General features: G+C 36.3%; 6 protein-coding genes and 1 pseudogene across 13 annotated transcripts; 3 read left to right on the forward strand and 4 right to left on the reverse strand.

Annotated features, from left to right (window-relative positions):
- Positions 1 to 3,952: 3,952 nt before the first annotated feature.
- On the reverse strand, positions 3,953 to 21,366 carry rrh (retinal pigment epithelium-derived rhodopsin homolog). Its single transcript, XM_088627248.1, has 7 exons — positions 16,583 to 21,366; positions 15,449 to 15,639; positions 12,391 to 12,490; positions 10,953 to 11,106; positions 10,087 to 10,255; positions 9,097 to 9,275; positions 3,953 to 5,107 (listed from the first exon to the last, which is right to left on the reverse strand). Exons 1-7 carry the CDS (start codon positions 16,722 to 16,724, stop codon positions 5,002 to 5,004), a joined length of 1,041 nt encoding a protein of 346 aa, XP_088483374.1. The 5' UTR covers positions 16,725 to 21,366; the 3' UTR covers positions 3,953 to 5,001.
- A 1,558-nt stretch (positions 21,367 to 22,924) lies between these two features.
- On the reverse strand, positions 22,925 to 34,583 carry gar1 (GAR1 homolog, ribonucleoprotein). 2 transcript variants are annotated; one of them, XM_088627274.1, is made up of 7 exons: positions 34,435 to 34,583; positions 32,448 to 32,609; positions 30,927 to 31,081; positions 29,412 to 29,471; positions 28,570 to 28,696; positions 27,430 to 27,549; positions 22,925 to 23,373 (listed from the first exon to the last, which is right to left on the reverse strand). In XM_088627274.1, the coding sequence occupies exons 2-7, from the start codon at positions 32,605 to 32,607 to the stop codon at positions 23,363 to 23,365; spliced, it is 633 nt and encodes a 210-aa protein (XP_088483400.1). In that variant the 5' UTR covers positions 32,608 to 32,609; positions 34,435 to 34,583; the 3' UTR covers positions 22,925 to 23,362. The 2 variants fall into 2 exon arrangements, with proteins under 2 accessions (XP_088483400.1, XP_088483397.1); XM_088627271.1 differs by having other exon boundaries at positions 27,430 to 27,548; positions 28,581 to 28,696; positions 34,435 to 34,508.
- Positions 34,584 to 34,965: 382 nt separating this feature from the next.
- lamtor3 (late endosomal/lysosomal adaptor, MAPK and MTOR activator 3) lies at positions 34,966 to 48,022 on the forward strand. Its single transcript, XM_088627285.1, has 7 exons — positions 34,966 to 35,083; positions 36,000 to 36,037; positions 37,399 to 37,433; positions 44,431 to 44,489; positions 45,462 to 45,595; positions 46,918 to 46,981; positions 47,474 to 48,022. The coding sequence occupies exons 2-7, from the start codon at positions 36,029 to 36,031 to the stop codon at positions 47,545 to 47,547; spliced, it is 375 nt and encodes a 124-aa protein (XP_088483411.1). The 5' UTR covers positions 34,966 to 35,083; positions 36,000 to 36,028; the 3' UTR covers positions 47,548 to 48,022.
- Positions 48,023 to 49,036: 1,014 nt separating this feature from the next.
- dapp1 (dual adaptor of phosphotyrosine and 3-phosphoinositides) lies at positions 49,037 to 98,020 on the reverse strand. 2 transcript variants are annotated; one of them, XR_015935624.1, is made up of 10 exons: positions 97,801 to 98,020; positions 75,578 to 75,700; positions 74,924 to 75,057; positions 62,448 to 62,578; positions 61,841 to 61,888; positions 60,932 to 60,994; positions 60,724 to 60,809; positions 55,893 to 55,964; positions 52,255 to 52,342; positions 49,037 to 50,242 (listed from the first exon to the last, which is right to left on the reverse strand). XR_015935624.1 is itself a non-coding variant. In XM_088627259.1 (9 exons), exons 1-9 carry the CDS (start codon positions 97,875 to 97,877, stop codon positions 50,219 to 50,221), a joined length of 774 nt encoding a protein of 257 aa, XP_088483385.1. In that variant the 5' UTR covers positions 97,878 to 98,019; the 3' UTR covers positions 49,037 to 50,218. The 2 variants fall into 2 exon arrangements, 1 of the variants encoding a protein (XP_088483385.1); XM_088627259.1 differs by lacking the exon at positions 55,893 to 55,964 and having other exon boundaries at positions 97,801 to 98,019.
- Positions 98,021 to 113,706: 15,686 nt separating this feature from the next.
- On the reverse strand, positions 113,707 to 180,012 carry atp10d (ATPase phospholipid transporting 10D). 6 transcript variants are annotated; one of them, XM_088627307.1, is made up of 24 exons: positions 179,684 to 180,012; positions 179,050 to 179,095; positions 154,121 to 154,423; positions 153,128 to 153,322; positions 146,885 to 147,089; positions 145,036 to 145,121; positions 143,201 to 143,307; positions 141,291 to 141,422; positions 139,595 to 139,707; positions 138,851 to 139,103; positions 136,739 to 136,965; positions 135,866 to 136,051; positions 130,835 to 131,459; positions 129,956 to 130,068; positions 129,360 to 129,486; positions 126,650 to 126,834; positions 124,589 to 124,850; positions 123,099 to 123,175; positions 122,738 to 122,863; positions 120,501 to 120,701; positions 119,488 to 119,568; positions 118,740 to 118,844; positions 118,121 to 118,308; positions 113,707 to 117,234 (listed from the first exon to the last, which is right to left on the reverse strand). In XM_088627307.1, exons 3-24 carry the CDS (start codon positions 154,393 to 154,395, stop codon positions 117,015 to 117,017), a joined length of 4,089 nt encoding a protein of 1,362 aa, XP_088483433.1. In that variant the 5' UTR covers positions 154,396 to 154,423; positions 179,050 to 179,095; positions 179,684 to 180,012; the 3' UTR covers positions 113,707 to 117,014. The 6 variants fall into 6 exon arrangements, with proteins under 6 accessions (XP_088483433.1, XP_088483423.1, XP_088483440.1 ...); XM_088627297.1 differs by having other exon boundaries at positions 154,121 to 154,452; XM_088627314.1 differs by having other exon boundaries at positions 154,121 to 154,473.
- A 4,502-nt stretch (positions 180,013 to 184,514) lies between these two features.
- On the forward strand, positions 184,515 to 238,112 carry commd8 (COMM domain containing 8). The gene is made up of 5 exons (XM_088627351.1): positions 184,515 to 184,638; positions 203,826 to 203,981; positions 206,315 to 206,467; positions 219,383 to 219,538; positions 237,822 to 238,112. Exons 1-5 carry the CDS (start codon positions 184,594 to 184,596, stop codon positions 237,840 to 237,842), a joined length of 531 nt encoding a protein of 176 aa, XP_088483477.1. The 5' UTR covers positions 184,515 to 184,593; the 3' UTR covers positions 237,843 to 238,112.
- A 38,342-nt stretch (positions 238,113 to 276,454) lies between these two features.
- Positions 276,455 to 279,232, forward strand: LOC148677855 (uncharacterized; annotated as a pseudogene).
- The last annotated feature ends 9,126 nt before the right edge of the window (positions 279,233 to 288,358 follow it).

A 288,358-nucleotide genomic window follows, 5' to 3' on the forward strand; every position in this document is an offset into this window, starting at 1 on the left:
CCTGTGGCTCAAGTTTGCTCTTCTTTGTAAATACTTATATAGCTTTTCCATTTTTAATGGTGATGGTGAGGTTTACATCTAGCAGTGTACTCCTTATGATTCTCCAGTTGAATCACACAGTAAATTAAAATACGTTCACCCCTTCATTCTGGAGATGTCTGTAATCTGGTTAGATGTTATTTTAGCATTTGTCATCTCAGTTCTAATGCTTTTTCTGTCAACAATTGCTGTAATCTTCCTTGGACAGCCTTGTCTTTGCCAATTGATTACTCCTCCAATAATTTCTTTCTATTTCAAGAAATTCCATGATTTTGTGATGCCCAATACAATAGGTTCAATTGCAATTATCTTTGCTCAACATCTGTTGGTTTATGCCATCTAACACAAGTGGCAGAACCAGAAAGTAAGCCCCATAGGCTGGAAACAACTCTATATATTCATTGACCAGGAATAAAAACACTTCCATTTACTCTCTGTATGTGCTTTAGTCTGGTGGTGAATGTTTAGCAAAGATCCAACCATGGAATTCATGGTAGTTTTAAAACACTTTAGAATAAAGTTCTAGGGAACAAATCAGGAAAACGTTATAAAATCATTTTGAAGATCCTTAATATCTTTTTGAAGTCCTTCCATGCTGAGTAGCTAGGCAAGGAGGAAACTGCAAAGAAACAGCTGAAGATTTCATGCTGAAAGGCAAAGAACAGGAACAAAATGTTTCAGCCTTCTTCAGGTGAGAGGGATAAAGATTAAGTAGCAAATAAATAAGGCATAGAGGAAAAAAAAGAGTTGATAAGAAGCGGCAGAGAGAAGTGGGTGAGTAGATGAAAATGAGTGTCCACACTCAGGGAGAAGAAGAGGACAGGTGTGGAAAGCTAAAATCTACAAATGAATAGAAAGGATTTAGAGAAATAGGAGTCTGTCATTGTGAGAAGTGGTAAGATGCGGTCCAACTTTAAGGATAATTTTGGTTTTGGATGTCTTTCTGGGACTGTTTCGAAACCGCGGTGTAATAATAATAATTGCTTACACTTATATAGCGCTTTTCTGGACACTCCACTCAAAGCGCTTTACAGGTAATGGGGTCTCCCCTCCACCACCACCAATGTGCAGCATCCACCTGGATGATGCGACAGCAGCCATAGTGCGCCAGAACGCTCACCACACATCAGCTATTAGTGGGGAGGAGAGCAGAGAGTAATGAAGCCAATTCATAGATGGGGATTATTAGGAGGCCATGATTGGTTAGGGCCAATGGGAAATTTGGCCAGGACGCCGGGGTTAAACCCCTTCTCTTTTCGAGAAACGCCCTGGGATTTTTAATGACCACAGAGAGTCAGGACCTCGGTTTTACGTCTCATCCGAAGGACGGCATCTGTTTACAGTATAGTGTTCCCATCACTATACTGGGGCATTAGGACCCACGTGGACCACAGGGTGAGCGCCCCCTGCTGGCCCCACTAACACCTCTTCCAGCAGCAACCTTAGTTTTTCCCAGGAGGTCTCCCATCCAGGTACTGACCAGGCTCACACCTGCTTAGCTTCAGTGGGTTGCCAGTTGTGAGTTGCAGGGTGATAAGGCTGCTGGTAATGAGTGTAAGGCCTGGCCTGGTGTAAGGCCTGGCCTGGTGTAAGGCCGATGCAGAGATCAGAAAGATTATGGCCTTTGATCCTCAAGCTCTGACATTGTCCCTGAAATGGTCTGCTAGTTTTCTTCCTGTCTCACAAATGTTAAATGGCTGGGTATTTTCTGCAGGACCATCAATGACAAGGTAAGCCTCTCTGGGTGATCATCTCACCCTGAATCCCGAAGCGCTTCTGCATTTCTGCCTGTGGCTCTCGACTCTAGGATACCACTCCAAAGTTGAATGTCTTATTCTGCCCTGGAAGCCCGGCACGGGATCCCGCTTCGTAACCGAGGCTGCTCAAATCTGTGATGGGCTGTCTCATCAGGGTAGAGATTCCTGGGCTAGACGCCGACCACCCGCTTTTCGCTACTGGGGCAGTCTGATTGCTGTCTGCTCAGATTACGGCAGTCTCCTCTCACCCTGCTCCAGAATATACCGGTGTGATCGCAATCTTCTCAGTCTTCTCAGATTACTGCAGTCTGCTCTCACCCTACTCCAGAATATACCAATCTGTTCGCAATCCCACTCTGGTTACTACAGTCTGCTCTCACCCTGCTCCAGAATATACCAGTCTGCTCGCAGTCTGCTCATATTACTGCAGTTTGCTCTCAACCTACAATAAAATAGGTTGAGAGCAACCCTGCCTTGTGTCATGGCAACCTGCTCGCATCCGGCTCCAGCATACATGGGTCTGCTTGCACCCTGCACCGGATTACAACGGCCTGCTGGCATCCTGCTCCAGACGTCTGCAATTTACCCTGACCCTGTTCTCCAGATTCCCATGGCCTGCCTGGACCTATTCTCCTGATCACCGTAACCTTGTGAACTGCACTGTACAGAGTCTCCTGGTCTCTGCCCTGGACTTCTCCTGGTTGGCCCCCTTCTCTGGTGGTTCTTTCCCGGACTCAGGAGGCAGCTTCTGTTGTCCAGGGTCCAGGATCCCCAGAGCTCTGTCTGTGCAGTTCCCTGACCTCCTGGCCCACAGCCCAGTTCTGTTCCCTGGTTTGGCCTATCCATTTTTACCTTTTCTGTTCCCTGTCTTTTTCTGGCCGCCCTTCTGGCTCTTCTTTGAGGCAGCTTCCTTCCTTGGTTCAGGGCTCTTTCCCTTTCCTAACATTCCTGGTTCTCGGGCTGTCTAGATCCTGCTCTGTCCTGTTCTCCCTGTTTTCCCTGTCTCTTCTCAATGTCCCAGCAGAGCCTTTTCTTCCGTCCTGGGGAGCCAGGCATCCTGTGTCCACTTTGTCTAGAGAGCATACTCCTGTTAGCCTGGTCTCCCTGAGGATTGATTCTGGGATCTGACTGGGACCACTCCCGGCGGCTGTGCTGACTCCAGGCTCTGACAGCTGAGAGGCACATTAGGACAGGTCCTTGCCTCCCATCCTTGCAGAAGTCTTCCTCAGTGGGTCCAGAAGACGCCTGGGTATCCGATCCTGATAGCAACCAGGCATCTCCGTCACAGAGAGTATGTGGAGATTGTGTTGACAGTGCACGCTTGACCTGTTCACAGAGGAGACCCCCCATTAAGAGTGTGAGTCTTGAATCACCAGTTCCCAAACCCTCTGACTAGACCACCGCATGGGGGTTTCCTGCCTTGCTTGTCCAGTGAGACCACTCCACTCAGTGAAACCCCAGGAAACAGTGCAGCTGCACTCCGAAGAGACTTCTTTTCTGGCCCATGCATCGGCCAGGATGTTTGCTGGCCTGGTTCCCTGGCTACCTGGAGGACTGCCTCCCAGAACTATGCAGCCTCCTTTGCTGCTCAGGGCTCAGTAGCTGGTCCCATCCCAGAGCCGAGGGTCTCAGATTCTGGTCGGTGGGCTGGGTTGGGCAGTCTAAGTAGGGGCTGGCACTTCTCTGTGTCAGTCTCTCTCTCTGGTCACCAGGAATGCAGACACTTAGTATCCCTTGGACCGCTGCACTGCACCTTGTTTTCTTTCTGTCTTTCTGTTCACACTTTCCCTCTCTGCCGGATCATCCTAACCCTCAATCAGTCAGGTCTCCTTGAGAGTTCCATCTCTCTCAGGTCCCTTGCACATGGGCTCTTAAGCATCACACCCATGCAGCAGTATCCCACCGCATCATAACATTTATATGATGAAATGTTCTAAAAACATGCTTATCTTAAAAGAATTGTACTTCTGACTTATGGCTTCCAAAGGAGAGCAAAAGTTGCTGATATTCACATCACTGAAGACTGTAAGTTACCCAGCACATACAGTACAGTACATAACTAGATAAAGGATCACAGAAATGTATCTACTGGTCTTATAATATATAATATACAGTATATCTTTATAATAAAGAAATAATACAGATATATCATTGTTTGTTTTTATTATGCACTTTGCAAGTCTGCATACATAAAAATTGGGGGAAAAGTCAGAAACGTTTGCAAACATCTGCCTCAGCTGAACATTATAAATGTTTACAGTTGCAGTATGTTTCTGTATTTTATTCTTAAATTCAAACATATCAGACTGACCAGTGCTTAGTCTTTTAAAGCAATATCTGGTAATTTTAATTTTGTTATGTTATGCTTAATAGCCAAATACTGTTGCATATGAAGTAGTGGTCTTATAGAATTAAGCATGGAAAGAATCAGAATAGATTATTGATTTGTCTGGAATCTGAATGGCCTCATAACTATAATTAGAAATGTAATTCAAAAACCTGTGTTTATATCCAAAAACATTTTGTGGTTTTAGATTTTTTTAAAGAAACAATTTAGAAAATTCACACTTTTAAAATACACACATATGAACAATTAGGATATAATTATGAAAAATACCTCGGAACTCAAACAGCTCTGTAATTTTCACATCAGGATATTATACTGATCATACATTGAAAGTCAGTGAATGCAAAATTCCTCCATTTAAAAGGTAACTTTAAAAAACAAACATTTTACTTGTTAAATCACAAATATAGTATTTAAAAACATAGACCACTGTGAAGAAATCATTGTTATGAAAGTTAAATAATGGAGTTTATGTAGTATGTCTTACCATTGTTTTTATAAATACATCTTATGAATTTTTTTTCACATAAATACATGTATTATCATAGCCTTCTTTGGGACAAAAGGCCAAAACCTCATTATTTTCAAAAAGTCAATATTTCACAATTTAAAATGTTTCAAAATATTTCTTGGCAGCTGAAAAACATAAATTTTATTTTGCACTTTTTAAAATAAAACTTAAACTTTCAATAGAAGTAAAAGTGCATTAGACTGCAATATATATTTATTACACAAGTTTTATTTTAACATTTATCAAATATATTGAAAGGCCAATTTCATTAAATGTTTGCATTATGTCAGGATTTACTACATCAAAATGATTCAAACTGGTCATTTTATTTTTTATAACCTTTTTTCCTATTGTGTTAAAGGCAGCTGTGAAATTGTCATTGGCATCAGATTGTTGATGGTGATTTCCTGTCGGGTTTGGCAGCGAATCATTGCCATAATTGCTCTTCTGAATCTAAAAGCCCAGAAAAATCTTGTTAGTTTGAAAGGACCACTTTCTGCATTAAAAAAACAGGAACATTAACTCTGTACAGTGTCACCCATGATTTTTAATAAAGTATGTAACATTTCCATAATATTTCTTTATAGTTTGGCAACATTTAATAGATTCTTAAACAACAATCTTTATCCAATATCCATTAAATCATGTGGCAAAAGACTTGTCTATTAAATCAACTCTTTTCAGAGTAGATGTAGCGCACATGTGCTAAACACCAGATGGCCAGATCTTGAACCCCCACTTAGTACACAGACTGGTAACTTAATTACAGCTGATGCCTAAATGGATTGAACCCTCTTTTCAGTGAATAATCATGATAGGTGTGTATTCCTATGCAAATGTTGTATCTTGGGATTAAATCTTTATCTGACATGGGGGAGAATGTAATGAATGCTGGTTATAAGCCATGTACCTTCTGGCTTGTCAAGTGAGTCAGCAACTTGTCCTAACAGCCTGAGTTTGGATCCTTGTACAGGACCCAGTACAACTCTTTACAATTACATAGACATGCCGTCTTGATATAATACTGTTGTTTTCTCTTCTCAGTACAACAATAGAAGCCATATCATAATAATTTGTGCTGCACTGATAATAATACTAACAGGTGATCAATCTAGATTAAAAACATACAAAACTGGGGAGTGACTACAGGAAAGATCACATTTAAAATGTCTTTAAATGGCTGGCATTTTCCTCCTTGTGACTAGTAAATGTCACTCACTCAGGACTGTGAGACTACCTCTACTTCCTTACATTCTTTTCATTTGATCTGATTATAAGCAGGATCACTACAAAGCTGAGTGAGAGGGAACTGTAAAAGTCTAAATGCAGTTGAGTACATGTAGCAATTAAATTAGTTTTGTATCTCAAGTCTTACAAAACATCCTTATAATGGACTGATGTTTTGATGTAGATGAGTCAAATTGCTACAGATAAGATACTCAGTTGTTTGCCTATGACGGTGATTCAAATCCAGAGTTTGACTGCATTTGACACATTAATGCCTTTGCTCACATACCTTAGAAAAATAAAACCATAGAAACCACTGAACCCTTTGAAAAAAAGTTAACTTTCTTAACTGTTTCATTAGTAGCATCATATTGTAAAATGCTGAATCACTCAATGCATACCTGTTTAGTACACTAAATCATTTTCAAGAGTATCTCATTTTAGACACTGACAATTGGGAAGAGATATTTCCTGGTATTTGAAAATACAGGAACTACAGATTATTGAAAAGAACAGTGAAGTTGGCCCAGGGACTAACATTTTAAACTCCTTTCATCATTATTTTAGGATTTAAATCTTTGTAAGTTTATTTAACAAGAAAAATATCCTGTTTTTATGTTAACTCTAAAATTAAGAGGCCGTTTGATGCACCACATTATCATAAATAGTTTTTCTATCTATACTACCATAGGTTATGCTCAGCTTCTTAGCAATACAGCAAATCTATCTGATTGATTGATTTCTAATAAAACTGAAAATAAAAACATAATTTTAGGTTATTGTTATGTTAATAAAATGTTAGAATACTTTACTGTATATAATTTAATCAGTATAATATGAACAGGAGGAGTCTGTTTTAAATTGTCTCGTTTTTATTATTGAAAAACTTAAAAAACTTAAAAACACTCTAAGCATGTGAATCATAAATCCTGTGTCATATGTTTTGTAAGACCTTGCTTTATTTGGAATAATTAAGACTGTTGCTTTATTTTTGGTCACTGTTGCTGACTCACTGGAATGTACTGCAATCTGAGTGTAAAACACAATACATACTGTACAGTGACTTTTTATTTTATTTTATAAAGCTTCAAATAAAATTTTAGATGGAACCCTTCCAGACTGGGGTGAATGTTAAGTACAGTGAATTATTTTATGAAGATGGAGCAATATCCCAAAACAATAGTCAATTAATTGATATTTTTCATAATCACATGATCAATAACTCATACAGTATGTTCTGTGATGAGATGACACATTCAGACAAGACAGCAGATTTTGTCGCAACTGCATTCCCCAGAAAGCTGTAGAGAACAACTTGCCACTTTCAGTCACCTGCCCAATTGTAAGTAGACAATTGTCAGGTCTAAGCATAGACAAGGGTTTTCTAGTATACTCACATACTGTATGAACATTGCCATTAGGAAGCATTTCAGAATTGTACATAGAGGCACATAATGGAAAAATTATCAAAGCCATAAGCCTGAGCAATGACAATATGCTCACCTGAAACAAATATTCCTTAACTATTCAGTAGTCATTTATTTACTTATTCAAAAGATAACCTTATGTTCTCAAGTATATGGAATTAGGAGTTTTCCCTCTTCACATCCCCTTTTGTTCAACACAGTGCATGGGATTAGGTCTTCCATATATTGACATACTTAAAGCTGAAATACTTAAGATGAATCTTTTTAGCCTGGAGCAAAGTTGTGTCACTGAGATTATTAAGAATAAGAATAAGGGGTCCTGAAAAATATTTTTAAAGGAGTATGTAGTGCACAATAGTCACAAGTTTAATGTTAAATATAAATAAGAATAAAACAGGGGAAGCACAGTGGCATGGAGTTTGTATGTTAAATTTTGGATTCTATAATATTTCCAGCTGAGCAGTTATAAAACTGATGCCATGTCACTAAGTTCTTCACGACAACTGTGTCTAATTTATGCCTTAAATGTCTTAATTTTAAATTAAGAAATTGAAAATTCTGTTCTGTCGGTGCCTTAAGTAGGTTTTCACAAAGACAAAGTTTTCAATTTTGCAATGGTCTACGTGGTAGACTGTCAAAGATCACCTTACAAAAACTTTAATATGTTCACAAATCACACTATAGAAGCTCATGATGTGTCTTTTTCTGGAGAATATTTCAGTGTTGTCTTAAAATCCCTGCACCAACCTTTTGTTAGATTTCACGTAGACTTCAAGATACAGTTAAAAAGACTTTTAAAGCCATGTACAGTAGGACATCTCTCTCTCTCATATTAGTGCCTTTCTAATATATGCATTCTTCTTGTCTTGTCTTTGACCCCCAACAATAACCCAACCACTGTGTGTGATAGTACCTAGACAAAGTGATAGAGCGTGACATACTTTAGTGGGTATCGCTATAGACTTTTAACTCGAAGACTGGATTCGATCCCAAGGTGAGACTTTTAATACAAATAGGTTACAATTGTCTGTTTTCAAATAAGACTTTTTTAAAACAGAATTCCTATAGATTATATATTGATGTATTTTGTTTGATGCTTTTTTCTAGTTTAAATTTCCCCTGTCTTTATTGTACAGTAAGATACATTTCTGAAAGTTACAATAAAAGTTAAAGCTTAATATTAACATTGTTAATTAATTAATGTTATAATGTTATATCAATATTAATAATAGTTGTAATAGTCTATTTCACACAGTCACATGTATATCACATGTATATCTTCTGGTCAGCATGCAATCTATTGAATTGTATGAGGGTACTCTGACTATTGCTGGAAATATCTCCATTTTTACTTGAGCTTGTAGCGATAAGGTAGATATTAGCTCAGCAGAAGAAACATGAGTGAACACCTTCTGTTAAACCATGCCAGAAGAATGACTCAACTTGTTGTCTCCATGTAAAAAAAAACATTTCTAACAGAGAGGGACAGTAGTCTTGAGAGCGTCTTCTCGATTTTGCATGCCACATGCAAAATGACAGACCTGAATAGACCTTAAATGTGAATAAACCATTTGGGATTAAAGCTGACCATAAGATGTTAGCAAGGATTTATCATTACACTCTTAGCACCTCATATATTATTGTGAATAACTTCATCACATTATCAAGAGAAGAGTGTTGCTTTTGTATTTAAAAATATTTGTTCAAATAACCATCAGAAAGCATGTGAGTGGCACAATAGATTTGATTTCAGTAAAAAAAACCAACACAGATGGATTAAGTACTTACTTCTTATTGGCAATCACATATATGCAAGGATTATAGAAGGTGGAAGACTTGGCAAAAAGGGGTGCAATTATGGCCATTGGGGCAGGAATTCGTTGAGGGTCTCCGAAGGAAGCCCAGAGACACACAATTGAATATGGTGACCATGCCACAAGAAACATCACAATCATCACGACTGACATCTGTAAAATGAGCCAGATTGACACATCAGGAATCAGGACAATGTCTTTAATTTAAATAAACAGAAACAAGAAAGACTAAGAAGAACAAACCATAAAAATACAATACTAATGTAAAGATGTTTGATTCATGACATTTGTGCAATATCATATTTAAATTTAGTAAATTAGCAGAAAATAACTGATTAAAATTATATTTTACTTACAGTAGTTAAAACAATCACAAGTAAGAATTTCAACATAAAGCAATTAAACACAGTGCCAGTCCATTACACTTGATCTTTATCCTAGCTGACATTTTTTTCAGAGGGGAGCCCTGATAATGAACAAAAGGACTAGGAAGGGAGTGAAAAGAAGAGAAATGTAAAGAGAGAACCTTAAGCTTTAATTCAGGAAACATGATACAGTCATGGAAATATTCAGGGACTTAAACTGCATGTACAGCTACAGTACATAGTAGAGTGCAATTCTTCCAGTGTTATCTATATGTTCCTTTATATTTTATTTTCAGTATATTTATATATTATCTATATAATGTAAAATATGTATGCACTATTTTATCCGTACTGAACACAAGCAACATTTAATATAACTAGAAAACATCCATTATATAGGTCCATGAGCTATCAAAACATGTTAACATTAAAAATGTTTAAGCTATGTTTTCTAATAAATCTATAAACACCTATACAAGTAATTAAATATGCAGCTTTTATTCCAAATCCAGTTTTGAATAAGGATATACTAAAAAGAAAACAAATAGCAGGCTGAATTATGTGGAACCAGTGTAAATATAAAATAAGAAAATCCTTACCTTTGTCACAGCCAATTGATCTGACCAATCCATGTTGATGTTCTCCAAGCAGTTGCTGCTGGTATACCTTTTCATTGTATGAGACACATTGTAGTAGCAGTAAAACATGACCAATAGGGGAATCACAAAATTCACAGCAATCACTGACATGGTGTAAGAAACAAATGACCTGCATATGGACACAAGGAAGTTGTGGTTACTTCAATTATGAAGGCCAAAAGAAAAATAAAATACCTTGTGTTGTAGACATTTTTCCCTTCAAGTAAGTTAATTTTAAAAGGGCTTTCTACTTGCAGAAAGAGACAAATAGCCATTCTTCTTATATATATTTTAGTTGTACAGCAAAGGTCACAGTTTATGTCTCCATTGATGGAATTTCTCATTCTGAGTCTCTTATGTCATTGCCTTAGTACAATATTTGCAAATGTTGTATAATGCAAAAATTCAACCACGTACGTCTCAACAATGCTGCCAAAGCAATGAAGTAAAAATAACATTTTTAATTATTTGGCGAAAAAATTTAAACATGTATAAACAGTATAAGACTCTCTGTGAACCTTAGTAATGACTGTACTACCACAAGTGTATAGTAAATACATAGATATTCTGTGAAAGAGCTGAAGCACAAGGCTACTTCATCTATACTTCATGAAGACATTTCAGAATACAAAATTATAAAAAGCAGTTCTTTACTATTCTGGAATTCAGTGTATAATATAATCAGAAAACAGAATTTTCTAATAACTCCTGAATATATCAATTAAATGATGTTTTACTTACAGTAGCTAAGTACTAGGTGAAGTTAACTTAGAACACTGAAAGTATCCAGTTTCCCACAGCAAATGGAAAAATTGAAATATACTCACGAATCATTGTTTCTCCAGTTTACAGTGCATGTTGCTCCAGTAGGATCAGGTGCATAGCTTGCCCAACCTAAAATGGGCATAGTGGACCAGAAAATGGCATTGATCCAGGCAGCACCAATTAGGCTAGCATAGGTGTGACTGGTCATTTGCTGTCCTTTTGGAAAAAGAAACAAATATGAAAAGAGTTAGGAGTCTCACAAAAAAACAGAAAACATTTACTAGAAAACTATTTTGGCTAAATAAGAACAAGTTTTAGCACAATTTTGGCTAAATAAAGGGACATCGAATTGAAAACACATGATTTAAGCTACACAAGTATTCTTTTTTCTGGGACATTGGGATTTACAATATCACTCAAAATTAATATCAGTTAATCTTTATGATTAATTTAAGATGTGTGTACCTTAAAAAATATTTTTTTACCCATTATTTTGTCTCCACAATGTTTTGCAGAAGTAAAGAAATTATGTGCTGGATATGGGTTGAGTGAACACAAAGTTCCAAACACTGCAAGGAGATTAAAGGCTTGAATTTAGGACCAGAACTTCTTTCATGATTATGTGAGAATTTACTCAACTTCTGTTGAGCCCATTGGCATCCAGATATATGTGCTTAACTCAGTGGAGTCCAAAATTAATGTCATTAGTACACTTATAATAAAATGTAAAACACTTTTTTTAAACAGGTTAACAGAGCAGGCACATAAAAACAGATGGTAATTAAAACTAAATAAACTATAATGATGAAATAATAGACAATATTGATCTTAAATAAATCTGTAATGACATAAAGATGGTGCATCTTCCATATAATGCAAAAATGAGAAACAATGTATTAATCTGAGCTAGTATATGGTCAATAACTGGATATCTGTGAGCTGAAAAATGCCTGAAAAATAAAAGTGTCATAATAATCCAAATTCACAATATCTCGTTATCACAAATGCTGTAGGAGAAATGATAGAGTACATTACATAAATGTGTATTTCTGACTAGGAAGCATTCGTAAAATTCTTGCCTTCTTTGTATAGATGATTGTGGACATAGATGAACAGACCCTGTCTTGAATAGTCTTGATGATTCAAAAAGCTCACAGGTTTTCAAAGGAACAGATCCTGAACTCAGCCAAAATGCCAGCCAGACCAAAGACAACAAAACAAAACTGTTGTCCCCATGAATTCATGCTTTCGGTTCCATTTCCCTGAACATTCTGTTTGTAACAGGCTTCATTCCTAAAATCCATGATGGTTCCTCTCGTCCATGAATTCTGTAAGCATGTTGATGATGATAAGGATGATGCTGTTAATTTTGATTAATGAGGACAAAGGATTATACATGTTATCTGTGTCAGTTTTAAATAATCTAACATTTATTTGGACTATTTTTGGTTATATTAATGCGCATTGAAAATACATGTGTAAAGTGAACCACAGGAATACCTATATCAGGTCTGCATATGGTGAAGTAACGGTCAATGGCAACCACAGTCAGTAGTCCAATGCTTGCCATCCCAAAGAAGATATTTAGCGCAGCATATATCTAGGGGAAAAAAGACATGTTATTGATTAAATCTTGGCATTTACACGAATGCCAACATGAGTTCTTGTACTATTTATAAAGCTTTGTGGATACCCAAAGCTTTAGAAAAATGCAGTATAAGTAAATAGGCCTATTCACAAGTAGTTTAAAGTAGGTAGCTGTGTCAGCATGCTTAGGCTGCAAAAAATAAGTAAAGGTGTTCACACCTGAAGAAGGCTCCACAGCATAAATGTTCTGTCTCATTTAATTTATTTTCAGTATGGAATAAAGCTTTATTTATTCCTATTCACAAATAGGTCATTCAATTCAAATAGGTCATTCCACTCATGTGGTTAATGTAAAAAGTGGAAAAACCTTAAGGGGAACTGCAAAGCTACTTTTATATTTTTTCACTCATACATCACATTACATTCGTGATTACAGTGACTAGTGAGCAGGAAGAGCCACTTCACGTCACAATTCTCACAAACTCTCACTCTCACCTGTGGTGAGACCAGTGTTTTACAACAAAATGGAGACTATACACTACTTTCACAAAATTCACAATTTTGTGCTTAATTCATAAATTGGCAATTTTTTCAGTGCCGTCAATACATTTATTTTGTTACCGAGATAAAATAAAATAACAAGTCTGAGAAATAGGGCTGCAGTTCCCCTTTTAGTGTTCTTCAATATCCAGTCCTTAAAAAATGGTGCTTAATATGTTAATGGTTTGTTAAACAAAGGGAAAATTCCAAAATACACTGAGTAAAAAAGGTAACATTGAAGAGTAACCAAAGAACACATAATACCTGCACATTCTAATGCACATTCTTCACTCAAATATAGTCAAAAATGGACAAATCTATGCTACTATAAACGCTACTGTATATCACCCATACCATAGTGGAACACAGTCATGTTTTTTAATGTTTGTTAAGAAGGAGATTTTGAATGATTTTTCTGCAAGTCTTTAAAATATTAATAAACATTTGTTACTACGTATAATATGGTCCACTAACCACAGGGCCATTATGTATTATGGTGTGCCTAAGAAAGATACCGTTTTTCATATGGTTTATATTTACAGTCTCAAAATGTACACTTGGTTTTCAATGCTAATGCTCATCTTTCCAGAAAGATACACTTAGAGAAGAAAATTGTTCATGTCACACCACACTGTCCAACTGAATAAAGAAAAAAAATGCTTTTTACAAGACTGCCAAGAGGAGGCTAATAGTCATTAATGCTTTTCAAAATACTATACGTTAGCTAAGCTGGAAATCACCTACATAGCTTTCCTGTTGATTCATATAGATTCAGCCATCATGAACATAACAATTCTGTATTGATAATTGGTAGAACTACCACAGATTATATTTATTGAGTAAAGGGACAATTATGTGTAGTGCATTCTGTGTTAGTTTTGTTCTGTTAGAATAGGTTAAGACCAATAATTGCTAGATATTGTGTCAGATCTACACCTTTTAATTTAGCATTGTCGATATTGCTAACAATTTAAAGAATATTCCAGATTTTGTAAAAAATTAAATATATTTATATAGTTAATATATTATTTAAATATTTTATGCAACATGGAATTGCCAGTTGCTCTTATTTTAAATCCACCCAATCACCTTACTTGCTGAGCCATTCAGAAACTCAGAATAATGCCTTTTTATTATAAGTACATTTTTCCAACTCCCTTTATGGTATTTCAGGAGAAATTTCCCACACAGTGAGATTAAATATTTTTTTATGCCATATTCTAAACCTGATAATTACTGTGGCTTTCTATTCAGTATACCAAGAAATTATTCAATAAGACCAAAGCATATATGACCAATAAGACCAAAGCAAATACAATATACATGTATTGCTATGGAATTAGCTGGTTTGGGTGGGTCAACATTTTCAGTTAGTTAGATATTCCTGAGTCAGAGATTTTATTATCTCTTTATTATATAATTTTGTAGCAATCATAGACAATTAATGCATAGCAGTCATGAATGGAAAATTGCTACAAGGCAGAGAGTATTATTTATTACTTCTGTCTTAATTTGTCATAACATTTCATTCTAGTTTTAGTTATTTGACCAAGGGTATTCTGCATGTTTTTACCAAGTACTTTGGTTTAATTGTCATTTAAGCGGTACAGATTTTTATAATAATTTGTGAAAATTTATTTTTATACATAGTCAACAAAAGTGGAATGATATCTAATTATAGATTTTAATTCTGTATTTATTTTTGTATTTTAATCTGTTTTAATTGGATCATTTTTTGAGATACAATGTCATTTTACTGGAACAGGAGTAAAATCCTGAAGCCCTGATAGTTTGTTATGTGATGAACTTTTATGTAAAATGGTTATTCAATTTTTGCTGTTATGTAAGATCCTGTAAGTGAATATTCTATATATAAAAAGAAAAGGGATGATTAAAAAAAATCTGATTTCTGCGCTTGTAAGGGCATTGGAGACTAAACTAAACTAATCTAACCAAGCATTTAGGCTTGTTCTGTTAGTCTGAAAGTACTGTATATGTTGCAACATTTAATCTCTTAAAGGTTTAACTAGTGACTGGGACTATTTGCTCCATTCAATAAAAAGAAGGCATGTATCAGAATTTTCAGCTTTTCTTCAGTTTCAGCATAGAGTAAATCAAAATTCTCATGAGCAAATTTTAGCAAATCTACAGCGTTACTCAGTGGGAGCTTTCCATTTTGCAGATATTTCTTGCATTATCACACATTTCCTTAAAGACATCTATAGAAATAATTTTGGTAATTGTGTCTGAGCCCAACTCTCAAATTTCTTTTTTAAGGATGCTACATATGAATAACAAGAAGGACACCACAAGCATTGACCTTAACAAGTCATGTTTGAAAATATAAAAAATACAGCGCTCATTTGCTAGGAGCTATTTCATGTTGATATTTTAGTTCCTCAAATATTTTATTAAGTTTGAGTCTACTGACCTGACAACCATTGTATCCAAACTTCCAGCTTCCATGGATGTCAGAGGCTGCAGACATTGGATAGCCAATGCCACTGACACCAATGTCAGTGAAAGCAAGGTTGATAATGATGGCGTTGGTGGCAGTTCGCAGCTCCTTAAACTTCACAAACATAGCTAACACTACAATGTTGCTCAGTAGGCTTATGACCCCTGAGTGCAGAACATAATAAATGTAAATGAAAAAGAGTGAAATGACAAGAACTCAGATGCAACTCTCATTTTTTAAATCAAGTGTTCTCCTAGATTGACACAAAGTTGTCCAACTCATACAAGCGCACAAATGAACATTGACAAATATTGCAGAGTCTTGTGCTATCTTTACAAAAAAGATAAATGTTATTGTACAATAATAAGGAAAATATTGAACTTTTCTTTCTGAAATTCAAGCAATCAAAAAAATGATGAAACATTTATTTTCAAACCCAAGGGGAGCTCATTCAATTGTAAAATGCAAACTAACAAAAGCTTTAAAACTTACTTTTGTGCTTATGATCAAATAGAGGCTTATTCCTCAGAGATAATGACATTTCTTTAATAATGTTGAAATCAAAGAGAATAACATTATAAAACCAGCATTATTAGATATTGTATGGTGAAAACATTCTAAATTAATTTATATAGAGGGTATAGAGTAAAAAAGTATTTCAATAACCCGGTAGAAAGAATTATCAGAAATGTATTTTGCAGTTTTCTTGTTGTTTACTTTCATACTTGACATTAAACAAATTAATCAATCAAAATGCCAGATTTTAAGACAAACTAAAGTAATAATTCTTAATTGCCAGATAAATAATAATGGCATTTTGTGGTAAGGAAATACTAAATAACATAGCAACAATTTCAAATATATACAGAAGTTAGCCAAAATTATTTAACCCATTTCAGTACAATAAAACCTATATTCTTTTAAATTAATTGAATTAACTTAATTGTTTATTGAATTGTTGTTTATAAAAATCTGTCCTCCTAATACGTAGTTTATATTGACAGATATTTTTAAAATACATAGAATGCAATAGAAAACAATGTATGTCTACACACAATTTTTCATGATTTAAGTTAAATGGCTTCTTAAGAGAAACAATGGCTTTACCTGCGGTAATTAAATAAGCTGCAACAATGTTGTGCTCCGTCTGTGAGAAGACCGAGTGCCCCTCACTCGTGTCCACTGCCTGTGACAAGTTTGATGTCTCATTATCTAGTACCTTGGTAATAGGAATCCGAGAGTTTTCCATTTTAGACAATTTAAGGGTTGTATACTGAAGCTCTATTTTTAATTAATTAATTTATCAATCCATGCAAGGCAAAAGCATTGCCAGCACAGAGCATCAACCCTATGGGAAAATGCTACCTTCTAGTATTGCAGTTAGGAGTTTTTTTCATGGGGGGGGGGATCTTAGAAAACTGAGGCTGTTGTTAGCTTACCCCAGTGAAGGATCACAAGAAGGGATTACTTGTCACATGGAATCTTTTCATTGCAAAGTAGAAACCCCACGTGCCTTATTACAAAACCAACAACAAAATGTGCGGAAAACCAGTGAGCAAAAACAGTAGTTCCCTTTTATCCACTCTGTAGCGGGTTCTAAAAAAGGAGAAATAAAAAAATTTGAAGTATCAAGCAAGTAATTGGATTGGCAGTCCAAAAGACACACAGTTTGAAGGATGTATTCACTACTTTAGCAAAACCCTTCAAATTATTCTTTTTAAAAGTTACTTCCTTTTGAAGGCACTGTTTTTACTTTTGCTGATTGCTTTACAAATATTTTTTACTTAATCTCGAAGTGTAATATTTGTAGTAAATCCTGATCCATTTCCAAAGAGAGATGTACAGAAAGGATTACTTAATTCAATGTCCTTTAACCTAGGAAAGGGAATTCCCTGTTTTTGTTTCAAATGAACTTGTAGTTACATTTTGACACCTTATTGAATTCATAATACAAATTTGTTCAGTTTGACATTCTGGGATATTTTTGGTCCTAATCAGTTCGTCTGTACCTAAAATGAATAATCACTTCGGGACCTGGGTAATAAATCTTGACTTGCAATGTTAGTTGTTGTATCATTTAAGCCAGAGGTTCTCAAATGGGTATTCAGAAGCCCTTAGTGGTACTTCTTGGTAATGTAAGGGGTTCACAAGATCAGTGTGATATACAGACCCTAGAATACCACAGACCATATAAATATCACAACATGTCCTGCTTGTATCTTTACAGTAGAATTACATATAAAAAATTCTTAAATGGGATTTGAAATAACATTCACTGGCACCAAATTATCTTAAGTGGGCTACACATGTAAGTTTAACTCTGAGCTACGAACACAAACTAGCTACACAGATACAAACTAGCAAATGGTGATTGTCTGCCACACAACCTTGTAAAAATGGAATTTGTTATCAACAGCAGAAGGGAAACACAAGAAATTCCAAAGCAGTCAAAAGAGTTTGCCAAAATCTCTTTCAGTGACAATGACTTGTTTTGGATTTAAAATCAAGATAAAACTAACCCAGGTGTATAATTTTTCTGAAGGAGCTCACCTATTCAATGTTTGAAATGATAATTAAAAAAAACACCAGGAACCTGAGTGCTCAAACTTAGTTGGGAAACCAGATTGACAAATTTAAGCGAACATCCACAGACGATGACAGGAAGCGTAAGAATCTTATACAGACATGGTATCTTATGTCACAACACATTGCCAAATGTAAGGTGTTACATACTTTCAAGCGGTCTTTGATTCTTCTTGCTGCCATGGCTGGCAGCAAAGGAGCAATAAAGCCAAAAAGTATACCATTCTCCTGCAGTAATGTTTCAAGACAAATGATTAACTGATTGGGTGACTTGGAGTGCCAATCAGTTCCATAATTATTCACTATAGGTTAATCAAAACTATAGAAATGGGGAATTATGTTTGGTATATTTGTATAACAATAATAGGATGTTTTATACTGTCATAAACAACTTGAGGAGAAGTTCCTGAAGTACTCAACACGTAACCCTAAAAGCAATGTCCCAATTGTACCAAGTGATGTACCAGCTGACTTGGCAAGGCATATGCTGCGCAGTAAATGTGGAGTAGTAGAAGCAGGTTGAAAGAACATTGTGTCAACTTATTGTGTTAAGCACAGAGAAGCACTTGCATCAAAAGAACTGTGTCAAAAGATTTAAATGATGTTAATTTATGTTGTGAATTTGTGAATCAAGAAAGTCCTTTGAACATCTAAAGAAGCCCATGTTGCGGCTTCCATTGGCTGGAAGTGGGGTGGTAAACCTGTAGGTGGCACTTGCCCTTGGGACCAAAGGTTCTAAATAAGTGCCACAGTGCCCCGACTTGGGACAATGTACTTCTAAACACACAGTCCTTCAGATGCATTAAACCATGTCCTGACTACTTGGTAATTACATTCTAATGAAGAGTGGGTGGATGGAATCTCACTATCCTTGCTAAATTCCATTTTGGTCTCTTACAATCCAACTTAAATTATACACCTTAATTCAATTGGTGAAGTCATTTCACTTTTCTCCATCAAATCTTGTGTAAAGGAACTGCTGACATATGCCAGCTGTATCACCTGGGTGTGTATTACATTTAAGTGGGTCCCTGTTATGTCCCCAATATGACTCAGTCTAGGGGTGAATGGGGAGTAGCACATGAGCCAGGGTTTAACAGATAGAAATACACAAAAAAAACACGAATTAATACAAATTACACTATTCTACAGCCCAAGACCCTTTAAACCTGTCTCCTGAGAAAGGGGTGAAAAAGCCAAAGCAAAGTCTTCCACAAGCTATCTGTCTACTCCAGTAGTTCTCAAACTTTTTGGACCAAGTACCACCCCTGATCAAACCAAAGCATCCAAATACCACCTACAAGTCATCTTCTCATAGGAACCCCAGAAAATCTCGATAACCAACTTGAGCACGCGTGCGCGCATACACTCACATACACATATAATAAATATTATAATAATAAACTTTATTTGATATAGCGCCTTTAAAGGTGGATTCTCAAAGCTCTTTACAGAATGACAAAAGGAACAACAACAATTAAAAATAAATAGTAAAAAAGCACCATTACAGTGATTGGTGAGCCCGTTTAGTCAAGCAAAGCAGATGTGAATTCATTGGTCAAGCCTTGATACAATTCACAACAGAGTCTAACAGATATTAAATCCTCAGGCATTTTCTTGATGGCAAAGGCCTTGTGGTGGATGCTGCAGTGCGTCCACTTCATATCTAGAGTCCCCTCTCTAATTCGTACAACTAAACCACTGTGGCGGCTTGTCATCGCTCTAGTACCGTCTGTACAAACTCTGACGCATTTTATCTAGTTGATGCCATTCTCTTTGATAAATTCATTCAGAAGCTGAAATATGTGCTCTCCTGTAGTTCCTGTTGGTACCGGCTTACAGAACAGAAAGTCCTCATGGGACATGCCCTCAAACTCGTATCTAACGTAAACGAGCAAATTTGCCATGTCAACGACATTTACAGAGTCATCTAAATGCAGTGAAAAGCATCTGCTCATCTTAACGCGCTCTACCACAGTACTTTTGACATAATCCGCCATACCAATAATCCTATGAGTGACTGTGTCTTTCGGGGGGGGGGCAGCAGGTCAAGCTGTTTACCAGCTTCTTCTCCACACATAATACGTGTCAGCTCTTTTGCCAATGGTGAACAAAGTTCTTCACAAGCAGTGTGGGGCTTACCTGCTTTAGCAACCCACTAGCTTGCATTTTCAACCGTTTCCATTTCAGGAGTTCGTCTCAGAAGTTATAAGAAGTTTTTATTTCACGCACATGGGAGCGAAACAGAGACACTTTGTGTATTTTTCTCAAATTAACCTACAACAGTTCTTAAATATTTTTCTATTATCTATCACGCTTTCCTGTGCTCACAAGACTGCTAGCGTTCGTAGTACGCATTTCTATGCTTTCCTGTGCTTAGAACACTGGCATTGTTCCAATATCACGCACATTCCCCTACCTCCCTATTTGCTGGAGATAACTTTCTTTAAATACAATTGGCCACTTTTGTTCGTAGCACGCATTCATATACAATGGTATAGAATTACATTTTAGTTCGTGTCCACTCAAGTATTAGCGTGTGCTGTATCGTAGCACGTAGGCTGCGTAAAAAACCCGTCCCAATTTTTTAGTGCACACAAAGTTCCAGGTTTACTTTGTTTACCATAGTACCATAGTTTAAGAACCACTGGTCTAACTCTATCAAAACTAAGCTATAACAGAAAAAAAAAACACAGAAGCCACAACAAACCCAACTCTACACCACAGCTAAGAAAACAAATCCAATACGCCTCGCGGTTTCGTCGTTTCTTCTTCTTAAACCTCTCTTCCACACATGCTCTCCAGACGTCCCGTACCGAAATTTAAAACTGGACTGCTCGCTTCAACCAATCCAGAGAGACCCAATTTAGGGACACACCCACCTCCAAAAATGGACCAAGTGAAAAAACAATAGAACAGTCCCTTCCTGTGAATGAAACACTTTGGGAAAAACTTTACAAAAATATTTTTAAAATATCAGAAATGTAGTTCACATTTTCCAAATACTTTATATTATACATCCGTCTTTCGGATGAGATGTTAAACTGAGGTCCTGACTCTCACTAGTCAAAGGTCCCCGGGTATTTCTCGATAGGAGTAGGGAGTTATCCCCGGTGTCAGGATAAAAATGTTCCCCCTCGGCCTCCAAATTGTCCTCATGCATGATTAGCTTACACATGGCCTGCGATGGACTGGCAACCTGTCCAGCGTGTACCCTGCCTTGCAGGCGTCGGCTTCCCGCAACACCATACCGTATAAAGTGGTTTGGTAAATGACATAACGTATAATATAAATTAAATTAATAATCATTATATGTAGGCATTATATGAGTCACATTTTTTGGTAGCAGGCTGGAATTTATTTCTGAGTGGTTAGAACATAGGCCTGGGGGATGCCTTATTTGTACATAGCGTAACGTGTATGCTGAATGTAGTTAACTGTGTGTACTATCATTTGTAAATATTTGTTTAATCAAGTGTACCTAAATTATCACTCTTTTCAACAAGCTGTGTCAGAGAAAAAAGAACTCATGCACCTCTATAGTAAACACTTGAGTATATAGAGTAGGGAGTTATAATTATTAATCCACTCAGGTATTTTCTGATTTTCGCAACCCTCCCATTATAGGCTGTATTATTATGTTTTAAAGTATCCTTTGAAAACCAATACTCAATTGAGGTATGAACAATGGAATCTTGACCTTATCATATGTAAGTAAAGATAACTTTAACATGAATTTAAGCCCTAAACTAGGCCTCTAATGTCTATCCATCAGGGGATATTACAAAAAATATTTGAGGGGACAAATATTGCAGAGGCAGAAATTGCCTCTATGGACCTAATTGGTTAAGAGGACTTGCTATGCAGCCACATCTAGTCCAACTGTGAAACAAAATCAGCAAATGATATAATGTCTGATGGAATTCAAAACGAGCAAACTGTAATAAGAACCTTTAAGGGGACTGTCCTATGATACTTATTTTGACTGAATCATGTTATCAGTTAAGCTGGTACATAACCATGAGGTATCTCAGACCATGCACACTTGACATATCTTTGTGCTACAGATTCATTGTTTTTATGATGCTGTTCATGATTAAAAAAAAACAAAACTAGAAAACTTTATTTGGATTCACAGAATTGCTATAACAATCTGCCTTAAGAAATGTCTGAAAAATCCCTTGACATTTTCCCTTGACTTGACAATATAGGAATTCCAACAAATTGCTCTATATAAAACACAGCTAACCATGAATATTGTAACTATGAACACTCCACTGTAAAAATAAAACTTATATTGTTGGTCAGAATTACTTATGCCTGCTGCAGAAATGTTATACTGAGAACAATAAAGCTGAATTAAACTTTCTTCTAGAACATGCATGAAGAGGTGAATTCTGTTTACAAGAACATTTTAGAATTTTACATTTGTTCAGATATTGATTTTCTACTTAGAAGTAAAAGCAGTTTACTCTGCTCAACCTCAACCACAGCTCCCATCCTGCGCCATGAAGTTAAACTAGTTATACAGTAACCTCCTCTCCTCCTCTGCTCTTAAGAACAAACTGCTCGTAAAAGGTAGTGAACTATTTTAGCACAATACTCACTTCTCAGTTCTGTTAATGGCCACTCTTCAAAACACAAGGTTTTAATTTTGTTTGGATACATTTCTAAAAATGTTTCATGTGGATACCTCAATATAGGTCCCAGTAACATTAGACGTTAATATAAATGCATAAAATTCAAATGTAAAAACAGAGGCAAATTCACTTACCTCTTAAAACATTTAAGATGTAATGCACTAATTAGTGAAAACTTAGTTAAATTCAAGTTAACTTGAAATTTCAAATTCAAGTTAAATTAAAATGTAGAAATTAGAAATTATTTTTTATTGGGACCCTTATTGTTTGCATTTAAACAGGAAAAATACAATTTAAAAAATCAAACATTGTACTGGGCAGTATTATACAGGAACATAAAATGTGAATTGTAAAAAGAAAAACTATTATAAAGCTTTTAGTTTGTTCTGTTTGATAGTCTATAATTAAGCAGACAGTTAAAATGTCATTCCACACATTGGATAAGAAAAGGTCTTTCTGGCCATTGATCTTCTTTTTAATGTTAAAAGAAGGTGTACTGAAAATATTCATATGAGACTCAAGGATAAAGGCAATAAAAAAATCAAGTCAGTCCTTCTCAATGAAGCACATGAACACAGTGCATCTTCCTGTCCATTTCTTGCAGAGCAGAGCAATCTGGAACCAGGGCAGTGGGAATCGATCTTCTGAGACTTTCTGCTTTTCATCATCTCCCACCTATTGGGGGAAAAACAAAATCTGAGTCACACTATGCAAGAAAAACCTTTTGATTTCAAAGGAATGTATACAGAGAATCATACCTGCCATTTAAACTCCAACACAAGACAATTATATTTAACTTCAGAAAAGATGCAAGCTCAGGTTTTATTTCTTCTCAAAATATGGATTTGAGAAAAACTGATACTGAAATTATTTTTTTCTCACTTCAGTGTCAGGTGCACATAAAAACAAGCAACTGTATAGACTGCAACTTTAATGAACTTCAACTAGTTGGGCAGTAACTCATACATACATTTTTGAAACTGCTAAAACATAAAATTTCAAACTGAAAATGTATTTGAGACACATAGGTAGCCTAATTCAAAACATTAATTCATTATCATCTAACTTTGGCAAGGACTACTCAGTCTCTTGACTGAAATCTGATCCTGACACTAACACATCCTGAAGACTACTCCCAGGCTGAAGCTGCACTATGACACTAGGTTCCATGACTCTTGATGTGTCATGAAAAGTTCTATATAAAGTTATTACTGGAATTTCTCATTCCTAGCTATGAAGACACTATCAGTAAATGGAGTTGCATTCAAATGTATTGTTCAAGCACAAGACTACATTCAGATTATGAATTGTACTGCTGAGGAAACCTTTAAACCAAAACATAATACACAAAACCCCAGAGAGCAATAATGCAGTAACACAAATAATACTGCTGAGAATTCAATTACAAAGCATATCCGTTTCACAGTCTAACGTTACTACAATCGGTAATATTATTAACAGCCATTGTGCATTCTATTCATCAGTAACTTCAAAGGTCAGCTTTGAACAATGTAGGTAAAAAAAAATTGAATTGGTCAGGTTTAGCCACATACACTGAACTTGAAGATGAGAAGATGAAATAGGTGGAAAACCAACCATCTGAAGATATTGTTGCTTGTATTTTGCTTATTATTGTAAACCTGTTTTTTTTTCCTTTTACCCTTGTATACCTTTTATCATGCTGTCATAAAACTGTGCAAGGAATAAAGAAACCAATATATTTTTTTAAGATAAAGTGCTAGTATCTCTTTAAAATTAGCTTGCTAGGATAGCAGGTGCAAGTCCTAATTTTCAATGTTTGTTTTACCTTATTTTATTTAAGCTACTCCCCCATTTACAACAAGCATATTCCTCCTACATTCCTAAAGCCTTATAAAAAAGTTTGAAAAAGATTACTGACGTGCATAATTAAATCTTTTAACAAAGCTGAAAAAACAACTAATCTTTTAAACCCATCACTTTTACAAATGCTGCTGTAAACTTCAATGCTTACTGATGGTTTTCAAGCAACCTTTAGAAAACTATTCTCCTGCATTCTCCTCCTGTGTGTGGAATAAGACTCAGCAATGCCAGAGTTCCAGCGTAACTTCAATTTGTTCTGTTATCACAAATCATAGATAATATTATTTTAAACAATTTTCTTTGCTCCTTCAAAACCTCCCCTATAACACAATGATTTAATTTAAAAGTTTGGATTATTTATTCAAAGTCTCTGAGCAACACATCACTTCCTAAAGTAGTAATCAAAGACAATTACAATCTGCTCACATCTGATGAGAAACTGCAGATTGGAAAACACTAATGCTAATTAGAATTCCTTAATTAACCAAGTAAAATCACAGAAGTGATGCTCCTGTGAACACCAGAAGCAATTTTTCCACTTGTCTGAACACATCAATAATAAGACATCTGAGCCACCTAGGGGAATAACAATTTTTAATTTAAATCAGAAACACTCCTTGTTCTGGAGAGCTACATCATATTTATCGGCTTAACTAGAATAAATTATAGATTTCTGGTCTTTAAACACCAAATCCTGGTCTTGAGTCAATTTATATATATAACCATACTGAATCACAGGACCACAATCTCCAATGATTCTAAGCCCTCTAGTAAAAAAACAGAAAAAAATAGTGAAAAATATACAGTATTTTCACAGGTTGGATTAATTTGAAGCACCCTAAAGAGTTATGCAAATCCACTCTTCATCTGATTCCAAAAATCCATTTAACTGTTTGACTACAGTGCCTTCAGAAAGTATTCAGACCCCTCCACTTTTTCCAAACTTTGTGTTGTACTTATTTCAAAATGGATTGAATTGATTCTTTTTTGCCATCAATCTACACACAATACCCCATAATGACAAAGCAAAAACATGTTTCTAGGAATTTTTGCAAATTTATTAAAAATAAAAAACTGAGATCTCCTATTTACATAAGTATTCAGACTCTTTATTCAGTACTTTGCACGACCACTTTTAGCAGCGATTACAGCTGCGAGTCTTCTTGGGTATGCTTCTACCAGCTTTGCACACCTGGATTTGGGCAGTTTCTCCCATTCTTCCTCAGAGGTCCACTCAAGCTGTCAGATTAGATGGGGAGTGTCGGTGATCTACAATCTTCAGGTCTCTCCACAGATTTTCTATAGAGTTCAAGTCCCGGCTTTAGCTGGGCCTCTCAAGGACATTCAGAGACTTGTTCCGATGCCACTCCAGCATTGTCTTGGCTCTATGCTTCGAATCGTTGTCATGCTGAAAGGTGAATCTTCGCCCTAGTCCAAGGCTGTGTGCACTCCGGAGCAGGTTTACTTCAAGGACCTCTCTGTATTTGGCTCCGTTCATCTTTCCCTCAATCCTAACCAGTTTCCCATTCCCTGCTGCTGAGAAGCATCCCCACAGCATGATGCCGCCACCCCCAGGCTTCACTGTAGGGATGGTATTAGCCAGGTGATGAGCGGTACCTGGTTTTTGCCAGACAAGGCGTTTGACATCCAGGCCAAAGAGTTCAATTTTTGTCTCATCAGACCAGAGAATCTTTTTCCTCATTCTCTCAGTCTCTCAGTGCTGTTTTACAAACTCCAGGTGGGCTGTCATATGCCTTTTACTCAGGAGTGGCTTCCGTCCAGCGCTGACTGATGGAGCGCTGCAGAGATGGTTGTCCTACCGGCAGGTTCTCCCATCTTTACACGGGAAGTCTGAAGCTCTGTTTGTGTGGCCATTGGGTTCTTGGTCACCTCCCTGACCAAGGCTCTTTTTGCCCAAATACCCAATTAGGCCAGATGGCCAGCTCATTTGGCAATGACGGAGGCCACTGTGCTTCTGGGAACCTTCAATGCATTGCCAAATTTTTATACCCTTTTCCAGATCCATGCATTGACACAATCCTATCTCGGAGGTCTAGGTCTTTCTTGGACTTCATGGCTTGGTTTTATAATGACAGGTGTGCCTTTCTAAATCATGTCCAAACAAGTGAATGTGCCACAGGTGAACTACAATCAAGTTCTAGAGACATCTAAAAAATGATAGAAAGAAATAAGATGCATCTGAGCTCAATTTGGAGTGTCATAATAAAGGGTCTGAAAACATATGTAAATGAGAGATTTCAGCTTTTTATTTTTAATACATTTACAAAAATTCCTAAAAACATGTTTTCACTTTGTCATTATGGGGCATTGTGTGTCAATTGATACCAAAAAAATATCAATTCAATCCATTTTGAAATAAGACCACAACACAACAAAGTGTGGAAAAAGTGGAGAATACTTTCTGAAGGCACTGTATACCTACAATTTCAAACCAAAGTCCAGTTAAGTGTATTCATGAATTCAATCACTTACTACAACAGTTCTAAAGATTGGTTCATGCTCTACTGCAAAAGTACATGGACAGGAGTTTCACTGTTTTTAGAGATAAATATAATCAAACAGCAACTAGAACTATTTTAGAATTAATAATGTATATCAACAAAGCACACCAACTTTTACTTCAGAAAATGTAAGGGACAAGTAATTGCTATTATAAAGACTACACACTTGTACAAACAATTGCAGTTAAAATAGGGTGATAATATTCAGCATCAGGTAGAGGCATTTATACACATCAGCTTAGAAAACCTGAAATAGCTCAAATTGCTTTAAAATCAGGGCTGGAGACTACAGCCTAAATTTACCAACAGTTTTATATTTTTCTGCAAAAATCCACCTGTGAAGCTTAAAGGCCTCCATTCAACTTACCTCTAAATCCACGCCCCCCACCACCTCCTCTTCCTCCTCTGAATCCTCCTCCTCCCCTGCCTCCACCAAAGCCTCCGCCCCCTCTTCCTCCGAAGCCACCCCGACCCCCTCGGAAACCACCTGCAAACAAAGAGCATTTAAAAGAAAAATGAGAAAACTCCAAAAGCAGTCTTTGCTCACAGACACAAAGAACTTCAGCATAACCTTGCTACCTGGAATTATCCAGAGAACATATCTAAAAAACAAAACTGTAGCACAAAAGGTAATTAAATGCTTAGAACTTGCTAGAAGCAAGAGAAAATACATCATATAGAAGCTAAAACAATAGTATGCATTTATGGTGTAATAATAATTTAAGTGTATGAGACATAAAAATGACGGTGAGAAGATAAACAAGAAAAAGTACACTTGTGCGTTATTTGTTTAATCGGATTGTGTTTATTATTATAACTTAAATGAATATCAGATCATACATTAGGAGCAATTAATGTAGGAATAAAAATGATTCCAAAGGGTTCACAAACATCTACTCACAACTGTAAATTAGTATCTGATTCAAATGTTTACCAAAGAAGGAACAGACAACATCCCTCAGACTGAGCAAACAAAGTCCTATATTAAATCATGTTAGCATAGAAAAGGCAGACTGAGTTCCTAGAACTAGAACCACTTAAGATAAGCAAGTCTCCAGGGCCTTATGAAAAGGACCAACAACACTATAAGAAAACAAGAGATTTTATTCGTAGGCCATTAATAAAATTCTTCCTGCAGTCTCTCAAGATTGGAATAATACCCAATGATTGAAAAAATTGTTAATGTATCTGTAAAAACAGAGCCCAGTAATAATGGACAAATGTTTTTTTTTTCTGACAAACAAGGCTATGGAAAAAAATCAGAACTAAATTACAGCATCATCTCTATTGCAGTATGATTCTAAAAATAGTCAACTGGATTCAGAAAAGGTAGGTCTTGGTTAACTAACTTGCTACAGCCGTCTGAACAGCAGTAATGGAAACAAACACATAAAAAGTATATGCACCTCAACATTTGCCTGTGTTTTTCTACGGCAATGACAACCTGGCAGCTTTAGGGATCCAGTACACATGAGACTCGTTACAATGAGAAGGTCAATATCCTTACCTCCCCGTCCTCCTCCCCGTCCTCCTCCTCGGCCTCCTCCTCGGCCTCCCCTGGGTGGCCCTTTCTCTCCAGGTGGTCTTGGCAAGAACCGCTGTAGGGGCAGCAGCTTAGCGGGGTCAATGTAGAACTGCAGGCACAAAAAGGACTTTAGACTGGTAATCAACCTAATCCCAACAAACCAGTTCTATTCCCTGCTAATAACAAGTCAAGATTTAGCATTTAAAGTACTGCTGGTAACCAATAGTCACATACATAACGTTTCCAAATTAGTTTTCATATTCTATCACTTCCTCAAAAGATGCTTATGGATACAGCTTTACTATAATTTATAAGTTTCCAGAGAAATTGAAGTGAATTTGAAACTGTATACAGAGCAGTGTCACTACTAGAAGACACCAGTGGCTTTAGCTTAATTTCCATATATTCTCTTAATTCCAATCACGTGAATAAAACAATTATTGTATTATTTAATACAAAATCATCATGAGAAAGATCGACAATTCTAGTTACAAACAACAATGTTTGGCACTTTGACGCAGTGTTGAAAGGTCGCAAAAAATATAACTGTTTCAGTCTAACAGGATTTTCTTAATTCTGACAAGAAAAATTAGCCTTTAATGATCTGAACTCAAGCAATGCTATCTAGGCTCAAAACCTGAAATTGAAATTTTATTGTCTATATATGACTTGGAATGTTAAACTCTCATGAGCTTAATTTTTTTATTTATAACATCTGTTTAACTGTAGTTGGACAAAGTGCCTAACGTATCAGTTTTTATGCATATTTAAGGTAAACAAATTTAAAGCAATTGTTTAATGCAATGCGTTTCTCTGTTCCATACCTTCTGTAACTTCTTGAATGATGAGGCCTTCATATTTTCTGAGAGTTTAACTGAAAAATACTGTTATTTGAATTAAGGACTTTAGGAATTAAGGACGGACTTTTTTAGAAGTAAATTATACTTATATATAAGGTTCCCTCTAATTTTTAATGGCCTGTATGTGTAAAACGTTCGAGTTGTGCCAGTGACAAAAACTTGTGCGCACTAAATTGAGTGTATGTAAAATTATAAACCTGAAATTATTTTTTGTTAATATAGTAATTCTCATAGAAGCATTGAGATCCAAAAGACCAGGACAGCGGTTCAATGAGCCCAGTCATAGAGACTGAGTGTTGAACGAGCATGAGCTGTTAGGTACAAGACTACGAGAGCATAGATATCGATTATCGAGTAGCAATAATAATGCACACAACCAAGTAGGGGATCTCGCAGCCAGTCCCATGTGGTCAATTTTGCATTCTTCAATTGATGACCATGTATGCTTTATTATCATCATCATATTTTTGGGGTAATTAAATTTTTTGTGCACAGTTCAATTTCCTATGTGCGCTGATTTCATAACCTGCGTGCACATAAACACATGCTTAGAGGAAACATTGCTTATATAATGCAGTGAATCAAACTTTTCTTTATATACATAAATGGCTAACTTAAATATGTTGCCTTTGATACAATGATGTGAAAAAGTATACCCTCTTAAGATTCTATGGTTTAACATATTTATATATATGATCTCTACCTAGTCCTCACCAAATCCTAGAAATAGATAAAAAAGCAGATCTAACCATATGTGACAAATGACACACAAAAACTTAAGTCATTACTAATTAAACAAAAACAAAATCAGTCAATATTGATTTTCAGACTGATACACTTAAAGGAAACTTTTTTTTAAGTTATAGCTGATAAAGAGGGTTCCTCACGTTACCGAATCATGGGATACACTTCCTTTTCGCACAAGGTTACTGAATATTTACTGATCATTTCATTCATTTCAGTAGCATATAGATGTAGTACTGATGACCAGCAAAGGCCTAAATCCTTGTCCTAATAACACCAGATCTGTAGGTTTATATCTGGCAACAGGGAATATAGAAGCATTGTAAAGATGCTAATGCTTTGCTTACTTAAACATTAACCCTAAAAGTGCACTACACTACACAATCCCTCTTAGTCCATTATATCCATTGAAGAAATAATGAAATGCCAGCCACAACACCAAGAACTTATAACATTCCACCAGGACCCTGGGCTATGTGCCTATAGTTACCTGTCAATTAGTTACACATACCCTAACCAACATCATTGTAACTATAAGCCATCCATAACCATACTACTAGGGTGAGAAACTCAGGAATTTCACAAACCTGTGAGTAGCACGACTACTGGGATACTTTATTTTAGGTAAACATGTCCAGGAATACAAAAACTGCCAATATGTGTTCATGTGTGGAAAAATGATGTATATGACAATAATAAACAGGTTTTTCAGGTCTAGGCGACTGCAAAGGATACAAAATCCCGGAGCTGTCCGAAGATTTCATCCACCTTCCCAATCTGTTCTTTGTTCTCCAAATAAACTGGAGCGTTGAAGTAAGGAACTTTGTTTTCTTCAGTGGTACACTTGCATACAATTTCATCTTCACAGGGATGCATAAACTCACCAAGTGCTGCAGGGATTAATTAGAGAAATGTTAGCCTTGATGGATCACTGATTCATTAAACAATAATGCAACAACAAATGAAAAAAACTTTATAATTAGTCTCACTTTTTAGTATGTAGTTTGATTGTTCTAACTGCCAATAAAACCTGTAATATAGCTGATATGTTTTTAAAATATTGTAAAAATATCAAATATGTTTTTAACATTACTAACACTTTTTGAGTACTGTACTTTTGATTTATTTTCTGGGACCTAACTGATTTTTTTTATATTAACCTTGCAAACTTGTCACCTTTAAACCAACCAGTTCTTTCAAATACAACACAACACATCGGGCACCTTCAACCTTTTTCTAAAAAGATGCCTGTAAGATCATATTAAATAAGTCACCCGTGCAACTGCTTTAAGAACATAGTTCTTTCTTTATGTCCTGAGTATGACCTGTGAAAATATTAAAATGAACTAATTAAAATAATGAGGTATCCTGGAAGACTGGCATGCTACTATAAAGAACTAGAGCTATGTTAAACCAAAAGAAGCATCCACAAAAGCATGCCACTTATGACAGTAAATGGTATTTTTTTATAAGAGCTACAGGACAAGCTTAAAATAAGTAGCATGGTTGTCCATAAGTCATGTGGCAACTCTGAAATTATCAGGGCAGTTCTATCTGTATAAAAAAAATATACTCTGGTTGGGAAGGAAGTGCTGCTCAAAAAAGCCAAATGCAAAAACTCAATCATGATTCTGCAAAAAAAGAGCCTTTTCTTTTCTAATTTAATCCTACGAATTCCTATGGTTCACAGCTGCATACTTAAATTAAACCAGAAAAGAAATTAAGATAGCAATGCCCTTAAAACACGTCTACAAGACATTTTGACAAAGCAAATATTGACAATATGCATTGTGTTCTTCGATGTACCATAACAGAGTTGATATAATGTACCCAAGTGCTGTGTTATATTACTTTTTTTGACTGGTTTTAAAATGGTCCACATAGACTTCAGTTCTAAATGTTATAAGAAACCATAATATATGGAAGAAATACTTCATCCTTTTGTAAGACCAGCGGTCTGCATATTTCATATTTCAATAATGCCAAAGCTAAGTGTAACTATAATTTTTTGTTCTCAACCAAGCCAATACCTTTTTAAAAGAAAGCACCTAATTCATAAAGATTTTTATAAAAGGTGACATTCCTTCATTCTGTAACTCAATCTCTTAACGTAATATTTACATTTCTACAACCGGGTCTGCCAAATTAATTATTTTGCTAGTTAACTTCAAAATAATAAACAGCGACTGTGTACGTCTCAGTAAACCCTACACAGACTAATATTTAGGTCTACAGTCAACGATAAAGTTTCTTTACCAACAACATATTCTGGAGGTCCAAAATCTTGTCTGTTGAAGCCTCCTCGGCCACCACCTCGAAATCCTCCCCCGCCGCCCCGGCCCCCAAAACCTCCTCGTCCACCTCGATTAAACCCCCCTCCTCTGCCGCCTCGGCCACCTCCTCCACGGAAAGACATTGCTAGAAGAAAACAGACAACAGTTCATGAGGAGTAAGGACTTTCTCCCACTGGCCTTTTGGTCAGTGTTGTATCTGCAACACAAAAAAACGTATTTTGCTCAAATATAAACAGCAGACGTCCAAAGAGCTGGGACGTATCCTGGTTTCTGTAGTATTGCAGGATACATCAGTAGTTAAGGATCAAAAGCTACAATCAAAACCGTACAGTCTCACATTTGCATACAGCAACATCAACATGATACATAAGTGTTATAATTATTCATCAAAGCATCATTTTTTATTTATTCAAAGCATGACAAGACATTTATGATATTATTTATGACATTCTGGCACTTAGATCATTTACTTACATTACTATACTAAACAGACCCATTTACTGCCATTTGGGCAACTCACAAAACATTTCTGATCCTCCTGTTTTGCACAAGAAAAAAAAATTAAAGTGAAATTTTAGCCCTGGCCTCCTAAACCTCGACTGCAAAATGCAGTGTTCCATTAAGTTAAAAGAGTTTTGTGTTTTTTAGAATGTGTGACCTAGATTTCGTGATCCCACCTTGGTTGACCATCTTGGCTCTTAAAGGTTACTTCAACAATTAAATGCTTCACCAGGTAAAAGCATATTTTACCTCAATTTCCAATTGAGAACTACCAATTGTGAATGACTAGGAATGAGACAAGCTTCCCTAAAACCTGTCTCTCTGCAGAGCAATCTGACGCAATGTGGTCTGCCTTATCCTACCGAAGAGTTAAAACTCATTAAAATCAAGGAGTTACTTTCTGCTTGAAAACCGAGACCGAGTTGATCAATTAATCCTAATCCTCCCCTGGAAGTGCTCAATCACCAATTCCACAATTATGTGAATCTTTCTTTTCTAAAGTTCCTTGTGGGAACGTCTTCTAACACTATTGAAAACAAAAACGGTGAATTAAATTGAAAAAATCTACAGCTATACGCCACCAGATTAGGGTATGATGCATAAGAGTATTAATAATATTCTTAATTAGTATAAAAAGTATAACATTAATTCATATTATGATGTGTCATTGAGAAAGTGGGCTGATAAGACAGCATTTTGGGTAAAAACAAATTACAACAGAATAAGATACAAAAAAACCCGTCTGATACTAGCTTGCTCGGCAAATTGAAACTTCATTGAAATGATTAATTTGACACAGTTTGACCAGCTTTTTGTAACAACCTCATATCCTGACTGCAGTTTTTTAAAATATAAATGGGTACTAGTACCAGAATTGACTTTCACTTAATAATACATAAACGAAAGAAAACAGTACTACTCCCTTTTAGCTCAACTACTGTTCATGCTTCGCATGAATTTTGGATTCACGGGGGGAAAAAATGAGAATCGGGTGAGATCGCAACAAAACTTACACTTTAGCTTTCAGTGGACAAAGCACATGTTCCAAAATGGTAATGAATAAGATGGAGCCACTTTATTATGCCACACTGAACTGAAGTGCGTTGCTCATTGAAATTAATCGACATTACTTTGTGCACGACGTTCACTTTGAAACCATGCATAAATATCTCCTTTAACTTAGGGGGAAGTGATGAAGACAAAAATGCCGATTAACTCTTAATATGTGATTGAACCAAAGCATACAATTATTTATGTAGAAATGAACGTAGGTATGAATTGTGAAGTAATGAATCTATAACCAAACTGTTCAGTTTTAGGTACTCCCCAAAGCAAACTGACTCATAAAGTAGTTTGGAAAACATCCTGGACTTTAACTAGACGTCTTAAAGCATGACCCAATAAAAAATCATAAGCACATCTTTAAAAAAAACATTTATTTACCTCACCTTTATCTGAACAAATACCGCCTGCTCCCAAAATGCCCAATATGTTCTTTACACCACCACGCCGCGCTGATTTCCTACAACCACACGTGGCCTTTACCGTAAGTCAGTTGTAACCACAAGGATTCACACTGTCGTAAAATGCTTGTAATGCAAATAATCAGGAAATCCTATTTTGATGATCCAGCTCATAGTCACTGATACTGGAATCATTACAGAGTATTTGTCAAAACCTTAATCCTCAGTTGTTTATCTTTAGTTATAAACTAGATGTTCTTTTCATGTAACTCATAAGTATTTCACTTCTAATGATCTCTGATTTGCTGTACCGCTACTCTCACGAGAACTATTACAATTTGAGAACCATGTTTCCTGTTTCTTTTGTTTTTATATGTTTTCGTTTTAGTGAGGTGTACTGTAAAATTCCCATTTTATTTAATTTAGTATACTTTATAAATGTAGAAAAAACGAAAACAAGAATGCTCACATTTATGGGGAGGCACGGTACGATAGGAAACTCTTTACGTTTGTGACAGGGGAAGCTGTCATAACGTGTGAAAGGTCAATTGTTAAAATACTTCCGTTTCTGTGTAAATATCATGTGATTTATTTCATTTTCTACAAACCTTCCGTACAAATCTAGCAGAAGCAGGTAATATCGTCTTATTTTGCATTATAAGTCCAATTAGAGTATTTTGCCTTTGAATAGGTTATCGTATTTTTTTCTTTTTTAAAAGGAATCATAGACACATTGTCTTTTCGTTTCCTTTTTATTTGGTTCAGCCGCTGAGGTCTCAGTTTGAGATTAATTTGTAGTAGAAATTAAAAGTAGGAGATTTGTCATCTAGCTAAAAAAGGTGACATATAGTGCCTCTATATTATCCTATAAATTTCTCTTGACACTGATTTTGATAAAACGTTTATTCCTATTTCTTTATTAATTAAGTGTACGTTTAATTAACATTATACATAATTAATAATAATTAAACGTAAATGTTAATCCTCGTTGTCTTTGACATTAGAAGGAGAAGTGCTATCTATTTTTTCGTTCGGTCCATTCTGAAGCCCTAAATATTTTCTACCTCCTTCTCCAATAATATCAGACATTAATTTACTACTCATAAATTATAATATTTTTATTTTAAAATAATACTTATTTGACAGAGGTATTCCCAATAAATATAATATATAGTCTTATTTATTCTGGCCACTGGAACTAGTGGCAATTAAGTTGTTTTAATCTACAGTATCAGAAACATTCACACTTCCGTCTAAAAATTATATTATTTGCTGGAAGACGATTTAGTTTGAACGAGTGTTAAATTTGATGTTGGTGTTAAATGTAACTAAACTATCACATTTGAAACATTAAGAGATGTAGATTACTGTTATTTAGATTTGCAGTTTTATACATTTACAGTTTTATACATTTCCTTTAATAAAACAGTAAGAGTTTCATGCAAAAATAACTGGAGTTAGAAACATTCTTTGAAAAAAGTATGAAACTTTCCAGTCCTTGCTCTTGTCCTTTCATCACAACATCTGATTTTGGTTGTTTTACTTTCTAGGTTTTTAACTTCTAATAAAAACACAGAAAATGGCAGATGTAAGTATTTACTGTATAAATTGTCTAAAAAATGTTGTATGTTAATGTTAGCAAACTGCAGATCTTTTTTTTTTTCGTTGCTGCAGGATGTTAATTGAGAGAAGACAAACCGTTACCAGTGAATGTTGGGGAAAAAAATCTGATACTAATGGATACATATTTTCAATTTCCACTGTTGCATGAATCTTATCATTGTTTTCCATGCAGTTCCTAACTTTGGGTGTAGGAACTGTAAGTAGATACAGTTGTATACATATTGTAGCCTGAACACAGTGTAACTTAAGTTGGTTTTAAGATATAACACATATTAGGACAGTTTGAAATACAGCAAAAACAAGTATTTCTAAAATCATTGCAAATTGTCCTAAATATACAATATTAAAAACTATTCATCCTACAGCAATTAATATTTCTTTCATTTGCCTTTGGTGCTGATAATAATAAAAAATCACTTCCTGTAACCTTTTAATTTGTTCTGACAATATTTAAGTTAGATTTCTTACTGTTCTTCCATGCAGAACTTCTCCATCTCCCCCAAATTATGCTTCCTGCTCTAGCAAAATGCTTTATGTAGTACATTCTGTAGTACATTTCATAAATATTCTGCTGTCTAGTCATATGGAGGTCGTGCTGGTCAATCAAAAGCGGTCTTAACACTAGATAAGGAGGTGTGATTTGGGAGCTCTTCGGTAAATGGCTGAAAAGTTCATTTACAGTTTTTATTTTTAGACAGAAGAATTACAACATTATGTCTTGATCTTATCAGATTTCAGAAGCTAAGCAGGTCAGTGCTGTTAAGGGTGATGTCCAGAGAAATTCAGGTTGCTGTTGTAAGTTATAAGTTGTAAGTAGAAACAGTAGGTGGCACTCTTCCCTTTTTTTTCCAAATCCTGTTCTAATGCCCCAGTATTCTCCATTTCTCCAATACTCCATAAGAACAATGTAATTTTCATTGTGAAGCACTGTGGGTATTGCACTTCAGTGGTAATTCAAACAGGTGCTTATCTATATGTAGAAAACTTTGGGATAAAAAATTACTCAAATGAAAGGAAGAAATTGCTGTGTTACTCAGACTTCATCAAGATCACTTCTAGAATCTCTTTCCACATTTCAGCTTTGAGACACTTCCAGGTGACCACAAAGCAATGCAATATTACATTTCTGGCCATCATCTTTAACAAGTGTTCATATTTTCATTTATTTATGAATATGGAATGTACCCTTTCAGTATTATTAAACCAGCTTTGTTACATTGTGTGAATGGTATAAAAGTGCTGTCTGTAACCACAAACCTTCTCCTAATGGAATGCACTAGTAAACAGCAGATCCCTCCAACAGCTATATCTGATTGTTTTTCACAGGAGCTGAAGAGGTATCTGTATAAGCAGTTGCCAAGGTTTGAAAACTTTAATTTGTTTTTTTGCTATAGAGAAATCTATATTTAAGATATATCTAAAAGATATTTAAGAATCACTAGTGATGAAAGAGTGGTACAACATAAATGTTAGGTGCATTTTCTATGCAGTAGGGTCTCAATATTTGTGAGGGTTTGGCGCAGAGAAGTGTCGCAAATAGCTGAATTGCCATATAAGCAAGGCCACCTTTATACTGTTATATAGTGCACTATTGCATATAGTATGTAGGGTTAACAGACATGTGTTATCCCTCCCCTTATATGATTAATGAAGTAATAATGCAGTAGCGTTTAGTTAATTAAAATAACTAACACGATTGCAATCACAAACTTGTAGAGATCAGTTAGCTTAATTTCTCCTCTATGTTCAGCAGATACCTGCTTTTTTTTCTCTCTGCTTGATTGATGACCCACTGTAATGAAAAAGGCAGCTCTCAGTGAGCCTGTAAGGTCATCTCCAGCCTGTCATTCCCCACACCATAAATACAACCAAGATATACTTAATAAAATATTACCAAGATGTTACTTTAAAAAACAAGGTGAGATGTGGATGTTGGGTAGTGGGTACTTGGGCAGGGGGAAGAGAAACACTCTCACAATCCTTGTCTGTTTTGCAACTAGTTTGAAAATTGTGCTTAATAACCTCCGCCTCAGTTCTCTTCTTTCGTTACAAGAACTCTGCCCCCAGACCAAACCGTGAAGAAGTGAAATTGCAAATGTTATATTCAGAAGTATCTAGACCCTGCCGTACTTTATTGCTTAATCATGGTTAAGCAAAGTGAACTGCAAAATGTTTTTAAAATGTTTACACCTTTTTTAGACATTTTGTTTTTGTCGACTGGACTTTAGTTATCTGTTACTACAGACAAACAAAGGATTGTTTCACCCCCCCTTTTGCCATGAATCAAGCACTAAAATATCAGTTTCCTTTAGAGGTGTTGGGGGAAATATTGAGATAATAGGTTGGAGAGTGTTTCCCAATGTGAAAGGGAAGTAAATACTTGGGTGTCAAAACCTCCTGGAAAATATCTATGACAACAGAAAATTGCCTTGACAAAAACACTAAAAAATAGCTCATGGTTTATGACGTTTGCCTATAAAAAGGTAAAACTGTGCCAAAATGAATTATAAGGTTCTGGCATTTAAACTTTGGCCTATATGAAAACAGCACTTCCCCTTCCATGTTAAAGTACACGAACATTTTCGATTCCTCCAGGAATCGGAAAACAGAGTTTTTAATTAATGGCCTACAAGTAGTTTGATATTGAAGTTAATTCCTTATGAACAAAATGATTCAACCTTTGCTCCTGATCCTTGTGCTTTATGGCAAAATTCAACTTTGATATATGTTGCTAAAGTTTTCCAAGATGTTACATATGATTTCAAGTCAAGTCTATAGTTCTATTGTTCCCGCTTAAATGGTTTAGGTCAAAAGCTTACAGATGCAGCCATTCAAAATGCGCGGTAAAAACCCGCGGTACGGTAACCTACCCACAAGCCACCGCGGGGCACCGGAGCATACCGCAGGGCAAGTGATTGGCTGGCCAAAATGACCGACAGGGGCACTCGTGGTGCATTGGTTGGTAGTGCAAAGATTTAATCATTTAATGTCTTTACTGTGCACATTTTAATCCGCTTAGTTTTGAATATTTATATGGATATTACCACTAAAGGGAAATTTTAGTAGCTGAGCATAAAAAGAAGAGGAGCATAACGCATCTGAAGGTCATAAACGATATTAATTTAAAACATTACTGTATGTATGTAAACTGTACTGTGTATGGCTGGTCTTGGTAGTTTAAAGAAAAAATACACACCAGTCTTCCATTTCTCCCTAAACATTTTAAGCATGAAAGTTTTATGAAACGGTACCCAAATATGCGATTGCTGTATAGAATGAATTTTAATTAAAAAAAAATATTTAACACGAACATTAAGCTGTTTACATGTTCCGCCTGAGAACAGTCACCCGTTGCTACCCAACGCAGAATGGTGATTGGCTGACACCATCTGACACCCCTCTGATTGGAGAAAAAAGACGTGCTGGTTTGCTATACCAGGAAGAGGATTTCTTTCCATTCTAAACGTGTATTTTAAAAGTTTAAGAAATAAAAACCTTACAGCGTACACAGATTTCTAAACTGATCAGGATCGTTATCTTTGTCTTATGCATAATAATGTTCACCGCTCTGTCCAGCAAATTAATAATAAACTTTATTTTATATAGCTTTTTAAACGAATAAGTAATTAGATTGCTCATAAACCTAATCACTTGCTTTTTCTTTTTATTTAGGCTCAGATTTCAACTATAGATCGTATTATTAATAACCATAATAACAACCAACCAACAAAAACAACCATATAAACATAATACCAACCAAAAACATAGATAACAACCACAATACAAAATCAAATAATCAAACCATTTTACACTCGCAAGTCCTCCAATTATCATAATCCCGCCCCTTATGCAAAACCAAACCTTCCTCCCATCCCAGTTTATCCTGTTTATCATAAACAAAATCCACCTCAATTTTCAACATAAAGCATTACACAAAATCAATACCTCAACACTCCATACTCAACAACGATAATTCACAAACAGCCAGAACATGTAACTACACATTCCCAAACATACCTACTTTCCATAGCCCCGCCCCTTATGCAAAACCAACATCCCTCCCCTGTTCTCTCTCTCCCCTGGCGGTTATAATTGTTTTTATTTTCAAATAAATTTTAGCAAAGTCATGTATTTTAAAAATCTTAAGATTTTTCTATATATGTCTTTATTTAGTGGTTTCATTAGTGACAAAGGCTAAACTTTCTTGGAAAAATGTCTTTTATGTAAACTATGTTTGCTATTAATTCATTCAGGGCTAAAATATGTTCATTGTCTTCTAATGAAAGAAGGGTTCCTTTCGCCGTAGTCGGGAGCCTAGCCTTTAACTAGTAAGTACTGTATTTACTGGGTTTTTGAGGGGGGGTGTCTTTCGCTAGAAATCTCGCCTCCTACTTTGAAAATACCCGTGAAACCGGTTCAATTCGTCACAGCCAGCACTCCTGCAGAGAGTTGGGTTGTACTTGCAGTGTATACAGTACACGCGTTATGCTCTTCGTTAATGTCTGTGAAGTTTTATTTAATCTCTGAGCCATACTGATTCTTCTGGAAGCCAGTTTCCGCCAGGGAGTAAAAAAAAAAACACACTATGGTATTCTCTCCAATGCAGTGCAGTTAAAAACATACCTCTGATGCTGCTCCTAAATGAATATCGTTTATGACCATCAGACGCTTTATGCTCCTTTTCTTTTTTCCAGTGGATTGAACAGGGAGAGGTATTTCATGATGTACTTTTCACTGATGAAACAACAGTGGCTCTGGAACAGTTTTCAACCAAGTCGTTTTATAAAAAGGGGAGATATGTACACGTTACTGAAGCTAAAAGTTTAGCCTTTGTCGCTAATGTAAACACTAAATAAAGACATATAGAAATCCCTACGTTACAGACTGTATATGGCTGGTATTGGTAGTTTAAGGAAAAAATACACACCAGTATTCCACTTTCTCCCTAAACATTTTTAGGATCAGAGTCTTACATGTGGTTATTTCGAAAACGTTTGTACGTGCTCCTTCTTACCATGTTACTGTTTACCGTTACTGACCATATTAAGTTTAAGTGCCTGTGGGCACTTTTCCTGTCCGTGGGGGGTGGACCGTCTTTCATTAGAAGGTTAGTCTGTTCTACTCTGAGAATGTAGGGGGGGGGGTGGGAAGTGCCCGCGGTCATTTAATTAGTATTAAAATCTTAGTTATCTTTCTAGTTCACAGGTTTGCATGCATAATTTAATTTTGAAAGCCACTGAGACATCGGGTACTACTGTTGTATTTATGAAAAAGAAACAAAACAAAAAACATACTAACAACTGTGCCATCCTACTCCTTAGTTAATACATTTTATTATTCATAAACAGTTAACATTGTTAGCAAAATATTTTGAATTATATTTAACCCTATTTTTTCTTTAGTTTTGTATTTAACTTATTATATGATAGTCAGACTTAATGTATATTTGAACAATGAAAATATATTTTTACAAGATTTTACATTAAGCACTTAAAATTAATATGGTTAATAATAGTAAACTGTAACATGCTGTAACAAGATCGGTTAAACTGCTAAGAAAATCCTTTCAGAGAAAATGTTTCAGGTGTGAAGAACAAACCTGTTCCCACACACCCTGCCCCCACTACCATTAGAATATACACAAACATTTTAGCGTTTCATTCTGAGCAGAAGACCCTCACACCTGAAGAGTGCTGGCTGTGACGAATTAAACCGGTTTTACAGGTTTCAATCACAGATTGGGACTCAGTAAAGTAACACACAGCGCCACTGGATTTGATAATACTGTACCTAACCAAAATCCGCAATATGGAAACAGAACCTGTGTAATTGTTGATAGATGATGTACTCGTAACATTTTTTCAAGACGAACTACAACATTTAAAAAATGACTTGTATGTACTTGATATCTCTAATCAATCCACGGGTTCCAGCACAAAACGAAACTAAAACGCATACCGTTTCGCGCTTCTTATTAGTTGCTCAAAAGTAATTTGACCGTATGAAATGCATAATATAAACCTAGAAACATATACGTGAGCAGTACTTAAGCACTGTAGTATCGGTGTTAAGACATACCTCTCAAATACTGTAAATCAAGTTAAAAATATCTCAAGACCGATTCTGGTCGTAATGAAACCATGTTTCGTGTATGTTTTCTTTTTCATCTTGAAATAACTCATTTCTAAATACCTTTTTCACTGTTAACATCTTGTAGCAACTTTGCGACAAAATATACACTCTGACAGTTCATCCTGCTACCAACATTAAATAAAACAAATCTTAAGATTTCTATATTTATGTCTTTATTTAGTGGTTTCATTCGAAGCTTACAATGTTTAGGGAAAAATGGAATACTGGTGTGTATTTTTTTCTTTAAAGTACCGAGACCAGCCATATACTGTATGTTTATGTTAAGATTTCCCTTCAGTGGTAAAATTAGATATGAATATTCAATACTTAAACGGGCACAGTTAAGACATTAAATATACATATACATATTGTATACAGTACAGTTTGCATACGGTAATATGTTTATGTTACGCGATTAAAAAATAAATAAATAAAACTGAAAGGTCCAGCACCAGCTGGATTTGAACACACAACCTGCCAGTTGCTAGTCACGCAACTAGACCAGTAGGCTACAAGACAGCTCGCATAAGCAGGCAGGCGAAACAGCCCTCCCGCAGTACACGGATATAATCATACCGTTATTAAATTCTTGAGATACGCGATTCCATATTATATTCCCTTTAAATCAAATTCTAAAAGTATGCTTGTTGACTCCGGTATCACGTTAGTTAAAGACTTCGAAGCTTACAATGTTTAGGGAGAAATGGAATACTGGTGTGTATTTTTTTCTTTTCATGATAGGTGTCGCATTTTAAATCATTTTCGTAGTTAGAAATTATGAAACGCCCTGTTAAAAGCAAGGAAGTTTTTATGCCCGTTGAAGTAAAACAAAATGCCTGACAAAGTATGGCTTGGACAGATTCCAAGTGCTTGTACAAATGTGCTAAAGAAATTATACTTTGAGTATACAGTTTGTCCAAAGTCATCCATTATTAATACTATTAGTAATATCTTCAGTAAAGGCTTTGATGCATAAATATTTCTGATAAAGGTAGGTTGTGTACTTTTGTCCAACTGAGCAATCTTGCTTTCATAAAATATACCAACATTTGAATGACTGATGATTAACATGCTGTAATACACAGTTCAAAATTAAAGGCTCGAATGCTGTACATGAGAGGTTAAGCTCCCCCTGGCGGTTTTACAAGGCGACGCCGGATAGCTAGTCACGTGACACACGTGATACCGCGTGATACCCCGGTGGGCGTGTCACGGTATACCGTGAAATACCTCACCCATTTTGAATGGCTGCATCTGTACATCAGTGGCCATATATCATCCTGCAGCTCACAACTGACAACCCACTGAAGCTAAGCAGGTTTGGGCCTGGTCAGTTCCTAGATGAGAGACCTCGTGGGAAAAACAGTAGGAGGTGCTCTCCCTGCAGTTTGTGTGGGTCCTAATGCCCCAGTAGAGTGATGGGGACACTATACTTTAAAAAGGGCTCCATCCTTCAGTTGTGACGTAAAACCAGGGTCCTGACTCTCTGTGGTCATTAAAAATCTTAAGGCGATTCTTGAAAAAAGTAGAGGTGTTACCCCAGCATCCAGATTTCCCCATTGGCCTTTACCAATCATGGCCTCCTAATAATCCCAATCTATGAATCGGGTTCATCAATCTGTTCTCCTCCCTACTGAGAGCGGGTGTGTGGTGAGCATACTGTGCCGCAGTCTATGGCTGCCGTTGCAGATGGATGCTGCACATTGGTGGTAGTTACCTGTAATTGTAAAGCGCCCTGATTGGAGTTTCCAGGAAAGCTCTAAATAAGTGTGTAAGCAATTATTATTATTATGATTATTATTAAAAGGGTAACTGCAGGTAACAATGCTGGTTTAGTTGAGACCTTTATAAATCATTTACAATTACCCCCCATGATGTAAATTTGCATCTGACAACCAGCTCTAGAATCATTTGGGGATTCTGATTCGTAAAGGTATTATTACTGTATATTGATTGGTTTATATAACCATTTCAAGGCAGAGTTGCTGATCATGCACCCCTCTCTACTTCTCCACCAGAAAAAGGAAGAAAACCTCTGATAGGTCTTTGTTCCGTTTAATTGTTAGTATCCTTTGAAAGGTTTTTTTTCTGTGTATCCCTTTCTTCCTCATGAATAAAGACAAATAGTTGAAATGCCTAGCCTGTAGCTGCAGATTAGTCTAGAAAACATCCTTTAGTTAAATGTATTTGTATTCTGTCTTCTAAAATTCTATTTTTTTTAAACAGCGTTGAAGGCCTTCATGCAATTGTAGTGACTGACAGAGATGGAGTACCAGTAATAAAAGGTACATTTATAGAATGAAGAAAGAAACAAGCTAGAAATGTATAAAGCTGCCTTATTATCTTAAATGAAGTAGGTGATGGATTACTATCATTAGTGGTAATCATTTGTTCATTTCAGATTTAATTCACTCCTGTATTGCCGCATATTGCATTAAGCATGTTATTACTTCAGATCAAATGTTCTCTCTGCCCTTATCATGATATAGAACATCAATGAGTACAGTCATAATGTATTTTCTTAAAAATTAAGTAGTTCATCACAGAAGTCAATGAAATGTAATACTGATGATTTTGTTCTTCTTAGAGACCATTCTGCACTAATTTGTAATTTTCGTAAACATTTAAGATTCACCTTTTTTACAGTGCAGATAGTTAATCACATGCATTTCAGATATTCAGTGGGCTCTGTCATGTTTGTATTAAAAATGCAGCCAAAATCTTAATGAAATTGACATTTCAGCTGTATTAAATATGCATAACCTCATGTCTGAGTCACAGATTTACATATAACAATTTTGCATAGTATGTGAGCTTCACACAATTCTTATTCAATTAATAATCAAGTGCAAAGTTAAGTAACTAATAATGTGTGAATATGTAAAGAATTGTAAATGATTTTTTAGCTGCCTAAGAATTTAAATCACATTGAAAAGTATGTGATTTTTTTATCCTGTTTTCTTTATGTATTCTTACAGTGTAGTTTGGGGTGTATAAATGTGCTAGTTGTATGATACTTATAGTGTGTGTATAAGGTATACTTCATGCTTTCAAATAATTGAGCAAAATTAATTCAGAATAATGATTAAATATGATTTGATACATTTAAAAAATGCTTTAGTTTGATGTTGCATGTACGGAAATGCATATTTAAAAATTGTTGTACAGAGTAATAAATAATTAGGACCAATGCCACATCTGACAGCATTCTTACTGGTATTTGATAGATTTTGACAGTTGTGATTGTCTTTTCACAGTTGCAAATGACAATGCTCCTGAATATGCTCTCAGACCGGGGTTTCTGTCCACATTTGCATTGGCAACTGACCAAGGCAGCAAGCTGGGACTTTCCAAAAACAAGAGCATCATCTGCTACTATAACACATACCAGGTGATATTGATATTGGTGATCTTGTTCTTTGATGGCACTTAAAGCAGAAGACTGTAACCTGATTCAATGATACAAGTTGATATATCAAAAGGGGACAGAGTGGACTTAAACATATACATAAAATAAACATTACAGGCAAATTACTAAAGCAGTTGTAGTATCACCTGGTCATTTTAAGTGGTGTATTTTGTTTCAGAATCTGTCAGCTTATTTTACAACATGTAAGTGCATTACATTAAACAATTGTAGAAACAAACAAAGGTAATGGGAAAAAAAGTTTAAATATTTCTCATTGATGATCTAAAAAATGTTAAAACAAAAAATACAGAAAAGGGAAAATGACCTAGCAATGGAGGCCCGATATAATAATACCAATTTCTGGTAGTATTTTGGTTTGAATAAGGTCAAAAGAATGTTTCTCTCCCCTTTGTATAATAAAATATGATGTGATACACTTTATCCCCAGTTGGGAGTTTATGTTGCTAACAGTTCATAGACATAAAAGATTAATTACTCCAAAAACAGAAATATAACAAAGTACATTATATTCATTATAATCACTAAAGGCTCCCATTATTCAGTGATAAAGAAACCTAATTTCAAGATAAAGGTCTTGAATTAAAGCTTATGAACATTAGAAGAATTATATGAGGGGGTATTTGTGGCATCACTGGGTAGTGACATAAAAGTACTAATTCTGGTACTGGCATAGCAATTTAAGTGTGATTTATGATTTATTATTTCTTTATATATAAAATTTATTTTAGATGTTTTTTTTCTGAAAGACTTATGGAACTGACTTTCAAATAATGTACTTCTGAAAGTTGTTTTGATGTTGGTATATTGAGAGACATTTCCTCACAATTGAGGATACTTTTTTTTCCCTTCCTCTTCAATTTGGATATACAGTACTTTTGCCAGCTGTCTGCAACAGTTAGGGAAAACCCCTTCACAATCAGCTTATAATGACCTACCCTGACCCCATCTTTAGTCAGTAAAGTCTGGGCTCATCAGCTCAGACTGCTTTCTGAAATACATTTACTGATTAAACATCTATAGAGCCCTCATTTTGTAAATGTGATTCCAGACATTTTTTAATAGAAATTTTGAATTTTCTGAACATCTTTTCGAATGTCAGATAATCACTTTAAAGACAGTGACAATTTAAAGAGATAAAACAAGATTCAGTGAAACAGTCAGAAATATAGCTTTACTATGACATTATCATTTGTACTTGTGGGAAAAAATACATTTGAAAGATGAGGTATTTCAGAAGGATTATAGATTGTCCATTTAACCTGTGATTTTTTTCCACTTTTTAGATTGTCCAGTTTAATCGATTGCCACTGGTAATCAGCTTTATCGCAAGCAGCAGTGCCAACACGGGTATGTCCTTCTAGATTCTGAGTTTGTAGCCCATTTATAAAACATTCTTCTATAATCTACCATACTAATTGTCTAAATAGATAATTCAGCAAAAGCTTAGATGGTAGATTGCCTTAGTTTTAGATATAAGCTGACAGCAACCTGAATCCTTCAAAAGGCCACCATATACAGTATAAATGGCCAAATACGGCCTACAATTATTTGGGTCAGAAGTCAGTCAGGGACCCCTTGGCTTGCTGTAAAGCAGTAGGTCCTGTAGCTTGTCAGGCACTCCCATTCTCCATCCACTGCTTACCTCTGCTGTGGATTTGTAGTGTTAAAAACTCTGACAGCAACTACACATGTGCACGCAGTTATTGCTTATTGCAATGCTTGTAAGTCTGTTAATTAACAATTATTACCAACTCCAGAATGGTAGAAACCCTATAAAAAGGAATAGTAATCAAAAAGAGCATGTTTTAAAACAAGGAATATCTGTTTTTTTGTGTTCAGGTTTGATTATCAATCTGGAGAAAGATCTTGTTCCCTTATTTGAAGAGCTGCGGCAAGTTGTAGAGGTTTCTTAGGAGTGGATGTATTAAGTGTTAAGAATGCTTTCTGAACTCATCAAAGGAAGTTGGAAGACAGCTGCAATCACTTACCTACTTTTGTTCAGCATCAAATCATTGTCAAATACTGGCATTACCAGTGAATTTAGTTACATTACGAAGTATTGTAGGGAAAACAAAACTGTTACCAGTTTTCTCAGTTTTATACAATACTTTCTCATTGATTCCTAAGCTAGCCACTCTATATACCCATTCCATAAATGTATTTATTATAAGAGTTTAGTGTTGGATTTTGAAAAGCTTGTCATTACTATTATTTCTGGTTACATATTGGATAAATTGATTCACTACATAAAAGTAACCACGTGCAATGCTAGTACTGCTGGACATCCGATAAGAGGACATATCATACTGTTTTCAGTTTAATGAGACTTTACCCGTTCACATTATAAACATGTCATATTAATCAAAATAAAAATATGAAAAGAAACAATTGTACTGCTGTTTTTTATTTTAAAACATGCAATACTACAATTTTCAGGTTTTTTATTTTCATTCCATGCAACATCTGAAGGATTGAGATGGAAAAAAATCCATTGAATGTTTGAAAAAGTAGTCTGCAATTGTGAGTGGTAGAGGTCCTGATCAGAGAAAACAAAGGTATTAAAATGTTACCATCCATGTTCTGTATATATACACAGTAGTATATTTAAAATAGTAAGAAAACAGTTAGGCCTGTGTAAGAAAATAGTTTATTCTGTACTTTAATACCTAAAATGCAGAAGGTCCAGATGAAAAGAAATTCTAAATTACAATTATTAGGTATGTTGGTCTTCACTTATAATTATTATAACATTGTACTACTAATGAGTTTTCAAAATTTCTAAATAATCATTGAGATGTAAAGATAAGCTTTCTCAGGCCATATCCTATTTTTGTAAAATAAAAATAGTATTTTTAATCTCTTACAAAGCTGTCTCATACTTCTGTCTTGGTCAATTGGTAGAAATACTTTAATCTCATATTTGTAAATCATAGATGTTTATCAAATGACTGCAAAGTAATAAGCAATACATTTAGTTTTCACATAAAGTAAATGGTCTTAAACTACAGTTACATATTGAGTGGGTAAAATATACAGTATTTCATCAGCATTTATAGTTTTCCACTTTAAAATACTTAATATCTGGAAGCAAGGGCTCACATCACAGCTTTGAAACAACTGCACTCTCTTCTTCACTGTCTGCAAAAACAATTACAGCATTACAGTCGTGGTTTCACTTAAAATAAATACAGCAATCTCTTGGTGTGAATTTACATAAAATTGTTTTTAAATTTCTAAAATATTCTGACTGCTAGTTTTCAGATGGACTAAAAGAACACTGCCTGAAATTTCATGGTAGTGTGTTCCACAGACAATGGGAGGACTTATTCATATATAATGACAATTATAAAAAACAATCATTACGAAAAACCACCGAGTAGACTTTGAAATATCCTCAACTAATAATTTTAAAACAGTGTGTATTTATTGTTTTGTTACAAAGATCATTTACATGAAATATCAAGAAAAATATACACAAGATGCACCTGAGAGGTCCTGCTTTTGCATTTTACAGCATTTCCTCTTCTTAAGAGTGTGTACAATAACACTGGATTATTAACTCTCATTTCCAAGTATTTTAAAAAAGTAGAGTTTAGATAGCATCATTTGTTACTTCACAAGCTATTCCATATTTGGGGTCCTGGGTTAACATCCTAATCAGGTGCTTACCTTGTCTGAGCCTAGACTCTACAAGAAAATAGCTTGTGCTCCAGTCATCAAATTTAGGGGGACCCAATATACTTTATCAGCACTAAACTTGCTATTTTGATGGTCCTTTGTAGAATGGGTTGAGGGACTGGTAGAACACTGCAAGGTAGTTTGCATTAGGAATTGTCTGACAGTACCTGCTCAGTAGATTTAGAGACCTTAATAGTCCAGTTTACTCAAGCACAATCACAAGAATTAGAAAATAAATATATATACATAAACATACAAGGCATTAAATATCTGAGTAGAGGAGTCTCTGTTCAGTTCTCTACTTTGACAAGTACTTGGTATAACATATGTAAAAACTTTTTTTTCTGTAATGCATGTGGAGACACCACGCTCCATGTTAAAAATTCAAACATTAAGCAAAGTTTAAAAAAAGATGTTATTTCATGGAATGTACTGTATATTATACAAGTAAATCATAACCTCAGTTCTTTTATTTATTGAAGCTGGAAATCAGTCTTTACATTTCTTATTTAAACATGAGCATATGCTCTTCAAAAAAAGGTACTGTATTTTAATTTTACAAGATGCAAGTAATTTCATACTACAAAAAATTTAAAACAAATCGAATCTCCATTTAGGATACAGGAGCTCACAAAAATCAGATTTTCAAAGATTTTGTTTCTTTTATCAGAAACTCCCATCATGCAAAGTTTTGTGCACTTCTTTGTGAGATAAAAATATTACAATGTGTGGATAATGTAATTACACTTCACTGTTAGCAATTAGACATGAGTACACCTTGAGCAAATTGCTAGAGGACACCTATATGATCTTTGTAGTCACAAGCATGTTACATATTAAGGGTCCAGTCTTCTTCAGTGTTTTTCTATCTTCATGCCAGAGATGTATTATTTCCACTCCATCAGGTCATCTGTACTTTTTAATCTGTGACTGAAAAGTTAAGAATATTATTTTTGTGAATAACGTGACAATAATGATTTTTGTTTGTTTCTAACCAATAAAATCAATGTTAATAATAATATTAGATACCAAGAGGCATTGAAGTATTTCAGTGTATTGCTACATATACAGCCACCATTACACAAAATACATTCTGTTAAACTGAAAATGTAGATACAAAGGATTTATAAGGATAGCCTTTTGGGGATTTATTCATATGCATGCAGTATACTGTATATGAAAGATGTGTATAATGTTACAGTGAACTCAAAAATGGATAGTGTATTAACTTCTTCAAAATGAGTTAATTTATATTTAAATAAGTGAAGATGTGGATTAGCTCATTTCATAATTATCTGTAATATCTATAGGAGTCCATACATTTATTTACAGTTTTGCATAAAACACTTTCTACACATCTGGAATAACAACAGGAAATGCATGTTTGCATTTAATGGGTGCAGGAAGAAGTACGCTAACAGCAGAAGAGGTGTGGAACAGGAATATGAGGGGACTTTTTAACCGTGCCGTAATTGTTTCCTGTAATATGACTGAGCATATACAGCATTTTTAGAGAGAAATACTGTATTTACACAACCATGGCATGTTCGAAGTGAGGGAAGTTATAGAGAATGGCAGAAGAATATTCATTTTAAGTCATTTTAAAAATTGGTTTCCCTTCTTCACATCATCTCTCCACCTTAATCGTCCCCCCCCCCCCCTCCCCTAAATGTAACAATTCTCATCAACAATTCCTGTTTCTTTTTTTTTCTTTAGTTCAGGCCTAAAAAGGTATACACTTGACCATGTACTAAACAATGAATTTTATAGTGAACATGAACTCCTCATGTTTCAGGAAATATCCTACATATGTACTAATCAGTTCTTGTCTGTAATAAGACTAGAATTACAGGGAACAGAGATCTGCCTTGAAGCTGAATGGTGATCAATGGAACCTAGTCAACCCTTGGTTACACTTGCTTGTTGAAAAGCAGGGCTCTGAAAATCCCCATAAAGGTTTGCTCTGACAGATATACTGATAAACTGTTTGCCAGGAATAAACAATAAATACTGATTTTTTATTTTTTATTTTATAAAAGACTGACATTTCTAGAAATTGGACTCCTCATAGTGAACTTATGACTAGTGTTACATGACACAACTTGCCTCATGGCAGTTTTTTAAAATTAAACACTTCACTTCAAAATCAGTGAGAAAAGTAAGTTGGTATACAAAACAATGTTGAGGACTGAGGTGATTGATAGGCAAGAATCTTAAATCATGACATTCTGTAAATCTGTCTGCTTTTTTGTTTCTGTTGTCAGCAATTTAATAACACTTTACTTTCAAAAGGGTAGAAGGAGAAAGCTCTAGCTGGCCGGGAGATGGTTTACCATGTGATATTTTATCATGGGGAAGACATGCCATGTGGTGAGATTTACCTTGAGGCACTTATTGATAATTGATATTTTAAGTTAACTGAAGGACCTTCATCTGTGGCCAAACATCTATGTTTTAAGACTTTGCAAGTTTGTCTTTTAGCCATATGCTGTGGATTGCAAAATCTTTGTGAACTGCTTTGAATCAGTTTCTTGATATGTTGTATTTAAATACAATAAATCAAACACTGAACAATTACATGGACGCAAAGATGCTTGTAATACACTTATGATGGATTCCTAGTCAGCCAGAATGATGTTTAAATAGTGCTTGGCATTATTGACCTCAAAATTTTTGGTGGGGTTCCTGTACTGTGTGCAATGTAATACAAGGCATTTGACTTTGTTTTAATACAGTCATTATGAAATCCATAACCAGTGTTATTTTATGTCAAAGCCTTTTTGTTTCATACTTAATATTACCATACATTTGTTTTTTATTTAGAATATCCTCATTGCAAAGATATCTTCATATATCTTCATTATATGAACTGTCATTTTCCTGAAAATGCACCTCATGTTTCTGAAAAAAATACCCTTTAGCTTAATTGTAGCAGTACTCACCAGTTTCCATCGTAGGATCTTGATCCACTCGTCAGCTTCTACCCCAGTTTTAGCACACAAGTAAAAGGTTCTTTCAGGAAACACTAAGCTGCAAAGCCAAAAGACATTGGTTTTATCCAAATGTTTCCCAGATTTAAAAAGTAAATTAGTGTGGAGAAAGAACAGGTGTTCTTTGCTGAATTTTGATTTTTTTTTACTACAAAAATACTATGAATAATGTGCCATGTTTTGAAAACAGATAATGGTAAAGAATATCAAATGCAAACATTAAGGAAATGCAATGTAATGGACTACCAGGAGAAGTAGGAGGTACTACATTTTGCTTTGAGTGTAAGAGCTTACTCGAACAAGCTGCTTGGCCATGTTATCAAAGCCAATCCCCTTATAATGGCTGCAAGAGATACAGTGGTGTGAAAAAGTGTTTGCCCCCTTCCTGATTTCTTATTTTTTTGCATGTTTGTCACAGTGAAATGTTTCAGATCATCAAACAAATTGAAATATTAGACAAAGATCACACAAGTAAACACAAAATGCAGTTTTTAAATGAAGGTTTTTATTATTAAGGGGAAAAAAAATCCAAACCTACACGGCCCTGTGTGAAAAAGTGATTGCCTCCTAAACCTAATAACTGGTTGGGCCACCCTTAGCAGCAACAACTGCAATCAAGCGTTTGCGATAACTGGCAATGAGTCTTTTACAGCGCTGTGGAGGAATTTTGGCCCACTCATCTTTGCAGAATTGTTGTAATTCAGCCACATTGGAGGGTTTTTGAGCCTTAACCGCTTTTTTAAGGTCATGCCACAACATCTCAATCGGATTCAGGTCAGGACTTTGACAAGGCCACTCCAAAGTCTTCATTTTGGTTTTCTTAAGCCATTCAGAGGTGGACTTGCTGGTGTGTTTTGAATCATTGTCCTGCTGCAGAACCCAAATGCGCTTCAGCTTGAGGTCACGAACAGATGGCCGGACATTCTCCTTCAGGATTTTTTGGTAGACAGCAGAATTAATGGTTCCATTAACCACAGCAAGTCTTCCAGGTCCTGAAGCAGCAAAACAGCCCCAGACCATCACACTACCACCACCATATTTTACTGTTGGTATGATGTTCCTTTTCTGAAATGCTGTGTTACTTTTACACCAGATGTAATAGGACACACACCTTCCAAAAAGTTCAACTTTTGTCTCGTCAGTCCACAGAGTATTTTCCCAAAAGTCTTGGGGATCATCAAGATGTTTTCTGGCAAAACTGAGACGAGCCTTTATGTTCTTTTTGCTGCGCTCTTGGGGTAATTTTGGTCGGCCGGCCACTCCTGGGAAGGTTCACCACTGTTCCATGTTTTCGCCATTTGTGGATAATGGCTCTCACTGTGGTTCGTTGAAGTCCCAAAGCTTTAGAAATGGCTTTATAACCTTTTCCAGACTGATAAATCTCAATTACTCTGTTTCTCATTTGTTCCTGAATTTCTTTGGATCACAGCATGATGTCTAGCTTTTGAGGATCTTTTGGTCTACTTCACTTTGTCAGGCAGGTCCTATTTAAGTGATTTCTTGATTGAGAACAGGTGTTGCAGTAATCAGGCCTGGGTGTGGCTAGAGAAATTGAACTCAGCTTTCCAAAGATGTGATAAACCACAGTTGATTTATGTTTTAACAGGGGGGGGCAATCACTTTTTCACACAGGGCCATGTAGGTTTGGATTTTTTTTCCTTTAATAATTAAAACCTTCATTTAAAAACTGCATTTTGTGTTTACTTGTGTGATCTTTGTCTAATATTTCAATTTGTTTGATGATCTGAAACATTTCAGTGTGACAAACATGCAAAAAAATAAGAAATCAAGAAGGGGGCAAACACTTTTTCACACCACTGTATGTGCATTGATCTGTTACTGTATTTGCAAACAAAAACCTTCTAAGACAGATCACACAGTTTCTGTGGTTCACTTGTTTGCTCAGAATTAAGAAAATCTTCCAAAGCTTTTTCAGACTTTATAGGTTAAGAATCAACAACATGGCTTGGTATCCACAATTATTTTTCTAAGTACTTCTTCAGGCCTGTTCCATGTGTCTGTATAAAGTAATCACTTTCAAGATTTTTTTTTATATTGCCAGAAATAATTTTAAGTTTTTTTTAAACATCTTCAATAGCTCAATCAACAAAATGAGGTGTTAGACCTCAATATAAAAATAAAATGACATTAATTTAAGGTTTATTAAAATGGCATTCGTTGCTGCCAATAAATGCATAGCCTTGATCTGGAAAAAAGAGTACACCACCAAGTCTCTCAATGTGGCTAAGATACATTTCCCCCTATGTGCTACATTAAAAATAAAAACAAATGTACAGTATTTGAAAAAGTTTGGGGAAAATTTATTATATGGATGTCAACTGTTCCATCCGTGATCAATTCAAGTAATTAATTGCTACGTTTTGAGTAATGTCAATGTGCTGAACAACTGGTTGTAATGTTTGGTATAATGGTACAATGCACTTATACTAGGCCTTCAACCAGGATGTGTATATATATTGTATGTTACTTTGCAATTAATTCATTTTTTAAGCTTTTTGTTCACAGAAGAAAGAACTTTACTTAATGTCTGATTAATTGATAATGTTAAATCCCTTTTCTTAAGTGTGGGAGAGGTAACTACATTCAGTACAATAATTATCATATTGTTTTGTGTATGCAAATTCTTGTACCTTAACATTGTACTTAATATTTTGAAATTGTTAAAAATAAAATGACAACACTTCTGTTTATTTTAAATAGCAGATATTTTCTCAAAACTCTAGAAAAATACCCAATATAACTGACTGAAATAGAAAATAAGAATTAAACAGTTTCCATTATAAGTATTCTTGAATTGTAGGGTATGTTTGTGTCACATCCTCTTTTGCCATATTAACATTTTTCAGAAATAATTTTAATTTGGTCAGTTTATTTAAAGGACATAAAAAATGGCAATTTTGGATGTATACCTGTATGTTTTCCCTTTTTATCCATACAACACTGTAGAATATCAATGTGTTTAAAAGTTATGAGAAAAAAAATAAAAACCCTAAAAATCTTCATTGGAAAAGTATTCACTCCCTTAGCATCAATAAGCCCTGCCTCAACCAGTTGCCTCCAGAATTTGCACAGTATGTTGATTGGAATCTACCTCTGTGCAATTACAGTGGCTGGCCATTCAGATTGAGCACACCCATGTTAGTAAGGTTGAATACATACAGTATTCCGGGTGAATTCCCACCACTGGACATGGCATACAAAGCAATATGAAGACAAAGGGGTTTCCAAAACAACTAAGGAACAGAGTTGTGGATAGGCACATCAGGCAAGGGGTATAAAAATAGAGGACACCGAGTATCCCATGAAGAACTGTTAAATCAATTATCAGGAAGTGAATGACACAATACTACTCAGAATCTTCAACAACCACGTTATCCACCAGAACTCGGCAACAAGGTAAGAAAGAACACTGGTCAGAGAAACAGTCAAGGATCCGAAAACAACCCTCAAAGACCTTCAGTTTCTCATTATTGAGATGGGGTAAAAGTGAGTTAACAACAGCTCAGGTGCTCTACAAATATGGGTTGTATGGTGGAGTGGCAAGGAGGAAAAATTTGAAAAAAACTCACATTAATTCCCATCTTGTTTATGCAAAAAGGAATGTAGGGAACTCTGAAATGATGTTTGGAAACAACTGCGGTCTGATGAGACATAAAATGAGTTATTTGGTCTTAGTGAGAAGTATTTTATGTATGGTAAATGAAGAGCAATGTTCATCAATGAGAGCAAAATAGATGGAGTAAAATATAGTGAGATACTGGAGCAAAACAGATCTGCAAAAGATCTGAAACTGGAACAGGGATCAATATTTCAACAGGACAATAATCCCAAACACTAAACCAAAGTAACCCTTAAGTGACTTAAAAAGAAGGTGGAAGTCCTTGAGTGGTCCAGTCAAAGTTTAGACATAAATCCCATAGAAGATGTGTGGGGGGAACTGAAGATTGCTGTACACCACTGCTCCGCCAGTAACTAGCAACAGCCAGTTTTGCAAGGAAGAGGGGACAAAAATTAAACCCACAAGATGTGACAGCTGCTTACAACATACTACAAACTCCTTGAGGCTGTAATTGCTGCAGGGGGGTAATAAATGTTTAATAAAAAATATTATGCTCCATCAGAAAGTTAAGTATGTTTTGATTCGATTCACTGTGTTGCAATTTGATGAAATACAACAAAATGTGGTATTCAATAGAATAGATAAAATGCAGGCAACACAGTGGTGCTGTGGTTAGCATTAGGTTTCCTCCCAAATTGCAAAAAAAAAACTGGTAGGTTAACTTGCTTCTGGGAAAATTGGCCCTAGACGTAAGCGTGTGCTTGTCCGTGTTTGTGTCCGTCTGCCCTGTGATGGACTTGCATCCTGTCCAGGGTGTAACCTGCCTTGTGCCTGTTGCTTGCCAGGATAGGCTACAGCTCCCTCGTGACCCTGAATTGGAAGAAGCAATTAGAAGATGGATGGATGGATAGGTGAAAAGCACTCAAGATAGGAAAGACTAGCAAGTAGTTTTGTAGGCTTCCAAGGACGTTCCACGGTCTTTAAATACTATAGTAGTGTGGTAGTAAGGCTGTTATACTGAACGGTACTATACTAGGAACAAAAGAATGTACTGTATGATTATTTGCATCTTCCTTAATAGGAAAATGATGAAACATGCAAGTACCTATTATGAAACACTGTAGAAAAGCAATGAGGCAGTGTGACTTTATGTAAAAGTTGAGAGCAACCTCAGTCTTGTTCCTCATTTTTCTTGTGTGCATATCCTTTCTTACAATTGTGCTGTCTGGAGTAATTTTCACTTGTGTTTGCAATGTTACCCTTTTAGTCATGACTGAAAAGCAAGCCCAGCACTTGGAATTTAGGTCATGTTCTATGGGACATATGTTTTAAAAATACTCTTTGCAGTTTTACCATTCAAGTATAGGTGGTCACCAAGTTACATAGTATGCAATTTACTTTCAAACTTTAAAAAAAAAAATATTCAGAGTACCATATAATCATATTAAATATGTTTACATAGCGAACGTAACACAAAATTACTTACTGTGGAGTAGTGTAGTTGAATGGGTGGAATAACACTATACTTTCAGCCTTTAATCTTAGACTTTTAGCCTTACATGTGCTTTTCGATGTTCTTTGTATATATTTTACTCTAACCATCAAGTTAGCAGCAAGTGTAAATATGATGTGAAAAGTTATACTGGTGCAGTGGAGAAGAAGCATAAAACAAGTACACTAGAAACATAAATGGATGTATCTAATATGTCTAAAATAGGCGATTTATAATCAATAATTCCTTGTAACGTTGGTCTGGAGTTATCCATGGTGAACACCATTGTAAAAGACAAAGAATGAATAGTGGAACATTCTGAAGGATCTTCCTCCTTGAAATAAACTATTACAGCTAAGCAGAGAGAGATAATTGTATCTCTAAAATTATATCTCTAGAATGATCCCTTCCAATTCGGAGCTACAGTAATTGGCCAAACAATTTCTCGATGAGGAGTTTGCAGTAAAGGACTTATTTTGACAAGAGAAATAAATGGCAGCCATCTTGGGGATAGAAAATATTGTTGCAATTTGTGACTCAAGACACTGAGTTTGACAATAAAAAGGCAGTTAAATACCCTGTATTATCTGGAAAGAGGAAAACCAGCAGTCAAAGAAAGGCCACCTGTTCGTCAGGGTGCCAAGACTAGACTACATAAAGTGTAACACATGAAGTCCTAACCTATAGAGATTCTTCTTTCTCCTTCTCCTAAATATGACGGCCTCTCTACCTGTCTGTAGTATTTTTTATTTTTTTTTAGATTTGCATTCCAAACTTGGGCTAGCAATTACCTCCAAGTAAATTCAGCATAACAGTACTGTACTCATAATTACAGCTTGTAAGTAAAGTTTTTACCGTTACTTGCTATCTTCCTCAATTTTCCTTGACATATCTTACAGTATAAAACCTCTTGCTACCATGAGAAAGGTCCTATTAGGAAAGAACTGCAATTGAGAAATGAAGAAATCTGGACATTGGTTTTGCTTGTATTTCTTGCATGAATCCAACATTTGTGAATATACAGTACTGATGAAATTGAAGTATTGATAAAATTAGCAATTAAACAGGCTATGTGGCCAGGTGGTAATATAAATGGAAACATTGCCTTACGTTTCCTGGATTAATTCCCTTCCTGGTGCACAACCCTGTGCATGTAACTCAATATCCTTATGCATTATCCTTTAAATGAGATATTCCATTATACATGACTATGTACTGACAATTTCTGCTACAGAGCTCACACCCTAGCATCTACATGTTGCTTTGAATTAAACTATACGCTCATTAGTTCATTTGTATGATTAGCTTCTGTTTTTTTGGCTGGTCTCCTAGCATAGGAGTTTTTGTTCACAAACATTTTTTGTGAACACTATTTTACATGTTCTACAAATACTACAAAGGCCTTTGTTGTGCCTTCCATTTTCTGTGCCAAGATCTTTCAAGACGTTTTTCTTCCAGAACTTTCCCACACAATGCCACACTTGTCATTAACTAACCTGAAGGACCCAAAAGAAAAAAAAAATCTACCCCAAAATACCCCAAAAAACATTAAACAATCATGAAAAGGGACAGCACTGATGACATTTTGTTGTTTTAGAAATAAAGTTTAATTTAACACAAACACTGTTGCTATTCATTATGATTATTGAGTTAATATTTGTTAAAATCCCATGATCTGGAACCAATTATAAAGGTGTATCATTTGAATTTTTTGTGTGCATGAAAACATACAAATAAGTTCTTACTGAGAAAAGTTGCAAAGAGGATCAAAAACAGGGTGTAAAGTTCTCCTTTTTTATTTTCACTGTTCCTCTTTTTCATCTGAAGCTAAAACATTCAGATGAACTGTTTTCTAAATATGTTCAACCCATCTGGTTTCACAGAGATAGGAAGTGAAAAAAAGGTAACTGCCCTCACAGTACAATATTACACACACTGGCACAACTGAAATGGTTTAACTGTCATCAGTTTGTTCAAAAGGAAATAACTTTAAATGGTATTGTTCATAACTTCTATGACTATTACTATTGTTATTATCACTAAAAACAACAAAAATAATCATATACATTACCACATAAATGCAGTTGTTAGTAGAGTGAATCATAGTTTCAGATATACAGTAACAATGAGGTACAATACAAAAAAAGAACTCAGCATAAAATTAGTCATTTTGAGGAAGGCCCTGGCATGGACTGAAAAGTCAGATTTCCTTTGAAAATGTAGAATAAAGTATAAATATTTTGATCCAAACTACTTTGTCCTTTTTTATATTTAAGTGATCCATAAAGTAACAAGTAGTACCAACAACAACCATAGAAGAGTTGGTAAACGATTCTAATGTTTCACACATACAAAATGTGACAAAAATTATTCTGTAGTTGCAAAGTTTTTTTAAGAAAATCACAAAAGTACAGTATTTGGACACTTGTCATTCAATATTGTGCAGGCTAAAGTTACTTCACAGGAAGAACACAGCCTACTGTAAGGTTTTTAATCAAACTTTTTAAATCGTTTCATACTCCTCCATGCTTGAGTTTAGATCAAATGATGGGATGGGCAGTTCAGGTTTTCTGAAACTCTTTTGATACTCATTATCGTGCACTTACCTGTATGAGCTTCCAGATCTCTGTGAAGTATCAATTTATTGATCAAAAATTACATGATAAAATTATAACATTTCTGCTTTTATGTTTCTTGACATTGTTATATATAATACATCTTCCCAAAACTATATACACCAAAACAATTTTCCTTCCATTATGCAATATGGTCGTGTTCAATAGTATTATCAGTAGTGTTTCAAATTGCTTTCTAAGGGCATGTTTTAAGCATTTCTTTTTCTTTTGCTTATTTAACTGTATTTAACCTCTATTATTAGTCCTCTTTTATTAAAAATCACATTTCTCATTAACAAAGCTGAATAAAATGTTATTTTCAAATGCTTTTTTATTGGTTACAAAAAATGGCTTGTTTTTTAAATCAAAATTTAATATGTACCAAATACCAATATTACCTAAAATAAGATAATTTAAAACTGTTTCATAGGCCTGTAATTATTCATTGAGCACTCCACAGTCACAAGATGGATAAACTTTCAGACTCCTTCTACGATGATTCTAAAAACTAGTTTGTGGGAAGTCTCAGGATAAATCTAGTCTCCCAAGAATCCCTGAAACCAAAAGTCACAGTACAACACATTTTATAGATAACCTTAAATCTTCAATGTATAAAGACCTGGAAACTGTGATAATAAATCAAATTGATTATGTAACTTCAGTAACTGTCAAGAGTACAGACTCTTGTCAACTGCTGGTGATGTAACTGTGGTAATTAAAGAGCAAAAACTCACCAAAAACAGTTGACTTTCTCTTGAGAGTAATCAAATTGGACAGCTGAGCACTCTTTTAAATCCAGGGTACGAATTGGTTCATCAAACTTTAAAGGGAGAAAAAAGTTAAAAGATCTTAAAAATACTTCTTTCAAAGCATTATATAGTGTATAATGATATACATTATCTTAGTAAAGAGATAAATGTCTTTAATAACACAGTGACTTACCATTTTATCTTTGAAATATTTTAGTTCATTCCTATTTAAGGTAAACCATCGTGTTTTCCAGTTCTGAAATAACAAAACAGTTCAATGCTACACATGAATAATGGCATGTGTGTTTCCAGATATTTATTTTGTATTATTGGCTAACTTTGATTTATTTAAATTTTGAGTTATCATAAAATGCATGATGTTTTGAACCAAGCTGAAGTTTTTGCTGGTCTACTCCTAAGTCTACAGCCAATCAAAAAGCCATTTTCTGATTATTTCATTAGTATTCTTATAAATCTGCCCTTCAAATATTTTACTCAAGCTAGTGCATCACTGAAAATGCTGACCAGATTTCTTATTTAAATCAGTACATTACACCAGAATTAGGCCAAATTATTTTAAGATATTGGATTTACAATAAACAGTTTGTGTAATAAACAGCTGATTTCATCATAGTAAGAGCGTACAGTAACTTTTCAAATGAGAATCAGCTATTGCCATTACCCCCCACACATAACACTTTCATCTTACTCTGAAGTTATCACTTATACCTTAAGATTTTTTAATGATGTAAGGTTAGGGTGCATGGCAAGCCATCCAGCATACAAGCCATTATATCCAGTATAAAAACCTGGAACTCTAAACTGATTTCACCCTGACTGGTCCTTGTCAGTGCAGTACAGCCCTATTGCTATTGTGCTATTGTTCCTACTCTGTCATTGTTTTCAAATGAGACAAAATACACCACTGAAGACTATAAAGGTTCGTCAATCAAGGCAATTTATGAACTATACTTAAAGGCTAGGCTCCACCCAAACAGCAGAACACTTCCTTGAAAAAAAATCCCTTGTTAATATTTTTGTAGCATGCATGTTCATAAATTTTTAACATAATCATTACAATTTTCTTGCGGTATTGTCTCACCTTGATTATTGCACCTTGTTTGATAAGATATCCCTCCTTAGTCCCAAGCTGTAAGAAAAAGATAGATAATGTTTACTGTTTTGTTAACTCATCCCTTGCATTTTTCCCAGTCAGATTAAAGATTGATCTCTGATTAACAGACAATAACAAAGCTACCATGAGTCTTGACATGCATTTCCTATACCACTGAAGTCATTTGTCCTACCAGTATGTCTTTGGTCTGTGGGAGGAAACCGGAGAACCCTAAGGAAACCCACACAAATATGGGGAGAACATATAAACTCCACTCAGACAGCACACCAGGTCCAGGGCCCCAGTGCTGCAAAGCAGCAATGCTAACCACTGCACTACGCTGAGTCTAACACTGCATTTACATTTAGCCTTCTACTAGTGTCACTTAAAAGCACTTATTTTACCTTCTCTTTTCTACTTTTGTATTCTTTCAAACTTTTGATCTGCAGCTTCAGCTCCATATGAAGTAAACTGAAACCTCACAGATCTGTGATACGATTTGTTCTCTTTATATTTCTATTTGGAAATTCCAAAACTGTCATGTCCCATGAAGCACAGATCTCATCACAGGAAGATGAGGAAGAGATGAACCTACCGAGGGTGCATCTGCAATTAGGTCGTTCTCTGTGCGTCCAGTCTGCATCGCTGTGTGCACTCGTACAGATTCATAGATAGATGGTTCTTCTACTTGCCGAGGATAAGGGCATTTCAATACAATAAGAGTCCCTGGAACAGAGCAAAAAGGCTGACTGATAAATTATTCTAAAAGGAACTTATTCGTTCATCAGAACCCTGCATTCATAAAATAATCACTTTTTCTGCATGCATTGGATAAACATATTTTTGAGTGAATAACATACAAATAATGTAAAACTCCTAGCAACTAGTCAGAATTCAAGCCATTGTTTTCTCACTGTAATTCAAGTTATTTTTTGTGCATACAAATAAATTTAAAAATCACTGTTAAGGAATATAGCTTACCCTGTATTAGAGGTCATTTTTTCATTCTTAGTATTTTTATTATTAGAAATGCAGCACCTCTGTACTGTAATAATGCTTATTACAGCAAAGTAATAACAGACAAGAAAAAGTGTACTCACTTCCCACAACCCACAGACTCTCTTGCTCCTGTGGTTTAATTACCTTCTAATTTCTTTAGCTATACTTTTCTGCGAGCACTGAGACTGTGATAACATAGTGGAATTTGCTATTCAATTTTTATTTTATTTCTTAGCATAACTCACAGGTGATACTCTTAAAATAGGTCTAAACACAATGTACAGATGCAGCCATTCAAAATGGGTGGGGTATTTCGCGGTATACCCCGGTGGGCGTGTCGCATCAAAACGCAGTATCACGCAGTATCACGTGGTTATATCACGTCATTTGAGGTCATGCCGGAAAGTTTCCGGCATCACCTTGTAAAACCGCCAGGAGGAGCCAATAAAGCTTAACCTCTCATGTACAGCATTTGAGCTTTTAAATTTAATGCTGTGTATTACAGCATGTTAATCATCAGTCATTAAAAAGTTGGTATATTTTATGAAAGCAAGATTGCTCAGTTGGACAAAAGTACACAACCTACCTTTATCAGAAATATTTATGCATCAAAGCCTTTACCGAAGAAATTACTAATAGTATTAATAATGAATGACTTTGGACAAGCTGTAAACTCAAAGTATAATTTCTTTAGCACATTTGTACAAGCACTTGGAATCTGTGCAAGCCCTACTTTGTCAGGCATTTTCTTTTACTGCAAGGGACATAAAAACTCCCTTGCTTTTAACAGAGCGTTTCATAATTTCTAACTACGAAAATTATTTAAACTGAGACACTTATCATTCAACCAGAGCTCAAAATATCACAAGGATCCCTCAAGAGCACAGCAAAGACTGTATTAAAAGATACTTGTATCAGATACATGAGAATCCAGACTTTTTTATCAACGCTTTCTTTTCCATATACCAGATATTATGGAACCACTTCAGAAGGGTGTCAGCCAGTCAGATTGCAGGAATCGGTACTTTAAAGAAAAAATACACACCGGTTTTTCTCCCTAAACATTTTAAGCATTGAAGTCTTTAACTAACATGTGAAATAGCATGTAAAAAAGTGGTAGTTTTAAGCTTTTCTGCTAATATAATATGGAATCGCATATCTAAAGAAATTAATAACGATATGATTATATTCATGTACTGCGACAGGGCTGTGTAGGGCTGTTTCGCCTCTCTTCACGCGACTTCCCTAGTAGCCCACTGGTCTACGTGCCTGATTACTAACCTACAGGTTGAGTGTTCAAATCCAGCTGGCGCTGTAACTTTTCTTTTAACAAACATTTCTGCGAAAAAATAGAATAGCAATATTATGGACAATTAATTGACTTTTATATTTCTAAATATCACAACATGATCGAATTTAAGTCATTTTTGATAACAATGAATAGTCACCTTCTTCCCTTCTGACAACGGTCCCTGCTTCTGCTTCCTGCTTCTATTGTGTGTGTGTGTGTGGGGGGATCCCTTTAGATCTCCCTTCAGATTTAAAAGGTTATTAATCATATCTTCGGTGTCGCATCTTACCAGTGCAGCTGATCTTTTGCTGCCTGGGTCAACTATCACAAAGCTTTAGACAAAGCTTTTTTTCAACAAATTGTAAATACGACGTTTACATTGGCATTATTAATTTTTCACATGGGTGTATGGAGGATTGTCAGCTGTCACTGACAGTGGAACCCCCTCTTAGGCTGCGCAGACGATCTTTTAAATGTTTATAGAAAACTGGAGGCTGTACAGTATGCGTTACAATATAAACATTTATATTGATTTAAATCGCGTTTTGATTTAAATCGCAAACGCATGTTTAATTATATGTGTTTTTTGAATCATAATCAGACAAATGCAACAGAAATTGATACAGTATCTTTGTCTTCTAAGTATCCTAATAAACTTTCAGCATAGCTTTCTCCCCGTTTAGATTTATTTTTCTTGGGATTTTGGGATCAAACGTGGAAGGATTAGATTGTAATCATTTTTATTTTTTAAATACGTTTTAGAAAAGTGTAATCTATACTAAAAAGCTGTACACCACCTGCTCTACAGATACATATTGTAATACTTTCAGGTTTGGATAGGACGGACACAAGAACTCAGACTTGCGGAGTTAAAGGAAGTGAAAGCCTTTATTTTTCTTCTCCGTCACCACCTGCTAGCCCGGCTCTCCCGCTACCCCGCCCACCAAGTAGGCTGGGCAAACGATTTTTACATTTTTTTAAAAATAAATAAATAATGAGATATAATGATGTGTTCCTGCTTAACTTAGACATTGCACGACTTTAAAACATATAAAAACAGGTTTCGAGAGTTAAAAAACACTTTTTATGCGCGAAAAATGGGTGATTTTTCTTCCTCGTGATCAGCTCAGAATCTTTGTGTACGCTGTAAGGTTTTTACTTCTTAATTAAACGTTTAAAATACACGAATTTCATAAAGACAACACACGTTTCGAAGAGAAAAAATCCCATTCTTTTCTCTTCCTGGTGTGTGAAACTGATCAGCAGGTCTTTTTTTCCCAATCAGAGGCTCTGAAAATAGCGTACCGCCCACTGCGCTCCATCAGAGAGGGGCGCGGCACCGAGAGAGGGAGGAGGCGCGGAGCTCAGCAGTACAGAACGAACGTTCTACTGCCTGGAGCGCTTATGGCAGCGATCGCGTCTGCATTTATAACTTAGTTTTTAAAATTAATCAAGCAATATGAACCATCTCTTTTTACTTTTAAGTCACTTAATTATCATTAAGCACAGCTTTCTCACCACTTAGACTACTTTTTGATACCATCCTTAGACAAAGCAGAAACTTCTTGTTCTGTCTAATGACATTACAAGTGGAAAGATTACAGATTTTAATCGTCTTTAATTTTGTTACGTTATACATTTTAGAAACGTTTCATCCATACAAACACCACAAAACTATTCTCGATTGTATTTCTGAATGGTATGTTACACTTAGTTCACTGTTTTAAATACATCTAATTAAGAAAGTTAGGTGTTAGCATAAACTATTAGCAATCAATATTAAATTTAGCACTGTAATAATTTGTTGCACTTTCCCCCGCATCTTGTAAAAGTATATTTTCATTGTTCAAATATACATTAAATCTGACTATCATATAAGTTAAATACAAAACTAAAGAAAAAATAGGGTTAAATATAATTCAAAATATTTTGCTAACAATGTTAACTGTTTATAAATAATAAATTGTATTAACTAAAGAGTAGGATGGCACAGTTGTTAGTATGCTTTTTGTTTTGTTTCTTTTTCATAAATACAACAGTAGTACCTGATGTCTCAGTGGCTTTCAAAATTAAATTTTGCATGCAAACCTGTGAACTAGAAAGATAACTAAGATATCCATCCATGGTGGCAAAGTGGTTAGCATTGCTATCTTGGAGCACTGGGGTCCCAGGTCCCATCCTGTGTGTGTGGGGTTTGCATGTTCTCTCTGGGTTACATGGTTTTTCTCCATATGTGTGATATGACTCCCTCTTGCACTCCAAAACATACTGGTAAGTTAATTGGTTTATGGGAAAACTGGCCCTGGTGTGTGTGTGTTTGTGTCTGTCTGTCCTGTGATGGACTGGCACTATGTCCAGGGTGTATTCTGCCTTGTGTCCGTTGCTTACTGGGATAGGCTCCAAATCCTCTGTACTGGATAAAGAGATTAGAAATGGATGGAAGTAAAGGCACTGTGTGGATTGAACTATACACAGTGTTAGAAACCCACTATGAAATGGCAGCATCTCACTGAGAATAAAATATTTTATAGTGCTGGCTTAAGTAAACAGCCTTTCCACCTGTCTTGCACATCAGTATCCATACCTAGTTATTTAAACAAATTGCCTCTAATTATAAACATCTTAATATGCTGGCTCTGTGGATCCGCATCAGCGATGTTTGCCCATTCCTTCAATTCATGTGCATCCAACACACAGTTCAATGCTAGCAACTACACAAAATCTAAAATACAATCCTCATTTCAGTATCTATGTAAACATACAGTCTGTTAACTTCATCATCTTCATCAAAAGTATGCCTAACCCCATTAGGAAGTGTTCTTGTTATCAGTGTATTCCTCAGCTATCCCAAAATTATCTTCTTACCAACATCTCTAGTTTTTTATCCTGCAATAACTCAGCCAACACTTAAATCTCGAAAAGCTGCTTGTGTTCATTTCTTTAAATCACAAATATCATGTGTAAATACTGTCCATGTAATACTCTGCATTGTGGAATAATAGTTTATTTTAAAGGGAACTAGAGAAACTAAGAACTAGAGAAATCAAGAAAGGCTTTTTTTTCTAGAATTAATAAATGCACATCCTGTTCACTGGGGAAATTGAATCAACACTGAGCAATCTTCAATATGTTCAGAATATGACAGCGAGAATCCTATCAGGGATGCATTACACCTGTTTTCAAGTCCTTGCATTGGTTACCTATCAGGTTTCGAGTCAACTTCAAAATCCTCATCCTCATTCAGTACCTACAGTATATGGCTTATTATCTGTCTACTCCCCACCTTTGTCCGTCTGACTCTGGTCTTCTAGCTGTCCTCAAGAACATCTACATTCTGTGGGTGACAGGGTCTTCTCTAGCTGCACCCCAGAGCTCTCAATTTGTATTCCCAGTGATATCAGTCACGTACCCTGAGTGCATTTAAATCTAACCTCAGAACCTTTCTTTTCAGAAGACTTAGTGTCTGTATCTGCTTCATTTTCTAATTTTGGTAGCACCTCTAACTGCTTGTCTTTCTTTTATGTATTTACTTTGTAATCTGTGGTCCTTTTATCTGTTTTTATATCTACTGTATTGCTTTGAGATGCAAGTCTCAAAGCAGTCTGTATTGCTTTGAGACTTTTAAAGGTGATATATAAAATAAAGTTTTTTATTATTGTTATAGAGAAACATGATCAGTTTTCCCTGGTCCAGATAAAAAGATCTAAAGCATACGAGTTTGTCACTCTTCTCATCCCCTTTGCTAAATAACTTTTCATACTAATCTGATCAATCTAACTGCCTGTTTTCTGTGCTTTCTCTATCCTGCTAGATTTGCAATTATTCTGAACATTTTCTTCTTGAAATAACTCATTTCTAAATACCTTTTTTCACTGTTAACATCTTGCAGCAACGCTGCGACAAAATATACACTTAGCACAGTTCATCCTGCTACCAACATTGAATAACAAAATCTTAAGATTTCTATATTTATGTCTTTATTTAGTGGTTTCATTAGTGACAAAGGCTAAACTTTCTTGGAAAAATGTCTTTTATGTGTTGCAGAAAAAACTGACTTGCTTTAACAAAGTATGTTTACAAATCCTTTCACCTGGCAATCTACCTGAATGCCCAACTATCTGAGAAGCCCTCCATGAAACCATGGTTGCTATTAATTCATTTAGGGCTTATAGACAGAATTGCTGTTTTTTATGCATTCTAATTTTCTGATTCCTCACTCTGTTTCATGTTTATAGATAAGACTTTATTGATCATGAAGGGAAATTGATGTACATGATGAACATGTTTGCATGTTCTTTTGTAACATACACCTTTTTGTGATTTTTTTTGTATATCTAAGCAAGTGTTCCTGCATCCCTCTTCTGCACTTTAGTCATGGCTTTTTTTCTGTTTGCTTATTTCAAAGCAACACCTGCTCCATTTCTAAAACTTTTTACTCATGTGCATTTTTGTATTTTTTACACCTTTAGCACTTTAACATCCTGAATTTTCATTTGCCTTAATTTGTAGAATGAACTTGAGTTTTAGCCTAAAGAAGTTTTCATTATCTTTTGTTTCTTGTCCTACAACTGTTATTATTGATCACCGAATTATTGTTCTTGACATGACTTCATTCAGCCTTTCCTGAACGTCTATGACAGGCAGAGAGAGTGCTGTTTCTGGTGCGATCTTTTGCAGCTGACATTTCACTCTTTTAAACGAACAAGAAATTAGATTGCTCATAGATCACTTATCCTATATAAACACAGCGTAATTGCCCTCCGAAAATCCTCTTTTTCTTGTTCGTTTTAGAGACCTTGATCGAAACTGATTTTAGATGTCAGAAAGGATTTCTTTTCTCTGTATTTCCTACATTGCTTTGTCGAGATTTTAACTTTATATCTAACTTTATATCTAGGCTCAGATTTCAACTATAAATCGTACAGTAATTAATAGCAGTAAATACTGATGTTTTGCGCCCTCTTACCACAAAAATATATATGTTTTGTAGCTGGGATGAACTTTATTTCGTACGCGTAGCTACTGCGATTCGGACACGGACGGTTAAACATGGCGGCAAATCAGACACCCAGAGGGGGGGGGGGCGTCTTCTCGCCTCCATAACTAAAATGCCAAATAGGAGTGGCTTAAGCGACATACACAGTCGTGTAACTGACAGTTTGAGGTAGCCTATCGTGTAAATTTCGCTTTGTTGCTGATAGGTTAAGCTTTCGAAACTCTGCCCCAAAGTCATGTGACTGATTTTTCGCCCTGTTTCGTTGGTTAAACGCAATGATCACAAGCACCACCATGGTAACTGGGATGTGTAGTTTTTAATTCCGTTTGAATTATAACTGTACGTACTGTCTTCGTATTTGGCCAGGGCTTTAAAGAGAAGGCGCGCCAAAAATTTTCGGTGCCGTCGTCTCCGCTTTAAAGGTACCCCCGTCGCGGAAGAATTCGATCTCGGGACGTTTGCCCAGCGTACCAACAGTGTGAGCCAACACACCGCCCGTGCGCCCGAGAGAGAGAGAAAAGAGAGAGAGAGTAAGACCCAGGCGTGCAGAAGCAGGGAACTATTTACAAGGAAAACGGATACCTCCCCAGACTGTGGGACAGCCGCACTGGTCAGCGGCCTTCCTAAACCCCGCCCTGACCACTTTCACTCCTGTCCTTCTCTTCCCCGCGCACCCCAGCCGGGCGCTCTTCGGCCTCTGCCCGGGGCGAATGTATATTTAGATATTTAGACCCGGCGTGGCACCAAGAGAGCGTCTGCATTTATAACTTAGTTTTTAAAATTAGTCAAGCAATATGAAGCATCTCCTTTTACCTTTAAGTCTCTTAATTATCATTGAGCACAGCTTTCTCACCACTTAGATTACTTGTTGATACCATCCTTCCACAAAGCAGAAACTTCTTGTATTTTCCGATGACATACAAGTTGAAAGATTACAGATTTTAATCGTCTTTAATTTTGTTACATTATACGTTTTAAGAACTTTTCATCTATACAAACACCACAAAACTATCCTCGATTGTATTTCTGAATGTTATATTATACCTACAGTGGTTCATTGTTTTAAATACATCCAATTAAGAAAGTGAAACCTGGGCGCAAAAGCTGTTCCTTTTTCTGATCACTCGCTCTCTGGATACACGTCTCACCTGTCCTGTTCTTTGTTTTCCTAATTTGCTGATCATGCCTGTGTTTTTTTAACTTCCTGAAAAACAAGTAATAATTTAACTATATGTGCAAACGTTTTATGATATGTCGCTGTTGTGAATCTCTGTGGAGTGTATCTTATTTGCCTGTCTGTCCTGGCTGTGCTCTCTCGCTCGCCCTCCTCCCCTCTCTCTCTCAATTCAATTCATTTATTAGCATGACAGATGGGTACAATCAGTGTTGGGTATTTACTTTGCTTTGAGATGCCACTTTTAAAGGTGATATATAAAATCAAGGCTTTAACTTGCTTTAACTCCGCAAGTCTGAGTTCTTGTGTCTGTCCTAACCGAACCCGAAAGTATTACAATATGTATCTTTATAGAAGGTGGTGTACAGCTTTTTAGTATAGATTACACTTTTCTAAAATTTATTTAAAAAATAAAAATGATTACAATCTAATCTTTCCATGTTTGATCCCAAGATCCCAAGAAAAATAAATCTAAACGGGGAGAAAGCTATGCTGAAAGTTTATTAAGATACTTAGAAGACAAAGATATCAATTTATGTTGCATTTGTCTGATTGTGAATCAATAAACACATATATTCAAACCCGCGTTTGCGATTTAAATCAATATAAATGTTTATATTGTAATGCATAGGTGACTATTCATTGTTATTAAAATGACTTAAATTCGATCATGTAGAGATATTTAGAAATATACATTTGTTTGGTGCGAGTTAGGTTTTATTTAATCTCTGACCCAGGGAAAAGTTTTATTTTTTCAAAGAAATGTTTGTTAAAAAAAAAAGTCATGGCTTCGGCTGGATTCGAACACGCGACATGGGATGTGGGAGTCAGGAACCTAACCCACAGCGCCACCGGCAAGGTCACATGCGGAGTGCTGAAAAAGCCCTACAGAAACATTATCAACAATGTACAGCGTGTACTATTCTTGTGTTGCGGTACATGAATATAATTATATCGTTATTAATTTCTTTAGATACGCGATTCCATATTATATTCCCTTTTAATCTAATTCTAAAAGTATGTTTGCTGACTCCGGTATCACGTTAGTTAAAGACTTCGATGCTTAAAATGTTTAGGGAGAAATGGAATACTGGTGTGTATTTTTTATTTAAAAGTACCAAGACCAGTCATATACTGTATGTTTATGTTCCAAAATTAATATCGTTTATGGCCTTCACATGCGTTACAGTATGCTCCTATTCTTTTTATGCTCAACTACTAAGATTTCCCTTCAGTGGTAAAATTCCATATAAATATTCAATACTAAAACGAGCACAGTAAAGACATTTAAATCTTTCTACGACCGACCAACGGACCACAAGTGCCCCTGTCGGTCAACCAATCACTTACCGCGGTCTTTTGCGTCACCGCACGTCACTATGTGCGAGGCCGTAGCCAATTACCTCCGGTACGTGTCTGTGCCGCGCACTTTGAATGGCTGCATCTGTACATCCAACACTTTCCTAACAGAAAATGGATAACTAAAGAATAACCTATGATGCACTGCTATACTTAACATGTTAACTGTTTGTTAACCAGGATTTGCATTTACAACAGAGACTGATTGAGGTCAGGTGAAGTAGATCTAGGAGATGAAAGTGGGAGCCCGCATTTTCAGCCCATGAACAGATTAATTTGGTCTGAGAATTCAGAAAAAGTGGCCACTAATAATTTTTTGCAAATAGGCAAAATTGTGAATGTTAAATTATTTCAAGTAAACTGCAGTGATTCACAATGAGAACAATGATTTAGGTTTACTCCAGTGTAATTCACATTAAACATCAAAAAGAATATTCAATCCTCAAATAATGATCTCTATATTACAACACCTCAGATAAACCTAATTATCTTCAGAATCTTCTTACTTACATGCTTAATAAAATATAAGAATATTCCAATACCACTGTAAACTAGTATTTAAAATGTTTAAATTATGAAGACCACTTTGTCATAGCAGCAAGGTATTTTATTACACTTAGAATTAAGTGTTATTAAAGATTTCTAATAATCTTTGTGTTGCCTTGAACAAGCAGCTTGGGCCTCTCTTGAGTCCAGTGTAAATGCATTGGAATGTGCGTAAGAAGCCTCTCTGATAGGAGATATCATAAAACTGTATCCAATGCTGAACCATCTGCTGAATGCTGAATGATACATAGCTCAGGTGAGCTCCACTGATTTGTAGCGATTTCTGCTAAAGAAGAAATCTTGTGTTTGTAAACCCACTGTTATTTTCGCCTGATGAACGAAATAACAGTTTCTCAACATCATGAACATCCCAGTGTATTCAGCACCAAGCTATTGCTGGGACGAACCATGAGTTCTCACATCTCTCTACCTTGTAGCTAGATCCCAAGAAGACAACTGTACACAGACGAAATTTAAAGGGAGAAGAAAAAATGAATTGTTACACTACTTCTTTACAGAGCTACCCTCACTATAGCTTTACCTCTCTTCTCTCTGCACTGGGACATTCCCTGCACAGAGCAAGCAGTTTGCAAGTCAGACCACAGACCAAGCTAGACCATCTCTGTCTTCTCAGTGAGAAGTTTAAACTCATCAAACCACGGTGAAAGGATCACTGAGTATAAAACGTCTGTATTCACATTTTAATTCTCGAAGAGTTGAACTATTACACCAAACACGTTTGATGTTTAGTTCATGGTAGTAAATGCATATTTACTTGTATTTCAGAATATAAATGTGATGTAACTATATGTGATCAATAAAACCTATGATGTTGACCATTTTCTGTTCCAGTAAAGTAAAACTCTCACATCTCTACAATGTCATAAAGAAAGGAAAACACTGCAAAAAATCAACTTGCTGTACCACTGACTGGATCTTACAATAAGTAAGAGATTATGGATATTTCAAGTGTTTTACCAGAAAAAGGCATAGGTGTGTGATGTAAACTGAATATACTTGAAAAATACACAAGTTTGTGAAAAGTTAACAGTCTTGTTTTTACACACACCCCAGAAAATCTATTTAAAATTAAACTACTCGTTTTCTGCCATGATAGACAGACTAGTCAAAGAAAAAGCAAATCAGATTATTTTTCCTGTTTTATAGTTTTCAGTCCATAATAGTTTCTGAGCTAAGGAAGATAGAAGACATGGCCAAAAACTCAGAGGAATCCACCCACAGACAGGAGTAACAGGTGAACGGTAAGTCAGAAACCCCACAGTTATGTCGGTGTCATGACTTTTCATAGTATTTTCAGTCATAGCCTTCATTTACATAATCATTTACATAAGAGAATAAAAGCGAGTTGTAGAGTCGCAGACCATTACCGTCAGCTGTGTAGTGTGACACCCCCAGCGACTCAGTCATAGCTCTCTTAATAGCCCCTACGCCTCTCTGTCGTAGGGGTGGGTAGTGAACCAGATGTGTACTTGTGAGATAATGTACCCACTGTATTACAAGTTATAGCGCAATACTAATTAGTTTACAATATTTGTTTTAAAGGTATTTTATATATATTTATATAATTATTTCTGTAAATTTGTTCTATATTTATAAAGAAGAATTATATTTTTGAAGATGTTTATTTGTGGAAAACAATGCCTCTGTGTACAAAGGTCTATGTTAAACATTTTTCAAGATGTTTACATGCTCGTTCTCCATGTCTTTTGTTTACTTTCGTGCGGTGTTCCTCCTCTTATTCCAGTGTGCTCCACATTGATTGGCTGCCAAAATGAGGTGACCTCGCAGTACTTTCATGACAAAATAAGAGATTTGGAACCGTGATGAAAAGTCATGAGGGAATCGTGTAATTAGTCACCCCCTGCGATTCCAAGTCATATAATTTGACACCCTCTAGGACAAAAAAAGCAGCGAGATTCAGCTACTGCTGTCATTAAATTTGAGATGCTCTCCAACTAGAAGTCATGTCTTGTCCTGTAGTGTGACGCTGGCTTTAGCCAAGACAAAACGTTTAAACTACAAACTATTAAACTAGGACTTCTTCTGCATTAAAAGCAGATATACTTATCAGATGAGCTAACCTTATGCAGATGACCTTATGCAAAACCCATTTTTCCTCAATATTTACACTTGCTAATGTTGAAATACATATTAAACATTACAGACAAGAACCCACTGGTTCGCTTGCTTGTTAGTAAGGAATTAATCTAGAGATTGTATCTAGCTGTTTTTTGAAAGGTAACAGGTGTTATCCTTGCAGTTTCATAGTAAGCATCTCTCTGAATCTACAAGTAAAGATTCTTCAGCTGCTTTTATGGTGTTTCTTCATTGAAAAAACACAATGTAGCCTGACTTATAATGCTAGTAAGGGGTACAACAACATGATTTTGAACAAAAATGCACTATGTTAGTGCCTAGGATTTATTTTAGTATCCTTTAGAACAACAATATCCTGTAGAGTATCTATTAATTTGTACTGTACATTTTACAGTTTAGAAAAGTGAATTGCCATTTATTATAAAATGATGTGAATGAAGTTTGGGAACACAAAGGAATAATTTAATATTAATTATTTCAAAACTAAATATAGTGACCTTCCTATAAGTTTTCATAAACTCTTGCATTAATAATTAACCACATAAAAAACACATAATTGGAAAAGAAAAAGAAAAAGGTGTTGCTGACCTGTTTCACTCCCAATAAGAGGCTGGTTAGCAAAGTGGTTGACAAACTCCTTAAGAGTTGGAAACTCATTGAAACCAAAGGAATAACCAGTGCCTTTTTGTATCACCTGAAAGTGCTTGACAGAATCTTTTGCCCTGTAAGGAAGAAATTAAATAGATCAAGTTCTTGTGAAAAGTAAATAATTTATCTTATATGTCTTCTGGGCGTGAAGCAAAATAAACATGAAAAACATTTTTTTATTAAGCTGCTTTTAACATGGTAGTGTTTGCAGAACTTTAACTGTGAATTTTCAATTAGTTCTCTCTTTTTAAACAATCCGAGTCAGCAGAGTCTTACCCCCAACCCTCTAATGGTATAAAGTGAACCAGGTCAGGGTCATCTGTCTCCTCTCCTGGGAGTCGAGAGCAGATTTTAAACCCATGAACTGCCCAACAAAAAGTACTCTGGAAAGACGTATTATAAAAATAACAACAGAAATTGTGAAAATTATGTTTTAAGATGACCTCAAATATTCACGTCACTGGTGATTAAATTTCTAACTTTTTCCACAATAAATAGTACTGATAATGCTTTCTTTTGTAAAATGCAAGATTTATATTTCTGCAACACTACAAAACATCAATACCAAAGGTATAAACAATGAGATGATCATACCTGACAGATAGGGCATAGAAATTGGGACCTTCATGACTCTTTCGGAGTAGATAGCCCCCATCCTTACCATTTGATAGAAGTAAAGCTTCAGCAGCATGTCGAGACAAATCATGGTGATACCAACTGGAAAACAAGTAAAAAAGGCAGAGGATTTAACTCAGGCTTTTCAAGGGTACTTCTCACCCATAATAGAGATGTTCTTATGTATACTCACTCTTGGTTATTCTTATGTATTTTAACACATAACATTTAGCAAAATGGTGTTCACTCACAAATGACAAAAGCTGCCTGGCCGCCATCTTGTTTGTAAAATTTAAACAGTCAGCCAAATTTAACCACTGCAGCTACAGGCTTCAGCTTGACCGCTTGGCAGGTATTATTACCTGCTTCAGAGATGCACTTCATAAGTTCCATCAATATTTGATATGCCCACACCCTGTGATCAAACAACTGGTGAAATCACCCAGGTGTTAACTAAGAAAGCCAACAACATACCTTAGGCAAAGGAAGGACAAAGGTCTATGTTAAATATTATTAGCCTAGAAGAGGCAGAAGGGTTTCAAATACACTTAGGATTAATTAATTCCCAAGCCTGATGGTATCCTACCAATTGTATTTAAATTAAATAAAACGTTATTCATACTGTGTACGTGAGTTGTGGAAGAGTTGTGCTTTCATTGCACATGCTGTTTGCATGTTAACATGTAGGTTGCCGAGACCTGGCCTACAAGAATGACAGCACTTCATTAATGTAATGCTATGCAGTCAGGCTGCACTCAAAAATTACAAGTGAAGTCCTTTGGCAATTAAAAACTCATGTCCTCCCCACTGATTCTGTTATACACAACAATCAGGTTATCATTCCGCTTGTCTGTGCAGCACTTGCTTATGTTGTTTAAAATGTGTGAGCTCAAATTTAGAAAGTTTTATTTTAGTTTCTCCTTAGTTTCTCCTAGAATTTTGCTCACACCGTTTAAGTTAGTTTGTAAGGACTTGCATAGAATCCTACAAAACCGCATTTAGTTTTCAATTGAATTTTAATTCTCCTCTATTGTCACGCTCGTAAACCCCTCCTCTTAAGGACACTCCAGCCCTTCCTTGTTTTCAACTGATCTTCTGCACCTGCCTCCGGTTCCTGCCCCCTGTCCTATAAAAGCTAGGCATTCCTGCCAATCTGGGTTCAGCTTTGGAAGATGGACGCTTGGAAGCCCGCCTATCCGTGAGTCCAGGAGCGACTCGATGGCACAGGCTTCATCACGGCGTCCTGACCTTCTGAGTCCGGGATTAGGGAGCATCTGGTCCCGTGACCCCTCTTTTATTCCCCCTTCACTCCGCCGGATCCCACTCCGGCTTTTAACTTTGTTCGTCTTCGTCAGGATGGATCACCCAGTCTTGGACTATTGCCTCTAATGGATTTGCCTCGGACTCCTTTGGAATGTTTGCCCCACACCTTCCCTGAACACTAGCGCACCATGGACAACCTTCCAGCCCCTTGCATGCATGCATCCCCGGATTGTATTGTCCGCATAGGGTCTTAAAAGAACGCTTTCATTACATCTATAGACTCTTTCATACAGTTCCCCTGGTTCTTCAACAGAACCCTCTAAAATGAGCACAAACTATTGACACCAGCAACGACTTGGCAGGTTACATTACTTTGTGAACAAATACACATCTGAATCATCGCTTTTTATGAGTTTCTTGTTCGTACTTAATTGTACACCACAAATGTGGAAATGAAAACAGTTACAAGCTCTTTATCTGGTTTTGATTGATTTGCTTTCCCTACGTGAAGAATTTAATGTCAGCAGGTCCATGAAATTACACCTTCTTCTAGACCTCCTGAGAAATGTATACTGGCTCATATTTCTGCAGTAGGACAACAATCTGATTGATAGTGAATGTATGCCATGGAATTATACTGTAGTATGTCAGGACAGTGCTACCTAAGTTTAGTATTCTGTCTCTAGTAGACATCTGCAGCTAAGCAGTCTCTAATTTTTATGCTAGAAGTGTATCTTTACTTTATTTATCTTGACTTTCAGACATAAAAACATACATACTTTTATATACATACTTCATATATATACTTAAAATCAACATTTCTAATACTTACATTGCATGGGAAGACATACAGTATGTCCAAAAAGGCCCCAAAATATTCAATCATAATTCAATAAAAATTAGAATGTCAGTGATTTAAAATCATCATGGGTTAAAACCATTAATGGCATTAAAACTCACTCTGGTCTTAAAATCACTAATTACCATACAGAAGGTGAGACATGGCAACTTCAAGGCAACAAAAACAGGCAGCTGCACCTCTAGCTATTGTGCAAGCTGTCTATGAAGAGTTGGTAATAACCATGGCTGTGAACAGGAATAAAATGTGGTCCTCATTCATCAATTACGACTTAGGAGGCTTGCAAATGGGTCTCCCAAAAGATTAATTCTTATGACATTTTTGGAAAAATACTACATGACCAAATGTTACAAAAGATTATCTTGCAATATACAATACAGTACTGAAAAAAGGTTTGTGAACCCCCTAGGCTGGTCCATATTCTCATTTAAATGTAATTAGATCATCATAAATAATAAAAGAACAATATTTTAATAAAAGAATAAGAAGAAAAATTTAACACAAAGAAATATTTACATTATTAAAAAAAAACTCTATTCTTCTTATTCTTCTTTCTTCTTAGCCTATTCTTCTTTAAAGAACTGCTTCAAGTTGGTGACATTTGAGGACTTCCTTGCATGAACAGCTCGCTTTAGATACTGCCATAACATTTCTATGAGGTTCAGGTCAATATGGCAATATGTCCCATTCCTGAGGCAGCAGCTCCAAACCATGGTACTCCTAATATTATGCGGGACTGTTTGGATGAAGTTCCTTTGATAGACGGCAGTATTTGTTTTTTGCCACACATTTTTCTCATTGTTGCGAAGAAGATAATTTTCTTCTTTTAGTTCCAGCAGATCATTCAGGTGCTCTTTGATGAACTTAAGATGGAATGCAATGTGTTTTTAGAGAGCAATGGTTTCCTTCTGATATCCTCCCATGAAAACCATTTCTGTACATTCTTTTCCTGATGGTTTAAGTATGAACACTTTGTAAGCATGTTAATCCTTAGATTTTACTCTGGGGTTCATGGTAATTTTCTGGAATGTTTTCCAGTTTGATTAAAGGAAGATATTGTCAGGATAACCAATTCTGGCTAGAATCCCCATGTTCTTAAATATGTATTTCTTATTTATTATCCATTTGTAGACAGAGGATGGATGAGCCCTAAATGTTCAGAAATTATTTTGTAACCTTCTCAACATTGTTGAGCATCAATTATTCTATTTTCCATTTTCTAAGGTACTCTGAATTTTCTTTTGAATTTTGGCATGTCCTGTCTCCACTAACTTTTATGGTAAAGACCAAACTCACAAAGTTTCAGACCATTTTATAGGACATGGCTGAGAAAGCTCAGTCACTGTTTACCTACTACCCAATTAATCACCTGATTCTAATTACCCCCTTAATTGTCAAAATAAACTACAAATTCACTAATTATTTCACATAAAATGATTCTGATTCATTCATTTTTTCTACTTCATACACCACTGCATCTAAAAAAGCACTGAATTTGTAAATATAAATCTTTTTAGTTATTTAAAAAAAACAAATGATTCAGAGTACTGTGGTAAGGACTTGCATTTTCCATAATTATATTGAGAGTTCACAGACCTTTTCTGATTGTGTTTCCTCTTTTATGTACAGATGCAGCCATTCAAAATGGGTGGGGTATTTCGCGGTATACCCCGGTGGGCGTGTCGCATCAAAACGCAGTATCACGAGGTATATCGAGTCATTTGACATCATGCCGGAAAGTATCAGGAATCACCTTGTAAAACCGCCAGGAGGAGCCAATAAAGCTTAACCTCTCATGTACAGCATTTGAGCTTTTAAATTTAACTGTGTATTACAGCATGTTAATCATCAGTCATTAAAAAGTTGGTATATTTTATGAAAGCAAGATTGCTCAGTTGGACTAAAGTACACAACCTACCTTTATCAGAAATATTTATGCATCAAAGCCTTTACCGAAGATATTACTAATAGTATTAATAATGAATGACTTTGGATAAGCTGTAAACTCAAAGTATTACGCTGGTCCACATTCTTTCTAACCACAATTTTAAACTAAAATACTTTTAGTTTTTTCTTTGACAAACACCACAGCATTTCGTGGATCTAACTAGCGAGGACAGGACATTAGCTAGCCAATACGATAAAGGAATGACTTTTTTTGCTAATTTCTTTAGCACATTTGTACAAGCACTTGGAATCTGTCCAAGCCCTACTTTGTCAGGCATTTTCTTTTACTGCAACAGACATAAAACCTCCCTTGCTTTTAACAGAGCATTTCATAATTTCTAACTACAAAAATTATTTAAACTGCGACACTTATCATTCAACCAGAGCTCAAAATATCACAAGGATCCTCCAGAGCACAGCAAAGACTGTATTAAAAGATACTTGTATCAGATACATGAGAATCCAGGCTTTTTTATCAACGCTTTCTTTTCCGTATACCATATATTATGGAACCACTTCAGAAGGGTGTCAGCCAGTCAGATTCCAGGAATTGGTACTTTAAAGAAAAAATACACACCGGTATTCCATTTCTCCCTAAACATTTTAAGCATCGAAGTCTTTAAGTAACATGTGAAATAGCGTGTAAAAAAGTGGTAGTTTTAAGCTTTTCTGCTAATATAATATGGAATCGCGTATCTAAAGCCCACTGGTCTACATGCCTGATTACTAAACCTACAGGTTGTGTGCTCAAATCCAGCTGGCGCCGTGACTTTTCTTTTAAGAAACATTTCTTTGAAAAAATAGAATAGCAATATTACGGACAATTAATTGACTTGTATATTTCTAAATATCACAACATGATCAAATTTAAGTCATTTTAATAACAATGAATAGTCACCTATGCGTTACAATATAAACATTTATATTGATTTAAATCACGTTTTGATTTAAATCGCAAACACGGGTTTAAATATATGTGTTTTTTTATTCACAATCAGACAAATGCAACATAAATTGATATCTTTGTCTTCTAAGTATCTTAATAAACTTTCAGTATAGCTTTCTCCCCGTTTAGATTTATTTTTCTTGGGATTTTGGGATCAAATGTAGAAAGATTAGATTAGTAATCGTTTTTATTTTTTAAATACATTTTAGAAAAGTGTAATCTATACTAAAAAGCTGTATTTATTTAATACCACTCAATACTTATATTAATGGAGTTTAGTTGATACAATTTAAAATAATTAAAGGTTTAATCAGTATTACAGCATTGTACACATGCTTAAAAGAAGAGAAAACGCAAGCCTTCTTCAGGTGTGAGGGTCTTCTGCTCAGAATGAAACGCTAAAATGTAATATAGGCTCTGAATGGGTTCAATTATGATTTGGGCTTGATAAAGGTCGCTGCCTTTCATCCAAAATCCTGCTTGAATCCTTCTAAACTAAAAATTAGACACAAGAAGGGGCTCTGGTGAAATTTCTCTTTTTAATTTCTCTTTTTTTCTTGGAAAAATATCTTACCCGCTGCAATCCGGGCACAGAAGGATTAAAAGAAACCAGACAGGCAGGGGGAAGAGTGAGTTATAAATAAAGAGGTATCCAGGTAACAGTGAAGGTAACAGCCGCAGACGTGGCCTACTTAGCCCGCCAGGGTTACCCTACTCTCCCGGAGGAGGCCCACCGGGAGATAGCACTCCAGGCGTTCCTCTGGGCCCTGGCGCCAACTGAAGAAATAACAGTATACAGTAACTATGTTCATGCACAAACAATAGCATGTTACATTATTAATTTGGGGGTCTCCTCTTGCCAGAAAGCGCTAAATTGCATTTTGAGTGCGGTTTTGGACTTTTAAAAAAAATTACAACTCATAAATAAGCTGATACTGTTTAGACTTTTTTTAAAACTATTACAGCAGCACAATGTGCTTTTTCACGAAACCTCCTAGAGTAACGAAATGTCTTGCGTTGTACAGCTTTTCAGCTAAATACTGTATATTTATCGCTTACGCTTGACATAAGAGGTGCCCGATAAAAACCGGTTGAACAGCTCTGTTGGAAGTTTAGTGAAAAAGGAGGTTTCGTGAAAAAGCTACAGGAGTGCCAATCGTAATCGTCTTTATTTTTAATCGTTCAATGCAGATGGCTGGCGGCATGTTCCATAAGAGTACGGTAATTAAAAAACATTTATACTTTCGTTGGAGTTTAAATAAAGTTGATGTTTTATCTAGGAGCTGCTTGCCTGCGTCTGAATAGCGGCTTCTAAACTGTGAAAACATGCGTCTGTCTTTCCGTAGGGGGAAGGGAATCTGATCTGCAAGGCACTTTGGCTACAAAAGTAAAAAGAAGGCGCTCGCTCTCTCTCTCTCTTTTGATTATTACATCCAATAATCAAAACTGACACAATAAACATAATAACCATAATAACGACCAACCAACAAAAACAACCATATAAACATAGTACCAACCAAAAACATAGATAACAACCACAATACAAAATCAAATATATCAAACCATTAAAGCAAAACCGTCCTCCAATTATCAACAAATCTCAATATCTTGTATGAATTATTCGTAATACAAACCAAAAATAGCACGCAAACTCTCTCAAATTCCTCCAATTATCATACTCCCGCCCCTTATGCAAAACCAAACCCTCCTCCCATCCTAGTTTATCCTCTTTATCATAAACAAAATCCACCTCAATTTTCAACATAAAGTATTACACAAAATCAATACCTCAACACTCCATACTCAACAACGATAATTCACAAACAGCCAAAACATGTAACTCCACATTCCCAAATAGACCTCATTTCAATAGCCCCGCCCCTTATGCAAAACCAACATCCCTCCCCTGTTCTCTCCGCTGGCGTTTGTAATCGTTTTTTATTTTTAAATACATTTTAGCAAAGTCATGTATTTTAAAATTCGTAAGATTTCTATATTAATGTCTTGATTTAGTGGTTTCATTAGTGACAAAGGCTAAACTTTCTTGGAAAAATGTATTTTATGTAAACACATTATTCATTTAGGGCTAGAATATGTTCATTGTCTTCCAATGAAAGAAGGGTTCCTTTCGCCGTAGTCGGGAGATATTAGAAGCTTGCCACGCCCGGACTGTTACACCAACGCCTTAGCATGTTAAAGCGATTTCATTGAGGAGCCTAGCTTTCTTAACTAGTACTGTACTTACTGGGTTTTGGAGGGGGGGAGGCGTCTTTCGCTGGAAATCTCGCCCCCTTCTACTTTGAAAATACCCGTGAAACCGGTTGAATTCGTCACAGCAAGCACTCCCGCAGAGAGGGGGGTTGTACTTGCAGTGCATCAGTATAGATGGGAAAGCCAGAGCCGACCGCTACGCCGCCCACGTGTTATGCACTTCGTTAATGTCTAAGCCGGAACACATCATTATATCTCATTTTGTATATCTTTAAAAAAAATCGTTTGCCCAGCCTAACAGTATTGTTGTTATTGTTTTTATCCTGTAAAGCGCTTTGAGGAGCCACCCTTAAAGGCGCCATATACAATAAAGTTCATTATTATTACTATTGTTAATTTGCTGGACAGAGAGGTGAACATTATTACGCAGAAGACAAAGATAGCGATTTACGTTGCATTGTGCATTGTGCTGCTGTAATACAGTTTTAAATAATTAAAAGTCTAAACAGTATCAGCTTTATTTATGGGTTTTAAATAAAGGCGATTTAAATCAATATAAATGTTTATATTGTAACGCATAGGTGACTATTCATTGTTATTAAAATGACTTAAATTCGATCATGTTGTGATATTTAGAAATATAAATTTGTTTGGTGCGAGTGAAGTTTTATTTAATCTCTGACCTAGGGAAATGTTTTATTTTTTCAAAGAAATGTTTGTTAAAAAAAAAGTCCTGGCTCCAGCTGGATTCGAACATGCAACGTGTGATGTGGGAGTCAGGAACCTAACCCACCAGCACCAGGAACCTAACCTACCAGCGCCACTGGTAAGGTCATATGAGGAGTGTTGAAAAAGCCCTACAAAACATTATCAACAGACATCGTACAGCGTGTACTATTCTTGTGTTGCGGTACATGAATATAATTATATCGTTATTAATTTCTTTAGATACGCGATTCCATATTATATTTCCTTTTAATCAAATTCTAAAAGTATGCTTGTTGACTCCGGTATCACGTTAGTTAAAGACTTCGATGCTTAAAATGTTTAGGGAGAAATGGAATACTGGTGTGTATGTTTTCTTTAAAGTACCGAGACCAGCCATATACTGTATGTTTATGTTCCAAAATTAATATCGTTTATGGCCTTCACAAGCGTTACAGTATGCTCCTATTCTTTTTATGCTCAGATACTAAGATTTCCCTTCAGTGGTAAAATTCCATATAAATATTCTATACTAAAACGGGCACAGTAAAGACATTTAAATCTTTCTACGACCGACCAACGCACCACGAGTACCCCCGTCAGTCAACCAATCACGTACCGCGGTATTTTGCATCGTGACGCGCGAGGCCGTAGCCAATTACCTCCGGTACGTGTCTGTTCCGCGCACTTTAAATGGCTGCATCTGTATGCTGTTATGTGGTCTTAGAAGGTTGACAACATCTTTTATAAAATGGTATTGTAAAACATTGTAATAAATTAAACTTCCAGCATTCTGATATATTCCTGAGGCATCCTGAATCAGTTTTTCCCAGCAATTCAATCTAATCTAGATCAAATAATGTGCAAAAAATGAGTTTTCACATAACTTGTATAAAGTGCCTTGCAAACATATTAACCCCCCTTCTACAAATTATTATGCAATTAGCTTATTTGGGTTTTTGAGTTACCTTTGCAGTTTTTGCTGACATAAGTTCTTTCTCCAGAAAGTGTATAGTTTGAGTTGTACCTTTAAAAATGTGCATACATAATTTGTAATCAACAAAATGGAACGTCATTGGAAGGGGGTGAATACTTCTCCAAAGCACTGCATACATTTTAAGAGGACAATAAATGAAAAATATCTTAAGAGTGGCCTCCTATTTTAAGTAATATGGTCACATTTAGCAACATTCAAAAATATATAGTTGTCTGTGACAACTCAATGGAAAGTTAGTCACAGTGACTTTTTTAAATATTAGCGGTTACATTTTTTTACTGTATATAGCTGTCAGTTTATACCAAAGGTGCTGAGACACAAGAAAGACCTGCAGCATTTTGCAGCTGCTCGGGGTGGAAAACAAGACAAAATAAAATTCACACACTTGACTGAACATACAGTGTTTTTTAAAGATCCGCACAAGTTACGGTATTGATCCCACCTGTACTTCTTGGAACAACCCAGGGGAAATCAAATAAGCATTACCAAAACATTCACTACATCATTTGTTGAAAATGCTATTATAGAGTCTACTGTATCTCAGGAATATTCAGGTAATGTACAGGGACTCTTGTTTGATCTAATTGATTGATCTAATACTGAAAAATCAATTATATCAATACACCTTACAATGAATTTACACAAGATACATAACACTTCCTTTAGAACTCTACTGCATTAAAAGGCTTAAAAAACCTTCATCCTCTTACTGAAATATCTTTGAAGTGGGACATGTATATATCTCACTTATCCAGCATCACAGTATCACCACTTAAACACATTGTGAGAGATGTTGATGGGGTCTGTTAATTTAGCCTCAAACAAAAGTTACACTAAGATGCCATAAAGCTGACTTGCTTTAGCAGACCCAGTGGCTAAACGCTACATAATAAAAGACAGGAACAATACCAACAAACAGGATCAACCAGGCCAATATCTGCTGCATATCAAAGGAGAGAACCTAGAGCAAGACAGAGTAGGACAAGCAGTAATTACATATCAAAGAACAGGACAAGCACTCAGATTGTGAAACAAACTTTCTTCTGACTGTATATAAGAGCTGGGAAACCCTTGCAGTTTGTCTGTTCTGTGGGGCAGACCCAGCGCGCGTTGTTGGACTTATTGAGCTCAATAAAACTGAATCTGCACAAGACTGTGCCCTGCTCCTCTGATGAAGAATTTCCCACATTTCCCTTTCATTCACAATACATTTAGAGATTACAGCAGATGCTACTTTTCAGAATACTGGAGTCATTATCAGTATTAATAATGCATTTGATATTTGTATCCTCTGCAGAGTATGCCCTGCTTCAGACAACAGAGTCCTATGAATTATTTATCTCAATTTTTAGAGATGTTTTTTGGAGGCCTTTGGAGGCCTGATATATGAAAGAAAGACTAACACCTGTTACCTACAGTATTTGCATAACTAGCAACTGGCAACTAGCAATTACATGGACAGTTAGTGTCATAACTACCTGGAACCCATGCTGGAAAAAAACAATCCAATGAAAAAAAAAGAGTGATGTTAAGTTTACTGTGTTTGAAAACTGTCCACTATAATATATTGCGGCAGAAATTTCGGTTTAATTCATCGTACATGAAAAATACAATAAAAATGAGCCGATATAAAAAGTGCTGTAGCCCTTTCTTAGAACATGACTTTATGATGTCTCACAACTTCAGTGTGATGTCTTATTTGCTAGTATTAAAACAAGTAGAAAACTTGGTTTGTTCACTAACATTTCATAAACAAAATCCCTGAAGCTTAGAATGGAATTGCCCGGGTTGTCATAATCACTGCAATCACTTCACTTTGTGTCACACCTCAGTGTTAAGGTAATTCCCATACCACCCATGAATCATACAGCAATAACAGATTCCCAAAAGAGCAAACCTCTTGTATTAACTTGTATTAACTTCTAATGATTTTCTTTTGTAACTCATGGTGAAGTCAGACGTTCCTTGAATAAAACCAAAAAAGTAAACTTGCATTGAACAGAAAAAAGTATTTTAAAAGTAAGTCATTCTGTGAGGGATTACACTTGGACATCTAAACATTATTTTGACAAACCATGGTCCACCACGTCCACTGCTTGCAATTTATTCATCCAATAATTTAATCCTGCCATTTCTTAAGGAATTATAGGAAATCTGCCTCAACAACATGGTTCAGCAGTTTGTACCATATAATGTAAAAGGTGACTTCCGTATTCAGTCTATAATGATCCTGCTGCTCGGTGGGACTAGCAGCAGATCAGGAGACACGAGAAACCACTTGCTGGGTGAGAGGCAGATGAGACCCAGGGGAACTGTGGGCAGTGTGCTGACTTAGGCCGCAGGTCAGTGCTACACACAGGAAGACGAGGGCTGGGGCAGGGTGCTGTGGACTGAGGAAGAAAACAGAGTGCTAGTTCATAGTCGAGCAGGCGGAGGTCAAAATTCAGTGAATCCAAAATCAAACACAGTTCAAATCTCAAACGCGAATCCAGGAGACATGGTAAGAATGAAGCTAGGGTCCAGTCCAGGGAAACACAGCAGCATGGAGGGAGTCCGAGGCCAAGGTTGAGGAACGCAACCAAGGTCCAATGCAGAAAGAAACATAGATCTTGACACAGGGGTCAAATCCCAGAGACACCGCCATGAATCTGAATAAGTCACAGGAGACAAAGCAAAGCCAGGGACTAGGGAGTAGAATGCTCGAGAGACTCAGAGACTCTATACCAGAGCAGTGAGCCGAGTCCCCGCAGCTGTTAAATATTCCTGAAGCGGCGCGTTAGTAAATTACATCCAGGTGGTCCAGATATCACGTCAATTGCTCTGACACAGTCAGGTTTGTTAGCTAACGTCAATTCAAACTAAATTTCAATTGAAAATACAGACATTAAGTTTGTTGGGTCTCTAGACAGATCTCCAAGAGATTTGTGTTACTGGGATGGAAGCATTTTTGATGATTGTGTTATTCAGTTAAATATTGGTAAAGGTGGATGACCTTTAACTTTTAGCATAGACTCAAATTTCCCACCTTACCTCTCACTGCTACTGTACATAAATAATTAAAACCAGACTTTGTACACCCATAAAACAACTTGAAAGTCATTAATTCTCCTGTTCCTAAAATCAGGATTGATAGTCAACCTCAAGCATTGCACAAGCTGAAGAAGGAGCTGACTGAGAAATAATTATTAAATGCATGCTGAGAATCTTTTAAATAAAGAGTCACACTTGATTGAGTTTGTTTAAACTTTTTTCTTGAGGGGAACTTCCAAATGACTCAAAAGGTAAATGAAAAAGTTCAACCTACTGTCCAAATATAGTCAATCAGTGTCTGGCATGTTATTTGACAATTATAATGAAGTCTTGAACTTATTGCATTACTTACTCTAGTTTGCAGGAATCCCTTTTATTTGTATTGCAACTGTAGATAGAATTACTGTTCATCAGCTACTATTTAAAAAAAAAATCATTAGTCTCTTTAACAGAAGGCACTTTACTAAAGGTGCCAAACAGTCACTAACAAATTGAGAATGTCAAACAAATTTAGACCTTAATCATTATACTGTATTCATGGGAGTTACTCCCTCTCATCTCAAAAAGAAAAGAAGCTTCTCTGAAGGAAAATGAATACCACTGCAGCACACATACAGAAAAAGCTAGTGGACCAGCAGCTGTGTTCAGATATGAATAATAATACCAACTATGAATATGTAAACTTGAAGCTAACCAGTTCCTTAGAACTGTTTCTTAGAACCTAGTTACTGTGAAGCCTGTGACCAAAATACACCATATGGTGTTTAAAGAGTTAGGGTTCATGGGAATTACTGTATACAAAAGACTTCATTCATAATTGTAATTTTTATAAAGAGAATGAAAGATCAAACCTAATGGCCATCACCACGATATATTTAATAATCCTAGGTTAAGAGCAGAATGGTTGGAATCTATAATTTGTATATCTACAATAGTTCTAGAATGAGCATCAACTCATTATCACATCACAAAATATTATAATTAATATATCTGATAAGACACTCTCTTCGGTGCATTTACCTGCATTAAGCAGAGATTTTTCCTTTGTTTCAGCTCCTCTTATTAATAGAAATATATCAGTAAATCTTCACCATTTTCATTAAGAAAAATATTTTTAATTTGTATAATTTAGTTAATATTTTTGAAATATCTGATATTTGTCAAACCCTTCTTTCTATATACTGTATTGATTCAGAAATACACAGATCGATGAGGTATCACACGTTACAGAAAAACTGTCACTGTTGATAATCTTAATTGTATTAATTTAAATGGTAATATCTTTAGGCTTTTTTAAAGAATAGAAGTTACTTTCTTAGTTATTATTAGGTTAAGAACAGTACTTTCTGGTATGTGTTGAGGTCAATTCATTGTTTACTGTGCTATTGGGAATGGAATATTGCGTTCTTTTTTTTGGCCAGGAGCACCTCAACTTTAAAAGAGCTAATGACTAGATTTAAGGAAACACTTAATAAAGATAAGTGGTTACATCAAGCATGGGCCACACAGTATATTTTGATAACTTCCATATTGCATCACATCATTTATTACTTCTAATATCCCTAAATCTAGTTCTCAGATATTCTTCTGCACAATGTACACTGCAAAATGTTTAATATTTTAAAACATACTTTAAAAATGAATATGTCAGTTTTTCTTCAGATGATTGTCTAGGTAAACTATTAAAACAGCCTCCTGTTACGGCACATAGGAGATTTCAGAATACAAGGAGTCCTTTGATAAAAGCAAACTTGATAGCTAATCTCCTATTACTCTCTGGTAATTTTAACTGTAGAAACTGCATCAAAAATGAAAGAATTGTTTCATCTCAGCTCAGGAAAAGCACGGTCAGTTCCAGGAGTGATCAATTCCTCTAACGTGTTGCATGTTATCCACTATCCCTCTGGACTCTACTACAGTACTTACTGTAGCAGACACTTCAGGAAAACTCAGAATTTGTTAAATAAAGGGCAATAAAAGATAAAGATCAGGAAAATCTTGCATCAGTTCACTTTCTATGAAAAGCGAATGATATTACTTATTTTGTTTATTCCAGAACCGAACAATAAGGCAATAATAGAGGAGAGTGCTTAAACGTTTTCCAAACAAAACCACCATATTTAGATTTAAATGTTAGTTTGAGTTTTGAAGTTGAGACTATTTGCTACAGTATATAAAGCAATGTGTTTTGCTTCGGCAGGAAAGACATTTGTTAACGGGTAATACATCTTATTTTTATTTTATATATTATGTAAACCTTGATTCAGTTCTTCAATATGTTATCCTTTATTCAGGCTCTTGTATGTTTCTTACATGATTAAACATCTTAACTGTCAGTTAGTATGTATCTGTCAAAAATCTACTATCTTTGCTGAATACTATTCAAAGAAGAAAACCTGTTTTATCCCTGATAAAAGTTGGACATCCATCTGAAATATTAGACTTACATATGTTGCTACTTTTGTGATAATGTTTAATTTCAGAACCTGTATTGAGCTATTTGTCCTTCTGTTTGAAAACCACCGTTATAGTCCTTAAACCCAAAAAAGACTATGCCTCATCACCCACAAATAATTTTAATCACTTGCTTATTATGGCTAATGTGTATTTCCTGGATGAAAATACTATACAGACATTGGCCTAACTTATCTATCTAAAGCATACAGAAGCATGTACAAGGAAGGAAGTAAGGGATGTTGTGGAAAAGATATTTTTGAAATTTCTGAAACATCTTTTGTGCATTTATTGTACATAAAGCTTGCCTTAAAAGTAAAAGCTAATACATATGAATAAATAAATATGAATATTATTTTTAGATCAAGAACTGAAAGATTGTGAATTCTAAACTTAAGTTTATAACTGCAGGCCTGCCAGAACACAAATTAACCTATATTTAGGTTAAAAGGTATAGTTTTGTTTACCACCAGGGAAATATAGCATGTACAGCATGTACAACATAATGTAAGTCCATTCTAGTTCCACTGTTTTTCAATGCATCAACTGTACATTGAAACACATGTCCCTCATTGTTGCAGGTATTTTATAGACTGCAAATTAAAAATATACTGATATAAAATACATTGATTGCTTAAATATTCACTGACTTTGCTATGACAAGCACACATTTGTTCAGGTGTAAAAAATTACTTTGGCAAAGTTATACAATTATTTTAATGGTCTCAGTGTGCATTGTACATTATTTCAACATTAATATATCTGTCTTTGTAAGTCAGTCAGCAAGAAAACGTCTGTTTTTGGTTTTAGGATTTAGTTGGATGGAAAATATTTTAAAAAGCAAGTATGGAATAAAATTTTACATGAAGCTAAGGGGCCTTGTTACACTAACTTAATTGTTGTTTAAATTTGTACTCCTAATAAAATCTTATATTATGAGGTAGAAATTGGCAGGAACAATTACATTCATCATGGTGAGGACATACCGATGGAATCCTACAGTACTTCAAGTTATTGGAAGTCATGTTGCCACTGCGATTATTTTCATTAAGGTTACTTGTTTTACAAACTTCCTCTTTAAAATAATCACACCAGCCAGCCAGAAACTAAGTGCATTTTAAAGATTTAGGTTTAGGTTTTTGGGAATTCACATCTCTAAAGATCTTACCTGGACTGTGAACACTGACTCTATCATGAAGAAGGCTCAGCAGCGCCTTTATTTCTTGAGGTGCCTCAAGCGATGGGGGATGCCAATACATGTGTTGGTGAACTTCTACCGCTGCACTATCGAGAGCGTCCTCACCAACGGGATCACCGTGTGGTATGGCAACACCTCTTCGCGAGAAAGAAAGGCACTGCAGAGAATGGTCAATATGGCCCAGAAGATCATCGGCTGCGGTCTCACCGAGATTAAACAGCTCTATGAGGACCGCTGCCGTGGTAGAATTCTGGCCATCACAGAGGACAGTCACCACCCAGGGCATGAGCTCTTCACCCCACTGCCCTCAGGCAAGAGATATAAGAGCATACGGACCTTTCCACTAGATTCTTCAATAGCTTCTATCCACAAGCAGTGAGACTGGCGAACACATTTAGCCATCCCCCTCGGACCACACCTACACCATCACCATCTACCTCATTGTAATTTATTAATTGTACGTCTCCAGTCATTGTTTACACGTCTGTATTGTTTACATTCAAACTGTCTGCATGTTTACTTGCACATTGTCTATTGTTTGTTTGTACATTGTCTTGATGCACTGTTTGCACTTTGTTTTGTAATCGAGAGACTTTCTGTAAGTAAGAATTCCATTGTACCAGTACCGGTTACATATGGCAATAAAGTTCAAGTTCAAGTTCAAGTTCAAGTTCAAGATGGTAAAAATGGAACTCTGTACTGAAAGCAACCAAAGAAGAACAAGGCCCAAAGGAAAAGTAAAATATACAGAAGGATTCAAAGAATAAATACTTGGTCCGGTCCATTTTGTGTGGCACCAACATACTTTGTAATGGTAATGGAAACTGGTGGGTTACCGAAACAAAAAAGTGCTTTATGGATACTGCCAGCAATCACCAAGCACAGTTGCTTTGTGTAGTTGTTATAGTATCTTCAGTGATACTTTTTGTGCACCTAAAAACAATTCATCGCTAGCATGAGCAATTCTGTACTTGAGGTAAGGCTCATTTTGGAATATGTCGTAGCAAACTACCTACCAAAAGACTAAAAAAAAATCTAAAAATGAAATGGAGAAATGGTTCATATTGAGCAGAAAAAAAGGCCCATTATGTTGGAGGCTGTTCTAGCAATGACAATATAAAAAAGTGTTTGAAAAACCAAAGTGCTCGTAACTTGAATACTTCTCAGACAGAGGAAAAACATAGTAAAGAATCTTAAGATGCTTTCAAATTAAGTCTTATGTCCGTAGCCTTAATGAAATTATCAAATGGATACAACAAGAAAACAATCACAAAACATTTGTTCATAAAGAGCTACAGTGCTACACATATCCCCTCCATTGCAACAGTAAGGAACCATTCTTTCAAAGTATACTCTGCCACAATCTGCAGAAATCTCTTAATACACAATTTATTCTATTTAGGAAGGATTATTATTAAATAATCTGTCAGGTTTTCGCAAATATATATGAAACATGCCAGGTATAGAAATAAGGATGTTCTTCTAGGATCTTTCCTATTACATAAAATTTTCAAATTTAGTTCAAATTTAATTGGATAGGTGCAACATATCATTTAATGGTTTAAGAATCATTTAATGACTCTACAATTAATAACAACTTTGTGAGAAATGTATTACAATTGTGATTATTATAGTGTAAAATTGGTACAGGTTTTTGTAACATATGGAAATTACTTTTAACTAATTCTAACACCCTTTATCTTTCATACAAAAACAATCATGCAAAACAGAAATTGTGTTAAAAAATATTAACAACTTGGGTCCAACTGGTAAAAATCCTTGTTTTAGCTTTAAATTGCCTGAGCCCACTTATCTGCCTTCCTAATTTTTTTTAATCAACTTATTCTGCCTGGAGTTTATTAATTTCTTAATTATTTATTACAACCCCTCTGTAAACTATTTCAGTTCTATAAGGGATTTCTACTATACCAGTTTGTGACTTTTACAAATAGAAAGATTGTTGTTTGGAATTGAAATTTCAGTCCAAAGGTAATAGTCATAAAAGAATTTCCTCTTGACTTTCACAGAAGACCCATGAACCAGTTTCTAGAATATGGAAATTCCAATATGTTCATGACAAATACAGTACATTTACACTCAGAACCTTTGGGATGAAAATAAATGCATTTTTTCAGCTTTGTAGTTTCTGGCAACTCATTTACTTTTTTTGCTCTAGTCACACTAATTTCTTCTGACTCGGAGATGACAATTTCATAATCAATGGACTTTTTATCAAAATAAATCTGCTTTTTTCAATAATATTACACAATTAAATTCACATGATGTCAGTCAGCACACAAGAAGTTTAAAAAAACTTCTTACAAAAACACTTAATTAACTACAAAATAATTTTCTCTTGTTTACTTTAATATACTCCTAAACACACTGTACTGTATTTGTACAGTAAATACATCATTAAAGCTATGAATTTACTTCTTTCTTCCCTAGAAAGTAACAGTATATTAAACAAGTATTTTTAAGAATATTTGAAAGATCAGTTTCCTGATTAGTAATTAATTCCCAACAGCTTCTTATTCTCTACAATCTGAAATGTCAATCACAATTTGTTCTTTAGAGAGTGTAGGCAGATTAAGAAAAATTAACTCAGGGGACAAATATCAGTTTGACCTAATTTCTGAATTTATTAATTCCAAGTTCAGTGAAATTCCCAATGTACTGTATGCATTTTTCCAGTTCCACTAGTACTACCAAATGTATGTGCAGACACCAAAATTTGTACTGAATCAGGATGAGTAGATTTGTTAGCAGATAATCAGAACACCACTGTGAAAAACAAAACAAAAACAAAAACAAAAAATATTTTCTTCTTCAATGATAATTTCATAAACCTGAATGTACATGGAAAAAACATTCAATGAGTTTTTTTTATTTAAATTTTGTTTTGGAAGATAGTATGCTAAATTACAAGGCTCTTCTTCAGCTAGATTATGTAACATCTCTGCCTTTATAGAAACAAACTAAATCTTAAAGTTTGTTTAGAAAAAAAACAGCTATATCAACAAACAAGCAGAAGAAACACTCCTTACCAAGAAACTTACCAAGAAAATGAGCAATATCTTCAAAACTCCTAAAGAGACACTGACAGCAAAGCTACATTCTTTGTCAGAATCTGTGAAACACGAATCAAACAGCAAAGGTGGAAACTATGTGGAAGTGCATTTAAAACTGAAGCTGGAAGCCATTAAGAAAAATTGTGGGTGACTGAAACAAGGTGTTGAAACTAATATCCTTTAGTCAAGGAACACCTGAATGAAATCAGTTACATTATCCATCAAACAAGCTAGATGTACCAAACTTCTCCTACATTTATTATTATCTATTTTCTAATGGCTCTATGCAATACGAGGTCACACAGGAACCAGAACCTATCATAGAAAAATATTTTTAATATTAATTAATATTAATATTATTTTTAATACAATGAGGGCAAGGGAGGATCCATCCTTTATGAGATGCCAGTTCATTGCAATACACACAAAGCCACACATACACGCTCACACCAGGGCCAGTTTTCCCAGAAGTCAATTAACCTTCTAATAAGTCTTTGGACCCAGGGCCAAAGCTTTGCAAGACAGCAGTGCTAGCCACTTTGCCATGCCACCCATGATCTAATTAAAAAAAACAAATTTTAGATCATACTAACCTCATCTAGTTAATTACAACATTAACAACACTACATCTTTGGGTCAAGCTACATTTCAAATGAGATGTTTGGGGAGTTCTGAACCCTACTCTAAACATTCAAACTGCCTTTTATCTGAGAAACCTAGCAACAATGATACACTTTTGCTTCTGAGGAAGAGGAATCTGTTTTTTTTCCAGCGTCTGGAAATGATTATTTTTATAATTATTCATATAATTATTGTTATATTATTTTCTATATTCTAATAATTTAAAAGGATTAATTTTGCTGTTTTTTACATATTTCATAAGCCTTTGTAACTCATATTATTGTTGCTTATACATTGATTTGACCTAGACAAATTTATTTATTGTAGATATTTTATGTTAAATGTTTTTTTTTATTTTAATGACCAAATATTTTTTCTTCTTCTATCCCAAAACATGAAGCTATTAAGCAATGTGGCCTTCCTGCTACTGCCCTTATACTAACACAAAAAAAAATAGGACTGTGCGATCTTCACCCTGGAACATCCATGACTTTTCATACTGCAAGTCCCAGAGTATCCTTATGGGTAAAATAGTATGAAATGGAAGGAGGCTGTGGCTCTTGCTAAAAATACTGTGAGATAACATCCTTTCAGTTTTCAAAAATTCCAAGGGGTTTCTGTTGTGTGTCAAGTCATAAATATGGTACTTACTGTAGGCTAACCCTCGCAGACCTTGGCTAATTGTCCACTACAGTTTCAGGAACCCTGGTCAAGTAGTTAACTAATGACTACAGAAAGATCTGAACTCTAGGGTATAAACTAGTTGATTTTGGCAAGAAGCCCTGACAGGAAATATTTTGTGGATACACAAACATATTTCCATGGTAACTCTCCAGAGCTCAAGCTTTCGTATAACATGATTACTCATATTTGGATGCCATCTAATAAATTTAGGGTCTACGGTATTGTGTGTCACTTCACAAAAACAGTGCTGTAGCTCTTGTGTGTGTTTGTTGCCTTATTCAACATTTAAGCCAGGTGAATCTACCCAAAGTCACGTTCCTTAAGCTAAGTCCTAAAATTAGAGGTAAAAGAAAAACTTTGCAATCCAACCATACACACATCACAGTTATTTTGCACTACTGCTATAAGGTATATACAGTATGTCATTCTGAGAAATACAATTTCTACCTCCTCATGCATCATCTAACCATGCCTGGGTGTTAAAAAAACCAAATTTGAAATAGCTCTCCACCGTAGGTGAGACTTCCTTCCATAAATGTGATTACTTTTTTTAAATAAAGTTTAGATGCAAGCAGGAAAAGCATTTGCTTTTTTGTAATAAAAAGGTAACTCAGAAACATTAAATATTTCTCACAGAAATTCTGTCCTTACTCATGAGTTTTTGCTCATGCAAAGCAACACTGTACCAGATGATTTACCACACAGACGTTAAACAACTTATTATCTTTTCATAATGAAGTTAAATTAAGAATTATATTAATTGCAATTTGCTTGCAATTTATCATATTTAGATTGCCATTTATTTCCGTTATACAACATAAGAGTTTAAAAATAGTTCAGATAAATAAAATACTGAGAAAATACACAAATGAAGAACCATGAAAGAAAAATACCATTAAGATTTCATGTAGGTGTGGCATGTAGGTTTAGGAAATTTTAATACACCTGCCATAAAGGTTATAATCCATGAAATGACTATTTGCATACAAGCACATCATACAATGAACACCAGTAGTTAGACGTTGTGCGGCTTTAATAAAAATGGAAGTGAAACTAAAGGACATTTTGGTTTGCTGCAAAGGAACAAGAAAGAGTTGTGCATGGGGATTTTTTTCTGTCATTGACACAGAGGACCCGTCCCCACTTTTCCGTTTTTATGAGAGGCATTACGTCTTTTTATCTTTAAGTAAACTATAAACGTACTTTTTAAAACCCATGAATTTTTAGCAACATTTTCTCTGCAATCTGTATACATGAAAAGTGGACCGGCATGTAACATTTACTGAGAAGACACCCATCTGAGGCACCATCTCATTCATTCAGTTTTAAACTTTAATTCCGCTGGGGAATAAACATCCGTGGGTATTGCTCAAGGGGGGTAGACTGTTTGGGGGTAGCTATAAAAAACAATAAACACAAAATACTACAAAAAATGTGCCATGAAGCCAATTCAATATACTGCAGTGGAAGGTGCTGCATTAATAAGCAGTTCTAACAAATAACACACTCTTCTAGTATCGCCAACATTTCTCACCCCTTGTTTGGAGAACTGTTACAGAGTAACGATATATGTTAATTAAAATTTCCTGCGAAAAATGGATTGTCAACACAGGGATTCCTATTCCTCTTCTAACTGCCACCGACTAGCTGTATTTTCTCCTATAACGTATTTAACTTCCTTGTCTTTAAAGTACAACTACAAACAAATGTGCGGGAACCCTTTATTTGGGACAATATCCTTCACCGATTCATTTCGTTTATTACGACTTGCTTATCACAGTACCTTTTAAAAAAATCACTATACTACGGTTTGAACACTTATTCTAGAAGTAGTAAAAACTATCTTCAGATTTATCAATGCTGTGCTCCTCCACCAGATTAAGCCAATGATGATTCTTCTAATCTCTGTCAGATCTCACCACAGATGGTACTGAATGATACTAATAATTGTTTCATGTTGCATGAATGACGTTGTTCGGTCTTCACAGATAATCCTTGTGAAAGAACTAATTCTAAAAACTGTTTATCAGACTAACTTTTTTAACATTTTAACTAAATTTCGACTAAACGACCTTTAAAACAATTTTCACACAATAACTAATTTCACTATTTTGACTCGTAAACTAAATCTCGTTAGATGCAGGTGAAGAACAAAGTTCCAGAGCCCTGGATAGTGTAAGGATAAAAAAAAGCTTTCAATATTTAAATAGTCTCACCTTAATGATTCCAGTTCATCTCCGAGGTAACTCTCAGTTGAATAATCGCTGCGCATAGAATTACTGAACTGAGTCATGATCTGTACTGGGACTTAAATCGCCAGCTGTCCCCTCCACTCGAAACACGCGTCAAAATTCAGAACACTTTTGTAGGAGCAGCTTTTACTGGTATTATGCTTCACTCCCGACAGTCAGCCAATCCACAGTAGAAGAACAAGAAAATGCCAGGTAAAAAGAGGAAGTTGGTAAAGTCACGCCCACATGTCTTTTGGAAAAACATGTTAGAGCAAAAGTGATAAACCATACACGCTTGACCTATGGGAACTGTAGTTTTTCAGGGCTACATGCCCGTTCTTAGGGCAAGTATTTATCGTTTTATCACAACCAAATGTAATGTATGGCGTTGGACTACCAAATACTTGCGCCTTCAAATGATAAATGGTGACATTGTGCTATTATAACGTAATGTATAGTTTAATTATTTAACTTATTAAAATGTAATACATTTTTCCTTGTTTGCAACTTTCTCTTTAGAAGCCGCACAACTAAGAGCTTTTACCACTATTTATCAAGTCGGGATCAAAACCTCAGAAAACCCCTTCGTCCAAAATGTCCCACTGCCACTGTTTGATTATCCGGGCGTCCCAGCCTTTCATAACAACATAAGGAAAAAAAACAGGGTATCGGTCTCAACAACACTACTGGGTGATTTGTGTCATACCTCCACAACACTTTTGTCAAAGACGTGCCTCCTGTTTTTTTAATGCACTTCCATGTTGTTTCTGCTTGTGCCTTTGGCTTCACTGTTCATTCTGAAGAATTCCAGTGGATTGACTTTTTCAGTGAATTTTAGGATTTTGATACTTATCAGCTCCCCTCATGCGTTTCTAAAACAAAAAGGTTCAGTTCCTTCAGTGTGTTATATTCCCTTAATCCTTGGAATGTATCTTGTTGCTCTTCTCTGGATGGATTCCAGGTCAGCAATATCTTTTCTACAATGTGGTGATAAAAAAATTGTACACAATCTTAAAGATGAGGTCTTTCCAGTGTGTTACACAATGTTTACATAACATCCCTAGATTTAAAACTACACTTTTAACTATATATGGTAGCATTTTGTTTGTCTTCTTACTTACTCCCCCACATAGTCTAGACTAGAGGATGCAAATGAAATGCCGACATACAGTATACAGCAGCATGTTTCCTATAGCAATCGGGAGCCTGAGTGTTGACATTTTGTTGTGTCCCATCTCCAGTCCACCAGCACTCCCATGGTGCCTTTGGAGACAGGGTTGATGTTGCTGGGTCTGTGTAATGCACACAAAAGGATCCTTACTGTCAGTGATTTCAGATCCCTCTCTTACCCACACCCCAGATTTTTTGTTTATAACTTTACTTATGATTCTGGGGAGGTGTCTGACCCACTCCCCACTGACTTGCTGCTCAGCTCCTGCGTGCACCCTGGCTCTCACTGTCAACTGTTACTGTTGTCCAGGGAAGGTCCCCAAGGTCCTGTTTCAGCGTCGTCACTGGAGATGTGGAGGCCAGGAGCTTGATTTGTGCCACTGATTGCTCTCATTTCTGGGAGTGCTCACCATCCTGCCTTTTAGCACAGAGGTTAAACTAAAAACATTTTTTTCAGTATTTCAACAGCAAAAGAGCAGTAAAGGCTATGCAAAATTCCATCTGGGATAAAAACTTCCACATTCCAACTTAGTGTCTGAAGACACACTACTGTGAGGCAGCACACCAGTGAGGAACAATGGGCTAGCCACATATGAGAAAACTAACAAAAAATAATTAAATAGCGTTTCTATACTGTACTGTATATGTACATTTTCTGGAAACATCTGGAAAGTGTTGTGTTGCACATTTAGTGTATTCAAGCATGACTGAGGTCATGCTTTAAGACTGTACACAATGCAATCACGTGTGGTGCAAGCAGAGTTTTTCACGTTTGAATGACATTAAAAAACCTGGCACAACAGAGAACGCCAGAACGTTGTGCAAGAACTCCATGTTTCACAGTCATCATTTCCTGACATGATATGGCAGATAGGCAGATATGCAGTTTGTGGCAGACTCTGATTAAACATTGAATTTGCCCATTGATTAAACATGTTTTGTCTAGAACATGAATAACAATGTGCCCAGGTTGGTGAAGTGTGAGTGTTGGAAAGGGGGGCAGAAGCCATAAGATTTTTATATTTATGTAAGTGTGTCATGTGATGGAGTAGGTTAAGAAACTGTTCTAGATGATGGAAGGGTAATGGCAGAGTTATTAAATAAGTATTTCACTCAGGTGTTTATTAAGGAAAGGGTGCCTCAGTGGCACAATGGTCAGCAATACTGCCTTGCACTGCTAGAGCCCTGGGTTCAATTCCTGTTTTGCTATCTGTGTGGAGCTTGTTCTCCCTGTAGTCTCCTGGGTTTCCTCCAGGTGCTCTGATTTTCCCTCACAGATGAAAAGCATACTGCTATGTTAATTTAATTCTAGGATAATTGACTCTAGGCATAAGTGTTTGTATCTTCGAGTCTGCCCTGCAATGGGCTTGCATCCTGTCCAGGGTTTACCCTGCCTTGTGTCTGTTGCTTGCTGGGATAGTCTCTGGCTCCTCTGTGACTTTGACCTGGATTGAATCATATTAGCATACAAGAGACAGAACGTTTACAGGTATAAGATGAACTTAAGATAAAGAAATCTCCAGGGCCGAATCAATGACACCAACTGGGACTCCCTGCAACCCTCCGTTGTTTCCTCTGGTCCGGCCTTGCACATCACCTCAGAATTTAGATTTGGAGTTCTTGCTAGAACTCCTGTGGCATCTATCTACAACAAGTCCTCTTGGCTCAGCTCATAGGTGTTTCTATTGTAAATTTAGTCATAGTGATATTTAGCCATAGTGAGCATGAGCAAGATGTGATTCAGAACTGCTGAAACTCCACTTTCTAAAATATTTTGTAAGAATCATAGCAAAAGTAAATTTCTTTCAGAACTAAAGGAGATTTTAATAATTAAAATTATTATATAATTAAACTGTCACTAGGATCACTGAAAAAAACATTTCTTTATAAGAAAATGCTTTTGAATTTGGTTATGTTTTAGCATATCCAACTCAGAAACCATGGGTAAATGGTGAGATACGCGCCAAACTTAAAGCTAGGACAGCTGCTTTCAATTCTGGTGATATGGATAAATACAAAAAATCCAGATACGACCTCAGGAAAGCTATCAAAATAGCTAACTACAACTACAGAGTAAAATTAGAACCATATTATCATGACTGCAACACACGGCCCATGCGGAGTGGTATTTGCACCATTACAGACTACAAAACACAACCCAGCTATATCACACAACAGTCTGCGTCTCTTCCTGAGGAGCTAAATTCATTCTATGCTCGGTTTGAGGTCAGTAAGTTTCCAGAAATCCCAGACGGAAACCCACTGATCATATCCAGAGCGGATGTGTGTAAAGTTTTTAAAAAGACGGATCCACGCAAGGCTCCTGGCCCTGATGCTATCCCTGGCCGTGTTCTGAAGGCATGCGCAGGCCAGCTGGCAGATGTCTTCTCGGACATATTCAATGTCTCTCTAGCTCAGTCTATAGTTTCTTCCTGCTTTAAGAAAACCACCTTTGTCCCTGTTCCTAAGAAACCCAGAGTCAGCTGCCTGAATGACTACCGTCCTGTTGCACTCACATCAGTTATCATGAAGTGCATCGTGCAGCTGGTCAAAGCATACATCACCTCCTCACTGGCTGACACCCTAGACCCACTGCAATTTGCGTATCGCCAGAACAGGTCAACAGAAGATGCTATTGCCACTGCCCTCCATACTGCCCTCTCACACCTGGATAAGAAAGGAACATATGTGAGAATGCTGTTTGTTGATTACAGCTCAGCATTCAATACCATAGTGCCCTCAAAGCTTGTCATCAAGCTCCAGGACCTGGGGCTTTACACCTCCCTCTGTAATTGGATCCGGGTCTTCTTGAAGTAACGTCTGCAGGTGGTGAGGGTTGGCACCAACATATCCTCTACCCTGACTCTAAACACTGGAGGTGTTAAGGCTGTGTGCTTTGCCCTGTCCTCTACTCCTTATTTACCCATGATTGTGTCGCCATGCATAACTCAAACTCTATCATTAAGTTTGCGGACGATACTGTCCCGACCGCCAGCCAGCAAAGACCAACTCTTAAGCGATCTAATCAGCACCAGCAGCAGGTTATTATTAACAAACGCCGCCGCACGCAGTGCTGTTTATACCATCTTAACCTGCTTCCCACTGCTCGGTATTGAGTCTACTTCTTGAGAGCTCTACCTGGCGTTTTTCCCGTACCTCGTTTATTCTGGATTTTGGACTCCCTTCTGCCTTTTCTACTTTGGACCTCGCCTCTCGCCTCAGACTGTTTGCCACCTGTGTTCTCCCTGGATCATGACTTACCTTATGCCTTTTGACCACGGAAGCATGGTGCCAGGAGAACAATATCTCTCTGAACATCAGTAAGACTAAATAAAACATCACTGCCTGGTATGGGAACTGCTCCGCTCGGGATCGCAAAGTACTGCAGATGGTGAAGTCATTACCGGCCGTGAGCTACCAAACATCCTGGATATCTACTCAGCTAGATGTCTTAAGAAGGCCAGGTCCATTCTCAAGGACCCCAGTCATCCCAGTCACAAACTGTTTTCCCTCCTACCATCCGGTAAATGGTACCGAAGCATTTGGTCCAAGTCCAACAGACTATGGAACATCTTCTACCTCCAGACAATAAGACTGCTAAATAGCCAACCTGCAGATCCTTTAGCATATCACCTGTAATGGCTACATGGACATACAGTTTTCACTGTATTCAGCATACTGCAATACTTGTATATATTGCATCCACCATGGACACATACAGTGCCTTTTTATGTGAAGAATCACCAACAAGTGGGACACAATTGTGAAGTGGAACGAAATCTATTGGATTTTTGAAACTTTTTTAACTAATAAAAAAATGAAAAGTGGGGCGTGCAAAATTATTCGGCATTATTATGCAGCAAACTCACTCCAGAAGTTCAGCGAGGATCTCTGAATGATCCAATGTTGTCCTAAATGACTGATGGTGATAAATAGAATCCACCTGTGTGTAATCAAGTCTCTGTATAAATGCACCTGCTCTGTGATACTCTCAAGGTTCTGTTGAAAGCGCAGAGAGCATCATGAAGACCAAGGAACACACCAGGCAGGTCCGTAATACTGTTGTGGAGAAGTTTAAAGCCGGATTTGGATACAAAAAGATTTCCCAAGCTTCAAACATCCCAAGGAGCACTGTGCAAGCGATCATCTTGAAATGGAAGGAGTATCAGACCACTGCAAATCTACCAAGACCTGGCCGTCCCTCTAAACTTTCAGCTCAGACAAGGAGAAGACTGATCAGAGATGCAGCCAAGAGGCCCATGATCACTCTGGATGAACTGCAGAGAACTACAGCTGAGGTGGGAGAGTCTGTCCATAGGACAACAATCAGTCTTACACAAATCTGGCCTTTATGGAAGAGTGGCAAGAAGAAAGCCATTTCTCAAAGATATCCATAAAAAGTCTCATCTAAAGTTTGCCACAAGCCACCTGGGAGACACCCCAAACATGTGGAAGAAGGTGCTCTGGTCAGATGAAACCAAAATCGAACTTTTTGGCCACAATGCAAAACGATATGTTTGGCGTAAAAGCAACACAGCTCATCACCCTCAACACACCATCCCCACTGTCAAACATGGTGGTGGCAGCATCATGGTTTGGGCCTGCTTTTCTTCAGCAGGGACAGGGAAGATGGTTAAAATTGAGGGGAAGATGGATGCAGCCAAATACAGGACCATTCTGGATGAAAACCTGTTGGAGTCTGCAAAAGACCTGAAACTGGGACGGAGATTTATCTTCCAACAAGACAATGATCCCAAACATACAGCAAAATCTACAAAGGAATGGTTCACAAATAAACGTATCCAGGTGTTTGAATGGCCAAGTCAAAGTCCAGACCTGAATCCAATCGAGAATCTGTGGAAAGAGCTGAAAACTGCTGTTCACAAACGCTCTCCATCCAACCTCACTGAGCTCGAGCTGTTTTGCAAGGAAGAATGGGCAAGAATTTCAGTCTCTCGATGTGCAAAACTGATAGAGACATACCCCAAGCGACTTGCAGCTGTAATCGCAGCAAAAGGTGGCTCTACAAAGTATTAACGCAAGGGGGCCGAATAATTTTGCACGCCCCACTTTTCATTTTTTTATTAGTTAAAAAAGTTTCAAAAATCCAATAGATTTCGTTCCACTTCACAATTGTGTCCCACTTGTTGGCGATTCTTCACATAAAATAAAAAATTTATATCTTTATGTTTGAAGCCTGAAATGTGGCAAAAGGTTGAAAAGTTCAAGGGGGCCGAATACTTTCGCAAGGCACTGTAGCAGCTCTATTCATATTGAGTTTTATTCAATTTCTATTACATCTACTATTATGTAACCTTATTTTTTGTAACCTTAATTTTGTGATTTTTGTGTTTTTGTGATTCTTGTGATTTTTGTGAGCTCGCAGAAAAGACATTTCATTGCCAGCAACTACTGCTGCATGCTGTATTGTTGTGCATTTGATAAATAAACTTTGATTTGATTTGATTTGATTTTGATTATGGAAAAATTGGTGAAGTTCTCGTAGCCATTTTTTGACGGTTTTTTACTGTGGAACCACATTACCTAATTACAGAATAGAAAGTATGTTATAAGTCATCCATTTATGCAATGTGTAATGTATATAATGTATTCAAATTCATAAACTGTTGTACATTAGTTTATATATACAAATGCATGGATCATTTATTCATTCAAAACATGAATTACATGGAGGATAAGGCGAAAGGAAAAAATGAGTAAAAAATGTTAAGCAACATTAAGGCTCAAACATTGGCCTAAAGAGTGCTGATTAGCAAATGTGCTTTAATCACCATGACTTCACAGTCCTCAGTTTACAGTAGCTTTAAACATTCATTGTCTATGCTTGTTTAAGGATTCAGTGTACTAAACAAATAGCTTAAATTGTTTTCTTAGGAAATAATGTAAAACAACATTTTGTGGTGAAAAATATACAACAAACCTCGAGTTAATAGTAATAGTTCTGTTCCAGAAACCCTTACATAACTAGAAATTTACATTAGTCGAAACACCCATTAATCACGTCCCACAGGCAATGCATACTGTAGACTTATACAGTACTGTAATACATCGATATGTCAGTGAACATGTTTAAGATGTTAGTTCTGCCAGTTTCTTTCATATGAAGTACACATAGAAAATTAAGTTAAATAATTATTTCTGCCAGTTTCTTTCATATGAAGTACACATAGAAAATTCAGTTCAATAATTATTTATGCAATGTTCTATAAATATAAAATAAAAATATTTAAACAAAAAAACATTTAATTTACAGTACTGTATAATAAGCATCGTTATGTCAACGTGTTTTAGAAGCTATTTCCTTCAGTTTTTTTAATATGATGCACACAGAGAAAATTAAGCTCTAGAATTAATAACGTAAAGTAATATAAATATAAAAAATTGCAGAAATATTTTGTATCCTTGTAGCTCGTTGTAGGAAGCGTTTTAGTTGTGGGTGGCAAGAGGCAACACATCATCAGAATCGACATCAGCTTCGTCAACAGCTCAGGCAGCTCACAACTCGTGCGATGTGGAAGGCTGTGAAGTGGTTGGTAGTGCAATGTGCGTTTGGTCACAAAGCACCAGAAGGCTGTTTCGTTATTATTGTTGACTTTAAAGTGGCAGATCCTTTCATGTGTTCCTAGATACGGGCTGCATCCTTTACAATTGCATTCATTGTTGACACTGAGAGATCAAGTTCACATGCCATTGCCGATATGTTTTGTCCGCCATCATATTTCTTTATCATTTTCATTTTCATCTCTAAATCAATTTTCCTGCTATTTGCGCATGGGTTGTGCACTCTTAGCATCTGTTTGCCTCTTTCCAGTCATGATTACAATATCACTGAATTCACAAACACAAAAAAAAATGTTTCAAAAAGAGTGAAAATTCTTTTAGTAACCGGTCGGTAGCAAGTACAAAGAAAGGCCGAGGGCTGAGGGAGAGAGAGTGAGCACACCATGTGTACCTTGCGGAAGATCACCGCAAGGCGGCAGCAGTGGCAACGTAGATAAGTAACGCAAAATATTCGTAACTCAGAATTTTTAATACTGACTTTTTAGAATAATTTGCGTACGTCCGGGATTACATATATAGCATATAATTTAACCCGGGGTGTGTCTGTAGTGGGGTCTAATCTAGCTGCTCCTCACACTGACACAAGACTTGACATGTATAAAATAATACAAGTGGAAGATCTCTAAATAAGTCTTTAAGAATGTTTAACACAAAGACTGCTGGCTGCTGCTAGCAATGAAATGAACCATGTCACATTAATTGGTTTGCCATGGATGACATACTGCACAGGCACCCAAACAGAATGTTTATCAGTATCATGCTGGGCTTTCCACTATCCAGGTTCTGGTGAAAAAAGGGTTTATCTGGGACAATGATGTTATTTTTACATCTTTACATAATATCTGTTATATCACCCATTCACTTCCGACATGCAAATCTTTGAGCAGTACTTGCCATCTAAGCACTTTTTCGTATTGCTTGTCCTGACTGATTTATTGATGGATGAACTGGTAACCCATACAAGATTCCATTAAGTTCCCGCTACATTAATAATTTGTACAGTATAAGTATGAATTATTCAACTAATCAATTTAGCCCTAAAACAATACATTACAAAACAATAGGGGATATAAATAGGGGATATACAAATATATGGGGGAGCAGCAGTAACAAAACATTTGTGGTATATAAATTTGTGTATCCTCAAAAATATTTCTAAGAATATGATAATACTTTAAAGTTAAAGTTAATGGGGTTCAGTAATTCACTGTTCATTAAAGTAAACAGAGCTTTTATTAAGTATTTATATGGACAAACCGAAATGGCCTAGCTCCGAACAGAGGAGCAGAAGCAGGGACAGTACCAATGCTAAAACTGTACAGAGGGGAAAGAGAGTGCCTCTTACTATTGTATAATGTGGGTTATGGGAGATACCTTTTCACGGGCTGGAGGGTCGATACCTCCAGAGGAAGTAGTGAGCCAGTGCATATTCACTCAATGTAGGGTTCTTCACTCTCAGGAGATAGAACAAGTGGTGGTGTTTTAGACAATTATAGAATTTTCTCAAAAGAGTTTTTAGAGATCTACAGTAGGGTTTGTTTCATTACTTAACATCCAATGGCTTGGTTCTTGATTGAACACAGAGGATGAACTCAGGTGATGCTGATATACATTCTCATGCAGTAGTTAGGGAGAGAGAACCGTTTAGAGGGCTGCCATGGTGTTAGGGGCCCTCTAGGGGGAAATCCTTTTCCACTGTGTCTCACATCCCTCCCCCCAGCTTAGAGTGGTCCACCCTAAGGTGGACAGATTGTGTCTCCTAGACAGGGCATCTGCATTTCTGTGAGCTGCCCCTGCTCGATGTTTCGCCTCAAACCGATACAGCCGAATGGCAAGGAACCACCAGGTCACTCTGGCATTTTTCTCTTTGTTGGCCATCATCCAGGTGAATGGAGATAATACCATAGCGATTTGACTGCCCACTTCACGGCAAGACACTCCTTTTAAACCACAGCCCATTTCTGTTGTCTTGGAAGCAATTTCCTTCTTAAGAACATTAAAGGAAGTTTCACTCCATCTAATTCCTGAGACAGGACGGCACCTTTCCCCTTCTCTGATGCGTCGGTCTGTAGAAGGAACCATTTTCCAAAATCCGGCACTTTAAGGACAGGCTCCTGACAGAGGGCATCTTTCAAATCGGCAAAGGCTTTAGGGGATTCCAGGATCCAACGTACCATCTTAGGAGCTGAGGTACGTGTCAGATTCACAAGGGGGGCAGCCTGTTCAGCAAGCTGGGGAATACAGCACTGGTAATAATTAAATAAGCCCAGAAATGACTTCACCTGTGTCTTCATTTTGGGCACCAGCCAGTCTCTGGACTTTGTCGAATTGAGCTGTTGTGTTAGAATTGACATTTCCCAACTGTCGAGGGGGTTTGTGAAGGATGAAGGAGCCTCAGATTTCCTAGATGCAGGAGGGGAAGAAGAGGAAGAGGCTTCAGCATTAGGGTCCATCTGGGTTGTGACTCTTTTCCTGCGTGTTTAGCCAAGTGCACAGACAACCTTCTTGGTTTGAGCTTTTTCTGCTCAGCGGCCTATCATTTCTTTAAAGAACAGTTGTTTTTATGGGGTTGTGATGAGGCAAAAAGTTTCCCGAGAATAAGGGAATGAGGCAGAAAGGAACTACGGCAGCATGGATCCAAATGATTTAATTCTGTAGGTGGAGTTTCAAGCCCACTTCGGGGGACTCCTCTGCTCCACATGGATAGTGACAACGATGATAGCGGCAGTGTTCCTCAACCTTGTTAGGCTGGATAACTGTTCTTCTTTGGTGATATTCACAGCAGCAAGATGTCTCTCTAAGGTGGCCATGAAGTCTTCCACGGTCTGTAGCTCGCTTCGGGTGACAGTTTTCCATATTTCATGGGGTAAATGTACATATCTAATACGATACGCTCTACTATCTTTTTCTTGGATAAGGTGTTTGGTCCCAGCAACCTTTTGGCCAGGTAAATTAGAACGAACATTTGAGAGCAGGTGGATACATGGTGATTGTAAAGCAATTCGTAGAAACGTTGTGCCTGGATGAGGCTTGTGACTCCCTCCCAGGCTAAAATCTCCATTTTGAGGTGATCATAGTCAGAGGCGGAGGAGCTGTCTAAGTTTTAATATGCCTTCTGAGCTTCATGACAGAGAAAAAAAGCTACTATGCTGGCCTACGGGTTGCGATCTCTCTAGTGCCTTTCTGCTGTCCTCCCAAATGCTCACAGGTATGCTTCCACATAATCAGGAATAATTTTCTGCAGGATGTGGCTGGGTTGTATCTGTACTGGTGCTGCAGATCCGGGTTCAGAAGGGGAGGCTATAATTGTCTCTCCCATCTGACACCTGATCCTGCAGATATCAGGTTTGGGCAGAGGCTGACCCCTGGAGCATGGAATAGCTGTGCCTGTAACATGTCTTGAGCCTGCTGCTGTAGCTCTTTAGCCTCCTTCTGGACAGCCACAGACACAATGAGGGCTTTATACCATCTTAACCTGCTTCCCACTGCTCGGTATTGAGGCTACTTCTTGAGAGCTCTACCTGGCGTTTTTCCCGTACCTCGTTTATTCTGGATTTTGGACTCCCTTCTGCCTTTTCTACTTTGGACCTCGCCTCTCGCCTCAGACTGTTTGCCACCTGTGTTCTCCCTGGATTATGACTTACCTTATGCCTTTTGACCACAGAAGCATGGTGCCAGGAGAACAACATCTCTCTGAACATCAGTAAGACTAAATAAAACATCACTGCCTGGTATGGGAACTGCTCCGCTCGGGATCGCAAAGTACTGCAGAGGATGGTGAAGTCATTACCGGCTGTGAGCTACCAAACATCCTGGATATCTACTCAGCTAGATGTCTTAAGAAGGCCAGGTCCATTCTCAAGGACCCCAGTCATCCCAGTCACAAACTGTTTTCCCTCCTACCATTCGGTAAATGGTACCGAAGCATTTCGTCCAAGTCCAACAGACTATGGAACATCTTCTACCTCCAGGCAATAAGACTGCTAAATAGTGAGGGCTGGGACGGCTTCCTGTAACAGACTCAATCTGTCTGTCATAGTGACTTTGGTTTAAAGGCAGCCACACATTAGGCACCAAATGTAACAGTTTGGGTTTTCTGGGCTGCCTTTTCATGGGCTGGAGGGTTGATACTTCCTGAGGAGGTAGTGAGAGGGTGCATAGTCACTCAATGTAGAATTCTTCACTCTCAGGAGCTAGGACGAGTGGCAGCATTCTAGACAATTATAGAATTTTCTCTAAGGAGATTTTAGAGATATAGATTTTGTCTCATAGCTTTAAAGCCAGCTTTACAGATGGCTTGGTTCTTGGATGAACACAGAGGAAGAAAGCGTGAGACTGTCTCAGGCGGAAGTTAGTGATGAACAAGGGGAAATCCCTTTCCACTATGTGACACTATTTAATTATCAGAGAGCAGCTGGTTTCACTAGGAATCTTCAGTTTGCTCCTTTGTCCCACCATCTTAGGGAAGGAGAATAGCAAACGTACTAGGAAAAATCAGTTCATGACTGAAACAAAGACTGTTACTACCAGACTTTGTCCCTTGGAAGACATAACCAATGAAATAAACATTTCTACATTAGAAACAACAATGAGGCACCATACAGAGAGGAGGCGGTGCAACTAGCTGACTGGCGCTTAAACAACAATCTGTCTCTGAATATAGATAAGACAAAAGAGATAATTGACTTCAGGAGGGCCCGTGCTGATCACTCCCCACTGCACATCAATGGCTCGTTTCTTGGTGTGCATATCACAGATGACCTCACTTGGACCATCAATACCACCCCCCTACGTAGCTAAAAAAGTACAACAACGTCTCCACTTCCTGCAGCAACTGAGAAGGGCGAATCTTCCCTCCCCCATACTATCCACATTCTATAGAGGTACCATCGAGAGCATCTTGACAAACTGTTTGGTTTGGTAATTGCAAGGTCTCAGACCACAAGTCCCTGCAACGAATTGTCAATACAGCAGGAAACAGCATTGCAGCCTCCCTTCGGTCCATTTAGGACATATACCACAAAAACTGCACACACAAGCCTCCAGTGGAGAGGATTGTGGACCCCCTCCTGCAACCTTTTTGCTCTCCTACCATCTGGTAAAAGGTATCGCAGTATATGGGCCAACTCCATAACAGCTTTTTACCACAGGCTCCTCAACACCCTGGTACCTACTGCAACTACTCCAATTCTGGAAACTTCAGTCAGGCAAACTGTCTGATGTATGATTTGCACAATTCTTTGCACAATCCTGTAAAGTAAATTGCAATATGCACATTGCACTTTATGTACCCTGTACCCTGTCATAAATGTCTATGTCTACATTGTCTATAGCATTGTCTTGTCAGGGTATTCGCACTGTAGACCAGGAGAATGATATCTCACTCCTCTGTATACTTGTATATGGCTGGAATGAAAAATAAACTTTTACTTGAACTTGAACACAAACCTTAGATCATAATATGTTTTTTATTGAAGTATTAAAGACTGTCCCATGATGATACACAGCCATATTAGAACTTTTGTCTACAGTGCTATAGGCATACTCATAACATTAGCTCCAACCTAATTACATTATTTTAACTTATATAGAATGGTTCATCAATGCTGGTGAAATCAAATCATTAGTTTCTGGCAAGGTTCAGCAGACAAACCAGGAACTAAGAATGTGTATCATCAACAAAGCATTCTTTTCCCAAGCACTAGTGCAGGTTTTCTGACTGCATACAGAATTGATCAATTGAAAACAAGACCTTCAGAGAACATCATGTGGTTTGTAATGAAATTGAAATGGTGAACACTGAACATGCATCAAGCTTTATTTGATCTAAATTACTCATTACACCGTTACTATAAATGTTAGTTCTGCAACTCCTTCTGACCAATATATATGGCTTTAAATTCTCATATCATTTGTTAAATTGTCAGGTCTTCAGAGGACTTGAACAGCAGAAAAATAAGTCCAAAATAATTTGAATGTGATACAAAACTGGGCTGCAATTTGGAAAAATAATTTTAACTCATTCTCCTTACTCACATAAATACCATGGTTTTCTTAAATACATAACAATCAGCTTTAAAAAATATTATATAAAAAAGTATATCATAAAAGCAAATTATTGTATGTATTCTAATAGTAGTATAGAGGCCCACATAATCATAAAAGGGAAACAAATAATCAGGAGAAAATCACCACTCCTCACTCAGAAAGTTAATTAAATTGTTAATTGAATAATAGTTCTTAGCTCCTAATTACATTTTTCATTATATCCTTAATTCTCAAGTTGCCAGTGAGATTGCTTATTGCTTCTGTTCTCTGTGTACATAATGAACATACCACCAGGATACTTACACTGTTCAGGTGGGTAGCTGCGTCAGCATGCGTAGGCTGCAAAGGAACAAGTAATAGGTTTATTCCATGCTGAAAAAAAGAAGAAAGAGAACACAATGTTTCGGCCGTGGAGCCTTCTTCAGGTGACACCTGAAGAAGGCTACTTACACTGTTGCTTGGTTTTCACACTCCTGTTATTTCATTAGCATAGTACAGTACCTGTGCTGGCATGTGGTAGGTTTATTTTTCATTGCATTAACTGGTGGTACTGTTTGTACATGATTGTTACTTGCCTAATGTAAACCGAATACAGTATACAGTAGTTATTATTAATCACTGTGGATAAGGGATCTGCTAAGCAAGTGAATAACGATACATTAATAACAAAAAAGAGAATATGAAGTTAATGGCTGAATCCCTTTGTTATTCCACATCTTCATTTGTGAAACAGAAGGGGTGATAATATTGTTGGGATTTATTCTTTGGTAAGCACAGTGCAAGCATAAGTGTTGTTATGTTATGTTACTGTAAATGAACAACATGATGCAGATTTTTATAAACTGCACACTGGGCAGAAAAAAACAAAGGTAGTGTAAATATATTACTTTGACGTAATAATTTAAAATGAATGAAATGTGGCTATATGCATATTTGTTACAAACTGCCTGTGTTAGGTGATTCTTCAAATATCTATTATGTCTGTCCAAACATTTTTTTAAACCAAGGTGCATGATTTTTTTCTATTCAATTTGCTACAAGAAACTACATAGGCCGAATGCGCAGAATGTCCTAATTTCATTCATTAACTTTTCTTATGTTCTTAAGGTGTCACTTTTCGATGACTAAATCAGCATTGTTACTTTTTAACAATCTCTCAGTTATAATTTTGTACTCTTAAAAAGAGAAAATATTAAATAATTGTTAATTTTGCATGGATTCTTAATCCATTAAAAGGAAAAGAGGACTTTCCTCTGTTTTGTAACTCTGTAAGGAAGACATGTTGCAATTAACACACTTTCAGTATTACAACAGTTCCTTAAAAGTCTTCAGTCAGTATATATTTTTTCAAAATAAGGAGTTTTGCATTAAAATTGAAGATTTAGAAATATTTCCTTGACCTCACACATGTAATTGTAAAAAATGATGCCAATTTTGTAGATGTATCTGATTATTTTAAGAAATTAACTTCATCTGGTCCTTGAGATTCCAATGTTTTCTGGTTTCTAATACTGTTTCGGAATACTGAGAGTTGGACCTTGGACTTATTCTGGTTCATAAACTTAGTTCTATTTTCTGGTTTCTAATGCGGATTCAGAATACTGAGAGTTTGACCTTGGGACTTATTTTGGTTCATAATTTTAGTACTAAGTTCTAATTGGCTCGTTGAATAAACTTTTTGTTACTAATAAGTCTGATAAAAATGAAACCATTATAAATCAAAGGAATATTTAGAAGCTGTGAAAACAGAAAAAGAAGCAAAGGGTTTGGTAAGAAGAACAAAAGAAGGAGCATGTAGAAATGCACATAACTGGTGTCCAAACCAATAGAAATGTGATTATAATGTATCTATTCCAAACCTTGAAATATTTGTACTATTTATTATCACACAAGGCTAGTTTGTTTTAGTTTAGCTAGCAATTAATACGTGATACTATATATGATACAGTATTTTGCTCACGTAACTGAACAAAACCAACTAAGAAGTAAAACTAAAAATCCAAACAGCATTTCAGGATTTCAGAATTATTTTAAACATAATTACTGTAGTCATTTTAACACTCCACACAATTAACACTTGCTTAAAGTGGATCTTTTGGCATCAATATCTTTTACTAAAGTTTTCCATCCAATACATACATTCCAATCAAAGTATTTACACCAGTATAGCTCTACACTTATATGTATAAAACATCATATACAGTCTTTTATACTAGTTGCAGAAATAAAATCTATCTATAGTTTGCCTGGTATCATCTAAAAACACATTTAGATCGCTCTAAGAACATATGAAGTTTACAGTGACAAAAAAATGTTTAGAAAAAGTCATTTTAATATGTATGATGTTACTGTAGATCTATATTTGAATTCTACATCATACAGTCCTACAAATAAATTAAAGTGTTCACAGTTTAATATACAAATATATATTTAAATAGGTTGCTTGGCCTCATTTAAGGACCCATTTAACCATGTGCACCTACAGCATTGTTATTCTCAAGATCTTTAATGGATTGTCACCCGTCACATACAGAATTTAAGATGAGGAATCAATTTTGGAGAGTTTGAGCTTTTCTTGTTTGCCACTACTACTGTAATGGTACGAGTTACAACAACCTCCTCAGATAAAAGAGGTGTGGTGGCTCTGTGGCTGGAAGGTTGCTGGTTCATATCCCGTGGCTGGCAGAGGAATCCTACTCCATTTGGCCCCTGATCAAGGCCCTTAACCCCTACTGCTTCAGGGGTGCTATGTAAATGGATAACCCCAAGCTTCTCTCCCTGTCTGTGTGTCTCATGGAAAGCACATTGGGATATGTGGAAAGACAAATTCCTTATACAAGAAATTGTATATGGCCAATAAAGTGACCTTCTCTCTTATTAAAGTACTGGGTAAAAATTAGGTTGGGCTGTAATCATTATTTAAAATCTAGACTTATACACTTATTACATGATTTCCCTTCCTAGTGCTACAACAGTCACCATGTACTGTATTTAAAACTCTACAATTGTACCATTGCATACACTTATATATGTGATTTGGGCTGCCAGCTAACCAAAGCCATTATAACATGTCAGTATGATATAGTATTAGGTCAAATTTAATTTCAAAGCTATTATTAATATGTATTTGCACTATATACCCATTTTTCCTTTCCATTATTTTCTATACTATAAAACACATTTCAAGACATCGTGTAACAACATGATACTTTGTTCTTTAGAAATGCACACATCTCTCCTTATTAACAATAGCCTTATTAGCAATAGTATGATGACCCTATTATTAAAGAGCGTGAAATGTGAAGACAATGTGTGTGAATGGGTATGAAATCACAAAACAAAACAACACACACGGTACACTTTTGTGTTCTGGTGAATTTAAAAAAAACTAAATGTACAAAACATGATGAATGGCTGTAAGCAAAGAGACCTAGTGCAACATGTAACAGCATAATTACATTTAGTGAGACCATCATTAGTATGACACACCATACGTGTGACCCACACTAGATGAGAGTTGTGAACAAAATACTTACAATAAATGAAACACTGTCACGGCCTCAATTTTCTGAAATAAGTTACTGTAGATTTATTCCATCCACAATGTTTATTTTTTTTAATTTGGGGTCATTCATGAACTTCTCATATTTACGCCCTGTGCTACATTTGGCCTCCTGTCTGATTTTTAAATTTTGAGCCATGTACCGTTTTTAAGCTGTAGTTAGAGGTTCATCAATGTCTTACAGAAAAAAAAAACAAGAATTACTGCAACTTAAATCCTTTCCTCTATGAATACAAATATTTAACGTCAGTTGCCTGTTGAATGATTTCTGCCGAGGAAAAATAATGCTAAAATGATCAAATAAAAATAACTGATAAGCTACATCAGATGCACTCATGATTATTGCAGTTTAATTTTAATTTCTGTCATAAATATTGTAAAACTTCTATCACCTCTTCTCTTTAAAATATAAACAAGTCAGTTTTATAATACAGAAAGTACTGTAATTGTGTCTCAAAAGTGAAATGACTTTCCTGGTTATTCAAGATGCACTTAAAAACACATAAACAGTTTTAGTCAAATGGAAAAAGAAATACAGATTAAAACTTGGTAAAATAATCTACATGTATAGAGGGTTTGTTAACTAACAAAATTAAAGATAATAGGTACAGTATGTTGTCAGGCAAATGCATTAAATTCAGCTGGAGGATTTTTTCAATATTTTCCAAATACATACACTTCAATTTCTATACATTCACAATGACTGGCCATGATAAAAGACAGTAACATGGTTTAAGATTCATTTTGGCATTTAAAACAATTTTTGGTGAGTGCAAATAATAAATATAATTCATTAAAACATCACTAGCAAAGACCAAGGTCTTAAAGATTACAGTCATTCATATTTATTGAACTGTAAAAAGTTTGTTTTGAAATTGTTAGCTGTAGCTACAGTATACCATATTCTTAATCCTTTTCAAAACGACAAAGTCAAAAGTCCATTGACTATTTATTTTGTGGTTTTGTTCTTTTTTGACTCAACTCAAATGTGTAAAAAACACAAATATAAACTAAAATATTTTTTGTTGTAATCCTGCAGTTAATATGTTTGCTTGTAAACACAATCCTTGATTACAAGCCAGTATAGTCTTAGATTATTAGCATTTGTGCAGAATAAGAACAGCACAACATGCTTCTTCACGAAAACTGGTCATTCAGTTCAGCTTTATGTAAAGCATACAAAACACTGCCAGACTGGAATGAGAAGGTTGAAATTTAACGGGAATTACAATACAATTCTGGTCCTGGGTGATCATAGTTTCTTCAAGTTTTCAGTCCAACACAGGTATTATGAAGTTTTATCAACATATTATTGACTTAATTGTACCAATTTAATGTTTTCTCTCATTTCTAAGGCACAAATTCTTTAAAAAGACCTAAATACACTCAGAGACATTGAACTCTTCAGGAACAGGATTTGACAACTCTGACTTTAAGACAGGCACATGATTCAACATCACAAAATGGAGAAGACACAAAGACAACAGATTTTGTAAATCAGGTCACGTACAGTATATCCTGTAAAATGTAGTCCAGTTGTTCATATAGCTATTTATTAGTTATTTATACCAAAGGCAAACACAAATTAGAGATTGCATTTGGTGTGTTTGTTTTTATGGGGCAGCGGTCTTGCATATCAATGGAAATCTAACGCTCTAAATCTTACTTCAGTTCCCATTCAGTGTTAAAAAAAGAATGTCATATAGTCACTTCCGCAGCCCTGCTTATTCTTTGGTGCGTATAGGGTTCGTGTTTTCCAAGTGAGTTACTGTATAAGGTCCTCATACATTTACAATATACTGTACAGTGGTTTGGTTCAGCAAGACTGTCACGTTAACTAAGATTCTCTATGCATATTGCATTCTCTTATGGACACTCCATCTTCAGTCAATTTAGTGTTCCTGATGCTTCCTGGAAGGAGCAGGTCATTCACTTTTTGCATTTCATTCCATTTCTCAATTCTTTGCCTACGTTTCTCTGGGCTAAGCTTGTCAAATTTTGCAGCTTTTATAATGTCTGGTGGGAAAACACTGTTCTGAATACTTCGATATAGAATCCTGTGAAAAAAGGGAAAAAAGAAATATAGTGAATCAACTACTCTGAATGTCCTACCACTCATTTTTCTGTGGAGGAACATTTGTAAATGTCAGTTTTTATGGAAGAAAACATTAATGATTTCAATGATTAATGACGATACAGGACAATCTTCACTCTTGTGCCAAGTCTTCATGAACTAAGAAAATAAACAGCTTCTTAAAATAAAGCTTAAAAAATATCCTAAATTATTTCTGCCAGTTCCTAAAAATTAGAATATTTATCAAATTGAAATTAGAAGTACTCTTAAACCAACATATAATTAAAATAAATTACTTGAGAGCTTTCCAGTAAAATTTTGAAAGCTAATAACATTTAGTGACAGATATTTTGATGAAAAAATATATAGATTGATGTTAAATGAAATAATGAACAAATGGATAATAATATGTAGGACTTACAATTGTCATAAATGTCAATATTATAATATAAATATATACAGTATAACTTATTTATGATTGTGAAAAACCTTTTAGCAGTTCCTTTTAATTCCCTTAAACTATGAAACAAATATATTTGTGGATTATCTTGCAAACTAAACTAATGTTACAAATAGAAAATCTAAAACAAATCCTTCATCCAAAACTGAGGATTAAATTAACTTTATTTTAAAAAAAGTGTTTACATACTTTTTTTTTCTTTGAGTTGATCAGCAGAGAAAAGTGTCTAAACAATAAGAACCCCAAATAAGGGTAGCAGAGACACAGCACCAATTCATCTATCAAGCAGGGTAACAGTTTAGATAGGATAGTCTAATTCCATCAATTTACTACTCTAATCAGAAAGCACCAAAGTATAGCGATAGAGATTATAATTGTACTTATAATTGTAGCTGGTGTCTTCAGTTACCTTGGAAGGAGTGCCAAGACGGTGGTCAGGACACAGACACAGTAGAAGATGGGATCTGAGATCTGCTGTTCCATGATCCCCAGGGGGTTTGCTGGAGAGTTGCAGGTCACACAAGTGGCACTGAAGCTCAGTGCAAACACAAAGTAAAACAGTGCACTCCCAACAAACACAATTATGTGTATACATGTCTGAAAGAGAAAAAGGTCAGAGCATTTAAAACAGAGCAAATATTTTAGCTAAATTTAGCAAAATATAAACAGGCCAAAAACATGCCTCCCATATAAGAGACCCATCAACAAAGGCCTCTGATAGAAATCGATATTATGTAAAAAACTATAATAAGCATGGGTGGAGACATTCTTAGCTTTTTAAGTAGGATGTTTGTTTGTATCTGAGGATGTACTAGATGATGCAGGGATCAATACAAGGATTTCTTTCGGTTTTGGAGGAAAGAAAGACCTTTGAATCAGTAGCAGTATGTACATTAGTCTTTATACAAAATGTTAAAAATAAAACAGTTCAGATCCAAATCGGTGATCTCTATGCTGTGTGGCTAGCTGAGACAGATGTGCCAATACAGTAATCCAAATATTGCTTTAAATGTTACTTTGACACTTACCAAGGTTGTGCTCTCTATGACAAGGTGCAGGAGAATAATTAGGAGGGCAGCTGTGTTTATTGGTACTCCAAAGGAGAAGACACTTATATCAGAATCAGCATATGCCTGCAAAGCAATTTTAGCTTTAAATAGCAAAATACTGTTAATCCTATAAACTGTCTAAAACAAAACTTAAAATAATTATTCAATATTTTCAATATGTTGGGCAGGCACCCAAGCAAGAACTAATGCGTTCTGGATGCAAAGCTTTCAGGATGCAATTAGCCCTTCGCATTTACAGTTAAGCAATTCTATGGAAATATGTTTTGTAAGAAAAGCAAATTTAGTTTCCAATGATCAATAATCAGAGACTTCTGAAGAAAGAACTTCAGAAATTTAACTAAAATAACAGTTGACATCTGTCATGGCATGCCATCTAGATAATTTGGGTGTTGGATTCTGTGTTAACAAGCCTTAATGATCCATGATTACTGTAAAGAGATCTGTTGAAACCGTGTATGACCTAGTCTGTGTACTAAATAACATACCTATCAAAAAAGCAATTATGCTGAAAAAGAAAATCATTAGGTTATGAATGGCCAAAAAGCACATTCTGTCAAAACTATTATGATGGACAAATGTTTCTTGATTTAAAAAAAGCTCTGGTTTACAGGAAAGAGGAGCTTTAAAAGTAACAAGTTCAAAAAAGCAACAAACTGTTCTGTTAATTTTCTTCAGAAACAGGTAACAAATTAAGCTGTGTACTCACCAAGTATGGAATGAAAAAACAAATAAGGCTTTGATAAAGTGCATCCAACATGGTAAACCAGAAAGTGGAGGGTAGGTAGGCCTGTAAGGAGGGTACAAAAAAGAGTCAGACATCTACAGAGTCTAAAACCATCTTACAATAAGGTCTTATAAGTAACGATAATTTGATTTAAAATCATTATATTTCTTACTAACATTAGAATAATCTTTATGACTGTTTATTAAAAAAAAGTTTTACAGACTGACACCATAAATCTGGATTTGCTGCTTGTACTTGTTCAGCATGTATACTGTATGGCTTTCTCAAGGTAACAAGAGATAAGATGGACAAAAAATAAGGATTAACCAAAGTCTATTTTGCATCTTAAGGTTTTAATAAAAATGAAACTGAAAATAGTCCTACAACTGAAAATTCAAAAAGTATGTGGTACCACTATGTGGTATGTGGTATAGCAATAAGCCAATGCATGATGGACATGCACTACAATTTGTAGTACAAAGGGTTGTCGCAACAGCATAGAGGATTATAATATGTGAATCGCTGAGATTCACTATATCTGCTGTCACAATAAAGCCCATTTCACCATTCATCCTGGCCATAAACTGTTCTCCTCCCTGTGCTCCAGCAAGTGGTACCACACTATTAAAGCACAGAGTACTATACTCAAGAACAGCTTCTATCCCACTGCATCCTCAACAGCTAACTGCAGGACCTCAGATTCAATACACATCTGTACTATGCACGTTTTGCATGGTCTACCATGTTCTTTTCTTATTACTACATATTTACTGTCTACAACATATTTATTGTTCCTGTTGTTATTATTTATGATGTTTGTAATGTACTGTCAACATTGTGTGGTGTTGTCTGCTGTACTGTGTATGTCCCGAGAGATCAGCGCGATTAAGAATTCCAATGTCTGTGTACATCTGGCAATAAACTACTCTACTAAGGTATTCTATAGGACTCTGTGAAGATCTTAGAGAACACTTTCCATTCATATGTTTGATTACCTCTGAGTTTTGGCCACTTTTGTAAAGTTCAGGTATGTCTCTAAGGGTCTCTTCAGAGACATCTTTGTCCAAGATGCCATAAATAAGCGGGGGAGCCGAAGTGAAAAGCAGGTTAAAGAAAATGAGTATCCAATAGTCTGTCATTGTACTGCCTGAAAATCCACAGTAGAACTGGTACCAGAACAGGAGGCTCACATAAGCCTAGGAAAACAGCAAAGCGTTCAGTATTAAATTCAGCATTGCAAAATTATCATCATGTCCTACAAAATCTTACTTTCAGGGTCACAAATACTATTAACTGTATGTATTTGAATGTGCAAGGCATGATACATTCTGGATGGGACGCCAGTCTATTGGCCAGGGCCAATTTTTGTTATAATGAGCTCTTATAATTAATTTCTCATGAACAAAGTACTGAGTATTTTTTTTAAATAAAAACAATATTCAGTTATATGGCCCAATTTAATTTTTGTGCCAATCCAAAAAATTTACAGCATTGAACCCCTTTATGTTAAAAGAACAAAAAAAATGGGATAACTGGCAGGATGTCTCTTGGTCAAGTGTTTGATGTCAGGTACTTTGTTAATTTAGAACCTACTACACAAATGAGCTACTTTTTTTTTGGCACAGAAGATACCAATACCTTTCCAAAACTGTTAGAAACATTCAAGTGTAGAGAGAGAAACCGAGTTTCTCTGAAGAACACTCCTAATCTGTGAAGCATGGTGGAGGTGATGCCATGGCGTGAGCATGTATGGCCTCCTCTGGAACTTCATCATGCGGCATGACAATGGATTAAAACTTACAGCCAATACAACCAAGGAGTTCTTTAGATGAAAAAAGCAGAAAATCGTAGACTACCTGTGTCAGTCTCGATATGTATTTGTAAGCTAATATGTAAGCTCTAAGTGTATTTTACATGCTAAATAGACATCAGAACAGCCCCAATACTTAGAGTCCTCCAAAAGTATTCATGCTCTTGATCAAATGATAAAAAATGAAATAACAATATCCATTTCAAGAATGGATAATGTTTTGTGTTTCAAAAAATTCAGAAATGTAATCTTAAAAGCAGTGCATAGAGTAAATGTCTAGAAAATACAAGTGCTGCATTAATTTACAACCCTGTAGTTAGTATTTTATAAAACCTTCCCTGGTGAGCATTTCACTGACTAGACACCTCCTGTGCTTGTACTGTGAGGGGGAATTTATGAACATCCCTCTGTTGGTTGAATTGTCCTTGTCTTTTACCTTCATTAGTGATCTACCAACTTGAGTTATCACCGATTTCAATGTTGCCAGCATATATTAGATCTCCAGCTATTACTTTTGGCTTAATGGTTGCATCCCTAAACCTCTGGTTTAGTAGCCCGTGCTGGCAAAATACATTTGTATCCTATGCCTAGTGGTGTGGCCACTATACCAGTGGCCTTAAATTTCTTAAAATGGACACTACAGTAGAAAATGACTCGTGTCAATTCTTTTTTAGCCATCTCCCAACTTGTGGAGTTCAATGACCATTTGTCAGGAGTCTACAAAGATCTCTCTGACTTTATCCCGGATCATGCATGCAACTACTGAATGTTTTCCATGTATTACCTCGTTTTATACTCTAGAGAAAAAGGAAACCTTCTGAGACCTCAATATAATTCTAGAGACTTCCACTGCTCTTCCAAAGAGCAAAATATTTGTAGATTTAATTTTGTTGAAATGCATTTAAAGTAATATTTTAAGTAAATAAACATGTTCCTCTTTTTTTCTGGAATTTAACAATTTATGATAAAAACAATTTACAAAAGTACCATGATTACAGTATAAATCTATTAGATTTGTTTTAAGTGAGACACATTATGCAATTATTAACTCTTTATGCTATATGATGCTTTTTGTTCCCATTTCATCAAGGGTATGAATATGGTCACTTGAAATCAATAGGTTAAATACAAAGCATGAATTGTTCTAGATCAAATTCCATTAACTAATGTTCTAGATCTCTAGTATTCATGGAAATATCCAAAGGAAATATTATATTGTTTGTATTGTTGATAGTAATATCCTGGTCTTAAATTTAAATTGTTTGACTGTAAAACAAAAATAATAGTTCTGAATTTGCTGTCCCAATATGTTTTGAGTGCACAGTAGCTCTAATAAATTCTACCTAGAGCTAAACAGTAGATAGGTCAACAATTCAACTAGAAACTTTACTTGGCTAAACGTTCATTTAAGTTGATACTTACAACATTTTTATAGAAGAAATAAAGAATCATGTTTGCTAATCTTATATAACACCAGTGTCCATGGACAAGCAGTAACTTTTTCAAATGTTTGAACCTTGAAATTGCAAAGTCACTGGACATCACAGCCTGCAAGAAATAAAATATGACAAGTTACTCTTATGATAAGGTTGAGATGAGCTAGTTTTAGAAAGAAATGACAGGAGTAATTCATGGTCTCATATTATCTTGCAAAAATTAATACATTTAAAAATGAATAGTATATACTATTAAAATATGAGAACCTGGTCTTCCAGAAAAATCAAATGTTTAATGAAATAATGCAAACAAGAGACAAGATAAAATAATCACTTCAGGTGAATACCTGCATGCCTTCCTGTCCTGAAATTCCAATTCCTACATCTGCAACCTGGATCATACTGACATCATTAGCACCATCACCTACAAAGAATGGAAAAATTGGAAATCCATTGCGAAGAAATATCAAAACAAATAATAGTAAACTGCAGTTCCCAATCTATTATGCCACTGGATAATAATTGTATGCTCCAAAAAAACTCAATAACATCACACTACAGCAAGAAAGAGGAAAGGTACTTGTGCTGATGCATTCTTATGTGCTTTTAAACACATTTAAACCAGCATTAGGCTGAAAACAACACAAAGCAAAAGCAATCTCATAAATAAAAAGATGCTAATATGATCTTGGGTCCCCAGTCTTTGACTTTTAAGTACTTTGTAGGTACTTTTAGGTAGAGGCTAGGTGTAAATGAAAATTTATAAATAATAAATCTGATTGATGAATACATAAAATACTGTCACTTAATTTTGACAATGTAGTGTACGTTAACTTTTAAGTATGTTTAAAGAGTACAACACAAAGAAGCCCTGTTTCTAACCCTGTGGAAAAAGAAAAACAAGGCTTTCAAAGACTTCAAAACTAGCAAATATAAACTCCAACCTGCAATAAAGAGGAACAAAGCTGAATATAAGATCAACTAGAAAATAAACTAATCACCAATGACAAGCAAGGCAAATTCTACTGCAGTTTCAATGCACAAAACACCATGCATCTAGACAGCAAGTGGGGTCCCTCTTAGTGCTCTTTACTATTCAGGAGCATGATGTAAGATACTTTTTCCGCTTATAGAACAACAGGAAAGCATCCGTTTGTGCACAGTGCATTCTTATTCTATCAGGTCTCGCTGTTATTTATTTACTGGTGTGTATTTAGGATTTTAATTGTATAAGCTCACCAAACCAAATTCCATGCAATTGGTTGTTATGGCAACAAAGTATTGAATGTGAGACATCCATGGGATATTGATTGTGAGCATGTGCACTAGTCAAACCCACCTATCATTTTTCACACCTATTGAGTCCTGAAATGCCCTTAGATTAAAATTTAGAGGTTAAATTTTAAAGGCCCACAGCAGTCACAGTTGCATGGAAAGCACAGAAATACTCTAAACATTACCCAACATTGGTGATATTCAGTCAGTTCTACATAAGTGCTCAGCAATATTTTTGACTACAGACATAACCCACACTTGAACCTGAACTTCAAATGAGTTACCGGATCAGTCACAACTTTCTACTTTGAATTAACCATCATTTAAAAAGGAAGTATATGATGGTCATAGACATCTTTAGTTATAAGTTTAAAATAAGTGGAAAATGCAAACCTTAGTACAATTTCTAGTTCTTGCTCTCAAGTCATTAAAAACTTAGAAAAAAGTCTAATTTGAAATAAATGTAACTGGTCGGCTTGATAATGTGTGTTCTACTGGCTAGTCCAAACCTTGTCAGGATTTTCCTAGATGCGTACCCTATACCTAAGGGAACAGAACCTACCTATAGCCAACACCATTACTTTCAGTTTGTCCCGTACAAGTTTCACCACTTGGCTTTTTTGCAGTGGTGTAGATCTACAACAGATGACAGCTCGGCAGTGCTTGGTGATTTCCAGGAATGACTCTTCCAGACTTTTATGCAGAGCAAAATCCAGGGTTCTGCCATCAATGACTAGTGTGAAGGTGGTGCCTATTGCTTTTTCCCCTGGCTCACTCTCCCGGACTGTTTCAAGTAGTCGATGAAACAAGGCCTCACATGCCTCCTGGAACAAGAAATGAAAAAAATCTGTGAGCTGTATTTTAGAAACAGATTAGATATAGGTTAACTCATTGGAAGAAGCCCTTAAACTGTTCTTTTTTTTCCATCAGTTGGAAATGATTTGTCCTGTGTATATATCAAAGAATTCTATAACGCAATGGAAACAGTTATTTCAAACAGTGCTTCAAAAAGACAAATGATAAACTTATATTTAGAAAAGCCCGCATAAATAACAATAATACACCAATGTGTAGTAAGTGAAATAATGTATCTGTACGATTTTAATGGGTAATTGGACCCGTTCGGCCTGGTGTTCCTCAGAGCTTGATACTGAGCCCCTTAATGTGCAATGATTTTATTTTATTTTATTTTTTTGTTTGCATTTATTTAAATGTAGAGTGCTGGGTCTCAATAAAAAATTTCCATCAGGTGACAATAAAATCTTATCTTATCTAATATTCAGCATTTACATGTTCCCACTTGGTCAGCTATTAAGATCACATGGTCAAAAATATAATTTTTACACTGATGATAATCAAATCTACATCCATACTAAACCTGACACTAAAGTCTCTGCGCTGTCTTATTGCATCTCTGACATACAGTAAAAACATGGCAGACTCAAAATTTCATTCATTTAAATTGTGTCATGAATGAACTCATGCTTCTCGGTGCCTCAAATCGACTGTAAACCTATTTGTGGATAGCACTGTACTTGAATTTCAATCTAACTTGAAGAACTTGGGGGTGATATTTGATCCAGGTTTGACATTTGACCCACATGTACATCATATTGCAAAAACATCATTCTATCACATCAGAAATATTGCCAGACTATGTTCTATGTTGTTGCTAACAGTTGCTGAAAAGCTGGTCAACACTTCATCTTCTCTCAAATTGATAACTGTAACAATCTGTGTGATGGGGTTTCTAAGTCCACACTGAACAAACTTAAGTACTTCCAGAATTTGGCAGCCAGAATCTTAACCAGGTCTTGTGCAAGTGATCACATTACTCCTCTCCTGGAGCCCTTACACTGGCTTCCTATGAGGTTTTGTGTCGACTTTGAAATAATTATTTTCACCTATAAGACTCTACATGACTCTTCCATCGCTTGGCACCTCGGTACCTATTTGACTACTTTCCACCACAGAACCTTTGCTCATATAATTCTGGTCTTCTGTTTGTGCCCTAAGCCCATCTACATACTGTGGGTGACATGGCCTTCTCTTGCTGTGGCCCAAAGCTTTGCAATTCTATATTCTAGGATATCAGAGAGTCACCTTCCCTGAGAACTATCAAATCAAGACTCAAAACCTTCTTATTCAGAAGGGCCTTTATTTAACTGGTTTTGTATCTCCCTTTTGCTTTTCTACTTTATTCCAAGCCCTTACTGTAATTTCATTGGCCAGGCTACATATCTCTATACAGAGACATATTTAAAAGTTGAGACAAAATGAATCTAAATAAAAATCTTTACTGCCATGCACATATGTGACATATCTGTTTTGCCTGGAGAAGCATACTATTTATATTACATGGTAAGCATGAAACTGTCAAGGATTTTTTATTCATCTGTTAACAAACTTCTTATCATTCCTGAGATTAACAAATGGATTACAAAATTAATCTTTGTTTTAAGTATCCTCTCAATGCAGTAATGTCAAATTGTAACCATGACATTTTTAAAAGTGACAGAATACTGTATATCTAGCCACTAAACTAAAAAAGAGGTGGTTTTCCCTGTATCCGTCACAACATGATAAAAGGAAATGGTACTGAACCTTGAAGAAATATACTAACCTTGCTATTGCAATTTGCAGTTAAAACTTGATCAGTAGGGCTCAGCAGTTTACAAGAACAAGCAATGTTGACTGCAGTCTCTTGTTTGTCTCCTGTTAGGACCCAAATTTTCATGCCTGCTTTCTGCAAAGCTTCAATTGTTTCTGCAACATCCTCCTGAAGTCGGTCCACAATACCGGTGGCCCCTTGGCAGAGAGAAAAATAGAGGTTAAACACTTACATAGCTACAGCTACATGGCTACAGTTGTTAGTTAAAAGGGAATTCAAAATTTACATCACAAATTTACAAAACTGTAAAAGTTAACAAAATAAGAATAATAGTAAACGTAGACCTAAAGACACAGAATCATTATAAAATACAAATTGTAACCATTCTGTTGAATGGCTATGTTAATGGCTGTATTTTTTATCAAAGACAATTTGAAAAGTTCAATACACAAATAGAAAAAAATATGTTTTCTGCTTGTTCATTTTTAGGAAGTACAAAAACAAAACATGAAATAGGAAAGCAAAATAAAATATTACTTGTACTATATTCAATTTATTAATTACCTATTACTGTATGTTCTCAGTTGTGATAGACATAATAAAGCTATACTGTAATGCTGCATGGTTTATAGAGCAATAACCAGACAACTGAAGTGTTTTTGCCTTGTGTAGAAATACAAATAGCTTTTGATTTACAAGAGGATGCATTCCTGACAAATGCAGTGTTAACTTTTTATCAATGATTTTTTTACGTTAATCTACAATGTGAAGGGAAAAATGTTTTTCGTGGTGGGGCACATATTTTATGCATCATCACACATATTAGTTTGCTTCTAGCTGACAGAATGTTTATGCTTTTGAAACCTGATTACATGATGAAAACTGTCAAAGGGCTCATTTTGTAAATGACTATGAAGTAATGTTTTATTATCAGGTTTTTCTGAATTTCATATTTATAAACATATAGTACTAAGAGAAAGTTTGTAAACTTCTAAAATAATTAAGTAAATATACATTTATTTCCATGATAACATTGTTTAGTCCCAACCAGGTTTTTTAAAATAATTAAAGGGTTTGGATTAGCTCTGTGAAGTTTCCTCTGCCAAACAGAAAAACTAAATTGCAGACTGTATCCAATAATTCAGTGCTTGAACTCAGTGTAAGTTAAATAAGTGAACCCTTAGCTAGCTAAATTAAGTGAGTACTTAGAAGCAGATGGTTAATTATTTGGGTGGGTCTAAGATGAGTAACAAGTAAATTAAAACTGAGTTTGGGCAGTCCTATCAGAAACATTGTCAGTTTGGTGTTCACTACACAGTTTAGCGGAAACATTTTACAGTATGTCATGTTAAAAGGGATTTTAGACAACCTCACAAAAAGAGTATATGATGCTCATTCATTTGAAGAAGGTTATAAAAATAATTTCTAAACACCTGGGGGTCCATCCATCTACTGCAAGATTGTTTATTAATGGAACAAATTCAATGATGGTTGTTCTGTCAAGTTCTGCCCAAGAAGAACCTGGAAAGTCAACTAGCAAATCACAGAAAACCCCTGTGTAATATCTAAGAGTCTGCAGGTCTCTCTCAAAAATCAAAATTTAAACTCTTTGGTCACAAACATATTGCTTGTCAAAAACAAAACACTGCCTTGCAAGGAAGACCCTTGTGCAGACCATCAAGCATTGTGATGGGAGTATGGTTTGGGACTTCTTTCCTGCCTCAGGACCTGGATAATTTGCCATCATTGATGAAACCAAGCATTTGGAATTGCATCAGCAAATTTTGGGGGAGAATGATGAGCCCACCATTTGTCAACAGGAGCTAAGCCAATAGTTGGTCAGCAAGATAATGAACTTAAACATAAGAGCAGATCTACCAAATAATGACTGAAGAAGCTGAAATCTTACATTTTTGAATTAGCAAGGACAAAGTTTAGAATTAAACCCCAAATATTATGCCAAGAAACAAGCCAGCTGCTCATGCAAGGAAATACTCAAATATCATTACTTAAAGCATCGACACATAAAAGGCAATATGAGATACCGATGAACAGTTATAGGAAATGTCTAGTTGAAGTCATTGTTCAAGGAGGTGCCACCAGATATTGCATCTAAGGGATCACATACTAGTTCACACAAGGAAATGTGCTGTTTGATCATTCTGTCAATTAAATCTAAATATATCTTATATATTTGTGATATGTGTTTAATCAGGTTATGTTTATCTTTTAATATGACTATCAGGAAGATCTAATTACATTTTAGGTCTACAATTGAAGATAGTACAGACCAATACAGGGAGTTAACAGACTTTTTCTTGGTACTATAAAGTATATGCTAAGACATATATACTCTGAAATTACTGTATGAGACAAAGGGAAATTAACAATGGCTGGAACAACACAGACAAAAAGTTTACACAGCTGTCCATGTGTCACTCAAGCGACTCAGTTAATCCAGGTGCATAGCTAGGTACATACAGAGTATATTGTCTCGAACACTCTTAGAAAACGTTGCCTGTTGCCGACTGTAGCAAAGTATGATAAATTAAGAAACAATACATATTTTGTATTGTTAGGTAGCGAGACCTACCTGCACACTCTCAAACATTTCAGCAAGCAAAAAAAAAGTCTCAAGGGGATAAACATAAGGGTTTCTTGTGGGAAAAGTACATAGTGCATCCCCGTTTCATTTTATTTTATGCTAGTGGCAACAACTTACCAAGCAGCATTAAATTTGTTTCAAGTTTAAATGCAGACTGCATCAAGAGCTCCTCTCGGCTTTCTATACTGGTTTCTGCCAAGTAATGATGTTTCAACCACTCCTCATAGTCAGCTTCACGAAGGACCTATTGAATAATGATGTTTTTGTTTAATAAACGCTTTGAGTCATTCAATTTCCACTATTCTTGTCCCACTTAAAAAAAATAAAATAAAATTAATAAACACATTTATACCCGTTTCTTTTCCTTTTGGTTTTGTTTTTCAATAAAATATGAATATATTTCCCCACTCATTTCACCCATCCCCCTTCCTCCTCACTGATACTCCTCTCCACGTTTCTTCATAAAGACTCCCCAAAATAACATTTCACAATGTTCCAATATCACAATTGTATTTAAAACAATACAATATACCAACAATTCAGGTTCTCATAAAAGTGGTTGTTTTATAAATGAAAATATAAGATTCATTTATTATACAGTATACCTTAACATCTTCGACTTTCATAATATTATAAAGAACATGAACACAATTTATAGATAAAAAAACTTAAAATACTAAAAAACAATATTCACCAAATGTACTATTACGTACCTTTTTAGCTATACATAAAGTGCGCAGTCCTTCTTTAGCATAGTCATCTAAATGTTTTTGTGTGAGCTCTTTAATTTTTCTCTGCTCTTTTCCTGACAGAACATCATCTGAAACTAAAAATAATACACGTTAAAAAGATAGTACAGGCATTTTATGAGAAAATTAGAAACACATCTATTAGAAAAAGTAAAACATGACACTGTTTCACTACTAATTACTCAAGCCACACAACACAGTGAAATCTGTAAAATGCACTCTCAGGCTGATAGCATATACTGTAATCATATGATTACAAGAGGTAACCAAAAAAAACTGAAATATTATTTATCTATATTATTCTAAAGCAAGCCAAATCACCCTGTAAACAAAGTGTAAGTATGGCTAAAAAAGTTTTGAGCTTATTACAGCAGGGGAAAAACTAGATACCATTACTATAAGATGCACTTTTTACACATAAATCAAAATTAATCACAAACATTTATGCCTATAGAGGGCTGTAGTTAATGGAAAACGGTATCCCAGTTCAGGTCAGTGGCACATGGACTAGAAAACTGGAAATCATCAGTGCCAGTCACAATAAATGTTTGGTGCCTATTCTCTGTGAAAAGCAGACATCCTCCTTTGGATTCATTCTGTACCAGGGATGGTGTCCAATCACGTCTACACATTGTGTTAGTGTAAGCTGTCTTATGCTTAGAAGGATGACACCTTCTACATTTTGCCAGAGGTATGTATATAAATAATAAACAGCAGTTTTCACAGGCAATAGTCTCTTTGTATCTAGTGTATGACATAGTATAACATCAGTATATACCCCTTCAACCCGTAACCCTTCAAATATGTCTCATTCCAATACTCCCATTATGAGAAAATATTTACCTTTAAGGGAGCTGGCAAGAAGATCCATTATAACTGAATCAGCCCCTTTGGTGTAGACCACAACTTGATTAGTGATGGGATGTCGGATCACAACTGACATTCGTTTCCTAACAGAATCGAATGGCAGAATGTGCAGAAGATGAAAGTTCAAGTTTCCAACACCAGGTAACTCTACAGTGAGTTGGTCAGAGGCCCTGGCGCGTAAAGTGCATTTGTAAGCTCTTGCAGCATGTACTAATGCTGCTTCATCAGGGCTTTCTGCCTCATAATTCAGCTCATCAATACCAGGCTGCATAGCCACAGGATCAGACAGGATGCTGCCAGCAGCTTCTTCGACCTGTGGCTGATTTGTGAAATCACTCAGAAACTGGCTGCCATCAGACTGGTCTTCCACAGCTGATCCTGCAACATTCTGCTGTTCTTCTTTGAGCACGCTTGGCGACGATGGTTTTACTTTACTGAAATATCGGAGCTTCCTTGTGAAACTGCTAGGACTATCTGTAGGATAACCCTTGCCACTAGAGGGTGAAAATGAGCTGAACCGAGAAACAGAGAATCTCTGAAACAGCTGTTTGATCTCCTCCAGAGATTTTAGGGGAGTTCTGGAAACATCAGGGATCTGGGTCTGAAAAAAACAACATTCATATATGATTTAAAAAGTGACCTGTAGGACTGTTAAATCACTTTTACAACATTTCTGAATAGCCAGCACTCTCAGCACAGCACATGTCAGATATTATCTGATATGTGTAATCTCGACATGTGAGAAAGTGCAGTCACAGAGTAACATATTATGGTATGCATTATGGTGTACTTTGCTGTCTGAAGAAGAAAAAAAAAAAGAAAGTTACTTATATTAGGATTATGTAGCATCCAATGTAAAGTGAATTTATCACTGCTTGATGAGTTAGAAGAGAGTCATCAAACTTAAGATGAAGCCGAACATGTGCTTGTGCAAAGTTCATCTTCTATAAATAGCAAAACAAATATCTCTGATTTATTTGTTCTAATTTTGATTATGCACTGTGTCGCAATGATTCAAAAGTATTTCTAACTTAAATGTGACTGATTACTGCATTTGAGTTTCTTCAAACATTTCCTAAAGTTTTTTTAAACCTCAAATTATATTGTTAAAGCTATAGGGGACTAGGAGGAGTATCTAAGAGTTTAGATAACATTTGTAACACATGGCAGTGTACACATTGCCAGGGGATTTTTGCTGATATGTAGGAAGCCCCCTGCTCAAATGGATTGGAAAGTTTACTTTTGCTTACCTAGTTAATTAAATTGTGGGTAAATGATTGATAATGAGCAGTCCAGAAACACACCACATAATATCACATTAAAACTAAAGAGAAGAGGGGAGAAGACACAGAGAGAGAAGAGAGGAATGGAAGAAGGTCAGACCACAACAGAGGAGTCAGGAGAACTTGGAACTCGAAGCTTGCGCCAGACAAGAGCCCCCACCTTTCTAGAGAGAACTTGATATTCTGTGTTTTTAGGGAACTTGAGTTTCCCAATAAAAAATTATCTGGTTTGGAAAGATGTTTTTTCCTGTTTGTGGGTGCATTTTTGAACAGAGAGATAGGCTCCCATTTATTTTGTGGCATCCAGGTTTGCAGAGAAGTAACTGCAAGTTGTATCACATTTATTAAGAAGACAGTCTATCTCTTATTTTGGCATCTGTAAATAAGCCATTATTTAAGAGTACAATACTTAGTTGCAGTCTGGGGTTTTCTGGGTGATTAGGATGTTAGGCCTCTGAAATGCCTTTGTGTACGTACTGTAAATATAGTAACTCATTTGTTGTAATTGTTGTGTGTGGTACAGTGTTTGTCTTATCATTGTAAATAAACATTTGTTTAGCCAAGTGTGCCTTGATTATTATTCTTTTCACCAAAGCTGTGCCAGAGAACCAAAAATTCATATGCCTCTAATTATACCAACCGCTCAGGTATATTCTGGAGAAATCACTTACAATATGGGGGTTAGGAATATTCATTTTACTTATTGAAAAATCCACTTAGTCAATTCCTGAAATTAACTGTTTTCATAAACCCCCATTTGTAACAATATAAATAGCAAAAAGGTTACAATCGATACAGCTGTGCTGTTTATATAAAGTTGGAAACAAGATTATAAAAACATTAACTATTATTTCACTTCAGTGCAAAACATTCTTGAAAACTGTTGAACAGTAACAGAAAATTTATGTTAAAATCAATTTTTGTTTATAATTTTATTTTATTTTTTTGGGTGTCTGTTATTTCTGACTGTTTTGTTGCAATAAAGTTGTTTTAATTCAATTTCAAAAGCATATGGTCAGACAATATTTCCCCAGATTAATTTAGAACTGACCTGACCAGGCTTTCAGGTGCAAAACAATTGGACTACAATAGGTAAAACTTACGTATTGCTAATTGTTTTCCATTTATAACTATTATAAATAAGGAACAAGTAATAGGTTTATTCCATGCTGAAAAGAGAAGAAACAAAAAAACAACGTTTCGGCCCATGGAGCCTTCTTCAGGGGATACTGACACATGCTGATGCAGCTACCCCTCTGAACTACTATAATAAATATACACACTGCATACAAAACTGACTTTTGCTTACCTAATTTTGGTCTGGATTCCATCCTGCACATTCTAGAGAAACTGCTGTGCTACCTGCCACTAATTCTGTACTTGTTGCTTCTAACTCCGTCCATCCATTTTCAGTAATATGCCTATCACTGTAAAGTTCTCAGCAAGCTGATGCCTGTTTTTGAACTATAGGGTACAAAGCCAGACACAATACATGACAATACTATCACTGGACAGGACACTAATCCATCATAATATTCCGTCTCTGTACTGTCTTAATTTGGCTTGACCATCAGCTGGTCGTGACACTGTTGATCCCACTATTCATGTACCTTTTTTCTCTGAACTGTTTTTCAGACACTTTTTTAAGTATCTGTATCCATGGACAAAGGTCAGGCTATAAGCACTTCAGTTACATGATAATAATAATATATCTGTGAAGAATGTATTGCTGCAGTAAGTAAGGGCAGATAAGTTTCATCTAGGATTAGTTTGTTTGGGGTTCCCATTTTGATTGCCACGATGTTATAATAGCAAGTGAAACGCGACACGGCCTCGAACAGCAAGTACAGGAGTGGAAGACGCGCCTTGAACGATTCAGTATGAAATTGAACATCAAGAAGACGGAGTACCTGGAATGCGGTGATCAAACTGATGGCACAATCGCAGCTAGTGGGGTCTAACTGAACAAAGTGACACAGTTAAAGTACCTAGGCTCATGTGTCAACTCCGACTGCAATACCCTTCAAGACGCCAAGATGCGAGTCAGTGCCGCTTGGATGAAATGGTGGCAGGTCACTGGAGTACTGTGAGACAAGAAGATCCCTTTGCGCCTAAAATCCAAAGTCTACCGCTAAGTGTTCAGACCAGTGGCCCTACACGGAACTGAATGCTGGCCAACGACAAAGAAACATGAACAGGCACTTCATACGATGGAAAAGAAGATGCTGCGATGGACCCTTGGCTTGACAAGACTAGACCATGTCATGAATGGAGAGGTGCAAAAAACACTCAAAGTCGCCCCAATCACTGAGAAAATGAGGGAATCGCGCCTGCGATGGTATGGACACGTGCTCCGCAGCAATGACACATCAATGGCAAAGACCGCCCTCGAATTGAATGTGGAAGGCCGCCGGCCCCGTGGACGACCATTTACGCGCTGGCTGGATCGGCTGAAAGACGACATGCGCCTCACAAAAGTCACCTGCCGAGACGCCACAGACCGTACGAAGTGGAAAAATCGGTGCAAACAAGCAGACCCCATATAAGTGGGAAAATGCGAAGAAGAAGATTTTGATTGCCTTATTTTGAAGGTTTTGAGTAATGGATATTGTTTTCCTGTATTTAAATTACAGTTAATGAGGCCTTCACACATTTTAATAGGACAAAAGATAAATTTGATCTAAAGGAGTTCTCATTTTAGAGATGCAAGAAGGCATAGTGCAACTCAGCAAATGATTGAAACAAGTTTTAATTTGTGATGAAAAAGGCTATCTTTGAAGAACACCAAAGAAGACCCACATAATCTGTATGACCCATAGAGTTTTTCAGTCTGAGTCTAATCTTTGGTAATCTCCGTTATTAACATGAATGGGTGATTAGAAGTCACCATTACATATGCATTATAACTACATAAGATACTTCCACACATGTACCTTGCTTCCTCTCTTCTTCCTTTGCCTTTCTTCCTTATTTCTTTTTCAGTATTTAGCCTAGATTCATTCTTATGGAGGCTATCTTATTGACCTCAATAAGCATGATGTGGTTACTGTTTAATATTTATGTTTTAATATGGCTGATATAATCATTTAACAGTGATTTTGTTTAACATGACTAAATTATTAGGACTTCTTTTGATCATCTGTCTTCCTCCATGTTCACTTGACTCATGGCTCAATGACAGCTATGTAAATAAAGCAAAATAATACCAACTTTTTTTCCCAACCTTTAGAGTAAGGCAATCAATATTGGAAATGCTAACCAAGCTGAAACTCAGCTTCCGCCCATCACAAAAATCCAATGAAAAAAATTTAGCAAGAAATCCCTTTATTTATATCAAATTGTATATTTTGCAGAAAGGAAATTTAAAAAATCTAGACAGCATGAATTTATAATAATTAAGTTATAAGAATGAATACAATTTTACTTCATTAATTTGACTAAACTGCTTGGTCAATTCCTGATTCGTAACTCCCTATTCGTAACAATCTTATATCAATTTGTTGATTAAAAGACATTGAACCTGAAATCTAAAAATATTATTTAACCAACACTTAAAATGTACAGGTTTATAAACTATACTCATTTAACTATGTGTTTTAATGCATAACATAACACAAGGTGTTTGTAATTGTATGCTGTCAACAAAAGAGGAGAACACTGATGAATACTTGCTGCACTCAAATAAGTCTTCAGCTTCAACCCAAAAATTAATGTGGGTACCTACCACATGTCTTGGCTGGTTTGGTGATGATACAACAACAGTATTACAAATGGCAAGGGCGAGAAAGAAGTCTACAATGTAAGTCATTTCCAGCGATCCATCTCCAGATGCATCCTCCAACATTACAGAGGGAGAGACAATCTGGTTGAACTTCTTAAGTAGCTGAGCATCAGGCACCACATCTCTTTCCTTGTAGGAAACAATAAAACAAGCTTCAGTGACTGCAATGTGGGTGGCACAGTGGTTAACATTACTACCTCACATCACTGGGGCGCTGGGTTCAATTTCTGGGATGCTATCTTTGTGGACTTTCTATGTTCTCCCTGTTTTTGCATAGGTTTTCTCAACAGTTTAAAGGCATAATGGTAGGTTAATTGGCTTCTGGGAAAACTGGCCCTGTTGTGAGTGTCTGCCCTGCAATGGACTTGTGTCCTATCTAGGATGTATACTGCCTAGTGCCCACTGCTTTCTGTGGTAAGAGGAGGCCCCCCAGTGACACTGTTTAGAATAAAGTGGTTGGAAGTCCACGTTTTATGGTGGGTAAGGGATTTATACATTTTACAGTTTAAGATAGCTCTTTAGTATACACTTCTCAAGATTATATGTATTTTGTGAAAAATCAGCCTCTGTAACTGGTTCTACACAAAGACAGCTTTTGAGCACCATAAGGATTTACATTAAAACATAACAGTATTTAGAGATTTCACATAAGCTGATTTTGTGTGAATAATTAGGTGACAAAAGCCAATTCTCGTCCTATGGTAGAAACCAGGTGTAATATTAGTGCATCATCGTGAACAAGCAAGGCACTTGACATCTACTATAATGACATCTGCACCCCCTACAGGGATTTAAGCGAGATGAAAGCTGGCTTACCATCCGGCTGCTGAAAGCAGTATGGCGAGGGCTGTGTGTGTCCCCCTCCTCCTCTGCGAGGTCAAAGCTGCTGGAGGCAAGAGTGTGGAGAGAGGTGGTGCTCCGGTTGCAGTTTAATGACTTGCAGCTACGGGACTTCAGGCTGGATTTGGATTTGGATTTTGCCCTCACACTCTGGTATGCCTCATCATCCAAATCCTGGTCCTGATATAACTCCAGTCTTTTTGCTGTAGAGAGAAAACAAATGTTTTTGAGTGTATAAATGCCACTGTCTTATGTAAAAGCAATTTCAATTTAAAATGTTTCAAAAGAGCACTCCAGCAGAGAAAATCGTGGAATTTGTGAAATAAGGCATTTCTTAAATATATTTTAATAAATTAAGTAAAGGACTTCATCCACACATCGACTTCATCTTTAACACAGTTTGGCAATTTGTCACTGTCATTCTCTCATAATTTCCCAATTCTCTTAGGCATTTTTACATTTTTATAGTATTTGTACAAATTTGATCTACAAAAAACACAGAACTATAGCATTTTAAAATATAGAATTTTAGATAAAATTTATCATGTTATATGATGTTAAATTTTATGTTAAAGATGTTAAATTTATCAGATGTAAGACTTTTCTTATTTTCATTTAATAGACTTTAGAGGCCTGTGACAAAAATAAATCTTATTTAAAAATATTTTTAAAAACCAATTAGATAAGGTGATCTGCATAGACAAAACATATAAGTTAAAATCTGGAGCACATTAAAAATTGCTTGGAAATGTGTTTTAGAACAATTATTATTACTTATTGCCAGCTTTTTGAAACCTGTTTTTATTATATCTTTAAAGATAAGGTTATGAAAATGATGAGTACTTGAACAGAAGATATAAAAGTAAAATTGTTTCCTACAGTGAGGTGGTGGGCCAGCAGATGGGAGCATGGAAATTCCAAAATAATGGTTACCTTATAAACTATGTTGGTAAGGAACATTTTACTGCAGGCAGTGTTTAAAATGAAGTCCTTAAGGCTTGAGTTTAATGATCACTGATCACTACACCTTTTGGAATATAAGTGGTTGTACCTCTAGTAACACAGCTACTGTATATTCCAGGACTGGCAGTAAACTTTTACAATTCAGTTTCACTGGCTTGTGTCACCATCCCATTCAAACAAACAAATAAAAAGTAGTATATAAACATGGAGGCTTTATGTTGTATGTTTTATTTTAAAAAATCCAAAATCATTAAATACAGTATATTCAATAAATAAGTTGAAAGGTTTGCAATACAGTTATAACAGACACCCCACAAATTTACCATGGTCAAGGGATTGCTGCTTTAGTGGTAATGAATAGGTTAAAGAAGAGGATGTTAGGATTAAAAAATGCTGAAACATCAGGAATTGGAGATGGTCCTTCTTCTCTAAAACTGTTTACATGAGGTACAAACTGTAACATTTCATTCTGAATAAACCTGAGGAGAAAGCACATTTCACGGCATGTACATTGTCAGGAACACTAAACCCACAGTGCCAGCTAACATATCGATAGCTTGTAGGTACTGTCATTGCAACATTGTAAAAGGTTGCTCATACACACACATGATCATTGCCAACTCGTAATTCAGAGATAATCTGTTAATTCATAATTACGAGATAACTGGATTTTTTTTTCTTGGTGGCAGCAATTCACTTCTATAAGAAACCAAGTATTCTTAGAAACTAAATATGGGCTAGTCAGTACATGGATAAAAAGTCTCAAAAGAAGGTTATTGCTGGAAGCGTTGTGGGTGGCTTCTAGTTTCACTGAAGTGCATAAGGTGCCCTTTTCAAATGAGACATTAAATCAATTCCCTGTCCACACTTCTGACACTGAAGGTCCAGTATAAGGGGAGTTAGCAACTGTACAGTTATGGTCAAAGTTTAAATCCAGATTATGATACCTGATTAATGCACACTATTGATTCACCTAAGGATTTATTGTGAAGTTCTTAGAGATCATGACTGTGAAAAAAAACATGACAATGAGGGTATGGTAACTTAAAAGCTCAGAGTTTTCTTAGGTTAAATATGTAAATTCAATAATAGACTTTTGCTAATCTATGAGGACAATGAACCTACCATTTTCATCATGGGGATACTCCACACCTGCTATGCTGCAGCGACAAAACACCATTTTATTCTCAGTAAGAGTTCCTGTTTTGTCAGAGAAGACATACTGAATCTGACCAAGGTCCTCGGTTATATTTAGAGCTCGGCACTGAATGGTTGAGTCTTGCTTTTCATTATAGAAGTCAATATCATTCTGAATGAAATAGATCTGCCCAAGCTTGACAATTTCGATGGACACATAGAGGGAAATTGGAATCAGCACCTGTAGTATAAGACAATGAGAAACAAAGAAGCAATTGACAGAAATAAACAATAATGGCCACACCTGAATGAACTCAGATAGAAGTATGAAAATAAGTCTCTGTTTCACAGTACCTAGTTTCTATTTACTTCCATATAAAAACATAAAGTCTCCCTGACTGAAGTCTCAAAATAATATCACATTCATGAATATCCATTCATTCATTTGACAGCCTAATTTGACTTAGTTTCCTAATAATGTTAGCCTTTTCAACGTTACATGTAAATGGCATAATGATTTTGCCAAAAGCCTGTCATATTTTTACATGCAGAAATATGCTAGTTTCACTAGTACAACAAAATGAATATTGTTACCTGCACTAATTCAGAAGCAAATACTTTGTAACATTGTACAAGCGAAATAGTGTAATGCTGACAAGTGATATCAACAGTGAAATTCAGCTGAAATAGAGCACAGCTTTTCTTATGCTTAACCTTAACCTGAAATTTTACCTGTAGAACAATTATCATTGTCCAAAACATGTAGAATCCAGCCAGGACAGGGGGTGTGTCATCAGGAATAATAAATGGGGGATCCTTGAATCTACTAAGCCAGATCCCATGACCTTAATGACAATAAAAGCAGTAATTAAAACAGAAAAAATAACTTGATTTACATAATCTCTACATCTGTTTTCTAAAACAAAGTACCCCTTTTGCAATACTGTCAAAAGAATGCGATTTGCAATCCACCTTGCTTTCCAAATTTGAGCAGGCTCAGAGATTTTATCAGCTGTATTCTGAGAGCACGTTCCAATTCAGCCAAAGGGCTAACCATTCTTAAAACATCGTAGTAACCTCTACCTCAAACTGAATTTGTTTCCATGTTGTGAATATGTGATAATAAAGAATCATGTTTATCTGTTACACAATATGCCCAGGATAATTAAGTCCTACTCGACCTGGTGTAAAATCTGAATATCTTTCTCTACAGATAAAGGTATGAAAGTTCAGGACACACCCTGTAACTTTGCATTCTGTTCCACTCTGGAGACTGCATAAGGAAAAAAGTAGACAATCGAATGTCTTCTAGCAATTGTTGTTCTGCATGTACAATCAATTAATTATCTTGTTACAAAACCTTTGTATTTCAGTTGTAAAGTGGTGGTACTCAACTTAAGTTGTCCCTAGGTGCAAGTGTGTGCGTGTCTGTGCATATGCCCATGTGATAGACTGGACATCCTGTCCAGGGCATATCCTGGCTTGTACCTATTGTTTGCCAGAATAGAGTCCAACTCTCTCAAGACCCTGAATTGGATAAAGCAGCTAAAAGATGGATGGATGAATGGATGGACGGACAGATGGAGTGGTATTTTGCATTGGACAGCTGAAACTAAAATACATTGTTAAAAAATGTTAGGGTACATACAGTATCCTCACCACAAGGACCCTAAAAATACCCTCTAGAAAAATACTTGAAAAGTGTGAGCTACAGCATATTGATTTAACATCGCATAAATATGGCATAAGTATTGCAGAATGCATATTGGTACTGTTATCTGTTTAACATCACAGATATTACATCAGTGCCATTGAAAATGAACTGGAGGCAATCATTTATAAAAATATTTATTGGAGTCTGGAACAAGCTATGAGGTTATGTTGCTTAGATTCTTTCAGAAAACACATAGATAAGAAGTTTGGATCAATGAGATACTAGCAACCAAACAACTGACTTACAGGATATAAACAACTGGAAGCTATTGCTTTCTTAGGCATTTACGAACAAAAATCCTGAAGTCATTATATCTTGTATTTATCTTACTGTATTGTTCAAAATGAATTTGACTTCAGGCCAACTCAAAAGTCAACAATTATCTAAATGAAAAACAAGATGTCCAAATATACAGTAAGTTCCTGATACAGCAAAGAAAAAAGTGCCTCTCATGCTCTAAAATGAGGCATTATTTTCTGACCTGTCACTTCAGACTCAAAAGTTATTAATTTTTTTTTACTTTCTTGAACAAATTCTGACAAATTAATTTAATTACCGATTACACTTTTGATTTTACTGATAGACCTACCTCACATTTTCCCAAACTATATCCATATGGAGCCATATTTTCCCCAAAACTGACACAAAATTACAGCAATTAAGGCTAAACTCAGCATACCCTTATCTCAATGATCACTAGGTGGTTTAGCATACCTATAGCTCCAGTGAGGCACATTAGGAAAAGCAGAACAACGCTCCAAAGGACATCAACATTCAGTCTTCTCTCCAGTCTGCTCCGTTTATACCGAGGGCCGCTGTTATTCTTCATTGCTTTGGTCTCATGCCCTTAAAAATAAAAATGAACACCTCCTGTGAATATCAGCTACGATTCCTAAAACTCACGTTTTCCAAATTAATATGACTACTTTGATGAATGTCTTGCAATTGACACATCACATTTTTGGCATCTTCTTTGTTTTAATAAAATGTAATTCTTGATTATTGAAATGTGGGGTAGATTTTAATTTTTCATGCATTTACGCTGAGAAACTTACAATCAGTCCCTAGCTGGACTCTATATATCACAAAGTATGTAAACACAGCAACTAGATCCCTTAGAAACTTTTTAATTATTATTGTGAGTTTTCACAACTCCAAACTAATTAAAACATTTAGCAGTTAACTGAACTTACTTGATTAGGATTGCTTTTTGAAACTTTCTATGAAGAATATTTTTAAAAAGCATACTGTTTCTTTTTAAGAAAAAAAATAACTTAATACTATATTCTTTAATTTCATGATATAATTACTATTTTCTCTTATCAGTAAAAAGAATTGTGTGCTTTTCATTTAAAATGTTACATAATTGTATGTAGATAACTGATTGCAGTAAAAGACTGAGATTGTGTGTTTCACTTTATGTTTACATGCATTAAACTTTAAGATTTTATGTTATATGCATTTTCAGCAATATCGTGAAGAAGTGAGAGGTGGCTTCGGAAGAAAGCCACCCAATAATGAGAATAGACAGGTTAAAATGAACCACACAACACAACTTGGCTAATTGAATAACTGACATACAGAGGGCATGAAATTGTATATGAGTGAGATGAGCATATAGAATAGGATCTATGTGGAACTGGCCACTCCCTTAGATTAACTGGAATGTGCTTGAGAACAGCGAGGAATGTGAGAGCTCCAGAGGGAGTTCTCAATAGCAATAGGTTGAGCTGGCTAATAGGTCCAGGAGACTCAGCAAATGAGAGGGCTTTGAAAAATACAGTTTAGGCTATACTGAGGGACACCACGGTTGCTGGACAGGGAGACTGAGTGATATGTAGAAAGGGGTCCCAACAACCTATTGAAGGTGAGGGAAGCAGTGAAGGCTATCACAACAAGCCTGAAGGTAAGGGAAAGTAGATGCTTGCCGGACAGGCTCAAAAGCTCTTACATTCCTAGGGTGTAAATTTTGTTTGCCAGGCCCAACAAGGTTGAAGTGCACTGTTGGAGAACAGGGTTATCCTGCTGTACCAGGGCTGACGGGAGGCGATTGCACCTGGACAAGTAGGGCAACCCCACAGGAGAAAGAGAGAAGTCTAGTAGCCCAGCGGGAGTGCCGAGTACTCTAGCTGTAATCAATAGCAGACAGGTATGCAGTCTTCAAGAAAGAGATAACAACAAGCTGGTGTTAGGAGTGCTAGTGTGGTTGGTTAGGCCGCATCGCATCCAAACAGGATCAGCTAGTAAAGCTAGAAGTGAGAACAGTGAAGGGTGAAGATCAGTTGTTAGGGAAAATTATGAAGAATTGAAATAAAAAAAACAAGAAATTCAGTAGTTAGTAAAGAGAGTGACTGGGTGACACCGAGGAGTTGGGTAGATCACTCCAATGTATGATTATATTAGTGAAACACAGAGAGAACAATGACACGCAGCAGGACAGACTTTCCTGAGAGGGAAAGAACTATAAAAGCTAGAAGTTCTGTCCATTTGAATGAATGGATGCATAAATGCATAAAATGTTCAGGGCTGGCAGATTGGTGAGTATGCCAGTGTTGCCACAGTCCACTTGCTTGCACCTATGTGTGTATGGCAGCACAGTATTACATAAATGGAATTATACTTACCAGCATAAACAACAATGCCAACTACAGTTTCTGTATTTCGAATAGTGCAACTCCTAAGCAAAAGATTTTCCTTATGTAAACCCACTCGTGTCTGATTGGGATGCTCCCTAAAAACATTAAAAACAAGCCAAATTTTGGACAAATTATATTTCATCTCATTATAATAAAGTAAAAAAAAACTACTTGACTTACTTTTAATTAACTGCAAATAAAGATATTCTGCTTATTATTTTAGGTACAGTGCATAAGAATTGCTAGTGGTTTCATTAAATATTTATTAACTTGAATGTAAACTTACCCTTAACAAATATTTAATGAAAGTAGTATAAAAACATAGACTAATGAAAGTTCTAATCTTTAGAACATTTGGTGTTCATCAAGCTTTTATACACTTCCCTGACTCCTGCTGCCTTGTACAACTTTACAGACAACTAAGTTAAAACTGCACTAATAAAGTTAATCATGGCGAATGAAATATTGACAAATATGGAAAATGAACAAATCTCTGAATTTAGAATGCATTCTTAATATTGTTAGGAGTGTTAGGAAAAAACAAAAGGGAAATTCTGAAGTAGGGCTGAGCGATATGACCTCAAATCAATATCACAATAATTATAAATTAACAATATTTTTTTTAAACCCTTGAAATTAAATGATTACATGAAGGATCATGTTTTAAATATGTGAAACTATTAAAGTTGCACACACCTCATCTTATCTCAATGACTTAAGGACAATAATTTAAAGACATAATTCATGGGAACACAAACAGAATAACTTTTAATGAACATTTTAACATATTGCACAATATGTACATTCATGAAAAATATAGAACTTTGAATATTTTTCAAATTCAAACTAAATCTAAGTGTCTTACATCTTATAAATTGGGCAGCGCTGTTTGAGAAAAATATTTTCTCGAGGACACAACGTATCTCTTGTCATGGGTTTGAACGAGTCTTTTGAAACCACTGTTCCACTGTAGCTATGGGAACTATGTCCTTCGCTGTGCAGTATGTAATGGCATTCGTTATCTCGTTCCATCTGCGCAAATCTTTTGCATCTTGAGTGGCATTAGTAAATGCTTGTGTTAGAGACAGCTGTTTGGAGGAATCACTTCAGCCATGAGTGCGCTTGTCAGTCTCTCTCTTTTTTTTGTGGCCATGCACTCTTTGCATTCCACGACATGGTTGTGTTTCAGGCAATAAAACAAGTTGCTCGTGTTACATTTGGTTTTCGACAGTTTACATCTGACTTCTCTTTGTTCAGTATCCTGTTTGCTGAAGCCAAAAAATGACCAAACGATCGACACTGCATCTTTTTTAGATACCAACTCATCTTAATTTGTATTTGAGTCATCCCTGCCTGACTGGGGTTCAGCATAAGCGCTCGTGTTGTCTCATGCCCAGCACGATTGTGTTTTGAATGAAGAACGGAGATTGGATGAGGCAGGAGCATGTGACCAGATATAACGACTGGGTGTTGTAGTTTTTTTAAGAGGACTGCTCATGAAAGCCCACAGTAGGGAAAGCTTTTACCGAACATACGGGCATAAGCAAAATTAAGTCGGTGAGAGATTCTTAACGTGGGTATCGACAATTTTTTGATATATCGCCCAACCCTATTCTGAAGTACTGACAACATACAGGCAATCAACTAAAATTATGGAAATTAATTGATACAAATACCTTTATTGCAAAATATTCTGAGTCTTCTGATTGACAGATAAAATGTTTCAATATGTATTCTGCATTCTTTTAAATACTTGACAAAATAGGAGCAAAAAATACTTTAAAAAACAACGTTTTCAGAAATAAAGCAAACTTATTACTTACATGAACCCTCTAAAGCGATTTAGGTCATTGTTGGGACCTTCGCACTCAATACGACTGTTAAATGTTTCTGGATTAAATTCACAGCCCTTTAACAGAAAAGAGTGTCATCACACTATGTTCTGCATGTAAAAGTACAATAGCACTGTTCACTAAAAGCTCCGAAACATCCTCAATCATTTAATTAAAATATTTTTGCCAGTCAGGATCTCAGTGAACCTATAAGATACAGAGGTTCCCTTTTTGATGTACTATTGCAGTGGTTCTCAAACTGTGGTACGCGTACCAGCAGTGGTACGCAGAGCGCCGCCAGCTGGTACGCCATATGACCCATAGAACTGTGTTGTGTGCTGAAAAACCGGGACGGTTTTCATATTTTCTATTTTAACATGTGTCGAATACGCAGCCTACGTACTGCGATACAGTGCGCGCTAATACTTCAGTGGACACGAGATACTCTGTAATTCTATACCACTCTATAGGAATGCGTGCTACAGACGAAGTGACCAATTGTATTAAAAAAAACTGTCTCCAGCAAATAGGGAGGTAGGAGAATGTGCGTGATTTTGGAACAATGCCAATGTTGTAAACACAGGAATGCATAGAAATACGAGCTACTAACGCTTGTAATCTTGTGAGCACAGGAAAGCGTGATAGATAACAGAAAAATATTTAAGAACTGTTCTAAGTTAATTTGAGAAAAATACACAGAGTGTCTCTGTGTTTCACTCCCATGCGCATGAAATAAAAACTTAAAATAAATACAGAAATAAAAACAGAAACGGGGAAAAATGCAAGCTTCTGAAATGCTAAAGCAGGTAAGCCCCACACTATTTTTGAAGAATCTTATTTACCGTTGGCAAAAGAGCTGACACGTGTTATGTGTGGAGAAAAAGCTGCTAAACAGCTCGACCTGCTGCCCCCCTGAAAGACACGGTCATTCATAGAATTATTGAAATGATATCAAAAGTACGGTGATAGAGCGCGTTAAGATGAGCAGATGTTTTTCACTGCAATTAGCTGAGTCTGTAGTCAATTTGGCCAATTCACTCGTTTATGTTAGATACGAGTTTGAGGGTACATCCCATGAGGACTTTCTGTTATGTAAGCCGCTACCAACAGGAACAACAGGAGAGCACATATTTCAGCTTCTGAATGGATTTATCGAAGAGAATGGCATCGACTGGATAAAATGCGTCAGAGTTTGTACAGACGGTGCTAGAGCGATGACAAGCTGACATAGTGGTGTAGTTGCACAAATTAGAGAGGTTGCTCCAGAAATTAATGGACGCATTGCAACATTCACCGCGAGACCTTTGCCATCAAGAAAATGCCAGACGATTTAAAATCTATTAGACTCTGTTGTGAATTGCATCAAGGCTCGAAAAATTAATTCACATCTGCTTTGCTCGACTAAACAGGCTCACCCCCTCTCTGCTTTTTTATTATTTTTATTTGTTGTTGTTACTGTTTTTTTCTGTAAAGCGCTTTGAGAAGCCAGATTTAAAGGCGCTATATCAAATAAAGTTTATTATTATAATATTTATTATATGTATGTGTGAGTGTGTGCATGCACACTCATGTTGGTCATAGAGAATTTCTAGGGTTCCTATGAGATGATGACTTGTAGGTGTTACTTGGATGCTTTGTTTGGATTAGGGGTGGTACTTGGTCAAAAAAGTTTGAGAACCACTGTACTATTGCAACAGAAATGAAGGTCCTAGTAGGGTTTAGATCTAAATACCCTATTATTTTCACCCTTATTATACAAATTTGCTTTTTTTGTGTAATGTTTCAAAACTTAAAGTTCATCCACTTCATGATGTGTTATTAAAAGTGGTTCCACATTTACCTGTTCCAAAAACCCCTTGACAACCTGCCTTTGTTTTAGGTTTGTCTCTCCATCCAAATTTGCGGTCTCTATGTGACAGATGCCATCAGGGTCAGAAGAGTACAGAAGCACCATGTCTGCAGGAATTATTTCATTACAGGAAAGGCGAACAAAGTCTCCAACACGAACATCCTTCCAACACTGATCAATGTATTTTTTATGTTTTCTGAAATGAGAAAAGTTTGAAGATTTGACTAACTCTAATAACTAAAAAGAGTAACAAGAATTTGGAAATGATCCCAACAATTATAGAAGTTGTTCCTCATTATTTTCAGAATGTAAATACAAAGAAATACTGTACCTTTGGTAACTTGAATTTAAATGTTAAATTCCACATTTTTACATAAAAAATATTGAAACCTAACAATGATTAAATTAGATTACTAATTAGGAAACACAAATTTTAGCCTATTTTAAAATGCATTTTAATCCCATATATGTCTACAGGATAACAGTCCAAACTTAATGTTTCACATCATACAGTAACACCTGAATTAAATAAAATAGGTGAACACAGTAACTGAATCTTACAAATGTGCCCAACAAGTCTGAGTTTCTCATCATCTTTACCACCAGTTGTGATTATTTTTATCACAGTGCAAGATTATAACAAGAGCTCTGGAAAACTTACAAGCAGGAATGATAATGTGAGTAAAACGTGAGAGGCCTAGAGCAACTCTTAATGCCACCTACTGTACATATACAGTATAAACATATAACAACTGAAAAAATTAAATAAACATGTTCATTCACAAAAGCTAGGAAGGTCATTTTTATTAAAATATTTGATAAAAATCTGAATAAGCAATTAATGTTTGTTCACCTCCCCCTCAAGTAAGCCTGCGTTGATCAGTTTTACTGCTGTAGCTATCGCAGCAGCAGGACAGCATTCAGGACCATGAGGACTTTAATCCAAATATGTACTTATGTCAGAGATGCCCACTATTTTTCATGTTTCAGTTACCAGTGCCTAAACCAGCAAAGAGTAAAGTGCCATCCACAAAATCACAAGTATCTCTAATGTGCACTAGGCAGAGGAACTCTTTGCATCTCAAGCTTAGCCAATAAGCAACCAGGTACCCTAGACTGAAAATAGTCATGTCTAGACCACAGGGTTTAAACCTGTACTATAAATCAACTTTTATTTTAGAATCATTATATTTTATATAATTTCACCAAGCAGGGATTGATTTGTGTATCTACACTTCAGATCACAGCACAAAAGGAACTAGAAAAATACAGACACCATTCATTCATTCTGGAAGAGTGGTGTGTACCTGACTGACATGGCCAAAAGCTTGAAAGCTACTTGGAAGTCACAAGAGTTACTATTAACTTGGCCACAAACTCCCTGGCCAACTAAGTTCAACCCTACCCTCAAGTGGCACTGAGGCAATTGTGCACCTCTTTGGAGAAACTCAGATACCATGGGCTTGCTATCCAGGCTCAAAATTTGAAAACTTGGAGCACAAAGTTCAACTTGCGATCAGGACAAACATCTTGCTGGTTAAGCCCCTGTGACAAATCCATTCAAATTCATGACAACATTAGGGATCACCAGCACTTAATTTAAACAGCATTTATTATTAAGTGCCACTGGTTAGCTAATTTCAGCTACATCCAGTGAAATACTGTGCAGTTTTCAGGCATGTCCCATGAATTATATTCAACAATATGTTTTATAGCAAATTTATCCCTCGCTATACGAGCCCAATTATTTCCAAAATTTATGTTTGTAGTAGAAAATTCATTAAATGAACATTTAAATTCCTATTAAAATACATGTACAAGTCTCTGTTTTGTTCCAGGTGCTTGTAACTGGACATAAACCTGTTGAGGTTAGGTATATATCTGATGTATTTGAATAGCTTGGCATGATAAATTGCCAAGTATATGTTATATCAACCAACAAATCTATTTAATGCAAGACATTATGTTTACATGCATTATGAAGCAATTATTGTATATGGAGAAATAAAATTTACATGATTTAAAACTTGTGAATCAACATTATTCTACATCATAAGTATAATTATCTTACATTTCCTGTAAAGACAGTTTAGGCAACAGATGAGAGGAGCGAAAAATAAAAAATAGAGCAATGAACTACAGCCTGGAGGTCTTTTTAGCAGATGGAGTAAACTTATATAATAAAAAATATTTATGTGTATGGATGGATTGTTTTAGCAAGTACTTGTTAGTAAAGTGCTTGTTTATCAAGAGTGTATATACGTCCCTAGTAACTATGATATACATTGTCTCATAATACTGTAGTCACAAAAAAGTCCTCACTCAAGAGTAGGAGGAAGAACTGACAGTGTGCAAACATGCTGGACAAGAATCAACAGTGAGTACAATCAATGGGTAATAAACTGTAGAAGAACAACAGGACTTGAGAATTTGAGCCAAAAGACAATAAAACCACACCTAAAGAATGTGGTTAAGGTTTTCATATTTAGACCCATGTTACCCATTATAAGTCAGATACATTTTAAAGGTAAAAGATTTGATTAGTCAAAGATCAAGATTAGTCGTATATACTGTATAACTACACTTATATGCTGTACCTGGAATTTTTGTTTTGTTTAATTGTTTGCTAGTTTTCAGGCTTCAAAGTTTTACATTTACTGCATATCTCTTGATTCCACATTCAGCACTTAACAAACTGGTATGAGCAGAAAAAGAACTAAACTTTGTTCTCTAAAATCTATGGGTAAAAAAGTTACATAATCTAACCCAGCATTCTTTTTTTCCATTTTGTTTGATTCCACCAACCATATCTCAGAGGAAATATTGATCCCCTTGTTTGTGAAGGATAGGTAACCTTACATCTGGTCAACAGCTGATTAAAACTCATGAAATGCAGCTTCTGTTTGCCAGAACCAAGACATGTAATGTACCACTCCCACCTCTGACAGTAGGATGCTCTTGTTTGCTGTTGTTTTATGAAACAGTTCTCAAATTATATTTTTCTATGAATATGTTACAGAATTGATGTCAAGCTGTGATCATTTTTATTTGTACTGCCCCACATAGTGCTGGTGTACATTTTGTAAAAACATAACCTTGTCTTTCTCATTCAGTCTTTCACTGACAGAATTTCAAGGTTTTTATTAAACTTGTAGAGTTTGTATAAGCTTAACAACTGAAAAGCACTGTACTATATTTAGTTATTGCCATATGCTTAATCATGATTATGATAATGATGTCAAAATCCCACTATTATTAACTAATTCACTCATTGTATTGTTATGGCAGGGGTATTAAACCCAACTATATGGATTAGTGTATAGTTACTGTACAGTCTGTTCTCTGCTGAACCCCAATTATAGATCTGTATTTAATCAGGCATAAAAAAGAGAAGTGATGATACTGTATTAAACACGCTAAACTAAACCTTTACTTGACTCAATGGTGCGACTAGCCTGAGACATGTGTTAAAGTTGCCCTAATATACAGTAGTAATGTAATCGCAAGCAAAGCAATGAATAGCAGAATGCTGCTTAGTAGCATAGTGTAAAGGGACACAACAAAATGGTGACAGATAAGAATTTAAAATATGAAGATAAGCACATAACCTTCCAGGAAGAAGGTTCCAACACAACAGTACACCAGGAGAGGATAATAATGCAATTGCTATCCTCAAATTGTCTGATAAAGCAGTAAAAAGACAGAAGTGGATATGGTATTTGTGATTATTTTGTCATATTTCAATGGCCTCCTTTTTTGCTGGTTTGCAGACCACAAGTAAGAGGCAACATCACCTAACACTACAACATGCAAATGTATGCCTTTGAATTGCAGTCTCCAGTACAAATTACAATGTCAAAGTATTACTTTCTGAGAAAGAGTGTCACGCATCTAATTGAAACCAAAGTAGGTAGAGTCAGCATGCATAAACTGCAAAGGAACAGGTAAAGGTTATTTCCATGCTGAAAAGAAAAGAGATTCCTAATAAATTTGGATTTAAAACATTTTGCCACAAGGGAACAGAAACAACAAAACTTAAATCTTTCCCTTATCTTACTTTTACTCACAGTGTAGGTTCTCTGTATTTGTTACCCTATTTCTTTGTTTAATGCTGATTCTTACTGTGGTTGCTGAACAACTATGCAACAATGGTTTTAGTAACGCTATGATATTTTATGTCACTTCCAGTCTACAAAGTTGACTCAGCAAAATTTTTTTTGAAATTGTTCATAATGCATTTAAACAGGAAATAAATTAAGTTTGCAGATAGCAAACACATTACCATTTAAGGAGTAATTTTGTTCTAGGTAACAGCTATCACACACAGTACATATCTGAGTTATGACTATATTTTAACACAAAGGAAAACAATCCTGTTATTTTCTGAAAAATTCCAGAGATAACAAAACTTAATGGTATAATCAAAGCAAAATGTTAAATTGTTTGAGCAGTCGCTTACCTACTGTACACCTTACAAACAAGGCTATTGATTATTTTATCAGACTTGCATTTCCTGTAATCTTCCCAAAGATCTTTCACAGCAGTAACCATAAGAATGATCACTATAGGAATCATTCCAATTTCAGGCTGAAAAGCATTTACAATTGGCACAAAATTCAAAGCTGAAAGAAATATGAAATAGATGTTGGCACATCTGTGAAGCTGTTCAAAAAGATTCTTGGGAATAAATGACCAAATTGTGTACTTGTTGGTACAGATTTTATTCCCAGCATAAGACTCACACATCCTTCGGAAGACCTCATTGTTATTTTCTCTGAAAATTACAATTCTTTTCTTCCTGTGGTTCTTCTCATGCTGTACGTTCCTTTTCTGCCAGTGGGTTTCCATTTCCACCACTGAAAGCTTTACATCAAAAACTTGATATGCTTGTTTCATGTCCAGAAATTATATTGGATCTTTATGCAAACTTTGATAATAAAAGCCAGTATATTCCAGTTTTTCCAAGTTCCTGAGGCTCTGAAGCTTTTTCTCCTTTTAAATCATTCTCTTCTTGAGCACCTTATGACTTTCTCTGCTTTATAGTTTCTGAAAGTGTATGCAGTCTGTTAATTATGTACTAATGTCAAATATGTGACTCCTCCTACTCTTAGCACTGAGCCAGGACATCAGACCTGTTCAGCTTGTAATACATTCAAGTACTGTATAACAATTCTAAGTTGCTTAGTGTAACACTACATCATACATGAATCTAAAGCCCCTTTTTATTTAAAAAAACAAAGGTACCATAAAGAGTAGCAACACTGAATTGCTCATACAACAGTTTTGCTAACCAAAATATTTTAATGAAATCTGCCTCAAACTCAAAAAACAGTTTACCACTAGTAAGGAGCAAAGTCCGACAAAAAACAGCTGTGTTGTATTGAACTGTTGTCCAGGTAAAAACAAGTAAAGATGATTTTGTAAGAAGCATATTTTACTGTAGCTGGTTGATTTGATGAAGAAGAAAGCCTTTTAAACTGCGGTTTGTTAGAATCTTCATACTTCCTAATACCCCAGTGACTGATGCAAGCAGAAGAAAGGTCACTAAGTCCCACCAGCCTTTCATATTTATTACTCATTTAATTGCACTGCAGTTTAGCTGGAAGCGCCTTTATGAATTTTATTTAAAACAAATAAAACAGTAACTGTGTGAACCTGACCAGTTAATTAAATCCAAGCACATTTTGACATGGTGTTTTTCTGGTTTTGTAAATATAAATCTGCTCATTTTGTAAATTGAGCTTCCTGGTTTATTACTTTGTTACCTCAGCCAGAGAACTAAAGAAAGCAGCCTATAGGTATCACAGGTTGCTCCTGACAATAGAGAGTGTGCAATTGTTAACTTTCATAATCTGCTTAGCTAGAGTCAGGACACGATTTTCTTTTTTAGTAACCTCCTATTATTAGGTTTTTGCAATACTAGTTTATTACCATTGTACTGTAAAAAACTGATACAAAATCAAAGTCACTGTAGTGATGTGGCAGCCAAGATCCTCCAGCGTACTTTTGCAACCGTGCAAAGAGCTTTGTGGCAGTAGCTCTAACATCATCACTGTGCTGCTGTTTAAATATACTCTTTCCTGCACAGTCCTTTCGTCAAACATTACTGACTTATTTATCTTGGTCTCTGAATGTCTATAGTCAATTCCAAATTTTAAAAAAAATTGCTCTGGAGGGATATGAGAGTTAGGGGTGATATCTACCACATGGACACAATCATGAATTTGAACTTACCTACTGTAAACTTTAGTTATGTTGCTGTTTATCTTTTTATCAAAAGTGTATCTTCTGTAATCTTCCAGGGCATCTTTAAAGGCAATGACAATCAGGACAACAAGCAGGGGAATCATTGTGATTTCCTTTTGAAAAGCCTCAACCACAGGCACCCAGTTCAAGATGACAATAAAGAGAAAGTACAGATTGGCAGCTCTGAAACACAAAGGCATGAGATACAATAACGACAGTGAGTAATTGATATGGCTTTAATAAAGCCAATTTACTCCTGTTACACATATAGCACCATGGAACGGCATTATTTTCTAGGTTTTCAATTGTAATTACTTCCAGAATGTTTAAGCATTTGTTTTTCACTTGGAGGTTCTTTGTTATATTGTCTAAAAAAAAGTAAAATAAATTATGATTGAATGGGTCTTGATTTCAGGTTATAAAGCTACAAAAGGTCTTAGTTTGGAAAGGGTGTGTATAGGTTTCTATAGGCACTATAACATCTTTTATGACTGTTTTACATAACCGATAAGATAAATGATCTGATGTTCTTATTTTGTCCAAGACTAAGAAAAGTACTTAAAATTTCCCTCACAGTAAAATTTAAAAATAAAACAAAACATTTCATATATGGAAAATGTATAATTTCAATATGCAATTGTACAGTCTATGTTCTGCCAGTGTTAGCATGAAGGTTAAAGAGGTAAAACTAAATTAGTATTACAATGGTGATTCAAAATTGTATTGTGAGGGGGTCTGTAAAAAGAAATATCCTGTACTCATCTAAGGATATAAATGCCATTCAGTATTTTTAAAATAGATTTAATGTTTAAGAAGCCGAAAATGATAACAATTGAGTAATAATTATACAGATGAAATTAAAATTAATTCTAAGAAAACAAAAAGGAAAAACACAAATTATTTTTCCAAGTAATACCAAACACACTTGAACAGAAGAGAGAACATCAGTTAGAAATGAAAACCAAACTCCTCATAACCTACCTGTGAAATTGCTCAAAGAGGTTCATGGGAATAAAATTCAATACAGTGTATTTGGTTGTCCTTATACTGTTGTCCATATAGGTCTTGGAAATGTTTTCATATTCTTCTATGAAGGGGCCCAGGCAGGGGATTACGGTTCTGTGCTTGCTGATACTCTTTGGGGACTGGTAGAGCAAGCTCTTAGACTGGAGTGGAGGGTATTCCTGGTGCTGTCTGGCCCTAGCAGAAACCAGCCGTTGCCATGGGAAACGGGCCCATTGCACCCGTTCTTCCATAGTTCCCAGGTACCTGTCCAGCAGGCTCCTTTAGGTAAAGAAAGTATCCAGCCTCAGCTGCAAAAGAACAAAGCCCTGCTGTTATCAAATCACACACTTATTGTCTAGAAAAGGAGGAAAAAAACATGTTAAAAGCCATGCGAATATTCTTAATCCTAGCCCTTGGGGTTCAGAATCCAACAGGTTTTCCAATATCTCTTTAAATTACCATCAGATGAAGGCTGTGGAAAAAGGACAAATGTATATAATTCAACCTTTAAATGATCAACTTATCTCTTTGCCCAGGTAAAGAGCTTTAATAACTTTACCTAAGTGTTTTCAGTGTCTAAGAAGACACTGAAAACAAAATCCTTTAATACAGTACACATCTGTTAGGATTTGAAGATTTTGATTCAAAAGTCTTGAATATGAAGCATTTGAAAATTCATTCTATATTTCTTATTATTATTCATTTTCACCTGAACCTTCTTCATCATAATGCACTACTTTACACTTAATTAATCATATTTACTGCATTGCCCCAATGGATTGTTTATACTCCTCTAATGGACTACAAAATGACACTTATTACTGTATTCTACATACATACTATCACTAGAAAACATCTTAGAATTGCAGTCAAAGGAATAAACTCTCTCAGTAACAGGTAATATGTGGCTGACTTGAGGCATATGAAACAGAGACCTCCCCTGTCAAAAACAATCTACAGATCTCAATCCAATTCATAACTGCTCACAGTGGTGGAATGGGATTTTCAACCCCACACACCATTATCTTCAACTGAATAAAATTCTGCAAGAAGCTTGGAATGGAATTGTTCTGTTAATATTTTAAAACCTACAATGATGTTCAATAATATTCAGCTATTCTTGCTGCTTCCAAATGCACTCATTGGGAAATCCTAATATTTTCACCAATATGGACAGTATTGCTCTATTAAGAAATGTAATTCTTTCTCACATAAAGGCATCTGCCAAAAGAATAAAGAAAAATATTCAGAATTGTTCAGTTTCCCATGAAAAAAAAATCACTGTCAATTCCCTTAATTTCCATCAAAAGCCAAATGAAGAAAGAGAGCATGTCTACATATACAGTAGGGTATATCTAGGCACTGAGTATGCATTAGAATGTTTTTACTTTCCAACAAAAAATACTGTGCTATAGCACTGCTGGAATGAGTAACAAAACCTTATTTAATATAGTGTTCACATTTTTATTTATCAAAGGCAACTAATCAATAAAATGTAAGAATTACTAGAGCTACTCTTTTTAAAATATATTTGCTACAGGCACTGTCAGACGGTATCAGTGCAGTCACTGTGGACTGGTTTAATGTCAGAAACATACACAGGTTAGAAACGCCATGACTATTGCAGTTTACCAAACAATACAGCAGGGTGCATTAGTGCACTACAGTACTTCAGAAAATGTTATTCATGACAATCAAACACAAACGGATCTGAATACAGGGGAATGCTCAGTCTTTCAGGTTACACATGTTCTGCCAAGCCATATTTGGCATATGTACCAAGGAAAGCTACATCCGCAAGTCTTTGATCATTATCTTAATGTGGAACAGGTAACAGGTTTTATTCCATGCTGAAAAGAAAAGAAAAGAAAAGAAAAGAAAAGAATGGAATAAAACCCCTTACCTGTTCCATTGCAGCCTACGCATGCTGACGCAGCTACCTACTTGAAATACATTACTTTAATGAGACAACAAGGACATACAGCATATTAGATCCAATTATAGGTGAATATTGTACAGTATGTGTATTAGTACTTTGTGTAACACTAGTATCCTATGGAAATAGGAGAATGGATGCACTGTTAACATTATTTTAGTTTCACTGGTACAGTATATCACTGTTATGTTTTTGGATGTTCAGCTTGTGAACTGCTTATTGCGTGTTTGTTAAGAGAGTCCTTTTTCAGGTCTATCTTTGACCTGCAAATGTGCACAATTGAACATACTGATAAATGAATAGTATAATACACGTGTTTAACGTGTAAAGCAGCAGTCTAATGCCAACATTTAATATATTTTCTTAGCAATGGTCTTCACACATAAATATTAATCAAGAATAAAACCCACATACAGTACATTAATTTCAATACAGATAACTTAAATTAATCGACCTGTGAATGGATGTGACTTTAATGTAACACTACATGATCCAAACTATGATTTTCAGCATAACTCAATCTGTATTATTTCTAAGCTGTCCACACTGTATACAGTGCCTTGAAAAAGTATGCAGAACCTTCCTTTGGTGTCCCATTTTGTGAAGTTACAAAATGTTGCATATATTTTTAAAAAGTCAGATTTTATTCACAGCCTGAATGTTCAAAAAGAAGCCTTTTAAGGAAAATAAAATTAGTTAATATCTGCAAAATCTAATCAGAAAAAATAAATAATATGCTGATTGTGTATGTGATTTATTGAATATTATCTTTCAGATCATGTTAAGTTGGACCTATGCCAAATGTAACACTTTTAGACAAAAAAGTTCCAGTTCAAACTCATTTTTCAACATTTGAAGTGTTACTTCAATAATTTGCTCAGGTTTGTCCTTATTTGCTGTGAATACATGGAGTACATTTTGTATACTGTACATAGTAATTGCTACTTCAAAGAGTCTTGACTACACGCTTTAAAGCAATAAAATGTGAGAACTGTGCAAGTATCTGAATAATTTTGCTGGGCACTGCATACAAAGACCTCAGTAGTGACTACTGCCTTGTTTATTATTTTACAAAATAATAACTAATAATAATAAGGCTACAAAATAAAGCCTTTCAAAAACAAGCTTAATTCAGGCACAGTGGTTCTGAAACAATTACGTTTAATCCTGTCTTCTGTGATTGCTAAACTGCATAAACGTACAAAGAGGCCCCAGAAACTTAATTCATCTTGGATTTGAAATTATTTTAAAAAATTAAAATGCAAAAGAAATTTTTTTGCCAGAAATAGAGGGAAATTATCAGTTCATGGCTATGATATTTTTCAATTCAGTCATGGCTATGATATTTTTAATCAATTCAGTTTGTGTTATGTCATGCCCTAAGGTTTTTTTCTCCTTTTCCTTGTGACAACTTGACAATTACGGCTTTAACACAAACCTTGTTCCACCCAGGTGTATTTTTTCCCAAATTATTGAGCCATTATGGTTACCTGCTTATGCACTCTCCCAAAAAAGAAATTTGTTAACCTCCTTACAGAATGATTTTGAAATTTTGACCTGGAATTTGTGAATTCATCTTTTTTTTTCCTTGAGAGATCTGTAAAGAGCATGTCATGTACAACATATGGGAAAAGAGTCTTTCTTAATCAATATTTTTTTTAGTATTTCACATCTCCATGTAAGGTTTTGCAAGTCCAGTGAAGAAAATCTCTAGATTTCCAAATGCAAGAACCCAGAATAGGATATCCAACTCAGAGTAGGATATCCAGCTCAACAACTACAGCAGTCGTGGTCCTGAAGTACCCTTGTCTTCTAGATTTTGTTCTGGGTATTTAATTACTAATGCTAATTGCTTCCAGCAATTGATTTGCTTGCTAGTTTAGATTTTTGTTCTGTACTTAGACCTTGATTTTAAAAATACCCTGGTACAGATGTTTGCAATCATGTTCATGGTAAATGAAGACACAAGATAAGATGAAGAATAACTGCGTAAAGCTAGCTGGTGATACTGTTACCTCTTTGTGAAAACACAATCTCCCTGACTCGTTCATTGTCTGAATTCAGAAAAGGCAAAATATTAAAAATAACAGAAAATGTATAAAAATAAAAAGCTGAATGATTTGCAATTGGTATGAACCTTGCGTTAATTAAAGAGTTGAATGGATGACCTCATTTGTGTCTGCTAGCTGAAATATAAGAGTTTGGACTTAAGCAGGAAAAACTATCTCACTGTTGTGGGTTTTCTGATACTGTATACCAACCAGTGTGTACCTTTTCATTATCGATTAATCTAGTAATGGCTGTTTAATTATAAAAAAAAGTAGAAAATGTTTAGAAAAGTTCAGGAGAGACCGCATAAATACTAAAGTACTAAGTACTAATGCTTTTGAAAAAAAATACTTGAAATAGGGTAATGTGAAACCAAGAAAAGTTCAGGAAAAAGTCTAAACAAGTATGAAGCTTTATAATAAGGAACCATTTGGAACAAATAACAAATACAGGGTTTTCTAGAACCAAAATCTGAGAACCGGATTTACTTTTTCGGTTCCGGAAGAGAGGGAACACTGGCGCGTTTGGCTGCCACTCCTCTCACCAGTTTTTCATTTTTTAATCTACTTATTTATGTTTTTTTTCTTTTCCTTTTTCTTCTTGGCAACACTGATTTCTAATTTCGATTTCAACTTCCACTTGCATTGTGAATTTGCTCAACTGAAGACTTTCACCACTTACTCTACCGCCTTACTCTAGATCTCCTTCCTGTCTTGTTACACCATCTTGGATTCATCGATCATGTCTCTGAGGTACACAGCACTGCACCTTCTTCAACTAAAACAAAACTACTTCTTGGTAAAAGACCATTCGATTCTTGCCGTTTTACTGGGATTTTACGACCGAGTCGCTACATCCATTGCATCACAGGACGCCGTTTCTTTCATTCATCTGCCAGCGGAGTCTCTATCCCTGCCTTTTGGTGAACGACTGTAAATCCATCCCGTACCGGCGCCAACCTAAAAAATCTCCTATATCTACCGCACCCAGAGCGCACTCTGCTTCCCCCTGAATCTCTGAGACTGGCCAGATCAGCGCTACTCAATACCCGGTCCATAAACAGCAAGGCTCTTCATTTATGTGACATTATCAAAGAAAAAAAACTGGACCTTCTGTGCTTAACCGAAACCAGGCACAAACAAAATGACAGACTCCTGTTTAACCAACTAGCCCCTCCTGGGTAAGGTTTGTTTGACCTTCCGTGTCTTTCAGGCAGAGGCGGGGGCATCATTGTTATTTATAGTCCTATTACTATACTTCCTCCCTCTTCTTTTGAGTGTCTTGTTGTAAATGTTTCTATCCCCCAATCTACTATTATTGCCACAGTTTATAGACCACCCAAACTCAGTGAAGCCTTCTTAGGTGAGTTTGCTGATTTTCTCTCATTTTTATGCCTTAAGTTTAAAAGGATCCTTATTCTAGGGGACTTTAATATACATATCGATTCAAGGTCTTCCAGTCTGGCTAAAGACTTCCTTTCTCCATTGGGATGTTTTGATCTTACTCAGTTTGTTTGTACCCCTACACATAACAAAGGACACACCTTAGATTTAATTATTGCAAATGACTCTTCTGACTCCCACTGCTCTCCCCTTGATCTAGGCCTCTCTGACCACTTAGCTATTCTCTTCAATCTGGAATTACCAGTTTCTAACACTTCCCCCCCACGCTCTGTAAATTTCCGCAACTGGTGATCAATTGATCACCCAAGGTTTGCAAATTCTGTTCTGTCCCCCGTATCTTGTTTCTCTTCCTCTGACCCTCTAGAGGACAAAATACAGTTACTTGAAAGTGCTCTTTTATCTACCCTCGACGCCTTTGCTCCTTTAAAAACTCGAACCATCTCCTTCTCTCGCCCTGCCCCATGGTACAACGAGCATCTGCGATCCATGAAGGCAGCCTCTCGCAAACATAAGCGTCGGTGGCGTCTTTCTGGCCTAAATGTACATTATCAGGCTTGGAGAGATTACTTGTCTGAATATAAGGTTACTATGGAGTCTGCTATATCCACCTACTTCTCTCATTTCATTGAATATCACCAAAACATCCCCAGACATATTTTCTCCACCATCAACAGACTGCTCAAGCCAAACTGCCCCACCACATTGCCTGCCTCATCGCAAGTTTGCAACATATTCTTAGATTTCTTTAGTTCTAAGATTGACAACATCCGGCATCACATTCTCTCCACTATGTATATCATTTCCATACCTCCTCCCTCCTTATCCAACTTCTCTGGTTCCCTTCTCTCCAGCTTCTCTCTTCTTGACTCAGCATCCCTCAATAAACTAGTTACACGCATGAAACCCAACACATCTATTTTAGATCCCATTCCCACCACTTTATTTCAGTCCTGTTTCTCTTCTCTCTGTCCCATTGTCCTCAATATTATACATGAATCCATGACCGCTGGCACTGTACCAACGGTCCTCAAAACTGCTGCCATTACCCCTATGCAAAAAAAGCCTAACATGGCTCTCGACAATCTTAACAATTTTCTCCAACTTACCCTTTTTTTGCCAAAATTCTAGAACGTGCTGTCACACTTCAGTTACATAACCACCTCATGACAAACAACCTTTTCGAACCCCTCCAATCTGGCTTCCGTCAACTTCACAGCACAGAAACTGCCCTGGTCAAAGTCACTAACGATATCTAATAGCTTCTGATTCTGGTTCTCTTTCTATACTCATCTTTCTTGATCTCAGTGCTGCTTTTCACACCGTTGACCATAACATCTTACTTTTTCGTCTTGTGACCGTGTTTGGAGTTTCTGACACTGCTCTCAAATGGTTCAAATCTTACCTCACTGATCGCTGTCACTTTGTCTCTCTTAATGGGTACAGGTCTGAAATTGGTCTTGTTAAGTCTGATGTTCCTCAGGGCTCAATACTGGTCCCCTTGCTCTTCAGCATTTACATGTTTCCACTTGGTCAGTTTTTAAGATCACATGGCCTCAGCTTTCATTTCTATGCTGCCGATACTCAAATATACATCCATACCAAACCTGACACTGATGTGTCTGTCTCTATTCTATGTAATTGCATCTCTGACATAAAAATTTGGATGACTCAAAACATCTTGACTGCGACAAGACTGAAGTCATGCTTATTGGCACCCCCCATCAACTTCGTAAAGCCAGTCCTGTAACCCTATCTGTAAATGGTTCTGTACTTGAGCTTCAATCTAAATTGAAAAACTTTGGGGTTATATTAGATTCTGGCTTAACATTCGACCCACATGTGCAGCATACTGTCAAAACATCTTTTTTTCACCTCAGAAATATCGCTAGACTACCCCCTATGCTATCACTAACTGTGGCTGAAAAGCTGATCAACACATTTGTGTTCTCTCGAATTGACTACTGTAATGCTCTACTCGCTGGGGTATCTGAATCTACTCTGAACAAACTGCAGTATGTCCAAAATTCAGCAGCCAGAATCCTGACCAGGTCTAGTGCAAATGATCACATTACTCCTATCCTAGAGTCTTGCACTGGCTTCCGGTCATATTCCGTGTAGACTTTATATTCCTCATGCTCACCTATAAGGCTCTGCATGGCTTGGCACCTCAGTACCTGTCTGAACTATTATCGCCCTACTCCCCACCTTGCAACCTTCGCTTTTCTAATTCTTCTCTCCTTACTGTCCCCCAAGCCCATCTACATTGTATGGGTGACAGGGCCTTCTCCTGTTATGCCCCCAAGCTCTGGAACTCTCTCCCCAAGGATATCAGAGAGTCACCTTCTCTAAACTCCTTCAAATCCAGACTGAAAACCCTCTTCTTTAGAAAAGCCTTTACTTAACTGGTTCCATTCTTCACCCCTCTGCTTTTCTTAGTACCACCATCCACGGTCTCCTCTATATATTGTAATTGTGTTTTATCTTGTGTATTCTTCTTATTTATTGTTGTTGTCATCCTGTAAAGCGCTTTGAGAAGCCATCTTTAAAGGTGCTATATAAAATAAAGTTTTTTATAATTATTATTATTATTATTATTATTATTATTATTATTATTATTATTATAACCACTGAGACATACCGTCAAAAATGGAATTACTTATAATACTACCCTCATACTAAATATATGTTGTAAGTAAAAGGACAAAGCTACTATATTTTCATATTCTGCAAAATATATTTAATGGACAAAGACATGACATTATATATCCCCTCAATCAAAGACAATTGTGAGCTATTGCAGCCTCTCGGCAAAGCAGGCCACCATGAAATTGCTGTTAATTAAAGTGGTTGCCAGGCAATATAGTGAGCTGTCTATTCTGTATTTACTTTCAATATAAAAACAACTTCTGCAGACGAAAGTAATTAGCTTAAGCAGCGTATAAAAAGAGAAGGACATGAAAAACACAACAAAGGTATAAAAAACGAAAAAATGTTCCAAGCTTTTGATGCCATATGCTCTAGTGAAAGGGAATAAAATTTAAAAGCAGTATTATAAGCTGCAAGGCATCATGCTTATACATGTTCACGTCAGTAACACCATAATTTCAGACTGCAATTTTTATTTAACTGATTAAATTCATTACGAACATAAACATCAAAATAATTTACGTCTGAAATCTTTCAGCCATAAACGCGTACGCTATATTTATAATCAAGCACTCAATGGGCAACTGCCAGTTAATTTTTCTAACAATGTAAATATAGTTTAGTAATGAGCTGATTAACAATAGTAGATGAAGGTGAAAGTCTGGAATTTAATCACAAATTACCTGGCACAAAATGTGCTCTACTGCACAAAAATGGACAACAGGTTATTCTCTTTAGAAATCAGGCAGAGGAACTGTAAATTTAAAATGAAATACCAAAAGCAAAACATTTACATCTCATATGACCAGAGAACAAAGAAAGCCTAATAAACTTTGTTTATTTTTACTTTCAAAACATTTATAATAGCACATATAATGCACGACTGTAAAATAGGTACAAAAATATAAAATATGTTTTATAGTTATACTAAAAAAGCAGTAATGTGGTTGCCGGTTGCAGAAAATTGCATTGCAAAATCACAGTGATCAATTTATGTTCTCCTCACATTCCAGCCTAACTTGGGTTCTTAAAACTAAACACTGCATCCAAAACGTTAAACAAACAACTCTTTTTCTAGGGATAATACCGCATTTAACTTTCCAAATGCATAACTTAAACAAGTGTACTGAAAAATGCACTTTCCATTTGAATAATCTTTCCTCTTTTTTACTACTATATGTCCTCAAAAAACAAAATGGCAGGCATTATATTAAACATCTCTTGCTCCCTGTTACATTTCTTTTGTCTTAAATTTAAGATTTCAAATACTTCTATTTTAATACACCGAAAAATATTTTATTGGATACCGCAAACTAATTTTTACTACTTGTAGCCTTGTGTAAGCAGAGCTGTGATTGTTTAAACAAATATGGTAGAAGCTTTTAAAATAATATATTTAATTGTAATTGTATGAGGTAATTGAAAAGAACAGCAATCTAATAGTCAGCACTTCATTGCATACAATCATGATTAGTCAGATGTTGCTTTTTTCCATGTTTAAGAGTGTAGGGAGTATAGCAATTCAATGTGACAAGAAGACAAGCAGAAGATTATACTTAATGAAATATTTACACTGAAAAAAAGGTACAGTATGAATCCAGATTTACAGAGCACACCAGACCTGCATTTGAAATCCTAGACAAGTTTTACTGTCATCAAATGAAACTAATGCCTTTGTAAGGTTAGAGTGGAGAGCTACGGTTGCGAGTGTCTCTCAAAATAAGGGGGCCCACACTAATTCCTGTTTTGCTTATTTAGTTTCTAATGCATAGCAAAATCAAACATCAGCAAAATCACACATCATCCAGGTGGAGCAGTGGCACCGTGGCTAAGGATCCAGCTGGTGACTGGAAGGTTGCCAGTTCAAATCCTGCAGCCGGCAGAGAAATCGTACTCTGTTGGGCCCCTGAGAAAGGCCCTTAACCCCAACTGCTCCAGGGGTGCTGTATTAACGGCTGACCCTTTGCTCTGACCCTAAGCTTCTCTCTTCTGGTCTGTGTGCCTTTGTGTCATGGATAGCTGGGGTAGGTGGAAAGACAAATTCCTAATGAGAGAAATTACACAGTATTTGGCTAATAAAGTGATCTCTTGCTTACTTTAGGTCTTCCTAAAGGAACATATATATATATATTACAGATTAACACACTCAACAAAATACATAGAACGAGTATAAGCAATTATTTTTCAAATTCATTTTATATATTGCTACTACTAAATATGATAAAAAGGGACCTGATTATCACTTAAGCATTGTAGTATGTGTGCTTATATGCAGGTTATTAGAAAGTGGAGTAATAAAACCTGAAATATACAGTGATTATATCAGGTTTATCTATTAGCTGTGTAACAGAATGTACAAGCTGGAGGGTACTCCAAACTTTAGTGTAATGCTAACATAGGGAAGTAACTTAGGAGAAGCAGGGTGTAGTTTAAAGGAACAGTGGATTGCTTCTACTCTAGCACCATTTTTTTCTGAACACTTTTTACACCCACCAGTACTATACAAATGTAATGAGTAGCCCAGTGGAGTGCATTGTTATAATGCTTACAAAGCTAAAAAAGTAAAGGTTTAGATTATAATGGCATCATACATTATTTTTACCAAATAATTTGTGGATTAGCTAGATATCACAGTTTACCATGCCAGTGTGAGACACTGTGATACTCTGACCACAGTTTGGGTAGAAAAAGTTCCTAAGTTTGTGAATTCAAACAAATTTAGACTTTGATAAGACCTTAAATATTTTAACAAAAACGCACTAATACTATAATTTTCATTTACCGTCCATTAAAGAAGCATGAATCTAACATATACTTGTCCTCATGAACTTCAACAGCTTATATACAATTCCTTTAGTAGATGCATTTAAATTCTTCTAATTTAATTCTGAATTTAATTTTGTAATTTATAATTAGCAACAATTACTAATTAAATGATGGAACTTTAAAAATGTGATAAATTAAACAAATCCTTATTACGGAGGTTTTCTTATTTTTAATAAACTTGTAACAAAGCTCTATTTATAATTAATGTCAATATTAAAAAATATGGAAAATTCAAGCAGTAAATGACTTTTAAAGGTGGTAATAATTACTCATAATATAGACAAAATAAAAAAATAGTATAATTGCATACATATGAAAATGATTTAAAAAGGTTGTTATTGCACTTCAAAATCTAGCCAAGATATGTCCGTTACTCTAATTCATTAGAAGCCACCTGGGAAATGTTTTTACCCACAACAAACCAATGCTTTCATCATGTTGAGAGTTCATTTGCTGAGCAAACTCAGCATTTATGTTGAAAACCAGTAGTGGTTTACAAACTAGGTCCTCATGTTCAGATACTAGAGTAAGTCAAACTCTCAAAACAGTATAAGGCTTTAGTAGAAAGTAACATTTTTCCATGCTATCAGTTCATTTTTGTGGGTGTAACAAATCAAAAAGCATAAGTTCCTTCCTAAGACATCAGCCTCCTCCCATGAAAAGATTTCATATAAAAGAGAAGAGCTGGTAGAGTCACTTGACAGCATCATAAACCCATTAGTATAAGTTTTACCCCTTTGCTGTGACAAAGGAAAATAGAGCCCAGTAGAGTTTGTAGCATAGTTTGTAGATATTCAAATATGCTGCTAGCCTCCTGTGCCATAATTTTGTAACCTCTTGAAATTGTATTCTGAAAACAGGAAATAGAATGGTTTGGGAAATGTGGAACTTTATTTTAGTTACTGACTATCTTGTTTACAGAAGTCTAACAGACGATGGCTAAGCCAGTAAAGCAGGTTTTCGTGTATCATGTGAAAGCTCACTTAAGGTGTATTAATTAGCTTATACCTTTAGCTACTACAGCCGAAATTAGCAAATTCAAACTCATGCATTCTGGATTTGTCCATTCTTAGGATATAATTATTTACAGAAAGTGATAGATGTAAATATTATATACACCAGTCATGTAATCATCTAAGCATCAAATAACTCAAATAATTTTAATTTGTTTCAACATATTTCTTCATTAAATTAATATTTATACATCAGTACTGTTCCTTCAGTCACATCTTTATAAACAAATATGGCATTAAAAGTAACACTTTCTCAATGCTTCATGATTACGATGAATTGCTTGTCTTTTCCTCATCAGTTGTTCCTTCTTACTTGTAAAGGTATTTAAACCTTAGATTAAGTGACCTACTAAATTTGACCTGGTGAGAAAAAATAACTAATTGGTCTATGCAGTTTAAATCAGGGTACAAGAATAAGGTAAAACTTCAGTAGCACAGGATCCTCTCTGAGAGAATACAAGGATTAATCACAAATTCATAACCAGATTTCATACTGACATACAGAGAAGCAGAAACTATTATTCTCCTTGTTCTCAAACCAGAAACAAACTATGCAATACTACAGTTTTTAACATTTTGGTACCTACAATACATAATTTATGATGTGAAATTACCTTATGGAAATGCAATACATAGTTGCACAGAACAATACGTAGAACAACGAATCTAAAACTAACTTATAATGCTCCTGTTCTTTAAGAATCTCTTTAGATAAAACTTATTATATTTAGATTAAGGTTAAGTTACACCTTATTCTAGTTATATGTTATCTTATATGTTACATTATTCTAATAATATGTTAATACTACTGGTAATTGAATGCTTTAAGTTTAAGCACTTTAGAGTTCTAGGTCTATAACCTTCGGGAATGTCTTCTGTTAACACACTGATTAGGCGAACTGAATTTCACACACTCACCAACACCTAATAGTCAAAATTCTTATAGCTAAGTGATCTTTACTGTTCACAGGATACTCGTGCTTCAGGTTATCATTTTTAGCAAATATTCATTAATTGTTAAAAAAAAACAGCAAAACACTGACTCCTGCAAAACATTTTAAGGCTTTTTAAGTTTACTGATGTTTGTTACTGTTAAATGAAAAACACTGTTGTGAGATAAACATGCATTCTTTTAAAACTTGTATTCTATTTTATCTCAGTCTCAGCATAAAATTATTTTTTTACAATTCCATAAGGTAAGGAGCATAATTTCAAAACTTCCTACCATATACAGTGTAGTTAAGATGTAATATTCTTTGACTTATTCATTTCAGGCAAAAGAAAAACAACTTCAAAACATTAACACAAATCTAGATCAACTAAAGATGACATTCAAGAGTCGGCTGTATTCTGCCAACATAATATCAGCACTTCTGCATGAATACATATGAACACAAAACAAGCAATTTGTATGCACTACTGCAAATGACACACCTTTCTTTTCAGGTGTTTGTTGCTATTATATAATTTGCTCATCTAAAGGAAATGTGTACAATGTATGGTTAAAAAGGGTAAGATGTCTTGCAAAATAAAAGATAATCACATTTATTTTCATTATATATTTATTAAGGTATTTTAAAGTAATATTTTTTTCAAATATTTGTCACAGACTAGTGACCAAAGCAGATCTATAAACGTCACACAAACACAATTATATCAGACACAAATGTGATTATCTTAGAAATCCAAAAACAATGAAAAATCTTAATTAAGTATGGAATACTCAGAGGTGAGGTGCCATAACAGGAGTTTTAAATGGGCATGGAAAATGAACAGGAAAAACTTCTCAAGGTAAACAGATAAACAAAGGAAACTGAAAGATAAAAAAGTAGTGTTCTACAAAACCACAGCCGAACACCACAAAACAAAAACTTAGTTCCTCTTTTGAGCTATAACCCTATGTCTTTATTAATAAAGACCTTCTTCATTAAAGGTCTAGGGACCTAGCTAAGTTGTTTACTTGCAAAACCAAAGTTTCTCTCAAGATTCTCTTCCCCCTAAAACATAACACGTCCACTGACCCATCCATCAGTTGTTCTTTCGCTTCTTGTTCTCTCAGCACTGCATTAATCCAGCACTGCAGTGGATTTGCTCTGTCTCCAGATAACTGATGGGGAACCACTTCCTGGTTTTTAAATCATCACCTGGCCTATTGTCTTCTTCCAGCTGCTCAGATGTGAGAAAAGTAGGTCACTCCCCACAGCTTTTTGGGGAATGTAGTTCAGACACAAGCTACCATTATGTCTGAACCTGCCATCCCATCATATAAGGAAGAAGATAGCTGCTTCAAAACATGGAAAAAACTTTTTTTTTTTAAGTTTACTTGTGAATGACAAATTTATACTTCAAGAAACAAAAAGGATCACGGTTACTGCAGTCTCTATCACCTTGTGTAAACAGTCTAAATCTAGGTTTGAACATGAAGCTAACCCTTGTTTGCAGGATCAGAAATGTACTGCACATACATTAATCTCCATACAATTTATTTTGTGTAGTTAACTCCATAACGTAAAAAAAATCACTTCAAAATGCACTAATTGTCATTCTTGAGTTGTTATTTTTACTATGTATGTGGTCATTATCTGTGATCATTCTGTTGTCAAGCAGGACCACCTGTCTAAGTAGCCATGTCAGTGGCGAATGTAAACAAGATAACAACAAGCAAGATATACAGCGAGATATATAGCAACACCCGGAGTAGTTTCAGTGACATCATGAGTTTACCCAGACATTCATATTGCATGAGGGAATATACTTATCAAATATGAGCGTACTTATTCACCATTTTTTCTGTAGAAACAAACAAAAAAAACTTCATAAGACTGTGCAAATGAAACACCCATTGCTCGTTATCTCTAGTTGGGGCTCCAACAATCAGAAGTAGAATTTATAAAGGTGTGCATTGTTGCAACCATAGCCTTACTGGCTCCAAAGAAACTTAAAATATTTGTAAGTCTGATCTTATCTCTGGACAATGTCAGATCTAACCTAATGATTTGTATTGTCTCTGAATGAATCTACAGGTCTTCTCCCTTGGCTATAGAATAGATGATAAACCCAATTCCTATTGGCTAATGTTCTGCATCAGATTATATGTTTTTGAGATTTGAGAAGATTTGCTTTCTTTAACATTGCTTGTCACTGCTACTAAAGAAGGTTGTTTTTGAGAATGCTATGTCTGTAGCCTTTGGTTATCCTTTGAAAAATCAAGTGCTCCTACTACTGATGGTGGTCCATATATGGTTGAGAAGTAGATGTCCTAGTACAGAAAAATATGGATCACCTCAGCCTTGATACAATAAAGTCAATTGTGTGTCACTGCCTTATTTATCAAGAAACTGCTGGAAAATGTTCCACAGCTATCCTGGCATTTGTTTATAATTTAAAAGTGTTTTATGAGGCACTGACATAAAAATAAACTTATGATGATTATCCTTTCAGTTAGTAAGTTCACATTTCATTTTTAGTTTACATTGTGACATTTAATTTTATTTTCTTAAAAGCAAGAACCAGTTGAAAATGTTAAAACTATCAATCTTAACAAATCATATGTTTGGAAAAATGTGTTGTTCATGTCTGTTTCACCATGAATGGAGTCACCCTGGCACTTAACAGATTTTTTTTCTTACTTCTCCTGGAAGTGGCTATTTGGTAAAATCCAGTAACTCAGGTCTGAGTGTGGATTTATCAATCATTCATCACTTATAAACTGGGCTACATATTAAGTCTGTAGAATACTACATTTACCTTTTCAGGTCAGGGTTTTCTCACAGGAAAAAAATATATGCCAGGTAGTAGCCTCCACCCCTCCACCTAGCTATCTAACAGCTAGATTACTATAATATCTTGCGAGCCATATTATTACTAAAACTGAACAATATTATCCTCAAACAAGATGTTTTTTTTACCACAAAAACTAGTTTTACTATATAGGATTCATCAAAGGTGTAGGCCACCCATGATATTGCCTGAGGAAGAGCTTTTATAGCTCCGTGAAGTTGGTCCCTCTACAAACAGCACAAACAATGAAACCCACTGCATTCATTAGAGCCCAGTTTGTGCTGGTTTGTGCCTGTGAAAATAGCTTTTGAGTTATACAGTTTTACAATTACTTGATTTGGCATACCTCTGGTTTGAGATTGCTTAGGTCTCTTTTCTGTGCTTTAGAAACATTATGTCCTTAATTATGACTGGTCATTTTTGGCTTGGCTTCCATTAGGATAATTTACAGCAGCAACAGAAAGAGCAATTATAGAGATAGAGAACTGAATGTATAGATAAAAAAAAAGTGTTGTGTTGAATATTAAAGGGGTCCATGGCCATTTCCAGGGCTAGCCCTAGGGCTGAGAGATGTCACACCTAGAAATAGAAATAGAAATATTAACCTTTATCTTGGGAACAAAAGCAGTTGGGAAGCTACTTTAAATGGCTCAAAACAGCACAAACAGGGCACTAACAAATGTGGTGGGTTTGTCCTTGTTTCACAAAAGCAAAGTCACAATTGTGTATGGATGTACCATACTAAAGTGCTTTGATTTTTTTTAAAACACTTATAAATGTATTAGTATTAATATACCTTCATGTGTAGCCATCCAATTAAGGTACTTTCTGTGTGATAAGATAATAATAATAATAATAATAATAATAATAATAATAATAATAATTGCTTACACTTATATAGCGCTTTTCTGGACACTCCACTCAAAACGCTTTACAGGTAATGGTCTCCCCTCCAATGTGCAGCATCCACCTGGATGATGCGACGGCAGCCATAGTGCGCCAGAACGCTCACCAAACATCAGCTATTAGTGGGGAGGAGAGCAGAGAGTAATGAAGCCAATTCATAGATGGGGATTATTAGGAGGCCATGATTGGTAAGGGCCAATGGGAAATTTGGCCAGGACGCCGGGGTTACACCCCTACTCTTTTCGAGAAATGCCCTGGGATTTTTAATGACCACAGAGAGTCAGGACCTCGGTTTTACGTCTCATCCGAAGGACGGCACCTGTTTACAGTATAGTGTCCCCATCACTATACTGGGGCATTAGGACCCATGTGGACCACAGGGTGAGCGCCCCCTGCTGGCCCCACTAACACCTCTTCCAGCAGCAACCTTAGTTTTTCCCAGGAGTTCTCCCATCCAGGTACTGACCAGGCTCACACCTGCTTAGTTTCAGTGGGTTGCCAGTTGTGATTTGCAGGGTGATATGGCTGCTGGCTATAATGCCCTGACTGAGCAAAGCATGCACATACAGTACCTGTCTCTCCCTATCTGAACCAAAGTTGTAATGAGAAATGACCCTGCACTGGAGTGTGAATAAAGTATAGTCATACATGGCTGGATTAATGCACAGAATACATTATTAACTGTGAACTTCAAAGAACTGGTAAACCTGACAAACCCTATAACTAAAACTCTCAACAACATTTATTGTAGAGGTTATAGCTGAGTGCAGGGACTGATACTAGGCCTTTCTGAGTAGTTTGAGAACATACTTATCAGGAGAAATCTGTCTCTTAACTTTATTTAAACCCTTTATTGTCAGATTAAATCAAGCTTCTTGGGACACACTTTGTTTCCAAACTGTAGACAGGAGTCTTTCAATGTTCTATTCATCTAATTGGGAAGATATCATCCAGTATGGAGAGAACCAAAAACTGTCCCTTTATTTCTGTGAGGCTCTTACTGTTTCAAGCTAATCCAAAAACTTTATTTAATTGTTTATAAAATGAGCATTTAAAATGGAATGGAAAAATGGAATTCATGGCAAACGTCAGGTTATTATATTTTTTAAAAAGCAAATTACAATTAATTTACAGTACCAATGTTCTAGAACAGGCTGTTGCTGTTGAGTTACAATGTTACATAGCTGAAAATAAGATGTACAAATCATTTAATTCTGGGTTCAGATGACTGCACGGTAATGTATTACCTCTTGTTACAGTTGCCAAAGATCTGCTCATGACTGCTGATAACCTTTTGTTTTTTTAACCATTCTTGTTCTACTAGTAATCAATAGTGCCTTTAGACACGGCTTATTATAGCACCTTGCTGAATACACCGGAGATAGTTGTTTTTATGTCATTACTGTAACAACTTTGTTGTGGGTGCAAATCGAACAGTTTCTCCTTTACAAATGTGGGCACATCTAGCTTCCTGTAAGACTTCATTCTTGGTAACATTCTTGTTATCCACGTTGGCAGAATATCATATTATTCACAAGTATGGCATTAGCTTTCACTTCTATTAAGAAATGGATGCAACAAAACTGTTACATCTGAACTCTAACAAAATTGTAGGAATGTTGACTGGCACTCCTTATTAACTATACAAACATTGTAAAATTATTAACCAGTCAGACACTCAGGTCAATACTGACATGAGCCTTGCATTTTTTAACCTTTCTCAGAGTTTGATGCAGAAAAACTAGCGTAAACTTTTGTCTGTCAACCTTGTTAATTTGTGGCTCATTAAGGTAATTTGTCGCTCCTAAATTAATGTACATTTGCACAGCAAAGGTGGCGATTACTAAAATTGATTGCATAGATTTTTTTTTGCAAAGGATGAAGTAAAGGTTTATTCCATGCTGAAAAGAAGAGACACACCGTTTCAGTTGTGGAGCCTTCTTCAGGTGTTTTCACAGTCTACACATGCTGACGAAGCTACTTTTGCCATTTTTCTAACATTGAATTTATTTCATTAATGAAAGTATTGGTAGATTGCTGTGCAAACTTGAATGTTTAGTGTGCAGCACCTCTGGGCAAGTGTGCAGCTTAGACGGAACACAGAATAGTTTAGCTAAAGTCAAACGCTGGAGAACTTATCAAATACCATAAAAGTCTGCAATTGAGCATTCAGGTTTTGATTAAAATATTCACTTTAAAAATGTATACTTTTGAAACTGTATTAAATGTTAGTAAATAAGTGAGCATCTTGGGGGAACTGTTTACACACACTGTATGCAACCTGTCCGATACTAAAGGTAATTCAAAGGGATCGGCGTCTTTTAATTATGGCTTTTCATTACAGGTTTCATGTACATCTTTATAGCTACTTGAATTCTGCAGATGAGGCCATTTCTTGGGATGTCATTTGAAAAGGTAAAATCTCAGACTCCAAGAAACCTAATCATCAAATGATCTTCCTAAATCTTCTTCCGAGAGAGCATACAAACTCCATGCAGACAGCAGCCCCAGGCCCAGGACCCAGGCACTCCAAGGCAGCAATACTGACCACTGCACTACAGTGCCGCCCTTAAAAAACACTTGCATAAGATAAATTGGTTAGTAAATTATATCATTGCCTATCAGGGACATCAAAATAATTCAATTTTAACTTTTCACTTTATCCAATTTTTTAAAAGGCAGGGGTCTCAAACATATGGCTTGCATGGTAGGTCCTGTCATAGCCATCAGCCAGAATTCAGTTTGAGCCTGCATAGCCCCGATACAAAACACCCTTGATGATATTACTCTAACAGTCTCGCAACACTGTAATTTACATGCATCATTTTTTATAAACTGGGAAAAAAAGACAATGCAAGACCTGTGAGCATACTTCCTTCTCCAAATTCTGGATCAACTTCTGTAACTGAAACACCATTGGTTTCACTGAAACTGTAGTTTGTGTTTTTTATCTGAAAGGGAGATTTTTTAACATAGTAATAATTACTGAAGAAAAGAAAAATAACATATATTGCAATATAAATAATTGTAGAAGTGATTATTTTGGTGTTTTTTTATATCTCTGACATTTAGCAAATAAATAACTTCCTATATTTTCTGTATTTTTTTAAATCACGCAAACTCTGATTATTTAGAAACAAAGTGAGCTGTTCTTCACTCATCATCACAGTATACAGTGCCTTGCGAAAGTATTCGGCCCCCTTGAACTTTTCAACCTTTTGCCACATTTCAGGCTTCAAACATAAAGATATAAATTTTTTATTTTATGTGAAGAATCACCAACAAGTGGGACACAATTGTGAAGTGGAACGAAATCTATTGGATTTTTGAAACTTTTTTAACTAATAAAAAAATGAAAAGTGGGGCGTGCAAAATTATTCGGCCCCTTTACTTTCAGTACAGCAAACTCACTCCAGAAGTTCAGCGAGGATCTCTGAATGATCCAATGTTGTCCTAAATGACTGATGGTGATAAATAGAATCCACCTGTGTGTAATCAAGTCTCTGTATAAATGCACCTGCTCTGTGATAGTCTCAAGGTTCTGTTGAAAGCGCAGAGAGCATCATGAAGACCAAGGAACACACCAGGCAGGTCCGTAATACTGTTGTGGAGAAGTTTAAAGCCGGATTTGGATACAAAAAGATTTCCCAAGCTTCAAACATCCCAAGGAGCACTGTGCAAGCGATCATCTTGAAATGGAAGGAGTATCAGACCACTGCAAATCTACCAAGACCTGGCCGTCCCTCTAAACTTTCAGCTCAGACAAGGAGAAGACTGATCAGAGATGCAGCCAAGAGGCCCATGATCACTCTGGATGAACTGCAGAGAACTACAGCTGAGGTGGGAGAGTCTGTCCATAGGACAACAATCAGTCTTACACTGCACAAATCTGGCCTTTATGGAAGAGTGGCAAGAAGAAAGCCATTTCTCAAAGATATCCATAAAAAGTCTCGTCTAAAGTTTGCCACAAGCCACCTGGGAGACACCCCAAACATGTGGAAGAAGGTGCTCTGGTCAGATGAAACCAAAATCGAACTTTTTGGCCACAATGCAAAACGATATGTTTGGCGTAAAAGCAACACAGCTCATCACCCTCAACACACCATCCCCACTGTCAAACATGGTGGTGGCAGCATCATGGTTTGGGCCTGCTTTTCTTCAGCAGGGACAGGGAAGATGGTTAAAATTGAGGGGAAGATGGATGCAGCCAAATACAGGACCATTCTGGATGAAAACCTGTTGGAGTCTGCAAAAGACCTGAAACTGGGACGGAGATTTATCTTCCAACAAGACAATGATCCCAAACATACAGCAAAATCTACAAAGGAATGGTTCACAAATAAACGTATCCAGGTGTTTGAATGGCCAAGTCAAAGTCCAGACCTGAATCCAATCGAGAATCTGTGGAAAGAGCTGAAAACTGCTGTTCACAAACGCTCTCCATCCAACCTCACTGAGCTCGAGCTGTTTTGCAAGGAAGAATGGGCAAGAATTTCAGTCTCTCGATGTGCAAAACTGATAGAGACATACCCCAAGCGACTTGCAGCTGTAATCGCAGCAAAAGGTGGCTCTACAAAGTATTAACGCAAGGGGGGCGAATAATTTTGCACGCCCCACTTTTCATTTTTTTATTAGTTAAAAAAGTTTCAAAAATCCAATAGATTTCGTTCCACTTCACAATTGTGTCCCACTTGTTGGCGATTCTTCACATAAAATAAAAAATTTATATCTTTATGTTTGAAGCCTGAAATGTGGCAAAAGGTTGAAAAGTTCAAGGGGGCCGAATACTTTCGCAAGGCACTGTATGTTGCACTTATTAGACACTTAAGTAGTGTTTACAGATGCTTATCACTCACCACAGAGCACATATAACTTTCATTTCAGACCTTTACCAAATGATATACATATATTACATAGCAAAAGTATTCAGTGTCCCATTCTGGAAAATAAAATAATGCATATGCATTTTATAAATGTAATATTTTATTCAAGACTTGATGCTGAATGCTTAATATTTTATTCAAAACCTGAAGATTTCTAAGAGTAAGATGTCATAGTAATTGTTAGTAATAACTAAGGAGAAAAAATGATTGAATAAGTATTCAGACCCTTTGACTGTACCAGTTAAGGACACTTCCCTGTTCTTAAACCACTTCAGAGTAGTGCTGGCCTTGCGCTTTGGTTACTTGTCTTGCAAAATGTTAAGTTTTTGTTCCAATTTTAGGACTGAATCACGTTTTCCTCTAATATTTGTACTCATTTTGCCAATCATGATTTTTCATTTTTTTTTTGCTTTTATATTATTTGTTTGTTTTTCTTTGTTACACACAACTTGCTCTGTACATTTCTAATGTAAACTTTCAGTGACTCTAAAATTTCATGAGACCTACTGGAGATATTTATACTGCATGTCAAGTCTTACATTACCTAGAGAGGGGCTGTGCATGTCACTCTATGGGATATCTGCAGTGCAGACCACACTGGTTTCTGTGTGAGCTCTTTCAAAAGTCAAATGCATTGCAAAAGTTGACAGTTCCAGTTTGCCTCCCCAAGCAAATGAATTACCCAAGGTAATTACCCAAGGAATTACCCAAGGAAATTAATTTGCAATAGAACCTGGTAGCTGTTATTAGTAAGTTTACGCTGCACATTTAACATTATCTTAAATGCAGAGGAAGCTCAATTATTTATGTGCTGCAATAAGAACACTCTACACATAAGAATATAGGAAAGTCTGCAAATTAGAGTGGCAAAACAGACTACAATAATATATAAAAAGTGCCCCTTGACCTCATTTCATATTCACTTCCCTATCGTTTCTGCTTGTGTCCTCCTGGTTCATGTTTCACTGTCGTTTCTGAAAGACTCCAGTGGGTTGCCTTGCAGGATGTTTGATACTTGAACCTCTCTTTATAGTCTTTTCCTTTAAGTCTGTCAGTTCCTTAACATCCAGGAATGTCTGCTCCTTCTTTTTTGGACTGGGCTGATTTCAGACCAACATCGTTTCTGTAGCATGATGATCAACTTTATACACAATATCCTAACTGAGATATTACTGAGGACATCACACAATTTTACATACAATAAAATCTATTAAATAAATATCAGATTACTTTATGTTTCTTCCCCATATTATCTAGAAAATGAAAACGATGCATCAACATAAAAACAAGCATTTTTTTCTTATGTAGTTCTCTTTACACTGATTGTTTCCAATCTTATATATTACTTACAACCTGCATACAATTTTCTGAACTTGTTTACATTAAATGTCATTTGCCAGGTGTGTGCCAAGTACTATGTTTCCTCCATACATGTATGTCCTCTATAGCTTTTACAGCATTTTGAAAGATCTGCAAAACTGAGTAATTAATTTATCAACTAAATAAATTAGATCATTTACAGAAACTAAGATCTTCAGTGTCCTAATACACAGCCCCATGTAACTGGAATCTGAATATTCATCCCTGACAACTACTCTTCATTTTCTAATATGTGGATTCTTCAGTACCTATACCTGTAATTTGATGTAGGTTAAAACACTAGCACAATCAGAAGAGATAATTACAAAGAGAATTAATCACATTCAACTAGTGACCCCAACTGTGCTTTCCTGTATGTATATCTTAAACAATGGCTCTATTACATTAATCACTATCCATAAAGTTTAAGTAGAACCCCCTGTTCCAGTTTCACATATTATTGGAAATTCTCTAAAACTTTATTTTTTTTCTGGCTAGTGATTGACTTATATAGAAAATATGTCTCTGGTAACTTGCAAAATATTCAGTATCTACACTGGTCTTTCATGACACCAGTGCCTAATTAAGTTAAGCCATTGTACTTAACTTCTAACTAACATCATCTGTGGAGGATGTGATGTTGGATGCAGATAAAACAGAAAGTAAAAAGAACAGAAACTTTTCTTAAGTTTCCTTTGTTAAGATGCCTTGTAATACTTTACATAGGAGCCATGGTAGCTCAGATGGCAAGGATGTCTAGCTCCTGACTGGAAGGTCCCGGGTTCAATCCCAGGTAGGGGCAAGTGATTTCAGTTGCTCTAATTCCTTCCAGATGGCTCCTGGGTCCACAGCCTGCTTTCTAAATGAGTACTGGGGGCTAATCCTTCCGGTGGTAAAAGGCCAGCTGGAGCGTGATGCTGACCACATCACTTCCACTTCCAAGTGTTGGATGGTCAAGAAAAATGGTGGCCCTTGCCCCCATTCCCCCATGGGACCTTCATGGCCTGAAGGGACCTATCTACCTACAGTACATACTTTACATGAGCAGATGAATTGAATCCCAGCAACTCATTTGCTTTTTAAAGATGTAGATACATTATTTGTATTGCCTAGTGCACAAAGTGGACTAGGGATTTACCTCCATGAGGCACACTGCCACTAATACAAAGTTTTTACTTTGTACTACATGCCAAATATTTAAAGGTTCAAACACCACATCATAAACTCTATATAACAGAAGAATAAAAAGCATTTCTGAAATTACTAGGGTTTTATGTGCCTGTTGGTAAAAGATGAAACAAGTAAAAGACTGGATGAAACCAATTAATTATAATACTCAGCCTTGCTGATACTATACATATATTAATGTGTGACAAGAGATGAGAAATCACTGTCTAACTTAAGTTGCAAAATATAATAATGATAATAAACTTTATTTTATATAGCGCCTTTAAAGGTGGCTTCTCAAAGCACTTTACAGAATGACAACAACAATAAATAAAAAGAATACTAAATAAAATACAATATACAGAGGAGACCATGGATGGTGGTACTAAGAAACGTAGAAGCAGAGGGGTAAAGAATGGAACCAGGCTCTTCTAAAGAAGAAGGTTTTGAGTCTGGATTTGAAGTAGTTTATATTTTATTTAATATTATGCAAGAGAACATATTTTCTTGCATATTGATATTTATTTTTCTGTGATGTATTACCAAGACCAAATTCTAATACAAAAATACACTGAAGTATATCTTAGTGAGTACACTGGGGTTAGATGCCCTAAGCTTACAGACTTATTGAATCTTTAATGAAAACAAAGCAAGGACCTAAACTGCTACAATACAGTGACCCCTGTCACCATAGTGGGATGTTGGTTTTTAAATTTTGGATGCAGAAGGAAGGAGTTCCACCAGTAGTTCTACCAGTCCACAAACACCACTAAAATAACCAACTTATTTTTTCTTGACTTCCATTGCAGTACTGCCTTTGTCCAACCTTTCCAAACTTCTGAGATCTGACAAGATCAGGCTAGAAGGTGGTAATGATATGTACAAGAACCTCTTATCTATAAAAGCCTTTATAATGTGTACCAGTCTGTCAACTTACTGTATGAGGTAGCAAAGTAGTGGCCTTCAGACTCACATTCCAGGTGCTAGAGGTAAAAAATGAAATAATGGTACTGTAATACTAAGAATGCTGAAATCAAAACTGTAACACACTTCCTCATCCTCGAAAAGTGACCTAACATTTACTTGCCTATGTACAACTGATATATAACACAAGATTACATTCTTAGTAAGTGGTTAAAGAAAAAAAAAGTTTTTTTTTAAACTGTTTCTACCTGATACTGGTATTTTTTTCAGACAAGACAATTTAGTGCAAGTTTTGAAACAATTGAGAATAATGTGGAATATTACATTTCTGAGCAGTACACGTGCGAAAAGGGCATACACACAAGACAAAAAAAAACAATTTTAAAATAATTCTTACTTTTAAATACTTACATAATTGCGTTTTGGTACCAATACTATTTTAACGCATTTACGATTATGACAAGGATTTTACGTAGTAAAAACGAACATACAATAAACACAAGCTTCTTTTCAAAAGTTTGGTAAGAGTAATGTGTAGTGTGAAACCTACTCCCGTTCTCAATCATTATGAACACATTTTAAGTTTTGCGTCCGGAGATTCTTTATCCGGAACCCGACTGATGATACATTATGTATACTGTACGTACCGTAAGTATCCGTAGTTCTGTTGTGCCGCTAATGCATCTCCTTTGTGTGTTTTTTTTTTCAAACTGATGTGAAAAGTAGAATTTACAGTAACTTGTGTCCATAAAAATCTCCGGGAATTGTAGCGTTTTCAGAAATCAATTCCCCGCTCGAATCACATTGTCATTTCGTATTTAACAGCAGCAGAAATTCCCCCACTGTTTCGGATAAAAGGGTACATCGAATACGAAGAGCAGCTTATTTTAGCTTCGCTCTCATACTTCCCCAAAAGCAATCGCAGAAGGAACCTGACAAAATGAAAGAAACCCAGAAACTGATTTAAGTGAGCTCACGATGCTGCCAGGATACTAAATCAAACGCTGAGTTGCGATCTGTTACCAGGGTAACTTTCCAGCAGCCAGATTCTCTCAATTCTAATCAGCACAAAACTTCAGTTTCTAGAGCAGCAGCTGAAGACGAGCGTTTTGCATACAGTACGTGCAGCAGCTTTTAAATGAAAGGAACATCCTCATGCGAAAGAAAATGGAAATGTATTATTCTTTTTTAATCTGAACAACCTGAACAGGAGACTGTGGTGAATTTAAGATTTGCAATTGCTCGTGTCTAGAGACCAGGCAGCCCAAAAGATCGTTATATAAGATCAGAATGAATTTATTGCTTTCAGATTCTGTGCTTGTGCAAAACCTCACATTCCACTATTGACATTTTAGTATACATATACATCAACAGAGAAATTAGTAACAAAATAAATAATCTCACTTGTCTGCCTTAATCCAGTTGAACATTTTGAGGTCTGAAGTCAAGAGGGTAATAATAATAATAATAATAATAATAATAATAATAATAATTGCTTACACTTATATAGCACTTTTCTGGACACTCCACTCAAAGCAATTTACAGGTAATGGTGACTCCCCTTCACCACCACCAATGTCCAGCATCCACCTGGATGATGCGACAGCAGCCATAGTCTGCCAGAACGCCCACCACACATCAGCTATCAGTGGGTAGGAGAGCAGAGTAATGAAGCCAATTCATATATGGGGATTATTAGGAGGCCATGATTGATGAGGGCCAATGGGAAATTTGGGTAGGACACCAGGGTTACACCCCTACTCTTCGAGAAACGCCTTGGGATTTTGATTGACTGCAGAGAGTCAGGACCTCGGTTTTGCATCTTATCCAAAGGATGGCACCTGTTTACAGTATAGTGTCCCTATAACTATACTAGGGCATTAGGAGCCACATGGACCGCAGGGTAGGCGCCCCCTGCTGGCCCCACTAATACTCTTCCAGCAGCAGCCTCAGTTTTTCCCATGAGGTCTCCCATCCATTTCCTGTAAAGTGCCTTGAGTGGAGTGTCCAGAAAAGCACTATATAAGTGTAAGCAATTATTATTATTATTAATTATAAATGCAGTATACTAACTACAGAGGTGTGTATATGACTCTTACATTTTCTGAACTTAAAATATGTATGACTACTATGACTGTAATGTCACAATATGACTCTGTTTAAAAGTTACAGTATGATTTTTGTTTCAACAAAAACATGATCCAACATGTACATTTCTCTGTTCTATGCTATTTTGATCCTGTTTCGTCAGGTTTATGAAAAAATCTTGAGGGCACTGTATATCCCTTTATGAACTAAAGAAGGCAGGTTAGGGCATAATAAAGTGCAAATCATCTGGCATTAATCGATTCACTCTGTATTTTACAGCTGAAAGCATGGTCCCAATTTCCAGTTCCAGGTGCTATGCATGATATACAGTATATTGGCCTCATAGAAGGTTGTTTTCAGAAAGATGTTTATACTGCTGTTATGTCCTTATAAATAAAAAAAGATAAAGATCACATGCTTTTTAAATGTCTTTTAAAATACCTTGAGTGATGTTGTACACAGATTTTCAAATAACCTGAGGGCCACTAAACACTTGACTGTCATGTGGGTGTAAACAGTTGTCCAAGTGTTTGTACAGAATAACCTTGGGCAGAGAACTTTCAGATACTACTACTGTGCAATGATCCAGGCAATCAGATTTCTGAAATTGTTATTAAAAATGTCATTACAAAAATCAATTTTTCATATTTGGGAATTTCAAATTAGTATGTGGTCTCTAATATTTATACCAATAAAATCAATTATATTGAATTCTATATTTGATAATCCCAACAAAGAGGTTACCAAGAGGTAACGTGTTACCAAGACATTGTATTGTATTTGGTTTTGCTAAGAGCCGTTAACACTTGTCAGGAACAACATTTGAAACTGTTTGTTAATTCATTTTAGTAAATATAATTTCAAGAATTTCAAGAATGGTCCACAATCACTTTCTTAAGAAAATCTATGCTTTAAAATATTTTATTAAACATTTTTGAAATACAGTAATTAGTATTTCCAGTATAACATTTCAGTATTTCAATAATTAACGTTTCAGCCTTAAAGCCTTTTTTAGTGATTCATTTGATCCTGGTTTTTATAACCTATTTCTACAAATTGCAACTACTGTTGCTTATTGGAGAGTTAAGGTCCCAACACCACTGGTAAAGTCACAGCTGTAGCTGGTTGCAGTGCAAAACCACTGGTGGAAAATCTGAATCTGCACCTCCAAAATTCAATCAGTCACAGTTCATGGACCTACCCAGGAAGAGAGCCTAAGGGTGCCTATCTAAGATACATCAATCACAAAGATGCTTCTGCTTGCTATACAGCCACTACTGTCTGTCACAGTTTAACTGGCCAGGTGGCTGCCTAGTTTGCCCATTAGCTTCCAATGCATCCTGATTCAGACGCAAACACTATAGGGACTGGATCTTCCAGAAGAACCTGAGGCCCACTGGGGTATACAAATAGGCCACCAGCCTTTAAAAACTTCAGTTGCATAAATATGCCTAAAGTACACACAGCTTAGAAAGTGTCTCATTCTAATAAGGCTGCTTTGCTTTGTTTTACTTTATATTTTATTTATATTAGAGATAGCTGATTCTTCATTTGACAAATTAACCATTTATGCTGATTCTACAGTATATTTAGTAACATTAGTTGCTAGTTCATTAGGATTTTGCACAAATGTCTATAAGTTTGACCCTCAGTATGTAGATGTCTGCCTGGAGTTTGTATGTTCTCCCCATGTTTTTGTGAGTTTCCTCCAGGTGCTCCAGCTTCCTCCCACAGTACAAAAACACACTGGTAGGTTAACTGGCATCTGGGAATATTGGCCCTGATGTGATTGTCTGGTTGGAGTTCATCTGCATCTGCAAACATCTGCATGTTTGTGTGTTTGCCCTGTCATGGACTGGCTTTATCCCACTTTGTGCCCTTTGTTTGATGAGAAAGGCTCAGGTTCCCCCGTAACCCTGAATAGGATGTGGTGATTAGAAAATTGATGGATGAATCGCTCACAAAACAATGCAACCCCTTAATCTGATAAAGTATTCACTACAGAATACTGTAGAAATGTACTGTAATAATGATGCATTCCAACCCCACCTAAAAACACACAGGCAGAAAAATGTAACTGAATTTCACACTAAAACAGGTCAGTCCGGTTGGAAACTGGACAGGTGGTGCTTACAGTATAATTATATGAGTTATACATTTTAAATAGGCAAAAAAATAAAAATGTGTTTACTAATGTGAGAATTTGTTGTTAATGCAAGCCCGCTGTGATAACCAACATTAATTGCCAATCTTTTCCTGATAAAATACATTTGTCATCCGAATGGACAGTATGCTGAGTATTTCTATACTTATGCTTTGCTTTAGCTGCGCATAAACCAGCCAATCAGGCTCATTTGGTATCATGGTATAGTGTGATAACTTTTCTAAGCCAGTAAAACAATAAATAGTAGGCTACATTGTTTCACCGGTAACATGTGGGAGTGGATATGCTCCCCCAGACAAAAATAAAAGAGTACTGTGCTTACACCTACAGCACTCTACGTAACAATAAGCCTATGTTACTGTAAATATCGTATCTCATTATTTATTGCTTGGTTTTAGATTATAGCAATGTTTTTCGCTCTCATTTTCTTGGGATCATATAAGATGTTTCCAAAAATAAATATCACAGGAATGTCATAATAAATTCAAGAAATGGAAACTGATTTTTTTGATTTTTTAAAGATAGCATATTATGAAATAACATCTCACAATGTCTCAAAGTCTTACAATAATAACGTGTGTTACATACTTCTCATATTTATTTGGCAAGTTGCATTTTGGTTTGTTAAAATTCTCCAGTTCAAATCTAAGTTTAGTTGAAAATTCATCCATCCATCCATCCATAAGAATGCCATAATTTCTTTAAAAAACATATTTAGCATTTCCATTCTAAGTTCTACAAATACAATTTTATTGAATTTAAAGGTGAGCTTCAATACCATACATATATTAAACGCTCTGCTATCTGTGGGTACTTTGAACTACTGTCATTGTTAAGTACATAACAAGAAATGTTAACCTAAGAGTATACAGTATACAAACCAAATTTTAATTCAATGCCTATAATCTATACAGAGCTTCATGTTATTGTATGTAGTATAGTGAACTAGACCGAGAGCAATATTTTCTCAAATGGGCTCTCATTCGACGATTAATCTGATAAACATACAGTAAATGATGCATAAAGCTAATTCCGCCATAACAAAACTTATAGCCATAAAGTAGACTTGCGAAGTATCTGTATTTTATAATGAAATATAGAAAAGAATACCGATTAAGCATTTATTTGTGTTCTTCGTATACGTACACTGCACTAGAAAAGACCACAAGCACCCACAGAATTTCCTGCTGGCGGTTTGAAACAGTGAAAAATAATAAAGGGTCACATGACTTCACTAAGTGTCAGCTGATCGACTCCGAGACATTTGTGTTCCTGTTTGGAGCAAAGGAAAAGTTAAGAAAAAATATGATAAAACTGCTTGAAAAATTACCCAGAACGGAATGCCCAAAAGTGAGTAAAAAGCGCTTTGTGTAACATGTTCGTAGTAACATAACACAAAGTAAAATAAAGTGAAAAGGGGAGTTTGAGCCCCACGTTCTGTTTAGTTCTGTAATAAAAGCGTCCTGCACTTCAATGCTTCACTAAAAGAGATCGAACATTTGTAATTAATTGGTGAGCACTGCACAGGTTCGCTGTTAACCGTATTTGTTGCTGATTTAGAACGTCCACACACTTCGTGCAGTGATTCTTAGCTGTTTACTTTAGTGTGAAATACTGTGTTTGGTTTCTTTTAGTGTGCATCTTGGCTTGGTTATGCAAGCACCGTATATGATGCATAGTAATAACATCTTTCCAGTTCTACGTTACATGCACTTCAGTTGTTACTGCTACTAATATAATCAACTCTAAATAAACCTGTCTTTATTTTTAAAAAGAACGTTTTTGGTATTAAGAATCTTAATACCAAAGGGATTTTGAAAAATCCAATCGGTTTGCAGGTCAACAAAACCTAGGTTCAAATTTGGTGTTAGACGTTTTTAAAATTGCAGTTTTAAGTATGGAGTAAGCAATCGTATATCACAAACACTTCTGCTTACTGCTATACCTGAGGATTTTCTGTTTGAATTTGGCAATAGATTTATAGGTGCCAATGCACATTCGTTGTTATTTATAGGTGGGACATTAAAATATGACCATTAACTTAACAGTACTTAACTAACTTTTATTCATACCCGAAGAAGACTCTATTGCCAAAAAGTTGTTTCTTTTCTTCTCTTTTCAGCATGGAATAAACCTTTACTTGTTCCTTTGCAGCCTACACATGCTGATGCAGCTACCTACTTGAACTAACATTTTTGTGAATATTATTCAGAAGTATATAAATTGTGCTGTGTACTGTATATATATTATGTGTAATAATTAACTGAGTTTCAGTATTAAAAACTTAGGACCATTTTGTAATACAAATAATATGAAAAAAACTGCAATGTAAAGTGACAGTGAAAAATGTATATTTAATATACATCTGCAGTTAGTGGCAAAGCATGCATTAAAAAAGTTTCACAATATATTTTCTTTATTCACATTTATTTTGTGTGATAAATCTAACAACTAAAGATTCGATCCAGTTTTTTTTTTTTTTTAGAAATATATGTGAAAAAGGATATTGAGTGCAATTAGAAAAACTCAATAGTCACCCGTTGCTGGCTCTGAGTAATGAAGAAAACATACAGTAGGTAGAGCAAAGTACTGGCAAACTTTAGAGTAAAACTTGCTTCTGACCTCGAACTGGCACAAAAGCACATCTTTCAGCAGGACAATGGAAGGTGGAATGGCTTGAGAATAAGAAAGTAAAAATTTGAACTTCTAGTTCTAAATGCAGTTTAGACAGTTTAGAGATGCCAATTAACCTAGACAGCTTGTGAGAAGAAATTGAAGCAGCCAGTGAAAACCCCATGAGGAAGAATATATTAAGTAGACGGTGCTCCAGGTGATTTAAAGCCAAAGACCCAAGGCAGGAGTTAAAACTGCTATGCCACCATGCTGCCTCATGATATGCTATAATGAAAAAAATGTTTAAGTGAATTATTTAAAGAATAAACAGACACAATTTGTAATGTAAGAGGAGCAGTTCTGTACTAGAAAGTAAAGGGTAATTTCTTCAGTTGACTGTCCAGCTCATAAGAAAGAGTTGTTGGGATTTTTACATGAGATAATCTGCCTGGGGCAGCACAGTGGATAGCATTGTTGCACTACGGCCTTGGGTTCAATTCCTGGGGCGCTATATAAGTGGATTTTGCATATTCTCCCCATGTTTGGTAGGGTTTTCTCCAGGTCCTCCAGTTTCCTCACAACATCTAAAGACTTGCTTGTAGGTTATTTGGCCTGTGTAAAATTGGCCCTGGTTTGAGTGTGTGTTTGTGTTTGTCCTGCAGTGAACTGGTGTCCTGTCCAGAGTGTACTGTCCGTGACCCTCAATAGGATAAGCGGTTATTGAAATTGGTGGTGATGATAATCTGCCCATTGTGAATGTTGTTGAGAGAAGTATGCAAAATAGTGCAAAAACAGGCTTGCCATAAAATAATGCAAAGTTATTTTTGAAGACTTAGTCTTTGAAGACTTTGAAGACTTAGGCTTATAAGCTTTTGATAGAGAAGTATGGTCCCTTGATTTAATTACTGCAAGTCTGAGCATTCTGTTCTACAAATTAAATGATGTGTAAAGCCTTTTATTTCCATTACTTATTTACATGTTGTAACATTAAACGATGCAGAAAAATGAGGAAAAATAGACACAAAAAGGGAAATGAAAAAGCGCTTAATCTTCTTTTTATAATAGGTTGTGTTGTATGCTGAGATAAACCATGCTCTACTTCTTTTTTTAATTAGGTTTCCTGCTTTTGTTTTCAGTCAAACTGAGTTCTAGGTTACCAAGACTTTTCAATCTGCTGTTTCCTAGCCACTTGCATCCCCATGACGTAATAATATTTTACAGACTTTGTGGAAACGGAGGAATAGCCTAATGGCTGCACAAGGAGTTAATTGTGCTTTAAATAAAGTCAGGCTTTATTATAGTATTTATTATGGTAAAGCATCTGTAACATGATTGTGTAATCTGCCCACTCATCAACATCAAAAGATACAGCAGCTGTGGGACTGATTGAAGTGATTTAATTTAATGTTAAGAACAGTTTTTGTTTTGAATTCAGGAGATTTTGTTTAAAAAGTCTGTAATAAGTCTGCTTCAGAAAAAAATATTTTTCTTACTGCTTTTTCAACAGATTAAGTAGCAGAGTAACAACAAAACAAAACAATTCCAGTAAAGTGCTTCTTATAGATTTTTAGATGTTTTTGGCTGTTGGAATGGAAAATCCTTCCATATTTAGTGCTGTGGTAATATTAAATTATGTAAAGGTTGAAGCTAGTCTCCGTAATACTCAGTAATACTCAGTGTTGGTATCCATTTGTAATCAATAGTGGTCTGTCAAAGAAACCCAAATGCAGTACATTATTAAAAAAGTACATACATAAACAATAGATAATTCTTTATTCATTACATTGGCATAATAGATGAAAAGCAGGTTTGTATTTTTTTAAAACAATAAATATTTATTTATTCATTATATTGGTATAATAGATGAAAAGCAGGTTTGTATTTTTTTTAACTGTATGCATTTTAGTAAGAAACCATTACAAAGTTAGCATATAGCCTAAAGTGCAAATGGAGACCTGCAAATCTGGAAATACAATAATTTAAATAAAAGCTTCTTTCAGGATGACTCAAGATTTTTTTCATTTACAAATAGTTTACAAAAAACTGGGTGTTCCAAGAACTATAAACAAACAGGTTCCCTCAACCAGTATTTGCATGTATATGTACAGTAGTATTTTTTCTAATGACTTACTCGAGGGAATATATCTTTATTTATACAAACACCTAGAACCTTGTAACTACAAATCATTTTGCACTGGCAGAGCTCAGGTTAAATATCTGCATACTTCGACTTTCTCTATAACCATATAGGCCAAAGTATGGTAGTAAGACAACTATATATATCTTGTTTTTTTTTCAGTATATACAAAACATCAACATCATGTTTGCATTGCATTAAACTTGAATTGACCAAATCAGGAGTTTTACCTCCGTTTTCGTGTTTGTGTCTGTGAGTGCGCAGTGGTGTCTTGTCTAGAGTGTGTCCTGCCCTGTGCCCAGTGCTTCCCAAGAGAGGCTCTCTGCTATGAATAGCATAAGTGATTATTGGAAGTGATGTGATGATGTGATAATGCTGGTAAAAATACATCATTCTAAGGAGCACACACTACAGACCAGCTATCAGTTAAGAGGAGAGCAAGGTGATGAAGCTAGTTCATACAGTAGATGGGGATTATTAGGGGGTCATAAACGGGAAAGTAAATATAAAGCTAAAGTATCAATAAGAGTTCTAAGACATGATTAGTACATTCTGACTGAGATGCAAGTTCTAGTAAAGGCTGGGAAATCATTCTGTAACCTTGCAACAAGAAAAAGGTTAAAGCCTGGCTTTGGGAACTGAAAAAAAGACCAGGATCCAAAGATAGCAAACAATGTGTGATTATAAGGGGTGTCAGCAGTTCACTGATGTAGTCAGGAGAAAAACTCTTGTAAAGGTGTAACAGTATTTTGATTTTTTTTTCTTAAATCTACAGGGAAATAGTGCTATTAGGTTAAAACAGGAGGTGTACTGTATGCTCTTGTATTTTAGTTATAGTTAAGATATGTGCAGCTGGGTTCTGAACATGTTGCAACTTAATAAGCGCATACTGTATGTTGATACACCAGCAGGCATTGCATTAGAATACTCAAGTCTGGAAAAGACAAAAGCATGCTGAAACAAAACACCTTCACAACATTAAGAACATGAGCTTCAAATACAGGGCTTGGTTAAAGTTAGCACGGTTGACTTGTTGATATAAATAATAATTCCTTAGGCTTTCATACTGTAGTGCTTTTCTGGACACTCCACCACCAATGTGCAGCATCCACCTGGATGATGTGATTGTAGTCATAGTGCACCAGTACACTCACCACAGACCAGCTATCAGTGGAGAGGAGAACAGAGTAATGTAGCCAGTTCATAGATGGGGATTATTATGAGGCCTTGATTGGTAAAGACCAATGGGAAATTTGACCAGGATGGCGGGGCAACATAACATGCCTACTTTTTGGAGAAACACCCTGGGATTTTTCATGACAACAGAGTCAGGACTTCGCTTTTACATCTCATTCCGAAGGATGGCACCTTTCTATTGTATAGTTTCCCCAACACTATACTGGGGGCATACGGACCCACATAGACCATAGACATAGTAATGAAAGTTTTTGCTTATATTTCTCCAACTGTGTAATCCATGCCACAGGAGGATGTACACATACAGTATACTGTATACATACATTAGGACCCACAAAGACCGCAAGGTGAGTTGGGTATTCCATAGAATTCTCTTGCTGAGGCAATTCTAATTTCTAAGAGTATCCATATACTTTTATGGAGAATCAGAGAAAATTATCATCAAATACTCCTTTACAAATCCATGGGGTACGTTTGTTGTAATATTAAGGGTTGTTTACCATTGACATTGTTAATGGTACATGTTATATATTTTCAATGACCCATTGAACATGTGCTGTTTTTTCTAGTTTTTCTGTACTAGTGCAAAGATTTAGAGTAGTGATCTGAGTTGATAATAAACGCAACGTTTCAGCTGTGGAGTCTTCGTCAGGTGTGTGAGAGAGAGGAAAATCAGCAACTGATAAAGCACAGGAGAACAATAGCTGCTAGTGGAGAGGGGGCAAAGCAGAGTGGACACTCAGATGGTGTGAAGTTGAGAGAGGTGAAGAGAAGTGTGAAGTCAAAACCTGCAAATGAATAGAGAGGATCAGAAGGAATGAGTCTGTCATTGAGAGAAGGGGGAAGGTGCGATCATAGTTTCAGGATAATGTTGGTTTCGCATGTCTTTCTGTAATAGGAGTACCAAAACGTGATCTTTGAGAACACAGACAGAGAGATCAGTATGACTGTGGCTGTTAGAGGTGAAATGGGAAACTATGCACTTGGAGAGATCTTTGATCCTCACAGCCCTAACCTGGTCTCTGAAACGGTCTCACAGTCTCCTTCCTGTTTCACCAATGTAGATAGCTGGGCATTTTCTGCAAGAGATGCAGTAAATAAGGTTGCTGGAGGTACAAAATATCATCTGAGTGATCCAGAATTGTCCAGAGGTGCCTTGCATGTGCGTGGTATTGGATATATATTTACAGGTGATGCAGTGAGTTCTGTTGCAGGGGAAAGTGTCTGGTGTGGATGAATGCTGAGGGCGGTCAAGGGAGCTGCGAACAAGAAGATTATGGAGATTAGGTGGTCAGCGACTTCTTTTTAGAACATTTTCTACATTGTTTTAATTTGTTCCTTTCTGTTCAGCAGTCTTTGCTTACATTATAGTCATCTGCATTTTAAAAGACATTAAAACAGATTATTTCTTATGTTCTCCGCTTTCTAGAAGAAGAATGTTACTGTGCAGTACTTTATCAGTTTTTACATTCGTTTTTAATCCTTTCATCATTATTTCTTGCTTTCCATTTTTTTATCCCAAAGCAATTTACACATTGGAAGGTGTCCATAGGAGGACTTTACACACTGAAGTGCATGCACTTTATGAACTTTCCATAAAGTGTAGCACTGAGTAATATGTGGCAGCCATTACTCACCATCAGCTCAACAGATCACACACAGATGTGAGAAATTTCCCCACCAATTGAATTAAGGAGGGATTTTAGGAAGGCCAGATTGTAGAAACCCACAGTTAAATTTACCCTTCGGTCCCAAGTCACCGTACTGGAGCACTGATTTTGAAATCCTCATCCAAAGAGTATTTCCTTCAAAATATCCCATTTCAGTACTAACTTGGCCCGGGTTTGTTTAGCTTCTAAGATATAAAAGGATCAGATGCAAGGTGGTAATGCTGCAGCCTAATTCTTGCAAGTAATTTACAAATATCTATACATAAAGCATGCTTTTAATGTCTTTGTATATGTAAGAAAAATTCTATTTTTGTTAACTCAATAGTTAAAAGTATGTATCTGTTCAAATAATTGCCTTTTTTAATGCTCAGAGGTAAGCTTGCATTGCCAAGTTTGCCATCTTGTGGCCAAATAGTTGATAAGTGCTGCTTACGTGGACAAGACAGAGCTTTATTTTCGCTATGTATGAATACCTGGAAAATGTATTTATGTATGTTCTGGAATTGGTAATGTATTTTTGGACAAACTTTTTACAGGCATCTTGAAGCCTAAAGTAAAAAAAAAGAATATTTCAGGTTATTGGTTTTATAACATGGTCCATTAATAACAGAGAACTCATTTGAAACGCCTAGTGATATTCTAGTACCAGTTACAAAACCCTGTATTGAAGTTTTTATATTGTAGAAAGCATGAGACATTGGACTTTTATTTTCTGTTCCCTAAATTGAAGAGACAGTTTACTGCAGTAGGACTGTGGCTGATGTTTGTATACAGTAGTTCACTATTATTGCTAAGATTATCTTAAACATAGCAATAGCCTATTTTACTTTTATATGGTACATGGAATTGAAAAACAAAGTGGGTGCATATTAAGTAAATATGCACAAACATAAGAACAATGCAATATTGCAGAAAATAAACAAAGACAAAATAATACATTGTTAAGAACGTTACTATTTAGAATGTGAGTCTTTTGCATTATACAGAACTTGAGATTTTCATGCCCCCGTACAGTTTAACTATGGGGAGCTCTGGAATGTCTTGCGTAATACCTTGTAACACCTTCTGCAATTCATCCAAGATGTTTCATTGCTGTTTAACTGTTTCAGCATCCAGTTTCATGTTGCCTTGATGGTGTTTATATCGAGACTGTGTAGGCCACTTTGTGAGTACTCCATTAGATCCTTTGTGTTCCTAGATTAATTTTTGTTTTGGGGGCTGTTTACTGTACATGATGTAAATATAAATTCCTACTAAGCAAAAAAGGTTTGGTAGGGAAGCCAGGGTATCTTCTGGTTATGCAGCTACGCACATACTTTGCTGAGAATGCAGCCCAATATACACTTGTGCTTTACTGTAGATGTTGAACATTTAATATTTTGCTGTCCAGCAGTATAGCTTCAGACACACTACTTTTCATTATTGACAAACGACTACATTATTCCATGTTTGATCATCACAGTGTATTTATTTATATCTGTTGGCAAAGTTTTGTTGCTTCTTCTCAGTAAAGTTTTCATGTGCTCAGCCTTTAAATTCAATGCACTAAAATGTTTCCTGATGTTCTCAAAGAAATGTTGACAATTGTATATGCAGCAAAGTCATTTGCAAGATGTCTATGGGACTACATACCATGTATAGAATCTGCTCTTGGACTTTACATCACTTTTGGTTTTCTTTGTAAACCAATTTTATTGTCAGCAGTACAAGTCACATGACCCCTCTTAAGGGGCTTGTATGCAGCACTTATGTGCCACTTTCTTCACTGTTTCCATAATTTTTTCCAATATTTAATAACATAATGAGCATTTATTCAATACTCCATGACTAATGTATGAACATATACAAGAATGTACCAGCTGAGTAAGTATAACCTTTGGCCCTTACTTCTTATAACCTTCTTTGCTTAATTGAGTTTATTATCCATCTATCCATTTTTTAATAATTTAATCCAATGCAGGGTCTTGATAGTCAGTACCCCCCCCCAGCAAAGCAATGGGTGCATAGTAGGAGACACCATGTATGAGATGTGAGTCTATCCCAGGGCACACACAGTCACAAACATGCAAACACGCACATAAGGGACAGTTTTCCCAGAAGCCGTTAACCTACCAGTATATCTTATAACTGTGGGAGGAAACCACAGAACCCAGATGAAATCCATGCAAGCACAGGGAAACTAACAAACTCCATGCAAACAGCATGTGAAGTACAGGTTTTAGGTGCCATAAGTCATGTCCCTGAATTTTCAGAAATGTTGTTTCTAGGACATCAAAATATATCCCATGTTTGTCACAAAAGTATCCCAATAAAAAATGCTGGAAACGGCTACTGTAAAAATGTCAAGCTTCAGTCTAAGTCAGTGTTCTAAGGCCTTGCTAAATGGTATCTGCTCAGCAATAAAGTGTGCAGCTAAACCAGGTGGAGTTTCTTGGATAATTCACTGTAACCGGGTCATCCTGAGCAGCACCCAACGGTGTCTATCTTTTCTCATGTGTACAATTAATCTGTTATACTACAGTGACAGGTAGTTCATTCATAAACTTTAGCAACTGTGGAATGATGGAAGTATAATGGAAACATAAAGGACAGTGCTATTCATTTAATCATTTGTCAAGCTGCCACCAAGACTAAGAACCTTTACAGAAAATTCTTTGCCACCTTCCCATGTGAAAATTTTGAGATTTCACACAAAAAGGAAATGCCACCTGGGAAAGTAAAAAAAAAAAAATATTACTGTAATGTTTCATGTATCTTTACTTTTTGCCTTGATCAGGAAATTTCTTTTTATCTGGGGTTCAGATCACTGGCAACTTCCCAAACCACCACTAGATGTCAACACAGTTACAAACACAAGAAGATATTTACATAATATTGATATCTATGTTTTGTAAATATGGTTTATTAAATGTATAAAAGTAGTAATTTACACAAAGAAAAAAATACATTTTAAAGCACTATGCATAAAAAGTCCAAAACACTGTTATTAGTGCAATAAAATCAACATTATGGAGGCAGGTGTGTTGACTAAATAAGCAAACCACTACAGGCATTAAATGACAATCTGATGCATTTATGACAATTTGTGGGGAACAAAACAAGAAATTTCTAGAAGATGCTGATAATAATACTCTATCTCCATAAATTTGTAATAAAATACTAGTCTTGTCACTAAGAAACTAAAGATGTTGAGTTTTCACCTTTGTTTCACATTACCCAATAATTAAGGCACAAGACATGCACTTCAGTGCCTGATGAGCCATTATGAAAGCTGCCAGCAGTACTGTTCCAGAGTATTGTTTCTTTCTTGCTTCCTTTATGTTATGACTTCAACTGATAGTTTGATTTTATTGTATGAGAAAAGATTGAAGTTCTAATTCAGTTTCCATCCTCAAAAAACTCATTCTCAGTATTTACATGACTTTTTGTCAGGAATCTGACTCTATAGACATTCACCCAATACTTTAGCAGTTTAGACCTTGACTTGAATCCATATAAACCATATAAAAACTAATTGCATGATGGACTACCTCATACTTCTGCAGAGCACTTGAATTTGTGGGAGTGCATTGCAGCCGAAGTAAAATACAGGAGTAATTGAAATACTATTTGTGTGATTTTGAAAAGTAGTGCACTGGATAGGTTCCAGCATTCTCCTTTATGTTCAGTTATTACTTTCTAAAACTCAGTTACCAAGGCTTCTTTAATTCCAACAAGAGGCCATTTTACAAATTAAATGTCGTGTGTTGTCATGGCAAGCCAACTTATTATTGTACTAATAAAAACTATTGATTTGTGCATCACTGTATGCTGTAAAGTCTTGGAAGTTTTGCAGGTCATGCAGTAAGAATTATTTTCATTTGGTTAGCATTACAGAACAAATCTGAGGCATATAGTCATGCATTTCTTGGGTTGCCTATCTATAAATTACTGAAGTGTTAGTATTTAATGTTATACTGGTAGTTAAATGTTAATGGAAAAGTGGCTATCCAAAATGTCTGAGTCACTGAGTGAGTCAAATGAATTGGATGGTTATTAAGCCATGGTTCAAGGTTAGCTGAATGTTAGCTTTCTTATCTGTACTTGAAATAATAATGATAGCCATACGCAAAATATACATTCTGACATTCTTGATGTTCTATGACAGATATCTGCTAAATATTATTTAAATAATGGCTTCAGGAAAGAGTATTAAGTATTCACATTATATGAGTTGAAGTTTACACCGTGTAACAAAATGTTGTAATCTTCAGGCACTTTGTGAAAACAATTTTCCAGGGTTTTCTTTTACATGAGAACATTAGACAGGTTACCCAGTTCTTGAAAGACACCCACAATCCTTTATGTGAAAGGGGTACGTGCTGTTCTCACTTTTACACATTATATGCAAAATATTTACCCAGTTACAAATTTTCTGTATTATCTTGCCACCTGAATTTGCAATTAAGATGTTTTCAAATAGTACATTGTTTGAATGTACACAGTCTGCTCTAAACTGATAAAGCTAAATGATGCAGCTAGTAACTGTCTTGCTACAGTAACCCTATATTAATGTGCTCTCAAAACCTTAGTTTGAAAGGTGACAAAATTAGTGCAAAGTTCTCTGTGTGTTGTCAGAGTGATTTAACATAATGTCACAGTTAATGCATGGTCCTGTAAGTTCTTCAGTTAGATAATCTAATATTAAGTTACAGTTTTCATAGTGATATGACAATATCAATGAAAGACATCAGAAAGTGTTAGGAAGTTGCTGATTATCACTTTTAGTGCAATGAATTTATCTTTAAGAATTTACACTAATCACGTAGTGTTCTGTCCCTGAGATAATACTAAATTGTTTACACTTATATAGTGCTTTACTGGACACTCCACTCAAAGCGCTTTACAGGTGATGGGGAATCCCCTCCACCACCGCCATACTGCATACAGGTGGCAGAAGGATTTGTGGTAAAGAATCAGAAATTGAACGTTTTGTTCTAAAGCTTAGAATGTTGTGCAAGCCCAACACAACACATCAAATAGTCAACACCATCTGAAATCCATCCATCCATCAAGCAGCTGGTGGCAGCATCATGTTATGGGGATGCTTCTCATTGGCAGGGATTGGGAAGCTTTTGAGTATTGTGAAGAAATAGGGTGGTGCATACAGGCAAATCCTTGAGAAAAAACTGTTTAAATAAGCCACAAATCTAAAACAGAGTCAGTATTTTTATCTCAGCTGATAGTGATTTTACAGGAAGATCATAAAGAGGATGGATGTCCTTAAGTAGCCTTGACAATCAAAGTCTTGACCTGAATTCAATAGAAAATGTATTGCAAAACTCAACGATTGCAGTCCATCACCAATTCCCAAAGAAATTGGCAAAATTGCTCAATTTCTGACAGAAAGAATGGGCAAAAAATTACATCTTCCTCATGTGTAAATCTTGTACAGATTTATCTATCAGAAACGGCTCATTACACTAATGCTGCTAATGGTGCTTCCACAAAGACTGACATAAGGGGTGGCATCCTTATGCAATTAGTACATTTTCAATCTGTATGTTTTATTTTTTTCTGACACTCAGCATTCTTCACATATAACTTCAGTTATAGTTATATTAATCAATTATAATAATCAATCAGTATTCAGTTTGATTATTATGGTTTTGACAAGTGCTTAATTTTTAAATCACAATGTGACGAAGCTCAGTGTGAATGGGAGATAGCAGAAGTATGAATGGGACTGGAAGTACTAGAGTGCTTAACCTGGATATTTGCATATTGATTGACATCAATATGCATTTTTAAGCCACCATTGTTGATAACATACTAACAGGGTAACCTAACAATTATAAATTATTATTTTTTAATTACCACAATCATATGCTATTAGACCAGATCTATTTTTGAAACATGTACTCTGACTTACCTGTCATTGGGTCTGTAAGGTTTTAGAATTTGTATGATCTTCCACTGGCCTACAATGCATATGTGACAGGGCTTATTGTAGTGAACATATTATAAAGGTGACTTCTGGTAAAGTGGAGTTCACTGCTGCTTAGAGAGTGGCACTATGTGGCTCTGAGATTTAGGCTGAATCCTGGCTGGGGCAGAGTAAAGCTAAACATGTTACATATACTCATGGGTAAAGATATTGTAAAATATTATTTTAAAGATAAAAGTATCATGTTTTCATTAGTTTCATAAAACCATTCCTTAAACACATTTTGTTTAAATTTAGGTGCGAGCAGGTGTTTAACACACCTTTCTTGAGTGTTTGAAAACACTAGATCAATACAGGTTTATCCTTTTCCAGGTTTTATACTGTAGCTGAATAAAAAAAAGTAATTAGTCAGGTCTCGCATTTCAATTTCAGTTTTTGAAATCCTGAATAGCTTGTCCCAACTCCCAACACAAATTGTGAGGAAAATTGAAATATCCAATGAAAACCATTTCTTTCTTTCCACATGTTGTATATTCTGGCTTTCATCAGATAAAACATCATTATAACTGATGCATACTTGTAACATGCCAACACTAGATGATTTAATTATTTTCTGTTTTGTTTGAGCCAAATAGATTCTGAGGCCTTTGATTCCTCTAGTTTAAGTTCTTCAGTATGCCTGAATGCTGTTTTTATTTTATACTGCTACACCTCCATCTCTTCCAACATTCATGTCTCTTCCAATGGCTATGAACCCATTCATGCTGTTTTCCTTCATCACTTTCCTTAAGCAATGTGTCTAAAATTCCAATTACATCATAGTTACAAGATAATACAGTAGCTTCTGTTTCTTGGATTTTATTCTTAACATTGATTGCATTGGGGTCCAAAGACTTAAATACCTACAGTAGTCTGTTTTCCTTCTGCATTATTTTTTGTCTTTACTCATAACATATTTTTCTTGCAGTTTTTTTTCCATTTTTCATTCTTGTTTCTTTTTTTATCCTTGCCCCAAGCTGATTTGTACCCATGTATGTAATCCATTGCTTTACTATAAAAAGATTTTCAGTGACTGACATAGCTGAAGTCTTCTTGAGCACACAGTGCTCTTGTAGATGTGATACATTTTCAGATTAGTGTTTGCAGTTCTTCACCCTTGCATGATGCAGGCACAATCTCTTAAATCACCACTGATTTGATCCTGCCATTCAGGTAGTCATGTAGGGTCTTTTAATTTGTTTCATATAGAAAGCATGCTGGTTCTTTATCAGTGTGGTTTGTCCCAACATGAACAAGGACTACAGGGATTTTACCTGCTCTTAAGAGCCTGTTTGCTCTCTGGAGAGTACTAGCCACCATAATTCCAGGGAGAGATTACATACAGTTGATGATTCCCAGATGCAAATCTCAGGAGAAGTGTTTCTGAGAACAGAGCCTATAACAACCACCGCTTCTCTTTTTCTACTGTTTTTAGTTACACTGACTGACTGGTTGAAGATCTTTTGACTGGTGCCTGATTTTCACTTGTCTGTGATGGTGGTAACCTGGGAGGTTGTTCCTTGAGTTTCCAAGTCTTGACTGATTCCAGGTCTTGGAGTAATGTCAACATACGGTGTATGTCGATATAATTTCAGGTGATCTTGGGAAGAACAAATAACGTTGCAAGTGTAAGCAGTAGCAAAAGAGACAACAGGTCTGTAGCACCCTCAATAGTCCTGAACAGTGCAAATACTATGGAAAAACATGAGTGGAAGAATGAGAATGCCCAGCATATGGACAGATTTTATAGGTGTTGTAGAAAACTCAATCATAGACTCACTACATAGAAGTGATGCTGTGAGAAAGAAAAAATATTCTAGCAATGAAATATTTAAGCAACAGAACTGGATATTGATGAGAGACCTCTGTGTCACCCTGAAACTTCAATCTGAGAGCGTTATCACAATCCAGGAATCAAATTCAAGGCCAACAGAATTTGGTAAATTATTTTTTTTATCAGTTCTTTATGCAATCATACTTTTGATAAACAAGACAATTTGGTGCCTGCTTGTTTATGGTTTCAAATGTAACGTTATTTCAGTGAACTAGATAGGAGGCTTCACTTGGAGAGGTGCAAACCGATCTTATTGATATATAATAGCACCCTTAAGCATGTTGGGAAGCTTCTTATACTCATACTCCTGCAACAACATAGAATACAAACTGTTATTCATTGTAGTCAACATAAATGCACCTGTCTGTACTAGGAAGTATTGCCATAAAGACTATGGATCTGATCACAGTACAAAGCACAACATTTTAACAAAAAAACAGAACTGCAGTCAAGCAGAGAACAGGACCTTTGTTGAACTTGAAGTGGATGGAGAATTTGGCAAGCCTACAGAAAAGAGGAATCTTTACTGCAGTTGAAAAGAGCTGAAACAGGAACATCAGCTTGGTCATTGTGCGGAAGCTTTCAGGGAAATGAATAATAAAATAATAAAACCTCAAACCACCTTTAAATAAATCATTATCCCTTTTCAGTAATTGAAGATACTTTACCAGACCTGAGTAACATCAGAATGTTTTCCGTTTGTGATGTGAAGAACATTTTCTGGCATGTAGATGAGAAGTAATTCAGGTGCGTAGCTGCATCAGCATGCATAGCCTGCAAAGGAACAAGTAATAGGTTTATTCCATGCTAAAAATAAAAGAGAGAAAACACAATGTTTTACAGTAACTGTGAAAAAGAGGAGGTTCCTTGACAGATACAGCAGGTGCACAATTAAATTGAATGCAAATTGACAGCTCCAACTGAAAGAATTGCCCTTTCCTTGGTTGATCAGAGGAAAAGAGCTTCCATCTGACAGATGCCTTAGACCAATAGATGTAAAAGGGATTTGACGGTCTCTGAGGAAGGTGAGCTACCAAATTCTACAGCCACATTTAAGAGACATGTGAGCCACTGAAGCAAATCATACGCAAAAAAGCTTTTAAAGTCCATCCAGAAGGTCACTGAACAGAATAAGGAACTCCAAGTTCCAAAGAAGATGATATCGTAGAGATAGCCTGAAGTCAAAGAACACGAACTACTGGAGTTATGTAAAATATGAGGTATGTGAAAATATATTGCAACTGGAGAGATGAGCTCTGTGTGCAGAATAGGGTAATCTTTAAAAAATAAAGGGTTGTTGTTCCAGCTTCATTCAGAAGAGACGTAACGCACAGAATTCAGTCATCAGGTATCACGATTTCATGGAGGGTTGCTTGAACAGAGCATGTGAATGTGTCTGTTGGCCAGGTATGGAGACACAACTGCAGTCATACATAGAACAATGCACCATCTGCAGTGGTTTTTCCTTTTGAAAAGTTATGAACAGATTAATTTGTATTTGATTGTCAAAACAATCTGATTACAGTGGACTAGTTCTAAACCTTTTTGGGAAACTATTTAAAGAACACAAAGGCAGTTGTTAGAAAGTCTAAAATTTTGAAAGACATGGCATTCCAGATAGTGGTTTGGAACTCAGAGTAGTTTATAGTCTTCAGCAAAGTATGGCATTTCAGACCCAAAACATCATCATCGGGGTACCCAGAGAGTAATGGGAAGGTATAATTTGCAATTAAAACAGCAAAGAGGCCCATGGTCAAAGGAAAGAGAGCTGGATCAGATCAGTACATTGCTGGAACACAGATACACCACCATGCAGGGATCAGACGGCAACCCAGCTATGTTACTGAAGAAGCAGCCAAAATGAATATATCGTTATAAATAGGAGGTTAAGAAAATGGAGAATACAACAAAATACCGGTAAAAGACTGAGCATCTTAATTAACAATTAAAATATGAATAAAATCATTAAATAATCATAAGCACCATATTGTAATGATTCTTCCAATTGTAGCAATGCGGGAATTGGAGAAGCCGCGGCAAGTACCGGTATAATTCGACGTCCCGTCTGAAGGGGCATAAGTGTGGTTAGCAAGAACCAGAAGAAAACAAAACAAAAAGTAAAAATACAAAAATGTACCATTAAGTGTGGCACTGCACCATCATGTAGAGTGGTGCCCAGACTGGACTTACCCTATCTAATGGGGTCCAGCCTGGAAAAAAACTCCACTTGGTGGTGGGGACCAGACTGGATTTACCCTATTTAAAGGGGTCCAGTCTGGGAGAGCAGGCAGGGAGCACAAGGCCAAAATAAAAATTCAAATTGTGGAAAAAGGTCAGCCTGTCCCAGTAGACATACAGGCTTAAAGAAAGAGGGACAGGCTAAAAGAAAATAAAAAGAAATACAGCATCATGCTCGGGTACAATCACCTCCGGGTCTGCCGGTGTAATGATCCTCCCACTCCGGGGGTGCCCTGCTCGTCCTTCAGGGGGTGTACAGTGTGCCTTTAAAGAGCCTTCACAGCTGCGGCTCATTCATGATTTAGCCAGTGCAGCTGTGATTACAAAGGCAATGCGCCCGCCTCCACACTGAACACTCCCCTCGCATGTAGTGCTACACAATCTTTACTTAAATTTACTCCAGGCACCCAAATTCTGGCACAGTTTTGTTGAAAAGAGTAATAAATCGGTCACACGGGGTTAAACAAATATTAACAATGACAGTGACACACTAAACAACACATAAGACAAAACACAACATACAATTTACTCTACAAACGACATAATGACTAACAGGCCAAAAGTAGGGATAATTAACATGCATTCTATACCATACAAAATTCAATCTAGAGTTAAATCTGGATGCTACAAAATGCATGGAAATCTATTCTAAAAATGCATCCAATGACCAGAAGAGACCATTTTTAACCAGAAATCAGAGTTTACTAAGAACAACAAAATAGCAAGACCCTTAATTATTTACCAAACATTTAATCAACCAAAGTAAACAGGATTCCTTTGATCAATGTGCCTCAGACCCAATGCAACTCTGTTATCACTTCAGTTTCTTTCTTGCTTTGAAGAGAACCAGAAATGTTGACACTAGCTACAGTAGGTGTTTGACTACCTCCCACCTAACTGTAACAATATGAAAGAAAACAGCTTCCTTTTTTAGGATTTTTCAAAACTTATTAGATCTCTTTTAGATTACGGAAAGTATTGAAAGTGGGAGATCTGTGTTGAGCAAATGGCCTTTTGTTACTCTTTACCCTTTACAGTAATGGGGTTACATAATAGGGCAAAAGTCATATATTTTTAGGAGAGAGGAAGTGTTTTTTTTTTTTTTTGCCATATCCAAACTCCTTGTATCTAAAGTAGACATTATGATTGTCAGGATTTTTTCTAATAGGAACTTTATAGGAATAAAACATTCCCTTGGAAAGATATTGAATTAAATAAAAGTAGAATGTGAAATAGAAATAGCAGAATAAGTATATATATTTATATTTACTAAAGTGGTGGAGTGAAAACACTAGGGGGCACAAGTGATCTTTTGAAAAATGTAGTGACTGTGAAGCATTTCAAAAGGAGCACTATTTTTTCATGAATTAAAAAATAAAATGGTTATTGTTAAACATATTTAGGCTTTTAGTTTTCCCAGAGTAGGAGTTGATGTTTTAATTGAGGATTTTTTTTTTCAGTGTCAGCTAAACATTAAAAGCCCCACCAACACACACAGATCAAATGTCAGTTGTTTTTGTTGTTTATGAATATTCCAAGATATATCATGGTCAATGGGATAGTAATCTTTTTAAATTTTAATATACATTATGTGTTAAGAATGCTTTTTAACATCTGTTAATGTTGCTGGTGATTTTACAGTAAGGATAATATAGTGAATTACTTAAAAAAAGTATTGTATAATGTTAACAAAAATGTGAAGAAGCATGCTATGCTTGTAGTGCACCTTAAATTCAGATACGTGCTTTATATGCTTATTTACTAATTTGTAAATGTAATCTGTCAGAACTATTTACAGGATGATAGTTACTGTCTGACAAAGAAGTTATTTTTTTATTAAAAAATGTAAAAATATAGTTACACTTGCTGGAAATCAGTATTTGCTGTACATTTTATTTAATTTGCACATGGTGTCATTTATTGGTAATATTAATACACTGTAGTTTAAACTTATGATACATAAGCAATTAATTGAATGTTCATAAAGTACCCAATTAGACCCTAATAACAGAAAATACTAACCTCCAAAGTAATTCTTAGTGAATGTTTTGCCAAAGCTGTTGCCATAGTAACTGTTTGCCATGCTTTGCAGATGTGTTGATGAGGGATGTCCGTGAACTGCCTTGTAATATAGCTGCCATGTCAACTGCAGCCCTTTTTCTTGCACCATGTTTCAATATTTATTTTTGTTCTTCTCAGATTTTTAAAAATTTGTTCTACTTGCATTTCTTCCTTTGTTTTTTATTTATCTCTGAAATCATGTTCAAATTAATTTATGTTTCTGGTTCAGAGTGAAGCCATGTTCAATAGCTGACTGCTTTATTTAGCTGAGATTCACTCAAAAAATGAAAGGTCTTGCAAATTGGGACAAAAAAGACATTCACGTGCATTCTTTCTTGCTATACATGTGCAGGGTGATAAAACTGAACACTAATTTTTCCTAAACAGAATAAGACATAGCAAAATGAGAGACACAGTGTTTCAAAATCATAATAAGCCTCTTAGTGTGTTGTAAAATCTTTCATGTCTTCCTCAATGTAAAGCGAAAATAAGACAAGATGTATTGCTGTCAGAAACAATTTTATGTGAATCTAAGGTTTGATGATATTCCAATTAGATTCTTTCTAGAAGGGAATTGTTTATCTCTTCTTAAATGGCGCTGCCTGCTTCACCTTTTGCCTTAAAGGTTCTGAGATACTTTAAATTCATCTGCAAAGAAAATCTAAAATCTGTCCACAGGACCACTCACAATTTGCCTTTGATGAAGCTCAGGTTAAATAATGAAACCTTGACCCATAACTGTCAGAGTGCAGTTGGACAGTGTAACCTTGAGGATTAAGAATGCTGGGATGTGATTAACAGTTTTTTTTCTTTTTCTTCCAGTTTCTTCACAGAGTAATAGATGGTGTGTGTGGGCGAGATCCTCCTCGACTGCATGACTACAGCAGTGTTTGGAGCTTGAGGGAATGGCTGGAGTTAGTCGATACACTTTCTTCAATATTCAGAACAGCGATTGGAAAGAAAATGTCTGACGAGGAGGTGAGAATATCAGTATTATTTTTAGCATTGCTAATTATTTTCTAGTTACAAACCCTCAGTTGGTATCCAGCAGTTGGCCTTGACAGTCAGCACAAGAGAGATGAAGGGTAGGTGCTTTAGTTTTCTGAAATGTGCAGGGTCACACCACCTGTTTTGCAAAGCAAATCATCAAGTTAAAAGTGGTGGAATCAGAGATGTAGGGCCCAACCTTGCTGGAAAAGGAGGCCTTTATGTTTTAAGCCATTTGGGAGTCCTGCTGAATAAAATTGAAAAAGGTTTCAAAATTTGTGTCATAATAAGCCAGATTGAACCACCTGAAAAAACTTGAAAAACCTGTGCATGTGTAGTTCATTAAGATTTGTATTTTCTCTGATTAGTACAGCCCCCTGTCTAGTTTTTAAAAAAGAACAAACAGAAACAGTAATGGAAGGTGCTAGTAAACACCAACTTGAAATGTTGGACGTGCTGCTGGAAAGGCTTAGCAACATAGTGATTAGGATGCAGAACGCAGAGTGCTCACTGGAACTATATTACTGTTGTGAAGGCAGGTGTGCATTCAAACTAACCATTGAACTAGCAGACTGAATCATTTCCAGCAGGGGCTCATCTTCCTGGCTTAGAGGTGAAACAACCACTGTGTGATCACTAAACCTGAAAGAATCAGCTCTGTTTCTTCTCAGAGTATATGATTGCCAAGAAGTAATTATTTCTAAAGATACAAATTTGATCACTTAAATCTTCACAATGAAATAAGTTCATTGTTCCTGGTCCCTTGATACACATTTTGGGAGTGTTCTGTAATAAAGCACTTTTGGGTGTATTCTTCTAAAGTGCTTTCAAATATGACTGCTATGACTGAGTGACTGAGCACCTGACTGCTCTTGCTTAATGATGACTCTCCAGTTACTGTTGGAGTCTTTTGCTGGTGGGGTATACTGCAATTGCAGCCAAAAAAATCTAATGAGGTTGTTTGGCAGCTGAGATACCCTTGAAGTGATGGCTAATGGCTGGCAAAATGTTTAAACGGTTGCATTAATTTGCAGAAATTTTCTTATGCACAGTATGACTTGGATACACTTATGCCTATGGTACTAGTTCTCTAATAAATGCCATAACAAAGTACAAAGGTCCTTAACTATTATACCAGAAGCCAAAATGATCAAATTCCACAATGATCAAATGCCTTTTCTTCAGAACATTTTTTCCCTTCATTTCAGTTTACTTTGAGGGTATGTTTCTGTTCTCCTCTCTCTAAACTAGTGTTCATTCTGTTGTCCTTCTGTGGTCTTTGTGAATCCCAAGAGGAGTGGACCAGCTGCTTTTCTGCTCAACACTATTTTTTGCCTTTTTTTTTAACTAGTTTGAACACATGCACACAAATAGATTGCACAGTATAAGGTATAGTGGGAAATCATAGGATACCAATAATAATAGAAAAAAAATATGACCATACTGTACATTTAATGTGCTGGTATTAATGGCAAACTGGCGATGCTAAGTGCATAGTTAACTATATACAGTACTATAGTAAAGTGTAGGGTTTGGGGGCTCTGTTAACCATGCCAGGACTACCACTGTAAGAAATCACTGTAGCAGCTGGCTTACAGTCAATGCTGTTTGGAGTGTAACTGCTTGTCTACAGATGCTCAAAACCGTGCCACTGTGCCTGTCATTTTGTCACACAGAACCCTGTCAACCCTATAAACCTTTAGTTCTGTTCTCAGAGTGAAACTTTCCTTTGCCTTGTCTATGTTCTTGCAAGAAGCTATTCTTTCTTGTGTTGCTTCTGTCAATTATTAATTAGTCACATTACTCAATTGTCTTGACTCAGATAGTTAGGAGTGTTTTGGAAAATGAGGACAGCTTCATTTATTTGAGTTCAATGCATTTTTTTATCTCTGCCATTTTACTTATGAAACTGTATTTGATGTACACCTATGACAATCGGTTATTTTCCCAGAACACAATGCCTGCATTATATTTAAAATGAGTATAGTTTTAAGATTTTTTATATTAATGACAGAAATTTAGTTTCACATTTGTCGAAGTATTTGTTTTACATATACATTTTGGCTAGGGTATTTTTAATAGAAATTAGAGATCTAAATTTAAATATAGATTTAAATACAGACATAGCATAACAGATATTTCTGAATGTATTGATTATCTGGAAAATGTCTTTATCTTTGCCTTGCTGAAGAAGTTAAATAGCTATAGCTGTAAACAGAAATGTGGCTGCACTGTGCTAACAAAATCTTTAGACAATACTGATTTAAAATACACATTGTTGCAATAAAATGAAAATCCAATTATTGTGTGTGTTAAATGTGTAGGTGCAGCAATCAATAAACTGGCTTGACATCGGCTATCAAGAAGCAATTCTGACTTGCCTGAAGGGCAGAAAGGAGGAAATCCGACAAGCATTGGTTGAAAAAACAAATGCAATTTCTTCAACACAGCTGCAGGACTTTGACTGGCAGTTAAAGGTAGGATATAGGTTTTGAACTGTTAGTAATTTTAAAATGGAGCAAGTGTTGTGTACATAGTGGAAGCACAATAAGAAGCATTGACTGCTGGGTTAATGTTGTTGTTTTTTTCTCATACTGCAGATTTTGTATGGCATTATAAAAATGGAATGGCGTGTTTTTACAAAGGTTATATTCATCTCTTCTCAAATTGATTATATTGATTTCACAAGCTAACTAAAGGTCTCCATATTAAGGGCTGGGGTAAAAATGTTATGCTGCAAGCATCTAACGCTATAGTTTACACTTCTCAGGAAATTGTAAACACTGCAGAGACCTGAATGTTCGGGAAAAGAGAGCACGCAGTGGGAACAGATGTTAAGTGGATATTATTGTGCTGATTGTTCCAGTCTGCTTGACATGCAGAGTTGCCCAGCCAAATTTAGCATTATGCAGATCTACCGTGTTTAAATGGGCTAGTAATAATGCAACAGTAATGTTTTTGAACAGCTTTGTTTTCAGAAAATGACACAGCTTTAAAAAATAGTTTTCTGTATCTGAAGGGATTTTACCACTTGCAACAATTGCTTGTCATTTTTGTTTGTTGTTTTAGGTCTGGGTTGAACTCGTGATCGTATTTAAAATACTTTCCTGACAGTTTCAGTCTTTTGGGAACTAGTGGTGTGTATCGTGCTGCCATTGCATTACACGTACAGCTCCTAATGAATAATTCAGGCAATGTAAAGCATTCATTAGTGCTGGTGCTGTTTATCTGGCTAATTTTAAATGCAGTGTCTGTGCTAATTGCTGATGATTTTAGGTAAGAAATAGTATAACATTGAAGCTTATCAAAACTCCACTGGATATCTTTCATTGAGGATGATCATAGTCGGATATACTTGGATTTGGCAAGACCAGCAGTTAAATAAATATTTGTAAATGCTGTTTTTTGCATTATTGTTTAAAAATGTATTAATATGGTGCCAGTCTTCTAGTTAATATAGAGTAGAAAATGTATAAAGTAGTGAAGTCAGTCAACTTCACTACAGATAAGAATGAGAATATTCATGTTTTGTGAGCCCTTCTGTAGAAAGAGCTTGTGATAATTATTATACAGATTACAACAGTTATAATAATAGTTAAAATATAAATGTGTGCACCTAAATGAATAACAGAAAAAGATAAATGTCGAAATAGTGCCAATGTAAGGTAACTGGTATTATATCTTTCATTCAGTTATCTTTCATTGGCATTAAATATATTTCCTAAATAAAATTGTATATTCACAAAGCTGCTTTGCATCTTAAAAAGCTTGTGTAGTTCAGGTGAATTTAAATGTGAGATATAGAATTAATTTAATGCATATAGTAACTAACAGTACTGTTAGTAATATATTCTGTTAGTGCTATGCTGTGCTGTTACTGCTATGTGTAGCATTTCACACAAAGCAGCCTTAATTACATTATTATGTACTGTGTGTACCATGATAGATACAGTGGGTATAGAAAGTCACCACCCCCTTTCAAAATGTTCACCTTTTGTTTCCCTAAAGTCCCAAAAGAAGACAAATAAAATCCAACCTTTTCCAGTTTTATTTACAAATTGTACCTTGCAACATCCAAGTAAAAAAAGAAAACAAAATTTCTGGGAAAAAAAATAACTGGGTTGAATAACCTCCTCCACCCCGAGTTAATACTTGGTAAAAGCACCATTTTCTTGAATTACAGCCTTGAGACTGCTTGGATACATCTCTACCAACTTTGCACACCTAGAGGTAGGAATATTTACCCATTCCACCTTATGATTAGGCCACTCAAGTACATTCACCTTCCTATCTTTTAGCCACTGTGTGGTTGCTTTGGCGGTGTGGTTTGGGTCATTGTCATGTTGAAAGGTGAACCATCTTCCCATTTTCAACTTCCTGGCTGAGGGCTGCAGGTTTTCTTCAAGAATTTGCCTGTATTTTGCACCATCCATCTTCCCTTCTATCCTGACAAGTCCCCCAGTCCCAGCTGAAGAGAAACACCCCCACAACAGGATGCTGCCACCACCATGCTTTACTGTAGGAATGGTGTTCTTAAGATGGTAAGATCTGTTGGGTTTTCGCCAGACGTAGTTTTGCATTCTGGCCAAAAAGTTCGTTTTTGGTCTCACTTGGCCACAGAATCTTTAAGGTGCTTTTTAGCAAAACATAAACACAATACTTGATGTGGCTTTTTTTAACGAGTGGCTTTAATCTTGCCACCCTCCCATACAGGCCAGATTTGTGGAGTGCTTGTGATGTTGTTGTCACAGGCACACAATGACCAGTCTTTGCCATAAAAGCCTGTAGCTCCTTCAAAGTTGCCATTGGCCTCTTGGTAGCCTCTCTGATCAGTCTCCTTCTTGATCGGTCATCCAGTTTGGAGGGACGGTCTGATCTAGGCAAGGTCTAGGTGGTGCCATACGCCTTCCACTTCTTAATGATGGTCTTGACTGTGCTCCATGGGATACTTAAAGGCTTTGAAATCTTTTTATATCCATCTCATGACTTGTGCCTTTCTACAACTTCATCTCGAAGTTCTTTTGAAAACACCTTTCTGCCCATAGTCAGTGCTTTGCTTTGAAATGCACTTCCAAGCGCTGGAATCCTCTAGAAACAGCTGCTTTTATTCTGAACTAATCAAAAATCACCACAATTGATCACAGGCGAGAGCCAATTAGTTTGTTGTATGACGTGTAAGGTGATTGGTTATACCTGAGCAAGTTTACAAATGCAGTTGTAAGGGGTGTTCACTTATCCAAATAAGGTATTATTAATAAGGTATTTTACAGTTGTAATATTAATTTTCAGAATGTTTTAGAATTTTATTTTCACTTGGCTAATGTGGGTTACTATGTGTAAATAAAAATGGAACAAGTCTAATTGAATTTGTTTTTATTTTCAGTGTCATACAACAAAAGGTACACATTTTGAAAGGGGGTGGTGACTTTCTATACCCACTGTATATTGTATTATTAATCCTTTGAAAATAAGAGATACATTCCGTGTAAGTTGGAACTAGGCCTGTGTCAGTACTTTTGAGAAATACTGTCAAATACTGTACGTTTTAAATTGAATTTACAAGGACTAAAATGTTAGTTCTTGGACAAAATACCTTATGACTTATACTTGAAAAGTAACAGTTATCTGGTATATGTAAAGATGCATTTGCAAACTATATCTGTATGGCAATATCTGTATGATATTGTGTTTGAATGACTTCAGTTGCTTAATTCATACAAGTCAGTTGGTGGAATTTCTACACCTCACAATTTATTAGATACAGTTGACTTTGCTCATTTCATTTTTTTAATTTCCATGCATGTAGTCACTTCATTTTTTCTAACTCCAGAGAAAATTGAAAATTTTACATTTAAAGAAGAAACATATTTCAAATAAAAATACACAGTATATTTTAATAACATATCTCTCTGTATTTCAAATCCTGAAATACTTAAAGAACTGTATTTGGTCCAGGTCTGTTTGGGAATACAGAGTACCCGTAAGCTTGAGTAAAGCATCTATCATTATAGAGTTTATAATTATTCTTCATTCTCATTTTGTTATTATTACAAAAATAATGGCAGGTAATAACTAATGTAACCAATTGCAATGAGATAGACGGTTATAATTGCACAATAATGATTATTGAATCAATCATATAAATGAAGTAAGATAAAAACTATTATATAAGATTATTGATTTAATTTCTATGCAAGAAAATTAAAGATTAATTGAAAGTCAGGGAATGCCAAGAATTATGTACAGTAGCATTATGTACAGTTATTTTATACTCTCGAACAGCTTGATAAAAGAATAATGACCAGGATTAAGAGAATTTTGTAAAAATAATCAATAACACAGTTATGCAACACTTTATAAACATTATGAACAGATATATACAGGTCATTGAGTAATCAGTGATTTTCCCCAAATGTCAAAAGCAGTAATATCTTCTCCTGCATTATTTTCTGTCACCTAGTGCAAAGCATGCTTTATTGAAATGATTTATTGGACTAAACTTGCATACTTTCATTAATTTAAGTATATTATTTATCAATGTAAGCTTAAATTAATGATATATTGCATACAGTTGCCACCAAAACACTAGTAATTGGGTATTCAGAAAAATGTGTTTTTGTAGTTTAATAGAAATAAATATTTATTTTCTTTATGCAGCTTTCAAATTTCTTCAAAAACACAAATCGTTACATAGAACGGATACTATTTTTTATATTGAAAACGGAATGTATTCTCAACTATTGTTGAGACTGTATGAAGATGGATGGCTGCCCCAAAAGAGTACAGTGCCTAACAAAAGTATTCCACCCCTTTGGACTTTTTACATTTTATTGTATTACAATATGGATTCATGATATATTTAACTGGGAGATTTTATTATTGATTGACAGATATCAGATATCTCTAATATTGAAGTGAATACAAAATTCCTACAGATCCTCTAAAATTGATTATATATAAAATGGAAAATAACTGACTGGATAAGTATTCACCCCCTTGCTGTGACACACCTAATTTGGCTCTTTGAGGCAATATCTATCAGGTTGAATGATAGGAACTGTTGGTGAACAGCAATTTTCAACTCCTGCCACAGATTCATGATTGTGTAGAGGTTTGTTTTTTTTTACTTGGCTAATCCAGAACCTTCACTTTTTTTTCTTTTTAAATAACTCCTGCATGACTTTGGCTGTATGTTGTGGGGGATTTTCCTACTGGAAGAATATCTTATCTTCTCATAAGTTCCATGTCTCTTGCAGACTGCAGCAGGTTTTGCTCCAGGATTTCTCTGTACTTTGCTGCGTCTATTTTTCCTTCTATCATCACAAGACTTCCAAGTCCTGATACAGCAAAACTTCCCCTGCATTACACTGCCACCACAATGCTTCACAGTAGGGACTATTCTAAGTATTCTAGGGTTGATGATCACTGTTACTTTTGTGCCAAATGTAGCGCTTACTGTTGATGTCAATTTCCTTAAGATGGACTTTACTGTGCTTTGGGGGATATGTACAGATGCAGCCATTCAAAACGAGCTGGGTATGCTGCGGTACAACGCGGTGGGCGTGTTGCATCAAAACGCATCATAACCCGTCATTTTGCGTCATACGCATTTTACCGCATGCAAATTAGATGATGTTAATAGTATCCGGAATGGCCTTGTAAAACTGCCAGGTGGAGCTAATAAAGCTTAACCTCTCATGTACAGCATTTGAGCTATCACCAGAAAACATCCGGTTTCGAATCCTGATCACTGCTGAGGGACAATCTTTATTCAATTAAGAATTTAAGATGCATACTCTTTAGACTTTTAAATTTAAAGTGTGTATTACATCATGTTGATCATTAAACATTAAAAAGTTGGTAAATTTTATGAAAGCAAGATTGCTCAGTTGGACAAAAATACACAACCTACCACCTTTAGCATAAATATTTTAATTATGCAGAAATATTTTATGCATCAAAGTCTTTACCGAAGATATTACTAATAGTATTAATAATGAATGACCTTGGACAAGCTGTAAACTCAAAGTATTACTCTGTTCCAGTTTCTTTGTAACCTTCTTTGTAAACAAAAATACATTATTTTTTTATTGACAAAAAGTAACACCACAGCATTTCGTTGATCCAATCACATATTCGTTTCCAATCATACAAAGTAAGTTTTGAGAATCTCTGATTCACCATGCTTTTCACATGCTCATAAACAATATTAATTTAGGAACATTAACATATTATGTAAACTGTATATTGCTGGTATTGGTAGTTTAAGGAAAAAATACACACCAGTATTCCATTTCTCCCTAAACATTTTAAGCATCAAAGTCTTACATGTGGTTATTTCGGAAACGTTTTTACGTGCTCCTCCTGACCATATTACATTGATATACTTTGTGAGAAGAGTGATAGTTTTAAACTTTTCTCCGAATACGCTCGTTATCGGAGTAAACAAAATAATAGGAAATATAATATGGAATTGCGTATCTAAAGAAATTTGCGAGCAGTGAAACAGCCGTACACATATCAATAGAAAGTCTTATACTACTGTTTGTGCTGCAGTACCTGAATATAATTATATAGTTAATAATTTCTTTAGATACGAGATGCTTAAAATGTTTTGATTGCCGCTTTGCATAGAGGTGCCCCAGCACCCAGCCCAGTTGCAGATGCGTGCATGGATCAGATCTCCCACTGGCCAGAGCTAGTGGAAGGTAAGCAGCTTTAAGCTGTGCATAAAAAAACTGCTCCCAAATGAGATGCAAGAAAAGCAGTTGGGCCATCCACATAATCTGCAATAGAAATTGCTTGTCAAGTACTACACTCTTTAGAAAGAGAGAAACATAAGCTAATAGCGGAGCTGTGGCTCTGTGGCTAAGGATCTGTGCCTGTGACTGGAAGGTTGCCGGTTCAAATCCTGCAGCCGGCAGATTCCGAGGGAAAGTCTCATCCCAAGTTGTTTACAACCCTAATATTAGAGAGCATTGTTACTCATCCTCCACCTCGATCAGACAATCAGGAACTGGTAGAGTAGGGTAACCCTACGTAGGTCTCGAATGCCCATGAAACTTTCAACCAATGAATGACTGTAGCTCCTCCAGATAAAAGAGGCAGCACAGGGCCCAGAGGGCTCCCCTCTAGGACATTCTCAGACTCAGCTCGGACAATCACGTGACGGCCAGTGTGTGAATGCCAGGACTTTACCTTGTTCTAAGAGTCGAGACCGGAGGTCGCCCGTGCGTAACCAAAGGATCTGCCTGAGTATAGCCCAGCACCAAGCCTTGTGAACCACCGGTAACCCTCCGGTAACCCACTGTGAGTGCTCGCCTGATCAACGAGTGAACTATGGTAGGAACTGTAGACAGCTGAATCTTAGTATTCAGGACTAGGGCTACATCAGGAACTAACCGGTCTTCTTCCCGTCTTAAACCTGTGACATACTCGGACCTGCAGTCACTTTTCATGTAAACAAACTCTGCTAGTTCAGCCAGGACTAACTAGCCAGGTCCTCAAAGATGCACTGCCAGTGCACCGCAGCAGGAATCTCTCCCGCCTTCTCCCACACCTCCAACCTCACCAGGACTGGCTGTCACCGAGCCAGAGGACACCAATTGGATGCAGCAACACCATGTCGCTGTTCCTTTGTGTCCGTGGGAGATCTAAATCCATATAAATTGGATGAATACTTAACTTTCTACGTTGCCACTTGAGAATTCAATTATTACCTCTATCCCAGTTAATGTCAATTTAATTCAGATCAGTGATGTACTTGTTTTTGAGTATCTAGTGTAGAATAGTATACTGAATGTATGTATCTCTTTGTATTTGTAACTGTTCGTGATTGAATATATACATTTTGTAATCTTCTAACCCTCACTATGAGATCTGTTCTGTTTATGTGCACATTTTATGTATTGATAAATGTATTCTCATGTATTAGTATCCGTGTGTGCATTGCTGAGTTGTTCTGCAAGGTCGGTTTTCTAATAGCCATTGAAGAATCATTTTGTGATTTACTGCTACAATTAATTGTCCCAGTAACTGCACAAAACCCCTACAAACTGTTATGTAATTGTGACTTCAAAGGCCCAATGGAACGTGATTATGCTGTCGCATTGTCATGTTATGAAAAAGAGTCCACCGTTAAGGACCAAGCCTGCACAAGCAAACAAAAATGCAGTGTCTGCATACTATCTGAATTAGTCCACAAAGCACTTTAAATTGTTATTTGGTTTCTTGAATTTATTTTCTGTAGTGCACCAGCATTATGTAATTATTGCTGAACAAGTGGTACCTTAAAATAGACTGGTGAACGTCAACTGGATACAAATGGGACATATTTATAATGGCCAAATACTGTGTGCTGGTTATATTGATTATTGAGAAACTACTGAAGGATCATGCCAGTCCTTTACAAACATTAGAGCTGTTTCTATTTTAATAATTCTGCTTCCCTTCCATTTGTTGCTAAACATGTAACCTTAAGGCTACAAGGTTGCAGTAATTTCCCAAACATGATTTTTTTTATAATTCAATAATGAAACAGAAGTTGTTGCTGGAAACAAAACTGTATTCAGTTTTGCTGTCTACTACTGTTATATACATTTCAAATTAGCATGCTTAATAACATTTAAAAGTGAGTCATAGAAATGTAAATCATAATATTATCTTAATGCAGTACTGGTATGGGTTTCATGGAAACATATACGACCCATTGCAACAGATTTATGCAGGAAAGACAGTTTATTTGTTTTGATTTTTGTTTTTAATATGCATACAGTATGGTAGATAGATATGAATTGACTGTCATATTAAATATTCTGATACTGGTATTACAATATACTTAACTGTTTCAATTTGTAGAAGAGTTTAGCTTCTTCAACCTCCAGTGTATCAAAATGCTAAGCAGAGAAAGTCTTTTGTCATTGTTGTAGTTCTAAACATGTCAACATAAAGCTGTGGTAAGAACACTGCAACCCCATAACTTTCAGGAGGTAAAAGCATTGCTTATTGTTAGTTTTATAATCTGATCAATCTTTGTATGTTTTATAATTATAATCTCTAATGGTGACACATTATTTAACTTTGTATGCATGGTTCATTTTCATCTTCGTTCCCAAAGCCTATGACTTAAAATTATTGTGATGAACCTAATATTTTAGAATAAATATCAGCACAGGAAACAGCAGTAGTAACTTGTGTTCACGATACATTGTGTCCTATAACCATTATATTTCTCTGATTATGGATGATGAGGCTTTACAGAAGCTCTTGAATTCTTCATTTGTGTGATTGCAAAGTTTTAATTATAAGAAAAAAAAGTTTTTCCATACATTTCACAATTCTGCCAAATAAGCATTAATATTTAAAGATTATTTCGGTCAAAACAGTATTTGTATTTTACATAGCACATAAATAAGAAGCTTTTAGAAAATTAATGACTAATGTCCCTGTGGAGGTTTTCAGTTTTCTTGTAGCTATTTATAATGATTTGTAGTATAAAATATACAGTATTGGTAAGCTAGAATTAAATTCAATATTTAAAAATGGATAATGTTCTAATTTCTTTACCTTACAGGACTAAAACTTATGTAGGACAATATAAACGTTTTCCTTCATGGTACATAATTTGTTAGATCATGGATGGTTTAGTGGTGGTAATCTCAATCTTCTGAATTAGGGTGTTCAGTAAGGGAATTGAGAATTTCATAAGTATGTACGTTGTTAATTATGAACAAGCCAATGCACTATTATTTTGGTGAGAAAAAAGTATATGGAATCAGGTTATCAAAGTGGTGGCGATGTTTGCATTTTCCATGAAATGCACTGAAAGATTTATGAGTAGAAAAGTCTTGTTGATAGTTTTTAAAAGATATTACTGAAAACCACCTAAGTTTATTTTTAAAGGGCTGAAGAAAACCCAAAAGGCTGCAAATAGGAAAGTAATGGAATAGGATGCTCAGGTTCTGAAAAAAAGCTCAGTCTGTTTAATAATATTAAATAAATTTTTCGTTCTTACTTTTTAGTGGCAGAAAAGAAAGATAACGGTATGATGCTGAAGGTCACAAAAGCCTTGATGCTGAAAGTCACAAGAACATTTACAATCAGCTCACAGCCCATTTGCTACATTCAGACATGATGTGTCTGTTCTCAGGCTTCAGGGCAGCCTGAAGGCATTTTCTCTTTTTACTAGAAAAAAATATACAAGGTGATGCATCTTCTTCATCCAATTTTTGTTATGGTTCATGATAACTAAAGAAGTATACACTGGTCAACTGCCACATCCCAACAAAACAGATGACATAAGATGCACTGAATAAATCACTCCTTAGTTTTCCTCCTGAGTGTTCCCCTCATTCCAAGTGTTTTGCGAAGTGACTGAACACATTCAAACAATGCTCTAGTTGTGTAAAAAGGTTTATATATAAACACTTCAGGTGCTTTATGCAGCCATACTGAAGTAAAAAAGTATTATTAACTTAAAAACATGTTTTGGATATTTGCTGTATGCTTATCTGGGATGTTTTAACTGGAATTCTGATAAATAAGCTATTTTCAGAAATTAGTGTTTCATGTATGACAAAGTGTTATAGAGAGGGACACTGCCATCTATTTTAGTTTTATTACTGCCAAGAAAATAGCCACAATCAATGGTAGGTAAAAAGGGAATTTTTGTCCTGCAGAAAATCAACATTGTCAATTGTTGTTTTGTTTTTCCTAAGCACCATGTGCAGAGGGATTCAAGAAAGTATAGAAATGTCTATGGAAAAACTAGGAATGGCAGTCACTAGATGCAAAGCTTTAAACACAAAGTGCATGGCTTTATTTTTTTTCAGATCATTTTAGCAAACCACATAAAATAATAAATAATTCATGTTGTAGGGCTTATAAGTAGCACAGTCTACAAAAGGTTTCTTCTAGGAGTAAAGATTGAGCCCTGTAGTTAAGAGATATGTAATTCGGATCTGGCTCATGTCATTAGTGGTGCACAACAGGCTGGGGCTCTGCAGAGATTGTGAAGGGGATTTGAAAAGCCAATATACATTTTATTGCCTTCATCTCCCCTGTGTCCCCGTGTTGGTAAGAAAAATGAGTAATTCGTAATTAGGAGGGTCATAAGGGGAAAAAACAGTGATTCATGTCAGAATTAAAGAAGCAGGCAAGCGAGAATCAGTTCAACCCCCTTATTCTCTTTTTCCCTCTATGATTTCCAATTAATGGGTTGATTTAGATTTAGCTACGATGTTTGTCACAAGATATGCTTGTAACTCAAAAATTGCATCAGATCAAAGTTTACTGGTATAATTGCCGTGGAGCAATCAGAAAAACAAATTTTTAAGTTTAAATAACAACATTGCATTTGTAATATGTGGTCTACTGATCTGTGCTGCGATTTCTTGTCTTTGCCAAAAAGTTATATTTGATGCACTTGTTTGTTCATTGTAAATAGTTTATGAAATAAAATAGACACAGGCAAAAAACAGAGTATAATTAATACGTAAGCTAGGACAACAGAACAAACAACATTAGCTAGGAAAGTATGGTAAATAGTTTGGTATTTTGGAAACATTCTGCTTTACTGTGCTAAGTGAAATATACTTTTCTTTGTAGTAAACTAACTTTCTAATTCTGGACCCTACCAAAAGAAGATTTTTGTCTTTACGCATCACTAGAGGCACCCAAATGACTTCTTTCCCCCATATTTGGAAGAACTTTATTCCCTCCAAAAAGAGCACCAGAAATAAATGAAAAGTATGCTCTCTCTGCTTCCATGGCAACCTGTCCAAGCATTACCAACATGTTTAATTTTAAAGATAAGCCAGGAGGCTTTTTTCTTTGTGAATCATTTATTGGACTGAGGATGGATGTGGCTGAAAGATATCTATGTACATGACAGGGAGACACAGTCTGCCATTAATTTCAATATTAACACTGGGAAATTACACGTTGTAGAACCTTGCAAAGAAACCAAACATATTTACTGATGTCAGCTATTCACCTAATAAAATATTATAATTACCTCTCCTTAAATGATGCACTAAAATGAAATGTGATTGTTTTCTTCATCATCAATGAAGCTGTAATATTAAAAAATGGTAATGATACAAATGTTTTAAACAGATAAACTACCGCATAACATCATCAATTTGTTAACATTACCTGGTGGCTCATTTTTTTATTATTTGGGCTTACTCTATAAGCTTTGATAGTTTTGGACTAAGGTATTTCTTTTTTTACTTATTATGAAATAAAGTATTTTTTCATATTGCATTGTTACAGTTACAGTATCTATGATAAGTATTTCCTTTTTTATTTAAAAAATGAATCCAGCAGCTAAGCTCTCAACAGCTGAATCAGTGTGTGGTCATGCCATTCAACACCTGGTCGGTAAAAGCATGTGGTCATGTTTACTCTGATTAATTGTAAGACGGGGGAAAGTTTTAATAGCTGAAATGTATCCTCAGGGTGCAGTCCTGAAAATGTAATTTGGCAGTAGCTTGATGAGGAATTAAGTTTCTTGATGAAAACTTGGATTTCATGGGTAATGGAACCTTGAAATGCAAAGGTTAGTCATGCAGTGTTGAAGTAACAAAACTAGGCTAAATCTTTGGTTAATTCATCAATTACTGCCACATCCACTAAGCATTACTTTCTTATTCACGTCATTGCACTCTGTTATGAAAAGAACATGTAGCTGTTTGGCACAAGAGGGAAATGAATTTCTTGTGGCTAATGGATTTCTGCAACATTAAAGTATCCTAGTGCTACTGCAAGGCAAGATAAAATAATCTATATTAGACGGTGCTATAACACAATCTTATGAAGAGATATATTCTGATGATTACATTTTCTGCTGACAAGAATATTAAACTAAACACCCTGCAAGAGCCCCTGTTCATCTTTTTTTAGTAACCATTTTTACATTACTTTTTCTATACAAGTTAATTTTTAAAGGTACTGTACCACACATTTAGAAGATTGTAAGGAATTGGTTACTTTCAACCAAATGAAAAAAGGCCTATGTTAATGATTTTAGTTACAAATTAATTTATAACTCATGGGTTTTGGGAGGATGTGGGCATCAGACTTGGTTGAAAACCAATTGGAATGCATAGGGCTAACAAGACAGCAATGCTAACTACTGTGTCACTGTGCCACCCTATTGGAATACATAAGTCTTAAACCACAGAAGGTAACATACAGCTGTATGTAAAATGAAGACAAAAGTTAAAAGTCCTGCAGGTGACTTACTATGTAATGTAGACTGTTGATTCTGTTACTTCAGTTATTGTTTCATTGTGTGCTGATTAAGACAATATTACTAAATGTTTAGATTTGTGTTTGGTACATTAGAGACTCCATTGAATAATGATTTATTGTTTTTTTTTCTTGCCTAGTTGGCGCTGTCAAGTGATAAGATCTCGTCACTGCAGATACCGCTGCTCAACCTTGATTTGGACACCAAAGAGAATGGAGTTCTTAAGCCTCTGTCCATAGAAATGAATCGGGAGGAGCTGCAGAACTTAATAAACTCATTGGAGTCAGCAAACAAGGTACCCTTTTTTTAAAAAGAGTTTTTGGGGGTCATCACACTGTAAATAACCAAAGAAGATTAATTTCAATCACTCAAACATTTGCTTACATATTAATGTAGTTAATTTACTAAGCATTTTACAAGCGTTATCTTGAAAATATAGGTTTAAGATGGCTGTAAGCTAAGCTTCATTCCATCTACATTTAATGTAAGGTAGCCCTGAACCTTAATGTATGGTACTGTAGTAACTAAACTGGATTCTTGTATCTTCACTGTCTCTCTAAACCTACGTTTAATATATTTATATATTTGTGATGCAGTACAGCTTTTAGAATATCATTGGTGAGTGTAATCAAAGTTTTGAATTTATCTGGGAATTTCTCCTTCATAATTTCCTTCCTTATCTCCAAAATATTCCTTTTGTTCTGTGTGCAATTTCTCAACTCTCATGCTTTCTACTCTTTAAAGAGCAGTACCTCCTATAACTATGGTAGAAAAAGTAACATGGTACAACATGTTAGAACATGTTAGCATAGCTTATTTTTTGCTTTCAAATTTTCTTAGCAAGTACATACTCATTTGACCCCTTCTCACATTAGCACAATTAGATTGAGGACCTGTGCATGACCTTCTCTGTCAGAGCCATTTGTCATTTGACATACTGTGAGCTCCACAGTTCATGAGAATTATTATCAATATTGTTAATAAAATTAGCAGAATCTTGTTAATAAAATTAGCAGACATGCATTAAATATAAGTACAAAGGAAGGAATGAATCTGATAACACACAACAACAATAAAATAAACCTAAAGTAAGGTGCAATGCAAATGCTGGATTAATGACATGAAGCAGTAAATGCAGATAGAAAGCAGTAAGGTTGACTGTTTAAATTGGAGTGAGGTGGTCTAAAAGAATTACGATTTAGGTGAGAGTGTTGGAAAAAGTGTTTTGAAAAATAACCGAATATACTTTATAGAAAAAGGTAAAGAAAATAGACATAATGTTTCATGTACCTGTTCCTTTGCATGCTGATGCAGCTATATACTCAATGTATGTAGAATAAAAAGCATATTCTCCTTGTTCAACAAGAATAAGCAACAAGTTTGTGCCAGAAATGAAATGTGTTGGGAGTACAAGAGTGACACCAAAATCTTTGGATGAGGAGGAAGATAGTAGTTTTGTGCTGTAAAGTGCAAAAGCTCTAGAGTGGCCCATGTAGGGAGAAAGAAAAGAAAGGGCAGAAAAGGATGTCAGTCTTTGAGACTTTGATTTTAATAGAATGAGAATGATGGCAAAGAACAGAGAATCAATGGTGAAAGTAGGAGAATGTGGGGAACTGGTAAGATTGGAATGGGCAGCAATAGGTGAGGGGGAAATTGTAACATTGAAAAGCTGAGGATGTCACAGATTTTGGAAGATAGAGAAGATCTGAGAATTATTGATGAATGAATGGATGATAGGTTGAAAAGTCTAAAGTTTGCTAATGTCTTGGAGTATTTCCTCAGATAGTTATCAAAATGTGATGTTTTTGATTTGGTTGAAGTAATTATGGAAATGAGACTGTAATAGCATCCATGACCCTCTGCCTACAACAGTTCCATTCAGTTGTTGTTCTTTTGATGTTGAAAACTTCAGTGTTCATCAAATTCCTGAGTATTTCTCCAATAGATAGATGATAGATACTTTATTGATCCTGTGAGGGAAATTGCAGAGCAACAGCAGCTTAGCACAGTCAACACAGCACATTGTAATGAAATGATATAATAATATAACAATACAATACATACAGTACAGTCAGTGAGAAGTGCACTAAAAAGAGGTGCTCACACCATAGAATATACAAAATAAACAGAACAATACACAAAAAGTTGTATCGCACATTATAAATATAAAAATATATTGCACAAGTCCCTAGCATATATTGCACAAAAACAGTTGTAAACGGGAAAAACCAGATGTAGCAGAGAGTTTAATGTTTAGTCAAAAAACAGGTCAATGTCAATGTTGCCCCTGCCCAGACCATTAGTGGATGAGTTCTACAGTCTTATGGCAGAAGGCAAGAATGACCTTTTGTAGCTCTCCCTGTCGCACCATGGTTGGATCAGCCTTTTGCTGAACACGCTCTTCATTCTTACAAGCATGTCATAGAGGGGATGGGAGACGTGGTCCATGATGGCCATTAATTTTGACAATACCTCCAGGGGGTCCAGGTCACACCCAATGACTTAACTTGCTCTTCTGATGAGCTTGTTCAGCCTTTTAGCATCCCCAGCTCTAATCCCAGAGCTCCAGAACACTACCACGTAGAAAATGGCGCTCGCCACAGCCGACTGATAGAACATATGGAGCATCTTTCTACACACATTGAAGTACCTTAGCCTCCTCAAGAAGTAAAGTTGGCTCTGACCCTTCTTGTAGATGGCCTCGGTGTCCTTTAACCATTCCAGTCTCTCGTCGATGTGCACTTCCAGGTACTAACACTGTAGTAGGGATGTGCTTTTAGATCAGTATAGAGACATGCAGTTTAAGAAATGCATGTCTACTGTCCATGTTTTGCATCAAATATATTCACTAAGTCGTATATCTTTGAGTATTTGAATTTTCCGAATCAGAATCTCTGAAAAATCATCTATAGTGCCTGGAAAAAGTATTCATATCCTTCCTATGGGTATTGCAAAATGATACATAGAATTTTACTCAAAAGCTGAATGCTCAAACTGAGGGCTTTTAAAGGTAAGATAAATTATGGTATGCCCAGTCCTCTCTATTCATGGGGGACACATTCCTGAACTGTCTGCAGAAAATGAAAAATGTACTGTATATGCTGGGAAGTGGCTCTCCTATACCATATACCATGGGTATATCTAAAACATCACACAAATCATTGTAAATCGTAAATGGCGCTGATTGTTTCCTGACTTTGCAGATTTATGTTCTAGATTCTGTTTGTTTTGGATGCTTCATTCTTTTCTTTGTAATAAGTCTGAATTACAGTTACAGAATTATGTCTTTCCTTTAGTTTTAAATTTGTCAGACTGATCTCTCCAGTACATTAACAAAATATATCCAGGTGCTGGGCAGCTCCACTAAAATCAACCAAGTGTGGAGCTTATTAAAGAAATTGCTGAAGGGAAATTTTTTGGGGGTATTTAAATGACCTATACAGTATCACACCATTCCTTTTCCTAGTGGAAATTGAGGTGTGGAATAATTAGTATAACCGCTTATGTATATTTGACTGCATTTTAAGATAAAATAGTGCTGTCTTCGCCAGTACAGTAGTATGTTTCTTTCAGTTGAGCTACAGCAGCATCAGTGCGCCAAGTGAAAACCTGCTTAAACACGTCATTTTTTTCTCTACTGTTCAGTACTTGGGCCCCCTTTTTGAACTGGGGGCACTGTGCAAGTGCACATTGGGTAATCTGGGCATCTCATCAGTCCAGTTTTAGGTTTAAATATGGATCTGGAGTTGTACAGTTAGTTACCTGTGCATTTATTTGTTATGGTGTGCAGATATGTTTTTTTTTAAATAGTAATGCTTAAATATAAACTCCTTTTTTTTCATAAGTTCATACTGCACATTAAGTGTTTTAGATAGGGTATTGTCTAACATCTGGCACTCCAATGGACTTCTAGGGTTTATTAATATGTTACATGCTCTGTAAGAAAAGGTGAATCACTGTCTATAACCACCTGAGACGTTGTGTAAGTGCACAATATAAGTGCACAAACTCTGGATTGATCTGAATATAAATAAACATTTTACAGGTCATAAATAGGTTATCGAAATAAAGCTGTAAATTTAGGGTAAAAATTCTGTAAAAATACATTTACTAGAGGGTGTGAAACATGAATGTGCTAGGGGAACTGGAATATGCTTGCTGAAAATACAAGTAGAATCTTATATTTTATTTATAGTTGTTCAGTACATATCTTTTAAAGCCCTTTAGTCTGTTTTTGTCTTGAAAATACTACAAAAATTCTATTAACTGAGTTATCCAATGTGTTATTGATGGCTCTGGTTACATCTACTGTGCTAACTTCTTCTGAGTGCTATGTTTGATCATAATACTGTAATGTTGTGTATCTCAGGGACCTAGAAGGCATCATAAGCACTGCTTGACCAAGTCATGTCTCTCTATAAGGACAGTTAATTTTTAACCTGCTAGCTAGGATAATACTGTAGGTTTCATTGCTATATTTTTACAGATGAAATGACAAAGCATATTTGTACAATAATTATTTCGTATATAAATGTAAAAAAAACATGTTTTTGCCATTTATACATGTTAATAGAAATTCAAACAGTAAATGAGAGCATAATAAACATTATTCAAAAATATGTACATCTGTGTTATAGATAAATATATCTTGATGCTAGCTGTTAGCTAAAATGTTTGGTTCTCAGTCATATTTTATTTACTTTTGTAATATATCTTATATTTCAAACTCCATTAATGTGGCTTTTTTAAATTAAGAATTATGTGTAGTCTTATTTCAGTTATTTTGTTTTAATTGCTAGTTGTAATTAAAACTTTGTAGTTTTGCTGTATTTTTATTTATGAATAAGATTTTTTGATCTTTATGCTAAACCCATTTGGAATCCCCAGTTGATCATCCTCTTGGCTTTCTGTTGCAATCTGCAAATAAGCGTGAGAGAGATGAATTCAACATGGATGCATTCTCCCAAATGTGAATGTTCATGCCATCTGCTTACAGTACTAACCGCAAATTTAAGGCATCGGATAAAAGATATCAGCTGCCATGATAACACTGAAAGTTTACAGATGCTCAGCCATCTATAAGTGTGCTATTATTTAGTTATCTGAGGAATTCCTGTCTCATTTAAAAAAGCACACAACTCAAGGAGCACTTGGCCAAATGAGAACTGCATCTCAGGAGCTCACATTTAATATGGGCAAATTACAAACCCAGAGGTACCAGAGCTACAAAACCCAGCCTCCGCTTCACATTACGGCCTTCAGAAGCTGAACTAAGCTATTGGTTTATAAAAATTGTTTAACTGTAAATAAGATACTGTAGTATGAATTGTGCTACACAAATTAATAGGGATAATCATCTTTTTCTTAATGGTGAGTTGTTTTAATATACAGTAGATATGTGTACTGTATATATGGAAATTGCTCAACATATATTAGGAGTATCTCTTATATCAATGTGGTAAAACAGTGTAGTTGTTAGTATTTTTCATTGATGCAAAAACATGCAATGCAAATGTTTTGTTACTGAACACAATGAGTATGTAATCCATGCAATATGTATAACAAAAGCATTTCAGTTATTCATTTACATGCAAAAGAATGCACCACCTTAAAAAAACAGATTTTACCACATGTTCATGTGTTTTGTAGTGCACAAAAGAGAATGCAGAAATATTAGAGAGGGTCATGCTTAGCATTTATATTCAAAAACTGTGAAAAGCAATCATTAACATTGTAGGAAATGGCTCCTGTTTCATGGAAAGTTTATTTTCATATGTAATTGTTTAAATTGCATTAAAGCAAGTGGAGGTTTATACCCTGATTAGAGAGAAAGCACTGATTTAAAAATGTCTATGCATACAATAAGACACAAACATTAAGATACAAGAGAAAAGCAAGCAAAAATTGACCTTAGGAGGATAAAAACAATTGTATTGTTGGTGCAACAATGCTAGAACATACACACAGATGATGATGGTCACCATCATTTTTTGGATTTTTAGTGTTAAGCCTTTCAGTCTTGCAGATGCAACCCCTCAGGACCACTATCTGGTTCGTCTTTCTCTTTTCAGGGATATTGCTCTTGTGTTTAGCTCCATCATATCTTCCTTAATCATCTCTCATTCAACTAATCTCTTACTAGAGTATTCAATCCAACTCAGTCCATGTCGGCCAATCTTGAAACCCTCCAATCTATTACTATACAATATACTAACTGTACCAGCTGGCGCTGTTTGCCCAGGGATGCAGTTCTCCGATTTCTTTCCACCTGTGTCCCTGACAAGGCAGCAGGAAGTTTTTTGATCTTTCACTCATTCTCACAAACCCTCTCTGAACCCATACACTTGTCTGGTGCTGGGAATAGCACAGGGTTACACAGGACTACAGCTGTGCTGTCTAGACTCTTTCTATCTTATCAGTGGGGAGAAGCTACTCCACTACCCTACTGTCCTATTCCTCCAGGAACTAACGCCTCCTGTCAGCCGTGGTTCAGCTGACCAACCCTGTTCCTCAGCAATCCACTTCAACCCTGTTGCACTTGACGAATGAACTATCACAGAATCTTTCTGTCCAGCACTTGTGGCGTCCCTCAGTATAGCCTAAGCTGTTTTTTCTGCAAGTCTCCTTTGCTTGTTGAGTCACATAAGCTTTTTGTGTATTGGTTCAACCTTTAGCACTTGATAACTCCCTGTGGAGCTCTCACTCTTCTTCCTCTCCGTCTAAACCTAGGACACAGACTTCAGTCCTTCAGTCCTTTTGCTCCTAGCTGTTCTTACAACCATCTCACTAATCCAAGTCTAGTACACGAAAACAAACTTGATTAATATTTATCAGATTGCTTTCATTAATAATGTCACATGAGCTTTTAAATAACTCCATCTGTGATATATTGTAGATTGGGATAGCATTAGAGATTTCTTTTCTCAAAGAACTTCTGAATTTGCTTACGTAGACATTCAACTTCTGAGTATGAAAATAACTATTTCAAAATGTGTCTCTAGCTCATTTTAATGTCACAAAAAGTTTTTTTTTTATATTTGTCAGCTCCTTCAAAAAAGCAGGCAATCCATAAAGTGCCAATGAGATGTAAGGAGTGTCTGGGGATGTAGTAGCAGATGTGTGTTTAAGTCTTTGTTCACTGCTGAGATCTGCTATTCTTGCCCTGACAGTTTTCAAAGGTGTCCTGGCAGTGGCAAGGACATGGCCGGTTGAACGGCCCATGTAGGTGTGTGCTATTGAAGGTGACAGCTCTGAGCTGTGAAAACTGCCATGTGCAATTTGCTAGAGAGCAAGTAAAATGCAAGCAGTTGTGTGAAGAGTAGAGCAATAAAACATAAAGGATGCTGAACATTTATTCACCTCAATTTCATTCCATTTGTGTTTCTTATTAGCAAATCTGTCTTGTTAAACAGATTGCTTAATTAATTTACTTCAGGGACATTTCATGCCTTTCATGCATTTCATTAAAAGGTAACATTTTGGGCCATTACTATTGTTGTGCCAGAAAAAATGGCATCAGCTGAGCATTTGTGTGTTGAAAGTAATCTTTATTCATATGCATATGGAAGTTTTGCATCGTGTGGCACAAGACTTAAAAACCAACATTTACAATGCTCTTTTATATAGTTGAACAAACAATACAAGATACACTCCCACATGACTCTCTGCTTGATTTGTGGCTATATATGGTCATTCTAAAAAGCCTACCATTACATACTGTATATATTCTTTACTGCCATCTTGCATGACAAGCTGAATTGACCCTTTGTTCCAGGAGAGGTCATTCGGTCATTTCCCTGAGAACTATGTCAGCTGTGCGTAAAGACATCATGTGGCTATGTTATCTTTTGAGACCAGATATCCTAAAAGGATATGTAGTTAACAATATATAATACAAACTTATATAAAAAAATTTTAGTTAATTCCCTCACTACCAATAGTCACTGTGCCTAAAGATGGTAAGTCAGTTTGACAGTCTGTGATTTCAGCTAGCTTATTAACAATGGTTTTATTCTGATTTTGAGACAATGTAACTTCTTTCTGTCGTATGTAATAGTTTCAGTTTACATCTAAGTACGTTTTATTTGTCATCATTAAATTGTTAACTGTAGTTACTATAGCATCCATTTGCTATTTAAATGTTGAGAATATAGTGCTAACTCTTTAGAACTCTTTGGCTAATGGCAGTGTGGAACTATATTACAGAAAGGCATAAAAAGGTTTGACAACCACTGCTCTAAGCTTACCCCAGGATGGTTCTTCTGGTCAAGGTCACAATTTCATTTTAGAGTAGTCTTGCCAGATGACTACTCACAGGGAACAGTATTTTTGAAATGAGCATTTCTGAACTCAGTGAGCCTGAAAACTCCCAGGTGATTTTTTTTCTAGCAAAATCTGAAATACTGAAACGGTGACTAGCTGCCTTTGTATGAAGTGACACCTTATACCAATGTTACAAAGCAGAGGAATTTTAAAATTGGTAATGAAACATTTTATTATACATGCAGGGCTTTAATCTTCTACAGTTCTTATGTTTTTGCAAAGTTTCCTTAAAATGTAAAATAAACTTTACACAGATTCAGGAAACATTTAATAATCTTATATGATTTGAAGAACAGAATTCCATATTTATTAAAACAGCCATGCAAGCCACAAAGCCTGCATATTTATTTTTAATTTTTTTGTAAAAAATCTAGATTTAAAATCTATTTAAAAGTAGGGAAAAGGAATATATATTTTTTCTTGATATTATGTGTAGGCGTGTGTATCATCGTTTATATATCAGAAATGTATTCAGATACTTTGTAGAGATTTCAAGGCTGTCTTTTTATCTATATTTAATCCTCCCATATTCACTCGGGAACACTTTTGCTCTGCAAAATTCTCTCAGCCTCTTCTTCTCACACACTCTGTCTTTCCATCTCTCTGACACGTCATTCTCAGCAGTCCCCAGTGCCTTGCACTATTTGTGGTGGTGAATACAAGGAGTTATGGAATATTCAGGTGCAGACAATCTTTTGGCATCCCTTAAAAATTGTTTTTTTTTGCTGTGGGAGACCTACAGTAGACTAACTAGAAGGATACTTTATCACGGAAACAGGCTGGTTCTTGGACTTGTCTGTTAACATGTTCTTGACATCTTTTTTGTGCCTAAATTTAAGTCGCTCTCATTGTTCTCAGAAGCAAAATTAAATAAGTTCCTTAATGACAGAAGACTATATTTTTACAGAGAAGGTATACATTAATGTTGCATCCAATTACCTAGACATAAGAAAATGACTGAAGGGATCTTGTGGATGAGTATGACTAATAAAAATCATCCTCCTAAGGCTGTAAGATGCTCCTTGGTGGTGACAGTGGAGCAGATGATTTTTTTTACCACTTTAGGGAAGAATGAAAGGAAATGTCTTCCATTAGGCAGAAAATTAGTTCATTTAGGTAGTTAAGAGCTAAGATGGAAAAAACACAAGACTGTTCAGAATTAGGTTTGATGTGCGAGAAGATAAAACGCTTATGGTAAGTTACTGTAGGCTTCTTAAAGCGAAACCATGTGCTGTTTCTTGCCTCTCTCATTCATCACCTTCACATACAGATGCAGCCATTCAAAATGGGTGAGGTATTTCACGGCATACCGCGACACGCCCACCGGGGTATCACGCGGTATCACGTGTGTCACGTGACTAGCTATCCGGCGTCGCCTTGTAAAACCGCCAGGGGGAGCTTAACCTCTCATGTACAGCATTCAAGCCTTTAATTTTGAACTGTGTATTACAGCATGTTAATCATCAGTCATTCAAATGTTGGTATATTTTATGAAAGCAAGATTGCTCAGTTGGACAAAAGTACACAACCTACCTTTATCAGAAATATTTATGCATCAAAGCCTTTACTGAAGATATTACTAATAGTATTAATAATGGATGACTTTGGACAAGCTGTATACTCAAAGTATAATTTCTTTAGCACATTTGTACAAGCACTTGGAATCTGTCCAAGCCATACTTTGTCAGGCATTTTGTTTTACTTAAACGGGGCATAAAAACTTCCTTGCTTTTAACAGGGCGTTTCATAATTTCTAGCTACGAGAATGATTTAAAATGCGACACCTATCATTCAACTAGAGCTTAAAATATCACAAGGAAAAATACACACCGGTATTCCATTTCTCCCTAAACATTGTAAGCTTCGAAGTCTTTAACTAACGTGATACCGGATACGTCAACAAGCATACTTTTAGAATTTGATTAAAAGGGAATATAATATGGAATCGCGTATCTCAAGAATTTAATAACGGTATGATTATATCCGTGTACTGCGGCAGAACTGTGTAGGGCTGTTTCGCCTGCCTGATCATGCGAGCTGTCTTGTAGCCTACTGGTCTAGGTGCGTGACTACCAACTGGCAGGTTGTGTGTTCGAATCCAGCTGGTGCTGGACTTTTCATTTTTATTTATTTATTTTTTAATCGCGTAACATAAACATATTACCGTATGCAAACTGTACTGTATACAGTATGTATATGTATATTTAATGTCTTAACTGTGCCCGTTTAATTGAATTAAAAAAAAAATATTTAACACGAACATTAAGCTGTTTACATCTTCCGCCTGAGAACAGTCACCCGTTGCTACCCAACGCAGAATGGTGATTGGCTGACACTATCTGACACCGCTCTGATTGGAGAAAAAAGACGTGCTGGTGTGCTATACCAGGAAGAGGATTTCTTTCTATTCAAAACGTGTATTTTAAAAGTTTAAGAAGTAAAAACCTTACAGCGTACACAGATTTCTAAACTGATCAGGATCGTTATCTTTGTCTTATGCATAATAATGTTCACCGCTCTGTCCAGCAAATTAATAATAAACTTTATTTTATATAGCGTTTTAAACGAATAAGTAATTAGATTGCTCATAAACCTAATCACTTGCTTTTTCTTTTTATTTAGGCTCAGATTTCAACTATAGATCGTATTATTAATAACCATAATAACAACCAACCAACAAAAACAAACATATAAACATAATGGTGGTGCTGGACCTTCCAGTTTTATTTATTTATTTTTTAATCGCGTAACATAAACATATTACCGTATGCAAACTGTACTGTATACAATATGTATATGTATATTTAATGTCTTAACTGTGCCCGTTTAAGTATTGAATATTCATATCTAATTTTACCACTGAAGGGAAATCTTAACATAAACATACAGTATATGGCTGGTCTCGGTACTTTAAAGAAAAAAATACACACCAGTATTCCATTTCTCCCGAAACATTGTAAGCTTCGAATGAAACCACTAAATAAAGACATAAATATAGAAATCTTAAGATTTGTTTTATTTAATGTTGGTAGCAGGATGAACTGTCAGAGTGTATATTTTGTCGCAAAGTTGCTACAAGATGTTAACAGTGAAAAAGGTATTTAGAAATGAGTTATTTCAAGATGAAAAAAGAAAACATACACGAAACATGGTTTCATTACGACCAGAATCGGTCTTGAGATATTTTTAACTTGATTTACAGTATTTGAGAGGTATGTGTTAACACCGATACTACAGTGCTTAAGTACTGCTCACGTATATGTTTCTAGGTTTATATTATGCATTTCATACGGTCAAATTACTTTTGAGCAACTAATAAGAAGCGCTTAACGGTATGCGTTTTAGTTTTGTTTTGTGCTGGAACCCGTGGATTGATTAGAGATATCAAGTACATACAAGTCATTTTTTAAATGTTGTAGTTCGTCTTGAAAAAATGTTACGAGTACATCATCTATCAACAATTACACAGGTTCTGTTTCCATATTGCGGATTTTGGTTAGGTACAGTATTATCAAATCCAGTGGCGCTGTGTGTTACTTTACTGAGTCCCAATCTGTGATTGAAACCTGTAAAACCGGTTTAATTCGTCACAGCCAGCACTCTTCAGGTGTGAGGGTCTTCTGCTCAGAATGAAACGCTAAAATGTTTGTGTATATTCTAATGGTAGTGGGGGCAGGGTGTGTGGGAACAGGTTTGTTCTTCACACCTGAAACATTTTCTCTGAAAGGATTTTCTTCGAAGTTTAACCGATCTTGTTACAGCATGTTACAGTTTACTATTATGAACCATATTAATTTTAAGTGCTTAATGTAAAATCTTGTAAAAATATATTTTCATTGTTCAAATATACATTAATATACATTAAGTCTGACTATCATATAATAAGTTAAATACAAAACTAAAGAAAAAATAGGGTTAAATATAATTCAAAATATTTTGCTAACAATGTTAACTGTTTATGAATAATAAAATGTATTAACTAAGGAGTAGGATGGCACAGTTGTTAGTATGTTTTTTGTTTTGTTTCTTTTTCATAAATACAACAGTAGTACCTGATGTCTCAGTGGCTTTCAAAATTAAATTATGCATGCAAACCTGTGAACTAGAAAGATAACTAAGATTTTAATACTAATTAAATGACCGCGGGCACTTCCCACCCCCTCTACATTCTCAGAGTAGAACAGACTAACCTTCTAATGAAAGACGGTCCACCCCCCACGGAAAGGAAAAGTGCCCACAGGCACTTAAACTTAATATGGTCAGTAACGGTAAACAGTAACATGGTAAGAAGGAGCACGTACAAACATTTTCGAAATAACCACATGTAAGACTCTGATCCTAAAAATGTTTAGGGAGAAAGTGGAATACTGGTGTGCTTCCAGAAGAATCAGTATGGCTCAGAGATTAAATAAAACTTCACAGACATTAACGAAGAGCATAACGCGTGTACTGTATACACTGCAAGTACTGTACAACCCAACTCTCTGCAGGAGTGCTGGCTGTGACGAATTGAACCGGTTTCACGGGTATTTTCAAAGTAGGAGGCGAGATTTCCAGCGAAAGACACCCCCCCCCCTCAAAAACCCAGTAAATACAGTACTTACTAGTTAAAGGCTAGGCTCCCGACTACGGCGAAAGGAACCCTTCTTTCATTAGAAGACAATGAACATATTTTAGCCCTGAATGAATTAATAGCAAACATGGTTTACATAAAAGACATTTTTCCAAGAAAGTTTAGCCTTTGTCACTAATGAAACCACTAAATAAAGACATAAATAGAAAAATCTTAAGATTTTTAAAATAAATGACTTTGCTAAAATTTATTTGAAAATAAAAACAATTACAACCGCCAGGGGAGAGAGAGAACAGGGGAGGGATGTTGGTTTTGCATAAGGGGCGGGGCTATGGAAAGTAGGTATGTTTGGGAATGTGTAGTTACATGTTCTGGCTGTTTGTGAATTATCGTTGTTGAGTATGGAGTGTTGAGGTATTGATTTTGTGTAATGCTTTATGTTGAAAATTGAGGTGGATTTTGTTTATGATAAACAGGATAAACTGGGATGGGAGGAAGGTTTGGTTTTGCATAAGGGGCGGGATTATGATAATTGGAGGACTTTGCGAGTGTAAAATGGTTTGATTATTTGATTTTGTATTGTGGTTGTTATCTATGTTTTTGGTTGGTATTATGTTTATATGGTTGTTTTTGTTGGTTGGTTGTTATGGTTATTAATAATACGATCTATAGTTGAAATCTGAGCCTAAATAAAAAGAAAAAGCAAGTGATTAGGTTTATGAGCAATCTAATTACTTATTCGTTTAAAAAGCTTTATAAAATAAAGTTTATCATTAATTTGCTGGACAGAGCGGTGAACATTATTATGCATAAGACAAAGATAACGATCCTGATCAGTTTAGAAATCTGTGTACGCTGTAAGGTTTTTACTTCTTAAACTTTTAAAATACACGTTTTGAATAGAAAGAAATCCTCTTCCTGGTATAGCACACCAGCACGTCTTTTTTCTCCAATCAGAGGGGTGTCAGATGGTGTCAGCCAATCACCATTCTGCGTTGGGTAGCAACGGGTGACTGTTCTCAGGCGGAAGATGTAAACAGCTTAATGTTCGTGTTAAATATTTTTTTTAATTCAATTAAACGGGCACAGTTAAGACATTAAATATACATATACATACTGTATACAGTACAGTTTGCATACGGTAATATGTTTATGTTACGCGATTAAAAAATAAATAAATAAAAATGAAAAGTCCAGCACCAGCTGGATTCAAACACACAACCTGCCAGTTGGTAGTCACGCACCTAGACCAGTAGGCTACAAGACAGCTCGCATGATCAGGCAGGCGAAACAGCCCTACATAGCTCTGCCGCAGTACACGGATATAATCATACCGTTATTAAATTCTTTAGATACGCGATTCCATATTATATTCCCTTTTAATCAAATTCTAAAAGTATGCTTGTTGACTCCGGTATCACGTTAGTTAAAGACTTCGAAGCTTACAATGTTTAGGGAGAAATGGAATACTGGTGTGTATTTTTTTCTTTAAAGTACCAAGACCAGCTATATACTGTATGTTTACGTTCCAAAATTAATATCGTTTATGGCCTTCACACGCGTTACAGTATGCTCCTATTCTTTTTATGCTCAGCTACTAAGATTTCCCTTCAGTGGTAAAATTCAATATCTACAACGGGCACAGTAAAGACGTTTACAGTAAGTCTTTCTACGACAGACCAACGGACCACGAGTGCCCCTGTCGGTCAACCAATCGCGCACCGCGGTATCGCGTGTCATCTTACCTGCGGTACGTGTCTGTACCGCTTACTTTGAATGGCTGCATCTGTACCATACATTTCTCCACCCTTTTAGATGTTCAGTTAAGTACTTTACACATTAATGTGTTTTCAGTGCTCTTTCATTGTAATTTAATTCTTTTTTTTCATTTATGCATTTCAATTTTTCATTAACCATTTCATTACAAGTTTATCACTTTCAGATATTGAATTAGAATTCATTGAATTGTATTTTTTAATTTTTAGGGAGAAATATGCCAGTTTTATTAGCCATTGATGAGTGTAACACAGATAGCAGGAACCGAACCCCCCCTTATTTCTTTATAATCAAGTATTTACCAACCGCTTGGGTTTCCAGGAAGGTAATTAGGTGAAACACTAAGAAACAAATTCATTTTGATTTTGATCAGATTTCCATTTACAGTAGCTTAATGGAGGTGTTCACACAGAGCAATCACTAAAATATTGTAAATTCCTTCTTTTGAATGTGAGAAACCTAATTGGTCAATTTATTGGTCTATAATTACATAATTTACATACTTTGTTGTAATTGGATACAGTTTTTATTTGTAAATAAGGGAGAATTGCATCAATATCACAATTTCTGTAGTATTAACAACAATTGAAACCATTCCAAAATATAAATTTCATTCAGTTTCTAAAAGGCTCAATGTAAGTCATGTTTCAGTTACCATTATTACATAACTGAATCACTAAAGTCTTTTAAATTTTTTAATGTTGCTGGAAATAAACTATAAGTTGAAAACTAAAACAACAGGAGTGACTTGTTTAGTCTAGAATTAAATCCAGTCTCATATCAAGTGGAGATAAATAAGTACATTTGCATTTTAAAATGTGTGAATGAAATTGAATAACATGGTTGAACATGGACCAGCACAAAAATTTAAATTAGAATTTTGAGAAATGTCAATAGGTGACTGGACTGGCGTGTAAGGATTAACCTTTTCTCAGATGCTTAAAAATGGCTTCTGAACAAACTCCTAAAGTTTGAAAAAGAAAGCCTTATGAAACATCTAATGCAAAGAGGACAGTGGAGAGTGCCTTAAATTTGGAATAAAAAAAAAGAATGAACTGCATCCTTGTCTGTCTTGTGATGAACTGGCGTCCCATTAAGGGTGTATCCCGCTTTCTCCTATTGCTTGCCGGAATAGCCTCTGGCTCCCCTACGACCCTTGATTGGATTAAGCGGGTAGAAAATAAATGGATGAAACTACATCTAATTTCATTTGACTCTTTAAAAAATGTGCTTCATATGCATTTATTATTAAGGTGCATATACTACAATAAGCTTAGCCATACACTGCCTTACAACACAAGAACTTAATCCTGACTGTCAACAGTGGTAGTGGGAGTTCATGTATTGGTGATGCCTCTTTGCCTCAAGACAAAAAGGCTTAACATCAATAATATGAACATTAATTTGACATTGTAATTCTAAAGGAAAATGTCAGGCTATCCATTCCTCAGCTGAAGCTGAGCTGAAAGTAGACCATGCAGCAAGACATTGACATACAAGCAGATTTACAGCGGATAACAGATGAATTTGGGATTAAAATTCAAATTCTAGACCTATATCCTATTGAAATTGTATGGCACATGCGATAAAAGCTGATGCAAAAAATGATAGACAATTAAAGAAAATGTTTAGTTGGAGTAATTGGTGCTTTATGAAGTGCCACAAGTTACTGAATCTAAGGGTTAATAGACTCAGTCACATGAGGATATTTACTGTTGGATCAGTTAGTTAATTATACCATAAAGATTTATTTTTTATGTCTTGTATTTTAATATATGTTGTCTTCATTCTTTTATTAAGACTTTCATTATGAACTAATTACATTTCAGGTACTCTATAGAACCTAAATTAAGTGAATTTTTGGAAAATAAAAATAGAATTAAATTTTCTCAGCCCTGAATGACTCAGATACTCCTTTTTGCATACGAGTCAAAATATGTTCTAAGTGATGTGTTTGTTTTAAAAAAGACAAATATACTCAGGCTTAGAGTAAGGTTGGCTTTTGATGACTTTCATTCCGTCTCTTCAGAAAGTATTCATCCCTTGAACAATTGCAAATGTTGTTGTGACCAGAATTTTAAATACATTGAAATCAGTGTTCTCCTTGTTTCACACAAAATAAACACTTTAAAGGGACAAAAATATTATGTAACAAATAATTATGAAAAATATCTTGTTTCCAAATGTCTTAGAAATACAGTATTCATCCCCTTTCAAGAGTCTTTTAGAAACACCTCTTCCCACAATTAAAGAATTACACATTTTACACAATTTACACCATTCTTATATTCATACATCTTCTTGGGCATGTCTGTATCAGCTTTACAGATCGGGATTTGGGGATTTTTGCCCGTTCTTCCTTGTAGATTTGATCAAACTCTGTCCAATTTAATGAACAGCTGTAGTGAACTGCAATCTTCAAATCCTTCCCCAAATTTACAATGGGATTTAGTTCTGGGCCACTCAAAAATTTTCACCTACTTATTCTGAAGCTACTACACTGTCACTTCGGATGTATGCTCGAGGTCGTTGTCCAGTTGGAATGTGAATTCCACCCAGTCTAAGATCTTTTGACCGAAGCAGGATCCTCCCCAACGATTTCCCTGTATTGGCTCAATTCCCTCTATCCTGACAAGTGCCTGAGTCCCTGCTGCAGAAAAGCATCCTCATAAGATGTTATCTTGGTGATGAGCTGTGTTCAGTTTGCACTAGACATAATGCTTTTATTCAGGCCAAATTCCTAACTTTTTGTTTCATCAGACTGCAGAATCTTTTACAACATGGTCTCAGTGTCTGCCACATGACGTTTTGCAAACTTCAGGCATGTTATTAGCTTCTGTGTAGCCACTCTCCTATAGAGAGTCTGTACAGTTCTGCAGACATTGTTGTCTTTGGACAAGTTTTCTGATCTCAACCATGGAACTCTGTAGGTCTATCATGGTGGTCATTTGGTCACTTCTTTAACCAAGGTACTTCTTGCCAGAATACTTAGTTCCTGTGGACCGCTTGCTATAGGAAAAGTCTGGATGGTTCTGTTTTTTTTTCCAATTCCTAGTGATGAATCTGACTGCTCCTGGGAACATTTAGCACTCTAGATGTGTTTTATACCCCTTCCCAGATCTATGCCTCCTCACAGCTCTATCACAGAATTGTACAGACAGCTCTTTGGTCTTCGTGGTACGGTTTCTGCTCTGACATGAGCTTTGAAGTTTGTAACCTTATATGGACATATTTCAAAATCATGTCAATCAATTGAACTGACCACAGGTGGACTTCATTCACATATTAGAGAGACAAGAAAATAAGTTGCACCTGTGCTGGATTTGGAGTGTTAGAGCAAATGGGGCAAATATTTATGGAACTGTGAGATTTTTGTATTTTTAAATTACAGGCTTTCACTCAACAATGACATAAAAATGCCCATAAATATATTTATATTTTACATTTTATTCTATATTATATATAGAATTATTTTTTCTCTTTGAGATTGCTACTAAAAATGCCAAATGCAAATGTGAAAAAATGCATGGGGGGTGAGTACATTCAGGAGGTATGGTACTGTAGGTACACTTGAATCTTTATTAAAAGACAGAACTCAGGGTGACTATAGAAACTATTGTTTTTGGACTGTTTAATATTTCTATTTGTATCATTCTGTTTATGGTAAGACACTCCAATTGATCACATTTATCAAATGTAACCTTGTAACTCTTACTTATAATTTACATGGCTTTACTTATTAAACTCTTTATGCTTAAATATTGGAGTCTCATTACCTATATATTTTACAAAAATACAGCTGATGGATATCAAGAATAATGGTACTGACAATAAGTGTCTCATTATGTTTATTTCATCCTTACCTTTTTCTTCACCTAACAAAAATCTATTTTTTGAATCCTGACAGGTCGTACTGCAACTGAAATGAGAGGAGATAAAGGTAATCAACAGTATCTATCTCTGTGACATTTCAAAAAGAAACTGTAAGCAGAAGAGAAGCCCACGCTGACAGCTGAGGAAAGGAGGAGAGTGATGACACTGTTAGGGCTCTGAAGAAGCAAAGCACAGTTCACTGAGATCCAAGGATGTGTGGCATGATGAAGATCTGTCTACAGGAAAATAAATCAATATTATTGACACATGGGGCCAATCCATAAAATAATTTCAAGCTTTTCATAATAAACGCCACTATGTGTAATTGCCTTCTGTTTGTGTATTTCTTAAAGTGAGACAGTTGTATTTGCTTGTGTTAGTATGATGAGTCACATTGCTCTCTTAATCAGTAATTTGTATCTGAGCATTTTTATTGCTTGTAATTGAAACTATATAAAGTTGATATTTGTATTCACAGATTTGTGTAATATCTAACATTTTTTAATGTAATTTCATTTTGAAAAATAAGTCCTAAAACATTTTTGTATTTTTTTAGGGAACTGAAACTATATACAAGAATGGGCTTCCCTATGCATGTTCGGAATCTTAACATGCTTTCTATTTGGATAGAAATAACATGCTTGTGATTATCCTTTAAATAAGTAAAGCAAGAGGAAGGTAATGACTTGACTTAAACTAATAAAACTTAAACATTAAGTTAACATAAAAATTAAGCTGCAAAGTTTTTTTCTTAATACTCTGTTTTTAGAAGGACATGCAAAAGTATTAAGACTCTTGCACAGGTTTTGTTGCTTTAAACATTGTTGTCATACTTTAGTAGCAATTAATATAAAAAAAATAGATAATATGAAAGAAAATTTGAAAAGTCATGATTGGGTAAGTATTTAAACCATTTTCTATGTGAAGTCTAAATTAAGTTAGTTAAGTTACAAGCCAAACAATCTGTTGAGTAGCCAATAGTGGTTAACATTATTTGGGATTAAAAACTCTTTTATAGCTATCTTTATAAGGTCCCACAGTCAGGTAGTGATTTTCAAGCAAGGATTCAGCCATGAAGACCTTGTATAGAACTAAAAACTATTCATATCACACATGGGTTGTCATCAAAGCACCTAAGTGAATACTGCAAACATGGCAAAAGGATTGTGGTAAAAAAAATATTTAGTATCTAATGCAATCTAGTTACATCTAACATAAACCCAAAACAGTGCATCACTCAATCAACACCATCAAGCTGGAGGTAACATCATTTTGTTATTGTTCTGCGTTTCATTAGTAGGGACTGTAAAGCTTGGCAAGACTGATATGATCATAGAAGGAATGATGTCCTGGCACATCTTAAAACTTACTTGAGACCTAAATCACCTTTCAGCACGACAGTGACCCAAAATACAGACCAAAGTTACAGAGTGGCTTAAGAATATGATAGTGAACGTCTAGTCAATCCTGACTTGAAATTTATTGAGATACTAAATTTATTTCTGAATACTATGAAAATTGAAGTGTCCCTTGCTTAAGAGTATTCACTCTTTAGCTTTTGATGACATTTACTGTAACTTATTTCACCCTTCGAAGTCTTCAATATTGTGTTTTCGGGTGCTGAATAAAATAAAAAAATGTGTAGTCATAATTTTGTAATATCACTAAAAGATATACCGTAGAAAGGGTTTGAGTACTTTTGCAAGGCACTGTAAATAATCACTTTGAATCATAGATTAAAACAAGAGTGAGAATATCACCTCAATTAATTAGTTCAGGTGTTCTCAGAATAGAAATGCTTCAGCTACTTACAGTCTGCGGAGTAGAAGGAAATATCTTTGTCCTCACTATAATAAATGAATCCTTGAGCACTGGTGTTGTACTAATGGTCCTCAAAACTGCTGCCATTTCCCTGTGCCAAACAAAACAAACATGGCTCTGGACAATCTAAACAATTTTCTCCTCATCTCCAACTTACCCTTTCTTGCAAAAACTCTAGAACACCCTGTTGCAATTCAGTTAAATAACTGCCTCATTACAAATAACCTTTTGAATCCCTCCAATCTGGCTTCTGACAACTTCACAGCACAGAAACTGCCCTGGTAAAAGTCACTAATGAATTTCTAGTAGCTTCTGATTCTGGTTCTCTTTCTATCCTCATTCTTCTTAATCTCAGTGCTGCTTTTGACACTGTTAACTATGATGTCTTATTTTCTCATCTTGAGACTGTGTTTGGAGTTTCTGACACTGCTCTTAAATGGTTCTAGTCTTACCTCACTGATCACTGTCATTTTATCACAAGTCTCTCTTGGCGGAAATTTGAAATTAGAGAGTTTGAAGTTAGACTCGTTATGTATCATTCTTTCAGAAATATCGCCTGACTATGTCCTGTGTTGTCGCTAACTGTGGCCGAAAAGCTGATCAACAGATATGTCTTCTCTTGAATAGACTACTGTAACGCTCTAATCTCTGGGGTTTCTAAATACACATTAAACAAACTCCAGAATATTCTAAATTTGGCAGCCAGAATCCTGACCATGTGTAGTGCAAGTGATCATATTACTCCTATCCTGGAGTCATTGCACTGACTTCCTGTCAGGTTTCATGTCGACTTCAAAATCTGCTCACATATAAGGCTCTGTATGTCTTGGCACCTCAGTACCTGTCTGAGCTACTATTGTCATATTCCCCAGCCCACAACCTTTGCTCTTCTAATGCTGGCATCACACTACATAATCCGACACGAATTCTAGTCAGAGAGTATGTCAAATTTAACAACTGCAGTTGCTGAATCTCACTGCTTTTTCTGTCCTAGAAGGTGTCAAATTATATGACTAGGAATAGCAAGGGGTGATTTAATTACATGATTCCCTCATGACTTTTCATCACGATTCCAAATCTCGTATCGCACCACGAAAGTACGGCAAGGCTGCCTCATCTTGGCAGCCAATCAACGCGGAGCACAAGTGGGTTGTTAAGAGCGGGGGTGTCACACTACACAATGGACGGTAATGGGCGCGTTGCGACTTTCTACAACTCTCTGTGATTTTTTTATGATTATGTAAATGAAGGCTACGACTGAAAATTGTAGGAAAAATCATATACAGTAGTGTGACGCCGGCTTAATTCTGGTCTCCTATCATGCAATCCTGTCTACACACTATGGGTAATGGGGCCTTCTCCTGTTATGCCCCAGAGCTCTGGAACTCTATCTCTAAGGATATGAGAGAGTCATCTTCCCTTAACTCTTTCAAATCTAGACTCAGAACCTATTTTAGAAGGGCCTTTACTTAACTAGTTCTGTTCTTTATCTTTTTGGTCCTATTTAGTAAGGTATATACTGTACAGTACTGTCTCCTCTCGTTGTATATCTTGTGTATTTTCTCTCTTGTTGTTCTGTAAAGCACTTTGGGAAGCCACCTTTAAAGGTGCTATAAAAGATAAAGTTGTTTATTATCATTTATTAGTATTTATTAGTTTATTAGTATTTCAATTTATATGAATGTTTAATGTATAATACAACATAATGGCTAGAAACTGATACACATGAAAGCATAAAGTAACTAATACTTTCACATTGTAATGCTGTAATGATGAGTCCCTTTAACAGCAATTAAATTTATTATATAATTTTTTATTGAAATATACAGTCTGTAAACTTAGAGCTGGCAGGCTCCAGTCTAGTGTATCTTACAGGTCATCCTAAATCTATTATTTCTAAGAAGAGGGGAACACTTGTAGGTTATTGATCAATTAAGCAATTAATAAAACTCTGATCTGTGAGGGCTAAATCTTACATAGGTTTTTGCTCATTACTCTAAATGATGCATACTAAGGTTATAAAAATTACTGGAGTGGAACTGTCTGGGATCAGGAACAGAGACGCCAGGAAAAATACCTTTCAGGTACCAATATCAGATCTTTAACTAAAGGACCTGTGAATATAGGTCTTTTTGTCAGTATCATTTTACGTCTGTGGTGAAGAAGCATATACCGAATTCTGTGGAGCTCCCTTGTTCAAGTTGGAAGACATTTGCTGAAATATCGGAATACTCCGGAACCCTGAAAAATATTACTGTTTTGTTCAGGTTGTGATCGGGAAGATGAAATGTGAAGTATTCACTGAATGAAGATGGTACCTGAGGGTTTCCAATTTTTTTTGTTTTATATACTTTTCTGAACATAAAACACCATGTGTATACATTGTTTTCTCTGAAACCCTAATATGGAGCAGAATTGATTTTGTTATTCCTTATCTAATTACATTGCAGTACAAGCCATTGTTATGTGATTATAGTATCACAATCAATTAGCCAATTCTTCAAAATTAACTACTAAATAAACTACATTTCAGGTTTGTTTTCTCTTATACTGCAGATGCTATTCCTCATTCTCACAACAAATTCAATTTAAATCAGTAATTTGAAGCAGAAGAATATTTTTTTCAAGAACAGATCTGCAGTCAATGTACAGCAATATTTTCACATTCTCCTATACCATGTAGAACGTCAGTTACATATTTTGTCAAAAATTCAGGTTTTGCAAGGATGATACAAATATACTAAGTTTAATGATGGGTATCCTGTGTGTGTGCCTTCAATTCTCATGAACATGCCTAGTGGCTTCATTAAGCATAACCTGCTAAGAAACATTGAAAATGGGAACCTAAAGTATATTCTGTTTGATAGAAAATGAGAATTATGAAGTGATGGGAAATTACTTGACACATTCTTTAAGAGCGTTGACAGTTGTGTTCACAAGAAATGAATCCTGTCAGTGAGCAAAACTAGTCTGAATGGTAATCAAACTTCCTAGTGTCCTTGAAAAGTAAAAAAGGAAAGTAGGCAGAGAGGATTTATTCTATTTGTTTTTATTAAATTATTAAAAATAAGGTTGCTACAATAATTTTGCAATTCAATGTAAATGTAAAAATTGTTTGGATTTATAAGATGGCAGGAATTTAATTTGAGAATCATATGAGAATCACTGAACCAGTAAACAAACAGTAGCTAGTAGAAACTCAGAGCTCTCATTGATGTAGTAATCCATTTCAATTAGTAGAAGAGAAAACCATTGATAATACGTACAGTGTTGTACATTTACTAGAAATTGAGGCAATTCCCAGAAAATTCATTACAGAATTTTAACTTTAAAAGTTAATATATCTTGTGTAATATGTAACAAATTGTTTTACAGAGCCAGGGGACAGCTGTTGATAGGTTCCATTTTATTTCCTTTTAAAAGCAGAATGTTATCTAACACAAATAAGTTGTGAGATCTGCTGTTGTTCCTTTATATTATTTAGACCTTGCAGACGTTTTTTTTCCTCAGGAAACCAGCTGTCTTTAAATTCTACTTGCCAGCTCTGATTTAACAAGGTATATTGCATGCAGTTCTGCCCATACTGTGGTGCCAAAAACAATCAGGTTTTAGACCAGCAACTACTGCACTTTTGCTTTGATTTCAGATTCTGCAGGCAAGAAAACTGTTTTCACAATTGTTTCCAATCATGGCTATTTAGAGAAGTACCTACACAAATGTTACCTTGTAAAACCTTCTCATAGTCTTTATTTCTACAGTATATGGAGTAATTATGTAGTCTAGTGGAATATGTGATATGCATGCTATTATGTGAGGGTAAGTGTTATGATTCCTTGTCATATTTAATAGTGCTCAGTGATGTTGAAAAGGAAAATTATAATTTGCCAAACTGCATATTTGTTCCAGTATACATGCCTTTACTTTTTATTCTCATAAATTTAATCTAGTTTTGCAACATATTTTGTTTCAGTATTTTGGCAATTAGGTTAGTTGGGAAACAATCTTTTTAAACATATTATAAAAATATTGTGTTCCTCCCATATATGTATATGGCAGAAAAAAAATAATGGCACTGCATCTTGCGTTAACTTTTTAAAAGTTTAAAAATCTGACAAAGGTTTATTTATAATTCATTTTAAGACTTTGAGCACTTCTAAAGCTTAAATATATATTTTATTCTTTGCAATTCTAATATTACATTTAGAATTTTTCCTTAATTATTCATATATAATTTCAATTAATTGGAAAGTTTTACTTCCAATGGTGATATAATTTTTTTTTCTTCTAAACCTGGCTAAATATTTTAAAAACTATAAATGTCAGTGACTGAGACTTTTACAGAGTGGTACAGTGGTTACAGTGGTCTGGGAGTGTTTTGTGAAAGTTCTGTGTGATGGCATATTTCTAGACCTTTTTTTCAGAAATGCCTCACACTTTCCATGACTTTCATTAGTTTATAGCAATAGAAAAAATAGTTGTATAAGTTTGACATGCCACTGGATGACTTTTGTTCCTACCTGGAACCCATTGTGATTTTTGTGTGATGTGACATCCATTAGAGGAGGGGTGCCCAACCTTTTTTAATGTAAGATCTACTTTTTCATTTGCCAGTCCAGCGCAATCTACCAGTGTGAATTTGAAGCTGATATAGGGAAAACAGACTGTGGGCATATCAGTACAATAATGATACCCATCACTAAAATGACAGCAAATAAAAGCAAGTGACTCATGTTACAGTGAACCAGTAATGTTCCCCATTGTAGAAAAAAAGAATATCCTACCTTAATGTGAGCATTGGCACTGAGAAGCTAACTTAGGAACACTTGTATTTGTTTTGGAATGTGTTGACACTGCTGAACGTGTCATTGACGTTTTTTTTTTTGTCCATGGAGCTCGACATTCAGCTCATTTGCCAGTTTAGTCAAGTCTGTGAGGAATGCTAAATGCAGAAGCCACTGGTCATCCTCTAATTGGGCATATTCACCATGTTTAGATGACTTGAGAAACTCTTTGATTTCAAGCAACAGCTGATGTTTGTTTTTGAAATCTCCAAACAACAAGTCAGCAGCCTCAACAAATGCTTTTTCATTACTTCTCGATCCCTGAATGACATTTTGTGTTTGGCCAGGACGTGGCTCACACGGAACAATGCGATGATTGCTGCTTTCCCTCTTGTATTAGGCCTCGTGAAAACCGACTGCTGCTAGTGGAGATTTAAATTTTTCCACTTTTCCTTTCCATTACTTAATTTGATCGGGAAAGTCCACATCATATGTTTTGTGTGCAGTTTTGAAATGTTGTTCTATATTTCCCTTTTTCGTGTAGATGCTAGCATTGCAGATTTGAATACAAAAGTACCAAAAACAATCATGCTCCCATTCCTTGTGGGGTTCATGTGGCAATAATCAAGAGAACGTTCTTGGGTAGCCCACACAACACTATTTATGGAGCTACTGTAGCCTTTTTTTCCAGTGTCAGCCAGCACTCAGGAAAGAGACTTTTACAACCCATTCGACAAGGGTTAAACACACACAAGGGCAGTAAAGCCTATGATATGCACAGATCTGAATGAATTTTTAGGCTATTGAAAAAAGTAGTCAAATAGCCTATTTGTTTTTTGCCAAACATTCTTGTGTTCGACTGGCAAGCACTCTGAGATCAACTGGTAGAGCTTTTAGATATAGTTTCAAAAGTTAATGTGAGCAATATAAAATGTTGTGAAAGGAAGGGTTACATCCTATCCTATATCTTGGGTTCGAATATGAAAAGGTAATTTCCCATTTTGCTGCATTCTACAATTTCTAAAATTCTAAAATTTCTAAAATTTATCATTTTCATTTCTTGATCAGTATTCCAGTCATAGCAATAATTGGCATGGAAGTCATTTTACCTCATTGGCATTAAAAGTTATTGCTTTGAGTGAAATTTATTTGGCTGTGTTTTCAGCTTTTGTCAGTAGAGCCACTTGTTACATTTGTCATTGCAATCTGAAGTGAATATACTGTAGAAACTAAGAGGAATTCAAAGATAAAAATGACTGGGGGTTGCTGATTGATTTCACAAGTGTCAAAAAGATAAATGGCTGGAACTATGGGTTGGTGAGTTGGGGGAGCCTATGGGTCTGCAATCACTAGAAACTGCAATCAGTAGTTACAAATTAGACTGAATTAGAATTAGATATATGATAAAAATGTAATTTCCAAATTAATATATACAGAATATAATATCAGTAATTGCAAAAGTTCTCAATTGTACAAAGAGTATACTGAGGAGACAGTATACTCATAAAAACTGAATGCAGTGAGAAATCAGTCTGCATCAGGTGCTTCAAGTTACAGTATAACAGTTCTGTTCAGTTTCTTCTCATTAATCCGGCATTGCAGTTCAGTCCCTGTCCTGCCCTCCAACTTTGGACCGCCTGCGGTTTCTCAGCAGAGTTCTCCCTGCTTTCCTCCTGTTTTCCATCTGCTCTCGTTTCCCTGACTGCCTGGGCTTTCCCTGTTGCCCGCCTGTATCCAGACACATGCAGACTCTGCCTGGGTTACCTGTTCTTTGCTTTACTTTTCTCCCCTGCCCAGCCTGGACAGTCAGCTCTTTGGCTGTTAGCAACACCACACAGGGCTATGGGTTTGGTGTGCTGTAAATGCTCAGAATTCTGTTCCCCTTGTACTCACTTCACACTGGAATTGTCCTTTAGTGGGGATGAAGTTCACCTGGTTCCCTGATGCCAGCTTTGCACAGGATTTTTCCTTAGTGGGCATGGCATTTCCCCCCTTTGAACTTGAACTTGAACATGAACTTTATTGCCATATGTCGGTACTGGTACAATGGAATTCTTACTTACAGAAAGTCTCTCGATTGTTAAACAAGTGTAAAAAACAAAACAAAGTGCAAACAGTGCATCAAGACAATATACAAACAAACAGTAGACAATGTGCAAGTAAACATGTAGACAGTTTGAATGTAAACAATACAGACGTGCAAACAATGACTGGTGATAAGAAATCATAAAGAGGTAGATGGTGATGGTGTCGGTGTGGTCCGAGGGGGATGGCTAAATGTGTTCGCCAATCTCACTGCTTGTGGATAGAAGCTATTGAAGAATCTAGTGGTAACTGTCCGTATGCTCTTGTATCTCTTGCCTGAGGGCAGTGGGGTGAAGAGCTCATGCCCGGGGTGGTGACTGTCCTCTGTGATGGCCAGAATTCTACCACGGCAGCGGTCCTTGTAGAGCTGTTTAATCTCGGTGAGACCGCAGCCGATGATCTTCTGGGCTATATTGACCATTCTCTGCAGTGCCTTTCTTTCTTGCGAAGAGGTGTTGCCATACCACACGGTGATCCCGTTGGTGAGGATGCTCTTGATGGTGCAGTGGTAGAAGTTCACCAACACATGTATTGGCATCCCCCATCACTTGAGGCATCTCAAGAAATAAAGGCGCTGCTGAGCCTTCTTCATGATAGAGTCAGTGTTCACAGTCCAGGTTAGATCTTTAGAGATGTGAATTCCCAAAAACCTAAAGCTGGTGACTGTTTCCACTTCGGTTCCATCAATACTGAGTGGGCTGTGAGTGTGTGGCCTGTGTCTCAGAAACCTTGCTAACCTTGCTAACCATTTAACCTTGCTAATAATCATAAATATTATTATACTTATTTTTATTATTGTTTTGTTATTTAAAGACTGAAATTCAATAAGTTCAGAATTCCCATCATACTCATTCTGAATCACCTTTCATGTGATATTGTAATATTCATTGTAAAAAAGACTGTGGTCCTATTTAAGTTTATAAGCTTGGGGGTTAGAATTGAAGGATAATTTACTATTCTTTTAGATAATGTTCTCTGCTTTGTTAGATAACACACAGAACAAAGAATGGAGAGTTATGTTTGTATATTTAAAATAATTCCAGCTTCACTTGGTGAATAAATGAGACACTGTGATAACAAATTAAGAAACTGGGACAGAAGTAACTGTAAGATGTTCAATGAGTGGAATAAAAATAAAGCAAAGTAAATTCACATACAGGAATATTTATTGTATAAGCACTTCAGAAACAAGTTATGTCTGGGATTTTTTCAGACATTAAACCTTTCACCAATTTGGAATTAATGAGATAATTCACATTGGGCAGTAACCAACTAACAGTGCTTTTGGCCCAGTTCCATTCTCTTTATTTTAATTCAGAATTTCAATTGATCTTGCTTTAATTTAGTAGTGCTGAATTGTGTCCGCTATTTCTTTATTGGTTTCCTTGAACATGAATCATCTTTTGTTTTTAAAACATGAAGTGAATAATTGATGTTTCCATATTACCTGTATGTGCTCAGTGTACAGTTCTTTGAATAATAGAGCATAAAATAAAGTATTATGCACACTCAGTTACTGAGTAACACTGTATGGTTGGCTGTGCTGTACTGCATCTCTATAGCCTAGCTTGAAAACAGTTAGATACTTAAATTTGATTTTTTATTTAAGAATGTCTTTCAGTACATAGTAACTTAAAGCACCACTGAGTTGTAAAAGTAAAGAGAGGTTGTGGCTGTCTCTCAGTTGCATTATTCAACTGAAGGTACACACATTTTCATGATCATCCACCTATGCATGAGTTATCATTGGGTTAGAAGAGTATGGAGAACTGAAGAAGCCAGATAATGTCAAAGCATTTGTAAATAATAATTGTCAATTTATTGTTGTTGTGTTGTTGTTGTTGTTGTTGTGAGCGGCTGTAGCTTCATTTCTTGCTTTGGTTCTGAAGCCTGCTTTAGTTGTGTGATTAACATTATATAATCTTAATAATTATTAGTAGCTATACTGTAGTAGTAGTATTGGGTAAGTAAAAGCTTTGCCATTTGTTGTATATTGTTAATTTGTATAAACTCATACAGGTTTACATAATTGTTATAGACCTATGGAAACTGACACAGTAGAAACATAAAAGTCATATGTCAGGCGGTTATACATTTTTCAAAGAATTTGGACAGTTTTGAATTCAAATTTCAGTAGAACTGCTTTTATCAGACATATTAGATTTATTCAGAAGAGGTTTGATCACATTGTTTGGTGGTCATACTTGATTTGTCAGAACTATTCAATCATCTGTTTTAAAGAAACTTTTTCATTGACTGCAGCCATATTTTTTATATATAACCTTGCCAAAGTTGATTATTGGATTTATTTTAGCTATATAAAAAATACGTCCACCAAGAGCTAGCCAGAATTTGCTATATTAAATATATAGTATACTGTGTGTTAAATATGGTCATTTAATACACAGTATACTGTATTGTCATTTTTTTTGCAATATTTATCACTAGTACAATGTAGTGAGATCTTAATTATTCTTAGAATCGTATAAGCATAACTGATATAGTATATGTATGAATCCATCTGACAGGAATGTTCTTGACAGTGACCTCTGATCTCTTCTTAAGGTCACAGGTCATATTCTTTAGCTTTTTGGCCATTCTAATAGATCAAGTGTAACTGTCCCATAACTACTTAAGAAATCCTGGATGGAGTAATGGAAACCACAATTCTTATATAGCAATATACAGTATGTTCATATATAGGTGCAATATAACACCTATAGCAACCTGCATATACAGTATGCTCTATCAAAACGTGTGCTTGCCTGTGATCTCTGACCTCTCTTGAAACTGAAATACAAAACTGTCTTATAACTATTTAATATTGATAGTGTCATAGAGGGTAAGTAGTTATAATGTAGTAGTAGTTATAATGGAAAATATAAATTTTAACCAAAGGATGAAACACCCCAACACTTGAGGGTGTTCGCTGCTGGGCTGTCTACCAGTATGTGTAATATTATAATTATTAACCAATGTATTAGCCTCAGTATTAATATTTTGAGAATTAACATTTTATGAAGAAATGCCTTCTTAAAACCTAAATGTACTAAATCATATGGTTGTCTGTTTGGTATGTGTGCATTTGTAGTGTTTCTTGATCAAGAACTCTAACAAGTTATTGATGCAAAACCCTCATTTTCTAAGTCCATGTTTATTAAAACATATACAGTGCCTTGCAAAAGTATTCAGACCCTTTAAAAGTATTCAAATGTTGCTGGATTACAAATGAAACATTTTGTTCCAATAAATAGTTTTATTGCAATTTCACTCATTCAAACCAATTTTTTAAAGACATAATTAGTTGTTAGCAGACATCTTAAAGAAAATAAAAACTGAAATATGCTGCTTATACGAGTATTCAAACCCCACAAATTAATATTTGGTAGAACCACCTTGTGCCACAATAAATCTTTGCGGTAGGTGTCTACCAGCTTTGTACACTGGTTAGGACTGATGTTCACCCATTCCTCTTGGTAGATTTGCCCCAGCTTTAGATACAAAATAAGAATAAGAAAAATAAGAGGGAAATACTTTGAGATGGAAAGTACTTATAGACACTCATTGTAAAATATATAATTAAATGTATAAATACCTTTCCTAGACCCAGTATTTTTATATTTTTAATTGATTAATTAAACCATCTGTGACACTGCCTCCCACCCTAGTATACTGTACAAAGCATTTTAGAAATCTTTATTTTAAATAGGAAACAGTGAATAGTGGATTCAGTTTTAACAGCATCCTTCAATACTCAACCAAAGTGCAAATGATGCTTTGAATAATTACACTTTTAATTAATTAATAATTAATAATTACACTTTTAACTGTAATTTTTTTCTGCAACACTGAGTGATGGGTAATGTTGTTCATAGTCATGATCTTAATTTCCTTTCAGAAAATAATGATAGACACATTTACTTTAAACTAATTTAAAACCCCAGATCAGATAATGTTCTGTCTGCATGTTTAACTCAAATTGAGGTCAGGATATTAAATAAAACATTCTTCATATCAGTAGCTGTAAAATTGGGGTTAATGCTTCTGAGAGTTAAACAGCTGCTTAAAACAAACTGCTTCTGAATGTCAGTGGATGCTTTATGTCATCCACCAACTACCCATCAGCCAAAAGCCTTTGAGCTATGGAGGATTCAGGTTTAAAGGTATACAGTACATCTACATACAATATATATTTTACGTGATGAACTATGCTTGTATAAGGTGCCGTTTAGGCCTTTATTTAAACTTTACCTCTCATACACACACATACACACACAAATTGCTCTCACATACACACAAAATGCTCTCACACTCTCTATTTTACCTCTCACATACACACAAAATACTGTCACATTCACTAGTTTTACCTCTCACATACACACAAAAAGCTCTCACATTCACTAGTTTTACGTCACACATTTACATAAAATACTCCTTCACAATGTGAACGTGAGAGGCAAAATTAGTGAATGGGAGTGCATTTTATGTCTATGTGAGAGGTAAAATGGAGAGTGTGAGAGCATTTAAATGGTCCGTCTAAATGGTACAATGTGATTGGCTGAGAAAATTTATCAACAAGCTTTCTCATTTTCTGCTGCTCTCCAAGATGGAAGAAAGAAATCAATCTCGACAGCAACAAGACTAAACCAAGTGGTAGTTTTAATTAATAACATCTTAGCCACACGAGAAGCAATAGCTTCATTCTCATCGGCTATGATGCCTGCAATGAGTGTTCTTCCGTCAACGCAGCGTGCAACTACTAAGTACTTTATTTTGACATAATGGTGGGATGGGAACATAGAACCTGGCATATGCTCAGTGTCGTTATTATTATTGACTTTTTGTTGTTCTTATTGACATTATTATTGACTGTGCTCAAGGTCATTATAATTGAATTGTTTGATTCTTTCTTTGGTTCATACATTTCTTATAATTCTGTTTTCATTTCTGCAGTATTTGGTTTGGATGATTGCATTGCACCATCCAGAGATTGTATATAACAGCACATGAAGCTTCTGATTTTGACTGAAGAACCCCTACAAAACCCCTACAAACTAGTTTTGAACATTTATTTAATAGAGCTGTTGATACAGTATGCATATATACAGATGCAGCCATTCAAAATGCACGGACGATACCGCATTATTTTGTGGTGCGCTTTACGCGGTCTACCATGAGTTACCGTAAATTCTCCTATAATACCGCAAGCAAAATAATAGTATCCGGAATTTCAGCAAGGTGAAGCTAATAAAGCTCAACCTCTCATGTTTGTGCTGTCGCCATCAAAGTCTTTAACGAAGATATTACTAATAGTATTAATAATGAATGACCTTGGACAAGCTGTAAACTCAAAGTATTGCCCTGGTCCACATTCTTTTTTTCATTGACTGTCTTTGTAAAAGTAACACCACAGCATTTGTTTCCAATCATGCAAAGTACAGTAATTTTTGAGAATCGATTCACCATGCCTTTCACATGCTCATAAAAGAGATTGATTTAGGAACATAAACATATTACCGTATGCAAACTGTACTGTATACAGTATGTATATGTATATTTAATGTCTTAACTGTGCCCGTTTAAGTATTGAATATTTATATGGAATTTTACCACTGAAGGGAAATCTTAGTACCTGAGCATAAAAAGAATAGGAGCATACTGCAACGCGTGTGAAGGCCATAAACGATATTAATTTTGGAACTTAAACATACAGTATATGGCTGGTCTTGGTACTTTAAAGAAAACATACACAGCAGTATTTCATTTCTCCCTAAACATTTTAAGCATCGAAGTCTTTAACTAACGTGATACCGGAGTCAACAAGCATACTTTTAGAATTTGATTAAAAGGGAATATAATATGGAATCGCGTATCTAAAGAAATTAATAATGATATAATTATATTCATGTACCGCAACACAAGAATAGTACATGCTGTACATTGTCTGTTGCAACGTAAATGGCAAAAATGCACTTGGAATCTGTCCAAGCCCTACTCTGTCAGGAATTTTCTTTTACTGCAACGGACATGAAAACTCCCTTGCTTTTAACAGAGCGTTCCATAATTTCTAACTACGAATATTATTTAAACTGCGACACTTATCATTCAACCAGAGCTCGAAATATCACAAGGATCCTCTAGAGCACAGCAAAGACTGTATTAAAAGAATAGCGTATCTAAAGAAATTAATAAGATATAATTATATTCGTGTACTGCGACAGGGCTGTGTAGGGCTGTTTCACCTCTCTCTTCATGTGACTCTATTCAAAAGCCATTTAGCAAAGAGGGGATGAGAAGAGTGACAAACTAGTATACTTTAGATCTTTTTTTTTCTGAACCGGGGAAAATCTGATCATGTTTCTCTATAACAATAATAAAAAACATTATTTTACATATCACCTTTATGTGATATCACCTTAAGGACAGCACATACAAGGGTTAATTGCACAATGGGCCGCGCAAAGAAATTTAAAATAGTCTTCTTTAGGTGTGAGGGCAGGAGTGGATCGCAGAAGGCATAATCAGCAAATTAGGAAAACAAAGAACAGGACAGGCGAGACGTTTATCCAGAGAGTGAGTGATCAGAAAAAGGAACAGCTGTTACGCCCAGGTTTTACGCTCTCTCTGCTGAATGAATAAAAGGATTTTATTAAAAACGTGTTTGCGTTTGTCTGGGTATTTACTTTGTAATCTCTAGTTTACATCTACTGTATTGCTTTGAGATGCCACTTTTAAAGGTGATATGTAAAATAAAGTTTTTTATTATTGTTAGAGAGAAAAATGATCAGATTTTCCCTGGTTCAGAAAAAAGACGATTAAAATCTGTAATCTTTCCACTTGTATGTCATCGGAAAATACAAGAAGTTTCTGCTTTGTGTAAGGATGGTATCAAAAAGTAATCTAAGTGGTGAGAAAGCTGTGCTCCTCAAAGCGCTTTACAGGATAAAAACAATAACAACAATAGTGTTAGGCTGGGCAAACGATTTTTTTATAGAAATACAAAATGAGATATAATGATGTGTTCTGGCCTAGACATTAACGAGTACAATCTCCCTCTCTGCGGGAGTGCTGGCTGTGGCGAATTAAACCGGTTTCACGGGTATTTTCAAAGTAGAAGGGGGTGAGATTTCCAGCGAAAGACACCTCCCCCCTCCAAAACCAAGGAAGTACAGTACTTAAGAAAGCTAGGCTCCTCAATGAAATCGCTTTAACATGCTATTGCATTGGTGTAACAGTCCGGGCGTGGCAAGCTTCTAATGTCAACTCGACTCGATTGGAAGACAATGAACATATTCTAGCCCTAAATGAATTAATAGCAAACATGGTTTACATAAAATACATTTTTCCAAGAAAGTTTATAATAATACAATCTATAGTTGAAATCTGAGCCTAAATAAAAAGAAAAAGCATTTTCAGAGAGCAATTTATGTGTTTATGTAGAATAAGTGATTAGGTTTATGAGCAATCTAATTACTTATTCGTTTAAAACGCTATATAAAATAAAGTTTATTATTAATTTGCTGGACAGAGTGGTGAACATTATTATGCATAAGACAAAGATAACGATCCTGATCAGTTTAGAAAGCTATATACGCTGTAAGATTTTTACTTCTTAAACTTTTAAAATACACGTTTCGAATAGAAAGAAATCCTCTTAACAGAGCAGAATGTACGTATAGCAAACCAGCACGTCTTTTTTCTCCAATCAGAGGGGTGTCAGATGGTGTCAGCCAATCACCATTCTGAAGCCCTACCATAATCTCTGGTATGGGGAGACCCCAGAATTCTGTCCCATAGTTTAGACAGATGATAGATACTTTTATTGATCCCGTGAGGGAAATAAAGTAAATCATTTTCGGAAATTATTAAATGCTCGGTTAAAAGCAAAGGAGATTATCTGTTATAGTGGACATAAAAACAAGTGTTCACTGGCATTATATCCTAGAAGACACAGACCAGCGCCAGACCGGGAGAATGCCCGCAGCGTAAAAGAAAATGCCTGATGAACTAGGGATTGGACAGTTTCCAAGTGCTTGTACAATCGATGGAAATGTTCAAATAAATGTGCAAAAGAAATAAACAAAATAATCATTTATTTCTTTATCATATTGGCTAGCTAATGTCCTCTCTTTGCTAGTTAGTGGCTGTTTTCTGTGTTGGGTAGCAACAGGTGACTGTTCTCAGGCGGAAGATGTAAACAGCTTAATTTTCGTGTTAAATAATTTTTTAAAATTTTAATTCATTCTATACAGCAGTCGCATATTTGGGTACCGTTTCATAAAACTTTCATGCTTAAAATGTTTAGGGAGAAATGGAAGACTGGTGTGTATTTTTTCTTTAAACTACCAAGACCAGCCATACACAGTACAGTTTGCGTACATACAGTAATGTTTATGTTCCTAAATTAATATCGTTTATGACCTTCAGATGCGTTATGCTCCTCTTCTTTTTATGCTCAGCTACTAAAATTTCCCTTTAGTGGTAAAATGCCAAATAAATATTCAAAACTAAGTGGATTAAAATGTGCACAGTAAAGACATTAAATGATTAAATCTTTTCATTACCAACCAATGCACCACGAGTGCCCCTGTCGGTCATTTTGGCCAGCCAATCACTTACCGCGGTGCCCTCCGGTGCCCCGCGGTGGCTTGTGGGTAAGTTACCGTACCGCGGGTTTGTACCACACATTTTGAGTGGCTGCATCTGTATGTATAGCATACAGTATATATAGCTGGAAGCCTTCTAATATTGTCTTGGTTCCATTGGTATTGAAACTTGATTCTCATTGTTTTAGTTTAATTTCCTAAACTTGACAGCTTGTAAATGCAATTTGAGGGCATTTCTTTGTCTCCACTTTTAAATTCTAATTTTGCTTTTGGTATTACATAAAATGGCCACTAAACTTCTGGTTTCAGTGTTTTATCAATTGCAATGTACAGTATTACCTATTATATTGTAATTCGAAAGTGCTGTTTTGATAATTTTATATGTAGGCCAAGAATAACAACTCATTTCATTACAGGTCTGAGGCCAACATGGTTTGGATTTTCTGTAATAAATCAATGTCTTAATTACTATAGGGTTTCTATTTTATAAAAAATAGTTTTAATTTGATAGTTAATTTAACAGACAACTATTATCTGAATGAGGTGCACAATTAAACTACTCTGCATATACACATGACATTATGTATTCATGGCAGGCACATTTATAGCAGATTTACCCATCAGTCCATTTTCTTACTGCTTTTTCTAATACAGGGTCATGGGGAAGCTGGAGTCCATCCCAGCAAGCAACAGACACATGGCAGGATACACCCTGGATGGGACACCAGTCCATCACAGGACACACAGGTACAAACGTGCACATATTCAGACTAGGACCAATATATTCAAAAGCCAAATAACCTACTAGTGTGTCTTTGGACTTTGTAGGGAAACTGGACCACCTGGAAGAAACCCATTCGAACCCGGGATAGAACATACAAACTCCATGCAGATAGCACCTCATGTTTGGAATTGAAGCCAGCTCCCCAACACTGCAAGGTAACAATGCTAATCACTGCTCCATTGCACTGTCCACAGGATATTATTCTGTTAAAAAAGGAAAGTATGACGTGAAATATTTAAATAATTTGTTTTGTACTGTATTGCAAAAGTTTTTGACATTTTGACGTTGTGACAAGCCCCATTCATAACTTGGACAGTCCCAGGGATTTGTGTACAAAACCTTACAGTGGCAACTGAAGAAATGAGCAGGAGGATTTATTGAAAAGTGTTATGTCACACATAGTGTCTCTTTGGGTTTATGACGCTGATGGGCTTTTGTTTGGCAGTTACTGCTTTACGGCACTTAGGTGCCTTGGCAGGTTTTTGCCATTCTGTGTCAATTCTGTGTCACCCCATGACAGTATTTCCAACTGTAAGATGCTGTTTGTCAGCCTCTGGATTGGTGTTCCTACAGTTACTTCATAACCTAGGCTGCCACAGCATTGTTTTATTCAACAAGATTCCTTTGTAGGTAGTCCTATGGCAATTGTCTACTGAAATGCTAATGTAATAGTTTTGCTTAGGCTTTACAGATGTGTAGAAAGGGACAAAGTATGTTATTAACGAGGAACAGCAAACAATATAAATTAGATTTGATTGGTAGATGCAATGGATAAGCCAATGTAATACTTATTATTGGCTGCTCAGATATGGTGTATTTGGAACTGTTAATCTCATGTTAATAACTCAAGATAATTCAAAGATTTGCTTTGTTTCTTTTCACCCAAACTAAACTGTATACAATTTTTTTATATTTGTAGAAAACACATTGAGTCTTTGAGTGATTTCTCTCATATTCATAACAAAATTATATATATTATTTATAAGTTATATATATATAGTAAATTGTAATATAAAATACCTTTGCACAGCCATGTAGTGTACACTCAACTATCACCATTAGAGTACCTTTTATTATAACTTTATTTATGACTCATTTTATATATTCAGTCAACTCTGATGGGCTACCTTACCACTTGAAAAAAAGTGAAATAATCATTACCTGGTTTACTGAAAGTGAGATAATTATTTTGTGTAGGTATCATGTGAACATCAGTGATATACAGTACCTAGCTTTCTATTTGACGTTATACCAGTTTCTAAATTATTTTCGGACTATCATTTAGGAACAAGCTCTAGAATTTTCTGCTCAGTTTTAGCAAAGCACTGATACAGCCCTTATTAAAGTACCTAGCAATTTGTTGGCCGTCGTTTCTGGTTTATCAATGTTCCCATTCTATTACAATTGAGTGAGGTGTGGAGTGAGGAACAACATCAGTGTACTAGACTGACTGAAAAAAATACCATCAATACTGTAGGCATTTCTGATACTCTCCTTCAGTGGTTTATATTATATATTGGATGAGAAACCCTGAACTGATCCTTGGCTTGATCATTTGCCCAATCTAATGCTAATTCTGGCCCATCTTACTCTATACTGCTGAATTTCCTATCTAAAACTAAAGAGGAAAAGCAATAGAAATAATTGCTACTTACCTATGATACAACGGAGGTGATGTTAAATAGTTTTCTACTGTACATCAATTATTTCAGTTGGACAATTCTAGTCTCATTACCCATGGATCAATAATGAGCTCTCCAATGTCTTTTTTTAACATATGATAAGGAATTGTAGGCAGGATATTGTTCTTTTTCAATTAAATGTCCTTTGAGATTCCCGTTTAAAATGTTACAGGTGTCTTTATACTGTCTACGCAATACTACCCATTTAAGACCATTAATTTCCTTAACTGATGCTGAAAAGTTTATTTGTACTTTGACTTCAACAAGAACACAGTTTAACCTGTTTATGTATGACGATCCCCTGAGACAAGGAATCATTGTTGTTTCTTTTAATTAAAAAGAAGCACAATATTCTAAATAAGGTTGTAGCAGCCATGATTATTAATAAACCATATAATTAAATGTTGCTACGGATTTTCAGTCAGGCCCCTCTCTGTAGTCTGAGTGACAGAATAGCCTATTGGTCCTTGCATGCTGGAATGAGATGAGCTTGTTTGTTAACTAGCACCTCTCATGACATTGACTTGACACAACCCACAACAATGTTTCCCATGATGGATACCCACTCCTGGCAGACAGCCATAGGCACATGTGGACAATGGTATTAAAGTCCCAGAGAGCTGTCAATCATCTAAAAATGACCAACCAATCAGGGTCTGGCAGGTCATGGAGACCCACTCCACCTGATGACCTCTTGGCCAATCACCAACTGTGTATTCAATATATACTATATATTCCCCAGTTAATTTGGTGGGGTGACAGCAACACCACATGACTTAAACTTTTGCACTGTTAGGAGAAACCCTGTATTCTGCTCAAGGTCCAGGTCCTTATCTTGTTTCCCTTCCTCTGACCCTCTAGAGGACAAAATACAGTTACTTGACAGTGCTTCTCTCACCCTGCCCCCTGGTACAATGACCATCTGCGATCCATGAAGGAAGCCTCTCGCAAACTTGAGCGTAGGTGGCGTCTTTCTTGCCTAAATGTACATTATCAGGCTAGGAGAGATTACTTATCTGAATATAAGGTTACTATAGAGTCTGCTAGATCCACCTACTTCTCTCATCATTGAAAATCACCAAAACAACCCAAGACATCTTTTCTCCACCATCAACAGACTGCTCAAGCCAAACTGCCCCACCACATTACCTGCCTCATCATAACTTTGCAACACATTCTTAGATTTCTTTAGTTCTAAGATTGACAACATCCGGCATCACATTCGTCCCACTACCCATATCATTTCCATACCTCCTCCCTCCTCATCCAACTTCTCTGGTTCCCTTCTCTCCAGCTTCTGTCTTCTTGACTCAGCATCCCTCAATAAACAAGTTACACGCATGAAACCCACCACTTCTATTTTAGATCCCATTCCCACCACTTTATTTCAGTCCTGTTTCTCTTCTCTCTGTCCCATTGTCCTCAATATTATATATGAATCCATGAGCACTGGCATTGTACCATTGTGCTCAAAACTGCTGCCATTACCCCCGTGCCAAAAAAGTCTAACATGGCTCTCGACAATGTTAACAATTTTCGCCCCATCTCCAACTTACCCTTTCTTGCTAAAATTCTAGAACGTGCTGTCACACTTCAGTTACATAACCACCTCATGACAAACAACCTTTTCGAACCCCTCCAATCTGGCTTCCGTCAACTTCACAGCACAGAAACTGCCCTGGTCAAAGTCACTAATGATCTTCTAATAGGTTCTGATTCTGGCTCTGTTTCTATACTCATCCTTCTTGATCTCAGTGCTGCTTTTGACACTGTTGACCATAACATCCTCCTTTCTCGTCTTGAGACTGTGTTTGGAGTTTCTGACACTGCTCTCAAATGGGTCAAATCTTACCTCACTGATCGCTGTCACTTTGTCTCTCATAATGGGTACAGGTCTGAAATTGGTCTTGTTAAGTCTGGTGTTCCTCAGGGCTCAATACTGGGCCCCTTGCTCTTCAGCATTTACATGTTCCCACTTGGTCATCTTTTAAGATCACATGGCCTCAGCTTTCATTTCTATGCTGCTGATACTCAAATATACATCCATACCAAACCTGACACTGATGTGGCTATCTCTATTCTATCTAATTGCATCTCTGACATAAAAATTTGGATGACTCAAAACTTCCTTCATCTTAACTGTGACAAGACTGAAGTCATCCTCATTGGCACCCCCATCAGCTTCGGAAAGCCAGTCCTGTAACCCTATCTGTAGATGGTTCTGTACTTTTTTGCAGTGCTAACCAATTGTTTTCATAGCAAAACTTGCAATCTTTGATGCTGATAACATTTTTCACACTTATAAATAAAGGTAAACATTTTGGACATGATCGCAGTTAAGAAAGAAAAGTTATGTTCATTAATTTCAGCCCTTCTAGACATAAAGTCTGTTGTTTGTACTCTTGAGTGCATGGATATAAACAACGTGAACCATTTGCAATTCTTGCAAGAAAATGTGATTCAGATGAAGAACTGTGCAGCCTAAAACCCATCCATAGCACAAGTACAGGGAAAAATATAGCTTAGACATTTTTTTATTATTTTGAGAAAAGTGGAACCTAATATTTTCTGTGATAACTGAGTGCCCCTGCTAAGGTCAGAAAACCAGAAGTGATACGTAAAGATTATTGCATCACACTGGCCATTCCACAGTAAATTTTAATTGTATTATTCATCAGGAAAGTCTTTGTACTTAATAGTGAAAATTGTAAACCTTCTTGTTTCTCAATCTTGCCTTGAAACACAGGCAGTTTCAAACAGTGCTTCGAGCCTGAGACTGAAGAACTCAGCAAGGGGAAAATTATTATTATATTTTAATATTACATTTTTATTAATCCAAGTAAGGCTATTTTTAACAAATGCTTGGCATACCCCTTCTCATAGGCTGCCAACCCCACATTTAGTGCAATCAATTGTCCCTGTTGTTATTTCAAAGAATTCTTTGTTCAAACAAGACCTTCTCTTTTTAAATTTAAGTCCATTGCCATCTTCAGCAACAGGAAATGAGATTGCAACCAGGGATCTTACAAACTTAATTAGAATTCAGGAATGATGGGAAGATGGTGCGGTGGCATAGTGTTTAACGTTGCTTCTTTGCTGCACTTATGTACATGGCCTGCATAGAGTTTGTATTTTTTTCCTGTATTTGCATGAAACACAGGGAACAAATCTCTGGGTACTCCTCTGGGTGTTCCGCTTTCCTCCCACTATTTACTCCAACTAAGATATACCTTTTCAAATACAATACACTGTCACTTTGGCAATTTATGCAAGCCAAGAGAATATTCAAGTGGGCCTGTGGAAAAAGCCTAACAGTCCTTATTAACACTGTTAATAACAGTAAAACAGAATGTGGAATGGGATACATTATTATTCGTATCCTGTTATGCTGTTATTAAGCATGATAAATACTCAACACATGTATATAATCTTGCAAGAGATAACAAAGTATATTTAGATGCAGCATGAAAGAATGAAGCTAACAATGGTCAAAAAATAATTATTAACACTCCAACTAGCAGTATAAATAATACATTCAAGTCAGCAAAAATGCACAGAATAAGCTAATTTTATCAATACTTAACTGAACATTTTATGTTTTATTTCTGGTAGAAAAATAGGTCCAAGCACACAAAACCCCCTGACATTCATATACCCAAATGTTTTCACTGTTTTTGACATTTTATTTTGCAGCAAATAACTGAAGAAAGCCTTATTATTTTGACACAACTTAAACAGAAAATAGAAAATAGATGCTGGATATATTAATACATGTTGTAAGATTTCTATTCATATATATATGTATACAGTGTCTTGCAAGAGTATTTATACCCTTACACTGTTTTGTTGCTTTAAAGCTTTCAATCATGAATCATAGCTGCCATAACACCCTGCAGCTTACAACTAGCAACCACTGAAGCTATTGTAACGAGGTCTGCACCTGGTCAGTACCTCCTGTGAAAAACTAAAGTTGCTGCTGGAAGAGGTATTAGTAGGGCTGTCCTTCCGATGAGATGTAAAACTGAGGTCCTGACTTTCTGCGGTCATTAAAAACCCCAGCGACATGTCTTAAAAAGAGTAGGGGTATTACCCCAGCATCCTGGCCAAATTTCCCCCCTGGCTTTTATGAATCATGGCCCCCTAAAGATCTCTATCTATGAATTGGCTTCATTACTTTGTTCTTCTCTTCATTACTCTGTTCTCCTCCTCACTGATAGCTGATGTGTGGTGAGTGTACTGGTGCACTCTGGCTGCCATTGCATCATCCAGGTGGGAGCTGCACATTTGTGGTGGTGGAGGAGAGTCCTCATTACCTGTAAAGTGCTTTGAGTGGAGTGGAGTGGAGAAAATATTAAACACCGGAGCCTGATTGTTTAAGACATAGGGTGCACAAATTGTGTTCTTATCATCTTAATGGTGTTCTTACTCAGCTGTTTCAGAGTCTGATTAATGCTTGTATTGTCCCAAACTTATGGAAAACATTAACAGTAATGTGCCTAAAATTTCAGGAGCAACAAATTTTAAAGACCAGTTGCACTCACTCCAATTTTGGCCAAGAGCATGGAAAGGATGGGTAGCAACCACATTACATCCACTGCAAGGGACAAACTCAATGAATTGTAATTTTCCTATAAGGCACATAGGCGGACTGTGGATGCAACTCTCACTCTAGTTGATGAGTTAGCAAGGCACCTACAACAGCCAAAGACATTTGCAAGCATTGTTTTTATTGATTTTAGCTCAGCTTTTAACACTATGCAAACTGTCATTCTTTTGTAAAGATTTCTTATGTTTAACATGAATTGTGTTTTTTGTCTTTGTTATGGATTATCCACTATGGTCTTGTTAAATGGAGTATACTCAGACATATTGGTTTTAAGTACAGAGGCAAGTCAGGGCTGTGTATTGCCCCAGTTGATTCTTTCAGTTTCTACAAATGAGATGACTGTTTGTAGTGCTAATGTTGAACTGATCAAATATGCTGATGATATGGATCTTGTTGGCCTTCTGCTTAAAAGATAATCCTACATATAAGGATGCATACTTTGACTAGGTGAATGTATTTCAAAATTGGTGCCAGACAAGTAATTTGGAAAAGGCATTTACTCTTAATGGATGAGTATATCATTAAGAACGCCAATCAGTGCTTGTTTTTAATTAGCTATTTAATTAAATACTTGTACCAGGTATTTGTATTACAATTAATTTGATTCATTATGATTCATTTTATCTGTGAATGTACTGTGTGCTTTTCATGCCTGATGTGTTGTTTTTCTTTTATGTTTGTTGATGAATTGTATGTTGTGTATTTTAATTAATTGTATGATTTGTAATGGGGGAAAGTTAAGAAAAAAATCCACTTTTAGTAGACAATTATTACAATCTGATCTGATCCAATTCAATCCAAAGTGAGCAACCAGTATAAAACACAGTCCAAAGCTACAGTCGAAAAACAAACAAGGGTTGGAGCAAGGGACACATGAAATCAAAGTACCAAAGGACATCTACAGTATAAACAAAGTCATAGAAAGCAAGTAAAAGTTGAGAAAGCAATCTGGAGGGAAGTCCAAGAAATTAAGTAATGTGATGCATGTGATGCATGTCAAGAAACAAAGTAAATTCATAGAACATGCCAACACTAGGATAGAATCACTAAGACTGAGTGCCAGTGTATTGCATGGGTACCCAAATACCCAAATGTTAAATTTAAGAGGACACAAATGGGATTGATCTTTCTTTCTGATCAGGTTCTCACAGCAACCTGTTGTTAGATAGGTCTGACATTACTGTAGTGCTTCTAGTGCATTTTGCAATACTTTAGCAAGAGCATATATGGCATCATGTTATGAGGTTAATGATTTTTACTGTGGAAGTCTGAAATAATCTATGCAGTCATATTTTAAAAGATGACACCCAGAGCCAGATATGCCAGCAGCCATATCACCCTGCAACTCACAACTGGCAACCCACTAAAGTTAAGCAGGTATGAGCCTGGTCAGTACCTGAATGGGATACCTCTTGGGAAAAACCTAAGGTTGCTGCTTGAAGAGGTGTTAGTTGGGCCAGCAGGGGGCCCTCACACTGCGGCCTATGTGGGTCCTAATGCCCCAGTATAGTGACAACGACACTACACTGTAAAAAGGTGCCGTCCTTTGGATGAGACGTAAAACCGAGGTCCTGATTCTCTGTGGTCATTAAAAATCCCAGGGTGTTTCTCGAAAAGAGTAGGGGTGTAACCCCTGCGTCCTGGCCAAGTTTTCTATTGGCCCTTACCAATCATGGCCTCCTAATAATCCCCATCAATGAATTGGCTTTATTACTCTGCTCTCCTCCCCACTGATAGCTGATGTGTGACTGCCGTCGCATCATCCAGGCAGATGCTGCACATTGGTGGTGCTGGAGGGGAGTCCCCATTACCTGTAAAGTGCTTTGAGTGGAGTGTCCAGAAAAATGCTATATGAGTGTAAGCTATTATTATTATTATTATTATTATTATTATTATTACGTCTTTCTAGAGGCTAAATTAAATACATGTGTTATCTTTCTTATGTTACTTTTAAATCCCAACTGCTTGAAATTATAATTGCTACCACCTTATTTCGTTTAGGTTTATTCTCAGACAATGTCAGCTGATATTAGATATTTTGGTTTATATCAGAATTATTGCTTAAATATAATGCATTTCCAAGACACTAAGTCATTGCAACTTTAGAGCCACCTTACTCTGTTGTATGTTTACACATTCTACTTTTAATGGTAGATCCTTATACACACTGACTGATTAACATATATGTACATCACATTCCATTAGCATAATTGGTGGTCCTTGCTAACATCTTTTAAAAGGAACAAAACATTTCACTCTAATACTGTAGCCAAAAAATGCATAAAGTATTGTATATTATTGTGGTCAGGGAAGAATGCCAAGAAGGACCAAATAACGTCCTGATTTTTCCAGTAGTGTTGTGGATTTCATATAAACTGTAGTTAAAATGCTGTTATTCAAATTCCCACTGGCTGATGTCTGTGTTCGTAAGTCCACAATAATGAAAACATTTTCCAAAAAAACATTGCCTCCTGTCTAAAGTTTACCAACAGTGTTTTCCACAAAGCTACTGGAATGGTTTGGGGCAGCTTTTCCACCTCAGGGCCTGGACAGCTTGCAATCATTGACAGAACACTGAATTCCAAATTGTATCAGCAAATTCTATAACAGAATGTCAGGGTATCCATCTGTGATCTATGATTCAAGGAAGAGAGGGTGTTTGTTGAGATGTGGGGGTCCCTTGATAATATGCTATGGTAAAGTTTACCTTGATATAATCTAGGTACTGTAAATTGTGGGTTAATGATTGTCAATGAGCAGTACAGAAAAACACAATGTAATATCACATTAAAAGAAGAGGAGAAACAAGAAAGAAAGAAGAACGAGAAGAGGAGTACAAGGATAGAGAGAAGAGAGGAGCTGGAACTTGAAGCTTGCGCCAAGCGAGAGTCCCTACTTCGTGCTCATCCAAACAGAACCTGACTAGAGGTACAGTAAGTATTTGAAGCTTGTTAGAAAGACCTTGCTATTCTGTGTTTTTAGGGAGCTTGCGTTTCCTGGGTTAAAGATACCTTGGTTAGAAACATCTTTCCTGCTTAAGGTGCATTTTTAAAATAGATAGGCTCCCATTTATTTTGTGGCACCTAGGGTACAGAGAGAGATTTAACTGCAGGTTGTATCTCATTATTTAGAAAGAACGTTATGTTTTATTTGGCCTCTATAGGCATTAATTAAGAGTCTCACTTAGTAGAAGTCTGGGTGTGTTTGTGGTTGATTAGAATGTTAGGCCTCTGAAATGCCTTGTATGTGTAGCGGCCAGGTTAATTAAAATAGAGGAATTAAGTTTTCTGCTCCCTTGCCAGTCTCTCTCTCTTTCATCTCAGTGGTGCAAAAGCAGAGAGGCCATTCCATTTGGTTCACAATTAAGGTGTTTTTCTAGCTGATAGAATGTCCTGATAAGGAACAGCTCCCCAAATGCTGAGATTCTCAAGCAACCTAACAAATGGTTATCTGGTGTCTTAAAGTCTGGGATTCCAAGGGAGAGTCTTATTCAAAGTTGGTTTACAACTCTAAGGTCAGAGGGCATGGTTACTCATCATCAGCCAATCAGGAACTGGTAGGGCAGGTTAACCCCACGTGGGTCTCTGATGCCCATGAAACTTTCAACCAATGAACGACCTGCTGTTCCTCCGGGTAAAAACAGGCAACATAGAGCGCCTGCAGAACAGTTCGGAAGGGTAGAACAGTTCCCAAGGGAACACAGGTCCCAATTGCAGGACATTCTCGCAACGCGCCTGCTGGACATTCAGCCTCAGGGCTCCTCTGGAACATCCTCAGACTCAGTCTGGACCACCACGTAACGGCCAGAGTGTCCAGGTGCAGGACTTTCCTTTGTTCTAAGAGTCGAGGACGGAGGTTGCCATCGCGTAACCAAAGGATCCACCTGAGGTTAGCATCCGCAACAAGCCTTGTGAACAGGTCAGCACTGTGGACAGCTGAATCAGAATTTAGGACTAGCGCTTCATCAGGAATGAACCGGTCTTCTTCCTGACCTGCTGGGACCCGCAGTCACTTTTATCCTGTGCACAAACTCTTGCTAGTTTCAGCCAACACTAACTAGCTGGTTTTCAGAGAGCATCAGCAGCGCATCGCAGGAATCTCTTCAACCACGTCGCAAGCAGCAACAACATTGCCTGGTGTAGTGGAGCTAGTGTGGTGACGTCAGCGCCCTCACTGCGCGTACCATGATCCTCAGCTGTCTGGGCTGAGGGAGGTTTCCTTTAGCTCACACGGTTGGAGCCCTGTTGCGTTACGCCAGAGACACGGGCTTGCACCCCAGGTGTGGGTGACAGAACGGGTGGCGGGGGGCATGACCCCACGCGGAACCATGACTATCACACTGGCACTGAGCCAGAGAGTGCCGATTAGACAGCAACCAGCCTGCCACTGCTTCTTTGTGTCTGCAGGAGATCTGAATCCCCAGAGATTGGATGAGTATTCAACATTCTGCATTACCACTCGAGAATTCCATTGTTACCTCAACCTGAGTTGATATCAATGTAGTTCCTATGAGTGATATACTTGCTTTTGAGTATCTAGTATAGAAGTTGTAACCAAGTTCATTTACGAAATGGTCTAAATGAATGATATACTGAACGTATGTCTATCTTGGTATTTGTAACTCTTCGTGATTGAATATATACCTTTTGGTATTCTGCTAACCCTCGCGATAAGATCTGTTATGTTTATATGCACATTTTATGTATTAATAAATGTATTCTCTTGTATTAGTACCCGTGTGTGAGCGTTGTTTGAGTTATCCCGCAAGGTTGGATTCTAATACCATCAAAAGAATCATTTTGTGACTTACTGCTACAATTAAGAATTGTCCCAGTAAATGCACAAACCCTACATTACTGGTGCCTCGTAAGAGGGTACTACATATGTAAATACTGTACATAAAGTAACGTATTATATGTTGTGTTGTGTGTAGTGTAGTTTGTGTCTTGCTGTGCCAGAGAGTAAAGAATTCATGTGCCTCTAATTAAAACAACCGTTCAGGTATATTCTGGAGAAATCACTTACTGTACAAGTTTGGGGTTATGAATAATTATTTTACTTATTGACATATTTGCTCAGTGAATTCCTGATTTTCACCTTTATCATAACCGCCCATTTGTAAAAATATCAAGAGAAATTCAATTAAACAGGTCATGCTGTAATATTTGTAGTTATACTTTAACTGACCATCATGTTTTTAAGCATGAACACTTAAAGTGAATTCTTTCATATGAATTCAAATACTGTTATTTTTTCTTTGTTACTATGTAAATGACCCTTTCTTGTAACTGTCTCCTGTTCCTTTTGGATTCTGATTACAAAATATTTTGCCAGGATGCTTACTGTCTATGCAGACTTTATAAATACATACTGTAAATGAATTGATCAATCATTATCAAACAGGATTTATTACATCTGGTTGGCAACAGATAATGCTCGTTGTCTTCTTTACATGATATATGTCGCCATGGACAGCAAATCTGCATCTGCTATGGTGTCACTCTATGCTGAGAAAACTTTTTTATTGTTGGAAATGAGATTATCTCTGGTTGAATCACATAGGGTAAGGACCAGAATACATTAGAATGATTACATTATCTTCGGATCCTTCTGGGATGGTGCTCATAGGCTTTTCCTAGCAATTTAACATATCCAAAGTCATATATCAGAACTGTTCTCTGCATCTGCTGATGTTGAGGAACAAGTAATAGGTTTTTCCATGTTGTAAAGAGAAGAATGTGTCTGTTTATGACCTGCCATCGACTGGTGTCCTGTCCAGGGTGTATTCTGCCTGGCATCCTTTGCTTGCAGGAATAATGTAGTGGATAATGAGGTTAGAAAATGGATGGATGATTGTCCTATGTAAGTATTAACAAGCTCAAACACTTTAAAATTTCTGAAGTGAAAATCTTCCCATCTCTACATGTACATTTTAACAACTTTTATTGAGAAAAATCTATTCATGCTTGCGTTTCCACAAATATCAATGTTCTACCGTGAATTAACTTTTACAGTCTAGTGCTCCCACCTCTTTCCCCTAAGAGATGAGACAGAGTTGCAACTAGAGAAAAATCTACTTTTCTCAGACAGACTACTGGACTTCTCTTTCTCCTGTATTTCTCTGAGACAATGCAAATTTCATTTTGGCCCTATTACTTCCTATTTTATCACATTATGACTGCCAGTGGAAATGCACTAAAATTGAATCAAAGTTTTATTCGCGCTCACACATTTTTTCAGAATGTTGCCCTTTTATCTGTTGGCTGCCCCTTCATTTTCCTTTTGTGGTCTAATAGGAATTTCTTTCAGATGTTATAAAAGGAAGCTACCTTTGTATATTTAAATCATGCTATAATTTATGAGGCAATTAATGATTTCTGTCTAGGCTTTACTCTGCATTACATGCTTACAGTGTCTGCTGGAGCACACAGCTCCCATCTCACTTTATTTACAGTATTCTGAATGTAAGAGGCAGAACAGTAGGACAAACATTCCCTATATTAAATGTTAAGGAAATCATACAAAGCACTCATTAGTGTTGTCTGGAAATGGCCAATTCCTCTCCAAACTACTACTACTACTACTAATAATAATAATAAACTTTATTTTATATAGCTCCTATAAAGGTGGCTTCTCAAAGTGCTTTACAGAATGACAACAACAATAAATAAAAAGAATACACAAGATAAAACACAATTACAATATGTAGAGGAGACCGTGGATGGTGGTATTAAGAAAAGCAGAGGGGTGAAGAATGGAACCAGTTAAGAAAAGGCTTTTCTAAAGAAGAGGGTTTTGAGTCTGGATTTGAAGGAGTTTAGAGAAGGTGACTATCTGATATCCTTGGGGAGAGAGTTCCAGAGCTTGGGGGCATAACAGGAGAAGGCCCTGTCACCCATACAATGTAGATGGGCTTGGGGGACAGTAAGATAGCAGAATTAGAAGAACGAAAGTTGCGAGGTGGGGAGTAGGGCGATAATAGTTCAGACAGGTACTGAGGTGCCAAGCCATGCAGAGCCTTATAGGTGAGCATGAGGATTTTAAAGTCTACACGGAATTTGACCAGAAGCCAGTGCAAGGACTCCAGGATAGGAATTGTTTTGGTGATTTTCAATGATGCGAGAGAAGTAGGTGGATCTAGCAGACTCTATAGTAACCTTATATTCAGACAAGTAATCTCTCCAGGCCTGATAATGTACATTTAGGCCAGAAAGACGCCAAGTTTGTGAGAGGCTGCCTTCATGGATCACAGATGATCGTACCAGGGAGCAGGGTGAGAGAAGGAGATGGTTCGAGTTTTTAAAGGAGCAAAGGTGTCAAGGGTAGATAAAAGAGCACGTTAAGTAATTGTATTTTGTCCTCGAGAGGGTCAGAGGAAGAGAAACAAGATAAGGAGGACAGAACAGAATTTGCAAACCTTGGTGATCAATTGATTGCCAGTTGAGGAAATTTACAGAGCGTGGGGGGGAGTGTTAGAAACAGGTAAATCCAGAATGAAAAGAATAGCTAAGTGGTCAGAGAGGCCTAGATCAAGGGGAGAGCAGTGGGAGACAAAAGAGTCATTTGCAATAATTAAATCTAAGGTGTGTCCTTTGTTATGTGTAGGGGTACAAACAAACTGAGTAAGATCAAAACATCCCAATACAGAAAGGAAGTCTTTATTTAACTAATATTTTTCTTGGAAATTATCTACAATTATTTGTGTAATGCTTCTAGAGACCCATTGTCATGGTTACCCCACTGCATTACTATGATGCACAGAGCTGGTGGCCAAACCTCCGCTCTGCCCTGATCACAAAAGATATACAGGATATACAGTGCACCTGGCAGTACTGAGGAGTCTCATGGCAGCTCTGGCGTATTTAAACCCTATGAAGTCTCTTCCCCTTTCCCCTGATAGCACACACTGTGGTGTCAGTAGGAGATCATCAAAAGAGTACGCGTCCCGTTCAGCTCAGCATTTGATGCTCCTCTTGGATGATTTTGAGTATTCTGCCTGGTCTTGAAGGTAGGACCCCTCTGCTTTGCGCTTAACTCTGGACTAAGCACAGCTCCTGACCCTAGTAGATCTCCCAGTCATCACTTGCCTTCCCTGTCCTTCTTCTCTGTGTCCATTTCCAGCCTGCATCCCAGGAGATCCCGACAGACTGTTCTCTACCCCAGGCAGCCCTGTCTCTGAGCACCTAGCCACTAGGATTTCAGACAGTACCTTTGAAGGCCACTACCTCAGGTGACCCCTACTCCTGGAGCTCGGCTGCTAATTCCCATGGACAGTGTCACCTTAGGCTGGCCCTGCTCTATGTCAACCTGCTCTGCGCCTGAGGTGCAGTGTGCCAGTCTGGCAGTCTTGTCCAGTCCCTCTCCTGCTTCCTGTCTCATCCTACTACTGGTAGTCTTGTTCAAGTCTGCTTCTGTTTCCAGTCAACTGCCAGTATGATCTTTAAGCTTCAGCTTTGGAGCCTGTCAGAGCTCATCTCTACAGCTGCACCAACCCTTTTGTACTCAAATGTGTTTCCCACATTTACAATAAATCATCTTTAACTGTGCATATTGGTCTTTCAGTTCCTCCTAACACCGCTGGCCATTTTCCATTTGTCCAGAGAGTAACCAGAGCATACCAACAGCAGGACAAGCAGACAGTTGTGGGAAATTGTGAATCAATTGTGAACTTCCAGAAAATATAATTAATGCCACAAAAGCCCTGTGATCAGATCTTAATGCCTTCATCAGAGTGCAATATGGATGCATACTCTGTAAATCTATATCCCTTTAAATTTTTGTGATTGACTATGTGATGAGAACACCTGAAATATGTAATCAGAACAGATTCAAAACAGTATTTGTAACTTTATTGTGCCAAAAGTAAATAGTTATGCATGGATGTCAATTTGAAAGTATGCAGACTTGGAATTCACTTTCCAATCATATAACATGCTTGACAATAGTGAAAATCTACTTTTATCTACCTTTAATCTACCTTTTAGACTTTTAAATGAATATCTTCTTGAATACCCATGACAACCTATTGTGACATTTTTGCTAAAAATGTGGCCCATAGGGTGATCTTTATCTGAGATGGAGGCTCGTTTATTGAAAAAAAAGTACTTGAGAATTAGATATTACAGGGTTGAATGAGTGTAGAAAACTCATTTTTATGTTTGAGTTAATAGAACTACTAACAAGCTGGTAAGGAAGAGAACTGTTAGGAAAACCTCTGCATGGAATTAAATAAGCTTTCAAGGCTGAGATGGAAAAGGAGAGACAGCTCCACAGCTATAGGTTTGTGTTAGATCCAGATTAAGTTGTCTAACAGGCCAGTGGCTCTCAGACAACTCAATCCAGTATATCAGATCTTGCAAGCTGCAAGGTAGATGGAAGAGATTATAATGAGTAATATACTGATGTGGTTTAAATTATCTGATTAGACTGGCAGCATGTGTAGCTCAGTTGACTGGCCAATGGTTAAGAAGTGCATTATAAATCACCTTTCCAAACCCCAGGACACTGTACAGTACATAGTGATAAATAAAAAGACAAAAAGTACAATAAATAAATAAAAAATTAACAAGAGCATACAGGTTTATATAGATAGAATGTAGGACAATCAGGCATAGGCCCTGGTAAAAGGTGAGTTTTACTGTAAGCTTGGATTTAAAGAGAGTCAGAGAATTTATCTCTTGTAGAGTTTTAGGGAGGTCATAACACTGGAGCGGCAACAGAATACGCATTGTCACCAAAAGTTCAAGATTTAGTCCTGGGTCCAGTGAGCAAAAGACCAGCCTCTACTGAAAGCATAGTGGAGTTCAGAGATGTACAGTATAGAATGATGGAGGTAGATTATTTAGAACCTTGAAAGTCAGTAACAAGATCTTATATTGAATACCCGATTTTATAGGCAGCCAATGTTGAGACTTAAGTGTAGGAGTGATTTTTTGCCAAGATCTGGTGAGAGTTGGTAGTCTAGCTGCTGAGTTGTGTACATACTGTATTGTAACTTGTTGAAAAGAGGTGTAAGCAGCCCACAGAGTAAAGAGTTGGAGAAATAAGCTTTGATGTTATAACTGCATGAATGAGGCACTCAACATTGGGCATTGATAGAAATTGCCTAATGCAGGCAATATTTCTAAGGTGAAAAAAAGATGACAATCAAACTTTTCACATGTGGCTCGAAAGACAGGAGACGATCAAGTGTGACCCCCAGATTTTTTACTATGGCTGACGATTGAATGGTGAGACCATCAACTATAACTGTGAAACTCTCAAGCTTTTCCAGCTGACATTTGCTACCCACTAGTAAAAGTTCTCACTAGTCAGAGGGTCCGCCCGATGACCAGCAGCTGACCCTGCTCATGTAAATAGACTTATGCTAGTTTAAGTGTCCTGTGCAGCTTAGTAAAATGTGTATAGTCTGTTAACAAGTAACCACCCTAAACCTGTGTACGTGTTTAATCGGTCCCCTAATGTGTGTGTAAATCCCGTGGTTGGTGTTTTTGTAAAGGTGAATAAAAATGGTTGCTTGTTTTCCCATCACGTCTCCACTTGTCCTTTGTCCTGCACGAACCCGTAAGCACTACAATATGATGCAAACAATAGATAAGTGACGGAAGGGGGAGACCAGAGGGGGAACAAGTTTAAAAAATAAATCTATGAACACATCTATCATCTGCTAAGAGTGAACCTTAATATTTGTGTATGATCTGAGTAACAGGAAGCATATAAATCATAAAAAAGACGGGGCCCAAGACTGAACCCTGTGGCTTAGCGTCATTGACTGGGGCCACAGGGGATTTATGAGAACAGAAGGATGCTGAATGTCAGTCAGATAAGAGCAAAGCCATTTAGGGACAGTGCCATTGATAGACAAAAATGTTTACAAGTGATTGAGCAACACTGAATGATTTACTGTATCAAAAAAAGCACTAAGACCAAGGACCAGACAGGGCCATGTAGGTTTGGATTTTTTTTTCCCTTAATAATAAAAACCTTCAAAACTGCATTTTGTGTTTGCTTGTGTTATCTTTGTCTAATATTTCAATTTGTTTGATGATCTGAAACATTTCAGTGTGACAAACATGCAAAAAAATAAGAAATCAGGAAGGGGGCAAACACTTTTTCACACCACTGTAGGTGAAGATAGACCACACAAACATCTGAAAGTTATATATCATGACAACAGCAAAACAACATAAGGTGGGGCTGCAAGTGGCTAATGGCTGGAGTGGTCAAATCCATAATAAGCAATTTATTGTAATATGTACAAAATTTTCCATGAACAGTATGCCTGATCCCCTTTCACATTCCTTAACCTTCTGGCTGAAACATTTGATAATTTGACATTTGTTCTGCTTAGCTACTAAAGTTCGTTACTTCTATTTCAATTTATTCAGAGGGTAATTGACCTATTAAACTGAAACTACAATAAGGTTCTGCTACTCAGAGTAACACACTGTTAATGAAATCTGCTAAATGTGTAGGGCTGTTTCCATGCTAGTCATGGTTTCATTTGCACTATGCCCACTGAGACCATACAGTATGTCCTGTAAAATGACTTTGAAGAATGGGACATGAAGCTCATTATGACCTTTTGAACAACATTTATAGTGCTTGTTATGCAACAGCAAATGAGGATAGTTTACTTGATCTTACTCAAGAAACAGCTGGGATAACTGAACCTTGCAATATGTCATTGTCTGCTCTCCAGTCAACTGCCTTTGTTTTATAAATTCTTAAGTGACAATTGTAACATTTTATTTTATGGAGTATTTACCAATTTTTCAAGATGTAGATCTTAAAAAATATTACAAATAATGTAAAATATGTTTACAGTTTTCAGTACCATGACTATTATTATTTAAATTGAGTTTTTAATGAAAGTTCGGGAGGAATGAAAGCAGCCGAGCTCATTTGACACAGCTGCTGCAATTCTCACTAATCCTGACGTAAGCAACCGGTCTCCATATATATCAAACCTCACCCTCTCCTCTTCCTCGTTTGTTTTCTGCATGGTTCGTTTTCGCCTAGCTCGAATCCGTGCTCCCTTCTCATGGATCTGCAAATCTGCTGCTCCGATGAAGACCTTTTCTGCAGCACAGGAGACTCTCCTACCCCTCTTGTCCAGTCTTCCCTCCCTGCTCCCCTCACCTCCGTCTCATCGCCTCCTTCACCTGCCGTGCCACATCAGTGCCGCTCATCTCCCAGCCAGTCCTCACAAGATTCAACTCCTCGCCGAAGACTGCGTTCCGCCGTCGTAGTCCCTCTCTCATCACAAACCCAGCCTTCCCGTCCCTCCACGGCAAAATCTCCAAATAACCCCCACTTCTCTCGAGGATGTCCCAGCCGCCGCGATTCACGCACATTGGCTCCCCCTTCTCCTGGATCATCTCTCGCGATTTCCAACTGGACCGTAGCAAGCCTCCAGAGGATACTTCGAAAATATGGAGTCTGTTTTAAAAGAAACACTTCCAAAAAATCTCTGTTTTCCCTGTACTTAACCGCAGTCTACACAAAGGAAACATCAGCTACACAGCTTCCCCAGGCGCCCTCCAATGACATCACCCGCGCCGCCGCCACTCATCCCAACGTGAGGACCCTGAGGCCATCCACGCCTCTGCCTGTCGCGTCTTCTGTCTTGTCTTGTCCTGATATATCCGTGTCTGTGTCTCTTCCCCAACCAATCCATTCCTCTGCTGAACAACCGCACCTAGCCTCTTCCACCCAGCCTCCTTCCCTAAACTCCTTGCTGCCGAGTCTAAGGCCAAGGGCTCACGTCCCTCCCCAACCCCCTTCTCTGCTAATCTAATTTCTGCACTCTCTTCTGTCTCTACCTCCGGCATCCAACACGGCTCAAGCTCCGCCAGCTTGGTGCCTTCGTCCCTGGTTTCTTTTCTTTCAGCCCCTGCTGCGGTCTCCACGGCCCAAAGGCCATCCAATAAACGACCCCCAGCTCAGCCAGCAGGCGGCTCTTACCCTCCCCCACCCCCTGGTGTCCAAGATGACTCGGCAGCCTCCTCAGTCCTTCACGCAGCCTTTGCCCCTGCTTCAATTCCTCCTCAACAGTCTTTGGCTTCCATATCCCAAGCCAATGAGCTTCAGGCCCCAGATCCATCTAACCCCTCCTACCACAATCTGCTTTCCACTCTTCTTCCCTCCTCATCTTCTCCCATCCCTGGTGTCCAACACGGCATCAGTCATCCCATGCCATCGGCCCTGGATTCCAATCACCCCTTTACTAAGGACTTTTCTCTCCGAACAGCCGTTCCTCTCCCAGCTCCTCCTAACGCACTAAAGTTTAGTCCTCCTCCCATTCCCTTTTCACTCCGGCAGCAAATTCTACGAGGTGCGGACGTCAATCTAGCTCACCTTCACTCTTCCTCCACTTACAACTCCGATTCCAGAACAGTCGACTGCGGCTCAATTTCCGTTACTCTCATCTTCTGACCCTCACTCTGCTTCAGTCCTTCGAATTTCCGACTTCTGCTTGGCTTTCAGCATTTTCTGCGACATCACGTGCTCCGCCTTTCCCGAACGTCGTCAGGAACTCTACAATTACATGCACAGCATCCCCGATCTATCTGTCCTTTTTGAGGGCTCCCTGTTCTACGATTATCATAAGCAGTTCTCAGCCGAGGCCGCTGCCCGCCTACTCCAATGGAACCAGCGCACCTACTGGGGAGCCCTCGACATTGAGCTTTACTGCCGCACTTTCGCCGGCATCAGAGCTCTTTCCTGCAACTTCTGTTCCTCTTAGACACATTCATCAAATCTTTGCCCAAATACAGTCCGCAAGCTCAACCCCGACTCTGTCCCTTCTCCCCCTCAGCATCAATTCTCCCGCCAGGTCTTCTTCAAACCTTCCCGGTCCAGAGACGTTCGCGGTCGCCCCATCATGATGATCAGAGGTCAACAAATTTGCAACAACTTCAATTCCTCGACATGCACCTCTTCCCTTTGTCGCTTCCTTCACATTTGCAGCTTCTGCGGCGAAGCTCACGCTCGCTCTGCCTGCCCCCGCCAGCCTTCCATGCTCGCTCCACCTTTAGCGTTCCCAAATGACTACTGGCTTTTCTGTCTACCCCAATCGATATCCCCGCTCTTGCTTCTGAACTGCTCCGTCACCCCGACCCCTCTTCCACCCACATCTTACTCGACGGCCTTTCCCCCGTCAAAAATTTGCAATCTGCCACCGCCGATCCCCAGTCCGTTGATTCCTTGTTAGCATCTGAAGTCGAGAACGGTTTCATGATCGGCCCACTTGACTCTCCCCCATTCCCTGCATACCGCATCAATCCCATTGGTATAGAAAATGAACTTGTCAGCCCCCCATAACTCCCAAGTGCCAAGTCTCAATAGCCTTATTCCTAGTTCAGACTTCTCCCTCCACTATGCCACAATCGACCATGCCATTTCTCTCATCAAAATCGCAGGTCCGGGCGCCTGGCTCGTTAATGCCGACATCTCCAGTGCCTTTAAAGTTATGCCTCTCGACCCAGACTTCTGGCACCTCTTTGGAGTTCATCGGCGGAACAAGTTCTTCTTCGCAGTCCGCCTTACTTTTGGATGCAGGAGTAGCCCAAACATTTTTGATACCTTAGCCGAAGATCTCTGCTGGATCCTCTTGAATAACTATAGGCTTCATTTTCTCGTCCACCTTCTCGACGATTTCCTTACAATCGATTTTCCTCACGCCCCACCAGCAAGAGCCTCTTCCACACTTACTTCCGTTTTTGGGAAAGTAGGGGTACCTCTCGCCACAGACAAAACAACCGGTCCCTCTCATATAATCCAATTCCTCGGGATCACCCTCAATTCCATCAATTTCTCCAACTCCCTGCCTCGCGACAAGATAGACAGGATCCAGACGTATATCTCTACCTATTCTTCCGCCAAATCTTGCACAAAGAGGGAACTTCTCTCTCTGCTCGGCCACCTCAATTACGCCATGGATATCATTCCTCAAGGACGGTCATTCATCTCCTACCTTCTCGACCTCGCCTCTTCCGTGTCCTCTTCTTACCACCACGTAAGCCTTTGCCGACTGCAAATCCGAGCTCAGGGTTTGGCAGCTTTTCTTGGCCAACTGGAATGGCATATCTCTCTTCTACGATGACCTCCTCTCCGACGCCGAGAATATCCAGCTTTTCACAGACGCAGCCCCCTCAGTCGGTTTCGGAGGCTATTACAAAGGCCAGTGGTTTGCGGCCCCTTGGCCTCCTGAATTCTCTTCGATCCCTCTCGCCGACCAGTCATCGGCCTTGTTTGAAATATTTCCAATTGTCGTTGCAGCTTCTCTTTGGGGCCACAATTGGAAACAAAAATCCGTCCTTATCCATTCGGACAACTATGCAGTAGTCCATTGTAACGTTGCCATAGCCAAATTAAATGTAATGTAGCTCTCTGAAGGCACCAGTTCTGTAGGGTTTGGGCATTTACTGGAACAATTATTAATTGTAGCAGTAAATCACACAATTAATTCTTTTGATGGCTTTAGAATCCAACCATGCGACATAACTCAACGCACACACACAGGTACTAATACACGAGGATACATTTATTAATACATTGAATATGCATGTAAAACTAACAGATCTTATCGAGAGGGTTATCAGAATACATAAGGTATATATTCAGTCAGTTACAAAGTGTTACACATATCAAGAGGACATACGTTCAGTATATCATTCATTAAGACCGTTTCATAAATGAACTTGGTTATAACTTCTACATTAGATACTCAAAACAAGTACATAACTCTTAGGAATTAAACTGATATCAACTGGTTGGGATAACAATTGAATTCTCGAGCTGTAATGCATTGAAGTTGAATACTCATCCAATCTCTGGGGATTCAGATCTCCTGCGGGCACAAAGAAACAGTTGCAGGCTTGTTGCTGTCCAGTCCGCGCTCTCTGGCTGTGTGCCAGGCTGTGCTGTGCGGCTTGCGACGGTGCGCTGCTGATGCTCACTGACCGGCTAGTTAGTGTTGGCTTTAACTAGCAAAGTTTTGTGCACAGGAGAAAAGATGACTGTGGGTCCCAGCAAGTCAGGAAGAGGACCAGTTCGTTCCCGATGAAGAGCTAGTTCTGAATGGTGATTCAGCTGTCCACAGTTCCGACCTGTTCACGAGGCCTGCTGCTGGTGCTAACCTCGGGTGGATCCTCTGGTTACTCTCTGGCAACCTCCGCTCTAGACTCTTACAACAAAGGAAAGTTCTGGCACTCGGACACACTGGCCGTTCCGTGGTTGTCCGGGCTGAGTCTCAGGATGGTCAGGAGGCGCGCTGCGAGAATGTCCTGCCCTTGGGAGCCTTCTGCTCCTGGGCCGTCCTGCCCTGGAATTCTCCTTTGAATTCCCTTTAGAATAGTCCACAGAATTCTCCACTGAATCCCTTCTGAATCTCTCTGAATCTCTGTGTTGCCTGTTTTTACCTGGAGGAACTTCAGCTCGTTGATTGGCTGAAAGTTCCATGGGCATCAGAGTCCCACGTGGGTTACTCGGCCCTACCAGTCCCTGATTGGTTGATCAAGGTGAGATATGAGTCACTTACTCCTGACACTTAGGAATGCAGTCCAGATGTCCATCTGGCACTCCCTAGACAGATAGGCACCAGTGGATGACCATTGATCATGATAGCCAGGCTTAGCTAAGTGCATCCCCCTTTGGGAGCTGTCCTAGGAAACCTTATCAAAGGAACCTTAAATCAGCCTGCATGAATAGTTTCTCTGTGGCGGCACCACAGAGATGAACAGAGAAATGGGGCCTCATTTGGGAAAGCTCAGAACACTTAATTCTTTCTTATTAATAAGCCTCGCCGCTACACCATATAATCAACAAAGGAAGGTCTTCATCCCGATCTATCATTAAATTTCTCTGCCGCCTTAAATGGATTTCTCTCACATCAATTCGTCCTCGTAGCTGCTCACATTCCAGGTCACCTTAATGAGATAGCTAACTCTCTCTCTCGCTTTCAATTTCAGAAATTCAGGAACTTGGCACCAGATGCAAGACTGAACCCATGCACAGTACCTCCCTATTCGGAACTCACGTTCCTCTGAATCATCCTTTCCATCACTACGTCCAGCTGGCCCAGCAAACTATCCTCTTAGGGATTGCCCCTCGAACTCCCAACTCTTACTGGACTGCCTGGAAGGGCTTCCAATCCTTCCACCTCTCCACGAACATAAAATTCTCACCGTGTCATCCTTCGTTTGCTATTGTAAAAACTCACTCAAGGTACGAGCATCCACCACCAAAGTATACCTGTGCGGCATCCACTTCTTCCATAAACTCCTTTTCAGCACGTCCTGTCCCTCCCTTATCCACCCTCAAATTAGTCTCCTGCTTAAAGGCTTTCAGCGGCTTGAAAAACCACTTCCGAACCAACGCGCACCACTTACCTCGGACATCCTCGAATCCTGCATCTACGTTCTCAGGTCGGGTTACTCGGGTCGACTCTACTCTCAAATCTTTATTCTTGTTAGCCTTCTTCAGCTTCCTAAGATGCTCTGAAATTACCGCTGCTTCCACATCCTTCGATCCTTCTTCTCAACCCTGCTTATCCGACATCTCCGTCTTATCTTCCGATACACTGACCTTCTATCTCAAGAAAAGCAAAACCGACCAACTCGGGTCTGGCACTCTCATCTATTATTTCAAACTCTGTTCATACGTAAGCCCATACGAGCCTCTATCCCATTACGCACATCTTCGCACCTCTGCCGGAGCTTTGCCTATTGACCCTCTGTTCGTAAATGAGAAGGGCTGTATCGTGACCCGCAACTGGTTCCTCTCTCACCTCTATGACATCCTTCTAACCGCCGGATACCCCCCTGAACAATTCCCCGGGCACTCCTTCAGATCAGGGGCCGCATCCTCTGCTGCTCGCCAAGGCATACCTGAGTATCTCATCAAGCAACTCGGCCGTTGGTCCTCCGAGGCTTATCAAATACATCAAAACTAACCCCGGTACCCTCAAGCAGGCACTTTCTCTCCTCGGCTGAATTAGTTTAATAATCATTTGGTTTTTGTTTTTGTTTTTGTTTTTCTGCACTGGTGACTGGGGGTCCCGCTTGGTTCTTTTGGGGGGTCCTATCCTCCCCGTCCAACGGCCGGGAGGTTGTCCCTCAGCCAAGCGGGTTACGCCAAATCTCCACATCTCAATAAATGATTCTAATTTCTCCCAAGCTTTCGGCTGCCGTCATTCCTCGTAAAATGGAGTTTTTAATGAAAGTTTGGAAAGAATGAAAGCAGCCAAGCTCATTCGACACAGCTGCTGCAATTCTGACTAATCCTGACATAAGCAACCGGTCTCCATATATATCAAACGTCACCCTCTCCTCTTCCTCGTTCGTTTTCTGCATCCCTCCTCCACCCCCTCTCCACCTTTGCAGCTACCCCATTGGTCGCATGGGGGTCCTATCCTCCCCGTCCAACTGCCGGGAGGTTGGCCCTCAGCCAAGCAGGTTACGCCAAATCTCCACATCTCAATAAATTATTCTAATTTCTCCCAAGCTTTTGGCTGCCGTCATTCCTCGTGAAAATGTGTTATCCTTTAGTTAAATTATAATGTGTACACAGTGACAAATTTCAGATTTGAAAATAGGAAAATCTGTTATGTAATTTATGGGTACTTATTTACACTAGTGATACAGTTTTCTGTAATGGTATTTGGAAGTCAATATTTTACTTTATTTTTTTATTTTATATTTCTTTTCAGTAAAGAAATTGGCTTCTATCAGAAAACAAAAGCAAAAACATCTCATCACAGTATCTGAAATGTGGTCTTAAATGATAATTATTTATTCAGATCACAAGAAAAGTTGAAATACTGTAATGTATTCTGAGAGACAGTATCTTTCATTTACCCTTTAAAGAGTGAAAACCCTCAACGTCTTTCCTTTCTTTCAAATTTTTGTAACAGTTGTCTGAACATTCATACATATTAATCTGTTGCACTAAATAAAAAAAAGCAAATTGTTAGACAACACAAAGAGCACACCTAAATTAAATGGCTTGCAGGAAACTGCATTACATACTATACATTTTACTGTCAGAAGTGGAATGGAAGTCACTGAACAGTTTCTGCCACCTAGAGTGGGAAAGATTACATTCTAAAAAGAGGATTTTTCCCCCAAAATTATTATTTATACTTGAAATTAAAAAATCTAAACTAAACAACATACAACATACTGTGGTTAGCCTAATAAGAAGTGTTTTTCCTGTTGATAAATGTTGGTTTGATTTAAATAATTTATACTCTACACTTGATGGTTAATCTGATTTCAAACACTTTTTACCAAATTTTCATTTTAGTCTATTATTGTTTTGATTTAAGATTACTACTATTTTATCTCATGTACCCTGAAATTATCAACTATAATTAGCTATTAACATCTAACACCGATGAAGGCTACTTTCAGAGACAAATGCATAAAAACATGGGGAAAACCTGTAGCTGATAGGCTGAAATATCATTATCTGGTTCTTTTCAATATGAACACTAAAAGAAAATAAAAAAGTAAATGTTTCACAGAGTTATTTCAAACAAACTCAGCTGATAGAGAAAATTCTGGTAGCTATACAATCAGTACATAACCATACAAAAAAATGAAAAAGACTGCAATGGACTGGTGTCCTGTTCAGGGTATATCCTGTCCTGTGCTTATTGCTTGCTGGGATGGGCTCCGGTTCCAAGGCTACCTTGTATTGGATAAAGATGTTAGAAAAAAGATGGATGTACAGTATGAAAAAAACTAAATGAGAAATCACATTAATTGAAATATTCAGCACCTAGTGGTATTTGAAAACACTGCAGCTATTTAGAACACAAATGTACAACAAATTGTAGCAGAGACTAAATTTTGTACAATTATAAAAAGTAAAGGAGATTATTTTTATACCAAAAACACATTATAAATAGATATCAAGCTCTGCAGTAATAATGTACAAATTTACAGGTGGTGAAATCAAAATAACCAAATAAAATAAAGATGGCAGTTATTACTATTCCTAGCACTGTGTTCATACTAAGAATCTCCTGTCAGCCATTTTCCTTTGCTTGACATCTTTAAAGGCAGACTTCTCAGATTTTCTGGCATTGTAATAAATATTTGTGCTGACTCCCGTTGTAGCCGATAGTGAGAGAAGAAGATGAAACTTGTCTTTTTGTAAGCACTGTTGAGAACTATATTGTGTAATAGACAACATACCACAAGGTATCTGCACAGGTTTTCATGACTGCACTTCAGAACTTCTTTTGATGTACACTACCTGTAGATGCCTCTTTCCTTTTACTGCCATCTTCTGTAATCTTTTTTTATTTTAGTTGAGGTGCAATTAACTAGATGGACTAGATAGGTCTATATGAATAAAATGTGTATATAACAAACTAAACAGCTTCAGAGAAATCCAATAGTACATGAGAGTGAATTAGGCACAAATCTGGTGCCAACTAGCATTATTGCTGGAACAAAAGATTGGTCATGTACAGTAGATGAAGCTGAAGAAACGATCCCTTTATTAGATTAAATGAGTCAAGAAACTGCTGAAAGGACAATGATGGGAGGAAGCAGTATTTTATTTTGAAGGATGCTAAGGATTTTTTCCTTTCCCTAAATTTAATCAAGCACTCTAATTCAATAGCTTCAGACAAATCCATCAGATTGTGATTTACAAAGTGGTACATACTGCACAAAATCTTTGGCTCTGACATGCAGGACTGAAGGAACAAAAGCCTGAACATTAGGAAAACCCACCCAAAATGCTGTCAATCCCCTGTACTGTGTTCTCACGAGGCACCAGTTCTGTAGGGTTTGGGCATTTACAGGGACAATTATTAATTGTAGCCGTAAATCACAAAATGATTCTTTTGATGGTTTTAGAATCCAACCTTGCGATATAACTCAAACAACACACACACACAGGTACTAATACATGAGGATACATTTATTAATACATAGAATATGCATGTAAACCTAACAGATCTTATCGAGAGGGTTATCAGAATACAAAAGGTATATAATCAATCAGTTACAAAGAGTTACATATATCAAGAGGACATACGTTCAGTATATCATTCATTTAGACCTTTTCGTAAATGAACTTGGTTATAACTTCTACATTGGATACTCAAAACAAGTACATAACTCTTAGGAATTAAATTGATATCAACTGATATGATATGGGATTAAAATTGAATTCTCAAGCTGTAATGCATTGAAGTTGAATACTCATCCAATCTTTGGGGATTCAGATCTCCTGCGGGCACAAAGAAACAGTTGCAGGCTGTTGCTGTCCAATCCGCGCTCTCTGGCTGTGTGCCAGGCTGTGCTGTGCGGTTTGCGACGGTGCGCTGCTGATGCTCACTGGCCGGCTAGTTAATGTTGGCTTTAACTAGCAAAGTTTGCGCACAGGAGAAAAGATGACTGTGGGTCCCAGCAAGTCAGGAAGAGGACCGGTTCGTTCCTGATGAAGAGCTAGTTCTGAATAGTGATTCAGCTGTCCACAGTTCCGACCTGTTCACGAGGCCTGCTGCTGGTGCTAAGCTCGGGTGGATCCTCTGGTTACTCTCTGGCAACCTCCGCTCTAGACTCTTACAACAAAGGAAAGTTCTGGCACTCGGACACACTGGCCGTTCCGTGGTTGTCCGGGCTGAGTCTCAGGATGGTCAGGAGGCGCGCTGCAAGAATGTCCTGCCCTTGGGAGCCTTCTGCTCCTGGGCCGTCCTGCCCTGGAATTCTCCTTTGAATTCCCTTTAGAATAGTCCACAGAATTCCCTCTGAATCTTACTTTCTGAATCTTACTGAATCTCCCAGGCTCTCTGTGTTGCCTGTTTTTACCTGGAGGAACTTCAGCTCGTTGATTGGCTGAAAGTTCCATGGGCATCAGAGTCCCACGTGGGTTACTCGGCCCTACCAGACCCTGATTGGTTGATCAAGGTGAGATATGAGTCACTTACTCCTGACACTTAGGAATGCAGTCCAGATGTCCATCTGGCACTCCCTAGACAGATAGGCGCCAATGGATGACCATTGATCATGATAGCCAGGCTTAGCTAAGTGCATCCCCCTTTGGGAGCTGTCCTTATCAAAGGAACCATCTTAAATCAGCCTGCATGAATAGTTTCTCTGTGGCTGCACCACAGAGATGAACAGAGAGATGAGGCCTAATTTGGGAAAGCTCAGAAACACTTAATTCTTTCTTATTAATAAGCCTCGCCGCTACAGGACCTTCATGCATGTTTGCACCTTAGAAGGAACAGAGAATAGAGAAGTTCCAGCCAAAGGCTGGAAATCTTATCAATCACCACATTTTTTGATTGAGCATTCAAGTTTTGATTACAATATTCACTTTGAAAATGAACATCACTTGAGGGAGGGGGTAAATCATTTTTAATTCACTATATATTCATTTAAAACAGAAAATGGAAAAATACTGCATAATGCCTTTGAAATAATCCATATTCACAGCAGTTTATGTACTGTATTTATTTCTCGTTGGAACTGTCTTGTATCTCACATGCCAAGTTCCAGCTGTATACCCTACTGATTCATAACATAAACAGTTACTTGAAACGCTTTGTCACTCTGTGTGATAGACCAAAAATAATCTGATTTATTGGGCTGTCAAAGAAGTCATTTCAGAGACTTCAATAGAAAGCTTTTGTTGAAAAAAGAGTAACAGTGCCTTCATTGCATAACCTATTTTTTCTGTCTGTTAGACCATAGTGTGATAAGTACTCAAAAAAGGATAAATCAAAGATTCTGTCAGAACTGACAGGCTCATTATTTCTAGCAATCTGAAATATAAGAGGGAATAGAAATATGTGAAATTGTCAATGGTATTGACAGACAATACAATAGTGCACATATTGGTGTCTTAAATGTGTTGAGGGGATGGTGATATTGCTTGAAATGGCTAATATGCAAGACACCCTCAAAGACAATTTAATGGCAATTTTAAGTCTGGCAACAAGCCTAGTAAGTGTGACTAGAAGAAATATCAATATAGACATGCATAATTTTCAAACAAATGGTTGGTTCTTCAGTTTTTATTCTTCTTTAAAATTCCACATTAGGTACTTCCAAAGTAGCATGGCACCATGTGACCAGGTATAAAAGGTAGTTTCTGGGTAGTTTGTTTAAAAAATAGCTTTATTGTTGGTTGTATAGAATGTCTTGTAGGACGTTTGTTGCACCTGCAAAAAATGAAAAATTTGGATTTCTGTTTTTACTGTGTGCTGACCAGCTGTATACTGTATATACAGTAGTATGGAAATCAGCAATCTATTGAGTGTGGATCTTTCTGTCCTATCCACAGGAAGTTCGATGGTGTGAATACTGCAGGGATAGATGGAAGAGCTTCCTTCCTTGTCTAAAGAAATTTCAAGCCATTTGTCATGCATGGCAGTTTCATCCAATTCACCACCGAACCTTAATCCTGGGAAGAGAAGCCTAGATAGCAGACAGCATAGTTTGACATTAGCAAAACACTGGATGTTATCAAAGAATCAAAGCAGCCGATGATCTACAGTATAATTACATAAATGATTTATGTATTGTATTGAAGATATTTTCTTCAGAAAGTCAAAACACTTCTGAAGAATTCAGATACGAAAGTGAATGGAAAACAATATAATAATTTTTTTAAACATATTGACTTAAGAGCACTATTTATATTGTGTACTAGATAAAGATAGATACTTTATTGATCCCGTGAGGGAAATTGCAGAAAGGTCGATCCCGCTACCTCTCGCGTGCTAAGCGAGTGCTCTGCCATTTGAGTTAATCCCCCTTCCTATATGATGCCTTCCAGATATGATGCCTTGGTTTTTTGTACAATTGCTGAGTATATTGCAGAGACTTGGCAAAAAGAAAAATCTGAAAATATAGGCCATAAATTGTAAAAAAAAACAACTAACAAACAAAAATATAAATATTCAAATATTTCTATGTGACCTTGAATTGGAAGAAGCATATAGGAAAAGGATGGATGGATGTGCCATACATTAACAAAATCTGCACTGTACACTGCAGCTCTAGTTACAGTACATGTATTTAGTGTACATAGTAACACCTTATTACATACATATGTAAGCTACTTAATCTTCATTACAGTGTTTTCAAATGTAAATTGTTATCTAATGATATACAGTTGTCACAGTGTGGGGATTCAGATGGAGTTGTGGTATCACAGGTTCTAATCAATACCTGTCTGAAATGAGTAGAAGACCGACATGAGGTTACTGTGAGCAAGTAAAGTCTTTTCTTCAAATGCGAGCTTGTGAGGCTTGAGAGGCAGATATAATCTGATTTATTTTCAGGGAGAGAAAGGAAAAATTGCACCTTGGCTGGAGACTCATAGATGGGGTTCTTGAAGAAAGAGGTATCCACGTGGGTATCTCATATCACTTCTCCTTTGAGTGGGAACAGCTGTTTGCAATGATCTTGTAACCACATTCCCATGCGCCTGTCAAGAGGTCAGAGTTGAGCTGAATTCCTGGTTCTTTGTGACCCTCTAACGGTGAGTTAAAAGGTATATAAACAAATTCTCTTATTTCTCTGTAAGTGTACATTTGTTTCCCTGTGTACAACTGTGAGATTTTCAAGTATCCATATTTACAACATGTACAGTATATAATGACACTTTGGATAAATTAACTAAACAAAAACCCACACTTATACCCACATCTTGTAACATGATTCTGAACACATTGAAGAGAATGTATTCTGGGGTATTACTTGGTGAGGAACTTTCATTATTCTAGTGATTATATGGATTTTTACCTGTCAAACCCTATTCATTATGGGTGATGAAATGAAAACACATAATAGAAGCAAGTGATATTTTTTATTTAAACATCAGGGGGCTATTTTGTAAAATCATACTGTATCTGCCACACAAGAAATGGTGTCTGCATATTGGAGGTGATTCTGAGTTAAAACAATAGAAATATTCTTAATTCAAGTTCCAAAACTAGTTTTGATAAGATGGTTGATAAACGTCATTAATACACTTGTTTTGTACAAAATGAACAAAATGAACTTGTAGTGGGGTTAGTATCCCACGTTTCATTATTTTCCCAAAAAACACCCATATTTTGTGTAGCTTTCCCCCTGCATACAATGGCAGTGGAACATAGACAACATATAAAATGTCAGCTATACATCATTACTGGACCTGTGTAATCCAGTAGTGCAATCCTGTTCCAGGAAATACAAGCTGGATTTTAAATCGTTTGGAGCCTGGAAAGAGAGTTTTTGACAGGAACGAGACTAGCATACAAGCCAAAGTGAAGCTCTGCCACGTTTGAGCCGCTGAGCTGTGTTGTGAGTAACCACTCAATTACTGTATGTAATATTTTGAGAACTAGCCCTACAGCAATTAAAGTAAAGGAGAAATAACTTGCAGACAGACTGCAGACAGGCTTAGTATCAAAAGCCGTTGCCATCTGGTTAAGGTGAGAGCACCAGACCTGAATAACAAAAAGCCAGAAAGAAAAGTCGACAATCTAAAAGATTAGAAAAGTTGTTAACATTGCAATCTGGCAGACGATTTGTAACTTTAAGAAAATAAGCTTTATTTTTCTTCTTATTTTTGAATTAGAAAGAGCAGAGTTATTTATTTTGTCTATCTGCCTATCTCAGTGCCCCCTGGATGACTACACCCCCCTTGATATCACAAATAAAAAAAGTTCAATTTTAAAACTCAGACTAAATCTCTTATGAATTTTTAACTCTTGGATTAATTTCTAATGTTATAGCATTTAAAATGGTTAATTTATGTATATTTTACTTTGTGTCATATTTCTAGTCATTTTTAATGAAAACTTAGGTTTCTAGTTTGCATTTAGGAATATAACTGCCATTTATAACATTATTTAAAAGGGGATAAATCTGGTATGATATGCAATGGGGATTCCGGTAACTCATTGTTATAAAAGCAGGGACTGCCTATAATTCTAATATTAATTATATTGCATGCTGTATAAAGAAATAGTAACTCTTACAAATTCAGAACTTCATTCTGGCAGATGAAGACTGAAATAAAATGAAGACAAATACTTCAAATTGTCCTGGTTTCCATGCTGTTGAATCAAAGACACATTTGATCGTCTGGATATGAGTGAAAGCAGGTTTGCAGCTTTCACTTATAGAAACTCCTAGTCATAATCTTGTATGGAAGCTGCTGTTACAAGGGCATTTTAAAGCAG

The sequence above is a fragment of the Lepisosteus platostomus genome, chromosome 1, assembly GCF_059453375.1.
Source record: "Lepisosteus platostomus isolate fLepPlt1 chromosome 1, fLepPlt1.hap1, whole genome shotgun sequence".
NCBI classification, from domain to species: domain Eukaryota; kingdom Metazoa; phylum Chordata; class Actinopteri; order Semionotiformes; family Lepisosteidae; genus Lepisosteus; species Lepisosteus platostomus.

Bases quoted from the DNA above. Each gene is read 5' to 3' on its own strand.
- rrh (XM_088627248.1), bottom strand. From the start codon at position 16,724: ATGGAAAACTCTCGGATTCCTATTACCAAGGTACTAGATAATGAGACA. The intron at 11,107-12,390 runs GTATTCCTGTGG...TTTTTCCAAAAG, and splicing joins CATATGCAGACCTGATATAG to GACAGCAAATGACCAGTCAC. The intron at 9,276-10,086 runs GTAAGGATTTTC...CTCATTTTACAG, and splicing joins ATCAATTGGCTGTGACAAAG to ATGTCAGTCGTGATGATTGT.
- gar1 (XM_088627274.1), bottom strand. From the start codon at position 32,607: ATGTCTTTCCGTGGAGGAGGTGGCCGAGGCGGCAGAGGAGGGGGGTTT. The intron at 31,082-32,447 runs GTAAAGAAACTT...TAATCCCTGCAG, and splicing joins ACCTCCAGAATATGTTGTTG to CACTTGGTGAGTTTATGCAT. The intron at 27,550-28,569 runs GTAAGGATATTG...CTTTGTTTGCAG, and splicing joins ACGGGGAGGAGGACGGGGAG to GTGGTTTCCGAGGGGGTCGG.
- lamtor3 (XM_088627285.1), top strand. The intron at 44,490-45,461 runs GTACATTTATAG...GTCTTTTCACAG, and splicing joins TGGAGTACCAGTAATAAAAG to TTGCAAATGACAATGCTCCT. The intron at 46,982-47,473 runs GTATGTCCTTCT...TTTTGTGTTCAG, and splicing joins AAGCAGCAGTGCCAACACGG to GTTTGATTATCAATCTGGAG.
- dapp1 (XM_088627259.1), bottom strand. From the start codon at position 97,877: ATGACTCAGTTCAGTAATTCTATGCGCAGCGATTATTCAACTGAGAGT. The intron at 75,058-75,577 runs GTATGATCATCT...TCTTCCTTACAG, and splicing joins TTCTATGCCCTATCTGTCAG to GGCAAAAGATTCTGTCAAGC. The intron at 62,579-74,923 runs GTCAGCAACACC...GCTCTGTTCCAG, and splicing joins TCTTATTGGGAGTGAAACAG to GGACTCTTATTGTATTGAAA.
- atp10d (XM_088627330.1), bottom strand. From the start codon at position 154,395: ATGGAAGAACGGGTGCAATGGGCCCGTTTCCCATGGCAACGGCTGGTT. The intron at 153,323-154,120 runs GTAGGTTATGAG...TTTGTGTTTCAG, and splicing joins CTCTTTGAGCAATTTCACAG to AGCTGCCAATCTGTACTTTC. The intron at 145,122-146,884 runs GTAAATGTGGAA...TTTCTGTTAAAG, and splicing joins TCAAGGGGTTTTTGGAACAG to GGCTGTGAATTTAATCCAGA.
- commd8 (XM_088627351.1), top strand. From the start codon at position 184,594: ATGATAAAACTGCTTGAAAAATTACCCAGAACGGAATGCCCAAAA. The intron at 184,639-203,825 runs GTGAGTAAAAAG...TTTTTCTTCCAG, and splicing joins CCAGAACGGAATGCCCAAAA to TTTCTTCACAGAGTAATAGA. The intron at 219,539-237,821 runs GTACCCTTTTTT...GAATCCTGACAG, and splicing joins CATTGGAGTCAGCAAACAAG to GTCGTACTGCAACTGAAATG.